This window comes from Balaenoptera musculus, chromosome 11 (assembly GCF_009873245.2).
Source record: "Balaenoptera musculus isolate JJ_BM4_2016_0621 chromosome 11, mBalMus1.pri.v3, whole genome shotgun sequence".
Classification (NCBI taxonomy): Eukaryota; Metazoa; Chordata; class Mammalia; order Artiodactyla; family Balaenopteridae; genus Balaenoptera; species Balaenoptera musculus.
The window spans coordinates 10,147,104-10,382,687 of NC_045795.1; the positions used below are offsets into that span (position 1 = coordinate 10,147,104).

The window sequence follows — 235,584 nt, forward strand, 5'->3', positions numbered from 1 at the left end:
GGCCCTTGGACCACGGAAGGTTGCAGCGAGGGGCACTGGGCCTTCCCCACAGCGTGCCTTCCCTCCTCCCCCAATGTCTGAATGAAGGAAAGGATTAACACCTGATGGCTAACACCATAAGCTCGAAAAGCGACGAAACAACAACACTTCAATGAGTAGCAGTATATGTGGTGGCACGGACCCTTGTGTCTGGAGCCAAAGCGCTTACAAATCCCAGTTCTACTATTCAACAGCCTTTCCATCTTGGGCAGTTACTTGACCTCCTTGGGTCTCAGTTTCCCCACTGAGGGGAAAGTGGGGATAACCCTATATATTTTATCGAGTGGTGGGGAAGGTTTCAATTGGTTAATACATGTGAAGTTCTTAGAGGTGTCTGGTGCAAAGTGCCATATACATGTTAGGAAAATACAGCAGCCAGACGTGAGGCCCTTCTCCAATTTTCTTGGACCCCATAGGGCCCTGAAGGCTGGTACAGCCTGCAGGAGCAAGAGAGGCTCCAAAGTGGGCTGGATTTCCAGCCAAACCGAGGGAAGTGGTTGAGGTCTGAGTTGGGAAAACAAATGTTACCATAACATTCTATGCAACCGAGTTCTCAGACCGCTTGCCTTTAGGATTACTGGCGCACCCAGAAGCAATTCTATTCTGAGAAAATCAGTGCTGGTGGTAACCCTGAATCAAAGACAAAGAAAGATGAGTGATTTTACGGGCAATCAGACACGTGGAGCCACGTGGGTCACAGAGTCCTCGAGGACCTGAAACTGTTCCCTTCGGACATGGGGTCAGGATCTCAGCACCGGCACTCAGCTTTGGTGGGCTGGCCTGGGAGCCCCGCTAACCATCATTGGAAATAGCGTCTCAGAAAAAGCCGACCTATAATTCCAAGTGCTCTGTCGCAAAGTTGTGCGATCAGCTGCAGGCTCAAGGAGGAAAGCAGCTCGTCATTCACAACATGTCTGGGAAGCTCACAAAGACGAAGTAAGAGCCTGTCCCCTCCCCCCGGCCGGCCGTCCCCCAAAGAAAGAAATGCAAAAGAACAATCTTGTTCGACGATGAACAGGCCCAGGGAAGGGCCCCCCAAGGCTTGGGAACCCGGCCAGGTGCGCGTCTCCGGCAGGGGCCGCGGAAGCCCGGGCACGTGGGTCAAGCCGCTCCGCCCCCGGCCTCGTCGTCCCGCCCCCGGCCTCGTCGTCCCGCCCCCGGCCTCGTCGTCCCGCCCCCGGCCTCGTCGTCCCGCCCCCGCGCCAGAGCCGCAGCCGCTGCCGCTGCTCGGGCCTCCTGCAGGTGCGTCAGCACTGGGGTCAGGCCGGCGTCTGCGCGGCCTTCCTGGGCTCCGGCCTGGGGTCCGGCAGAGCACGCGTTCCCGCGGGGCCGAGCTCAGCGGCTGGGTGTGGACCGGGGGCTCACCGGGCCGGGCGCGGAGGCGGGGCCAGCCGGCCAGCGGCGCGCCTGCGCGGCTCAAACGCACCCGCTGATTCCGGGGTCCAGGATGGTGGCGAAGGGGGAGGGGGAGCGCGAGGGGGAGGGGGAGCGCGAGGGGGAGGGGAGCGCGAGGGGGAGGGGGAGCGCGAGGGGGAGGGGGAGCGCGAGGGGGAGGGGAGCGCCCCCAACTTCCACGGGTGGACCCGGGAGGCAGCCCCGGCCGCAGCCGCACGTGCGGAGGCCCGAGGCCCGGTGTTTTTCTGGCACAGCACAGAGGCAGCTGCGGCCCGAGAGACGAGGGAGGGGCGGAAACGAGGTCGGAAAGTCATGTGGCCAGGGCAGGTGGGCCTGGTAGGCCTCTGTGAAGGGGGAGCCCCTGGGGGCCCCGGGCAGGACGTCCCCTTGGAGTAGAGTCACTCTGGGCACTGCAGCAGCCCGGGTGGCAGATGTGAGGTGGCCTAGGCCTGCTGGTGGGCGTGGGAGGAACGGCCAGATCCGCAGGTAGTGTAAAGCTGCAGCCCTCGGGATTTGCTGAGCTGTCGGGCTGTGGGTGCGAGATGCTGAAGGAGAGGAGAAGTGGGCACCAAGGAGGATGGTGCCCTAAGGCTTTGTAGGAAGAAGTTTTGGGGAACGTTCCGGAGTTCGGGCTTGGCTGTATGAGGTGGGAGCCATGTGTTGGGCGTTGGAGGGGGCAGTGCCATCTTGAAGCCCTGGGAGGTTGGGAGATCCAGCGAGGTAGGAGAAAAACCAGGAGAGGATGGCGCCTGGAAGCCGGGAGGAGGAAGTGGTTCCCGGAGAGGTGATCAAATGGGTCAGAGGCTGGACGTGATCAAGTAGGAGCCTTGGGTTTAGCAAGGCTGGTGACCTTGGCAAGAGCAGGTGGTAGTAGGGGAGAGGAAGTGAGTCTGCCAACGTCGATACCTGGGGGCTAGAGCATTGCATTTATTTAGCTCATAGGTGTTCAAAAAGTATTTAGTGAACACCTGTGTAAGTTTTTGCAGTTCCTTTGCAATGTACTTACTGTGTATTTTATTATTTTTTATAAATTTATTTATTTATTTTTGGCTGCGACGGGTCTTCATTGCTGCCACGTGGGCTTCCTCTAGTTGCGGTGCGCGGACTTCTCACTGTGGTGGCTTCTCTTGTTGCAGAGCGTGGGCTCTAGGCGCATGGGCTTCAGTAGTTGTGGCTCGCGGGCTCTAGAGCGCAGGCTCAGTAGTTGTGGCGCACGGGCTCAGTTGCTCCGCGGCATGTGGGATCTTCCCGGACCAGGGCTCAAACCCGTGTCCCCTGCATTGGCAGGCGGATTCTTATCCACTACACCACCAGGAAAGCCCATTGTCATGTATTTCAAATTAATGTTTTGTAAATTATTTTTTCTCTCGAATTCCTAATATAACCTTACATTTATTGTATTTTTCAGAATTGGTGGGGTGCCCCCTTTATCAACAGGGAACCTGAGGCATTTTTCTTTTTTTCTAATTGGGTAGGTGAGTTTCCAGTTTCACAAGAAAGCCTGGTTAAGTGGGTACTGCCATTCACCCAGAGTAATATCAGTGTTTGGGAACCTATCCTGCACCCAGAAAGCTCCCAATGACTGTGATGAATGAGTTTTTCTCTCCTGAGGCCTTTCTTCCCACCTGAAGGTAAAATCAAGGCAGGATAATTGGGGGCTTCACCCAGGGCAGTTTTCACCCCTGAGGGCTTTTGGACCAGATAACCTGAGTTCTTCCTCCTCTGACTCAGCACAGTGGGGACCTTCTACCCTATCACTGCACCACCCAGGTGTTTGCTTTTGCACTTGAATCAGGTTGTGAGCTTGTGGAAGCTAGAACCACTGCCCACCCTGATCCCTCAGAATCGCAGATAAATGTTGGCACAGAGGATGCTTCCGATGAATACTTTGAGGTAGCATCTTGAAAATAGACTTATGTTCTGAGCATTTACAATCATGGAGATAAACTTCAGGTGGCACTGTTCTAAAACGTAAAAGTTTTGTTCTTAATCTCTCCTTTGTTTTCACATTTACTGAGAGACTTGGAGAACATCTTGTAAGTTAATGGAAAATTTAGCAAAACAATTCCTACATTCATTAAAAAAAAAAAGTCATGTGATGACTAATAAAACAGGCAGTAGACCTGTTTAGTTTTTGTAACCCATAAGACCAAAATTATCTCACTGATGCATTACTTCAGATAGACATGAAAAACTTAGACTCCACTAATAAATTAGTATGATAAAAGATTTGAAATAAAAAGAATATACATATTTAAAAGGAGTTTTTTTTTTTAATGGCACAACTTTTTTTTTTAACTTTGGGTTTATTTATTTATTTATTAATGGCTGCGTTGGGTCTTCGTTTCTGTGCAAGGGCTTTCTCTAGTTGCGGCAAGTGGGGGCCACTCCTCATCGCGGTGCGCGGGCCTCTCATTATCGCGGCCTCTCTTGTTGCGGAGCACAGGCTCCAGACGCGCAGGCTCAGTAGTTGTGGCTCACGGGCCTAGCTGCTCCGCGGCATGTGGGATCTTACCAGACCAGGGCTTGAACCCGTGTCCCCTGCATTGGCAGGCAGATTCTCAACCACTGCGCCACCAGGGAAGCCCAAAAGGAGTATTTTAATTGTATACAATTCATGAGTTTGTTTATATGCATATATATAAAATATATGTGTATGTCAGTAGACATTATAATTCACATAAGATGAGAACTAAAGCTGTCTTCCCCCAAAGTACTTGCTCATTGCATTTCCTAGACAAACAATCTAGATACTAGTGGTTTTTGGAAATATTGAAACATGAGCAAGGAAAACTTTTTTCCATTTTATTATTTTGAGTTCAGTATTATGGTGAAAGTAATTATTATTACTCAATAATGAGAACATTTGAATAGAAAAACTTAGATGAAAAATTAATAACATTTTACCCAGATAATACAAGTCTTAATTTTGTCAATTCTAATTAAAAACTCCTTCTTAATATTCTCAAATTTTTGACAACTCTTTATAATTAGCAACAAATTAAATACCTAAGTTCAGAGTAGAATGAAGATTTGCCTTCATTCACAGCTATCCAGGAGAAGACCCACCATTTAGACGCTCATGCAGAAGAGCTGTGCATATAGCAGTATAGTCAATTGCTTTATGTTGACGCCTTTGTTGATTGGATTTTAAATCCTTAAATCCTTTTAAATTCTTAATGACTTTAAAAATCCTACCTTCATGTCTAAGAAAAACTATGACAGTTTACTCAGGAGTTGGTCTAGAATTCTTTGAAAATAAGTGGGAATGCTTTCCAACATTTAAAAACTTACAGAGGAAGAAAATAATTTTCTGGATCAAATTGATGTCTCCAGATTTAAATATTAGAAAGCAACAGTGCAATCAAACATCTTTGAGAGAAATAGCTGAACATATTAAGCACAAAATAGCATAAGTAACTTCATGCAACATATAAGGAGCTTTTAGTAAAGTGAAGCAGTTTTGGGAACATTAATCTTTACAGTGTTCATGAAGATGTGCAAGTTTAACATTTATCATCTATGACAATATCTTAAAGCCTCAGCTGGATCTGAGAAAAACCCCTTTTCTTGATAATTATTGAAGCTGAGTGATGGGAACATACATACGAGTTAGTAATACTATTCTATTTTTGTATATGTTTAAATTTTTCCATAGTTAAAAAAATAAAGCATAAACTGTAGATAGTTACACCGTTATTGAGGTGTTCAAGTAGTTAGTTGTTCCAAATCAATTGAAGTTTGTCAGAAGCTTACGCCCATGCTGGTGGAAAATCCTGCCAAGCTGTTTTCCTCATGCTTCCTTTAAATAAAGCACTGGGGGGCTTTTCAGGGTAGTCGGGCATCCCCATTGTTGTGGTCTGCAGGCTGCCCACCAGAGTGGCCCTCCTTGGCCACTGGGCATCTGAGCCTGCCCACCTTCTCCCCCTGGCAGCCTGTCAGCCAGGGGCCTTTTTTGGCACTATCTTTGCCTCTGACCTCATGACTCCAGAGGGTCTTGTCCCCTGAGGTTGTTCTGGAAACCAACACTACACTATTTTTCTCTAACCTACTCTCTTTTTCAGAATTCCAAGCTACTTGTCCAGTCTTTTTGATTAAAGCAGAGACAGGTTACAGTGAAAATTTGTTGACATTTTGTTTGCATGAAAGTTTGTTTGCTTCTTGTTGTTTTTAAATGAGGTTTATTGAAATGCAACTTATATACTGTAAAATTCACCCTTTTGTTATACAGTCTATGAGTTTTGTAAAAACACCACAAAATAAAGACATAGAATTTTCCCTGGCCCTACCTGCCTTCCCCTTCCGTCAGTCCCTGGATACCATGGAGGTGATTTCTGTACCTATAGTTTTGCCCTTTCAGAATATCATATAAATGGTCTCAAACAGTAGGCAGCCTTTTGGGTCTGGCTTCCTTCACTTAGCATAATGCTTTCCTTTTTTCAAAAGAAAGCAACTTTATTTTTAAAAATATTTATTTATGGCTGTGTTGGGTCTTCGTTTCTGTGCGAGGGCTTTCTCTAGTTGTGGCAAGCGGGGCCACTCTTCATCACGGTGCGCGGGCCTCACACTATCGCAGCCTCTCTTTTTGCGGAGCACAGGCTTCAGACGCGCAGGCTCAGTAGTTGTGGCTCACGGGCCCAGCTGCTTCGCGGCATGTGGGATCTTCCCAGACCAGGGCTCGAACCCGTGTCCCCTGCATTGGCAGGCAGATTCTCAACCACTGCGCCACCAGGGAAGCCGTGCAACTTTATTTTTGAAATAATTTTAGGTTAATAGAAATGTTGCAGACATAGTATACAGAGTTCCCATATACCTTTTACGCAGTTTCCCCTAAGGTTAACATCTTACCTTACTCAGTTTAGTACTAGTTTAGATCTAAACTAGGACGTTTACATTGATATAGTACCGTTAACTAATTGGCTGGCTTCATTCAGATGTTGCCACTAATGTCCCTTTTCATGTCTTGAATCCAGTCCAGGATCCCACAGTGCATTTAGTTGTCATGCCTCCTTAGTCTACAAACTGGGACATGTCCCCAGTCTTTATCCTTCATAACCTTCATAGCTTTGTTGAAGAGTACTGGCCACTTTTGCCATAGAATGCTTGCTCAATTGGGGTTTGTCTGATGTTCTCTTACAATTAAATTGAGCTATTGCATTTTGGGGAAAAATACCACCCAAGTGATGTTTTGCTCTTCTCATGGCATCATATGATAGATGAAAATGAAGTAGTATGAAGGAGGTAGATGAAGTCAGTATGTCTTAGAACTGGTGATGTTAACTTTGGTTACTTGGTTAAGGTAGTATCTGCCAGGCTTCTCCACTGTCGTATTACTATTGTGTAATATTTTGAAAATGCATCCATGTTGCATGTATTACCAGTTTTTTCTTTTTATTGCTGAATAAGATTTCATTGTATGGATGAATCACAATTTGTTTACCCTTTTAAAAGTTGATAGACATTTGGTTTGCTTCCAGATTTTGACCTGGCACTGTCTGATAGGCCTGCTGAACATAAATAATTTCACAGAACACCAACATCAGACAAGGCCACCCTGTGATCGTGATGAATCCGGGCAAAAATAAGACAACTCCATAATTAGGTCTGAACCCAGACATAAATAAGCACTTTGTCTAAACCACAGAAATGGCAAAACACCCTCCTATCCTGGCTAATAGGAGGGCTGTTGCCTCTTGACCAATCCCAGCTCAAGCCTCACTTCACTCCTTCCTCCTAGATCACACTCACTGAATTATCCAATTAAAGTATACTTTTTCCTGACAGCATCCAATCCAGATCAAAGCCTCCTTCCTGACCCTCCCCAGCTTTACCCAGCACAAGCCCGAATCCTGTAATAAATCCTTTCCAACACATCACCAGGTCGCCTGCAGCTCCTTACCGTGAGCTGCTCCGTCCTGGCACTTGCTCAGCTGCAGGTGTGTTCTAGACTTCTGCTGGAGAGCACTGGCAATGCAAACAATATATACACACACCTGTTGAAAAGCCTCACTTCCACTCTTGTCGCCATACATCCTACTTCTCACGCCAATTCTTGTTACTAATTTCTTGGGAATTCTTCCATTTTTTTTTAAACACAAATGCAAGTAAGTACTATGGTATAACATGTATCCCCCTTCCTTTCTCTTACAAGACACTATTTGCACCTGACTTTTGTCCCCTATTCTGGAGATCTTTATCGGATTAGAGGGAACAACTCATTCTGTTTTTTATTTTTAACATGTGAAATCTGAACATTGGAAAGATGTATGGAATTAAATAATCTGATTTGACACTAACAGAGTTTTGAGACTCACCTTCCAGACATTTATTTTTAACCTCTCTGAATACCCTCTGCTCTACTGATATCAACACTCACTTCTGAAGCCAGCGAGCTGTCTGCTTATAAATACTGAGTCAACCAGCAAATCACATTTAATTAGACTTTGAATTAGACTTTGTTCATTTGGGTCGTTGTTTAATTGTAGTAAAATACATATAATGTAAAATTTACCATCTTAACTATTATTCAGGGTGCGATTCAGTCGTGTTAGGTACATTCACATTGTTGTGCATCCAATCTCCAGAACTCTTTTTATTTTGCAAAACTGAAACCCATTATTTTTATTTTTAAACTATTTTATAGTTTACATGCAGTAAAATTAACCCTTTTTTAGTGCAGAGTCCTGTGGGTTGTGACAACACAATCATGTAACCACCACCACAATCAGGATGTAGGACAATTCTGTCACTCCCCCATATCCTCTCGTGCCCTTTTGTGTATTCACTCCTCCCTGCTCCGGCAGCCACTAATATGTTTTCTGTCCCCATAGTTTTATCTAGTCCAGAATATCATATACGTAGAGTCATACGTGCATTCTTTTTTTATAGCAGCCATGTTGCGTACTGTGAATGTGTCATTGTTTATTGAACTCATTGCCTGCAGATGGACATGTAGGTTGTTTCTAGTCTCTTGCTGTTAATCACAGTAGTCTAAAGAACAGCCCTGTAGATATGTCATTTTGGATGTGTGCAAGTCTCACTGTTGTAAAAATATCCAGACTTGGGATTGCTAAGTCAAAGGGAAAATGCATTTGTTTTTGATAGGTTGTCCTCCAAAGGGATTGTCAGGTTTTGGGAAATGTGTTATTTTTCTATTTTTCCTGTATATGCAGACCTTTAATCCTGAGTTCTGCCAACAGTGTGATCCACTGGATAGAAGTCAGCTATGTCAGTTACCCTTTTGATGTCATGGATCTGAATATGGCCTTTCTCTGTGTCTGTTTTTCTTTTATATAACTCCTCAGGGATAGGTAAAGATTTACTAAATGCGCTTTAAGACTCGCAGTTTTCTTTGAGACGATGTCATCTTAACCCTATTTCTTGTCATAGTGCATATCTTCCCTGCCTAGTGCAGTTCTCAGAATTTACATTCTCACAGAAGCTATATTTTTTTTATAGTAATCTTTATTTATTTATTTATTTTTATATTTATTTTTGGCTGTGTTGGGTCTTCGTTTCTGTGCGCGGGCTTTCTCTAGTTGCGGCAAGCGGGGGCCACGCTTCATCGCGGTGCGCGGGCCTCTCATTATCGCGGCCTCTCTTGTTGCAGAGCACAGGCTCCAGACGGGCAGGCTCAGTAGTTGTGGCTCATGGGCCTAGTTGCTCCGCGGCATGTGAGATCTTCCCAGACCAGGGCTCGAACCCGTGTCCCCTGCATTAGCAGGCAGATTCTCAACCACTGCGCCACCAGGGAAGCCCTAGAAGCTATATTTTGACGCAAAGTTGAGAAGCCAGTGGTTTTCATACCGTTTTGAAAGCATCAGAAGCTGTGTTTCAAATGAGTTCTCCCATCTGACCCCTTCCCAAGCCTCTAAGGCTGTGGTTCTCAAGCTTGAGCACTCATCAGAATCACCCGGAGACAGATATGGGCCCACTGCCAAAGTTCCTGATTCAGTGGATCTGGGGTGGAGCTCATGACTTTGCATTTCTAACAAGATCTCAGGGGATGCTGCTGATGCTGGTCTGGGGACCGTACTTTGTAAACCACTATTCTGGGCACCTAGGAGCGCTTTAGAACACACAATGAAAACAGCTGGTTTAGAGGATGAACGCCATGAAAATTGCTACGGAGGATTTTTGTTAAGGGCATTCTTTTGCATATATGTGTATGTGTGTATGTATATATTTGCAGAAATACCAGTATTTTCTGATTGTTTCTCTTTGTTTTGTAATTTTTCTAAAGCCCATCTCAATAATTAGTGCGACACAGAGAACCTGATGCCACCTCTCCGGATTGTCCCAAGCCGTTTACTTTCCCAGCTGTATTGCGGATTGAAGCCTCCAGCCTCTGTGCAAACCAAGATTTGCCTAACAATGGCTCGTCCAAGTTCAAGTAGGTCTTCATAGCCTGCCACCTCATCTCCAGTGGAATTTGAAATACCTGAATGTTCCTGCCCTGTGAGGGGGAATGTCTGTATTGAAGTGGGTATGGGGCAGGATGCTGGAGAAAGTCACTCTGTCCTGTTGTCCTTAGGGAAGCCCTTTCTAGGACAGGGTCAGAATTATCTCTCAATAGCCAAGTTAAGTCCATTTAAGACATTCTGTTGCTTCTTCAGAATGTTTGCATTTAAGCTTTTCACACATGATTTGTATTTTAAACCCCTCACCTCTTGGCAGGGCAAGAAAGCTAGTGATCGTCCTATGGGGTACTATGGGGTTAAATTTTCTACTAGACAAATGATTTGTATCTCTACCTGACAAAAACCTGCAAGTCAACTCTGACCTAGGAATCTATTCATCAGTAGGATGACAGAGTTTACATTTGAGATAGAAAAGACTTTTAGGGGAAAGTTCTATGGGTGAACTTTAGGTCCTTAAGGATGTTTGTAGATTTTGAATCCGGGAGTCATGTAAATAGTTCCTAGAAAAGTACTGATGTATTTTCTTATTAAACATCTTGTTCTTTCAGGAGATTAGATCAGACTACAACCTCTAACCCACCCAGACTGGGTTTCTTTTTCCGAATTCTTCCTTGGACAGCTTTAGTGGGCCCTGTTTTTCACACTGGTCTGTCTCTGAAAGGGATGCGAATTCCGGCAGAGCGCTAGTGCGGTTGGCAGGTCGCTGGGCTGGTTACACCCGAGGGAACAGTGTGCCTAGACCGTCTTTATTCCTTTGAGCTTATGCTGCTGAAAGCATGGTCCCAGAGCTCCAGGGCCAAGTGGGAGAGGGAGCCGGAGCCTCTGCATCTTTTGTTTCTGAGGCTCTGCTTTTATTCTTTGTTTATTCTTACCAGTCGTCAGAGAGGAAGGGAAGGGGAGGAGAGATTTTGAGCCTCTTTTGAGATTCTCTGTCCTGGGCTAGCCGTAGAGGCAGCTCTGAGCTTACAAGGGTGAGGAGGGCCCTGCCCTGCCTGGAGGAGCCAACAAGCATGAGAAACTGGTACGATCCACGTCACCAGCTTGGGGTACACAGTGACGTCACCTTCCCTTTAACGTTCACTTTGTTGTCTGTGAGCCCCCATGCCACTGTCTTCCTTCCCTTCCTCCATCGCCGGTTCCATGTCTCAGGGGCGCTCGATCCGTCCAAGGGTTGATTAGCCTCGGCTGCCATTCCTCCCGGGGGAGACCAGAGAGCTTGCTCCATCAGCCAAGGAACCTGCTTCCACTGAAGGTTCAGCACAGACGGGCCACTCCCGGAAGATACCCGTGCCCGGCAGACCCTGCCCCGGTGGCCCAGGCCAGCCGCAGGCCATGCTGGTCCACACTCGCTTCTCCGGGTAGGGGCACTGGAGGAAGTCTCTTCTCCCACAGCTCATGCTCGGCTCTGCTGCACTGCTTAGGCCTGGCCTGCCGGGGCCATGGCATTTCCTCACCCCAGGCACGAGGGCTGCAGAGCCGCAGCGCCTGGGAGAGAGGGTGTTGCTCTCAGCCTAATCTCTGCCACCAGGAGAAACAACGGCAGTTCCAAGTCTGGCTCCTCGTCCTTATCCTGGGATGATGACACTCGTTTCGGGACCAGAGTCTGCCTTGTGATGCCCATCAAGTGCTTGGTGCAGCGCCTGGGCGCAGTGAACCTCACGGAAGGAGGGCTGCTGCCCCCGTTGGTCTGAGATCAGGCGGGAGGGTGCCCGGAGGTGCAGGATTAGGCCTTGGATCCTGGAGCGCAAGCCATAGGCTGTGACCACGACTCCCTGCGGTCATGTTATTCTCTGCGTTCAGTTCCCTTCTGTTACCCCAAGTCTCTGGGGACGTCTTGTTGTAAAGACCAACTCTTACTCGAGCCGTAAAGGAGAAGGTCATGGGTGCAGATTGGGACAGAGCATCTATTCACAGAGGAGGGGCCCTCATCCTCACCCCGGTAGTGATGCCGAGGGAAGCTGGAATTAGCAAGATCCTCAAAGGGAAGTGAATTTGGAAAGGAAGGGAATGCTTTGGGGTGCAGCGGGCCTGAGGTCAGCCCTCACACACACACAAGCTTGTTTTTACTTTTAAGAAGGAAGTTGCATCCCCGTCCATTAGCGTTTTTTAATCCTCATAGTAGCCCCCCTTTAGGGAAGGCACTATTGTGCACGTCAAACAGCCAAGGAAACCCAGGATGGCAGAGGGTCAGTCATTCACATAAGATCCCGCTTGCGGGAGATGGGGTGGGATGCAGGGCCAGTGCTGTGCGCCCCAAGCCCCTATCTCTTTCTTAAGACGCTGTACACTCACACATCAGGTGCACGGGGGCGTCCTCATGGTACGAGAATGGTTTTTATTTGCTTATCTTAAAGTACAATTTCACGCAAGGTCAAGTTTCAAAATACAGGCAATTGATTTGGGATGTAAATGTCCACATGGTACCCTGAATTGACCAAGATTTCATTCTCTCTTGAGGCATGGCTGACTTCCGGAAGTGTTTTGCAAAAGCCAAGCACATCGTCATCATTTCAGGGGCTGGCGTCAGTGCTGAGAGTGGGGTGCCGACTTTCAGAGGAGCGGGAGGTTACTGGAGAAAATGGAAAGCTCAGGTTAGTCCTGTCTCCAGAGCACCGAGAGGCTCTTCTGCCTGAAGCCATAATGGTGTCTGACTCGGAACCTATACCTACTCCTGAAACCCAGAGAGGAAAGTTTTGAAATTTACCATGACCCTTTTGTCCTGTTTGTTTTGGCATCGACACACAGTCCGTATGATTAAGATCTCAGGTTTAAGCAAAGCAGCCTCTTTCCTTTCTTTCTAGGCATGTATTGATTGCACTTATTCAGATAACAGTTGGATTTCTTCTAGTAACTAAAGTGGAACCAGAAAACTTCATTTAGCGTAATTCATTACTTTTCTATAGATGTTGAGATTAAGAATTACACGTTTTTTAAAAGTTTCTCTGAACTTTTCATGTGAAAAACAGTGTTGAATTGTTAAAGGCTTAGGCCTGTGATGCTCAAAACTTTATATGAAGGTCATTAGGATGTAAGTTCTCTGGGGGCATGCAGTTTTTTTAATTCAGTTTTTATTGAGGTATAATATATTGGGAAAAACCCGTACAAACTTTTTGGCCAACCCAATATGTGCAATAAAATTCGCCAATTTCAAGTGTACAATTCAGTGAGTTTTAATAAATGTACACACTGGTGCAGCCGCCACCAGGATCACCGTGTGGAACATTTCTGTGCCCCAGAATATTCCCTCAAGGCCCCTGTAGGCAGTCTCCTCCCCTCGCCCTGGCCCAGGAAATCCCTGGTTTTGGAGGGCAGGGAAATGTGCCTGTTTTCTTCATCACTCTATCCCCAGCTCCCAGAACTCTGGCACATGTAGATGCTTAATAGATTTCTGTTGGTCGAAAGAAGGCAATCATGAATAATTACTTCAATACATGACTTCCAGATTTCATAGGTAATTTCTTATCGAGTGAAGGGTTAATGAATCTGCCCTTCCTTCCCCTATTAAATGTCTCAGGCTGGCAGATGTTTAGGATGTCTTGTCACCTCTCTGCTGCCCTCCGGGCGAGTCTGGGGATCATCACCTTAAAGCTGAGGGAGGGGAGAAAGAAGAGTGGAGGGCCCTTAGGGTCCCACAAGAAGGAGGAGCTGCGGACAGCAGTCCCTGGATCTGAGAAGCGGGGCGGGGTAGGGGCAGGCGGGGGTGCTCAGAGGGCATCAGGAGGAGCTTCCAGAGGGGCGGTCAGTGGTGTCAGAGCAGCTCAGGGTTTGGGGGGACCCAAAGAAGTCAGTCGACTGTTTGACCCCACCTGTGTTCCGGGGCTGCAGCTTCATGCGCTGCCTGTGACCGCTTCGGGCCCCCGGAGGTCTAAGTGGGGACAGGAAGGAAGGAAGTACAGGGTTGATGTGGGTGATCCACGGCACAGATGGTCCACTCCGCAGACGCAGGCTGACTTTACCACCAGGTTGAAGGGTGACCTTTATAGTAAAATAAAATGCATAGTCCCAACCCCGCCTCAATCAATTTATGGAACATTTCAGTCATTGCCAACGGTTCCCCTCCCCCGAGCTTCTAGCCCCAGACAGCTACCGACCACACTGCTCTTCCACCGTCGATGAGACTTGCCTCTCCTAGAAGAGGAATCGTACTTTAAAAAATATGTATTTTATATATATCCTGTTACTATAATGTATATACTATTTTTTATATGTGTAGTTTGTGTGTGTGTGTGTGTGTGTGTGTGTGTGTGTGTGTACCTATCATTATAGTTACAAAAAACCGAGTTTTTCAACTATGGCCATTATACCTCAGTTGGGCATTTTGCATTTTACTTTTCTTCCTGGATTAAATGAGCTTGGTATCCTGTAATGTGGAGCTCCATGAAAAAGCGGATTCCAGACTAAATTACCTTCCCACCTGTTACTCGACTTCACGTTCGTAACTTAACTTGAGTGGAAGATGAGACAGGTTGCAGTCTCCATGCCTCATCACTGGGGAAGTTAAAACCGATTTCTCCAAGGTCTCTCGTGAGCCCCAGGCCCCGCCCTGCGGCTGCCATGCCACATGTACCTACACGGACGTGTTCCTGCGGGCACCTCCTAAAGCTGCCTCTCTGCTTAGAACAAAGGGGTCCTGGGAGCGTCCCCCCGGCTGCAGCAGCCCCGCCGCCCAGCTTCTGGAGCATCAGAGCTTCTTTCCCTCCCTGACCCCTGCCTCCTTTCTGCCCCCCAGGACCTGGCCACCCCTCAGGCCTTTGCCCGAAACCCATCCCAGGTGTGGGAGTTCTACCACTACCGGCGGGAGGTGGTGCAGAGCAAGGAGCCCAACGCCGGGCACCTGGCCATCGCTGAGTGTGAGGCCCGGCTGGGCAGGCAGGGCCGACGGGTCGCGGTCATCACGCAGAACATCGATGAGCTGCACCGCAAGGCTGGCACCAAGAACCTTCTGGAAATCCATGGTGAGGGACCCTCGGTCTTCCGTGGGAGGGGGGAACCAGACCTGAAAACACAGGTGCTGCCATGTCCCAGCTGGGCCCGCTGCATCTTAACAAGACCCCAGGTGCCTGGAATGCAGACCACCTTGCCTGGAGAAGGCCGGTCTGCTCCGCTGTGTGCTCTCCCCTCCCTGGGTGTCCTGCTGAGGGGCCTTACGTTCCCAGACAGCCCCCCAAGCTGGGCTGAGGGAAGCAGGAGGTTTGAGCCATTGAACAGCTGTGGCTTTAGCAGGATTCAGCCCCGGAAAGGCCTGGCATCCCTGGGGGAACCATTTACTCTCCCTGTGTCCCCGATCGGCCCTGTCCGCTGAGGCTGTGCTTCTGCTCAGCCCTCGAGCCTTTAGGGGGCTGCCAGCTCAGTGACCTTCGCTGCAGCGAGCCCACCAGGTCTGTGACACCGCGGAGCTTGTCTCGGGTCCCTCTGGCTTCCCTTCTCTGCGCTTAATGACACCCTTCTCTTCCCTCTTCTTAATCCTCTCCCCTTTTTGCTCTCACCGAAAATCTAATCAATTCATTCATACAAGAGCATAAATGGGTATGCAGGAATTTCTTCCCAAGGGCATTTAATAGTCTACAAAAGTTCAATCCCAAGAAACGCATTTCAAATTGTGGAATTTCCAGAAGCAGTGACCCAGTGGGGCTCCAGGCTCCCTCTAGTTTAGCTGTCTCCTCAGAAAATAAGTCTCTGGACGGCCTTGCTTGGATCCCATACCTCCCTTTTGACCAAACACTACTGCTAGAAGGATAGGCTGCTACGATTGGACCAGTCTGGAACTCGTGCCCTAGCTTGTATCTGGGGATGTGACTGACAGCTCCGTCAGCTTGGCATGGGACAGAGGAGAGGTGGCTCCCCAAAGAAGGGATCCTGGACAGAATGGAACAGTGTGTGTCCACTGCAGTGTGACGTGCTCAAACTGGGCATGGGGTGACTAGTTAGTGAATGGAGATCACCTTTTATTGGTTAAGGTCAATAAGTCATGGCTAGTTTTAACGGTTATTTTCTTCATTTGTTAGTTGATTATTTATTGAGCTGCTTTTGTAGAAAAGATTCAAGCTTTATTAAGTCAAAATTAAGATTCTGTAAAACACATCCCAAGCTACTGAGCCTTTATCAGTCATATACTCCGTGAATCCTGCCCTTAGGTTTAGATTGGCTTCTTCTACCCAATTGACTACTTCAGTTCCACCTGAACATCAGGGTAATCAGAGAGCTCCTCAGTCATGCAGTAAGTTATTTCATCTGCCTCTCTCTCCTACAGATTATGCAGTCCAGGAGGGCAGATGTTCTGGCTTGTTCAATAGTACTGCATGCCTTTATGTTTCCTGTGATACCTGGGGTAGGCCCATTTGTTAAAACGATGTATAAAAACTAAATTATTTCGTACCCCTTTAGACGTGGAGACAATTGCTCCTGATTATACTAAATTCCAGTCTTGTTTAACTTTTGTTTTTCAGGTAGCTTATTTAAAACTCGATGTACCTCTTGTGGAGTTGTGGCTGAGAATTACAAGAGTCCAATTTGTCCAGCTTTATCAGGAAAAGGGTAATTATACTGCACTACAGAATAGACGTATGTCGTTTTGTCTAAGTTGAATATAAATGCGAAGAAATTGAACATTCATCTAAGATTCCCATGGATATTTATGAGAAATAAAACTGGGTACAGTACAGCTATATGATAAAAGAAGTATTTTGCTCACAATTTACAATGTTAAGTGAAAACAACAGAATCTAACTCTATACAATATGATCCCAACTTTGTAAACACACACACACACACACACACACAAACACACACCATGTTGATGTATCTTTATATAGATAAAAGTCCAGAAGAAAATACAACAAAATATTAACAGGAGTGGTAGGATTATGGGCAATTTTGATTTCTTCTTTATATCTTTCTGAATTTTCCAACATTTCTATGATGAACATTTACTATTATTATAATTAGGGCAAAAAATTAAGAGTAGACTCAGAATATTGAGAAAAATTCTACCTGGCCATTTTAAATCAGTATAAATTATACACGTAACTTATTAACATAATGTCATTGCAGGTGATTCCAACTAGGATGACATATACCGTGCAAATCATGAAACTCTCCTTAGCACAACAGCTACTCCACCCGCCCCCCACATACAAATTCCCTCTCCTGAGGTAGAACCAGTGGTAATCAATTGTTTGGTCTCCATCCTCCTGGTACCCTTCTAAGTCAGTGTGTATTCATTAGGAGTTTTGTACCATATACTGCCAGGCAAAGAGACAGTCTTATTGGGTTATCTTATTTCATTGTTCTTCGATTACACCAGTGACGTTCTTTCTTTTCTGATATTATTTACTTCAGGGCTCCAGAACCTGAAACTCAAGATGCCAGAATCCCAGTGGAGAAACTTCCCCGGTGGGTAAAAATGTTTGATCTGTATTTGGTGTTCCAGATTGCAAAAGAAAAGAAAATTAGGGGTCAAAATCTAAGTTCATTTGGTGAGATGCCTCTTAAATGTGCAAATGCCGAACCCAGCCCTGATCTATGAGGCCAAGGGCAAAAGGACAAAAGGTGAACCAAGCCAGGCTTAAGAGAAGTGCTTCTGTCCCATCCCTTTCTCCTCTGTGTTATGGCGGGATCATTTCAGGTCTGGAAAGTTTCAGCAGCTGTTACGTTGTAGACGCTTACCAGTCAGTGTATATGAAGCATAGCGGCTGGCATCCCGGAACTAACTGGTCAGTAAGCCTCAGCGGCTATCCTCTCCATCCTCCTCCTTGTCATCAAAGTTACTAATCCAGGGTTACGGAGGCAGAAAGAGGTCTCGCAAAGGTGAAGTTGTAGGACCAAATAGAATTTTTGTAGATTAACAACAACAAAAAACTCTTATGTCAGTTTTTCAAAACTAGACATTAAAATAGCGCTTCCAAAAGTGTTTCTGAGAGCACTAGATCCGTGTGATGTTATAGGCATTACTTGAAAAAAAGATGTCATGTGCTCAAATAAATACGGAAACACTAGATTGAACAAAGTTAAAGTATGTTCCCTTTACTGCAGGACTAATCAGAGCACTGAATATGTGAAAGCACATTGTTACTCTCTAAAAAGTGATTATTTCAGTATTTCCCTGGTTGACTTAACCTTTTTCATTTTTCTTAATAAGGGTTTCCATTACTAAATTCAAAGTTTCGCTCTAAAAGAATAAGTTTTCATTACTAAATTCCGAAGTTTTGATCTGAAAGTTTTGATCTAAAAGAATCTTGAGTAGGAGGTTAATATGATGAAAATGGTGTTTGGGGGAGATTATTTTAGAAGGTAATTATAAGATGACCTGGGATAGTAGCGAATGAAAGATGAGAGATTTTTAGGAATTGACACTGGAGAACTTGGCTAGAGACAGGGCAAGAGAGAGGTGAATCTGAGAGAAGGAAGAAGGAGGTCACTGATGAAATTAGCAAGCCGTTGACATGTTAGAGGCAAACCTCAGCCCAGTACGTTCCTCCTGGGCCTGGCTGACCGTGAGCACGAGCGTGCCCGTGACTGTGAGGAAGCAACTGGGAAAGAGACAGCTGTTTAGAAAGGGGACATCGAGGCTGGCTGAAACGCCTTCACCAGCACGTCAACCCAGTGCATCCAGACAAGACAGAAACTTTATAAGGGCAGGTAAAGCTACACCTTCAGGGCAAGCTCATGCGGGCTGGAGGGAAGGGATGGGGGCTAGGAAGGCTCAGAGTGACCCACCCGGACAGACGGGACCTGGTGCGGCTCCCGGCTGCCCCTGACGCACTTGGGCAGGCCTTCCTGGGAGCAGGTCTCGGGGTTGGCTTAAGGATGACACTCTTCCAGGTGTGACGAGGCAGCATGTGAGGGCCTGCTGCGACCTCACGTGGTGTGGTTTGGAGAAAACCTGGACCCTGCCATCCTGGAGGAGGTTGACAGGGAGCTGGCCCTCTGTGACTTGTGTCTAGTGGTAGGTCATGCCCTTCCCTGATCCTCGGGGTGCTCTGAAACACCAGGCGTGGGGCGTGGGGGTGGGTGTTGCTTCCCCTCTCCCTCCCCCTCTTTTCCTTCCTCCCTCTTCCCCCCCCCCCCCCCCTTCGCCCTCTCTCCCCCTCCTCCCTCCTTCCTTCCTTTTCTTAAGGGTGTGTTGAGGGTCTGGGGGTGCCCTACAGAAAAACTAAGAAACAGTGAATAAGATACGATCTCAAAAAAAAAAAAAAAAGATACAATCTCAAAATATGAAACTGTGGAAGACCATGTCTTGGGCTTCTCAAAGCCTTTCCCCCCTGGAAGAGAAACAATGAAAAGAGCACGTTATTGGTTCTGATTTTGAAAGTAACACACGCTCGTTATTAAATTTGAGAAAATACAAAAAAGTATAAAATTATAAAGAAGAAATTAGAGATCACCAGTAATTCCACCATCCGAAAATAGTCACTGTTAGCATTTTGGTGTGATCTCTTCTAGACCAGAGGGGAGCAAACGATGATAGTGTACACTATGTTGTGAACAAAGTTGCATTGGCGCATAGCCATACCCTTTCTTCTATGTGCTGCCTATGGCTGCTGTCACACTGTAACAGCAGAGTTGAGTATTTGTGACGGAGACTGCATGGCCTGCAAAGCCTGAAAAATTTACTGTCTGGCCCTTTACACAAAGCTTACCCACCCTGGTCTAGACCTTCTCTTACGCAGATGTAGACATATTCAAATTCAAAAGTGGGTTCATGCTATGTGTTCTGCTTGGAAGCTGCTTTATTCACATAGCAGTTCACTTAGCCTATCTCATGTCAGTACGTCCAAATCCACATCATCTTTTAACTGGCTGCGTGGCGTTCCGTTGTATGGATATAAAAGGACATAGTTAACCAATCCTCCACTGTCGGACACTTAGGCTGTTTCAGATTTTGATATTTTAAACAGTGTGTGATGAACGTCCTTAGATGTAACTCTTAGCGTGCTCTTCAAGGTATTTCCTGAGGGCAGGTTTCCTAGAAGTGGAATTAATGGGACAAAGGGCATGCACATTTCAGATTCTCCTAACACATCTCTAAAAGCAGAGGTGGCCTCTCGTGGGTGCGTGTTCATTCAGCTGGTATTTCTTGAGCGCGTCCCACTGTTGCATCTGGTATCAGTGTGCTTGATAGACGGTTAAGCAAGGAAAGCTGGCTCATAAAACTTGGTCTGGTCTCCCTGCTCTTGTAAAGAATGTTTATAAATATATATTGGTAGAGAAAAACCTGAAAGAATATACATCAAAATGTGAACAGTGATAATCTTGGTAGAAGTAGGGTTAGGAATGACATGTATGTGTTTCTCTTTGAATTTTCTAACTTAAAAGGAACATGGATTATTTGCACCTCTTCAAAGAGCAGAAGCAAAACTAAAACTAACCCCCTTTGGGTGACGATCGAGTCATTTCTCTGCCATTCTCTCCACGTGCGCAGCTCTTCTCTTCGTAGCGCGTGTCCTTCCCGAGTTCTAGGGATCAGCCAGAGGGGTGCCTCCTGCCTCCCTGTTTGTCCCTCAGACGCTCTCCACTTACGCCATCCAGCTTAGCTGTCCTCACACCTGCCACCACAAACTGGCCCAGGTTTCTGATAGGTTTTCTGAAAAGCTGTTTCTTCTCCACAGTGTGGTCATTTGTTCGTTTCCGTTTGTTTGCTCTGTAGGTGGGAACTTCCTCAGTGGTCTACCCCGCCGCCATGTTTGCCCCCCAGGTGTCTGCCCGGGGGGTACCGGTGGCTGAATTTAACATGGAAGTCACCGCAGCAGCGAACAGATTCAGGTACCGGGACTACCAAGGTGGGAATGCACGCTGTTGAGCAGGTTTGGACGTGGTCATCCAAGCAGATTTTACTTACTATTCTAATTTAAAAACACGGAGTTTGTGTTTTCTTATTTGGCCTATAGTTGGCTTTGATGGAAGAAAACAAAGTATCAAACCTAGATGAAGGTAGCTGTGTCTTTTTACGGGAAGTTTGCCATAGGGCTTTTGTTTTTCACATTTTGAAAGTTCTTCCTTGATTCTTTAGACTTTACTTTTATTTGTATTTTTAAGCTAGATTTAGTAATGGCATTTAGAGGTAGGTCAGCTGAAGACTCAGCACGTAAGCCCAGGAGATACCCATGCAGAACTCCATCATGCACTGTTCTCACCGTGGGGCCCCCTGGGAAAATTCCTCTTTGGTCTTACTGTCAAGAATATTTGTACTTGTGGCCATATTATCATACTGATACTGTTTCCCAAATTTGTGTGGAAAGTGTAGATTATCGCAGTATTCATTTGTAGTCTCATTCTAGGTTCCGTTTTATGTCTTCACCTTTGTTTTGCTTTTTTTCACCCCTGCTTTTCTCTCTTCATTTTTAATGTAGTTTATATATTCTTGTCAGTCTGTTTAATTCCTTTCCAGAATAAGGTAGACTATAAACTAATAAATAAATATGAATAAATAAAAGAAAACGTCACTGAAGCTTCTTGTCATTACTTTAGTCAGTGGTTTTTACCTCAGGTTTTAAAAATCTGATGATGACTCAGGAGATTCTGGTGTAATTGGTGTGAGGTGTAGCCTGAGCCCCATGACTTATATAAGCTTTCTAGGTGATTCTAATGTGCAGCCAGGATGAGAACCAATGCTCTTTTTCATTGGGATAAAATTGTGTCCCAGACAGTGTGGAAACACTTAAATATAATCCTCTTCAGGTGAGTGAGCTGGCTTTCTTCCTAGACTTCTCCAGGTCTTTTTAATCAGCTACAGCCTATGTGCTTAGACCATAGTTCTTCATTTGTGTATAAGTGGTGGGAACTAGGAAGGCACCTTTTAAAACATTGCCTTCTATGTGAAACTTATACTCTGAAAATGACAGAATGCTGCTGGAAGAAATACAGAAGACCTAAGTATATGGAAGGACACAGCTGAACAGAGTCCAGAAAATAAACCTCATGTTTATAGTCAACTGATTTTTGAAAAGGGTGTGAAAACAAATCAGTAAGGGAAAGAATAATCTTCTTAACAAATGGCGCTGGAACAGCTGTATAGCCACCTGCAAAAGAATGAAATTGGACCCCTTAATTACACCATAAACAAAAGTGGATCACAGACCTAAATGCAAGAGCTAAAACTATAAATTTCTTAAAAGAAAATATAGGAGTAAATCTTTGCGGCCTTAGGTTAGTCAAAGCCTCCTTGATATGACATCAAAAGCACAAGTAGCATAAGAAAAATGGATAAATTGAACTTCATCAAAGTTAAAGCTTCTGTGCTTCAATGGACACCACCACTAAAATGAAAAAGGCAATCCACAGAATGGGAGAAAATATTGGCAAGTCTAACATTTTAAAGGAACTGGTATCCAGAATATATAAAGAACTCTCACAACTCAATAATGAAAAGACAAATAACCCAGTTAAAAAGTGGGCCAAAGATCTGAATAGACACTTCTCCAAATATATATATACATGGTCAATAAGCACACTGGAAAGATGCTGAGCATCATTAATCATTAGGGAAATGCAAACTAAAACCACAACCAGATACCACTTAACCACTAGCATGGCTATAATTTTAAAAATGGAGAATCACAAGTGTTGGTGAAGAAACTGGACCCCTCATACACCGCTGGTGGGAATGTAAAATGATTCAGCTGCTTTGGAAAACAGTATGGTGGTTCCTCAAAAGATTACATACACAGTTAACATATAACCCAGCAATTCTACTCCTAGGTATGTAGTCAAGAGAAATGAAAACATATGTCTACACAAAAATGTGTACATGAATGTTTATAGTCGCATTGATCATAATAAAAAATGGAAACAACCCACATGTCCTTTAACTGATGAATGGATAAACAAAACTTGTTATCTATACAATGGAACGTTATTCAGCCACAAAAAGAATGAAGTACTGATACATGCTACAACATGGATGACGCTTGAAAACATTATATTTAGGGAAAGAAGCCAGGCACACAAGATCAAATATTGTATGATTCTGTTTTGTACGAAATACCTGGAATAGGCAAATCAACAGAGACGGAAGGTAGATTAGTGGTTGTCTAGGGTTGGGGTAGGGAGGAATGGGGAGTAACTAACTGCTAATGGGTACAGGTTTCCTTTGGGATGATGAAAATGTTCTAAAGTTGCTTGTGGTGATGGTTGTACAGTTCTGTGACTATACAAAAAAACCTGTTAAATTATACCTTTTAAATGAGTGGATTGTATGTGAATTATATCTCAAAGTTGTTCTATTAAAAAAGTTATTGTCGGGCTTCCCTGGTGGCGCAGTGGTTGAGGGTCCGCCTACCGATGCAGGGGACGCGGGTTCGTGCCCCGGTCTGGGAGGATCCCGCATGCCGCGGAGCGGCTGGGCTCGTGGGCCACAACTGCTGAGCCTGCGTGTCTGGAGCTTGTGCTTCAGAACAAGAGAGGCCGCGACGGTGAGAGGCCCGCGCACCGCGATGAGGAGTGGCCCCCGCTCGCCGCAACTGGAGAGAGCCCTTGCACAGAAGCGAAGACCCAGCGCAGCCAAAAATAAATAAATAAGCAAATAAATTTATTAAAAAAAAAAAAAAGTTATTGTCTTCTAACTTATCCACTAAAATATTGGTACATTGTGGCACTTACGTGTAGCACCTGGGCTACTTAGCATCATCAAAAGTAACATCGCAGCCAGGTAACCCAAGCCTCTTGTCTGCTTGAAAGAGCATCAGAACACTCCCATGTGGGGACAGGGTAAATTTTCTGAAGGAGGAAATGCGGTTCATCCCCAAATTCTATTTTTCTTCTAATGTGGCTTATTTTCAGTCATTTGATCTCCAGCTCATCTCTAATAACTGTACAGAAAAGTACACATCAGTGTAGAAAAGTAAAATGCAGATAGGGAAAAAGAAGAAAATAAAACTCGAGTGTTTCCACAACCCAAGATAAGAGTCGGCCTCTGCCTTTCACGCTCAGGACTGACCAGCGAGGACTGGGCATCCATCGTTAGACTTCACGTGAAAGGAAATGGAACTTGGTGGTTTTCCGTGCAAGTTAAGAAGAGATTCTTGGCATGTACTAATGATATCACTTCATAAGTTGGGCCTCCTAAAGCCGCAGACCTGCTTCAGCTGCTACTCTTCTTCAACCAGAATTCTTCAGCTTCACGTCCTGAAAACCTGCCGTGTCTCTGTTTAGACAAACAGGCTACTTGCTAATCAGAGACTTTGATCGGATTTGGACAGCACCGACCACAAGAACCACGAGAACAGATGCTTGTGGGCTTCTTTGGGAGCCGAGACTCTGTACCACTAAGTCTGGGAATTTTCCCAGATGAGTATAACTGACCAGTGAAGCCAGCGATGCTTTTATCTAGGCGTCATCAAAGCTGACATTTAGAAGAGACATGGGTGATCATCTTCTCATCCTACTCAGTTTTTCAAATGGGGAACCAAGCCCAGAGTGATTAAGAGGCTTGTTTAAACATGCGGCTCAACAAAGGCAGAAATTTCTCACATCTCATGTGTAACAGATGTTGGCTGAACTTCAGTTAGGTCAAGGGGTCAGCAAACTGCTGCCTGTAGGCCAAATGCACCCACCGTGTTGTTGGTAAATAAAGTTTTATTGGAACCCAGCCACCGCCACATGGTCCTGTATTGCCTGTGGCTGCTTTTGTACTTAAACAACGGAAGTGAGGAGTTGCAGCAGAGACTGTCTGGCCTGCAAAGATGAAAATATTTACTCTCTGGCTCTTTACAGAAAGCAAATTGCCAACCCCTGCTCTAGGTTAATAAGAAAAATGAAAATTGGAATGATACCTCCTTTTAACCTGATTTTCTTCGTTATCTAAATAGGTAGTGGGAATGCTGCCTCTGTTTTAAACTTGCATCTCACAAGACTCCTTCGACCTTGTACAAGTTGTTTGGATTCTTTGCCCCAATTCTAATTTAGAGACTAAGTCGTGTAGAATTTACCTCCCACTGAAATGTATTAATATTTTCAAGGTGTTAATTAGTTCCAGTTTTGTTTTTTTTTTCCCTGTCCCAGATGGTTGTCTTAGATGATTTCTGAAAAACCATTACACTAGGCATTTTCAGATTTAGGCTTCAAGGTTTCGGCTGTTACTCAATTCCAGAGGTCCTTGGCGAGTAAGGGTCTGCGTGCATTTGTTGAGGCAGAATTGGGATTTGTGTTCCCGAGAGACACTGGTGTGCAGGGCTTTCCAAGCACCCTGGGCCTTCCACGCCCTGTGACAACCTGTTACTCATCTTTGCATTTCTCTAAACTTTGGAATTTAGTCAAAGCCCATAAATGTTTATTTAGTACCTACTATGTACTAGGCACTGCTCTGGGTGCTTGGGATAGGATATATTAGTAAACAATACACAAACCCTACCATGCGAAGATGGCATTCTAGTGGCAAATAGTACACAATAAGGATAATAAATGTGCAAATTCTGTGGCCTATGAGAAGTGGGGATTAGGCTGTGGGAAAAGCAAAGGTAGAGTTGGGCGGAGCAGGTGGGTCGCAGGATTCAGTGGGCAGTTGGGGGGAGCCTCACTGAGAAGAGATCTGAGCAGACTTGGAGGAGGGGAAGGAGTTAGCTAAAGAGATATGTGGGCTAAGAGCTTTCCAGATGCCGGGACCACCTGGAGCAAAGGCCCCAAGGGGAAAGCAAGCCTGGAGGTTTGAGGGACAGCAGGGAGGCCAGCATGGTTGGAGAGGAAGGAGCGGGGAGGAGCTCCAGGAGAGGTAGAGGGGTCAGTACGGTGAGGAAGTGACCTGTGCTGGGGAAGTGCGCCCAGAGGAAGCTCACTGCAGGTGGAGTTTAGAAGTCTCAGGAATTCTTAGCTAGAAGATGGTTTTATAGCTTGTCCTATTTATGTATTTACTCCTCAAGAGTATAAAGAGGTTAGTTCTTTTAATTTACAGTTGATCACATTTGATAGGGAAGGCCAGTGCTCTCCCAGGCTGGATTATCAGGGTAGGGGGTAGGTGCCCTGTTAGTCCATGCAAAGGGGTCCTGCGGTCTGTTAACCAAAGTCATTTAAAGCAAGAATATAATAAAAAAAAAGGACACATAAGTATTTCATTTTCATTTAAAGCATAAATGTGCATTCATTTGCCTTTTTTTTTCTGGTAGAGCCAAAGGCCTTTTCTTTGAGTAGGAATCCACTGATTGGAGCTCACCTTTCTTGCATAAATCATATGCATAATCCTCCCGGTGTTCCTCAAATTTCCCTGAAGAGAAAAATCACCTCAGCCTTTATTTTATAAAACAAAACAGATAACCAAGAAAATCAGATCTCAAGGCCCCAGTCTGGACTTCCTGAGTCAGAATATTCAGGGCAAGAGGGCTGTTTATTTGTATATTTAACAAGTGACCTAGGTGATTCTTATCATCAGGAAATCTTGGAAAACACTGGAATACAACTCCTGGTTTAGATATTTTTCTGTTTGTTTGTGTTTTTGGGGGGCCACGCTGCGAGGCTTGCAGGAACTTAGTTCCCCAACCAGGGGTTGAACCCACGCCCTCGGCAGTGAAAGCACAGAGTCCTAACCACTGGATCACCAGGGAATTCCCTGTTTTTTCTTTTTTTAAGTGGAGAAAGAACATACAAAAAAAAACTTGTGAAGCAATCCACCTCATCTTTTCCACCTACGTCTAATTTGACAGAATTATTTTTAATAACTTATGTCTTTCCAAAGCATTCAGCTAATTTTCCTAGAAATAACCCTCTTTTAATAGCTATATTTTTGCATTAATTAAATTTTTAATTAAATTGGATCATTACATTAACCAATAAAAGTGGCATGAACATATTCTGGGCGAAGCACAGTGGTCTTGGTTATCCTACAATGGGAGGGATGAGGGGAAAGGCACCGGGCTGCTAGAACAGGGGTCTTCAAACACCTTTGTTCTTGTACCACCGCATTTACATTTTTAAACTTGACGTCTAAAATTTATCAAAATCATTGAAAAAGATGTGATTCCGAATTATTGGAAATAAAATACCGACATTTAAAAATAAAACTGCCATTATCCTAAACTGCCATTTAAATGTATCCAGTCAAATCCAAATGTCACAACTACTTGATACCCACATCATCCATTTACAGAATAAATATACAAGCCCTTTTTAACAATGAGAACCTTCACATTTTTTCTTTTTCTCTTTGAACTTGTATTCCCATCCGACTTCTACCGTAGAAATTTATACTAATGTATTTTTATGCTTGAAAATCTTTTGTTGACTATCCTATTCTGCTGTAAAATATATGAGTTACTTAACTATTTTCAAGTTCTTTAAAACTTAAAAATTGCTCCATTGAAAAATTCTTGTAGATGGAATTATCCCTGCAGTAATTTACAGTACTAAGTTGTTGAAAACAACAAATGATACATTTTGATGAATAATTCCATAAAAGTAAAACTATGGGAAATGCATCTCTTAATAGATGCATGGGGCATGAGTTTTTTGAATTAGTTCGGGTATTCACGGCTGAGTATTACGTATTGTTAGAAGGAGACAGAGTTCATGTTGTTGTAGCCCAGTTGGCCTGTGGTCACAGGAAACAAACCTGTATTCTGAGAAGATCAGGTTTCCTGACCCACTGCAGTGAGCAAGACCCCAGAGGAGCCGTGGGGCATGTCCCCAAACAAAGGAAAAGATGGAGTTATTATAGGATTTGGAAGGAGGGTTAAGTTTAGGTGAAGTTTAAATGAAGCAGTTTTTGATAGACTCAGCAACCAGCAGGGCTGTGGGTGTGGAGAGGGGTCAGATCTGCTCTGGCTGCAAAGTGGCCGCAAGGTCCTGTTTCCTTGAAGGTAGATGTGGAACCCTGGTCCCAGACACCCCTTACATGGAGCTCTGCACCTGGGTTGGAAGTAAGGCTGCTTCTCGGAGGCAAAGTGGCTTAGGTCCTCCAGACACAGAGGATATTTCATTCTTTACTGCCATCATACTGGTAATGTATGATTTTAGAGGACAGAATTCCTACTCAGTGAGTAACAAAGCAGTGGTCGCTCAAAGAAGGGAGTTGTTATGATATTGTGCAGCTTGTCCTGGGGGGGAAAAATTGTGTTTCTTACTAGCTTTGCAGCTGGCTGTATCTGTGTCTCTAATTCCAGTCTGAGGGATGGCAGGGCAGGTTTTTACTGGCCGAGCTAAATTTTACCTTTTCAATGTCCAATGTCAATGGTAATCCTTTGTTTTTGCTTTTTTTAAAAAAATATTTATTTATTTGGTTGCACCGGGCCTTAGTTGCAGCAGGCGGGCTCCTTAGTTGTGGCACGTGGGCTCCTTAGTTGTGGCAGGCGGGCTCCTTAGTTGCAGCTTGTGGGCTCCTTAGTTGCGGCATGCATGTGGGATTTAGTTCCCTGATGAGGGATCGAACCCAGGCCCCATGAATTGGGAGCGCAGAGTCTTATCCACTGCGCCACCAGGGAAGTCCCAGTTTTTGCTTTTTATAGATGAAAGTACTGAGAAACCTGGGCCACATAAACCCTGGGCGTGAAAGGAATTTCATTATGGCATCACCACTCAGATTTTGGACCTCCTTCCAGGTTGTATGCTGAAATACCCATAGTAATCTTGAATCACGTTTAGAGATCTGTTCATTGACAAATCTATAAGACCCTCTTTCAGTTTTACTGAAAGCAAGAATGAAACGGCCCTGCCTGCATGTGTTACCCGGTCTTTAGAAACCATTTGTTTTCTCAGATCCACGCCGATATTTCAGACATCCCTTTCTTTTCACGTTCTGGGATAAGGCGCCATTGTAAGATTTGGGATGGTGAGGTGAGGTGCAGCTTGCTTTGGTAAACATGGAGGAGGGTGAATGTGGAAAGGGGCACAAGGAAGAACGTGTGGAAGTTGAGGCTCTCCGTGCCTGGTTGTGCTTCCCGGAAAGTCCTCAAGGGACTGTGCTGGGCGGAGCTTTCTAGTGGCCAGTGTCCCACACGCTGCCAGTGGTAGAAGGATCAGAGAGGCCATTTGGTCAGGGATGTCTGTTCGTGGCACAGAGAACAGACTCTTCAAGGGCTAAGGCATTCATGATTTGTGTTGTATCAAGAATAAGTAATATGACCAAATGCTTTTTTCATTTTTAATTGTGCTCAGTTGATTTTCTTATTAACAATACACTAGAATTAGCTGGGTATTTTTTCCCCCTGTCCTAAATGTTTTCCCTTGAAGGAAGCAGAAGTCATTGGTTTTTCTTCTTTTCTCTCCCTCCTCTTTCCTTCATCTTTCTCTTTTTCCTACTTTCTGACTACAAGTCAGGGCTAGTCGCGAATTCCAGTGGACGGCTTGAGAGGCCTGTTGACTCAGTTAAAATCTGTATGGTGCATGAGGTTCTTTTTCTCCTGTCCTTATTACCTGTGAGTAAGATTTTGTAAAACCTACAATATGTCAGTTATGAGTTTGGCAAAGCAATCACAAAATACAACCATGTCTCTCCTTCTTCCTTAAAAGAAAATCCTTATTTATAGCACCTAAATTCTAGGCAATTGCTTTCCCAAATTCCCTTGGTGACGGGGGCCAACCCATAGTGAAGTGTCTGCATTTGGAGTTTTCAGAAACTAGATGAAAGAACTGGGCACAAAAACGCATGAGACCGCATTTGTGAGAATGTGAATTTTACTCTGGTTGTAACTAAGAAAGTTGACTTGCTGAAGCAGAATGTTTATTTTGCTCATAACTCTGCTGTGATCATCCTTCTATTTCAGGTTTCATTTCCAGGGGCCGTGTGGCAGGATGCTTCCTGAAGCCCTTGCGCCTCATGAAACTGAAACTGTTTCTTAATTGCCCTGAGGAAGGAAGAAATCACAGCGCATCTAAGTACCAGGCCACCAACAGGAGAAACAGTCTTGTGGATGGTGAGCTGAATACTGAAAGGTCTGAATATATCTTCTGGAATCCAAACTGCTGATAAGTGATGGGACTTAGAAGAAAAAGTAGTAAACGTGTTTAGAAGGAGAAGTCACAGAACTTCTCAAGTCAATTCGCGTTATTTGGTTTGAACCTAAACATAAGATACCTCTGATGTGTTTGGTTGGTTACCGGGAAGGAAACAACTTTGTAATTAGATTGTCTAAAAAAAGTAATTATTTTTGCTATTTGGGTAGAGGGGTAAAAGCCTGGTATTTCTGATTTTTGTGCAAGGTTTGGTGGAAAATAAAATCCCTTTCTACAGCAGGTAATTGACTGTATAAAGATGTTACCCCAAGAGATATCTTTGTTGGGGACTTTTTGTCAATGTTTATCTTGTTTGGCTGCCTAACCTCAGTTCCAGGGGGATAGCTTACAACAAGAATTCAGGCAAGGAAGAGAAAATGAGCAATAAGGTAGAAAATCAGGATGAGAAAAAAGAATAATGCAAATATATGGACTCCAAGGGTAAACACAGCTGCCTAAAATTTAGCACTGGCCTTCGGAGCAGCCAAGGAGGAAAGGGAGAGGTGATGGTTGGTCGTTCCTCAATATTATAAACACAGAAGGACATTTCTCACTATCATAAACACACGCTTCCCCCGACGCTGAATTTTGAAGGGAGTTTTTCCCGTGGGACTTGAAAGTTTCATGCTCATAGTACCTCTACGTAAAGTAGGAAGAATACAGCCCTCTCCTCAAGTCCCACCACCTAATGCAGCACCCAGGGGTGCCTGCTGCGGGCAAGGCAAGCATCAGAGGCCTGACCGAGGAGCGGCCTTCAGTAAACAGCGCGTGAAGGTCGTACATAACTAGCTCCCTTGGATCACGTGGGCTCCCTGGGTGATAATGCAGCTGGGCCACATCATCCCCACCCCTTACAAAGTTGCATTTAATATTACACCCTTGGCGTTTGTAGAAGTAGATGACAAGACACTGTGACATAAAACTTTGTACTGCATTTGCAAGTCATGCCTTTTAATAAATCCCAAGTATCCTTTGCATGGGCAAGAGGGGTGCCCATAACCCACAGGGAGTCTGAAGGATCAGCCAGGCACCCTGAGGGCTCCTGTCATATACTTTTACACGGGTGGGTCAAAGCATGCACACTGAGGGGACTTGTAATACTTATAATGCAGTGTTTGTACATAAAATACCATCATTCACTTCTAGTAGGTTTGTTGTAGGGCTTCTCAAAAGTGCACTCTATACAATTCCCTAGTGTTAGCAGTGATGGAAGTCAGAACACTGTTTCAGGGAGTCAGACTATATTTTTAATTTGTTAATTTCTATCTGACCAAGAGCCAGATATTTCAGAGCTGTTCTTTGCAACTCCCTTCCTACTAGGTTGTTGGTACCAGTAGCTGTTTTTGTTTCTGTTTTGTCATTTTTGTTCATGTTTTGGTCTTGTTTTTAAACTAGGAATTGCTTCCAAATCAGAGAAGAGGAAAAGAGAATTGAAAATACTCCAAAATTTATGTGAGGTAGGATTATTCAATTCAGTTTAATATTTACTGAACATCTACCATATGATAGACATTAGAAATCCAGTGCTTAGAGAGCGATGGACCGTCCCTCAAGGAGTTCACAAAGACTGGGTTGGGACGATTGTCATATAAACTGTTAAACAGCGTGGAAGCTATAGTTACAGAAATTTGTTCAAGATTCAGAGAATGCAATTAGAGATGAGCAGAGTGGGGATGGGGTCGATCTTAAGGTGCTTGGAAGTCTTTAAGAAGAAGTCAGCCTGGGTGGGAGTTTTTGAAGTATAAATAGGAGTTCCAAGGGCGGAGTGTGTATCACGAGAGTATGTCCAAATGCAAGGTAAGTATGAAATAGCTTGGTTTGTTCAGAGAAAGATGAACCATTTGCTATCGTATAATGGGTGAGAGAAGATAAACACAAAGGTCATGAAGGGCCACGTATGCTAGGAAATGAAATAAGTATACTTGGGGCGGGGGCAGGGGCATAAATATACACAGTACGGGGGTTGCGGCACTAAGTGACGGTAGGATGGGCAGACACCGTGCAAGGTCCTGGGGTTACAGCAGGGAACCGGGGAGGGGGGTCCCCGCTCTCAGTGAGCTCACGTTCTAACGGGAGAGTCAGACAACAAGCTGTTAGGGCGAGGAGTCAGTGATGGACACAGAACAGGCAGTGGCCGAGGGCTGGTGGTCGGGGATGCCCGTGAGAGGGCGGCCGAGGTCGCCACGCACACGTTTGGTGCTGAGGATCGATTTAAGTCCGAGTCTGTCGACCTTGTTTCTCGTCGGCGACAACAGGGCTGAAAGGCATGGGGTCCTGCCGCTATAGCGCACTTCTTCCTTTTGAAACTCCACTTCTGTGGGGAGTGCGGAAAGCCGAAATCTCTTGTACAAATACTGATTAACGGGATCGACCAAGCGGATCTCGGAGCTAAAAAAAGGCGGCGATAGGGCGACTGGGGCTTGTGGTCACCGGATGGCGTGACCTGCGAGTCCGCCTCAAGGAGCGCGAGGACCCAGCCAACCCTGCTCTCGGCATCCCCGCCAAGGAGGCAGCAGGATGTATCTTTCCTGCCTAGAAACAAGCACCACGGCCACCAGCTCTCGCAGCCGTGAGCGAGGAGGGACCGCGAGGCCTGCTGCGCGCAGTCTCGGAGTCGGGCGGAAGGGAAGGCCCCCCGCTTCCCTCAGGCCACGCCCTTCCCCGCTCTGCGCATGCGCCTCTGCATAGCTCAGTGGGGCCTGGGAGCCTGCAGAGGGCGACAGAACCCGCGGCGCCTGCCTTTTACGTCACGCTCCGCTTGCGTGCTGATTCCGGGTCAGAGGTCGGGCGTAGCTTGGGTCATGGTGCAGCTCAGGCCGCGCGCGTCCCGCGCCCCGGTGTCGGCGTCGGCGATGGTGGACGAGGGCCAGCCCGCCTCGGAGGAGGAGGCGGAGCACGGCCTGTTGCTCGGGCAGCCGAGCAGCGGCGCGGCTGCCGAGCCGCTGGAGGAAGACGAGGAAGGGGACGATGAGCTTGACGACGAGGCCCCGGAGGAGCTGACTTTCGCCAGCGCCCAGGCGGAAGCGAAAGAAGAGGAGCGGCGAGTTCGCGAGACCGTACGCAGGTTCGGAGCCCGCGGCCGGGCGGGGAGAAGCGCCCCTTCCCGTCCCGCTCGTCCCTGCCCGCACTGACTTGTCGCCTTTTCTCCCAGGGATAAAACGCTTCTGAAGGAGAAAAGGAAGCGACGCGAGGAGTTGTTCATCGAGCAGAAGGTTAGAGGGGAGGGCGGCGTTTCACAACGCGGCTCGGGGTAGAATTCAAAGTTGCTGGGATGTGGGGTAGAGCAAAGTCGCTAATATTTTCTTCTGACTACAGTGACAAGGTGCTCGTGCTCCTTGCCCTCCACCGATTGAAAGTGGGAGTGGGAAGAGGTGTGAACCTGACATCGTAGGGTCAGTCCCACCTCTGACGCTCAGCGGAGGTAGTTTATTTGAAACTGGGTCGCCGTGAGCATTAGGTGCTTTGTAAACTAAGGGCCGTTCCAACACAGGGGATGATTGATGTGCTCTCTGCTGTTTAGCAGATTGGCCACAGAACTGACTCCATATGGACGCGATATTAACTGCTTCCAGTGTACGACAGTGACCTGAGGGTTCCACTCTTCACATCTTCCAAAGAATGTGGAATAGGTTCTGAGATGCTTGGTCCCAGGCTTCCCACAGCTTAGAGATAGTGGAGGGCAGTGTTCAGCCCATTTCATTTATTTGCCTAGAGGTAGGGCTGTCCTTAAAATGGTAACTTTTAAAAGCAATCCAGGGCATATTGTCATGTGCCTCACTTCTAATTGATTTTTAAAATGTCTTTAAGAAAAGAAAACTTCTTCCAGATACTATTCTAGAGAAGTTAACTACAGCTTCACAAACTAGGTAAGTAATGGATCTCGTTTTATTACTTGCCTTACATACAGTCTTTGAATTACAAATTGGTACATTTATTTGAACTCAAATAACTGAATAAATTGTAAAGTCTAAATTAAAAAGCTACACAGTATTTGAATTTGGTGGGACAGGTGGAGGGAAATATTCCACTTCTTTTCCAGTCTTCTGTTTTTCATTATGTTTGTTGTTGTTCCCATAGGTAACTCTAGTTTCTGAGTTGCTGATCCCAGTGTGTTCATTCAATAAGTTGTGGGCCACTGTCATTGTACTAGGGGCAGGTGTGACTAGATGGTGTGAATAAAACAGTGTTTTGAAATTTATCCTTTAGTGGAGTAGCAGGCAATTATCCATAGGCTCCTAAAACTCAAGCTTGTCCCAATCTGCCACCAACCTGTCCTCCCTCCTCATCCCATTTAGATTCCCCATTTCATTTAGCAGCTTTGCCATCCACCAGATGTTTAAAGCTCCTTTTCCTCATCTATGCCACGGAATCAATCAAACTGTACTTTTGCCTGTACAAATATTTGCCTTTTTTTTTTTTTTCCCTATTCCCCCTTGTCTCCTCTCTCACTGCTTTCAGTTCAGAAGTTTAGCCCTGCATCTTCGGCTTAGGACAGTGGTTCTTAAATTTTCAGTAAAAGAACTTCTTCCAGAGAGTTACTCGGTTTCTGAATACATCACGGTGACGAAGTCCTTTTCACCTTTCAAAACCAAGTTCAAATGTCACCTGTCTTCTCTCACTCCCTCCACCCCATTGCTCCCCCCACCGTCTAGCTTTTCCAGTGTGCAAGTGCTTCTGTATAGATATCTCATTGTATTTTGCCATTTATCTTTCTCTCCATTAGACCGCACTTCTTGAGGCTAAATTCTTGTCTCTATCCTCGTCTGTGTCTAAATTGTTCAATTAATCCTTCAAGATCTCTCCAAATAAAGTGAGGCAGGCCTACCACCTTTCACTTTGCATTTCAAATACTGTGTTATATAATTCTTAAATATTTCACTTTAACTCTGTTAACCACAACAGTCTGCTTCTTTGGAAGCCTGCTAATATATTTCCAGATTTTAAATTCTGAGAAGATACTCCCAACCTAGTATACAGTTTGTTGATTGGGAAAACAAGTCCTTTTAAACTTGTCAGCAGTTCATTGGGGAGTGACTCTTTCTTTCTAAAGATCCTAAGTAAAAACTGAGAATGGTGGTAGTAAAAGGGGGGGAGGGGTATCTTATTTGTAAAACTAGATGAAATTCTGTAACAAGTTGAGTCATCTTTGCTCTCTGCTATCCCAGTTAGTGTTTTTCTTGTTCTTCCTTAGTGTGAAGAAATCACCGGCAAAGTTGAAAGAAGGTATGAACTATTCTAATTTAAATAACTTCTCATTAAGTGTCAACTACATTTGCAGATATTTGTAGTCAAATGTTACTGACCCTTAGAAAGAGCATGGGAACAGGCCTGGCCAGTTTTAGCTTATTTCTTACAAATAAAAACCACACACTGGTGTGTAGTGGGTATTTAAAGTGAACTCCGGTATGTGTTCCTGATTTATTTTTACACGAATGCTAATTAGAAATATAACTCAATTTTTTAGTTAATTTGCAAAAGAAAAATGAAGAATGTGAGAAAGGAAGTGACTCTAAGAAAGCTAAAGAAAAAGTGCAAAAAGTACAGACTGTTGGGTAAGAAGAGTCTTCTTTTTTTGTGTGTAGGATGTAAAGGTGACCTTTGGAGGAGAGTATTGGCTTAATTAGTAGCAGTTTCAGATTGGATCCTCTGTGGAAAGTTTTTGGTATTTATATTAAAAAAAATATTTATTTGCTCTACTAAGATGTAAACATTACTTGTAAAATAGTCCTGTAATTTAGTTTTATTATCTTACCTGTGCATATACAAAATTAGGATGTGGGATTTTTTTTCCACTATTTGAGTCAACTAACAAATACTTTATTTTGAAAATAAGCACTGCCTCATTTTGACCTTTTGTATTGATTACCAGCCAGAATAAAAGCTACTTGGCTGTAAGGCTAAAAGACCAAGATTTGAGAGATTCAAGGCAAGAAGCAGCCAAAGCCTTCATACAAAATTGTTTATATGGTCCTGGAACCAACAGAACTACTGGTAATTTCTTTATGGACTATTTTTCTCCCTTTTAACTGCAAGTAAAACAAAGCAATGATAAATAATTCTCTTTCCTAGTAAACAAGTTCCTGTCTCTTGACAGCAAGAGGTTACCGGTGAAAAAGGCCGCAGCCCAGTTTTTGAATAATGCTTGGGGTAAGATTCAGCTTTATTCTCTGAATCTGATAGTTTTATATATTGAATAATGTTCTTTAAAAAAAAAAAGTTAATTTATTTATTTGGCTGCGTCAGGTCTTAGTTGACAGTGTGCAGGATCTTTAGTTGCAACATGCGGAATCTCTTTTTGTTTTTTTTTAGTTGCAGCATGTAGTATCTAGTTCCCTGACCAGGGATCGAACCCAGGCCCCCTGCATTGGGAGCACAGAGTCTTAACCACTGGACCACCAGGGAAGTCCCTGAATGATGTTCTTTTTTTAAGGAGATAGTAAATACTCATGAAGTATCGATTTTTTTCTTACAATGGCTTCTATTACTATTTTAAAGTTGCTTCTGAAGAATAGGTCAGTGTAGTATGTATGAACATATACCTAATTAATTTTAATATTTACACTCATGTATTATCTAGAAAATTTGGAATTGTTTCTTGGGAATTTTATCTCTTTATTATTCTTAACTGCACAAAACCTTCTATTCTAGGATCCCAGAAAAAACAAAATGCCAAGAGGTTTAGAAGACGTTGGATGGTCAGAAAGATGAAAACTTCTAAGAAGTAAATCAAAGCTAAATGAAGAATGAGTACTTTGTATGTATAGAACTTATAAATATTTAGTTTAGAGCGTTTAATTTTTTTGAAAAAATTAATAAAAAAGACTTACTTAAAGGGTCATTATAAAAATCTTAAGTCTATTTGGGGTGGTACCCAGTCCCATCTCATCCATGGAGTATAATTAATTGTGCCTTATCGTCTTTGAGCATCCTGGAAGAAAAAGCAGTTTAAAAGGACTTGTTTTCCTTTCTTTTTATAATCGTTTCCCCATTTTATTGAACACAAGCAGTGCCCACACCAGTAGGGCTCCTCTGCTACCCCTCCTCCCTCCCCTGCAGGGTGTGTGGCAGGAAAAGTCTTCCACTACAGCTCTCCAATGCTTTAGTCTCTCGGATATTTTTGTGCTATTATTGATGAGAATGTCACAGAATGTGAGGAAGAGTGCAGTATCTAAGTGTAGACAGATAATCTGTTCTTTTTTAAAAGGTTTAAGCCTCGGTGTACAAAATACAGCCAGCAATCAATCACCTTTGCCAAACCAAAGGATATGGTGGTTTGTTATCCTGTTGAAGAGCTTGCTTATGTTTTACTTGTAACCAGTTGGGAGTTTGCTTTAAGAATGGCAAGTCACATGCCATATTCTGATTGATTATGAAAACAAGATTCATTTCCTGCTTGCTTTCTATCATCACCCATAGTATCAGCTTTGACCCTAATCCACGGAGGCCAGTAACTCAAGGCAGCCTTAGGTTGCAGAACTCCGATTTATAGTAGCAACCATTCATTTTAGTTGTTCTAACTTTATATTAATCATGAGAAGTATGCAAGTACCTAATATATAAACTCAATTGACACTCTAGTATCTGTAGAAGTAAATTTTTAATGGCTGGTTAATTATATCACTACATTTTTATTGCAATATAGTACTCATTTAAGCACTTAAAAATGGAAGGTGTACAAAGATTAAATTAAGACACGGTAAATTGACTAAATATTTGGTTTTTATATAAATAAAGGTCATGACCACACTGTTGACATGTAATACTGTTATAATACAACAGTTAAACTTGTGAGTCTACAACAGAAGTCATCTGTAGTTAAACAGGAAACAAAGTTGAAAAAGACCATGTTAAAACAAAACTACTGGGACTTACAGGTCGGGATTGTAAGTAGCAACAAACATATTCACTCAGCTCCTGAGTATTTCAAGTTTTACAGTACACATTAAAAATGATTTCTTCCATCAACACTATAAATTCAAACTGTCAGATGTTTATGCATTTTGCAAGTTACACTGATTGAATTGCTTACACGGGAGCGGGGGTCAGAACACCTCCCAATTTGAAGTTTACATCACCCACATGCTAACACAAACACAACTTGTTCCGTTTCCTTCCCCCCTCTCTCCCCCCAACAAAGAAGGCAGAATTTTTTGGTTTCTTTTAGGTAATTGTTTTAAAGGATTTGTGATGATCAATTTGAACGTCTGAAATTCAGTAATATTTAACTCTTAGACAACTAAGAGGTTAAAGATGGAAAATAATTTCTCCTAACACTAAGTTAGAAAATCATTTGCATCATGCTGTAAACTAGGAAGCAATGTAAAGCGACAAAAACCTGTCCCCAGTACATAATTTAAAAAATCTAAATTTCAAATCAGCAGAACTGGTCTACTTCCATGTTGACTATATGCCACAATATAAGTGTGAGCTCCGTGAATGCATAGCTAATGTAGGTAGTCTTCCACTGTGGCAAAAGCACAGGATCCAATTCCTGATCGAGCCATCAGTCCTAGACACTGTGTGGCCTGTCCCATGGCTAGGGCAAGTGGAGGTTGCTTTGGCAGATTGTGGGTTTCTGAGGAAAAATGATTAAAAATGGAAATAGCAATTAGCAATACATTTTAAACAACGTCTCTCAATCGGGAAAATACTGCATTACTTACAAAATTACCAGTGTCTATGCTGCTCTTAACTACCTAACTAGCAAAGGTGGGTTTTAAGCAAACAGTGACTGCCTTGGACAGGTACTCTGACAAGGTACTGTGGTTACTGGGTGTTCAAGTAATAAGAAACATTTCTTGCAGAATTAGACTTTCAAGGTGTTAGACACTCAAAAACTTTTACTTCCACATGTACTATGATGGAAACGATGTAATTATCTAATGTGTGCAGTGGGGAGTAAGGAATATTTAGTATTTCCCTTCTATTTTTCCAAGGTCAATTGACATTACCAAAGAAAACAGCACCAGGTTTTCGGTACAAGTTTCACTGATGGATTCTTCCCCTTCTGGGAACAGGACCCAACAGAGGCTGCCGAATCCTTTCCACGGCATGTTGGTGAATGTCATTTGGGTTGGTAAGGGAGCAGGTGGTGAGGGTGACCATGAGAGACCACTGAGCCAAACGACCCTACAATCTGAGGAGTTAATTTACAATTGATAGGATAAACATTTGTAAAAATCACCATTAAATGAAAGTTTTCAGGGTCCTACATACCAGACATGTCAGACAGCTGTAGTACAAATGTTAACCATCATCAAAATTCATTCTTTGCCAGAAATGAGAAACTGAACTAATGATAAAAGTGACCAAACCCATAGAAGCTGATAACTCCTCCTTGTGTGGAGGTGTCCAAATTTTAATTTTATGCAGATTCCCAGTTAGTAAAATTACTAATCAGTCCTTGTAGGCACAGCTGGCAACAGGGCAAGAACAGTGATCCAGGGCTGGTTAAGGCTCCACGTGGTTGGTTCTGAGGCCGCACATGGCGGTGGGAGAAAGAGAAGTTCCGGAAGGGACGAGGCAGAAATAAAGGGAGCAGGTTCCGGACTTAAAGGTGTAAGGGGAGGTGACACAGGATGAAGAATATTAGAATACAGATACGCAAGAAAAGATGCACACGCTGGTGAAAAGTGGTCTGTGGGTTAAGATTATTCAAGTACTAGCTGTTCTCTGGCAAGACGCTATTCAGCTAAATTCTGATTGTGATACATTTTTTTGTCAACTCTAAGCAGGAATGACTTTATAAACTAACTCTGCCTCAACTAGAATCAGGAACAATTTAATTTTTACATAAAATCAACATAACAGAATAAACAATGAAAAGGAAACCATCCTTTCAAAAATCTCTCTTGAAGGTTCACAGGGAAGTAACCTTGCTCAGAGGTAAGCACTTCATTACAGTTTTATTTTGGCCAAGGGAGGCACATCTGTAAGCATCTTTAAATTTTTTTAGCATATGAAACTCACAGGAATTACATACAATATAACTTTAAGCACTATTTAGAGATGAAGCTATATAATATAGCACAGTATTTATAAATATGCACACATACACCCACAGCAGTAAGTCTCATTACTTTTGCAGGAATTATATACATTTAATATAGTTTAAGCACTGTTTACAGCTGAACTACATAATACATGGCACAATATGTAAGAACACACACATCCTGGATAATGGTCCTAAGCAATTTACTACTGAAAATTTTAATTCCCCTGGAGAACCCAAGATTTTTAACTGTCGTAAGAAAACTTTTCACTTTTCAAAAATTCCTTCCAAGTCTGAGTGTTTACCTAGATACAAAGCAATTAGGGCTTCATGATTACCTATAATGTAGTCATTTCAAAAAGACAATTATAGTAAACCATTATTTGCCCTACAATCCCAGCACTGCTACTAAGTACACTTACTTTTACCAGTAAAGCTAAAAGAATTTCGTATAACCAAAGAAAATACACATTACCCAAAGAAAATTCACATTGAATTTGTATAAGAAAAGTATTAACAAAAAAAAACACTACTACTATTCCAGAACTTCAGTATTAGACCATAACACCATGAATTAATAATGAATTTCAGAAGGACAAAGCAGATAAAGGCCCAAACGTGAATACTTTTAAATTGCTTCCTTTACATTCCAGCCACATGAGCCTTGGCCTTCACTCCAAGTCTCTCTGTGTGACACTGATCCCATCTATCTAAGATTGTTTCAGACATAAACCTAACAGGGCCAAACAGCACAGAACAGACTTCTAAACTGGTAGTCCCCATTTTTCTTGAGGAATTACATTCTAAAAAGGTGAAAAATCGCTCTCATCTGAACTACCTCTGAGAAAAATTGCCCAGATATGAAAAGTTTTCTGTAAACAATCAACCCTATAGTTTATATATAAACGCACAAAATGTGCAGTTACCGAATTCATATAAAAAGTATTTGTTCAGGGGACTTCCCTGGTGGCTCAGTGGTTAAGAATCCACCTGCCAATGCAGGGGACACGGGTTCGATCCCTGGTCCGGGAGGATCCCACATGCCACGGAGCAACTAAGCACATGCGCCACAGCTACTGAGCCTGCGCTCTGGAGCCCGCGAGCCACAACTATTGAAGCCTGTGCGCCTGGAGCCCGTGCTCCGCAACAAGAGAAGCCGCTGCAATGAGAAGCCCGCGCACCACAACGAAGAGTAGCCCTCACTCGCCGCAACTAGAGAAAGCCCACATGCAGCAATGAAGACCCAACGCAGCCATAAATAAAGATTAAAAAAAAATTGTCCTCTGTTTAAAAAAAAAAAAAGTAGTTGTTTGGTACATAAATACCACAGTCCTACTCTGCCGTGAGTTGCTCACAGGAATGGCAACCAACCAGGGGGCAGCACATCCCAGTTTCTCACTTGGTGCTCCCCCTGGCTAAGCCCGCTGTTCTCCCCTTCCCTCCCTTTTTTACTTGGTAAGGGCATGTAGTTAAATATGCTGAACTTTGATGAGAATGTCATGTGTCTCCAAGGGTTGATGCTGACAGCACTCGAGCCCCATGGGAGCTGCGACACCGGTGGCTCGGGCCGGAAATGCTTATGTACACGTTGACACAAAAACTTCTGTCTTCCAGAATCACAAGATGCACCCCAATATACTGCTTTTACTCCATTTGAATCTATTTAATCTGGGACTGAGATACCAGAGGAAGTTTTCTATACTTTAAGGTCATTTTAATTTTTAAAATGTAAAAAACATTTCCCTTATGATTTTGCCAAAATATAAACGCCAGCACAAACACCATCTCAAACACTCAAGAGACCAGCCGACGTGCTTTCCGGCCTCACTCACCTAATATTGCGCTGTTCAGAGCAGAGCACACAGGTTCTCTCTGAAGTGGGTCAAGCTGATTTCCAACCGGGCTGTTCCAAGGGTCTGAATAGGCTAGTAAACTGAATGCATCCTGTTGAAAACAGCAATTTGGTTTTTAATTCAAACAGTTCAGCGACTGTGCTCACCATGGTTACACGTTGAGAGAAAGGTAAAATATGGCTTTAAGGCCCTAGACTAACACAAGCCCATTTACCCCTGTGACTAGGAGGCTATATATTTTTTAATAACTAGATTATGCAGCAAAGCCTAATTTGTTTTCATTTTTCTTGTAAACAGCCATTTTCATCATCTACCCCTTATCCCTACAACACATGCAGAACAGAAATAAAAAATGGAAAAAACTTAATTCCTGTGGAATGGGCTATATTACTGGTTAAAGTAAAGAGAAAGAGAAAACATTTGGATGCTTTACAATTGATGACCACTAATATGAATCTGACATTAAAAGGTTAGGACCAGCCCATGTATTTTTTTAAACAGATGTGGGAACTGGGCATATCTCACTGGATGTCATCTTCTCAAACTCAGTAATCAACAAAATAAAATTAAACTGGCTCCCCTTCAGGAACATTCAGTAGTTCCAACCATCCTAAGCCGCCCCTCCTGAAGTAACTGACACACAGTCTTCTTTTCAGACGATGGCTCTGTCTTCCTGTCGTCTTTCTGTGGGGAGCACATAACTACAGCGGTTTCAGACATTGGCTTCAAGTTAAGCTGCATCACCAGAGTGGCCTTGGGCAAGAACAACCTTCCTAAGTATCAGTTTCCTCATTTGTATAATGGGGATTATAAGAGGTCCTATTTCACAGTTTATGAGGACTAACTGAGCTGAACAAAATTAGTAATGTCAGCTCACTCTAATCTTTCAGTAAAGGATAAATTATTGTTTTGCCAAAAGTCAATGCCCTAATCCAGAGTAACAGTATGATACAGATATAGATACAGTTAGACACAGGACACCTTCCCAGTTCAGATGGCATACATGGAGAAGTGCTGAGGAAACCAAATCAGTGAATTCAGTAGCGTAACACTCAAAATGTTGGTCACTGAAAGGTGGAAGACTGAAATTCCTAAAGAATACCATCTCCCACGTGAAGCTGCTCCGGCACCCCTCTAGTAATCTTATTAGTGGGGGTAAGGCTTCCTGGTCAAGCCTGTTCTTGCCCTTGCTCATCTGAATTGGCCTCTACGTTGTGACGACTGGAGAACAACCGCCCATAAAGCAGAGCTGTGCGGCCTGAGGCTACAGACAGGGATACACGTGGCACCTCCACTGTCCTACACTGCTGAGTATCTCATTCACATCAGACTTCCTGCCACAGTTACTAATGAAAGTTCTTTGAAGAACTTATACTATTTTGAACCCCCTGCAGCTACTCACAGGTGCTAGTAGATACAAGGAGAAAAAAAAAAAAAGCTTCATATACCTGCTGATTGCAAGACCTGCTTCTTAACAGTATTTAAGATATTTTATGCATCTCACAAAGCTACTAGATTCTATTTCTGGTTCCCCCCAATCCAAATTTATTGATGGAGAAAGATTAATATCTGATATCCTGTGAAGCTAACTCTAATCAATCACATTATTTCTAAAGACTGAGCTTTGCTCAAGACTTAATTCACCCCACAACCATCTAATGAGGTACCATCCCTATAGTGCAGATAAATTTTAAAAGACAGACTAAAGAATCCGTCCAAGGAATAACTGCTACATAAAATTTTAAGCACAAAACTATCCTCTTGCGTCTACATCCTGACATGCTACCAAAAAGGTGAGATGTTGCAGTCCCAAAAGTCAAATCAAGACCATTCTGTCAAATACACCTTCTAGCATTTAAAACAAAATTCACAGAAAAAGATAATGATGGTAGTAATTTACTGTGCACTAATATTGTGTGAGGCAATGTTTCAAGCGCTAATGTGTATCATCTCATTTAATCCTCACAATAACCTTCGGAGGTGGTTACTACTATGCCCATCTTAGACGCAAACTGAGGCAGTGAGAGATTACCACCACACAGCTAGTACTGTACTTCTTTTAGGAAGATACAGTTTCTTTCTTTTAATTACCAATCTAAATATTAAGAGGAAAAAAGTCTAAAATTTTGCCCCCATATTTTCAGTATAGCTGAACAAATATTTATTGGACACAGACGGGGACCACCAGGACCTCATCACTGTTTTGAGGACTCACACAGTCCTATGGGGAAGGCAGACATGTAAATGATGTACCGTCTATTGCTTATTAACAGAGTGTATTGTGTCACAAGAAGCAATCACAGAAATAGGCTCAAGCTACATGGAAACTGAGGCTGGAAAGGAGAAAAGGCATGGTTGGAACCATGGGTAAGGGCTTAGATCCTAAAACACCCTAAAAATCGCACTAAAAAGCTTCCATTTGTTCCAATAAGGCAACAGAGTTTTACATAACGGAGTGATATGGATTAGACTTGATTTTAGATGGATCACACAACAACACTATGAAGCACAGCTTGCAAGTAGAGCGAAGCTTTAAGCAAGAAAACTAAAAAAACGCTTTAAAAAAAAAACCGGTTTACACGATCAAGTTCCCAGGAGTAAATATCTAGAACTTGGTCTTTCTTTACAAGGGGAATGAAATCAGCAAAGCAACCTTAATGTTTTAAATTCTGCTGTAAGACTAATTGGTGAGAGTAACCAAAGAAATGCAAATAAGCAATTTTGAGATAATGTTAAACCCACTAAAGTAGAATTAAGGTACTAGTGCCACCGGCACATCCCTTTATTACTGCTGATAAATTGGTAGACGTTTCTGGAAAGCAACACAGCAACACGTAGCAAGAGCCACAATAATTGTATCCTTTGACTCAATAATTCTATTTCTGGGACTTTATTCCAGTGGAATAATTTTAAGGAAGAAACAAAGATACATGTATAAAGGTGTTCACTAAAGCATTTTTTAAAAGGCAAATAGAAAATCTAAAAATAGAGCAATGAAAAAAAAAAAAATAAATAAATAAATAAAAATAGAGCAATGCTTAAATAAACTGATATAGCAACACACTAGAATATCATATAGCCACTTAAAAATAATTGTCAATAATGTATAGAAACTGGAAATACATTTTTTATGATAATAAGAACAATACAAATAGGGTAACTACAATTACCAATCAGATAAAACATATGCCCATGCGATTTAAGGCACAAAACTGAAAATACCTGTTAAATATCATGGCATTATGGGTTACTTTTTATTTTAGAAAAAACATTACTTCAGTGGGAATAATTTCTGAGGAAATGTGACATTTAGGTAGGATTCTCAAACTGTACTTACACTTGGCTTAAAATCTGTAGCAGTTTCTACACAGGGTGTGTCTAGAGTTACTGGATTAAGAGCTACTTGCAGCTGGGGCTGCTCGTTCTAACCTGACTCTCCCAATCCTCCAGCAGGTGCCCTGCTGCTCTGCGCAAGTGCAGTAAACAGCTGTTGAACAATTCAGGTAGCTCTCCTGGGAGCCACTGGCAGACTCAGGCAGGTAAGCAACAAACACAAAAACAACAGGAAAACAGGAAAGGAAGACCGAGAAAGTCAGAAAAAGGTCAGGAGAACCACGGCTGCAGCAGGACCCCCAGCCCGTGTTGAGCACAGGTGGGCCACCCCGAGGCCTGCAGTGCGCGTGCTACTCCACGACTGGGGAAGCAAAACACGCGTGTACCTTACGGCAACTTCGCTAAGTCTCACGCCAGCCTTAACCAAATCCTGTCTCTCTACACGTGTATGCATGCTTCAGAAGTCTGTGCAAATTCAAACAAAACTAAAGATAAAAAAACCCCTTTCAACCACCCATGACCTGAAGTGAAGAAGAAAAGAAAACAGTAATTTCTAAACCTTCTCAACCAGGGCAAAAAAAAAAAGTTCTCTTTGTGTTACCCTCAAATCCTCCAGCATTGTTCTTTAGGTACTTAGAAGCCGGATCCGCCACCCATCTTATCTCTTACCTGGATCAAGATACGTTTGGGGAATGGGAGAGAAGCAGCTCAGAGTGTTAAGACAATCTCTTGAAGTAGTTGGCATTTGCTTAGAAGTCAGAGGGACAAACTCAAAGCCATCCACATTCTTTAGATGATGAATTACATCTTCACTTAATTCAATATATAATCAAGGAATATCTTTGAGGATAGGCCATGTAATGCCATTTCCTGTGCTTCATGCAAATTAGAATCAAAGAATAAGCCATGGAGTGGAATGTTAAATTTTCAAAGAGGCTACATAAAATCATACTCCATTAGCATAAAGTATTAACAAGAAAACAGAGTCAGATGACCTGGTGTAAAAAAGCCTATGAATTCTTTTTTAAAAACATTTCATATCCCCAAATATCTCCTAAAACATCAGTTCTCAAAGCATGATCCAGGGACAACTGGGTCAAAGACCCTTTCAGGGTCTCTTGTGAGGGCAAAACTATTTTCATAATAATACTAAGATATTACTTGCTCTTTTCTCACTCTCATTCTTTCAAAACTATACAGTGGGGTTTTCCAGAGGCTACATGTGTGTGATATCACAACAGACTGAATACAGAAGTAGGTATGAGAATCCAGCTTATCATTTATTAAACCTAGCATTAAAGAGATTTACAAAAATGTAAAGCAGGGCCACTCTTCTCATTATGTTTGTTTGTTTATTTTAGGAAGATAAAATAACACTTTTATGAAAAATAACGACATTATTTTAAAATGAATTTTTAGTATTAATTTCTAGTAGAGTAAAATCAATAAATATAACTTATACAAACAAGAGCCCTTTGGGAATCTTTAATAGTTTTTGAAGTGTTTAGATACCAAAAAGGTTGAGAACCACTGCCCTAAAACAACCCCAGTACCTAGCAAAGAAGTTTCCCAAAGGGATAGCTTTGGATACGTGAAATAATAATAAAGCCTGAGAAGTTTCTTAGCACTGCTGATATCAGAAAAGATTCTCAAAGTTGTATAATAATGAAAATTCCCAGTCTGGAAAAATCCAGTTACGCATGCCTTTTTCTCTGGAGGTGTATACAGGTGGCTTGTTAACCCATCCTAGACTAGACAGGTGCTCTACTGAGGCTACAGCGCATGTAGCTGGGGTGGGTTTTTTTTTTTTTTTTTTGGGGGGGACGGATTTTATGCCATATTTAGCACTACTACGTGTTGCTCGCTGGCCCTCTCTCTGTTTAGGTCAGGAAGGGATGGCAGGAGTCTTGAGTCTCGCCCTCTCCTATACCCAAGCATCAGTGTCAAGGCCACTACATGCATCTCCCCTTCGTTTTTTGGGCTTATTTCAAAACATTCAGGAGAAAATATTTGTAACAAACCAACTTTTGAGCCCAACCTCATGCAGGACAAACAAAACAGAACAAAAAACCACAATGGCTAGGTTCATGTTTCACAGGTGTACAGGGCTGGTGGGACTTCTATGAACATGAAAAAAATCTCATCTCTACCACTAACTGCAATGCTGACTTAAGGTAGGCAAAGCTCCATCTTTAACTGCTACACAGAACTGTGGCTAACTTAATGAACTGTTTCCCTTTTCTCCATCTCACTATATCCAGTGCAGGCATCAATCCAGAAGAGACTTGAAGACGTGTTTTATCTCTTCTGTGAAAGATGACCCAACCCTTCACCAATCTCAAAATAAAAGCCACACATTCAATTTGCTGCAACCCTGAACAATCTCTACTAAAGTAAAAATATCTCAAATTTATAGTTTTATCAGCACACTCACATTTCTCCTAATAACTCTGCCAATTTTATAGCTGAGAAAACTAAGAAAGCAAGTTGACAAGGGGCACACAACACTGGTAAGTGGCAGAACTGAGATTTAATCTGTATGTTTCACAGAAGTCCAGCGCTCCTTCCAGCAGAGCAGGGCTGCCAAACCCGGCCACGCGTTCTCACTCTCGGCCGGGCAGGACGCCGGGGAGGAGCGCGCGTCCAAGTTTCCCAACAAGAGTTCCAGTGTTGCTCAATGTACAAAACTACATTTTCGTTCCTTTGACACATTTATAAGTTTTCAAGGGAAAACAAATTTACCTTCAGCATTTTTTTATTTGCTGTGTTCTTGCCACACTCTCTCCTCAGCTGCTCACTCATCGCTTGTAGCTCTCTTCCGAAGTGAATCATTCTTTCTATGGCGGCTTGACTTCCTCCACACAGCTGGCGTCTCAACTGGCTTGAATCAACTTCTGTAAGCGAAACAAACAGGTATTTTACTACCTTACATCTGGAGTACAATGGAGAAATGAACATAAACTGCTTACAACATTTTGGACGTTTCATTTAGTAACTACTTCCTAATATTTTACCTAAATATGCAGATTTTTAATTTAATGTGGACCTTTGTAGCTAAAAGGTATACTTTATCTAGGCCTCAAGAGTCTAGGATCCAATACCCAGCTTGCAGTTGAAAGTCAGGTGACAACCTTTCAGTGTTAGGATGTACATATGTCTCAGGGAAAATTTTATGAAAGGTTAATAAGCACGATTTTCTAAAACTACAGCAACATGAAAAAAAGAAAGAAAGAAAAAAGTAATGCTTCTCAGGCTACTTTAACTGACAAAGAACAGAGATAGAAGGTAAGAAAGACTAAATGACTCCAGTAAAAACACAGAAGACACCACATACTAATCAAAAGGGTTAATTATACTACTTTTAGAAAAATACTACTTTTAGGAAAAAATTTTACAGTGTATATCTTGACTGACAATAATCACTGATCAATAACAAACAATATAAGTCACTAATAACAACAACATTATAAATCACTAATGACGATGATAATAGTTAATGTTTACGAAGCACTTACTTTGTGCTATTAGCTTTTCACAGATCAGCTATGAGGCAGTTATTATTATACCCATTTTACAGATGAAGAAACTGAGGCAAAGAGCTCCTAAGTAATTTGACCAAGGTTACACAGCTAGTAAGTGGCAGTTGCAGAATTCAAATCCAGGTGATCCGACTCTAGAACTCCTGCTCTTAATCACTATGCTCAAATTACTCTTGGAATGTTGAGGTTGCTTGCTGATATCTGATAGAGTGAAGCTAGGCTGCCTTTTCAATCATACTCCTTGCTTGAAAGAGTGAATTATGCATTGGAACACACAATCCTCAACAACAAGGTGGTTGTGTAATATAAGTTTGCATTTATAAAGTAGTTTCTAACAATTTGAATAAGTACCTTTTAATCTCAAAATACTAAGAAATCTAATGTTCTGACTAATAAGAATTTATAAGCTTCAATAATTTTCACTCTCCAATTGATGGGAAAGTTTGCTGATGGTTTAACTTTTTGGTACAATTTACTACACAAGTTGTCAACAAAGTAAAATTATGCATGCTAATATATCTGTCAGCCACATAGTTCTGAGGGGGGAGGAGCCAAGGGGGTGTCAAATGTAGGCACCTACTGCCAGGCACTGGGCTATGCACAGTCACATATATTCACATTAAATGAATTTAAGACAGTTTGATTAGAACTTATAAAATCATCTCTACCCATTTGGCCTTTACTGGCTATACTGAAATAGGTGTAAAAACTTTTCATATCTCCAACCTTAGCTATCCTAAAGGATATTTAACACTAATAAGTTAGTACTCCTACATTAATGAAAGCACTACAGTTGTGCAGAAACAGTTCAGCAAAGAAGATACCAAAAAATTAAACTCTACTCTCTTTAGCAACCCACTCTCACAAGAAATTTTACGAGAAGTAATACGTATCACTATAAAATCCAATGGCTCATACATCTTTAAATTTGATTTATGCTCATCAGCTGTGAATCAGTACAAGTAAAAACATAACCTTGTAGTCATCATTTTTTATTAAAAATGTAAGAAATATCACTGCAGACCCATTTCGGTGTCACAATCTTCCATTTCGTGGTCATGTTTAGAGCTACCGTTTAGGAAACCATTGGATGAAGTTTCTCCAACTCCATTGGAGTAGTGATCTGTTTCCATGTCTACATCATTACTGAAAATGAAAAAACAAACCTAATTTTAGAAATAGCATACTTGCAGCTTAGTTTAAAATAAATTACTACTCAACTACAGAGCCTACTTATAAACTGACTTCATAAGGCAATAGCAATCTGGAAAAAAGGTATTTAGTTACATCTTGAATGTATTCAAAGCCAAATCTGTAGCTGACCTTTAACAAATCTGTACTCCTGGAGATAAGGGAGGAAAAAAAGTACACGTACTAAAATGTAGTGGTTTTATGACTTCCGATCAATATGGAGAAATCATTTTTCAGCACATATTTCCCACTATTTTTCAAACTCAGATCTGCTCTCCATTCTTTGTTAATCAACTCCTGCCCCAGAATCCCTGACCCTCACCCAAGCATTCAGTTGGCAGCGTGTAAGGGAAACCCTCCCTCTCAAACTACTCCTGGAACCCACCTCTCTTCACCTCTTTCCCCGCGCTCATACTCGAGTCGCTTCTAGACTATTTTTTTCATTAACGGCCTTGATGTTTTGGCATTTGTCCTCACTACTCAAAAATATACTCTTTCTCAAAGGCAAATAATAACCTGAAAAACTACTCAGTCTCATCCCTTCATACCTTCCCAGCACCCAACACTATTTTTCTCTCACAGGCTTTCTTATTGGCTGAAGATTCTAAAATATTGCTGAATCTTAATTTTTAAAATGCTGTTCTGGAGATACTTAGGGCATTTCCAATTCTCACCTACGTCACGTTGACGGAACGAATAGCATGTGCCGACAGTTCTACAGGGCCATGCTGAACTCGTCAATATTTGCCCTTCAGGTCCTTCCACACCCCAAGCAACAATATCTAACCATCCAAATTTCTCCTATGAAGATCTAGGTTATGATTATACAGCTCAGAAGGAAACGCTTGATGAAAATTTAGAAAATATTTAAATAAAAATGATCTTTTCTCATTAAAAAGGCAATGTCTGTAGAAAAAAAAAAACATCAAATGCAGATAAGCAAAAAGCACCTTATGCATAACGCTAGCAAAGGTAACCAATGGTTAGCTTGGGCGCGTGGGCACGCGTGGGTGCATGCATACTTCTATCAGTAAGACCTATCAGGGTAAAAAGGCACACAGAGATCTAGGAAGAAGAGGGCAATGGCCCCAGGACATTTTTGTCAGTCAGAAAGCTTGTTTGGTATCTTGATGAAATTTGAAAATTGATAAGAAAAATCAAACTTTAAAAATAATGTTTAAGGGAAATCCTTAAGATCGTAGCTTTTAGTGATCTTATTAATATACTAAAGTGCATTTTTCATAATCCAATATAATATTTGAGAGGGATACTTTCATTCACCACACATTTAAGAGCCTCTGGGCCATCCTCTGTGTTAGGTGCTAAGGATATAATGAAACAGCCCCTGCCCTCCAGGAGTGAACAGCCCAGAAAAAGCTAATAAAGTTATTATAGTACAGAGAATCAGTACTGTGATGAAAGTTCATCACAAGGAGTGACACAACATTTGGCGGGGATATAAATCAAGGAAAACATCCTGGAAGAGGAAACATCTGAAGTTGAGTTTTACAGCTTGAATAGAAGTTAGGATGGAGGAGAAGAAGGAGAGCAGGGAGAAGAGCATTTCTGATGGGGGAGTATAATGGAGAAAGCACAAGTCTAGAAGTCAGACATCCTGGGAAGCAGTCGCAGTTCTGCAGCTTACTAGTTACTAATTATTAACCTTAAAAAAAAAAGTCATTTACTTCTCTGGTACTCAGCTCTACATCTGTAAAATGGTTTTCACAGTTAATACCATCTTTGCCTACTTCACAATACCGCTGGTAAGGAAAGCCATTACCAACTAGAAAATAACTGTTACTGCTTAACAGTTTAAGGCAGTTTAGAAGCTTACTTTCTTCTATACTGCACACAAAAGAGGATGCCGTGTCATCAGCCCCTTCCGTTGAGCTTGCTTCCCTCAACTCAGGTAATAACAGGTCTCTTTAGCAACTTCCTGCCAGAAGGATAGTATTTAAGAGAAAAACTCACGAAGAAACTGCAATCCTACCCTCAAACTATGGTAGAACCCTCTAACAATGATAAAGTACTAATATACTATAAAGTACAATGATGTACTAAAGGCTTAATCTTTTAAATTTCCATACAAAAATTTCACTACAATATTCTAATCTTATATTTTCTAGTTATGTCATCTCTACTGACTACCCTGACCTCCTCAGCAAGACAGTCCGTTTTCCTACTGTTCTTCTCATACCATTTTTGTGGACTTCATTATCACCTGTACCACACAATACCATTACTTCAGTGCATTTTTATCATTTGTGACAGATAACCTGGAAATTCTGATTAATCTCCAAATTTGTGAAAACAGATTTTTACACATACTTCCTTCTCCAGAGTCATATTTCCATTAAGAGTCATGGTAAACATTAGGTTCTCTCTCCTTCAATGGGAGAATTTTGCACTGATAAACATTCCCCCAAAACGCAGTGTGACCAATCAATTCATGTTCTAAGACCAAACCAACATCAAATTGATAAAATCCATAAGAACTTGCTGTCACACACTAGCATTCAATTCAAATGAAACCTTTCGGTTTCATGAATAGTAAACCTGAGTATGTCATAGTATGCTGACAGAGACTTCTCTCAAAGCTCTTCAAGTGGAGACCATGCCTAGCAGTGTCTGACATCCAACAGGTTCTCAATACTCTCCTCACACTGTATGTTTTTACTAAATGACTTAACCATCTGTTATACGCAAGCTACTTAAATTGAAGATAGGTTCTCATCAAATATTTTTTGTAAAGTTAGTTATCTGGAACTCAGGAAACACTTCACACACTTACACCAAAAAACCCACACACAAAGAAAAAAAATAGTTGTAATTGTATCATATGTTAACTGCAGAGGTTAAATATACTATTGTGACTTCACTTGGAAACATAACAAGTGGCATGTACATAACCACCTGTACGGGTCTGCGGTGGCAGGAAGATGAAATGCAGAACCCTGGATGTGTCCCTATCACCCCACTAGAGGGAAGAGTGACGTAGAGGAAGGGGAAGGAACAGAAGGAGGAGCCTCCATGAACACTAGGAGAACAGAAAGCTTTGGGTAACTTACTCCCCACCCTTTTAACCTCTGGGGGCTTGGGAACTCTCAGACCCCCACTATGGACCATCTACCTCAATTTCTGCATATTATTAAAAATGATGACACCTATAATTAAGGTTATTTATAGTAACGCAAAAGCTAGGGATTTCATTACCTGGTGAAGTTATTAACTTGCTGTGACCTTGACATGTTTATACTGTTCAGTTCTGGTACATTCAAACTGGACGACTGGTGTTTACTATGGCAATACGACTGATGTGCTTTATTTGATATTACACCATTACTACAACTTTCAAAACCTGGGAAAAAAGAAAAAAACTTTATAATAATAGAAACAAACACATAAGGTTGTAACAGATGTACCATATTCTGATCATGTATTTAAGACTTTTATAATGCAGGAAAGTCAATGGACTACTTAAATAGAAAACAAATGGATAACTTCTTTGAAAGAACATAAGGATACTTAATTGTGAGCTGTCATCTCCTCCTATATTTATTGAAGGCTTAATTATGGGTCTCCTCCTATATTTATTGAAGGCTTAATTATGGGTCTCATTTAATCCTCACAACCCCCCAGCCCCCGCCCATGAAGCCCAGAGTTATCATAACCCCATTTTACATATGAATACACAGAGGCTAAGAATCTGTCCAAGCCTGACGTGACACGTGGTGTCAGAGGGGTGGTGACTAAGGACACAGACATGAGATTCACGCACACTGTGCAGGATGGTGATGTAAACAGGCTGAGAGGCAGCAACGTAGAAAGGTATATGTTGAGTGAGAAAAAGCAAAGGTGTTGCTCTACTCTTTGAAAGGACAGGAAACAGTATTTGACTTCTGCTTTAGAACGTTAAATGTACAGAGGAAAGATAATACCTTGGGAAAAACAGAATTAAAGAGACAAGCAAAGAAAAAAGACTGAGAAGGATCAGAAATAAACCTGCAGAAGTGATGTCATAAAAGCCAAGAAAGGAGAGAATTTTAACTAAGAGAACACCAAAGGCCTTGGTGAGTCCAGAAAAGGATAGGAGGAAATGAACAGGCAGAGCCGACTCTTGCCGGCAGCTTGGCTGGGAAAGAATGAGCAAGAGGCATTGGGTAGCTGGGTGTGCTGATCGGTGGCTTCAGACAGCGCAGCCATGTCAGCGCCTGTACAGTTATCCTTTCCTAACACACACAATTACCTTCTCATCACCGAACATCTCCGATTTAACTTCTAGAGACAACCTGAACGCCGCCCTTCATTTCCGGAGAGCCGTTAATCACCTGTTCTTAGAGACAGCCCGTCTCCAAGTCGCTTCCTGGTACTAAGAACACATGAATCTGACCCACCCACAATTCTTCCTCCAGAACATCCTGAGATCAAGTATACAGATGTGCCAAACGCCTAGCAGAAATGTCTAGATTTTTAAAAAAATTTTATTTTGGTTCAAAACCACGAAGAAGGATAAAAATTTTAAGATAATGTCGTAAGACTGAACCTCACCAGAAAAATGTGCAGCACTTCCTTTGCCTGATGCTAAACTGTGGACACTCATTCCGTGGCTGGGGCTCATACTTGGACTACTAAAAGGTCGAGGACTCACAGGGTAACTGTCTTGAGATTTTGGACTTCGGCCTCCCAAACATCGTACTTCGCTATCTGTACCATTCACCATTTCTATAAACTGACGCACTCTAAAAAGAGAAAAGAAAAATTTACTTACATGATCTTCAAATTACTGTTTGTTTATTTAATAGCAACAGATTTCTGAAAGGAAATATTTTAAGAACTTGTATTTATCAGTAAGTGTGGCCTTTAGATAGTATGCTAAAAATACTAAACATGGTTCCATATACTGTACTGCTTAGAATTCAGAATTTTCCAGAAAAATGAGAGTATATATAATGCAAAAGACATTGTATCGCCTTTAATCAAGATTTACTAAGAAAATGAAAATCTATCTGTAGCTATAATAAACAAACCAAAATGGACCTCATTTATTTTTAGCTAAAATAATCAAAATAATATTTGCACTTGGAAGCAAACCAAATAGTACATAAGAACATCATGTACTTTTTTTTTTAACATCTTTATTGGAGTATAATTGCTTTACAAACATGTACTTTTATATACATACCTACCTACATACAAAATAAGAGCCTAAGTCCCCAAGTTTCCTCATTCCTCTTAACCAAAACAGGCCACATTTAAACTTTGATTCTAAAGCAAGACAATTTTGACACTGGGCTTAGAATTTCTGGTGCTTAAAGAGTTTAAATCTTAAACCTAATAACACCTGAATTTTAAAATAACGAAGATTCATACGACCAATTAAAAAATGCCAAATTAGGATGGCTATTATTTATGAAAACAAAAACAAAGAAACAGAAAATAACAAGCGTTGGTGAGGATGTGGAGAAACGGAACTCTTGTACGCTGTTGGTGGAAATGTAAAATAGTGCAGGGCTACGGAACTGTGAGGACTAATTTTCAAAAAATTAAACACAAAGTTATCATATGGTCAACAATTCCCCTTCTGAGTGTATACGCAAAAGAACTGAAAGCAGGGACTCTAACATATATTTGTACACCCGTTATGCTAAGTGAGACAAGGCAGTTACCAAGGACAAATATTTTATGATTCCATTTATATGAGGTATTTAGAGCAGTCAAATTCAAATTTATAGAGACAGAAAGTAGAACGGTGGTTGCCAGGAGCTGTGGGGAGAGAGAGAAATGGGGAGTCAGTGTTTAATGGGTACTAAGTTTCAGTCTCGGATAATGAAAAAAGTTCTAGAAAGGGATGGTTGGTTATGGTTGAAAAACAATGTGAATGTACCAGAAACCATGTGAATACCAGAAAACTGTACATGTAAAAATGGCAAATTTAATGTATATTTTTGCCACAGTTTTTTAAAATGCCCCAAACTTACTATAAGGTACTATACAGGAGGAAAACTAGACACCCATCTTCTAAGTAAGATTTTCACGTTTTTAAACACGGGGATAGAATGACAGAGAGCAAAACACAAAGTAAAAGATGCCCTCTGCCTACAGTCCTCAACACACAAGCATATTCTATAACCTGTTACTTAAAGGTGCTACATTACAAAATTATATCCAAATATCTGAAACAAGGCAAAACAAAAATTAAAACTACTAAAGCATGAAAATAATTTTGATTATATAATACGCACATGTATAATTAATATAACATTTCATTAAACTCACTTTAATGTGAAAAGGAGATTGGGATTTCTTTCAAGTAAACTTGGGTATAACTGTTGTGTTGTTTCAATGGCTTCTCCCATTCTTCCTGCTAACACCAATTTCTGAATTCCTATTTAGAAAAAGAAAGCAAAAGATAAATTTTTTAAAAAAAGAATAGAAACAGAAACTTAGTGGACCCTCAAAAAAAATGTAGTACAAAATCTTTAAATAAATTATCATGATTACGTTCCACTTCTTTTTCTAACTCAGTTTCTACTTCAACGAAAATTTTCAGACAAATTAAAAAATTAGAAAAACAATTACTTTAATAAACTACTAAAAAACCCCACAAACTCACATACAAGTAGCACAGGAAAAATACCTGTTAAGCAATACTGATCTACTGAACACTAAAATGAAAAAGATGGGTACGTTATGGCATACATTGTGGTGATGATTTCATGGATATATACTTATCTCCAAACTCAGCCAGGTATATACGCTAAGTATGTACAGTTTTTTTAACATGTCAACCATACCTCAATAAAAGTGTTTTTTTTTTTAAAAAAAGACCATAGGAAACGTTAAAGAAATAATATTCCAAGTGTCTTATCAAATACTATCACCTTTCGAACCCAGTACTAAACGAATGCTAGCCTTTGAGTAAGACCTGAATCCAGTAGCTACCCAGTGAGCAGGCCCTGCGGGTTAGATGACGGGGATACGAAGAGTGAGCGGTCGCCTCCTGCTTGCCAGGGCTTACAACGCCGTGAGAAAGACAGGCAAGCGTACGGTTAGCTACAACGCAGTGTCAGCCGTGCTATCACAGCAGTCTGACCTATAACACATTTGTTTTCATCCATCGTGATCTCACCCGTAACGTCTTGTTTTTATCCCTGTACTTTCATCAAGCCATGCCCTCCCTAATGGCCTAACCGCACCAGTCTCAGGGTGGCTACTGTGGACCCGCTGTTGTGCTGACCTGCCCTGGGCAGAACAGACTCCACAGCTCTGGCCACAAGCACCAGCACCTAAGCAATAAATACTTAAGATCAATACTACCTTAAATTTAGACAGCAATTTAAATGCAAAGATACTTAAATTTATTTTACACGTTATCTCCACTAACATCTAATCGTGGACTACTTTACCAATTTAAAAAAACACTGTTTAGTAAATGTTTACTTCCTGAAAGCTCAAGAAAATATATTTTATTTTAAGAAAAAATGGCAAACATTTTTACAAAAATTTCTCCAAAATTGTATCTTTCTACATCCAGAATGCTAATAAGTGAATTTTTAATGTAATCTTCAAAAATGTCAGTAAAAATAAATTTCAGAGGCATAATTTCAAGTTAATATATTTGAAAAAATTTTAATTTAAAAAATAAAATTTCTAAAAATCAATGTAACCAAACCTATAATCTGAAAACAAGTGTTAGCCATGCACCACAGGGTCCTTACTTTGTCTATTCTTAATGGAAGCTAATTCTTCTAGAACGGTCTGGTCTGTAGATCTGGCAAAGGCCTCTGCTGTGGCACAGTACCCATGGTGGACTAAATAAGATGAAACCATTCTTAAAATAAAAAGAAGAAACACACATCTTTTAGTCAAGAGAATACATGGTTCATACTACAATTTATATAAACAAGGTCTACTCTGATATTATAAGACCAACCTATGCCCTTGGAACAATTAAGGCTTTAAGTACCTCAACTTTAAAATAAGTTAAAAAAAAATCATTTTGTCTTATTCATGTAGTATTTCCAAAAAAGATAAATGCAAATGCTGAGGTGAGACTACTCTCCCTAGAAATAAGTATTACCAGAGAATCAAGGACATTAAATGACTTTGATTCTTGGCATTCCATTATCCCCAGGTCCTTTCCTATTATTTCCCATCCTTATTGAATCGTACTAATCATAATTTCTATTTTACCTTTATCATATGACTTATCCTAGTAAAGTGTTGGCATTTTGTAAAATAAAACAATTTAAAAACAACAGATTAACTTTGTGTTCTGTAGTTGAACCATTTTCTTTATCCGTCAGTTACATAAAATGGGATCACAAGGTGTGAACACAAAAAATACTAAGGTGAACCCAGAGAGAGAATCCTCCGGAACAAAGTCTATGAGGGTGATAATATTAATCAATGAGGAGTCAGCCTTCTAATCTAAATCAGTTAGTATGGTCGTGCACAGGACATTAATTCCTCAAATATGATTTACATGTAAGTGACACTGCCAAAGAGAAAGTTTCTTTTTTAAAAAAGCTACCAAGTGGTGTTGGCATTTACATCTAACCACAAAACGTTAGAAAAACTGTTGACTAAACGATATTAACTCAAATACCTCATCTCTCTCTAAACACCCAACTTTTAAACCTGCCTCCATCCAGCACAACTATAAGGGGCCCATGAGAAAACGGTGCGAAGCAGTGGTTCAGGAAAAGGGGACTGAGGTGGCAGAGGGGAGGATCTCTAAGAACCAGATTTTTTTCATTTTATTTCATCTAATTATTCAAATTAATTTAAGAGGGTAGGGGAGAACCTCTTAAAATGGACTTCCCAGGAGGTCATGGTGAGTATCAATTTTGTGAAGCATGGGGTAGGGGAGGGTGCCCTCAACTGAACTCTGGCTATAGGATTAAGATAAACAATGCTTCCTCTACAACTATCCTGCCATGATGCTCAGTAGTAACCATTTTCAAAGCATTAAGAGATGTGACCCCCCAGACAGCAGTCTATCCTAGCTCCAACTCTAACTCATGGCAACTATGGGATTCTGAGTCAGTTTCACTATTCTTTCAACTGTGCAGGACAAAATACTAGTGTTGAGGCTCTGATAACAGCTCTAGGGAAAAAGCTTGTTTTCAGAATCATCATCATGTCCAAAATTATCTCCTCCAAAAAATATGCAAAGTTTTATTAGATTTGTAAATTTAAGACTGTTCAAAGCAATCATACAGACATTTAAGATGAACTGTGTCAAGCTGATGGTATCTTTAATTTTCTCAGGTTAGATTACAGTAGCGAGAATGACAATTTAAACTTACTGGTATTTATTTTAAAGTCTACACTATTTCAAGTTCTAAGAGCTACTATTCAGTATTACTGACATTCTCGTGTCATGGCTAGCCTTTCAAGCAAAGGCATAGTCTAAAAAGTTGACTGTCACAGGAGTTACATTTTCCTGCTGACTTCCATATTGAAATTCTACCTTTTCATAAAAAGCTGCCTAAAAAAACAAGTTGAAAATTTTGGGTAAAAATGAGTTGAGATAAGCAGTACTTTGACTGACACCCACTGTTTGCTCTGCTGCTGCCCGTCCTCTACCACTGTTACTACCGATTCCTAAGTATTTAACCTGCACTGAGGAGTCCTAACTCCACACTCGCTGTCCCTTGGTCTTTATTCCCTTTAGCTCCTCTTAAATGTCTAATTATAGAATATACAATAAGTAAATGGAGTTTTAAAAATTCCTTAAGCTGGAGGCTTTTAGTCAGACAAGAAAAAAGGGATCCTAGTAAACAAAAATAGCTGGTATTATTCTTACACAGCAACCCATTCACTGGAAAAACTCAGCCAAATCCTGAAACGTGAAATGTACACATCAAGTCTGTATTCCAGTATGTAAACTACACCACTATTTTGATGCTTATTCTTACTAAGCAATAATTTTTTCTTCATAAATATTGACATTATTACTGCTGAACAACATAGCCAAGTTCATGTCCAAATACCACAATGCTGAATTATACAATCTAAATTATCTTTCTGAATTTATCTTTTGCATTGGCACTATTAATAGTTGAATCACATAACCTACGGAAACCGTTAAATCCTGTTACTAAGGATAGCAAATGCATTAACCTAAGAGATCTACTGTCACTTTATTTCTTCCAGCAAATTAATAAATCAGACTAAAATACAATTTGGTATGTGTGTCACCAAATCAAACATTATTAATACATTAAAATCATTAGGATATATATTAAGAGATTAAAAAGCTTCAATAAATAGTCTTTCATACCAGAAGGATGAGATGTTTTATAAAAAAGGTACTTTGGAAAATGTCAGTTCACATTTCTTCACTTACTTTTGTATCATGGTCTGCCACTCTCCTTCCCGATCTCCAACAGGAAACCGGTCTATCTGTGCCTGTATTTTGGTTCTCCACTCTCTCATGTAATCTTCTATATCAAACACGAAAGGATGTTGCCCAAAATTAGCATCGACGACTTCTCCTGGTGTCTGGAGCCCCACAGTAGGATATAAATTGGGCTGTAAGACAACACATTTTACTAAACATCTATTCATTCTTTCAAATGCTACAAAACTACAAATTTACTTCATGAATATTTTAAAATCTCAACCAAAAACTAGTAGAGGAAGACTAAAGCAAATCATCTAAAATACATTATATGCTGGATGAAAACTATCACTTCCTGTAATCTAATCATCAAAAAAAATACGCAGAGACCATGTGGCATTATACTTCTAATAAATGAAGACACCATTCTTGCTCTTAAGAATATGTCATATAATAGTTGTAGAGATTCAAGTATAACGCAGGTTTATCCTTTTATGTATGATATAAGCGATGCATTTCTAGAAACTGCACGTGAAAGCTAGTTACTATGAAAGTACATCCTAACTGGGCATGTACTATTTTATAATTTCACTTATCTGTACATCTGGGATGCCTTTATTAAGGGATCATGATAAGAACTTAATTATAAGCAAAACAGTGCCATTAAGAATAGAGATTCTTTACATAAAAATAAAATGCGCATATTTCAAGAAAAGGAAAGGATGGATTTAAATATTCAGATTCATGAAGAAATGCATTTACTCCAAGATATACTCTAAGATTTCGAGGTAAAACAATCAAGTTTAATAGCTTCAAAAATTTTGTACAAAAAATACAGGAGTCTTTCTTTTGGCTCTATCCCTAGTTGTTACATCTAAAGGGAGAATAAGTTACTGAATGTCTACTAAACGGCCAGGTTTAATCATTATAATTATCCTGTTAAATCATTATTATTATTATTTGCATTACAAAGATACAGAAACTGAGGATTACGGGTAAATTAACTTGCTCACAGTTGTTCTACACTATGGCAGAGGTGGGATTAGAACACAGGTTTATTTAACACCAAATCTAAGTTCAATTTTTCTTTCTGTAACTCCAAATCCTACTTCATCTTCAGTCTCTGTATTTATGCCTTATCTCTTTGCTTTAATGGTTATCACAAGTATTTTCAGTACAAAATTAGGTAAAGACTGAGTATAATTCGTGTGTACATATAAGGTGCTTAGATAGATTTCACTGCAAAAAGCTAAGAGGGTGTTTTTAAAATCACTTGACCAACCAAGCAACCAAAATCACAAACAGAAGGAGTACTGTGTCAAAATATTGAGAAATATACTCACACTGGATTAGGGAAATAAATGGTAACACAATGCACACAAAGGTACTGAACAAATGTACTGATTCTTAACAATCAACAAAACTTGCAAGTTAATAGAATTTTAAGCCGAAGACAAGTGAGATACTTATTACAACCTTCTCATTTGACCAATGAGAAAACTGAGACCTAAAGAGCTTAAGGGGTGTCTCCAAAAGCACATAGCTTGTTAATGACACACATAAAGGAAAAAACTCATGGCTCTCTACTCGTAGCACAGTATTCTTTTCATGAAAACCCATTATAAAATTGTGACATACTTTAAAACAAAAATATATAAAGCCAAAGACTCTTATGTCAAGAAAACTAGACTTTATAGAAAACAATCTGCCACACATATAAGGATCAATGTTCCAAATATTAAAAAATATTCTCACAATATAGGAGGACAAAGGTTACTAGTTCAAAAAAATTTAATTGGCAATAGATAGGCAATTTGAAGAAATATAAGATGATAAAAATATGAAGAGACATACTGAACTTTTTAAAATGCATATTAAGATAAAGATATTTTTGCACATCAGATTAAGATTTTAAAGACTGAGAATACCCAGTGCTGATGAACGTTGGGAAAATAAGCCCTCTCATCCACTGTACACACCAATGTGAACCCATATAACCTTTTAAGAAAGAAATTCAGCAAAATCTATTAAAACTGACAAGGCAATTTCACTTGTAAGAAATTAATCCCACAGAAAAACAAACATGTGCAAAGATATATGTCCCACAGCATGATTTGTAATAGCAAATAAAAAATTAAAAAGCATGTCTATTCACAGGTGGTATTATATACCACAATCATTGAAGCTCAGATCCCACTAACTACAAGATTTACCATTATTTTATGTCTAAGCAAAAACACTGCCCATTAAACTCTGACAGGCCATGGATTCTAAGATGCATCCCATATCATAAATGTTAAAATATGGAAAAATGTACATCTTCAAATTGTGGTAGTATATCATATAATAAGATATTATAAAAACAAGCAAAAAGAAGAGTTACAAATGTGTATACTGACACAGAAAGAGGCCCAAGATACATTACTAAATGAAGAAAGCAAGCTATAGAATAGTGCCTCAACTATGACCCTGTCTTCTTCCATCCTACATTTAATTATGGAGATACTGGCTAACATAAGTTTAAAACAGATCTAGAAGGGTATACACTCAACACAATCATTGTATCTATAGAGGCTGGGATTATAAGGAACTTCTCTTTTATACATTCCTATATTTATAAATATTTATTATTTGACTATTTAACACTCTATATTGCCTTCTATAATCAGAAAGTGATAAAAAACTAAAAATGACAAAGTCAGTTTAGGCTCAATGAAAAGTAACTAACTGTACCTTTTATACCACTTACTCAACCTTAAAACTTGAGGGAGAGATTAAGGACACAGCCCTTAACTGACTAAACTACAAATTTTAAAAAATATAATAGACTTTTAAATTGCTAAATTATAGATTTCTAAAAGCAGAATACAACAATGCAATGGGTCTTAGTCACAGAGTTGTGCAGCCATCACCATTATCTAATTTTACAACATTTGCATCACTCTGAAAAAACCTCCATACCTATTAGCAGTCACTCTCTGTATCCCCCCAGTTCCTAACCGCTGACAACCACTAATCTACTTTCTGACTCCACAGATTTGCCTATTCTGGATATTTCGTATCAACGTAATTATACAATAGGTGGTCTTTTCTGTCTGGCTTCTTTCACTTCACATAATGTTTTCAAGGTGCATCCATGCTGTAGCGTCTATCTAGATTATGGATACATGTAAAACAATGTTTTCAGGGAAACTGTTTTTAAATTAGAAAAAAAAAAGCACTCCTGCCTATGTAGAATTAGAAGTGAGAATAATTTAAGTCTCTATGAAGAGAATAGAAAAATACATAGGTCTCATTTCTATTAACCCATGAAAGATGAAAACAGCTACTAAAAATGCTATTCAAAAGCTAAGTATACACAATAAAATTATATCCTCAATATCATAGTTTTGTTCTTTTATATATAAAAGATTTTTTTCTAAAGAAAATTGAAGCAAATAATGCTTTCTATAAAAGGTAGATTTCAAATCAGGCCAAGGAACTGGAAAGCAGCATCATTTTAAACGTGAACAGCTTCTATAGCAAAAGAATTTATCTAATCCCAACTGAATTAGTCAGCTTATAGATGGACATTTCTCAAACTGGTGAGGTGAGCTGGGGAAGAAAGATCATTTTGAAAACATCTAAGGTTTTCCGAGACGTGAAGCACCCTGTGTTCCATAATAGGTACACTTTTTTTCTGTGAACATACTCTCCACTGGGATTGAATGCTACGACTGGCTAGTGAACAGTACACAACATAGAAACACTTGTTTGGTGGCGCCTTTAAGAGAAAGACTAACTTCTTCTTTCCTTTTTAAGTAGAAGAATGATACGTTACATGTGGAAGTCCCAGGTCTCAGTCATAAAAATAAAGAGCTCTCAGAGCCACTGTATTGTTAAAAGAAAACTTACAACTACCACCATAACCACCACTTTACCCACTGCTACAGAGCTGAGTATCACCCTTGGTTAATCACAGACAAGGCAAAAAATAGAACTGGCGATTCTAAAGCGGGACAAAAAATAATCAGAAGGCAACACAAAAATAGTCAACATGTCTACAACTAGCTAAGCCTTTTTCAAATGATCCCCACTAGCTATCAGTGAGGATCAAAATCTGCTAACTGACAAGTTGTTTTTACTTGCTCAGTGCCACAAAAAGAGGGAGAAGAAAGAAAAGCAAACCAGCTACGTAGGCCCTTTAACGCAGCGGTCCCCAACCTTTCTGGCACCAGGGACTGGTTTTGTGGAAGACAATTTTTTCAGACTTGGGGGGGGGATCAGGGGGTAATGCAAGCGATGGGGAGCAGTGGGGAGTGACGGGGAGTGACGGGGAGTGACGGGGAGCGGTGGGGAGTGACGGGGAGCGGTGGGGAGTGATGGGGAGTGACGGGGAGCGGTGGGGAGTGATGGGGAGTGACAGGGAGTGGTGGGGAGCGACGGGGAGTGGTGGGGAGCGATGGGGAGTGACGGGGAGTGACGGGGAGTGGTGGGGAGTGACGGGGAGCGGTGGGGAGTGATGGGGAGTGACAGGGAGCGGTGGGGAGCGGTGGGGAATGATGGAGAGCGATGGGGAGCGGCAGATGAAGCTTCGCCGATCGCTTGCCGCTCACCTCCTGTTCTGCGGCCTGGTTCGCAACAGGTCACGGCCCGCCACCGGTCCGCAGCCCAGGGCTTGGGGACCCCTGCTTTAACCAACTCCAACCGAAATGGAGCCTTAGCAAAACCCCTGCAACAATACTGAGCCACGTGAACCTGCCTACCTGTGCCCACACCTACACCCCGTTGCCCCCACCACAGCCGCTCTTCTCTAAAGCCTCCCCTTTTCCACTTAACACACTGGGTCACTTCCCTTGTTCAGTCGAGGGTACGATCATTGCTACTTTTCCTCTCTGTATACAACATCAACTGTGTTTCTGGCTACTGAATCGTTCTCATCAGCAAACACCCTGCTGAATCTAACAAAAAATCTCCTACTGTCCCCCATTCTACCACCAGCTACCACATCCCACTTCTTTACTCCTCACTGTGGTCAAAATCCTCCAAAGCTGTCCATACTCTATAACAGCTTCTCTCTTCCGATTCTCTCTTAAACCCGTCCCAGTCAGGATTTCTCTGTCACTCTGCTGAAACTCTCTCGACAAGGTCACCAGTGACCTCCACTCTGCCAAACCCACTGATCAACAGCCCTGTCTTATGTGATACGTTACAGTGGCATTTGGCACAGTTAATTTCTCCTTCCTTCTGGAAATATTTTCTTCAGTTGGCTTTGAGGACACGCAACTCGTAGTCTTCCTCCTACCTCTCTGATCGCTGCTCCTCACCTTCCTGGTGCGGGTTCCTTCTCTTCTCCCCAGCATGGCACGTCCCAGAACTCAGTCCTTGCTCCATTTCTCTGCCTGCACACACTCCCTTGTTGACTTCAAACAGTCTCATGACTTTAAATTTAAACACTGAAATGCCAGTGACTCCCAAATTTTCATCTCCAGCCCAGATCACTCTCTTGAGTTCCAGGCTTGTATAGCCAACCGCATGCTTGACAAGTCCACTTAACTTATCCAAAACGAGCTCCGGATTTCCCCCCTCAAAAAAGTGCTCCACCTAAAATACAGCCTTCTCCATATCAGTAAGTGGCATCTCCATTCTTTCAATTCTTCAGGCCAAAAATCTTGAAGTCAAATCCTCTTCCTTACATTTTCACATCCAATCCATCAGAAAATTCTCTTGGCTCTCAGATTTCTAAAAAATCTTATTTATTTATCAATCGTTTAACTCTTTAATCCATTTGGAACCTACTGTAGTATATAGACAAAATCCTAACACTATATATTTTTTCAAAAGATAAACGCTTCTTCCATCACTGCTTATCAAATAACACCTCTTGATAAGCAAAATTCTGATCTGTAAGACTCCAAATTTTCCCTGGTTTGTTTTCTATTATAACTTGGATTTCTTCTGGTTTTTCTAGGATTTTCTTCAGGAAGATTAATAACCTATAGATAAGGTGTTATTCTCTGCCTTTGAGTCTCCTGTCATCCCTCTCAAAAAATTTCTAGAGCTGGAATGTATCTTATAATCACTGGCACCTTACGTCTGTTCCGGCAGCTGTCATGAGGCAGCAGTGGTCACCACCTGCATAGGTGTGAATTTGCTGAAGGATGAGCTCACCAAAAACTCTTGAGTCTTGATTGTTTTTCCTGGTCAAACAGCTGGATAAATGCAATTCCTAAGACATTTTAGTCAACAAGCCACTATGGACCAACTGAGAAAGGAATGTCAGAGTCCTGGTTGTGTCAGAAAAGCTTTAGTTAATACCTTCTGGTCACATGAAGAAAGTGAGCATATGAAACCCTGCACAATGCTGTCAGGAGCTTGGAAGACAGTGCCAGAGACATAATGGAGAACTCTTAAGAAATGTTCTTAATGGCAGAGAAGACAATATCATGTAGAAAACCACAGACATTAACTCTGAACAAGCGTTTTAAAAGGTTGGACTCTGAACATGAAGAAGTTTGGGGAAAACCTTGATCAATTTATATCATTTACTGCAACATTTTTAGGTGTGTAATAAGTGATACTGATTAAAAATTTAAATACCTGAAGAGATCATTCAGTGAATATAAAATATAAATTCTAAATGATAAGAAAGCACTTCATCATAGTTCATTAGTTTGTTCGTTTCCACCACCACCCCCGCCCCTGCCCCTGCCCCGGCCCTTAGGGCTATATATGATGCATATTACAATTGATAGAGCCTTATATTTGGGGAATAAGGTATGTAGAATCAAACTACTTCTTACATCTCTAGTGATGCTGAGTCACCATCATCTCCTGCCTGAATTTCTGCAATAGCCCCTCACATGTCGGCTTGCTTCTACCCTTACTCCCCCTGCAGTCTATTTTTCATCCCAGTGTCTCATAATAACCAACACTCTGCAGTGTCTTTGTATTTCATTCAGAGTAAATGCCCAAGTCCTTACAATGTCCCTCAAGGTCTAGATGATCTACTCATCCTCCCTGTCATCATCTCTGACTCACCTCCTACTGCTTTCACGTCTCTCTACCTCCCTTCATGCTATTCTTCAAACACGCCAGATGTGCTACTGCCTTAGTACCATTCCCCTAACTATTCCCTCTCCCTGGAACATTCTTGTCCTCTGTATCCATTTAGTTAACTCCCTCACTTCCTCAAAAGTCTCTGCTCAAGAATTACCTTGAGCAAAGGTGAGCAAATTGTACCACGTGTGTTCTGTCTTTGGTACTCCCAAGCCCTACTGTTTCTCTTTTTAAAAAGTATTTAAATCCTTTAAAATATTCTTAATGCATTATTTATTCTCTAAGTTCCTCAGATTGAATACTGCAAGAGGACAGAGACCTTTATCTGTTTTGTTGAATAATGTACCCCAGGCACAGAGCCTGCAGCACAGTGGCACGCAATATACACTGAATTAGTAAATGACTAGAACTGCTGTACAGCCACTTACTGAAAAGTCCAACAATACCAAAGAGACATATTTCGAATGAATCCACAGTGATACTAAAAAGTGTATTTTACATAATCGTTTCCCATTTCGTTTTTAGCTACAGCTAAGTTCCCTTGGGCAATGGTGTCCAGTGCAATTTGGAGGTTAATTTCTGATGGTCCAGACCAATGGTAGCTTGAGAAAGGAGCTCTAGCCTATGCATGGCATGGCATATAAACTTAATTACCAATAAGTCTGCATTTTAAACATGATTAGTACTAGTTCTTATATACTTTTAATTAAAAATACAAAACTACTTTTACAAGAAATTATGTCTTACCGGTAAGTCAGTGAAAGCAATACCTAAAAAGAAAAAAAAAAGTGGTATTAGAAGCTGTTTTCAAAGGCAGAGTATGGTGACAAGCTGAATTTCTAACTAAAAAGAAGGGAAAAAATAGCAAAGGAAGAAAAAAATTAAAAAGCTAAATATAATAAGACTAATTTTTTTCTCACTAACACCTAAGCTGCTTTATCCAACCTTACTATTTAATCTTCCTTACCTATATTTATCTTTTAAATAACTTTGAGGGGAAAGGAAAGATTTTCTATTAAAAAGGGGGGGGGTGAATAGAAAATACAGTACTTTTGTTTCCTTTTTAAAAAAAATCTTATAAAAGTACATTCTCAAAGCTTTGACTACTCTGGACAAAAAATTTTAATTCCTCCTTCAAAGGACAAAGATTTAAACAGTTGAGAATGTCTCTTAAATGTCCGCTGACAGTAGTTTCAACAGTCATGTACCAAATACACTTGAACAATGGCAATATCACTGGAATAAATCTACTGACATCCCAAAGTGATGGTGTAATCTCCCTCCAAATATTCAAATATATTACTTAGCTGAAAATAAGGTAATAAGGAAACCAAATATTTCTGCAGGACCTCATTCATATGTTTAAAAAGACTGAGCTCTAGAAGAACGGGAGGGGGTGGTGTTGGTGAGCCGGCTAATCAAAATTCTTCCAGTGTAAACACACATTAAAACAAAATACAACCTCGCCAGCACCACTACCTCTGTGGTGCTGATCACCATCTAAAAAATGAGGGCCCTTCTGTTATATTATCTTCAAGGTCTCTTCCCACTAGAGAGTCTATGGCTCTATAATTGTGCTGTATCACCAGAAAACACAACTATCTGACTCTATTTATTAAAGTAATAAAGTTAAAAGGCAAAGTGACTATAAATCTCTATTGTACATGTTTTTAAATAAATGGTAAAAACAGTGCTTTGTAATTAAAGTACTGTTTTTATGACTTTTAAAATCTAGTGAACTCATGTTAGCTTGTCAAAGGAAAAAGCGAAGCTGGAGTTCCCCCCACCCTCCGTAAAACATTTGGATTACCTTCAGCTTCATTAATAAATAGAAAGCAAACTGACTGTGGGCCAAACGAATATGAGAATTTATTCTAAAAACTTCAGAAAACTAAAAAGAACACAGAAAGCAGCAAGAATAAATATGACCATACATATTTCTACCATTTTTCATAAAACAGCAGTCTAATCAATTATTTTCCTCAAAAATGTCTATTGACAAAGATTGTCTAAATCCATATTGCTTTAGCAAAAATTCCCTTCTGTCAGTAATTACTGAAATCCTCACTTTACCAAAACCTCTAATGAAAAACCCAACTTAATTCTATAGATTAATACTTTTGAACATTGCCAAATACAGCATCCACAACCTATACATATTCAGACCACAAAGATGGCACTTTAACAAGCTGTGTAACTATTTAAATTTTACACAGAAAATAATTTTTCCCCAATTTCCTAATCTGATTATCAAGAGGCTTTTTGAAAAGTTATCTTCAATTGATGAATGATAATCAATAAAACAAAATTTTAAAATTTCAAATAAATTAACTTGCATACTGAAATGTTTCTCCTTTATTTTCTCAAAAACCTTTCCATTTCTCTTTATATGGTAAGTAAATATATATTTTGAAAACCTTCATGAGACAGAAACTAAAGATGTATCAGCCTTGGGGCAGAAATTATCCACTTTGGAAAATACAAGGGAAGCGTAACTGAGTAATTTCTTATCTTCTAGATGCTAGAATCTGGACCAGAGATAAGCACACTACTCTATAAAGGGCCAGCGAGTAAATATTTTCTGCTCTCTAGGCCATGTGGCCTCTGTTTCAACTACTCAATTCTGCTACAGTAGCAGGAAAGCAGCCGTATGCAGTACATAAATGAATGGGTGTAGCTGTGTTCCAATGAAACTTTACTTAGAAAATAGACAGGAGACTGATTTGACCCATAGGCCACCACAGCTTGCTGGCCTCTGTTCCAGTGGAACACTTTCTGCTCATCAATGTTTTACCACTGCACCCCCAGCACCTGGCCAATGATAATAAATAACCTTTAGTGAGTACTCACTATGAGTCGGGCAATCACTTGAGAATTTCACATGCATTACTTCGGTTTGCTCTAACAACTTTAATAAGGTAGGTATTATAGTGATCTGATTTTATGATCTGAGGCATAGAAATGTTAAGTAACTTGCATAAGGTCACACAGCCAAGCCAGGAGATAAACCTAGGCAACTAAAGAACCCATATTGACCACTGTTATACTGCCTCTGTATGTGCTTAATAAATATTTACTAAATTTATGAATGAATAATGCCAAATGTTTCAAAGTGACTTAATTCTAGAATGTGATCCTATCATTAGGTACCCTTTTCTTAAACAGCACCTCACATTTTAAAAACAGCTTCCTTACTCAAAAGAAAATTTCAATGTAAATACTTGTGAAAATCTAATAGGAAAAAAATGGTATCACATCACCTATGATCTTCTCATCTCCTAAAATAAAATTTCTTCTCTGGAATAAAGTTTGAAAACTGTAAAAAGATTAATTTTGGTTTTAAAAATGTCGTCTTTTGCATTTTTGAACCAAAGGTCATACCTAAAAGCAGATTTCTCCTGGTTTACTTTAAGATCGCAAGTATCTTAAGCAGCCAAGCCAATGAAGACTATGCCAGTGAACTGCTTTGGTAAGTCAGAGCTGAGCACTAACAACAAATACACTAAAATGGCTGTATCCTTCTGGAAACCAGTTTGCCACAGCAATCAAATCACAAATACATATAATCTGCATGGTGACCTTTATCAACATTCTTGTACCAAAAAGAACGTAAGAATCTTTGTGGACTTGTGACAGCCTTTAAGTTAGATAGCACAGGACTTCAGAGTCAATATTAATAATAATAAGGAAAAGTTTTAAGCCGAATATAAATATGAAGAAGACAGTAACTTTATATAAGGAGTATGTTGAGACACTAAAAAAAAAAAAAAAAAAAAGACTATTACTAATGTAGCCAAAAATTTAGAATTTTCTACTATGAAATTACAGAATAGTTTTTGTATTATATTAAAGAACATTTACTATATGTCTAAACATACTATCTGCAGCTTAATTTTTAAATACTATTTATAAGCAAACTGAATTTTCTGCCTTCTGGAGTTACTTAGTTTTTGCCTTTTTTCACTTTACCTCATCAGAAATAATTTGCCATGAATCAAAGATGTTTCAAACAGTAAAATAATGTGAAACTTTTTTACTTCTAAAGCATCAGTTTTGCTATCCTTTATACTTTCTTTAATACAAAACGAAAACAACTTCTAAGAAAAGGGAGCGTAACAATTATACACAATTTTCAATCTGAAGTATTATGCGTATTCAACTAAAACCCCTGATTTTCTACTAGTCTTACAATGGATAGATTTCCTCATGTTTTCCTTAATCTACTTATTTGCCACCTGTCTTTTAGAAGTTTTGCTGTTATTTGCTCATTTTAATTCTGCTCCCTTTTGCAGAACTAACTTGTAGTCACCATCCTTTATCAACCTTTGTTAGTTGGTCTGATTTTTCAGTATGTCAATGCCCTTCATTTGGCTGGGGGCATCAAGCTTTTTCTCGCTTTGTCGTTACCCCCATACCATACTAAAAACTGACAGCTCTGTTTTCTAAGCACCTGTTACCTAGAGACCTGGATCATACTGTGACAGACTTTATTCAAAGCAAAGCAGAAAACACTTAGCATTTCTACTACTAGTACGAGGTTATTTCTACTTAGTCCTATATATGTGATACAATGTGGCCTTCACTGTAAAAAAATCAGGGTTTTTAGTTGAATATGTGTCCATTATACTTCGGATTTAAATTGTCACCATTTCCTCAGCTTCCACCTAGAAGGAGCAAAGAAATAATTTCCAGAGGCATCTACTCATAAAGGAGAATTACACAAAAATATTACTACCATGATGTAAGTACAATAATCATAACATCTGGTTATTTAACATGCAATTCACTATCTTAGTACCTAAACTATGTCCGTTCTTGGTGTAGAAGCAGGTATTGTTGATAAGGTTAACACAGCAGCCAATGACATCACCAGTCGTAAAAGTTGGTCCATAAGGTTGTCCCGTTCCAGAAGAACAAAATGAATGTCCATCATCACCATGATAACCATATGAATGTTTATCCCAGCCTAAAGAGAAAGTTCCAGTATATTTACAGTGAAAAGTAAGGTTCCTCTATACTAGAGCTATTCACTAAGATTATAACAAGCTAAGCAAGAACAGTACAACAGATAGTACAAAGATAAAATTCCCAAAAGTACATTTAAATTCTCAACAATTACAGTACATAATTTCTATATAAAACACTGCTTACCACATTAAGGAAAATAAATCCGCCACACAGAATGCTAAAATATATCTTAAACAGAGAGGACTCCTACCAGAAAATGCAAACAAACATAGCAAGACACATTTTCCATGCATATTTCCTTTGCTAATAGACCACAGGAATTTTGCTTTGATTGAGTTTAAGCACACACACACAAATACACACACACACACACTTTAATATAACAAAAGATTTTTCTTTCAATTTTCAAAAAATTTCCTCCAAGGTTAATTTTTAACATTAGTAAATAGAATACCAGAAAATATAATCGAAGAATCACTTCCATATGATTAATGGTTTTAGGAAACAGTTCTCCTATCTCAATTCACACCTTTCTTAGTTTACTTTTAATATCAGCCTACATTCCCAGAATATTAAAACAACTAAAAATGGTTTAAAAGCTAGGAATGTGTTGGGTAGGAAACAGAACCAACCACATTAAAACATTTAAAGTAGCTGACATGACTATGTACTGGAAGTTAAAAATACCAACAAACAAAACAAAAACAAGCAAAACAAAACAAAACAAAACAAAACAATGCATGGTATACTTGTTATGTTTTGCAAAATAGCATAAAATTTATTAAAACCATTCAGCTCGACTTTGAACTCATAAGTGATTAAAAATATAGAAGATTAATGTACTTAACTATCTCCAAGTTATTACTTGACATTTTTAGCCAGAGTTAGCCATAAGACTGTACTGTAATTCAATTACAAGTGTACCTGGTAGTCTATTCATGTTCACACCTTGAGCAGAAAGACCAATTCCCATGTAACTGTTTAAAAAAAAAAGGAAGGAAGGAAGAAAAGCTGGTTATTATAGTCATATATGTATAAATTACCAAACACTCTCAAACATTATCAAACCAAGCCCAAGATGAAACTCACAGGGTAGCTACAAAAAAGTTACTAGAATTCATGAAATAGCAAAAAGGGCAATATTAAGCAACAACAAAACCCAGATTCACAGTAAATTCCTGTAGCAATGATTCATAAATATACCCAAAGTATTATTAATACTTAAATACTCTAAAAACTATAAAAATCTTTCCAACGTATCTACACAAATATTTAGAATTAAGACTTCTAACAAAAAGTATAGAGGGACTTGTGGAAGAAAAACGAAATACTAAATAAGAAACAAATGTGTTTTCAAAAGGATACAGTAAAAATCTAGTTCCACACACATACACACACAAAGACATGGAGACATACTGAAAAAATATCCAATTCATATAAAAACATCTGAAATACTTAACAGAATTATACTATAAAGTATGTGCTATGGGGTATCTATATATTGGTTTTCCAAAAGTATTTTGGCAAATTGACAATATGGACTTAAATATGAGACTCAATTATTAACTTAGGAAACACCAGAACAAAATTATCTCCACAAAAGAAATACAAGAGGAAAAGGTAATTATTAAGGTATGCAATTTATTTTAAAAGCTTATAAAATATTAATCAAAACTGATAAAGACAGTTCAAAAGGGGGAAAGCAGAAAGAAATATATTTATAAGTATCGATGCAAAAAAGAAGAACTAAATAAAAAAGCAAACTGAATCCAATTTGTTAAAAGGCTAATTGTCAGTGATTGTATCAAGATTTAAAATGGTATTTGACAAATTTCAGCTACCACTCCTAATAAAAACTCAAATAAAAATAAAAGGAAACTACCTAAATATGACACACTTTTTTCCAAATCTAATACAGCAAGCAAGGCATTCAACAGTGAAACACTGAAGTCATTTCCATTAAAATCAGGAACATAGAGATTCCTACAACTGTTAAACATTGTTTTGAAGGTTTTAGTTTAATAAAATAAGAAAATAGGAAGCTTAATAAGAGAACTAAATAACGAGTACAAATATTACAAGACATAAAATTATCTTAATTGTAGTAGCTCTGATTATATATATAGGAAACTATGGAACATACTAAAAGCTTTTAGAATTAACTAGTTATTCTGGAAAAATGACTGAATTTAAGAAAAACATTTTAACTTCTTTTCTAGTAATAACCAGCTAGAGAAAGGAAGTGGAATATATAGACATATCAGTCATAATAACTACAGAAACTATAAAACAGGAGTAAAGAGCTCAAGTAAAGCTCCAGAATATCTTAAAAGTGGTAAATAAATGAGTATTCTAGGTATCTGGATAACTTGACAGCATAAAAATAGCAATCTTTCTAAAATTAATATAAACATGTAATGAGGTTCACGATATACTCCAAATGAATGTTTAAAACTAGAAAAAGTGATTTTAAAGTTCATATGTAAAAACAGAATTTTGATCAAGACAAAATTTAAAAAAAATAACTTAGTGTTTGTCCTACTAGATATTAAAACTCAGACAATGGAATTCACAAGTACAATATTACTAACAAGAATAAGAGTCAAGTGACACAAGAATAACAAAACATTAAGAAACAGCATTTTGGATGTCTAGTCAAGACTCATAGAAGTTGGTATTCTGACTCAGCCCCTTTGTTCCAAATACAGTATACAATGTAATTACTTATTTTTTAAAAAAGTAGTAAGTCACAAGATAACCTGAGCAGGGGTACAGCTCTGGCCCTGCAAAGCTCTGGGTCCTTGAGCACACATTAATGGGTAGGAGTTTCTCCTGAGGAAACAAAGACTAAAGAGGCTCCACAAGGGGATCATTAGCTATGCTCACTGCTTAAAGTCAACAGCTGGAATAGGCTTCCCCTCCTGAAGGGGAAGAAAACACTGATACCACCTGCTGCCTTGGCTAAAATTCATTTGACATTGTTGCCTAGCTGAAGGGAAGGGGGAAGGAATAGCCTCTTAACTAAGATCTGAACAAAGTTACTGAATGGATCTGTGACTGAATCTGCAGTACTCCCAATACCACTTTGAACAAAGAAGCTGGATACTCTAATGTAGACCTGGTGTTAGATTGGGGACCCAGGAGTTAGAAAGCAATTATAAAGTATAATAAAGGGAAAACAAGTATAGACCTAGATAAACAAAATGGAGAAAAATGTTAAACTTTCTAATTAAAGTGAGGCCACAAAAACAAAATTCTAAAATATACCAAATATATATTATAAGACCAACAAAATACACAACTGGAACATGAATTCATTCTAGATGACATCAATCAATGGAGAGTATGACAAAAAAATTTTTTTTAATACATTTAGGATTATGTAAAAAAAAAAAAAAGGAATCACCATCACTAAAAAATACAGTGGAGCACCAATACTTACTGAGATAATTTAGCTAGTGATTGTCCACAACTGAAAAGTATGTTGGTAAGTTGAAAGTGCACACCACAAACAGAGAAAGATAAAAATAAATTCACAAACACATCACAGACTATCAATGCAAACAAAATCCTAAAAGCTTCCAAAAAGAAAGGCAGATAACCTCAGAAGGAATGACGATTAATATGACAGCTGACTTCTCCCCAGCAACAGCTGATGACTGTAAACAATGGCACGAAGTACTGAAAGTAAAGAACTGTCAACCTAGAACTTAATTCCCAGGTAAAGCATCATCCAAGAATGAGGGCAAAATAAGATATTTTATGGCATAATAAAGCTAACACTTTACTATCCACAAATGTTCACAAAAGAACTATATGAGAATAGACTTTAGGAGGAAGACAAGTGAAAACAGAAGGAATGCATGGGACAAAGAAATGACCACTAGAAAAGAAAATGATAAAATGTAATTAAAATTAATTACTGAAAAAAATGCTATTAATAATTTTAAAAATCTATAATCCAGTTATAATGTGCTAGAATACAATTCAAAATTACTTGACATATAAAGACATAGTAAAACATGACCCATATTCAAGAGAAAAGACAAACAAGAGAATGACCCTGAGAGCCTCACGTCATTGGAATTAACAGCTAAAGTATTTAAGGCAGCTGCTGTTACTATATGCTCAAGGATGTAAAGGGAAATATGCTTGTAATGAATGAAATAGGAAATTTCAACAAAGAAAAAGAAACAATAAAAAAAATGAAATTCTGGAGCTGAAATATATTTGAAATAAATATTTACTAATGTACCTAATGGCACATTGGAAATGGCAAAATGAGTAAGTAAACAATGACAGAACTGATCTGAAGAACAGAGAAAAAATACTGATGGAATAAAAAGAGAGTCCCTTGGGCAGTAGCAAAAGGTCTAACATACATGTAACCGAAGTCCCACAAGGAGAAAGAGAATGGAACAAAAAAATTGAGAAAAATTCCCCAAATTGGGCAAAAGAAAAAAATTTACACATTTAAAAAGCATAGGGCTTCCCTGGTGGCGCAGTGGTTGAGAGTCTGCCTGCTAATGCAGGGGACACGGGTTCGAGACCTGGTCTGGGAAGATCCCACATGCCGTGGAGCAGCTGGGCCCGTGAGCCACAACTACTGAGCCTGCGCGTCTGGAGCCTGTGCTCCGCAACAAGAGAGGCCGCGATAGTGAAAGGCCCGCGCACCGCGATGAAGAGCGGTCCCCGCACCGCGATGAAGAGTGGCCCCCGCTTGCCGCAACTAGAGAAAGCCCTCGCACGAACCGAAGACCCAACACAGCCAAAAACAAATAAATAAATAAATAAATAAAGTAGCTATAAAATTAAAAAAAAAAAAAAAAGCATAGAAACCTCAGCAGGTTAAGTACAAAGAAAAGCACACATAGGCACAAATCACAGTCAAACAGCTAAAAACTAAGAATGGAGAGAAAATACTGAAAGCAGCCAGAAAAATATGATGTATTACTTTCAATGGGAACACTAAGCTGAATATCTACTGACTTGTCAGAAGAAAATATGAAGGCCAAAAGATGGCTGAACAAAATATTTACAAGAGCAGAAAAGGGGAAGGGGAACCCATGCCAACACAGGGTGTTATACTAAGGAAATATCCTTCAAGAATGAAAGCGACATAAAAACATTTCTCAGATAAGAGAAAAAGAATGTGTTGCCAGCACACCTGCACTAAGAAAAATACTAAAGAAAATCTGCCAAACTGAAAGGCATCAGATAGATATATGATATATATATATATATATACAGGTATACCAGATATAACATATACAGGTATATCAGAGAGATACCTGGATTTTCAGGAAGGAAAGAAGAGCACTGCAAATGGCACACACATGGGTACATAATAAAAGACTGTTTTCACTCTTAATTTCCTTAAAAACATGTATGACTCCTTAAAGCAAAAATAACATGTACTGCCCAGTTCATAATATAAGTAGATATAATACATATGGGTAACTACAGCAAAAAGTACAGGAAAAGGCAGTAAATGGACGTATATGGTTGCAAGTTTGTGTACTTTATGTGAAATAGTAAAACATTAATTCTTAGTAAGTTATGAAAATAGTGATATATACTAAAATCTTTAGAGTAGCCACTAAAAAACTACAGATATATTAGTTAAAAAGCCAATAGGTAAATTAAGACAGAATTCTAGCAATATATCAAAATGATAATATATCAAAACCAGGTGGTGTTAATCCAGGAACACAACACTGGTTTAACATTCAAAACACCAATCAATATATTTCATCAAATTAGGAGAAAACTCTTATGATCATTTAAATAGTTGTAGAAAAACATCTGACAAAATTCAACACCTATTCACAATAAAAACTCTCAGCAAACCAGAAATACGAGGGAACTTCATCAACCTACATTTAAAAAAAACCTACAGCTAGCATTCGTAATAGTGAAATATTGAAAGCTATTCCCATGAGATCAAGAACAAGGTACGAATGCCAGCTCTCATCATTTCTACTCAACACTGTACTGAAAACCCTAAGCATTTCAATAAGGCAATAAAGAGAAATAAAAGGCATAAATAAAAAAGGAAGAAATAACTTGCCCAATGTCACACAGCTAATAAGTTGCAGAACTTATTGGGCAAGTTACTCATCTGAACAATGTGCTGATAATAACGGAAACTACCTCACTGGCTTGTTGTGAGGGCTAAGTATATTTGCAAATGCAAGGAACTCAGAGGTGTGCCAAATTTATAACAAGAACTGTGTCACTGTGACTGTTAGCATTTTATTCTCTGTACCCAGTGGAGGCCTGGCACATAGAAGGTGCTCAATGCACAGTTTTGAAGGAATGAATAAATGAATGATTAGTTTAACTAAAAAAAAAATCTCATAAAGTAATGGTATGACATATTTTTAGAGTTTAACATAACTTGCTTATTTATTTATCTATTGGGCTGCGTTGGGTCTTCGTTGCTGTGCGCGGGCTTTCTCTAACCGCGGCAAGTGGGGGCTACGCTTCGTTGCGGTGCGCGGGCTTCTCATTGCAGTGGCTTCTCTTGTTGCGTAGCACTGGCCCTAGAGCACGTGGGTGTCAGCAGTTGTGGCGTGCGGGTTCAGTAGTTGTGGCGCGCAGGCTCGGTAGTTGTAGCGCACGGGCTTAGTTGCTCCAAGGCATGTAGGATCTTCCTGGGTCAGGGATCGAACCCGTGTCCCCTGAACTGGCAGGCAGATTCTCAACCACCATGCCCCCAGGGAAGTCCCAACATAGCTTATTGTTAAAATTGAATACAGACATATAAATATACTCATCTAATAAAAACATCCTATTTGGGGAAAAAAAAGGAAGAAATAAATCTGACTTTACTTGTAGATAACATTAATTTAACAAGAGATAATCTTTAAAAAACATAAAATAATCAGAATAAGTGAATTTAACATGGCTGCAGGATACAAAGTTATTGTATAAAAAAATCTATTGTATTTGTATATACTGGCAGTAAACACTAAGAAGATAACATTTAAAAAACAATTATGTATACAATAGCACTAGAAAGCATAAAACATTTAAGAACTGAACAAAAGGCGTGTAGAATTTCTCTGCTGAAAATTACCAAACATTGACGGGGGGAGTTAAAGAAGATGTAAATAAACGGAGAGATATATCACATTCACAGACTAGAAGACTCAATACTATTAAGGCTGCAATTCTCTCCAAATTGATCTCTAGAGTCAATGCGATCCGTATTACACTCACGCTAGGAGGCTTTTCTAAAAACTGACAGGCTGATGCTAACGTTTATACAGAAATAAACAGGATCTAAAATATCCAAAGAAAGTTTGAAGAAGAATACAGATGTAGGACTTACACCATCTGACCTCAAGATTTACCATAAACCTGAGTAAGCAAGACAGTATGGTACCAGAATTAAGGATCAACAAATAAATCAATGGAATGGATTCAGAAAGAGCTCAAAAAGAGATCCACACTTATACAATCATTTAATATTTTACAAGGGTGCCAAAACAATCCAAAAGAGTAAGTAAAGTTTTTCTAACAAACAGTGATAGAACTGATACCCATTTGGAAAAGTAAACATTAATCTCTACCTCACACAATATATAAAACTCAACTGAAGACGGATCATAGTCCTAAACACGAAAGTTAAAACTATAAAGCTTCTAAAAGAAAACATGTAAAAATATCTTAATGACTTGGGGATAAAGCAAATACCTATCAGGACACAGAAAGCAAGAACCATAAAATAACCAACTCATAAATCAGACATCAGCAAAATTAAAATCTTCTGCTCAAAAGACATAAGACTATCCATTTTTTATAAATGGACAAAAGATCTGAATAGACACTTCACAAAATAATACTGCAAATAACCAAGAAGCACATGAAACTGCTACACAGCATTAGTCAGTCACTAGAGAAACACAAATTAGAACCACACTGAGATACCACCATGCACCCAGAACGGTTAAAATGTAAGACTGGCCACACCAGTACTGCCACAGATTTGGCAAAGTAAGAGCTTTCATACACTGCTGGTGGGAATGTAAAACGGGACAACTCCTTTGGAACCTGTGGCTGGCAGTGTCTCAAAAGACTGAACATGTACTTACCCCAAGACCCAGCAATTCCACTCAAAAGAGAAATGAAGGCACTATGTGCACCTAGAGACTTGTACAAATACGTTCATAAGAGCTCTTCACAATGGAGGAAAAACTGAAACAGCCTGGGTACCTATCAACAAATGAATGGATACACAAACTGTCGTATGTTCTACTCAGAAATAAAATGGAAAATGAATTACCGACATACACAACATGGATGATCTAAAAAATGTTACCCTGAATCCAAGAAATCTTACTAAGATTTCTTATATGATTCTTTTTACAGACATACCTCATTCTACTGAGCTTCACAGACGCTGTTTTTACAAAGTGAAGGTCTGTGGCGGCCCTGCATCGAGCAAGTCCATCAACACCAATTTTCCAAGAGCATTTGCTCACTGCGTGTCTCTGTCACATTTTAGTAATTCTTATAATATTTCAAACTTTTTCATTATTATTAGCGTTTTTTAGCAATAAAGTATTTAATGTAAATACTTTTTCTGACATAATGCTATTGCACAATTAACAGACTACAGTATAATGTAAACATAATTTATATGCACTGGGAAACCAAAAAATTCATGTGACTCACTTTCTTGTTGTATTTGCTTTATTGTGGTGGTCTGAAACCGAACCTGCAATTTCTCCATGGTATGCCTGTATATGAAGTTCCGAACAGACAAAATGAAAATAACAGTCACCTCTGAGAGAGTGAGAACAGGGCCTAACTGGGAAAGAGTATGAGGGAACACTTCTAAGGATGATGGTATAGTTCTATGTTTTGATGGGAGCTTGCATTTCACAGGTGTATGCATCTGCAAAACTCATCAAATGGTATACTTCAGACTTCACTGTATGTAACTTTTATGATGATTAAAAAAAACAATAAGCAAGTATCAAATTCTAGTTAGTGATATGCATGGTGTAGTAATTAGGAGTTAAGTCTACTTACTTTGAAATGCATCAAAAAATAAGATGGATCACTGGGTGGACAGAGGAATGGGCAGATATGGGATAGAGCAATTACCATCAGTTCTACCACAGCATGACATCTGAGTTCCTTAAAATCACTGCACTATACAACACCATGCAATAAAAACCACAGAGCTTATGGGGGAAGTGGGGTTAAGAGCAAAACAGTCAAAAACTTCATTAGTAACATATTTTTAAAAAGTATAAGAATCCAATAAAAACCACCAAAATTCAACAAAAATGGTTTTACACAGGTTGAATTGTCAAGAAATACATAAACACTACAATAAATATGGTACCTTACACTGAAAAAGACCTGACGTTTACTTGGGGAAGTAGGTGAAGCAGGGCTGCAGCTTGTGAGTTACTGTGAAGCGGTGGGAGGGGTTGACAGGGGAAATATGCAACGTCAGATGTGGACGGGTGTGGCTCCCAACAAACAGTGAACCAAGAAAGCTGGCAGGTGCTCGAGGTGTTGCATGACGTACAGAAACACGCTCAAATTCAGTAGCAGTGAGGGAGTGGAAAGATCTGACGGACAAGAAACTTACTGTGGTATTATGTGCAGTAAGTCCCCTACATATGAACCTTCAAGTTGCGAACTTTCAAAGATGCCAACGTGCGTTCGCATGTCCAGTCACGTAAGTTAGTTCACGTGTCTGGTGTACACTGTCATGTGAGTGCATCCCCTATGAGTGGTTGTGCTTTTGGTACTTTACTGTACAGTACTGTACAGAGTACAGTATCTTCATTTCAAGCCCAGGATGTCCAGAAGCAAGCGTAAAAGCAGTGGTGATGTAGCTGGTACTGCTAAGAAGTGCCAAGTGAGAACAATGGAAACAAAAGTGAAAACAATTGAGAGAGTGGAAAGAGGCGAAAAGATGGGAGACATCACTCGTTCTTATAACATGAATCGTTCAACCATCAGCACGATTCTGAAGAATAAGGACAAGATCATGGAACACGTGAAGTCTGCTGTGCCGATGATGTCGACAATAGTATCGAAGAAGCGTGGGAAAGTGAGGGAGGGGACGGAGAAACTTGTGTGGATGCAGGATCAGCATCAGCGTCGAGCTGCTCAGCTTCATGCTGATTCAAGAGAAAGCGAAATGCCTTTATGAAGACTTGAAGAAGAAACACGGCAAAGAATCAGAGGGCGCATCTTTTAATGCCAGCCATTGCTGGTTTCACTGGTTCAAGGCTAGAGCCAACCTTCACAACGTAAAAGTAAGTGGTGAGGCAGCAAGGGCAGATACGGTAGCTGCCCAGGAATTTCCTGAAACGCTTCAAGAAATTATTGATGAAGGCTGGTATTTACCCGAGCAGGTTTTTAATGTGGATGAGACAGGACTGTACTGGAAAAGGATGCCAGACTGAAGTTACATCAGTAAGGAGGAAAATTTGATGCTAGGTTATATATAAAGCAGCAAAGGTTAGGCTAACTCAGCTGTTTGGTGGCAATGCTTCAGGTGATATGAAGCTGAAGCCTCTCTTAGTTTATCATTCAGAGAACCCAAGAGCCCTTAAAAACATAGCCAAGGGCTCTCTCTTCCTGGTGTGTGGAAGAGTAACCCCAAAGCCTGTGTTACAAAGGCCATTTTCCAGGACTGGTTTTTCCACCACTTTAGCCCAGAAGTAGAGAAATACTGCTTGGAGGAGGACGTCCCATTAAACATTCTTTTGCTGCTCCACAGTGCTCCAGGCCACCCTCCCACTCATGGGACAACTTTCATCCCAATGTCAAAGTAGTGCATCTGCCACTGAATACTGTGTCGCTCATCCAACCCATGGACCACGGAGTTACAGTGACTTTCAGGAAGTATTATTTACGTCACACTTTTCATCAGACAGTAAAGGCGAGTGACTAATCAGGAACAACCTTGTGACAATTTTGGAAGGACTAGAACATCTACAAGGCCATAAAAAACACTGACTTTGCTTGGCGTGAGGTTATGGCCATCACCCTGAATGGGGTTTGGAAGAACCTTTGCCACCAGTGTGTTCACAATTTTCGTGGATTTGAGAAGGTGGATGCGGAGTCCAAAGAGGTCTTCAGCAACCAAGTGATGCTCAGCAAGAAGCTGGAGCTAGATCTGCAAGAGGACGACTTCACTGAACTCCTTGCTGTGCAACACAAGGAGCTTACTAATGAAGGCCTGATGGAACTGGAGGCCCAGAGAAAGGACGAAGAGAGACAAGAGGAAGAAAAAGTAACTGAAAAACCAAAGAGATTCACAATGCAGGAAATGGCAAGGGGGTTTTCTTTATTTGTGGAGGCACTGTTAGTTTTTGAGGCACAGGACCCAAACATAGAACAGTACACGAAGGTACCGTTCACGAAGCAGCCGTTCAGAATGTAATCAAGTGCCACCGTGTCATCTATGATGAGAAAAAAAGAGCTACTACCCAGACAACACTGGACCGTTTTTTCAAAAGGGCAGAAAAAATTGAATCCAGCAAGGAACCAGAGCCTGTGCCATCAACGTCAGGCATGAGTGAAACTGCAGCTTGCCCTCCATCTCCTATTGCTGACGATCCTTCAGCTCTACCATCTCCCACCTCCTCTCCCCCCTCCAGTCAGTAACCCTTCTTGCCTGTTCACTCGATGCCAGCCCCTGTGTGCCAGCTGCTGTACTGTACTACTGTACTTTTCAAGGTACTGTACTGTAAGATTAAAAACGTTTTATTTTTTGTTTTTTATGTATTATTTGTGTGAAAAGTATTATAAACCTATTACAGTATGGTACTATATAGCCAGCCGACTGTGCTAGCTGGGCACCTAGGCTAACTTTGTTGGACTTATGAACAAACTGGGCTTACAAATGCACTCTCGGAATGGAACTCATTCATATGTAGGGGACTTATTGTGTTTAGAAAGGGAAATGGACATTAAGTTTTTTAGATCAATACATCAATACAAATAATTTCAAATTATACATTATTAGCATTGTTAATAATAGTGTGCCAAATATCAAAGAACATAGACCAAGAGGACTAGTTTAGTTTAATTCCTATTATAGATAGATTTAAGTTTACTAACTTGTTATTTGTCCTATCTGTTCTTTCCATTCGTCCTTTTCTGTGTTCTTTGTATTTTTGTATTTTATGACCTTTGTTAGCTTTTTGCTATATATTTTGGCATTGTATTAATGAGTACCACATAAGTTTAAAAAACTGCACGTTTAATATGTCATATTCTTGATTGAATTAGTATATTTATCAAATGCTGGCAATGCAACACACAACTTTTAAAAACCTTTTTACCTCTTCCCACATGTTCTGATACTGTGGTCATGTTTTGCTTCATTACATGTCACAAACTCCACAAAAGCAAGTTACTATTATTGCTTTATATAACTAATGCTATGTAACCCCGAAAGATCAACAACAGACTTCTCATGAGAAACCATGGAAGCCTGAAAGCAGTGGGATAATATATTGCAACTGCTGAAAGAAAAAAAATATAAACCAAGAATTCTATATCCACTAAAACTATATTTCAAAAGAGAAATTAAGACGTTCCTAAATAACAAAAACAGAGGATCTGTCACTAGCAGACCTGCGCTATAAGAAATAAGGTGGAAAAGAAACTAGTCAGTTACTCAAATGTATACAAAGAAATAAAGAACATCAGTAAAGATAAGTGCATAGGTAAGCATAAAAGGCAGAGTAAGTGTATTTTTCTTTGTAACTCTTTTCTTCTCCTATCTAACTTAAAAGACATAAAGCAATAATTATAACTCTCTGGGCCTAAACTGTATAAAGATATAATTTATGACAATAATAGCAAAAAGGAGAGGGGAGACAATGAAAATATTATGAAGCTAGGTTTAACACACTGTTGGAATTAAGTTGATATTAATCCAATTTATATTGTTTTGAGTTAGGATATTATATGAGTAATCTTCCAGAGCAACCATTAAGAAAATAACTCAAAAACTACAGAAAAGAAACCACAATAAACTTATTAAAAGGTACACTAAAAAGTCTACTTCAAACAAAAGAAAGCAACAGAAGAACAGAAAAACAAAAAGACATGAGACCAAAATAGCAGACGTAAGTCCTCCCTTATCAGTAATTGCCATAACTGCAAATGGATAAAATCATTCAAAGGCAGAGACTCACAGAACACATTTTTCTTTTTTTAAAGATCCAAAGAGATGTTGTCTACAGAGACATTTCAGATTTGAACACACAAATAGGTTGAAATTAAAAGGAAGGAAAAAGAAATACTATGCAAACAGTAATCAAATGAGAGCTGAAATAGCTATACTTGCATCAGACAAAATAGACTTTAAGACAAAATTTGTTACTAGAAACAAAACAATATATTTATCGTTTATTATGATAAAAAGGGTCAATACATCAAGAAGACATAAAAATTATATACAAATATGAACCTAACAACAGAGCCCTAAAATATTTAAAGCAAAAACCCACAGAATTAGGGAGAAATACACAATTCATGATAATGGTTGGAGACTTCAATAACCTACTTTCAATAATGGATGCAACAACTGACAGGAAATCAACAAGAAATGTAAAACCTGAACATAACTATAAATCAACCAGAACTAACAGTCGTTTACAGAACACTCCACCAACCATGGTAGAATACACATGGTCCTGAAGTGCACACAGATTTTCCAAGACACATTAGGCCATAAAACAAGCCTCAACAAATTTAAAAAAAAAAAATTGAAATCATACATGGTATACTCTCCAACTACAAGAAAATTAAGTTAGAAATCACAAACAGAAGGAAAGTTGGAATGTACACAAAGATATGGATACTAAACATGCTCGTAAAAAACCAATACAAAAAGAAGAAATAATAGGGGAAATTTTAAAACACAAATGAATGAGAATGAAAACACAATACACCAAAACTTATAAGATGTAGCTAAAGTAGTTCTTAGAGGGAAGTTTATAGCTGCAATTGCCTAAAATAAAAAAAGAAAGATCTCTAATGAATAATCCAACTCTCAACCTCAAGAAACTAGAAAAAGAACAACAAACTATTAAACCCAAAGCAAGCAACAGGAAGGAAATAATAAAGATTAGAGCGGAAATAAGAGACCAGAAAAACAACAGAATCAATCAGCCAAAAAATTGGTTCCACTAAGCAAGAAAAAAAGACTCAAATTATCAAAAATCAGAAATGAAAGAAAAAATATTAATACCAAACTAAAAAAGATTAAAAAATTAAAAGGATTATAAGAAAATACTATGAACTATATAGCAACAAATTATATAACCTACTTAAAAATGAACAAATTCCTAGAAAGTCATAAACTACCAAAACTGATAAGCAATCTTAATACTTCCCACAAAGAAAAGCCCATGCTCAGGTGGCTTCTCTGATGAATTCTACCAAACATATAGAGAAAAATGACCACCAATCCTTCTCAGACTCTTCTTCTCCCCAAAGTTAGAAACACTTCCTAACTAATTCTACAAGGCCAGTGTTACCCTGCTGCCAAAATCAGATAAAGATATCACAAGAAAACAACAGAAAAATATCCTTTAAGAACACGGACACACAAATCCTCAACAAATTACTAGTAAATGAAGCCCAGTAACGCACAAAAAGGATTACACATCATGACCAAGGGGAACTTATGCCAGGAATAAAAGGCTGGTTTAGAAACAAAATCAATGTAATATTAATATAATTAATATAATATTAATATAATAAAGGATAAAAACCACAAGATCATCTCAACAGACACAGAAAAAGAATTAGGCAAAATTCATCACCTTTCTTGATAAAGACACTCAACTAATTAGAAATAAAATGGAAACTCCCAACCTGATAAAGGGCACCTATGAAAAAAAAAATCTGTAGCTAACATCAGACTTAATGGTAAGAGACTGCTTTTTCCTTAAAATCATGAACAAGAAAAAGATACCCTCTTTTATCACTTCTTTTCAACATGGTACTGGAGGTTCTAGCTTGGGCAGTAAGGCATGAAAAATAAAAGACACCAGCTTGTTAAGGAAGGAGTAAACATCCTCTATTCACATACAACATAATTTTGTATATAAAAAATCCAAAAGAATCCTTACCAAAATACTATTAAAAATTAATAAACAAAATCAGCATGACTGCAGGATACAAGTTCAATATGAAAATCTAATTTTATTTCTACACATGAGCAATAAACAATTTAAAAATAAATTTAAGAAAACAATTCCATTTACAACAGAATCAAAAAGAATAAAATATCTACAAATAAACTTAACAAGACAGTACAAGACTTGAACATGAAAAACTACAAAACACTGTTGAAAGAAATTAAAGAACACCTAAATAAGTGGAAAGGCTACCATGTTTATGGATTGGAAGAATTAATACTGTTAAGATAGCAATATATATAAAAAAATAAAGATAAAAAGATAGCAATATTCCCCTAATTAATCTAGAGATTCAAGGCAGTCTCTATCAAAAGTCTAACTTGGGGCTTCCCTGGTGGCGCAGTGGTTGAGAATCTGCCTGCCAATGCAGGGGACACGGGTTCGAGCCCTGATCTGGGAGGATCCCACATGCCGCGGAGCAACTGGGCCCGTGAGCCACAATTACTGAGCCTGCGCGTCTGGAGCCTGTGCTCCGCAACAAGAGAGGCCGCGATGGTGAGAGGCCCGCGCACCGCGATGAAGAGTGGTCCCCACTTGCCGCAACTAGAGAAAGCCCTCACACAGAAACGAAGACCCAACACAGCCATATTTAAATAAATAAATAAATAAAAGAACGTGAATTTCTTTAAAAAAAAAAAAAAAAAAAAAAAGTCTAACTTGCCTTTCTGCAGGAAGTGACAAACTGATCCTGAAACTCCTACGGAAATGTAATAGGGCCCAGGAGAGCCAAAGCAATCTTGAAAAAGAACAAAATTGGAGGACTCACAGTTCACAATTTTAAAACTCACTGTAAAGTTACAGTAATCAAGAGAGTATATTACTGGCTTAAGAACAGACATAAATATTAATGCAATAAAATTTAGAATCTAGAAATTATCCCTTACATTTATGATCAATTGATTTTGACAAGCTGGACAAGACAATTCAAAGGATGAGAAAATAGTTTTTACAACAAACTGTGCTGGGACAACTGGATATATCTATGCAAACCAAGGAAAGTGAATCAATACCCCACACCATATACAAAAATTAATTTGAAAATGGAATCAAAAACTAAGAGGGAGAGCTAAAACCACATACTCTTAGACAAAAACACTGGAGTAAATCTTCATGACCCTGGATCAGGCAATGGTTTCTCAGATATGACAGCAAAAGCACAAGCAATGAAAGAAAAATAAATGACTTCATAAAAATTTAAAACTTTTGTGCTTCAAAGGATACTGTCAAGGAAATTAAAAGACAAACCACAGAATAGGAGAAAATATATACAAATCTACATAGCTGATATGTGATTTCTATCCAGAACATATATACAATTTTTAGAACTCAACAATAAAAAGAAAACCCAACTAAAAAACTGGGCAAAGGATCTGAATAGACATTTCTCCAAAAAAGATATACAAATGACCAATAAGCACATGAAAAGATGCTCAATATCATTAGTCATTAGAAAATGCAAATCAAAACCACTATCACTTCACACACATTAGGATGGCTAAAATCAAGAAAATGTGTTGGCAAGGATGTGGAGAACTTAGAACTTTCATAGTTGGTGGCAATGTAAAATAGTGCACTCACTTTGGAAAACAGTTTAGCAGTTCCTTGAAATGGTAATCATAGTTTCCTTATGAACCATTAATTCAACTCCTAGGTATCTATTCAGGAGAAATGAAAACATATCCACTCAAAAAAATGTTACACAAATGTTCCTAACAGCATTCTTCCTAATAGCCAAAAAAGTGTTTCTACCTACTAATGAATGGATAAACAAATGTAATATGTTTACAATGGAATATTATTTGACCTCAAAAAGAAATGTGAGTACTGATAAATGCTACAGCATGAGGAACCTTGAAAACACTATACTAAGACAAACCAGAAACAAAAGATCACATATTATATGATTCCATTTATATAAAATGTGCAGTATAGGCAAATCCACAAAAACAAAATAGTTAAGTGGTTGCCTAGGACTGGGAAGAGTGGCTGCTAACAGATATAATAGGATTTCTTTTTCAGGTGATACGAATGTTCTAAAGTTAGACAGTGGTACGGGTTGCACAATTCTGTAAATATACTAAAAACTACCAAACCATGCTTTTAAGGGTAAATTTTTAAGGGTATATGAATTATGTCTCCATAAAACTCTCATTAAAACATAAACAAGAGGACTTCTGGCTTCAGCTCCAATATGTAAAGAGACTGAAATTTGTCACTCCCTCACAACAGGAAAAAAAAAGGTGATCAGATTGAAAAGCAACCACTCCTCTTAGGTTCGTCAGAAAACTGAGTTCACAGGACAAAATGCCTCCAGGAAAATTGAAGAGACAAGTGAACACAGAGAATGAGAGCTTACCAGGAGGAGGAGTCTCTGGAGACTTTAACTGGTAGAAATACTTTTAAAGGTGAATGAATTGCTGGAGGCTGAGTGTGAACTAACTTGAGCTTTAAACTTCTTAGGGTCCCGCTCTTAGGGTCCTGCTCTTAGAGAAGTTTCTACATACTCTTGAGTTTTACCTTCAGGAGCTCCACCATGTTATCATTAAACAAACAAACAAGCAAACAAACAAAACCCTTCCAGTTTTGTGCTGGGGAGAGGAAAAGTAACCATTTTGAGATATGCCCAGAGCAATCTGGTCTCTTTAACAAAGACCTGCCTTCAAGTGTAACTACTTTCCAGAGCCTTTTTGACCTAGAGGGAGGGTAATTAGACAACTCCAGTACCAGCTAGCCTTCCCAACTGAAGTAAGGGGAGAAGGAAAAAAGGGTAAAACTCTTCCAAAGATCACAGCCCAGGAACTCTGGTCAACTACAACAACTACAACTGGTATTTAATCATAAGTTACAGAACACTTCTCTTCCCAGTACCTATCACCACATCAACAAGGCTCCAGTATAAAAACAAATTAGGGCTTCCCTGGTGGCGCAGTGGTTGAGAATCTGCCTGCCAATGCAGGGGACGCGGGTTCGAGCCCTGGTCTGGGAAGATCCCACACGCCGCGGAGCAACTCGGCCCATGAGCCACAATTACTGAGCCTGCGCGTCTGGAGCCTGTGCTCTGCAACAAGAGAGGCCGCGATAGTGAGAGGCCCACGCACCGCAATGAAGAGTGGCCCCCGCTTGCCACAACTAGAGAAAGCCCTCACACAGAAACGAAGACCCAACAGAGCCATACATACATACATACATACATACACAAAAAGAATGTAAGCAGACAAGAATAGCATTTAAAAAATAAAAAAAAAAAATTTAAAAAAACAAAACAAAAACAAATTACAACTGAGACAGCTGAAAGACACAGACTCTATTTAAGGAGTTTCTAGGGAAACCCAAAACAGCAGGGAAAACAAAAGCAAGGAAACTAGAGGTAAATTAAGCTTCTGACACCTACAAATAATACAAACAAATTGGCAAACATTAAACACAGCCTAACTCTTAGCCAGATAATTATAAAACCTGACACTAAAGACCTATTTACCTGAGTTCCTGCTATCCAATAAATCATGTAGTTTTCAACAACAAAAAAATTCACTACATGCTAAAAAGAAAAATTACATTCTGAAGAGACAGAGCAAGCACCACAACTAAATAAGATATGGCAGAATTTTGGAGTTATCAAACTAAAAATTTAAGATAACTGTGATTAACATGCTATGGACTACAAAAAAGAATCAAAACAAATGCTAGAAATCAAAAACACTAACACAAATGAAGAATGCTTTCAACAGGCTTATCATTAGACTAAACACAACTGAGGAAACAATCTGTGAGCTTGAAGGTATGTCAACAGACACTTCCCAAACTTAAATGGCAAGAGAAAAAAGGAATGAACAAACCAGAAAAGAATATACAAGAACTGTGGGACAACAATAAAAGGTGTAACACATAATGAGGCTATGGCAAGGAGAAGTGAGAAACTTAAGTATTTTAAGTAATACTGGCTGAGAATTTTTTCCAACCCAAAATTCCAGAAAGCTCAGAGAACACTAATAGCACAAATACCCAAACATCAAAACCTAATTTATCATATTCAAATTGCAGAAAGTCAAAGAGAAAATATTAAAATAAGCTAAAGAACCAAAAAAAAAAAAAAAAAAACCAAACCAAAACCAAACACGTTACCTATATGAAAGAAAAATAAGAATTACATCAGATTTCAGAAACCATACAAGCAAGAAGAGACTGGAGTGAAATATTTGAGTGCTGAAAGAAAAAAAGTCTACCAACCTAGAATTTGATATCCAGTGAAATTTATCCTTCAAAAAAGTTAAGGACAAATAGACTTCATCAGACGAAAACTGAGACTATTTATTGCCAATAGACCTGTCTTGCAAGAAGTTCTTCAGAAAGAAGGAAAAGACATAGGTAAGAAACTCAAATTTACATAAAGAAAGAGAGAGAAGGAATAAATGAAGATAAAATATTTTATTTTTCTGATTTTGAATTGATCTTGGATAACTGTTCAAAATAATAACAGCAACAATGAATTATGTAACTACATTTTATAGATAAGTGAAAGGAGCGACAGCAATATTATAAGGGACAGGAGGGAGAAATTGGTTACAATCTGTTACAAAGCACCTACATTACCTGTAAAGTGGTAAAGTGTTACTTGAAAATGGACTTTTATCAGTTGAAAATGTCTACTGCAAACTCTACCAATAAAATTTTTAAAAGAGGTGTAATTGATATCTTAAGATAGAAGAGAAAATGCAATCATAAAAAAATGCTCAATTAAAACCAAACGGGGGAAAAGATTTTTAAGAAAGCAACAAGGAACAAACGCAATGAATAGAAAAGTTATAATCAAGGTTGATATCACCCCAACTATAACAATACTCACTCTCAATGTGAAAGGTCTAAATACACCAATTAAAAGAAACTGACAGATTGAATAAGAAAACAAGGCCCATGTATATGTTGTCTACAAGAAACCCACTTTAAATATAAAGACACAGGTAGATTAAAAGGAAGGGATGGAGAAAGGTATACCACGCTAATACTAATCAAAAGAAAGCTGGACTAGCTGTATTAGTTCCAAACAAAGCAGATTTCAGAACAAGGAAAATTATCAGGGATAAAGAGGAGCACTATGTAAAGTGTCAATTCTTGAAGAAGGCATATTAATTCTTAATGTTTATGCACCTAATAACAAAGTATCAAAAGATATGAGGCAAAAACTGATAGAATTGCAAAGAAAAACAGTTAAATCCACCAGTATAACTGAAGACATCTACAAACCTGCATCAGTAACTGGCAGACACAGCAGGCAGAAAACCAGTAAGGATACAGTCAAAGTCAACAGCATTATCAATCAACTGGATTTCACCGACAGTTACATCCAGTAACATCAGAATACACGTTCTTCTCAAGTTCACAAAAACATTCACCAAGAAAGGGCCAGATTCTGTGTTAAGACATACCTTAACACATTTTAAAAACTGAAAGAATACAAAGTACACTCTCAGACCACAATAAAATTAAACTAGAAATCAGTAAAAGCTGAAAAATCCCAAATATTTAGAGATTAAGCATTACACTTCTAAATAACAAATGGGTCACAGAAGAGGATTCTCAGGAGAAATTTTAAAATTATTTTGGATTAAATGAAAATGAAAACATAACTTACCAAATTTGTGGGCTGCAGCTTTAAAAAAAGGTGCTTAGAGGAAAATTTATAGCACTGAATATTATAATAATCTAAAATCAATAATTTAAGCTTCTACCTTAGGAAACCAGTAATTAAGAAAAATATTAATTTTTCTTAATATTTTAGATTTTAGGAAGAAAAGAAATAATAAAAATCAGAGCAGAAATCAATGAAATTGAAAATAGGAAAACCGAGAAAATCAACAAAACTAAAAAGCTTGTTCTTTATATTGCTAGTCATCAGGGAAATGCAAATCAAAACCACAATGAGATATCACCTCACACCTGTCAGAATGGCTATCATCAAAAAGACCACAAATAACAAATGCTGGCAAAGATGTGGACAAAAGGGAACCTTTATACACTGTTCATGGGACTGTAACTTGGGGTAGCCAATTAAAAAACAGTTCTAAAAATAGAACTAGCATATGATCCAGCAATTCCACTCCTGAAGAAAATGAAAACACTAATTTGAAAAGATACATGCACCCCAATGCTCATAGTCACATTATTTCCAATAGTCAACATATGGAAGCAACTTAAGTGTCCATCAACAGATAATGGATAAAGAAGATGTGACACACACACACTCACACACACTGGAGTGCTATGCAGCCATAAAAAAGAATTCTGCCATTTGCAACAACATGGATGGACCCGAAGGGTATTAAGCTTAGTGAAGCAAGTCAGACAGAGAAAGACAAATACTGTATGTTATCACTTATATGAGGAATCTAAAAAATAAAACAAATGAATATAACAGAACAGAAACAGACTCACAGATACAGAGAACAAACTAGTGTTTACCAGTGGGGAGAGAGATGGGAGAGGGGCAAGATAGGGGTAGGGGATTAAGAGGTATAACCTACTATGTATAAAATACATATTTTATACATATACTATGTATAAAATAAATAAGCTATGTGGATATATTGTACGGCACAGGAAATATAGCCAGTATTTTATAATAACTTTAAATGGAGTATAATCCATAAAAATATTCAATCACTACGTTGTACACCTGAAACTAACATAATACTGTGAAGCAACTATACTTCAATCAACCAATAAAAGGAGGACAGAATGATTCCCCCCACCAAAAGAAACCTAAAAGCTGGTTCTCTGAAAAGCTCAATAAAATGAATAAACCTCTAGCCAAACTAACAAATTATTAATATCAGAACTGAAAGAAATCAGCAATTACTGTTGTCAGTAACAATATCACTAGTGATCTCATGGACATTAAAAGGAAAAAAATTTAATAATAACTTAATAATATAGATAAAATGGACCAATTCATAATTAATAATTTAGATAATAATTTAATAATTTTGATTAAATGGACCAATTCCTTAAAAGACATAATCTACCAAGACCAACAACAGGAGAAACAGATAATCTGAATATGCTTCTATATATTGAAGAAATTCAATCAATAATTAACAACCTTCCAAAAAGGAAAACACTACACTCAGGTAGTTTAATTGTTGAATCCTACAAAACATTTAAGGAAGAAATGATACAACTGTCTACAAATCCCTTCCAGAAAATACAAGCAGAGGGAATACTTCCTAAGTCATTTTTTGAGGCCAGCATTACCCTAATATGAAAACCAGATAAAGAGATTACAAGAAAGGAAAAGCACAGACCTATTTCTCAGGAACATAGATGTAAAAAATCCACAACAAAATATCAGCATATCAATCCAACAATGTATACAAAAGAATTAAACACTACAGCCAAGTGCAATTTATTCCAGGTATGCAAAGCTGGTTCAGCCTTTGAAATTTAATATAATCCTTCATCAATAATTTAGAAGAAAAATCATATGATAATAGAAAAGCACTTGACAAAACGTAACACACTCATTCATGATTAAAACTCTCAGTAAACCAAGAATATAGGTAAACTACACAAAAACCTGTTTGCAAATACTTACTACACCTATACTCATAACTGACATAACCTGGAAACAACCCAAAGTCCTTCAACTGGTGAAGGGATGATGAAACGTGGTACCTCTTGACAATGGACGACTACGCAGTAATTAAAAGCACTGAACTATTGGTTCAAGCACCAGCATGGTTTTAATCTTGAATGTACTATGTGGTCACTATAAATGCTGTTATAAAAATAGTATTTAATAAAATGTAAAGACATTAAACAATAATGGGGGAAGTATGTTATAAACAGCTTCTACTGTGTGTAAAGAAACAATGCTTTCCAAAAGGGTAAATATGGGGTAGATATGGCCCTTTCGAGTGAAATAATTCAATGTCAAAAAGACTGGTGAAAAGACGTTTCTGTCCTATAGGATTGGAGTTAGCTTTTAATTTACAAAGTAATTTATTGAATCAGTGTGTTATTTGAAACTCAAAAGCAATTTTACGAACGTAACTTCTTAACACAAGTGTTTAGGAATTTCAGAAATAAAGAAAATCTCAAATTATATGAATTTGAATAACTTAGCTGCTCAGTAAGCATTCCTCTCATGGGCCTAATGGTCATCTATCAAATTTCTTGCTTGACGTTCTTTGTTTTTTTTTAAACTTTTGGGTTTTATTTATTTATTTATTTATGGCTGTGTTGGGTCTTCGTTTCTGTGCGAGGGCTTTCTCTAGTTGCGGCAAGTGGGGGCCACTCTTCATCGCGGTGCGCGGGCCTCTCACCATCGCGGCCTCTCTTGTTGCGGAGCACAGGCTCCAGACGCGCAGGCTCAGTAATTGTGGCTCACGGGCCTAGTTGCTCCGCGGCATGTCGGATCCTCCCGGACCAGGGCTCGAACCCGTGTCCCCTGCATTGGCTGGCAGACTCTCAACCACTGCACCATCAGGGAAGCCCTGATGTTTAATTTTTAAATTTCAAATTCTGAATAGTATCTTCACGTTACTCAAGGTACAAGAGGGATCTTTTTGTCTTACAGGATTTTAAAATTACTTAATACCTTTTGAAATAAAAAGTTTTATTTCTGTCAAATGGCGTCATAAATATAATGAAATAAGACTCCAAATAAGAGCACCAAAAGATAAGTACTGCTGCAAGATTCACTGCTGTATGTATATCTAGGTAATATTTCTACATAGAAATTCAGGGACACTTACCTGCAACTCACAAGCTACCAATCTTAAACATTTAAAAAAGATATGAACATACACCTATGTCTTCTTTATGGAGAAGAAGAAGAAACATATGTCTACTTTCAACCATTAAAAGTGAACTGCTGACATATATCCAACTGGTGATTCATACAGTAGTGCTATAAAATTAAATCAAAATCATTTCATCAAAAGTTGCAGATGCTCCTGTGAAAATACATTAATCAAGTTTTTAAAAGATGCATATTTCAGGGGTAAAAGAAAAAAAAGCAATCACTAACCAAAAGGTTTAAAAAGTATGAAAAAGCAAACAAACAAAAAGAAAGCAATTGTCTAGAAAGCTAAGATTATGAATATATCAGATATTATATGACAGAGTAAACAGATAAACTTCACTGGGCTGCTGCACAAGTCATGTTTTTTATCTCCCGTAACTTATATGAAGTTTTGACATCTTAAAGAACTTGCTGGTCAGAGACTGCTCCTTCCCTATCTCTGACCAGTCCCTTCCAAGGCAAGCCTTTTCTTAAGAGATAAAAAAGGGCCTGGCCAGGAATATGCCTCTCATATACAAACCAACTGATTCTGAGTCTATAGCCCCCATCATCTCCTTATTTTACTCTCACACACAAGCCAATTTTTCCTGCCCTAAATCATCTCAGGTCAAGTCCCAAACAACTAGAGACCACCCCTATGGCGCAAGGCCTGCCAATATTATTCAAAACAGCCAATCCTAAACTGTTTACCCTGGCTCGGCCTTGCCTTCCCCCACTATCTTCTGTCACCTGACTGAAACCTGGTGCTTCTCCTGTGACCCTGCGTGGCACGCGTAACTCCCCTCTGGGTCCTGTGAGTATAATAAACTTCCTGCCAAGCCTCTGCTGTCCCAACAACTTTACCATACCATATCCAACATGCACATTCTTAGATATCTACTATTAATATACAAAAAAAATTCAAGAATATGCATATCTAAAATACTACAAATTAAGTAGTAATCTCTAAATGATATCTGAGCCAACAGAATTGAGGTAAAAATTTTACAACTGAAATTACAGAAAATAGAAATTCTTTTTCTCAATATTACTATTCAAACCTAGAGCACTTTGATTTCTTGTCTGTGGTAAAAAAATTTTTATTCTAATTCTACACGGACAGTAAAGCAGCTACTTCTTTCTATATATACCATACTACCCCTCGCCCATTTCTCCCAAAGCAAAAGGATCACAGAAAACAAAAATTAACAGGCTCTACTTCTTGCCTTTGGAAAGTCCACAATAATATACATCAACCCCTGAGTTGCACATTTCTTCCACTACCTCTCAAATAGCTATATAAATACAAAATACCTTAAATTAAGGCCTGGCTATGTTTCCTAAGATGGACTTCAAGTACCTATTCATTTATCCGGCCTTTTAAGTAATAATTAAGACAATAAACTCCAGGATCAACAAAAGCAGAACACTATTTTGAGAGTTTCTCTAATAACTCTCTATCTAAGAATCTGATCTGTAGTTAATTACAACAGCCACAAATCAATTTTTTAAAGTAGCCTGTTATAGTGTTAAACGTAGGATAATGAAAATAATTTATCACATAATAGGTATAAAACACATCCTACTTTCACCTCATAGGCACTAAATTATTTACAACTCCAATAAAGTGAAGTTTTTGGTTAATAAAATTAATTCTTTACATTATAACCCATATTTAAAATCTTCTTACTTCTCATCATCTCCCTAAAAAATTGATGAAGAATGAAAAGCAGTAATTCCAAATCATGAAAAGAAGTTAGTAAGAAACTGTCTCACTTCAATTTTATAAACTTTACAGATACTATCCATCATACCAAGTGAGGTGTACCTATAATATAACTCTGGAGATTGGGGTGTACTTTACTGTTTTTCAGCAATAACGTTTCTCTCCACCAGTGTTCTAACTTAACTTTTTCATGGGAAGTCTCCATTTTTAAATATAAATAAGTAGGAAAATGGTGTTTTTATTAGCATTATATGAGAATTAGGAAAAAAGAAAAATTAAATCAGAAATGAAGAAAAACTAAATGGAACACAAGAGTGAATAGACACCAGAAGAAAAGATGGAACAGAATGGAGGAAATTTTTAAAATAACAAAGAAGGAAAGAAAAAAATTTTGTGAGTAAATGATACAGAAGTTAGGCAAAGAAGACCAACATACACTCAAAATTGGAGTCCCCAAAAACGAAACCTGTGTAATTGAAAAGAGCAAATACTGAAAATTATCACAGAAGAAAACATTTCTGAAATAAAAGAAGACTTGAACCTATTATTTAAGGTCATACATGAAGGTTAACACCAAGACATATTCAATACTGGTTCCTTAAAGAAAAATCTTTTGGGCATCCAAGCAAAAGACCAAATCTCTTGCAAGGAAAAAAAACGGCATAAGACTTTGACAGTGATACTTCATATCCAAGTCCACAAAGCTCAAGAAAATGTAAACCAGGGATTTTATATCCAACCAAACCTTCAAATATAATGGGTGTAATGGTCACAAACAAGTTATGAACCAGAAAGGACTTAAATAATATTGTTCCCATGAGCTCTTCCTGAGCTCTCTAGTAAAGAATGAGCTTCAGACAACCAAAAAAACCCTAAGAGAAGCTTTGAAATAAGATCTGGTGGTAAGTATTAAATATACTGAATTTAGAACTAACACTAATGATGAGGTAACAGAGTTGCATATGCAAATGTTATGTACTTTTAATGTATATATATTACAATTAAGTAACAAAATGGAGAAGGGGAGAGTTTACCAAAAAGGGAATGTTCTACTGATACACTAGACTACCTAGATGAATCTCAAATGCATCATGCTAAGTGGGAAAAAGCCATATTCTAAAGGATACATTTATATGACATTTCCATTTATATGACAAAATACACTTTGGTTTCAAAAGGAAAAACTATAGGAATAGAAAACAGATCAGCAGTTGCCAGGAGTTAGGGTGTGGGGGAGGATTTGATTATAAAGAGATATCAAGAGGGAATTTTGGGAGGTGAATTTTTCTAGATCTTATTATGGTGGTTGTTACATGATTCTATGCATTTGTCAAAACTCACAGACCTACACCACCACCCTCAAAAAAGTGAATTTTACTGCATGTGAATCAATAACAATTTTTTAAATACCAAAAAAAAAAAAAAAAAGATTCTAGGGAAGAGGGAAGGGAAGGTCAAGAAGTGGTTAGTAGCTAATTCCATCACTGCTCACAACAGAGGATATCTTTAAAAGAGGAGACTACAGGTATTAGTATAATTTTCTAAATGTAAAAATATACTAACCCCCCCCCCAAAAAAAGCAAAGAGACCACATCATTAAAAAAAAAAAAAATTCAAAAGTGACAAAAATGTTTAAAGTTTCCTTTCACTCCTATCTCCAGCTAACCACTTCCTCGGTCTAGAAGCAACTAGTGTCTGTCACCAGTTACTTGTGAGATCTGTTCGCACTTTTCTATGGCATATTTGTTTATATTTTCAAAAGGAAATAATACAAAGAAAAAACAAGAACTAGTAAAAATGGTTACCTATGGGGGGAAGACGAGGATGAAGTGAGCCTTCTGTGAAGTGCCTTCCTGTACAGTTTTAATTTGGGAACAATGTAAATGTTCAAATGTTTTATTTAATTAAAACAAAAATCAAAAAGAAAAAAGCAATCCCTATAAACGGAAGATAAATTTAAATAAGTGAAACTAATAATATGTCAAGTTGGTGTAAAACTGTAAAAAAAAAAATCATACAGTATTCAATATTTTTAGTAATAATATTGGTATGTTAATTTAGAAATGTATAGTAATGTTCTAGGACAAAGCAAATAAAAAATTATGTCAAAAGCATTAGAAACAAAGATTTTCAGAGTAAGAAAAAAGAGATACAAGTGTAAAATTAGAGAATTTAAATAAAACTGATTTGGAAACTCTGACTTTGAAATGCATTAAAAAATAAGATGTGTTCATGGATGGACAGATCTGCGATAAAGCAAATAGAGCGAAATCCTAACTCTAAAATCAAGGTGGCATGTGGCTGCTCACTGTATTAACTCTTCTTCATGCTTGAAAACGTTGGGGAGGAAAACTGCTGAGATTCCACAGCACCTCAATCACAGAGAAAGCAGCACTGGGATGAAGCACAGCTCCTCACCAGCCTGTGTTTCTGTTCCAAAACAGTTACTACTCTGTAATCATTTTAAACATCTCAGCCACTCCCCCTGAAAAACCTACCCAACTGCCAAATCATCCACAGAAAATCAAAAGGTCCAGGACTAACAGACCATGTCTCCTTATTTTGGAACATTTACTTCATATAAGTGATTCCAGAAGAAGGCAAACAGCAAGCCCTCAGTGTATCTGAGATAAAAATAAATAGATTGGTTACAAACTTTTTCTGGTTCTGCAAAACTGAAATACGATTTCAAGTAATATATTCATTATGACAAAGCTATACAACCTTAACACTATATTGAAAGATTATGGGTATCTTCAAGACATCATTAAAATGGGATTTTTCTCTCTGAATTTTTAATTAAACTCATATTAAGTATAGGTAGTGGGACACATCAGCATAATATATTTTTTAAATCTCTTTTACGTGATTCACATACATCTTAAACCAATTTTTCTTTCTCGGACTAATGTTAAAATTTGTTTGAATAGAGGAAAAAAAAGGCAGGGAGAATATACCCCAAAATGTCAACTGTACTTTAGTATGGGTGGTAGGACTGCACATGCTTTTAAAAATAGTTATGCTTCTTTCTATTTCACAGGATCTGTTTGATTTTCCCTTTTGCATTAAGAATACATTACCTTACAGCTGGAGAAAAGGTTCTTAAAAAAATCCACATGCATTTACTGGGTATAAAATAAGTGATGGAGTAAGGGGCAAGGGTGATTTGGGATTTCAACTACAATGAAGATGGATAACCAACTCGAGAATAATTTAAGAAACGTGATGGTTATATATCTCTAGGGCACTTTTCCCACATTCACTGGGTACTTTGTTAAACAACATTTTCCTCACCAACAGAAATGTAGCTCTGAACCATCTCTGCTGGTTTCAAAATGTCGGTAAAAAACTATCCAAAATCCAAGGCTCACTTTGTTCACTCCATAAACACCAATACCTATACTCTGTACGAGGCACAGAGCTGGGGGTACGCAGAGGCAAAGCTGTTACCCCACCGCCTCCACTCAGGCACCTGTTTTGTGCCTGGCATTGTTCTATGCACTGAGGAGACAGTAGCAAACAACATCAACCAAAAATCCCTCCTGCTTCTCTTCATATAAGCTGTCTTTCACTGGTACATCCTACCTGGCATCTCCAGAAATCCCACCACACCTCTTCTTAAACCTCACTAGAAACAGCAACATACAAATTTCTCCATTTTGTCTGCTTTTACCCGCTCTTTACTGATTTCATTTCCTCCTTATCCAGCCTGAACTAAAAAACTGTCCATTTAAACATTCCCTCACCAGTAACCTCAACTACTACAACTGCCCTTCTAACTTACCTAAACTATGATTTCCCATCCTGCATCAATCATACAATTCAACTTTCCTCCCCAACCAGCTGAGTACATACAGAAAAATTATTTTACATATGTAAACTGCTGTCACTACAAATTCATGGTTTAAAATCTCGCAGTTCTCAATACTTTTACTTCTCTGATCAATAAATATTTACTAAGTAACTATGTGTGGGCCAACATAGACTAAACTGTGAAAAAAGACAGAAGTCTGTGCTCTCGTGGAGCTGACACTCTAACAAGGAAGACAGATCTTACATAAATAATTATGAATATGACGAAATGCTATAAAGGGGGAGTAAAAGTGCTATGAAAGTAGGTAACAGAGGAGACTAACCTACTTTGGAGGTGGAAAGGTTGTCAAGACAGGCTTCCCAAAGTAGAGATGTTTCTGTTCTAATCAATTCCATATTCCAGCCCACATTCCGAACTTATATTTAACCCCTCAACCCCACTCCCTCAGCAAAGGAACTAGCCTCCTCAACTTGCCTTGGATTCCCTAGTGATTTCCTCTCCTCAATTTACACATATGACCAAGTTTCTCCTGCCCAAACGGAAGCTGGACTCATCTTTCTAGAGAGTAATTTGGCCAGTGCCTCATGCACCTTAAAAGTGTACATACTTTTTCTTTTGATCCAATAATTCTACTTAAAGAAATCTTTCCCAAAGAAATAGACACCATGCATAAAAATTATTTATAACAGTGAAAAGAGTTAGAAACAAGTTAAATAAAACAAGAGAATAGCTATGGATGTGCCCTAATACACTTACAACAGACTATGTTGCAGCAAAAAAATAAAACAAAAAGAAAAAAGATGGTCAGAGCTTTTAATCTCATAGTAAAGCGCTTATACCTGTAACTAGGTTAAAAAATACACAGTAATAAATATGTCTTGGTAAATCAATAATAAAAACAGGATGTAAAAATGTGTAAGAAGAGTACAGCTGTGTAATAAAAAGTGTACATATAAAAACTGGAAGGAAACAAGTTGAATTAATAGAATTTATACAAGATATAATTTTCTTCGTCCGATTTTCCTGAATGGAGGGAGAAATACTGTTTCCCACAAGTGCAGCACAGCTAGGCAGTCCTCTGGCTCCACCACCTCCATCCCTTACCTCTAACTCTCTGATGCACTGCACTCACTCCCACCCCAACTTTAAGGAAATTGCCAGAACAAGGATTAACAACCTCCTAAGCGACAAACCAGCGGACACTTCAGTTCTCCTTTTAATTGACTTCCTTGGCTTCTAACACACAGTACTCTCTAGAATCTTCCTTCTAACTAGGACCATTCCTCCTCAGAATCCTTCGCTAGATTCTTCCCTCCTACATTTCCAGTAAATACGCTGTTTCAGATGTCCATTCTCAGACCTCTTCTTTTTTTACACCACACACTTGGGTGATCATATCAATCCTCGTGGCTTCAACAAGTTACATTCTGATGACTCCAAAATACACCTAACAACTTTTCTCTCTCCTAAATCCCATTTATTTTCAGTCAAAGCCCCTACTATTAACTCATCATCTGGATGTCTCACAGCAGTTCAAACAATGCCCCCATCATCTGCAATTTCAAAGTTCCACTTCTCTCCAATATTTTTTATTATGTTCAGTCACAGCACCATCTATATAATCGACCGTCCCAGCCAGAACAGTGGAAGTCACCCTTCATTCTTTCCCTTTCAACAGCTACCCTTACCATTCCCACCTGCTAATCAAGTTTTTTCTTTTTCTTTAAAGTCCTAAATAGCTAATAAATCTGTCTACTTTCCTCGCTAACTCCACTACACAGATTAAGCCAATTCAAAATCATAATGGCCCAACTGGTCCTCTTGTGTCTCTCAGACCTCTCTTTTCTGTATCAGCGTAACCTCCCCAAAATGCAAATCCAATCGCTATCATTCCCTTTTAAAGCTAGTGCCTAAAAGATAAAGATTATCCGTTAGAAGTCCCTCCATGACCACCTCCAGACCCATTCATGCCACAAACCCTTGTGCTGCTTTCTCCATCAGCAACAGCGGCATCAAGGCCGTGCACCAGGCACTCTAACGGGTGCTTTAAGTGAACTATTTAATCTCATCCTATGAGGTTGGCACTGCTGTTTCCATTTTACAGAAAAGGAAACAAAGAGTTTGTCGAAAAGTACAAGGCCACAGAACTAGTAAGTGGCAAAGCCAATATTCAAATCTCCATCTTTCTTGTCCCAAAGTACTTCACTGTATTTCTTAGCAAAAGTAACTAAATCAGCTTCAAAAACAACTATTCATCTTTGAAAACTCTGCTCATAGAGTATCTCTGGAGGAATTCCTAGGAAATCAGTCTAAGGAGGGTAAATAGGTAGCTGAAGGACAGGGAAGTGAGAGAGACTTATGTTTAACGTTCTTCCTCTGCCATAACTGTATGCAAGCTTTCTAAAGGCTTCCTTGATTGCCACCCCATCTTCCAACAGAGTTGGTCACTTCCTCCACCATACTGCTTCTCTACTTTGTTCATATAGCTATTACTATACATTTTTTATGCTATATTTAATTATTTATTGACACGTTCATTTCTATTCTTACCTACAAACTTCTGGAGGGCAGAGACCCCATCCTGGCCAATCCCTCCTTGTAAACCCTAGGTTCCTAGCACAGTATCTGGTACATAATAGGTACCACCCAACAAGTTAAACTACCTCCTCCTCCTCTATTTTTTTAACCTCTATCACAATTCATCCCTAGGCAATAGCCTCGTAGCCTAACTCCTGTCTCTAGCCATCTTTCACACTGCCATCACACACTGCATCCCCTCCCCACCCAGTACTGTTTTCCTAAAACAGATACTGTATCACTGCCCTACTCAAAAAGACTGAAGGGGCTTCCTTGGTGGCACAGTGGTTTAGAGTCTGCCTGCCAATGCAGGGGACACGGGTTCGAGCCCTGGTCTGGGAAGATCCCACATGCCGCGGAGCAACTAAGCCCGTGAGCTACAACTACTGAGCCTGCGCGTCTGGAGCCTGTGCTCTGCAACAAGAGAGGCCGCGAAAGTGAGAGGCCCGCGCACCGCGATGAAGAGTGGCCCCCGCTTGCCGCAACTAGAGAAAGCCCTCGCACAGAAACGAAGACCCAACACAGCCAAAAATAAATAAATTTTAAAAAGACTGAAGGCTCCCTACTACCTATAGAGCATTTGCCCTTAGAACTATCATCAAGGCTCTCTAATATGATTCCAATTCCACTCTTACTTCTGTAAACTCTTCACTATAAGCCCTCAAGTCTCCAGCAATACTGAGTCATCTACCTCAGCCAAAGACACCATACAGTTCCATTCCTCCCATGAGACAAGTCCAGCCATTTATCACAGTCTGGAATATTTTTCCCCAACGAAGTGTCTCAAATTTTTACTCATTTTCTAAGGCCTATCAAACACTACTTCCTTTATAAATCTATTTCCTTGAGCTAGAATTAATCATCATCTCCTCAGTTCTCCCATATACTCTCTCATTCTAAGTACTTAGTATATTATGTCTTAATCTAGAGTTATTTGCATACGTCTGCTCCCTGCTCTGCCCCACTGTACCCTCCAAATACTGAATTCAATATTCCTTGAGAACAAGAACGCACATTCAGTTCACTCAATGCATTTATTGAGTTTCTGCTAAGTGTCAGGTCCTCTACTAGAAACTATGGATAAGACAGAGATAAATAAAATAATTTCTTATACTCGCTCAGCTGCTGACAATGCCAGATACACCATACCTGTTCAATATATATTAATTAAGTTAATAAATACATAGTTTATTTGATATCTTTGTTCACATTTTCCATCTGTGTTTCCACTTACTGCTTATCACCAAGAGAAACTAGAAGGAAAGACCTTTTAAAGCCTTTTATAGCTAGATGGGAAGAAAGGCCTTTATTTCTCTTCCACTCCCCCAAGAAAGAATCCAGAAAGTCAGGAAGCATAGAAGGAATGTTCTATGCTTTTATTATCAGCAGAATTTACGAACAGAACAGAGACTGGATTACTTGCTGATTTCTCCTGAATCACACTGGCAGAATGGCATCAATATTTTGTTTGAAGAGCTAAAAATATCACACTCATAATAAATTATAATTCTAAAAATGTCCAAATAGAAATTTTATTATCTCTCACATTTATAATGAACTGTATCTCCATTGCCTGTATCAGTATACATAATTGAAAACCTGAATAAAATTCCTGAACTGAAGGTACATTCAAAAGACACAGACTACTTTTAGAAATTCATCTTGACAGTCAACAAGAATTAACAAGAACATAAAGTAAATATATACCCTTTAAATATGTCTCCTAAAGAAAATGATTTCATGCAGATAAGGTGATTTAATTTTTTGGGTGCAAAATGTGTTAGGAATTCATTTTTAAATTAATCAAAAAATTGAGACAGGCTATTTTCTCCTAATAAAGTAAGCTTATTTTGCTGAACATACACAAAAGTTATGTTTAGTTTAAATGAAAATCCAAGGCAGAAAACAGAACATATTATTTGTTTCGTTCAATAAAAGGAACTTCCTTCAAGCCTCACTTTTTTTTTTTTTTTAATTTTATTTATTTATTTATTTATGGCTGTGTTGGGTCTTCGTTTCTGTGCGAGGGCTTTCTCTAGTTGCGGCAAGCGGGGGCCACTCTTCATCGCGGCCTCTCTTGTTGCGGAGCACAGGCTCCAGACGCGCAGGGTCAGTAACTGTGGCTCACGGGCTTAGTTGCTCCGCAGCATGTGGGATCTTCCCAGACCAGGGCTCGAACCCGTGTCCCCTGCACTGGCAGGAAGATTCTCAACCACTGCGCCACCAGGGAAGCCCCCAAGCCTCACTTCTTAGGCAATGAAGAAAACAAGTACCAATCATCACAGTTATATTCCTAGTTTTCCAAAGCAGACCTAGAAATCATGCATTTTACAAATAAACTGAGAAGCAATTCATACCCAACTCTCGCCATTTCATGAGAAAACTTGCTACAATGACAGTTTCTCATGAGAAAACTGACATCTTGGATCCAAATATTTATTTACCTGTCCTAATCTTGGATAAACACACTGTTTAAAAGAAAATTCCATTTTAAATTAAGTGTAATAAACTCTCAGATGAGCATGTATCACTGCAAATGAAGGTAACTAACAGCTGCGCTTTCTGGTCAAGTCTCTACAACGACATTAGGATTTTAGGAAGGAATTTTTATATCTCTTGATACAGTTCAATATATCTCCAGAAAGACATTACTTGGCCAAAATAAGCTACATGACTTGCTTTTCTCCCATAAATGAACTGTTTGTTCTTTCCTTCCAAAAGTATTGGGTTGGACCTAAAACTGTGTTCAAAAAGATTACCAGAAATAAACAAAATCAGACCAAAGAAACACAACAGTTTTCTCCAAGAATATACAGGAGGTGGGTACTGTTTCTCATCCAACCATTTGTTCATTCATATGAGTGCTAGCTAAAAAGTAAGTACTGGAATTACAGAAATATAAAATAGTCCCTCACCCTTGAATCTGTACCGTTATACATTACCAATAAGCAGACAATCAGCTGTATAAATATTATAATTACAGTCTGCCCAAAAAGCAAAGGAAGCATAATAAAGGCACAATCTTATTTTGGGGAGGAGAAAGTGCCACCAAAAAAAAGTAACTGTAAACTACGACTTGAAGAGTAATTAGTTAAGCTTGGCAAATGGGGAAAGAGACAAGAGAAGGTGAATATAAGGAGGAAGGAAAGAACCTGCACACAGAACTAGCAACGTGAGCCAGCAAGTACCATCAGAGAACTACAGGGAGCACCTTACGGCACTACATACCTGCCATCTACTTTCCACAGATGCCAACTCTGGTCAGAAAAAGGTCTTTGGGGGTATTTTTGAAACCAAGACCCCCTACCAGGTTTATGGTTAACCTCTCTATCCAAAACTTTATTCCCTTTCTTGTCCCACCCTTGTTCCCCTCAGGATTGAGGAGTATCAAAGAAAAAGGGAGACTGAAACCCAGCAGGCCCCTGCGAGACCTTCCCGGGTACAAAAGCCCCTCCGTGTTTCTTGTTTGTAGGAAAAAGGCTTTAGTCTCCTAGGCCTTCCCTGATTTCCAAAGAGCAGACTCAAGCAGTTACTAATTAGGGAAGTGAGGGAATGCAGAAACAAAGGAAAAGCAGTCAAGCAAGAAAAGTAATGATAGCTTTAAACAACAGTGCAGCCACAAAACAGAGTCCTAGTTCCTCCTCAAGGCATATACGTAACAATCCGACAAATATCTTTGAGTAGTTCTGCAGAAACTAAGACTCCCTCCCAAGAGGTGGATGGTGACTTCGTGCTGATCACAAGCATGTAGACCCTGGATAGGATGGAACCAGGAGGCTGATGATTAAGATTCCCAAAACATCACCCTGTTTCCTCACCACCAACCCATTAGAAGAAAGTCCACGAGCTGATCACACACCCTACAACCCTCACGCCTAATGCTGCCTTTAAAAACCCTTCCCAGAAAGCCACTGGAGAGTTCAGGTCTTTTTAGCATGGGCTGCCCATCCTCCTTGCTTGCTGCCTGCAATAAACACTGTACTTCACCACAGCCCAGTGTCAGTAGATTGGCTTTGCTGGGTGCCAGGCAAGTGGACCCCAGTTTGGTTAGGTAGTATTTTCTAACCTATCCCTCTCCTTTGGGGTTCCATCCCTCTCCTTTGGGGTCACTTTATGTTGATTCAACTCTGTTTAACATCCTACTTTCTATTTTCTGGGGCTTATTTCTCCAAGCCTAAGCTGGCAGAAAAATGGAAATGGAGATTAACTGGATGCCCCAGTTAGAGCTCCCATAGCTCAGAAAAGAGATGAGGAATAAGGACCTTAAATTTAATAATCAGGGTGAATGCCAAAATGAGAACAGTCCTAAGAAGCATTCTGTTCAATTGAGCTGTCAATTCAGTATTTTAAAGTAAATCTGTTAAGTCATTTCTTAACCATGTCCACAGTTGTTGACAAGTAATTAATTTAAAATCGAAATAGGGGACTTCCCTGACAGTGCAGTGGTTAAAGACTTCACCTTCCAATGCAGGCGTTTGATCCCTGGTTGGGGAGCTAAGATCCCACATGCCTCGTGGCCAAAAAACCAAAACATAAAACAGAAGCAATATTGTAACAAATTCAATGAAGACTTTAAAAATGGTCCACATTAAAAAAAAAAAAAAAACCTTAAAAAAAAAAAAAATCGAAATAAAGGAACTATCGAGTTTGTTTAAAAAAAACAGTACAGATAAGAATTAATGAAGACATTAATGATGTGTTCAACATCATTAGTCATTAGGGAAAAGTAAATTAAAACCACAAAAAGAAACCACTAGATACCTATTAGAATGGCTACAAATTTAAAACAAAACAAAACCAAACCCCTGACAACAGCAAGTGCTACTGAGGAGGCAGAGCCACAGGAACCTCACACGATGCTCGTAGGATCCTAAGCTAGTACAACCATGCTGCAAAACGATTTGTCAGTTTCTTATAAAGTTAAAAATACACTTAACAAAGGACCCAGCAATCCCACTCCTTTGTATTTACCCAAGTTAAATGAAAACTCATTAAATGAGTTTTATGAAAACTTATGAAGAAAACTTACGAGTTAAATGAAAACTTACGAAAAAAACCTATACATCAATGTTTAGAGTGGCCATATTCCTAATTGCCAAAAACTGGAAATAATCTGATGTCCTTCAACTGAAGATTGAGTAAGCAAACTGTGGTTGGTTCACCCACATAATCAGCAATAACAAGGAATGAACTACCAATACATACAAAAATAGAGATGAACCTCAAATGCATTATACTCAGTGAAAGATGCCAGACTTAACAGGCTACTCTACTCATCATACTCTATGATTCCATTTATATACCATCCTAGAAACAGCAAAACTATAAAGGAAGAAAACCAATCAGTGGTTACCAGGGGCTGGAGATGGGGAAAGGTTGCCCAAAAAGGGGTATGGAGGAATTCTGCAGGGTGATGGAACTGTTCTATATATTGACTGTGGTGATGGTTATAAGACTGTACACATCTGTCAAAACTCACAGGCCTGCACACTAAAAACGTAAGTTCTACTACATGTAAAATATACCTAATTTAAAAAAAATAATGAGGGATTCTGGCAACAAAAAGATGAGACTGAAAAATTACAAAGGTCACATCATGAAGGACCCTGCTAAGAAGCTTTAGATTTTAATCTCAAAGCAACAGGTGTACCAAATAATCTCAAGAAAGGGACAGACACAATTGAGTTTTGTATTAGAAAGAAGATGAGCAATAGTTATAGACTGGAGTGAGGGCAAAACAGGGAGCAACTGGGAGACCTCAGTAATTTAGGGGACAAATTATCAAGACCTGACTCAGGCAGAAACTGTAGAAGTGGACAGAGAAAGTTTAAGGCAAGAAATTCTCAAGTTTCTAGCAACAGTGAAACCATTAACCAAGCTAGGGTTGAGAAAAAGATTTTAAACAAGCTAAATTTAAATGCCTGTGGGACATTCAGATACAAACACCTGGGCAGATATATTGATCTAGACCTCAAGGGAATGACCTGAGATGTAGCTTTAGATTTGAGACTCGTCAGGGAATTTGCAGCCATGAAAATATAAGGTCAAGCTCACGCAAAGATACAATATGTAGAGTGAAAGGTAAAGAGAATCCTGGGAATTATCCTGAGCAACACCAGCATTATGGAGTTGATGATATAACTTGAAGTATAAAAGAATTGGCTTACTGAGTATGCAGCAGCAGAGTTAGAAATGGTTACAATCATGTGCCTATTTCAATTTGGGGTCTCTCAACCACTTTATCCTTGGCTTCTCTGATTTTACCTTTGGTTTGATCACCCTGGGAAAACTGAGGTAGTTAAAAAGTTATCATTGAACCCAAGGTTTCACTTTGTACTTTCCATATTGTTGACGTTGAGAATATTCAGCAAATAAACAGGAATGATCTACTGAACACACTTATTTTGTCAGTTAGACAAAGAAGAAGCACCAAGAGGGGTTAAATGACTCGCTTCAAGTACAGGTAAACTTACACAGTCCCATAAATTTACCTTGGTAGTTGAACAAATGACTCTATAGATGCTTTAAAGGATCTCTGATACCACAATGAAGTTATCAGGAAATACCACAGGATAGATCCAATGATTCTATGTAATTAGCTCTCAATCAGAGGGATGCACCGAAATTCCCTGTTGAGCTTTCTCAAAATGCCTATCTTCCAAACTCTACATCTGAAAATGCTGATTAAGGAACTTCTGGGGTAAGACCCAAACTACTATATTTTTAATAGTCCCCTAAGTGACTCTGATGTGTACACACACACACACACACACACACACACACACACACACACAACCAGTGATCTCAAGTTGAAAAGCAATAATATAAAAGTTGGTTCTAGCATCTACATGAAGTTCTCATTTGGAAGCTTCTAAACTACATCCTAATACTTGGGAATCGCCTCCAACTGAGAGCGTACAAACATACATTTCCCTGATCTAAACCTAAAATTCTGAGCCCCCATCCCTGTAAAATATCTATGAATCACCTTTTGGTTTTGGTTAACTACCTTTGAGAAGATTTAACTTCTCAGCAGAATTCAGAAAATGGCAGTGTAAGAAAGGCGTGGAAAATGAGTCATTCTCTCTCTATTGTTTTATTCCAATTCTCCACTTTAACGACAAACCTACCAGAAAAACCTGGTAATTTCACCAACTCAAGTGTTAACTTCAACTAGTATTTAAGCAGAGCCAGGTACAACATGCTATACTAGAATATTCATATTCCACTTTTCCAATTACCAAAATTTCCCAAAAATTCCAATTTTCCAATTACATCATAAACGGTTATGAATCAAAGCAAAAAGAATTACCCATAAGCAAACGATTTTTCCCATCAAAATGTACACTTACCCATCTCTTCCCTTACTGACGATTTTTACTTCAAAATAATAAATCCCACAGGCTGCTGGTATTGGATGCGTGGCACGAACTGAAGCTGCATCTTTTGGGGTTTTGCCATGACCTGCATAAGGAACAGGAAGGAAAAAAAAAATCAAGAGAGATAATCAAATGAAAATCTTAACAAATAATTCAGGAACCAATATGGTTTTTGAATGAGATATACATTTCTGCTCTCATCAGTACAAATAATCAAAGACTTAATAACACATTTATCATCACAATTAATCCAATATGCAAAATAGCCCAAGTTAAACATGGAACTCTTCACACTATTACTAGTTTTGATAAAATTTCAGAATCTAAGCACACTGAACCTAGCAGTCCTTTATGCAAATTATATGAAGTATTTTAAGGTAGCCGATATTTTTAAGAGACAAAAGCATACACCTGAAGAACAAGATGAGAATATGATTAATTTTATTAGATCTAAATTTGCATATAATTTATCAAATTCCTAAACAACATTTTTTTGCCAAATGGCCTAATTTTTTAAACCAGAAGCATCTGTATCATACACTATTTTTTTAAATTTATTTAATTTATTTTGTTTTTGGCTGCGTTGGGTCTTCATTGCTGTGCGCAGGCTTTCTCTAGTTGCGGTGAGTGGGGCTTCAGTAGTTGTGGCACGCAGGCTCAGTAGTTGTGGCGCACGGGCTTAGTTGCTCCGCGGCATGTGGGATCTTCCCAGACCAGGGCTCGAACCCGTGTCCACTGCATTGGCAGATGGATTCTTTACCACTGCACCACCAGGGAAGCCCTCATAGTCTATTTTTTAAAGCGAAATTTTATAATTAGATTGAACTGGCAAAACAGCTTTCTTACTTTAAGAATTTACAATTTTGTTGGTTAGATCCAAACTTTGGATAGAGTTTGATGGTTTCACTCACTTCATCATCCACATTTCAACTGCCTGAACTTAACAGTTAGATGGGGAACAACGCAAAAGGAAAGCATTTGGCAATATTTATTGTAATATAATTCGATATAAAAATATTTAATTTCCTCTGGAAAATCAAACCTCCCAGATATCAAACTTGAGGAAGGCAAAAGAGAGCTTGGGAGACAAGGGCAGAGAGAGGCTACTATACACAGCATTCAAGGAGCCCAGGGCCTCACCCAGGACTCTCCTGGGCTCTATACTCCAGCAGACCTTTAGAAAATCTTCTCTACCCACCTTTACCCCACCCCAAGTCCTGGGAGAAATGCACACAGCCCTGAGATGGTAGAGACCCAGATACACTTGACAGAAAGCCTGGGAGTGGTCTTGAGGCCAATTTTCCAAAATTGTAACTTTAGCAAAATTGCATTGTTGGTGTTTAGAAAAATTAAAAATTTTGATATGTAAAAAAAAAAAAAATCATTAATCTTTGATCATTAATTCTATCCAAAGGCTGATCCATAAAATTTCTTTGGTCAATTACAGCCTTCTGAGAAACATATCTAACCTCTCGTTGTCTTTTCTTTCTTTTTTAAGAAAGCAATATAATACCATACTAATGCTGACATCTTTAGGGAATCTGTTAGATAAAGGCTTTTAAACTTTTTAAATTAGCTATTCCTCAATCTAACCCAGAGTTTTACTCACTAATATCACCTCCCCTGTCCATCACCCAAGACACAAATTACCTTGAAAGCTAGCATGTGAACAAAACCACGTGAGCTAGAGAAAATATGCCCATAAAACCACCAGAAGAATAAAGCTGAAGTAGCGTGTCAGAGAGTATTCAGAGAGAGTGAGTGCGACAGGCTCCACAACCCCGAAAAGGGCTGTATGAGAAACGGTGCTCCAAATCATTACTCAGGTGTTCTCGCTAGACATGCTTCACCCAATTCGAACTTATGTCATTAATCTTTCAGTCAGACTATACCCTTACCTTCATGGGTAGCAGAACTCCCCTTCTCAAATTTACCATGACTGTTTTAAAACTAAACACCTCTCATAGGTCAAAAACTATATCTTGTCTATACAAGAACCATCACACACCAATGAGATCACATCTTCCCTTACCATACACTCTGTCAAATTATCAATGCGTATCCTACCATTAAACTGTTAAGTTTACACTTGCAATGCAAATTAGCACATGTTCACGTAGCCTAAAAGAAACTAAATGAACTCAGCCACTCTATTACCATTCATAGATGTCTTAAGTATATGTCTTATGGGCAGAAGTTCTCAGCAGGATGACCACTGAGAGGTGATAAACTTGGCTAGGAAGATAAAAATGGAAGCAGCAATGTATAGACGCTGATAAAACTGCTTTAACATATGTAGGTAGTATTTACATGGAGCTAAGCAGAAGAAAGTAACGGCATAAATCTGCAGAATGATACACTAATCACTTTTTAAAAACAGACATTTAATAAATTACGGTTTCAGCAAAATATATTTTTCAGTAACATTATGTTCAAATAATTGAGCTGCCTGGGAAAAGGTCATGTAAACTAAAAGCATTTTTAAAATTTAGACAGTTAAAAATAAATCTAAAGAAAACCCCAATTAACCCAGGAATCTTAAATCAACTAGCCCTTATTTTTGGTTTTGGTTTTCTGAAGAGAAGTGACCAAAACTTTTAGGGATAAGGGAATCTCAAAGTATACTTAATAATAGTAAGTGATAACAGTTGACATACATTTAATACTAGGTGAAAGGCACTATTCTAAAAGCACTGTACTGACAGAGAAAACAAACTTATGGTTACCAAAGGGTGATGGGGGGGGAGGGTAGGGTGGACAAATTAGGAGTTTGGGATTAACATATACACACTACTATACATAAAACAGATAAATAACAAGGACCTACTATATAGCACAGGAAACTATATTCAATATCTTGTAATAACCTACAATGGAAAAGAACCTGAAAAAAATATATATGTATGTATGTATAACTGAATCACTATGCTGTACATCTGACACTAACACAACATTGTAAATTAACTGTACTTCAATTTTTAAAATGGTAAATAAATAAATAAAAGCACTGTATTTATTAACTCATTTCACATTCAAAACAACTTAGGAAGTAGGTACTATTTATTATCATTTCACAGTTGAGGAAGCCAAGGGCAGATAAAGAAACTCAGGTCGTACTGCTGGGTGAGAATCCCAAACCAGGATTTGTGCTGGGATTTAAATTCAAGAAGCCTGATCCAGTGCGAGCTCTGAACCCACAGGAAGGATTTAGTTACAGTGAGCGTTCTGGGATCACTTCACATGTATTCCCACCTCCTATTCTAGCTACTTCTGTGGGAAAAGAGAAAGAAAACTAATATTTGAGGGTAAACAATCTCTCAAAGTATTAGGTGCTTCTGTATAGATTTTTCTCATTCGACATCTGTGAAATAGGTATAATTTAACCTCATTTCTAAAAATGGAGAAATTCTTACAGAGATTATATAACTTGCCCAAAATTGGTAGAACTGTGCATTAAATCCATGTCTGAATTAAAATCCCCTACATCTTACCATTATGCAAAAATAACTGTAAAGAACTACAGAGTCATAAATCTTCAAGGTTTTAGTATATTCATTATGCTCTACCAAGACACTACAGAAAAATTCTGTAAATGTTAAAAGGATTTGTTCCAGGCTTCCCTGGTGGTGCAGTGGTTGAGAATCTGCCTGCCAATGCAGGGGACACGGGTTCAAGCCCTGGTCTGGGAAGATCCCACATGCCGCGGAGCAACTGGGCCCGTGAGCCACAACTACTGAGCCTGCGCATCTGAAGCCTGTGCTCCGCAACAAGAGAGGCCGCGACAGTGAGAGGCCCGCGCACCGCGATGAAGAGTGGCCCCCGCTCACTGCAACTAGAGAAAGCCCTCGCACAGAAACGAAGACCCAACACAGACATACATACATACATACATACATACATACATACATAAATAAGTAAGTAAATAAATAAATAAACCCAAAGTTTAAAAAAAAAAAGGGGGGGGGGGGTGATTGTGACACCATTTTAAAAAAAAAAGGATTTGTTCCATTTTAAAATTAACCTTAAGATGTAAAGACCCAAGAAAAAGTTGAGATATAAGATTAAAAGGATTCCTACTAATTTTAGGTGGGACTAGTAATATCAGAGTGAAGAGCCTATTTCTAATAATGTTCATCAGCAGGAAGTTTATTACCTTAAATTCTGTGGTGACCAAAGTACAACCCTCACACTACCGAAGTGTACATTTTTAAAACCACAGTCTTCAATGTTAAGTGTTTTCTAGATGGTTTAAGAAGACAATACATGTACTGCTTCAGGACTCTTAAGGCTAGCAAGGTCAGCTCCTCCTATTCAAACAATCTGTTGACTGCATTTAACTGAAACAGAAAGGGTTTGAATAAAGCCTTCCCCCAGACCCCTCCACTCTCCAACCTGCAGCCAAGTGCCTTTCTGAAAATATAAATCAGCCTTCCTTGTACCACTAGCCCTCAAGACAACTACCATTCCTTCCCATTCAGCCTAGAAAAAGATAAACTTGCTGAAAACCTTGTTTGATCTTGCCCTCCCTCTGCATTTTCCACCTCCTCCTTTCTGCTCCAGCCACACTGGTCAGGCCAGGCTGTGCCCAAGCTACTCCCTCTAACTGGAAAGCTGTGTACCCTTCCTTCTCAGACTGGCCGGGTCCTACTCAGCCCTTCCATCTTAGTTCAAGTTCTACTTCCTCAATTATTCTTTCTCTAGTCTCTCTGACTCGGTCTAACCTTTTTTATATGCCCTCCACACAAGATTAACACACGTTAACACTTATTTTTGATTATTTTATTGTTTCTGCATTTTAATTCCCAGACCTCTTTATTCCCACTGACTTCCATTCTAATTTCAATCATTCTTCCTAGAGCCACACTCTGGATGCTGACATCACCTGAAGCTACTCCACCTCAGTAATATTAAATTCCAGTAAAGTCTGTTTTGCTACAAAGCACATTTCTTGAATACAAATTAGCCCACATGCACTTGATAAACATGGCAATGATATCAGCATAATAAAGAAGTCATTCAGCTCATAACACAGCTTTTCCCAGTACATTAATGAATTAAAGAGAAAATGTTAGCAATATACAGAGGCCCTAAGTCAAAAGCTGGGATTCCTCCAGAAGTGCATTCCTATTGTGCCCAGTGTTTGGTGGCTTCAGGAACTGCTATACCTGCCACTGTACTAACCCATCTGGGGAAAATTCAAGTGCAGTACAGATCAAAAAGTGCTAAGATACTTCCTCTTTGTTGATATCAGTATGGACTCGTGCATCTCATGCATATTTATTTTATACTTTGGGTTATAATTCAAGACTAGTTCATTTCTTTTGTTGCTCAAACTGTTCCCCGTTTAGCCATTGGGAGCTTTTTCAGTTGGCACTCTGACATACCTGCATTATGTGTTTTTTGTTTTTGTGTGTTACTTTCTGGCACTACAAGATTCTGGAAGCTCATCTTGTGTATTTCCTGCCCTAGTCCTAGACTCAGCCATTTCTCCAAGGAGCCCTGGCTCCTTTTATGGGCAAATGGCATTAGAATCCAAGATCTAGGTACTAGGTATGCTCACAGTTACTGGGGTGTCATTGTTTTTAGGCCCTCTCATTGACAAGAGCGAAGAAATATATGTGTGTATACTAAACCCCTGCATACACACACATCCGTACTTTTTATTTAATCATCTGTGTACATATTAAACTGAACATGAGTTCATACTACTGTCTCCGACTCTCATCCATTACCGCGTGGATCATTCTAACCACTCCAGTGGCGAGAAACCTAGCTCCCACTGTGCACCGTCCACTGATGTAACTGTTAAATTCCAGTATACACGGATAGCAGTATCAGAATTGTTAACTCACATCCCCCTGGGATACAACTTATCAACAAGAATTCAGTGCTTATGTAGTTTCTTTTACCTTTAGTTCTACAGACTCCACTGATTTCCAGTTACTTATTTAGGTCAGTGCCTTTTCCCTCCTCTTCTGAGATTGTTTCATACATTTGTAATATAGTTACACTGTTTTGTCACATTCTACATTCTATACTGGGATCCCCCCCACCAAGTTACTTTCTAAAAAATATGTACCTATTAAGGTTCACTCTTTATGTCCTAAAATTCTGCGGGTTTGATACACACACAATGTCATGTAGCCACAATTACAGCATCATACAGAATACTTTCACTGACCTAAAAAATCCCGTTCTTTGCCTCACTCGCCCTCTCTCCGTCCCCTCAAGCCCCTGACAACCACTCATCTTTTTCCTAGCTCTATAGTTTTGCTTTTCCAGAATGTCATATCACTGAGATCATACAGTATGTAATCTTTTCAGATTGGAGTCTTTCACTCAGCAATATGCATTTAAGATCCATATGTGTCTCTGTGTGGATAGATGGCTCGTTTCTTTTTTCTCTCTGAATAATATTCTATTGTACGGATGTACTGCAGTTTACCCACTCACCTACTGAGAGACATCCTGGTTGTTTCTTGGTTTTGGTGATTATGAGAAAACCGTTATGAACATTTACATGCAGGTTTTTGTATGGACGTAAGTTTTCAAACCAGTTGGGTAAATACCTAGGAGCTCAACTGCTGGATCATATGGTAAACTATGTTTAGCTTTGGTAGAGACTGCCAAACCATCTTCCAAAGTGGCTGTATCATTTTGCACTCCCACCAGCAGAGTATGAGAGTTCCTGTTGCTCTCTGTACCCTCACCAACAGTTGTCATGGCCAGGTTTTCTTTGGATTTTAGCCATTCTAATAGCTAAAGGTAAGAATTTCCAATCGGCTTAAAAAAAAAAAAAAAAAAAGGTGAAAAGAGCTAAACCCTGAATCAGATTTTTATTTTTGATTAAACAGCTGCCAAGAACTTACATCTCTAACAAGGAAGACCAAACCCCAGGGCTGAAGGCTGTGAAGGCTCAGCAGCCTGTGACGCTGGGCACACACGGGAGTGGAAGTTTCACTGGGCCTGTGTCTTATGAGGACTGTTGTTTCTGTAGTGCTCTGGTTACAAAGTTCCATAGGTTTTAAGTGGTCTGCCCCAGCCCTGTTTTTCCCATAAGCCCTGTTACTTTTAGTGCGCAATTCTGTGACAAACATGAGGTTTTTCCAGCAACACAACTTTGGCATTACAGTGGAAACACCGACATCTTCCCCTAGGACACACCCTCCTATCCTCTCCCCTGTCTAAAGAATTCACTCCGCACTTCAAAATTCAAGGAACTCCAATGCACTGAACCCTTTCTTGTTCGTTTGTTCTTCTCTTTCCTCTTCCGGGATGGTGTACATGGTAATTATTTAAAAGCTCCCAAATATCTTGATTTCCCTCATATGCCTATCCTTCCATCATACCCAGCCAGCAAAACCACAGCCTTAAATCAACATTATAATCCACCTTCCCTACTCCTGCACTGGGCAGTTGGCCTTTGCGGAATAAAGTCCAACCATCCTGCAAACAGTCACCACTGTGAACTAATGATGTCAGCTGGGATCCCCCATGGTTATCAATACCACACAGCAATCTTCAGAAAGATGAAGATGGTCCACATCTCCATCATTCACTTTAGGCTTTAAGTCCTCCACCTGAATTCAGTGAGCAAACTACCTCACCTCCTTCATCACAAAACGGGACTGAGATGGGACTCCACCATTATACACGGCTATGTTCTACTCTGCTCTCGTGCGTTACTATCTCGTCTGTCTACACCCGCCCACCTCGCCCACTGTTATCAAAGGAACAGCAGGTACTCCTCTCCTCTTCAAGGGCAAGCATCTCAAGCTTCTGAAGCACCTTCCTCCCTCCAAGCCCTTACTCTGTCAGCCTCCCAAGCCTGTACTTTCATCCTTTCCCTCTTTACTCTCCTTCCCTTCGATCTATAAGGGCACAGTGTCCCAAAAATGTATATCCTTTTCATAAAATTATATGTCTCTGTGTTATAAATCATTGTCAATAATGCACTGGGGTTGGTGGTTAGTATAATGAGCTTTTTTTTTAACTTTAAGGTAATAAAACCAGGTATTGGTACTATTTATCTCATTTGTTAAAACACGTTAAATTCTGTAGACATTTATTGAGACTCCATACCTTGCACTAACATCATACTGTCATCTAACTTACGTCACTTCAGTTTTACCCACGCAGCCAAACTAAAAGTAGGCCTACTTAGAAATGATACAATAGTTTCTAACACAGTACCTTCCAAAGGGTTTTCTAGGGATAATTTTAAGTATGTGGATTTTTCATCTTACATGCTGATGTTATAAGCTAATCTCCAGATACAACGTAACTCCAATATCAACCATTTAAAAAAAAAAACAAAAAACCCACAGCTGCCCTAACCTCCATTCTCCTCCAGGTATTGACTAATCTCTTTCCTCATCTGTATTTCTCAAGAATAACCTATATTCACTATACTTTCTGCTTGGTCCCTTCTACTGACCCTGATTTCTGCCCCCATCACTCAGTTCACACTGCTCTACCTAAGGTCACAACGATCTACTTTCCAAATCCAGTGGAAATTTTCCTGTGCCGATCTCACTAAACCTATCTGTTGCATTCGACACTCAAGTTCACTTCCTCATTTCTGACACTCCTCTGCTCAGCTTCTGTGACACCACCCTCCCCGCTGTCCAGGTGCCTCTTAACTACTCCTTCTTGGGCTCCCTGCAGTCTTTTAATGTTGGTCTTGCTCAGGGTTCCATCTTTGGCCCACTGCTCTTCTCACTTTACTCACTCTCTCTCACACTCTGAGTTTCAACTACCAGCTACAGGTGACTCCCAGGTCAGTCATGACCTCAGCCTCTCCTCCAGGTTCAGGTCAGTGATGGTACGTGCCAGCCCCTCCTAGGAGAAACTGCCCCCCACACTGTCCCTACTGAGAGGAGTGGGGCCCACACTATCCTTCCACCAGGAGGACATTTTGTATTTCATAACAACCCTCACACCCCTACAGCTGATTCAACACAGGTCAGCATCTACGAGAAGGCCACCAATTCACTCCACAGCACAGAATGAAAAGCTCTGCCCAACTAAGAAAGATGGCAACTAGCTACGCCAATCTGCTGAGTCTCTTGGGAGTTTAAAATAGGAAGAGGGATAAACCAGTTAGTAGGCAAAAGAAAAGAAAACCACCAGAAACTAGCACTGTAGCTGAGACATCTGAACATTAGAATAAAGTGAAAAATCAGGAACTCCAGCTGTGGTGATTACACAGAGCCACCTTAACTCCAGAAGACCTCTTTCTGTTCTTTCTCCAATGCTATTTCTTTGTCTTCTTCTGATTTACATGAAGTCAGATCACATGGCTAAGATTCCCATTTTTACTTACCTCAAAGTATACTGTAATACTTCCTTGCGATCATTATTTGCTTCACAGTTCACTGCAAAAACCTAACAGGGCTAGAAACCCAGCTTCAGCCTTGATTTCTCCATCATTCCATCATATCCAGTCAGATTTACTTCAGCACAGATCACAGGTATGTCTGCTCTTCTCTGCCCCCACCACTGACCAGTTCAGGTCCTTATTTCTTATGTGGTCTGCAACAGCCTTCTAAATGAGTCTGCTATTTCCAGGCTTGTGTCCCTGAGTCCACCTCCCAATTAGTTGTATAATCCGACAAAGATGAAAATGAGCCAGTCACTTCCTACTTAAAACCCTTAGATGATTCTTTGTCTCCTACAGAATAAGATCCAAGCTCGATAAAATATTCTATAAGGCCTCGCACGATCTTTTCCCAGCTGCACCTTGTCACACACTTAAATTCCAACAACCCCATGTTGCTTGTAGATCCAAACATATAGAATAATTCTCTCCTCTATGCTTTTGTTTATGCTTTTTCCCTTGTAATGCCCAGCCCCTCCTCCCCTATATCATACTCATCTTTCAAGACAGACCGCTGGCCTCATCCCCTTCAAGAAGCTTTCCCTGACCCACCAACTTCACCCCTGCCAAGGGCAGCCTGCAGCAGATGCTCCCCCATCTTCCACAGTACTCTATGACACTTCCCTGCTACACACACTGCTTGATGTCCTTTGAGCTCTGCGAATTCAAAGACAGTGTCTTATTCATCTTTGAGTATCCAGAACCTGGCACAAAGTAAACACTCACTAAAAGCTTGTTGAATAAACAAAATGAATAAATAGAGAGTAAGGTATATATACAAATTGTCTAGAAGAACATCTGCCCTACAGCAATTGCTCAATAAATCATTACCAAAAAAAAAAAAATCATCATTACTATTGTCTACTTCTGTTAAGTATGATTATTAGAATCACTTAATCCTTGCAGTTATCAACTAGCATTCTTAAAGCTCAATTTTGGCAAAGGGATCCCTGGGAAAAGCCTGGTTTTTAAATTCCTTGATTTTGAAGCACATTTTTATACCACCTCCCATAAATCTCTAAAGAGATTTGGTAAGCAAGCAAATATGTGTTGAGATACTTGTTCTACATAAAGAAGTGCAAGAAATTAGATAAGCAATGAAACTGAGGACACGTTAAAGGCCTAGTGACTGGTGATACAGAGGGGGAGGGGAGCTGGGCATACCAAAAGTTCAACCTATTTGGTCACTGTTAATAATACTTCAATTAGAAGGTGCAGTTCACTATTCATTTCTTCCTATCATTCCCAACTTTCACTGATCTTACATTTCTTCTAAGCTGCCCTAAATCAGTATAATCAAAGCGTCTGGACTTTTCCATGGCATTAGTGTGCTCCAGGTAGCACTTTCCCCAGAGGAAGTACTTTCAACATCAACTATTCTTCAAAGTCAACTATTCTTCAAAAACTTATAAATGTGATCACCGGATTTTAACTACTTGAGATAATTAAGTCTCATACAAATTGAAACAGGCAATACGGTGTGGTGGAAAGAACACTAAATTTAAAATCAATGAAAATTAGTTTCCAATCCTGGCTTACTTGTGACTGGGAAGCTCTAACTTCCAGGTGCTCCCACTTTTTCTCGTCTTAAATGAGAATTCCACCATCTTATCCAAATTCACTAACATGCTCCTGAGTGTATGTATCAAAATGCTTTGCAAAGTAAACAAATCATGGTAACTTCACAAATATAAAAATGCAACCTGTAACTGAAACATTTAGACTAATCAAACCCATTGTCATATTCATTAAAATGCTTTAAACTGGAATAAAGTGATCATTATAACTAGGTCTAAACTTGTCACATTTATACTTATTCAAAGCTGACAAGAATTTCAAAAATAAAAGGGGCCATGCTTGAGGATTTCAACAGTTGGTGTGTGACTGCTAAGCAAAAAGTCTTTTAAAAAATTTTAACAGGTAGTAAACACACCCAATTCCTCTGCAATCCAATCAACTTGGTCTGTATGGCTGACACTGTTTAACATTAATCCCTTCAAATCATTTAAGGAACCCCACTGTTTCCAAAAGAGTAGCTCCAATTTAGAAGAATAACATCTTGAAAACAGAATACGTTCAGAGCAAAAGAAATTTATATTTCAAAGGTAAGAAAAATCCTCATATGGAAAATAATTATCAATCTTTTGAAATTCTGTAATATGCAAAAATACTTTATGAACAATAGTTTTTAATGTTATTTTGTGACTTCAAATTTGCTTACCACTACCTAAGACACTTCCCCCTTGCTTAGATGCCCAGTAACTTCTGGTGTGGTCCACTCTGAAGGCACACAGAAAAACAACAGGAAAAACACACAGGCACATATTAAAATAACAAGACGAGGAAGAGGCAGTAGAAGGGGAAAAAGGGCCCGTGTTTGTGACAAGGGGGAAGGGAGAGACAAAGGGGAAATAGAAGACAGGGAGAGGAAAGAAAAAGAACGACAAACAGCAAAATCTGTTCTTCCAGAAATAATGGTTTATGTTTACAAAAGAGTGAAGTTTCCAGAAAGTGAATCTTAGTATTACACAACAGAAAGTAATAAAGAGGCCAAGAGGAAAAATAACTGAGACAGCAGTGTCATAAATATTCCAAACTCCAACCAATTTCACATAGGCTGCACTTTTGCGTGACCCAAATCATCAATTTTATGTAAAAGTAGTTAGTAAAACTAGTCAAGGCATGTTACAGTGCTAAATAGACTATAATCACAAATCTTAGATATGGAAATTCAGAGCTGGAAATCTCCTTACCAACACCCAACCCAGCTCAACTCCCTCATCACTCAGAGGAAGAAACTGAGACCCTGTCTGGTAACATGCCTAAAATCACAAATGATGGCAGGACTCGGAAAGCTAGAATTCTTTGTTCAATAGTCTCTTGTATCTTCTCCCCCTGATTTTATAAGCTAACCATCAACCATCAACCATAAAATTTAAAGTAAAGTTTTGTGGAGTCCAACAAAAAGCATTCTGGTAGCCAGATCAGAAGCAAACACTTCATGCACAGCACACTGTTCACACAAAACACAAAATTAAACAACAGCCTTCACAGGGTATTCACAAAATGTCCTAACTTAAGAAAAACCAAAGGTCCAATATTTTGAAAATTTCAGCCATTTAGATTAAGAACCATAACATTTAAAATTGAAAGTACTTCTCTGGATCTATGCATAAAAGGAAGGAATATTCAACAAGGCCTATTTTTGTGCGTTACTCTTTGCAGCCAAATCATTTGGAAGACTTCTGTGGCCATTCTCCTTCCTGATTAAATAGTAACTTATTTATCAAGGTTCTTCTCAAATTTCAGTCCAGTAAACTTTAAGAATTTCACCACAATGGTTGTTTATACCCTCTACATCCATGTCACTAGGATCTGATAAAGACCCTCCCTTTGAAGCCAATCAAAATGAGGCTGCTCTGAATGTAAAAGCAGCAGGTTTGGGGCCTAAAAAACTGGATTTGTTTCCAGATAGACTGACACATTGGATTGATTTTTTTCCCCCAGACAAGTAAACTTGATGCATGCTATTAATGTGGGCTACATTTCAAAAACTCCCATAGCAATTTATAATTTTATATACAACTGATCTGCTTAAAGCTTTGTTTTAACACAGGAGAGGTAGGTGAGGGAGGAGGGGGACAAACACTTGCCTAAGGCTTTTTTTTTTTTAACTGCAGGTGGAAAATAGGAGCCAATTTTCTTTAAAATACTAAATAACGTTTTTAACAAATCCCTGTTTTCAACGAGACTTTCATAATGCCAACACATAAATATAGGGCATATCCAATCAGTCGTGGTAGGTTTCTGCTCCCCTAAGAAAACACGTACTCCTGAGGTTTCACCTCTCGCACCCTCCAGTTGCTTTTAGCAAGATACCCTGACGGCAAACTTAGGGCCCCGGCCCTTGTGTTCCCCTAGACAATCTCTAGCTTAATTTGGGGCAAAATCCTCCACTGATTACTCCTCCCCCTATACATCCCTGCTCTCCCTTAATTAGAAATTATCCCTCAGAATCGTGCCTCTCTTCCCCCCACGTAAGAGGAGAGCGCCTGACCCAACACCACCTGGAGAACAATGTAACCCAACTCCGAGCCCATAGATTCCTCCATCCCAGCCCTACGATTTATCTCAAAGGGAAATCAGAAAGCGAGTTATGTCCTGTCATCCTGGATTCCCCCGAGGTGTCCTGCTCCTGGCCTGGGATTACCAGCTCCATTCTACCCAGGACCATTATACTCACCTTCCCCTTCCCAGAATCGCCCGCTTTCCCTCGCACCTCTCCCCGCGACCCCAATCCCACCCTGGGAGCAGCAGAGCCGGCGGCGAGTCCCCTCCGAGGACACCCGGCCCCGGGAGGGCGGGGGCGGCCCGAGGGTCTGCGGCCCCACTCCCACCGCAGGACACACGCCCAGTACCTTTGTAGTGCACCCGCAGGTTGTTCTGAGACAGGCCGATGTAGCTGAACTTGTCCTTCGGACTCCAGGACCGAGGCAGCGGCGTCTCCTGCTCGTCCACTGCCGGGTAGAGTCGCTTCAGCCGCCGCTGCAGCTCCTTCTCCTGCTCGTTCAGGGCCGAGTCCCCGTGCGGGAAGGGGGCCGCGGCACTGCTGCCCGCCGCCACGGCCGGGGCCGGGGCGCCTCCGGCCGGGCCGGGGCCCGCTGCAAGGCCCGGGGGCGCGGGGGGCGCGCTGGCGGGGGCGGCCGCCGAGGCGGGCTGCGGGGGCGGCGGCGGCGGCGGCGGCGGGGCCGCGGTGGCCGGGGGCGGCGGCGGCGGCGGCGGCGGGTGGAGGAGCAGGGCGGCCGCCGCGGCCCCTAAGCCGCCACCGCCGCCCGCGCCGCCGGGCGAGCCGGCCGGAGAGGAGCCGGCGCTGACGGCCGGGGGCGCCGGCAGGACGACTCCGGACACTGGGGCCACGGCCGCCGGCGGTGGCGGCGGCAGCTGCTGCTGCTGTTGTTGCTGCTGCGGCGGCGGCGGCGGCGGCGGCTGCCCGGACATCCCGGCCGCGACTCAGCCTGCGGCCACCTCCACTTCTTCTCTCCTTCCTCCTCCGCTTCCCGGGGGCGCTGTCGCTGCGGCCGCCGGCACCAGGCGCCCAGTCCGCCCGCCCCGGAAGCAGGCGGCGGGCCGCGCGCCGAGAGGGAGAGAGCGCGACGGTTGGGGGGCTCGGAGCCGGGGGAGTGGGCGGCGGGCCCGGGGAGGCCCCGAGAGAACGTTGGCCGGAGGGCGGGCGCGGGCCCGGGACGAGGCGCCGACGGCGGGGGCGAGGCGGGGGCGCGGCAGGAGGAGGCGCGGTGGCAGCAACCGCTGCCGCTGCTCTCGCGGCTGTTTCCCGGCGGGCGGGCCGGGCCGGCGCGAGACGCTGCGCGCGGGCGGTGCTGGGCGAAGGGGCGGGGCCGGAGGCGCGAGCTCGGCGCGAGGGGCGGGGTCGCACGGGGGGCGTGGCCGCGCGGGCGGCGGAGGGCGGGCCCGCGGGGGTCCCGGCGCCGGGAGACCGCACTAGGGAGGCGGGTGGCCAGGCGCGGACTCCGCCTTTGCCGGGGTCCGCCAGCCGCTCGCGCGCCGGGTGCTGGGGTCCCGCCTCTGCCGGGAGCCCGTCGCCTCGCCCCGCTCGCCCGGGCCCTCCCCGGGAGAATCTCCTCCTACTTACTTCTTTTTGTTGTCGTCGCCCCACCTCCCCAACCGTAGGGTTCCCGCTGGCGCGGCGGGGCCGCTTCTCGCCCAGGCGAAAGTAATCGAGCCCCGCTGGGGCCGCCGCGAGTCCGGTCTGCGGGCCCCAGGGACGAGTGGGGCGGCTCCGGCTCCCGGATCCCAAATCGGGTCCCCGGGAAGAGCCGTCCGGGGGGCGCCCACGGGCTGCTCGGGCTCCAGCTCGTGCACCAGTACAGGTCCCTGTTTGCCGCCTCCCTCTTAAGGAACCAACTGCTCTGCATACTTCATAACCATTTCTGAAGGGAAAGTCTCCCACTTAAAACAGGGAGCATTTTGATAATTAATTTTATGAGGACTTAAAGTGAACCCAGGGTGGCAGAAGGTGTCACTAATTTATTAGGAATGCTAATAAAGACTGGCATCTCATCAAAGGGCAGGAACACGAACCGTACGAATACAAGGTGTATTTACGCAGGGCTTCTGGAGGCGTCAAAACATTTTAGAGACTCCTTAGTTTTCATAACAGGCCTCTTTGTTACGTAGCAAAGAATTATGCCCATTTTTAAAACAAGGAAATATTCACTGAGGTCAGCAGAGTCAAAAATAGGACTTCCTACTTTGCAATTCCCAACAGTGCTTTGCTTGGTCGACTAATTGGGCACAACTCGCCAAGTGTTGCTCTCTGACCCGTCCTAACATTACTATTTTGTTTTCATCACATCTCTTTGTTTAGGTTATCATTTCCTTAGCTGGCGAAATCGAGCTTTACACGTGTAATCTACACCATATAAATTCTGGTATTTTGTTTGCTTCCAAAGATATTATGGTGCTAATTGTTTGGCCAAATAAGCAAGGAGCGTTCTTTGCTGAATAGAGAATTATTTTGTCTTGAAGAGGTAGGTAAATGGTGATTTAATTGAAGGCCCTCAACGGCTGGCCAGAGCTAATAGTCATTTAGTCTAATTTCTCCCTCAATTACCCAGCAACTAGATGCCCTGTTGTTCTTTAATAAAAATATCCGATAATTCTAACCTGCTGTTTGATGACTTTTTTCAAGCCACTGCACTTTAAATTACATGATGTCATTGTATTTAAATTGTTCTAAGACTGTCATTTATATTACAGTAACGAGTTAAATGTAAACCAAGCTCTATTTAAATGTTGGCTAGCCAAGGTAGAATAAATGGGCTCCAAGTCTCATCAAACTTTCTTGAAATAGTCACCAAGGTTTTATTTATGACGGTGTACTTTCTTCTGTCAGCACACCGAAAAAGCATTTAGAACTTTACATATCCTAGGAAAGGCAGAGAGAATAAAAGTATCTTGACATTGGGCTTCCCTGGTGGCGCAGTGGTTTAGAATCCGCCTGCCAATGCAGGGGACACGGGTTCGAGCCCTAATCCGGGAAGATCCCACATGCTGTGGAGCAACTAAGCTGTCGGTATGCCACAACTACCGAGCCTGTGCTCTAGAGCCCACGAGCCACAACTACTGAAGCCCGCGTGCCTAGAGCCCGTGCTCCACAGCAAGAGAAGCCACTGCAACGAGAAGCCTGCGCACCACAACGAAGAGTAGCCCCTGCTCACCACAACTAGAGAAAGCCCACGCACAGCAACGAAGACCCAACGCAGCCAAAAATAAATTAAAAAAAAAAAAAAAAAAAGACCCAATGCCTTCTTCAAAAAAAAAAATTCTGATATTTTGTTGGAAGCTTTTTGTAGGAGTGACTAGTTGCTCTCCAAACAAGCAACCTCAAGAAATTAATGATTTCAGTTGTGGAGGAGGATTCTGTAAAACGGGCACTTCCTCATACTTGAAGGTTGCAGAGAACATCAACTTCATTTTAGAAAGCCACATAAATGATGATATTTATAAAGAGACATAAAGGTGTTCATGCCTTTTGACTTATTCCCACCAAAAAATCAAAACCGAGTAACAAAATCTGAAGTGTCGAAGAAATTTAGGCCTAAAAAGCTTCAACAGATAGTACTGTTAGATGAAATATAGAAGCAAACTAAGTGCCCAGCATGAAGGGACTAGTTGACGAAATTCCACTCAGTGGAATCAGGAGCACATAGGGGAAATTTGTTTGAATTTTTTTTAAATGCATCCCCTCTGGACAGTGGAATCGCCGAAAGACAGGGCCAACTATTTAGAGAAAAGGCACTCCTTTCTCTTGACTTAGTGGATATTGGGCCCAGTTTCTTACCCACTCCTTCCAGGTCTCCTGCACAAGCACAGCCTGAAATAAGTATTATATACCCTCTTAAAAATGAAGACGTGGAAAAATGATTCTGATGTTCTAGATGGAAAAAGGCTATACAGTAATTTACACTGCCAAAGCTGTTAGCAAAAGGCATGAAGGAAAATCACAAAATGTTTCTATAATGGGCAATTATAATACGTAATTAAAATTTTATTACCAAAATATTAGACTTTTACATAGAGATCTAAATGATAAAAATCCACCAGCCTTGAACTTGTCCACAACATTTTTGCACCTATATTTTCAGTCCTTCCCACGTATTGCTGTACTATTGATACACACATATCTGCTGAGGTTCTCAGTAGTGAACAGTTAGGAGCCAATTCTGGCTCTCTTAAGCAGAAGCAACTTATTGGAATGATATTTGGTGGGTCTCAGAATTGACCAGAAGGCTAGACAACCAGGCCTAAAACAAAGACCAAGAGGGTTCAGGCAGCACAAATAGACTGGCTCCACCTCTGGTCGCATCAGCCACCATCAGATGCCACCTCCACCACCTAGACTGTCACCTTTCTGACCCCCAGTCTTTTTATCACTCACTCAAGTTTCAAAGTTGGCCAAGCCTAGGTTGCATGTTCATGCCCGGGGCTGCCAGTGAGCAGATATCCCCAGCTTATAGAGGTACTGAGTTATTGAGACCTTCAACTCCGGTTGGGCCTGGAGTGGCTAGAACCTGTGGTCCCTTCTGGCAGTGAGCAGCCCCGTGCGTTCACAGAGTACTTTACACGTCTCGTGCATTTTCTATGCTTGGCATGACATGAAAATGTTAGAACACACTGCCCTAATGGGACAGTGGCCACTGACGCCCACAGTCAAGGATTTTCCGGTACTAGGAAAGAGGCTCAGACACTGGCCAGCCAGTTTCAGTAGGTGTCCATGACAGTATCCTTCTAGGTACTGGAAAACGGGATGGCAGAGTGTGCCGTCTGTAGTACTGCTTTAGGGTCCGTATTAGTTATCCATTGCTGCTGAACAAATTACCCCCAAACTAAGTGGTTTAAAATAACAACATTTATTATCATATAGTTTCTGTGACTCAGAAACCTCATGGGCATTCAAGGTGTCAGCTGGGGCTAAAGTTAGCTCCAGACTCGACTGAGGAAGGATCCACCTCTAAGCTCACTTACGTGGTTGCTTCTGGAGGATTCTCTTTCTGGAGACCATTGGTCTCAGGGCCTCGGTTCCCTGCTGGCTATTGGCCGGAAGTGGCCCTCAGTTCTTTGCCACATGGGCCTCTCCAACATGGCAGCTTGCTTCATCAAGATGTGCAGGCCAAGAAAGCACCAGCAGCGGAACAGAAGTCACAGTCTTTTGTAACGCATCACAGAAGTGACGTCCCATCACTTTTGCCATAATCTGTTTGTTCAGAGTAAGTCACTAGGTCCAGCCCACATGCAAGGGGAGGGGATGACACAAGGGCATGAATACCAGAAGGCAGGGGTCTTGCAGGCCACCTTTGAAAAGTGCCTATCTCAGGGTTGTTGCAACTTCTGGTGATCCAGGGGGACTGCACTTGCCACACACACACATCAAATATAGCTTCTAGACCAGGAATTGGCCAACTTGTTCTGTGATGGGTCAGATAGTAAATATTTTAGGCTCTGTGTGCCTGTTGAAACTATTCAACTTTGTCTTCGTGGATGAAAAGTAGCCATAAACAATACATAAACCAATGGGCATGGCTGTGTTCCAATAAAACTTCATTTACAAGAAAATAGGCAGCAGGCTGTACTTGGTCTACAGGCTGTACTTTTTGATCCCAGTTCTAGACCCTTCTATCGACATCTCTTATAAAACATTCTCAACACTAAATGGTAAGACCAAGTCGTTAGCAATGAAATCCCAGAAGATAGCAAGTTCACTTTGTGACCAATAAAGTATGCTTCACCCTAGGGTCCTGGACAGGCTGTATACCATAGGTGAACAGAATCAGGATATTTCTGCCCCTAACCTGTGGCAAATTGAACTGGATGGCAAATGGCTGAACAATGCTAGGAAACTGCAACAGGAAGGGGTCCAAATTGGGGGTAATGTTCAGTGAGCATTTATGAAGCACCTATTATGTATGGAACCCTGTGTTAGGTTCTGGGCACAGAGTAAGGAAAAGAATGAAGGATTACAAAGATGAAGAAGGCAGTATGGAAACTATTCCTTCAGTGAATAGAATCTAGTTGGAGAGGCAAGATTAGTAGACATGAATGACAACAGGGCTTCTCAAACCTGGATGTGGGCATTTGCAGAACAGGACCTGAGATTCTGCATTTCCAGCAGGCTTCCAGGAGATGCCCCTGTTGCTGGTCTGCAGACCATCCTTTGAATAACAAGGACTTAGAGAAATAGCTGATGCTCTTTAGAAACAAAAGCTGTAACTTGCCTACCCTCTGTGAGTTAGCCGCCTATTGTCCTGAGATGTGGGCTGCATTTCAGTCATAATTTATTGAGTGCCTATTATGTGCAATACACAGTGCCAGGCAGCATGTGGAAATTTTTTTAGAAAGAGAGAGGGAGAGAACTTAAGGTCCTTAAGTTTGGTGGGAGAGAACATTACTTATATAACCAATTTTTCAGGGTAGAGTATGAAAAGTGCTACAATAGAGACAATGAGCACCAGGGCTATTTTTCTAACATCCCAGAAAAAGTAATTCTGCAGACTAACCCACTGTTGTCACCAGAATGAATTTTTCAATGTAAGTTTCTTTGTACCTAGGTTATAGCATGGAGATAACTAACATGTATATATATTTTACCATGATGATCCTCAAAGAAGGTGCAAGGCCTAATTTGTTATCTAAGTAAATATAAGAAAAAAGCAATTTAGTGAAGTGATTTATTTCACAATTCACTATTTCTTTCATCATGGCTCTATATCATTTTATGCTTGGTAATTAATTTTTTAAGCTTCTTTGCTTGTTTTCCTTAAGTGCCTTTAAAGATATGCAAGGAAAAATATGCCCGGCAATATGTGAGGCTTTTAAAAATTTTAATATTTCAAAGCTGTCAGAACATCTGTATCTTAAAAACTGTTTCAAAGACTTCTTTAGTATTTTTCTGTTTCAGCTGCAATTGTCCAAAGAATATTTAACTTAGAAATAGATGTCAATCATTCAAAGAGGAGTGGCATTTGCTGTGGAATTACAGGTCTGTCTCCTAATGTCACCAACAGACTCAGTCCTTCATATGTGCCTTATGCCACTGTCCATCTGAAAATTGCACATAGGTAATTGATCTTTGGCATTCCTTTTTTTGGCTGCATGCCTTTCGGGACCTTAGTTCTCTGACCAGGGATGAACTTGCTCCTTTGACAGTGAAAGCACAAAGTCCTAACCACTGGACTGCCAGGGAATTCCCAATCTTTGGCATTTTTAAGAGGCCCAAGAGCTTTCGAAATCCTTAAACTCCAAATTCTACTATAGCATGTTATGCCACTCCATAAAATTCAATAAGTATAATGAGAATAATCTACATGATTAGAGAACGCCAAAGTCATACTGACATGTGGGTGTTGGGTAGTTGGTTAGGCCACTCAATGATCAAGTGCATATTTCCATGTCGTGCACTAACCACATCACACATGTGATGCATTTTGTGCTTGGCAGAATTATGAACCAGGACTATGTCAAGAACTTTCTGGACTGCTTCTAAAGACTGTGGGTGTTCCATATAAGTGTGCAAGCACTGCCCTGATCAGATTCTTCCCACATGCATGTCTCTCTTTTTTTTTTTTTTTTTTTAAATTTTTATTTATTTATTTATTTATTTTTGGCTGTGTTGGGTCTTCGTTTCTGTGCGAGGGCTTCCTCTAGTTGTGGCAAGCGGGGGCCACTCTTCATCGCGGTGCGCGGGCCTCTCACTATCGTGGCCTCTCCTGTTGCGGAGCACAGGCTCCAGTCGCGCAGGCTCAGTAGTTGTGGCTCACGGGCCCAGTTGCTCCGCGGCATGTGGGATCCTCCCAGACCAGGGCTCGAACCCGTGTCCCCTGCATTGGCAGGCAGATTCTCAACCACTGCGCCACCAGGGAAGCCCATGCATGTCTCTCTTTATCTTGTTGTGGTTGTGTCTGTACACACATGTACGTACTGTGGTAGACCCAAAAATGGCCCCCCAAAATATATCCACCTATGAACCTGTGCACGTGACCTTATTGGGAAAGAGGGTCTTTGCAAATGTGATTAAGGATCTTGAAACAAGATGATCCTGGGTTATCCCATTGTGCCCTGAATCCGATGCCAAGTGTCCTTATGAAGAGAAGCATAGGGAGATTTGAGACAGACAGATGAGGAGACACGTACAGAGGAAAAGGCCATGTGAAGATGGAGCAGAGAGATGCTGCCACAAGCCAAGGAATACCAACAGCCACCAGAAGCTGGAAGAGGTAAAGAATGGATCCGCCCCTACAGAAGCGGGGGGCATGCAGCCCTGTCAACACCTTGAACTTGGACTTCTGGCCTCTAGAACTGTGAGAGAATAAGCTTCTGCTGCTTTAAGTCACCAAGTTTGTGGTCATTTGTTACAGAGGCCACACATGCAGCTCAAACATTTTAGGTCCTGGGAAAAGAGTTGTACAAAGTCATTGAAAAGATTAAGTATACTGTGGGTGGTGGAAGCTACAGTGATACGGTAACACATCTCTCCTCATCAAAACTGCAGTGCTTTTTATTTGAATGTACTTTTCCATAAGATGCAGAGCTCACATGTTATGTAAATTTTATACATCGATAAAGCAAGTCTAGATTCACGACTTGTCTTCATAATTTTATAGCTTACTCTCTCTCTCTCTCCCTCTGGGTTCCAACCACACTTCAGTAAAAAAAAGGGGAGGGGGGCTATAAGCACTCTGGTTTGATGGAAAAGTAATTTTATGATTAGGGTATGAATTGAAATCGCTCTTCCACTGAGCAGAAGCATAAATGCCATAAAGCTGCCTTAAGGACACTATTAGAGGGTCACCTTGGCTGCCACAGTTCAGGACTGCTACTTTTTAACCATTACATGCCTAATGTCACGTGTATTATACTTTAACAACCATTTAAAAATCTGACTCCATGAGGATAACTTTGTGGGATAGGTCGGGAGTCTTATATCAGGTTTCCTAGAAGCAGACCCTGAGATGGGGTTTCTGATGCAGGTGACTTTTGGGGGCAGAGTGCTCTCAAGTGAAATCTGGTAGGAATAAGGGAAGCAGGACAGTGCAGGGGAAGAAGCCAGGAGAAAATGAAGGCTCCATGAAGTCTGGCTTCAGCCTGGGGAGCTGGAGTGTGTATAGCACGACAGGATTGCCCTCTCCTTAGGCAAGAGTCCAGGACTTTTAGAACCCGCATTAATCACTCATTAGCCGCAGGTCATCTTCCTCCCTGGGGGAGCATAACATTCTGGGCATCTCTGGGCAAGGAGGCTCCCTTCAGGCGAGGGCAGTTCTCTGGAGAAGGGTGTGGCGTGAGCCCTTGGTAACCAACGCTCATGGCAGCCTGAGATGGGCACACCGGCAGTTAAGGAGAACTGGTCAGGGCACCAGTAGCACCTAAGGATGCAAGGACTTTGCTTCAAAATGCATTTCTAATCACACAGCTGATCATTTTAGTGGCTACACCTGCCATTAGAGAACTCTGAAAGAAAAAAACATGCTTGCATTACTGAAGAGTGTTGGAATTTCACAAGTCTTGCAAATCATATTATGGAGTTATAACCAGCAAATACTTTCAAATCGTGATAGGAGTAATCTGGGAAGAGTATCTTTTGTAAAGAAATCCGGTTTTAGAATGCACATGTAAGCAGGAGCCCTGTCACAGGTTTGGCTGTGCTGTCGGGCCCAGGGCTGACCTCCATCATGTCTATTTTCATGGTCTGTATGTCTTTTTCCATTCTCTGTCGGCCACATGAATGTCTGTCTGTGTCAGTGTGGTTTATTTTAGTCTCTAAGGTCCTAGTAGGTACAGGTCCCATCTATGTATTGTTCTCTACGTAGCATGTTGCACAATTATCTGCTTAATTACTGCTTCTTGTTGACAATGCAGTGTAGATACGTGACTATTTGCTTTGGAGTGATGGCAACGACATTCTACTTAATAATTGCCCAGACATTAACCATATGACTAAGACATCATCGGAAGCAGGATGTGCACACTCAAATACTCCCACGAGCCAGATGATAATGTAAAAGAGTGAAGACAATGCGGTATAAAACAATAGAGATCAGTGGGAGCTGTAACAGACTAGAGACCGTAAAGGAATTCAAATCAGAATGCTTGAAACACAACATGGGCCGAACAAAACACTTCTGTGGGTCAGATCTGGCTAATGGGTGACCACTTAGTGGCCCAAAGGCTGATCTGAACTCAGAGCTGAAAATTCAGGCCAATTACAGATGTCCTGGATGGGCCCTGCTGTCTTACTTCTGTCTGGCTCCCTGAGGAGCCAAAAACTGTTATTATTTCAGAACCACAATGTGAGGATGTGGAGAAAAGGAAACCCCCGTGCACTGTTGCTGGGTGCAAACTGGTGCAGCCACTGTGGAAAACAGTATGGAGGTTTCTTAAAAAACTAAAAATAAAACTACCATATGACCTAGCAATTCTACTCCTATGTATGTATCTGGAAAAACAAAAACATTAGTTCAAAAAGATACATGCACCCCAATGTTCATAGCAGCATTATTTACAATTGCCAAGACATGAAAACAACCTAAGTGCCCATCGATAGATGAATGGATAAAGATGTGGTACATATATACAATGGAATACTACTCAGCCACAAAAAAGAACAAAATTTTGCCATTTGCAGCAACATGGATGGACCTGGAGGGTATTATGCTAAGTGAAATAAGTCAGACAGAGAAAGACAAATACTGTATCATATCACTTATATGTGGAATCTAAAAAATACAACAAACTAGTGAATATAACATAAAAGAAGCAGACTCACAGATATGGAGAACAAACTAGTGGTTATCAGTGGGAGGGGGGGAATAAAGGGGGGGAAGAGGGAGGTACAAACTGTTGGGTATAAAATAGGCTCAAGGATGTATTCTACAACACAGGAATATAGCCAATATTTTGTAATAGCTGTAAATGGAAAGTAACCTTTAAAAATTGTATAAAAATTTAAAAAATTTTAAAACTGTTATATTTGCCTCTGCCCACTGCCCACAGTGGGTGATTGGAAGCGCCAGTTTTTTCAGTCACGCTGCTCTGCCTGTAGAACCAGATGTAGAGATCTTGAGATACTTCCTGACTTGCCAGGGAAATCTGAGTCATAGGTGTCCCATTTGCTTAACAAACCACGAGAAACACATCAAAAGAGCCCATTTCCTATTACAGTGCCCTACACCTAGTAGGCACTCCTTAAAACCTTCCCGATGCTATGAACAAGCTAGTTTCATAATACTTGATTCCAGGTCTTTCTAACCCACACCATGGCTTTTATCTTAAGAATGAATTTTTTCAGTTTGATTATGATGCAAAGACTACATGTATGGGTAGCGTGTTGCTGAGGATGTGGAAAGATTGAAACCCTCATACACTGCTGGTGGGAATGCAAAATGGGGCAGACACTGTGAAAAAGAGTATGGTGGGTCCTCAAGTTAAACATAAACACTGTAAATCAACTATACTCCAATTAAAAAAATTAATTATAAATAAATAAATGAAGCCAGTTATACAGCAAAAAAAAAAAAAAAAAAGTTCAATATGGAGTTATCATATGACCCAGCAATTCTACTCCTAGGTATATTACCAAAAGGAATGAAAACACATGTTCACATAAAAACTTGTTCACAAATGTCATAGCAGCATTATTCATAATAGTCGCAAGTTGGAAACAATCCAAATGTCCACCAATGGTCGAGTGGATAAAGGTAGTATATCCATACAATGGAATGGCATTCAGCAATAAAACGGAGTGAAATTCTGACACATGCCACACCATGGATGAACCTTGAAAACATTATGCTAAAGGAAGGAAGCCAGTCACAAAAGACCACATATTTTATGATTCTATTTATATGAAACGTCCAAAGTAGGCCAATCCATAGAGACAGAAAGTAGATTAGTGGTTGCCAGGGCCTGGGAGGAGGAGGGAATGGGGAGTGACTACTAATAGTATAGGGTTTCTTTCTGAGGTGATGAAGATGTCCTAAAATTGATTGTGGTGATGGTTGTACAACTTTTGAATATACTAAAAACCACTGAATTGTACACTTTGAATAGGTGAATGATGTGGTGTGTGAAATACAGCTCAATAAAGCTGTGATTTAAAAGAAGATTATATGTACTGTGAAGGATTTGGTCCTAGACACCAAATACTGTGGGTATGAATCTACTGCAGTATAACTTTCAGTGCTTTCCTCACTGTATGGTATATGGTAGGTGATCAATAGATGTTTATTGAATGAATGTTGAATAGATTTCTAAAAACCTAGAATATTCATTGAATTGGTATGGGGAATTCTGGTCAATTTAATTTTCTAAATTTCTGGAGGCTATCCTGAAAATCTATGGATTTTCTTTTCTATGGGAAAGAACCTAGCATGAAACCTGGCATAGGATATACTCTCGATAGATAGTAGTTCCTTTCTTCCTTTTCCAAAACAGTTTTAAAATCTATTATTCCACTTTCTTTACTTAGTATCAAGTTTGTCAGCTTTATAATGGATCATCAACAGAAAGAGAGGTAGGAATTCAAAAAGACCAATCTTACTTGCATTCAATAGTTCAAGTTACACCAGCTAAAAAAAAACGGCTTTTTGAATGATATTTTGAATAAATGGACTAGTACAGTGGTTCTCAAACTTTAAGAGTGCTTCAGAATCACCTAAAGGATGGAGTCAGGGTGGGGCCCAAGAATTTTGCATTTCCAACAAGTTCCCAGGTAGTGTTGCTGCTTCTATTTGGGGGACCACACTCTGAGATCAATCACTGGACTGGAATTTCTTCTTCATTTAATGTATTTTTTAAAATTTTGAAACAATCACAAAGTTTCAAAGAAGTTGGAAATACAGTACAAAAACCTTTTTTTTTTTTTTTTCTTGAGCTATTTGAAAATAAGTTGCCAACATCATAGCCCTTCACCTTCTAATACTTTAGTGTGGAATTCCTGCAAACCAAGATATTCTGCTACATCACCAAAGTATGACCATTGTGATGAGGAAAGGAACGCCAATACATTGCTACCATCTAATCCTCACATGTTCTTCAAAATCTGCATACTGCCCCATAACATTGTTTACAGCCAAAGGATCCAGTTCAAAATCATGCATTGCGGGCTTCCCTGGTGACGCAGTGGTTGAGAGTCTGCCTGCCAATGCAGGGGACACGGGTTCGAGCCCTGGTCTGGGAAGATCCCACATGCCGCGGAGCAACTAGGCCCGTGAGCCACAACTACTGAGCCTGCGTGTCTGGAGCCTGTGCTCCGCAGCAAGAGAGGCCGCGATAGTGAGAGGCCTGCGCACCGTGATGAAGAGTGGCCCCCGCTTGCCGCAACTAGAGAAAACCCTCGCACAGAAACGAAGACCCAACACAGCCAAAAATAAATAAATAAACTAATTAATTAAAAAAAAAAAAGCAAACAAGTTCTACAAATAAAAATTAAAAAAAAAAAAATCATGCATTGCATTGACTTGTCATGTTCCCATAGCCAGTTCCTAGTCTATCCTCGACTTTCATGACACTGACACTTTTGAAGTTCATAGGCAAGTTATTTTTAGAGCGTCCCCCAGTTTGGATTTGTCTGATATTTCCTCATGAGTAGGTTCAAGTTATGCATCTTGGGCAGGAATCTCATCTAAGTATCTCTGTGTTCCTCTCAGTGCATACTATCAGGCTACATGATTTCAATCTCTCCCATTAATGATGAGGTGAACTTCAATCATTTAATAAAGGTGGTACCTGCCAGGCTTCTCTGATATAAAGTTACTCTTTTCCTCTTTATAATTAATAACTATTATGTGAAGAAGTATTTTGAAATGATCTAAATATCTCACTTCTTATCAAATTTTCAATTTATTCATTAGATTATTTACTTATAACTCTATGGACTCATGGCTTCTTATTTTATTCAATAGGCTCATATTTTATTTTATTCAATAGGCTCATAATCCGCTACTACGATCATTCATCCTGATGCTCAAATTATCTCTGATTTCCCTCGTGGGAGCTCTTTCAAGCTGGCTTCTATATCCTTTTGACATGTCCCCATCATCCTTTGAGCATTTTCTTACTTTCTGGCACAAGAAAATGTTCCAGATTCATTTTGTACCTTCTCTGCTGCAGTCCTGGAATCAGCCGTTTCTCTAAGGAGCCATGGTTCCTTCTAGTTGAAAGTGGCCTTGAAGCCCAAATCTGGGCACGAGGTGTGATCACTTCTGCTGGAGTGCTGCTCCCTTAGGCGTCCTCAGGGGGAGCTAAGGTACCTATACTACTAGTACTAGTATATGTACTAGTCCTCTATAGCCGCATAACAAATGACCACAAATTTAGCAGCTTATGACAACACACAGTTATTATCTTATGGTTTCTGAGGTCAGGAGTCCTGCCAGGCTTAGCTGCTCCTCTGCGTCACGGTCCCCAGAATTGTCACCTGGGGCTGTGCTTTTGTCTCCAGGCTCAACTGGGGAAGGACCCACTTCCAAGCTCTTGTGATGGCAGAATTCAGTTCTCTGTGGATTTGTTGGACAGAGAGCCTCAGTTTCTTGGCGGCTGCTGGCTAGAGGTTGCACCCATTTTTTCTTTTTTTGCCATGTGGGCCTCTCCACAGGGCAAGTCACTAAGCACAGCAGCTTGCTTCATCAAAGCCAGCAAGGGAGAGAGTCTCCAAGCAAGATAGACATCATCTTATAGAACATAATTGCATAAATGATATCTTATTAGTTTTGTATTCTATTGGTTGAAGGCAAGTCATAGGTCATGTCACACAAAAGGGGAGGGAATTACACAAGGGCATGAGTAGTACCAGGAGTTGTGGACCATTGGGGACCATCTTAGGATCTTTTACTGTAATCACCTGACTAAGAGGCAAAGGCAAGGGGAGACCCAGGCCTCCCAAAGTGAAGAACTGGGGAGTCTGTACGCTGCAGTACATATGTGCACGTGCATGTTATGCCTATATTTCTATCTATCATCTATCTAGTCTCTCTATCTCTCTATGATTTATCCTTCCATCTTGAAAATCATGGTTCGTGCTAATACATCCAATTCCAATCCAACATCACCGTGTTCATTCTAGTTTTCTCCCTTTCCATATTTGTAATTCCTTTCTCTGAGAGTGAGAAACCTTCATATATTTATTTATCTGATCAATTCCCTATGCTCACCTCCACCCCTCCCCTCTTACAGATGCTTTCCTCCCTGTTCAGGCTCTGATACCGTCACATGAGGATGCCTTGGTCATCGTGCTCAGACTCTGACACACACGTGGAGCCACCCCATATGCGGATTCTCCCACCCTCATGGGCTCTGACCCCCACGGCAGGCTTCCCTCTTGCATGGAGACCTTCTTTACCTTGCTTGGGTGCCGACACACCACAGCTAACCCTCTCTCCCGCACCGCGGATGTCCACTTTGCTCCGCCCCATCTAATACTTTAGGATGACTGGATCATTTGGGAAGAAAGGGAAGGGCCAGGCAGGAAAAGAGCCACTTCTCTTTAATGATTGATTTAATGATTTCATTGAATACGATGCTCCTCCCCTGCCCCCAAAGATGGGAGAGTAGGTACAAAATATTCCCTGAACAGATGGTGTAAAATACAGGTGGCTATTCTATAAAATTGCAGCCTATTAGCTGGAGTTGGAGGAACTCTAACGTGTGAAGCAGCAGAAAAAAATATGAAGGAAGGGCAAAGGGAAACAAGGATGCCCAGTCCTTTCATTCTAGCTCTATGCTTTGCTTGAGCTCATCTGTTTTCCAGTCAGAAAAGCCCACTTTGCTGTCCTTTACGTTAGTTCAATTCCTCACTTCATTCAAGGGCCAGCTCGCAAGGTTCCATCTTCCACAGAAGACCCTCACTAACCTGAGACCAGACATTTTATCCCCTTTTAAAATTCCAGTCCATGCTCCATCTCTGTCACGACATTCTAGCGCTTAATTCTGTATGACCTTGCATTGATCTCTAGCTCTTTTATGTATACACATCTTTTCTCCTGAACTAGATAGTAAGTTCCTTAAAGATATACTTCACTGTGTCTTTCACATGTTTGTTGAGCCACCCTGGGTAGGCACAGGTTATTGGGGTGAAGAGAGAAAGATGAGAATATTTTCAGAAGAGTGGGCCACTAGCTATTTCATCTCGTGCCCTTGTTTAGTTCTGTCTCTTGGCTGAAGGCAAGCACAGCATCAAAAAGTTCAGTAAATATGTACTGAATTAGAATTTAGCACATACAGTAACAGTCTCTGCAGAATATGTGGACCCCAGAAGCCATGTACATCATATTTCACCTACCCCAGTGGTTGGTAGGTGATGGTCAGTGACGTGCATATAAAACTGGAGGGATGGCTCTATTTATATCCCTGGTTTTCTGGACCCTGTATATAACATGCATGCCATAATTTAGAGTCTCACTGAACATGGATGCACGATTATATTTACAAACCATTGAAAGAGAGGGATCAAAGATTCAGATCCTCTTCTGACATGAAGTCTGAGTTAAGAAAGGCAGCAGCTTTGATTGCAATAAAAAAAAAATAAGAAGAACAATTTCCTAGCATGACATGTACCCTCAGTCTTTGATTGTGTCACAGCCATGGTGTTTAAGGCACTTGCTTCTCGTGGATCCTTCAAAGCTATTCAGTAGATGGAGCTGCATGTGATTTGAATTTCAGACTTATTTATAATAACAAACCAGAAGTTTTTCTTATAATAAAATCTGTAGTAACTGTGTAGGGGGTTGGATATTAGTCATCACCACAGAAATGTTAACTAGTTTGACCCAAGTAACCAGAAAGCATCAGACCTGGAAAATCTTGACCTTCTGACCAGCACACCTTCCAAGAGGCCTTGTGGATATTATTTTTCTTTCTTCACCATGAATAAGATAGTGGCTTTGGGTAGTACTTCATATTCAAGCGATGTTATCAAGCCTTCCCTAATCACCCTGGTTTAACACCCAGCTAGTCAAAACAGACCCAAAGCATAGCATCCCGCAATCACAACATGCAGTACACCCTTCCTACCGCTGCCGGGTGACAGCCCTGGCGCCACACATCTGCACAAGGTTCCTTTAAGGGGTGGGAGCAGCAGAGAAGGCCTGCGGCTGCCAAAACCCGTGAGCCTGGGGAAGAGGATCCCGAACTCGTGAAGAGGGTGATGCAAAATGTAAACAGAGCTCTTCTTGGCAAAAACATGACACAAAAGACATTTCTGAGGAGAAAGAAACAGAATTTTTAGATGCGATAGTTATGGCCATTTTTAGAGGATTTTTCCAGCAAATTCAAAAGTAGGTTTTTAAAAAAATAGAACATTTGATTCTAGTTCTGTAAAGTAATTGAATACACACACACACACACACACACACCCCACTTGCCCATTTAGTTGGCCGGGAAATATCTGAAGAAATGAAACCAGCATTTTGATTCTGTTCTGTATTCCAGAGATCACAGTGGTTGCCTCTGTGTGTTCTTGTTCCTTCAGAAGCACGAAGGGAAAGGCTGCAGTGTTTTAGGAGAGGGTTAGCTCTACAGGGAACTGTTTGTTGAGGTTCTCCGAGTCCTTTGTTTGCTTAACTAACATTTTAAATTAACACACTCTCATGATGAGAATGAGACCCCTAGAAAAAGGAGGCTGGAGAGCGGCAGGCAGCACAAACCTACTCAGACACATGTGCAGTTGAAAATGTTCTCTATCCGGGAAACTGAGGAAGAACTGAGAAGCTTTTGCTCAAGAGAGCTTCTGTGATGATTTCTTTTGCTTAGCCAGTACCCCAGGTATTTTGGCTATATATATCAGAATCTCCAGTTATGAGGTTTACTTAAGTTCTATCTATATTAATCAGAATACTGTTGAAAAACACTGGAAATGCTTGCTTTTTCGTTTGCCAGACTAGTAGGTGGTGGAAAGGGCATGAGCTTTGGAGCCAGCCCTAACTATAACAGACATCTGTCCCTAACTAATAGCGGGCAGGTCATTTAGCCTCTCTGATCTTCAGTGTCTGCATCTGTAAAATGAGGTTGCATTTCCCAACCTCAGAGAACACCCTGCAAAACCAGGTACAGCGCTGGCCCAGGGTAGCTGCTCAGGGAATGAAAGCGATGATGGGTTTTGTTAATTACAGAGTCAGAAGCCTGCAGAGGTTGCCTGTCATAGAAGGTCAGCCGTTGGACCTGCTTCCTGCCTAGGCCACGAGGAGGGACAACTACCATCTCCAAAGAGGTTTCAAAATTGAGAGTGTGGATTCTGCAGGAAGGGCCATTGAGAAAACATGTCCTTCAAAATCCACTGGAGACACGAAAGGATAAACATTGGATGATTCCACTTCTTCGAGGGACCTAGAATAGGCAAATTCATACAGACAGAAAGTATATAGAATAGAGGTTACCAGGGGCTGGGGGATATTGAGGAGTTATTGTTTAATGGGTATAGGGTTTCAGTTTGGGATGATGAAGAAAATTCTTGAGATGGATAGTGGTAATGGTTACATAACAATGTGAATGTACTTAATACCACTGAAATATACATTTAAAATGGTTCAAATGGTCAATTTTATGTTATGTATATTTTACCACAGTTTAAAAAAATAGGAAAAAAAAATCTACTGGAATGAAGCAGATCAAGATATATCCAACCATGGAAGCTGTTAGAAAGAATGAGGTAGATTTTATTCTACTGACATAGAAAGATGCCCAGGATATATTGCTAAATGACAAAGGCAAATTACAACTGTATGTGTAGTATAATGCCAGTTTTTTTCTGCTTGAATTGCTTTACATTTATTAACTAATCTTACCTTGCAACACCCCTATGATGTATAGAATACTATAATTACCCCCATTTTGCAGATGAGGAAACTAAGGCACAGAGAGGTTAAGTTCCTTGCCCGAGGACACAGATCTAATAAGCGTTAGAGCTAGAATTCTGATCTAGCTCCAACTATCTGGCTCCCAAAGACTGAGTTCTAAACTCTTCAGCATCGGCTTCACCTGGGAGCATTTTAGAAATGCAGATTCTCAGGCCCCACCCCAGACCTGCTGGATCAGCATCTGCAGGGTAACAAGATCCCCAGGTGATTCTGTGTATAGCGGAGGCTGGGAAGACTGAAGCCCAAACTGCTATGCAACACTTCATGCCACTTTTGTAAGAATAATAATAAATACAGTGGACCCATGATCAACATGGGGGTAAAGGCACCCATCTTCCCCACAGTGGAAAGTCCACGTAGAGCTTAGAGTTGGCCCTCCGCCTTGTCTACCTGGTTCGACATCCAGGCATTCAACCAACCACAGATCATGCAATACTGTAGCATTTCCTATTGAAAAAATCTGCATATAAGTGGAACTGCGCAGTTCAAATCTGTGTTGTTCAAGGGTCAACTCATTAATGTATGCATTAAAAAAACTTTATTTGGAATTCTGTAGACTTTTTTTTTTAACTGAGCAGTTTATTTTAGAAAGTAGACCAAAAAAAAAAAAAAAAACTTTTGGGTTTAAGATAGGCTCAAGGATGTCTTGTATAACACGGGGAATAGAGCCAATATTTTGCAATAACTGTAAATGGAGAGTAACCTTTAAAAATTGTATAAAAATTAAAAATTAAAATAAAAAAGAATTACTATTAAAAAAAGTTATTCTGTCAGAAGTTTAGAAATGCTTTTCTCTGGAACTCCTGCCTAGGGCTTCCAAACTCAATCTTTAACAATATAATAAAACCTTATTGGGCTTCCCTGGTGGCACAGTGGTTAAGAATCCGCCTGCCAATGCAGGGGACACGGGTTCAAGCCCTGTCCGGGAAGATCCCACATGCCGCGGAGCAGCGAAGCCCATGAGCCACAACTACTGAGCCTGCACTCTAGAGCCCGCAAGCCACAACTACTGAAGCCCGCAAGCCACAACTACTGAAGCCCGCATGCCTAGAGCCCGCGCACCGCAACGAAGAGTAGCCCTTGCTCATTGCAACTAGAGAAAGCCCGCGTGCAGCAACGAAGACCCAACACAGCAAAAAATAAATAAAATAAAATACATAAATTTAAAAAATATATAAATAAATAAATAAATTTAAGGAAAGAATGCTTAATCCTATAAAAAAACCTTATTAACTTGAACTCAGTTCTGAATTGTAATGCCTTTATTTGGAATATGGTGAAGTCTTTGAGTAATTTAAGTATAAATTGTTTAGTAAATAAATTGTCAAGCTAGCCAATTGACTTGTGAGGGGGCATATTTGACTAAATAAAGCCAGCTCCTTTTTTAATTTTAAGATTAGTTTATTAATTGTTCCTGACTGTAAATGAGATACCAACTTTCATTAAAGAAACATGACTGTAATTTTCGATAGACATTCTGATAGTATTTAACTAATTGGTTAAATGTAGTTTAACGTACTAGAACTAAATTCTTAGAAATGAGTCTACTATTCATATACTTTTTAAGTAAATTCTACCAATTTTCCCACTCACCTTCACAGCTGGGCTGAATTAATGTGGTTTTATCTTACCAAGTTTTAAATAGTTTTATGTAGTTAGCATGAGTTTCATTAAAACTCGAACTAAGAAAGTTTCACTGGACATCTCTATGCCTCAGTTTCTCCATCTGTAAAATGGGTATATTGAGGGTTGCAGGCAGGGCACCACATGAACTTGTGCAGGCTGAAAACTGCACAATTTTAGGGGGCACCGGTCACAACCTGCATGGCTGTAGGCTGCTGCTCTGCTTAGAGGGCTCCTGGGAGGATCACGTGAGTTAATATACGGAGATCAAGAGAAATCGTGCCCGGCAAAGAATAAGCGCTAAGTGTTTGATAATTCTAACTGAATAGGTCTTGATTCAATGAGTTATCACCCTCAAATAAATATTATGCTGAATAACAAGAAAAATGAATTTGGGGAGTATGATGTGCTTTCCTGAATCAAAATCAACTGATTTGGCAAGCCATTGTTATATTCTCCCATTAAAAAAAAAAAAAAATTAGAAAACCTACCTGCAAGATGCACATAAAATGTCTGCCTTCAAGGGGCCCGTAGAGCAGTGACAGACATACGAGTACAACTTGCTGAGAGGAAGTGGTAGCTAGGAGTGTGGGCCCTGGGGCCACACGAACTCCAAATCCCAGCTGTGCCATCACCAGCTGTAAGACTTTCACCTTAACCTCAGCTTAACCTCTTTAAACCCAAGTTTCTGTATCAGTGGAGTCGGGAGAATGATAACTACATCATAAAGCTGTTGCAGGAGTGAAAGGAGACAAGGCACTTACCGCTGTTTTGGGCGCTTGGTTGCTGGCCTGCTCTGATCTCATCAGGAGCAGCATTGCAGAGGCAGCGACCTGCTTCTCTTCCACTTCGCCTCCTGCTTCCCGACATGCCCACTTCTTTCCAGAGGCCACTCGCTTCCATCACTATGATGTCGATGTTTTTTCCTCCACAGACTTTTTTTTCTCTAGCATTTATTCTTTTTCTTTTTTCTTTTTGGCTACCCTGAGTGGCCTGTGGGATCTTAGTTCCCCGACCAGGGATCGAATCCGTGCCCCCTGCAATGGAAGCGCCAAGTCCTAACCACTGGACAGCCGGGGAATTCCCTCAAACATTTATTTTAAACCCTTAAATTGAACCCAGTGCAAGACTCACCTCCTTGAACTACGGCCAAGAGGAAAGGTCAAGAGATAGGGAAGTTCAGTGAGATTCCTTACCAACAATTAGCATCTACTGCTCAGGATTAGCCAAGTGACAATGATTTTGTTCTCATAATATACGTGTCCTCAAATGTAAAAAATGTGTCCTGGGTTTTTCTTTGTTTCGAGCTTAGCGATTCCTTGCATCTAAGTTTTAAAGTAGAAACATTAATTGTTGCCACACTTAGTAATTTTTAAAAGTGGAATTTGTAAAAAAAAAAAATTGCTCATTTGTTCATTAACACCATGGCATGTTAGACATTGTGCTGGGTGGGATACAAAGAGAAATTAAAGGTAGAATTCTGGAATAGTAAATGAAGTAAGCTAGTCAACCTCACTATCTATACTTAAATGTTTTGTGAAGGTAGATGGTTAATCAGGCATTAGGAAAAAAACTGAAAGGATTTTTCTGTGTCTGTTTCCTTCATTACCCTCCAGGTACCTTTGGGGCAGGAACACTATTGTTTCTATATCCTGTATCATACCTGTAGTCCACAGCTGAATACCATGCTCAGTAGTTCAGTAAATGCTAAATTAACTGAAGGCCGGAGACATAACCCTCCCTGCCCCAGGCCTGTTCTAGGGTGGGTGTCCTGTGGTGCCCAGGAGGGGGCACTGTGGACACAGTTTCAAGCCCCCAGGGCTCGGCATTATAAGCCTTTCTCAGACCAAGGAGTTAATAGCCTATAATAATGCCCAGGAGGCCCAGATCATTCCAGAAAAAAAGCCCATGATATGCCGCAAACCCAGAAGCAACCCTGCTCTAACTAGAAAAGCCACATATGCATCAGAAATCCTGAACAAAAACTATCCTAAAAAGACACAATCCAGAAGCCACAAGAAAAAAAAAAAAAAAAAAGGACAAGATTTGACTACATAAAAAAAAAAAAAAAAAAATTTAAAAAGTTAAAAAAAAATGGGACTTCCCTGGTGGCGCAGTGGTTAAGAATCCGCCTGCCCATGCAGGGGACACGGGTTCGAGCCCTAGTCGCGGAAGATCCCACATGCCGTGGAGCAACTAAACCTGTGCTCCACAACTACTGAGCCTGCGCTCTAGAGCCCGCGAGCCACAACTACTGAGGCCACGCGCCACAGCTACTGAAGCTCACGCACCTACAGCCCGTGCTCCGCAACAAGAGAGGCCACCGCAATGAGAAGCCCGCGCACCGCTAATAAACAGTAGCCCCTGCTTGCTGTAACTAGAGAAAACCCACGCACAGCAACGAAGACCCAACACAGCCAAAAATTAAAATTAAAATTAAAAAAAAAGTTAAGACGTATGACAAGCTACAATAAAATATTTACATTACAAATATTAGACTAAGGTTTAGTATCCTCAGTGCACACAAAGAGCTAGAAAGAAAAATACAAATTCAAGGAACGGAGGCAATGGAGATGAACAAGCGATTTGCGTATTAGCAAAACAAGTGGCTGATAAACAATCAGAGGGCTTACCTGTGATCTAAGAAATGCAAATTAAAATAGCAATGAGTGACTTTTTTTTGCCTCCTGGATTAGCAAAAATGAAAAAGATCTAGTGTTGGTAATGGTGGAGGTTAAAGGGCACTCTGAGGGAAAGTGTAACTTGGTTTATTTCTGGAGGGCAACTGGCAGCTTCTATCAAAATTTCAAAGTTAAACATGTTTGTGCCCAGAGAGTCCAATTTTAGGAACTGATTCCAGTGAAAATAACAGCCGCTTACCTTAACTGAGTGCAGTGTGCCAGATCCCACGCTGGGTACGTTACATGGACCTCTTCGTTTTCTGCACAAGATGGCCTGCTGAGTGTAGGTCTATAATTACCTTCATTTTCCAGAAGAAGGAACTGAGGCTTAGGGTAGTTAAGTTTTCACAGCAAACAATTAGTGAAGCCAGGATGTAAATCTGATTCCAGAGCCCACAGGTATAATCACTCCCTGTCTCACAGCATTATTATAATATAGAGATTAAATCTAAAATTCTAAAATTGGAAGGATAGTTTGATAAATGTTACAGCCACACCCTGGGATACTATGCAGCAAGTAGGTAGTTTTGTTTGTATTGACTGGGAAACTACCCATGTCACATTATTGAGTAGGTAAAACACAGGTTGTAAAAGAATGTGAGTAGTATAATTGATGATTATTAAAAAAAATTATACATATGTGTATGTAAAAAAGGACACACACCAAATCATTTACAGTAGTTATTCTTTAGACATGGTGGAAGTGGGAGGACTTGCACTTCTTTACTTTAAATATGTATCATTTAGGTCTCTTCATGGAGAAGTAACAAAACCTGACTCAAATTAGCTCATACAAATGGGGGACTTTTGCTCATGTAATTGGAAGGTTCAGAGGTCTGGTGTGATTTGGCAGCTTAATAAAGTCTTCAAGGAGTTGGTTTCTTTCTAGCTCTCTACTCTGCCTTCTGTCATGTCAGCCGAATTCTTAGACAAGGTTCCCTCATGGTAGCAAAAATGTTGCAGCAGTTCCAAGCTTCTCATATGTACCCCATGGAATCCAGAGGCAGAATGTGTTTGTGTCCCATAATTCTCAGCAAAAGTTTTCAGGTTTGACACTGATTGGATGAATCCCGAATGAACCTCTGTGGCCAGGGGAATGGCAAATGCTGATTGGCTAAGGCCTATATACTATAAATAAATGACTGTAGCAAGGAGGCCTGCTTGGATCAATCAGGGTGTCCCCTGGAATTGGGAGTGGGATCTGTCCCATGAAAGTCACTCACGGCTGCCACATGATGGAGAGGGGTGGAATGTTTGTTGAGGAAACAACACTACAATACACTTCTGCAATATTTAAATTTTCTACCAGTTCTCTAGATACCAAATCATCTAATACAGCCGTAACTCGGTGATATGACAGGTTCATTTCCAGACCACCGCAGTAAAGCAAATATTGCAATAAAGCGAGTCACATGAATTTTTGGTTTCCCAGTGCATATAAAAGTTATGTTTACACTACAGTGTAGTCTGTTAAGTGTGCAGTAGCATTATGTCTTAAAAAAATGTACATACCTTAATTTTAAAATACCTTATTGCTAAATAATGTTATCCATCACCTGAGCCTTCAGCAGGTCATAATTTTTTCACAATAGTACAAGATTACTGATCACAGATCACCAACACAAATATAACAGTAAAAAAGTTTGAAATATTGTGAAAATTACTAAAATGTGACACAGAGCCATGAAGTGAGCAAACGCTGTTGGAAAAACAGCACCGATAGGTTTGCTCGATGCAGGGTTGCCACAAACTTTCAATTTGCTAGGAAAAAAAAAAACAAAACACAGTATCTGTGAAGCACAAGAAAGAAAAGTGCAATAAAATGAGGTACACCTGTACTTTGGTAATTTTAAAAATACAAGAAATGACTTTTTTTTTTTTTTAAAGAAAATACATTGCAAATGTTCAATTTTATAAATGCCTTATTTCTTCCTCAAGTTCAAATTATGTAGATGAACTTCCTGAATCAAGGGGGTCAGCTTAGAGATGTGATGTAGTATGTGTAGAGGGATCAGTGCTGGATTGGAATTTGGAGGCCTGGACTCAAGTTCAATCTCAGCCAGTAACAGTAAGATCTTAGAAAAGTCAGAACTGCTCTGGGCTCGGTTTTCTCATCTGCAAAAGGTGGTGTTGGGTAAGATGGCCCTTATGGCCCCTTCTACCTCAACTATTTCTCTCTTTTTGTTTATAAGATTCTTCTATCTATCATCTATCTATCTGTCATCTATCTGTCTATCTATCTATCCACTCATTTACTTATGTTAATTTTTTGGTAAAAATACTATATGCGTAAGACAAAAATAATCTAACAATGCAAAAAGTTACACAGTGAAAAAGTCAGTTTCTCCCCCACCCTTGACTCCTACCACTCCAGTTTCTGCCCCACCCTAAGCACTTGTAACAAGCTGTTGTTTATGCATGTATTCTCCCTGTACCTTCTGTATACAAGTAGTAACATGTCACACATGTATTCTCCATTCTGCCTTTCTCATATAACTACTTAAAAATGGACCTCCCGGGTCAGAAGGTATATGCATTTTATATTTTCATAGATAATGCTAAATCATCCACCAAAAAGGATGATGCTTGTTTCTCCAATACCCCATTAACACTTTTTGTTATCACTCTTTCATTTTTGTTAGCCTGCAAGATTGAAAAACAACATCTCATTGTGGTTCGACTTTGCCTTTCTTCTATCGTGTAGGTTGAGAATCTTCATAAGCGTTAAAGCCGTTGACATTTATTATTTTGTAAATCGTCTGTTCGTGTGCTTTGCCCTTTTCTCTTTTGCACAGCTATAATTTTTCTTGGAATGCAGAAAATGGGGCATCCTTACGCCCCTCGATGGGAAGATGGAACTTAAAGGGCATCACTATTGAGGCCGTTGGATTACAGATGGGCGTTGGAGCAATGGCAGTGGGTGGAGTGGCCCAGGAAGAACCCCCAGAGTGAGTGGGGGACCCACGTAGAGCAGGAGCACTCACCTAAGAAGGGCTTTCACATTTGAAAGGGTTTTAAACAACAACAGACAAACAAACAAAAAACATGCAATGGGGACCCTGTGGTCCATGAAGCCTAAAATATTAACCATCTGGCCTTTTACAGAAAACATCTGTCAATCCCTGGAATCTGGGATGAAGAGAATAAGAGGAGGCTGAGACGGAGCCGACTAGGACACAGGAGGAGATTCAGACAGACTGGCAGCTCAGAAGAGAAGAGTCGAAAATTTTATTACATTGGAGGAGTTATCAGCGTTTGGCCAAGAATTCAGGTAAGATGAAGATTTAAGAGTGCTTTGGAACTGGCAATGAGGAAGCAGGTCGCTGTGACCTTTGGTAGAGCAGGTTTGGGGGAGGGTTGGTACACAGGCTTTTGAGTCACAAGAAAGAAAAAAACAGAGAGAGGGAGGGAGGGCAGGAGAGAGAGAGACAAACAGACAGACAAAGAGAGAAAGAGAGAGAGAGATAAGCCTGGGTGCAAACCATGAGTGCTTAGTAAAAATTAACTGAAAAAAAAAAAAAAAACTGGCATGACTTCTTTAAGACAAATCATTATTTTCATGAATGCAAATGTTCACTTCTTTAAAGCACGCCTTAGGTCTGTCTGACCCAAGCTTTGGATCTTCCCTTTTCCATCTCTCACTCTATAAGGAAGTAAACCCCAAATGGACATAAAAGCAGAGAGTGTTAGCAGTGCCGGGAGGGCCCTTGGGTGCAAGCCAGTCCATCACCCACGTGTTACTGGTGAGGCAGCGGAAGCTCAAAGAGGAAAAGTGACGTGACCAGGCCACACAGGGAACTGTGCAGGTGCTAGAACTCTGGCTTTTAATTCCAAGTATTTTTCTACTCTATGGCTGCCATTTTTGTCTTCTTTGACAGCGTCTAACATCTTGCTAACATTTAGTAGATCCTCCATAGATATTTCCAAATATTATATATTCATTTCCAGACATTGTATTTCATTCTTTTTCAAACTTCTAATTTGGACACCCTCTTTTCATTTTTGCAAAATCAACATTACTGAGGTATAATTCTTTTTATTGTGGTAAATATATATATATATATAATATGAAATTTACCATTTTAGCCATTTTTTAAGTGTATAGTTCTATGGCATTAAGTACATTCACATTGTTGTTTTAGAAATTCACATTAAGTACCATTTATCACCACATGAAAAAGATGAACTTTTTCATCTTCCCCAACTGAAACTATAATCATTAAACAGCAACTCCCCATTCTCCTGGTTGACGGATAATTTACTTACAATAAATCCACTTTAAGTGTACATTTTGTTGGATTTTGACTAATGTATACTCTTGGGTATTGACTACCATAATCAAAATATTCTCTCATGGTCCTCTGCAGTCAGTTCCCAGACTCCAACTCTGACCTCTGTTGCAGATTTGTGCTTTATTCAAAGCACATACTTTGGCTATCCTGCAGATTGAAAAACCATATCTAGTTGTGGTTTTACTTTGCCTTTTAAAAATTGTGTATGAGATTGAAAATGTTTCTGTCATTGTAGGTTGCTTTCTTGTTTTCTAGAATTTCATAAAAATGGGATCACAGAGTGTATACTCTTTGGTATTTGTCTTCTCTCACCCAGTGTAATGTTTTTGAAATTCATCCATGTTGGGTATACCAACAGTTTGTTCCTTTTTATTGATGAGTAGTATTCCATTATACAGACATACCAAAATGTGTCTATCAATTCACTTGCTGACAGACATTTTAGTTAATTTCAGTTTTGTTTTGCTTTTAAACATTCATGTGCAAGTCTTTGGGTGGACATATGTTTTCATTTCTCTGGGGTAAAGTAAAAGGGGTAGAATTGCTGGGTCATATGATTAGTGTAACTTTATAAGAAACGGCCCAACTGTTTTCCAATGTGGTCGTTCCATTTTGTGTTTCCACCAGCTCTACATCTTTGCCAACACTTACTTGGTGGTGTTGTCAGTTTTTAAAATTTTGGTCATTCTAGTGGATTTAATTTGTGGTTTTAGTTTGCATTTCTCTGATGAATAAAAATGTTGAGCATTTTTCAAGTGCTTAATCCAAGATTGCGAAGACTTTTTCCTATCTTTTCTTCTAGAAGTGATATAGTTTTAGCTTTTAGGTCTAGGTCTTTGGTTATTTCAAGTTAATCTTGGGGTTTGGGGTGAGGTAAGAGTCAAGGCTCATTTTTTCCATGTGGTTATCCAGTTTCTCCAGCACATTTTATTGAAAAGATATCCTTAGCTCATTGAATTATTTTGATACTTTTGTCAAAACTCAATTGGCTATATATGTGAAGATCTGTTTCTGGACTCTTTACCATATTCCATTAATCGATATGCTTGTTCTTACACCAGTACAACACTGTCTTAATTACTGTAGCTTTATAGCTAGTATTGAAATCAGTTAGTGTAATTCCTCTTTCTTCGTTTTTTTTTTTCAAAAATTCTTGACTTTTCTATGCCCTTTGCAATTCCATATAGATTTTAGAATGAGTCTGTCAATTTTTTCAAAAAAATGTGCTGAGATTTTGACAGGGATTGCACTGAATCTCTGGATCAATATTTTTTCACTTAAAGAAATTCATTCTGGGGCTTCCCTGGTGGCACAGTGGTTGAGAATCTGCCTGCCAATGCAGGGGACACGGGTTCGAGCCCTGGTCTGGGAAGATCCCACATGCCGCGGAGCAACTAGGCCCGTGAGCCACAACTACTGAGCCTGCGCGTCTGGAGCCTGTGCTCCGCAGCAAGAGAGGCCGCGATAGTGAGAGGCCCGCGCACCGCGATGAAGAGTGGTCCCCGCTCGCCGCAACTAGAGAAAGCCCTCGCACAGAAACGAAGACCCAACACAGCCATAAATAAATAAATAAATAAATAAATAAATAAATACTTAAAAAAAAAATTCATTCTGATTTTGCTAACTCTTGTGCATGAGGGCTTGTTTCCTTTTATGTTCTGAGATATATTTATTGTGAGCTCATATTCCTTGAAAATCTATCTCTGATAATTTTTTGAGGCCTGGATTTAAAATATGTTTATCAGGGAAGAGTTGTACTTATTTTTCCCAGGCATAATTTACTACCCTGGCCTACATCAGACCAAAATTTCAGGTAGGATTTTTTTGGAGGGCCATGTCATATGAATTTCAACCCTAAACCCAGGTAAAGTGAATTCATCAGTAAGTCCAATTTATCCCCTATCTTAGGTCTGGTTTCCCCAGAAACAGACCCTGAGACGTGATCTGAGTGCAAGTAGTTTATTTTGGAGGTGATTTCAGGTAGCCCCAGTAGGGGAGGGTGGGATTAGACAAGAAAAGGAATTGGATAAGGTGCATTAATGAGGATGAGTTACCCTTGGACAACTGGGGCCCAATTCCACTAAGCTCCTCTGGGAGGTGGTATAGAACATACATTAGATTTGCTTGATGAAAGAGGTGAGGGAATTGGGGTATTTCTCTACCAACTTGCAGTCATCATTGGCTGAGGACTGCTCCCCATGGGGCAGTAGCTCCCTATCTTCCAGCCATTCAGCGGGAGCGTGCTCCTGCAGCCAGGGAAAGTCCTCGGGCACATAGTCTCACTCCTTTGTGCAAGAGGGAGTTTCCCTCTTAGGTTCCTCTCCATCCAGAAAACTCAAGTATGGATAGAACCTCCAACATGAACATGCTTCTTTGTCTCATCGTTAGTCTGTGCTCCTGTGATGATTAATTTTGTGTGCCAACTTGACTGGGCCCTGGGGGCCCAGCTATTTGGTCAAACATTATTCTGGGTGTGTTTCTGTGAGGGTGTTTTGGGATGAGATCAACATTTGAATCAGTGGACTGAGCAAAGTAGATTGCCCTCCCCAGTGTGGGTGGGCCTCCTCCAATCAGTTGAAAACCTGAATAGAACAAAAAAGGCTGACCCTTCTGCCAGTGAAAGGGAACTCTCTGTCTAACTGTTTTGTGTTTGGACATTGGTCTTTTCCTGCCTCCAGACTCAAACTGAAACTTGGCTCTTCCTGGGTCTAAGTCTGCCAGCTTTCAGACTGGAATTTATGCTATTGGCTTTCCTGAGCCTCCAGCTTGCTGACTACAGATCTTGGGACTTCTCAGCTGCCATCACCTTGTGAATTGATTCCTTATAATAAATCTCTCTCTCTCTCTCTCCCTCTGTTTCTGTCTCTCTGGAGAACCCTGACTAATACAGCTCCCGTGATAGAAGCTGAACACGAGCCCCCTAATTTTGATTTATTTTCCCACCTGTAAGAGCTATGTTCTTTAAGTTATCTATGAAGTAAACACATTACAGAGACAATTTTCCTCAGGGTCCAAGGTCAGTCCGATCATAAATCAAGAAAAGGATGTTCCTCCTTTGAGCACAGCCCTGGTTTTACTCTTTAGGAAGTCTAAGCTCCCCTCTTACTGTACAGAGAAGCAGTGGGCCGTCTGCTGTCCTCCAGATCCTGCAGGCAGGTTCAAAGAAGCATTTAAAAGTTTCTCTTTTTTGTCATTGTATCATGATGGTGCCCAATCTGATCATTTTGCTTTTCCAGTTTTCCCGTGGAGATCAGGGTGAGGAAGACTGCCCAGTTCAAGCCATCATAAACGTGTGAAAAATGCAGGAGTTAGAGTTGTCTTAAATTAGGCCAACTCAGAGAGGACAGCCCTACTGAACTAAAATCGGGACTTCTTTAGAATTATAGAGCCATTGAGTTTGTTTCTTTTATGTAAAAATTGGAGCCAATCAGTGGCAGACTTATTTTAATCCATTTTTATTACAAATGAGCCATAAAATGTGAAAATAGATAAAGAGGTGTACGATGTTCAGCACTGGCGAGATGGAGCCAGAGCGGAGCAGCTGGAGAACAGCAGTGCGTGAACAGGCTGCCAGAGCCTTGCTTTCATCCAAGAGGTACGGGGAAATCAGGGCCAGGACAAGGTGAGAACCAAACCAAGAAATGGAGAAGAGGCCAGGAGACCACCCCCGTGCTGCAGAAAAAGCAACAAAAGGAGGTGAGGGGAAGTCTGGAGGATTTTCCTTACCTGGAGGCCTGGGGACCGGGGGCTAGGGGCTGGGGTGTGATGGGCAGGTCAGTGTCCCGGCAGCCTGCCCTCCCCGTTGTCGGACATTGACTAATCCACTCATTCATTCAACAAATATTTATCAAGCACTTGTTCCTCGCCAGGCCCTGGGGATACAACAGCGCACAAGACACTCCCTGCCCTCATGGGAAGGGGGAAGTTGGCCAATAAACAGACATGTGAACATGCCAGCAGAGTCTGTGGAGAAACACAAACCAAGGTTAGAGGGATGGGGATGGGGTGGCCTGGGTGCATTTGCCATGCTTTGTGGAGAGTTCAGGAATGCGGACTGACGATGCTTAGCAGAGACTTAGAGAAAAAAGGGAGCAGGCTCTCCAGACCTTTGTAGGAGGAGTGCTTCAGGCAGAAGCATTATGGACCTTAACTCCGAGACCTGGAAGGGCCCAGAATCTTATATTGGGCTCCAGCGTCTACACAATTGGCCTAGGTCACAAAGCATTGGTCATGGCCTCAACGATACCTGATTAGAACGAGATGCTCACCTTCTTTAAAACATTTTTTAAAAATTTTATTCTAAGGTTGGGATAGAAAAAATATTTGTAGCTTTCAAATTAATTGGCCCTCCAAATGGATTCAGGGGGAACGAGGCTGGCTGGGGCACTCAGAAGAGGCTTTCCTGACCGAGTGACATTTCAGATGAGACCCGAAGGATGAGGAAGAGTCAGCCAGGGGTGCAGGGAAGGGCTGAGTCGGCCGTACAGAGGGAACAGTGCGTCAAAGGCCCTGAGGAGGCCGGCTGACTTTGTTTTTTAAATTAATTTGTATTGGAGTATAGTTGCTTTACAACGTTGTGTTAGTTTCTACAGTACAGCAAAATGAATCAGCCATATATATATATACACATATCCCCTCCCTTTTGGACTTCCTTCCCATTTAGGTCACCATAGTGCATTCAGTAGAGTTCCCTGTGCTATACAGGAGGTTCTCATTAGTTACCTATTTTATACATAGTATCAATAATGTATATGTGTCAATCCTAATCTCCCAATTCTTCCCACCCACCCCCTTTTCCCCCTTGGTATCCATACATTTGTTCTCTATGTCTGTGTCTCTATTTCTGCTTTGCAAACAGGTTCGTCTATACCATTTTTCTAGATTCTACATATATGCGTTAATATACAATATTTGTTTTTCTCTTTCTGACTTACTACACTCTGTATGACAGTCTCTAGGTCCATCCATGTCTCCATAAATGACCAAATTTCATTCCTTTTTATGGCTGAGTAATATTCCATTGCATATATGCACCACATCTTCTTTGTCCATTCCTCTGTGGATGGACATTTAGGTTGCTTCCATGACCCGGCTACTGTAAATAGTGCTGCTGTGAACAATTGGGGTGCATGTATCTTTTTGAATTATGGTTTTCTCTGGGTATATCTGGCTGATTTTGAAGATCTCATTTCCACGGTGATACTCTATAGCCTTGAGTCTCCAAGCACGGGTGGGGGGCACCATCTCCTTAATGTAAACCAAAGCTGTTAGCCCGGCCACGCTGCAGGCATTCTGGGGTGTCTTCTGTCCCCGTGCCCCAGGCTGCTTTCCAGGTCCTGTTTAAATATTAGACTCTGGTCCTTGAATTTTTAACACCCCCCCACCCCCCTTATGGCTCCTAATGTGCATCTATCTCCCTTGGGTCCTGAGGGCAACTGGCCTTCTGGCCCTGAATTCCTGTTCTCTTGCTTCATTGCCAGGCTTGGCCAGGTTTATTCAGTGACATCTGGAAAATTACTTTCCTGCCCCGTGTTTTAGCTTTTTCAAACTACGTGCCATTCTATCATCTCACAATTGCACTGTGATCGTCTCGGTTGAAAAAAAAAAAAGTTTAAGATCCATCCTTTGAAGAAAGTATTATATAATTATATTTCCTTTCATACTAGATGTTGGTGGGGAACTAAAAATGTAATGAGAGGTGTACTCAGTTTTTGGGAAAACTGATACATGGACATTCTCATAATAGTTACATTTGGAAAGGATTTTCCACATTAAAAAATCACCCCTGTGCCCTCTAAATAATTTCCTGTGTAGTTAAAATAAGATCAAATTTTCCAAAAGCCTAAATCCATATCCAGCTTCTCAGCATCTGTAGGAAGATAGTCATTGTATAAAGAGAGGCACATCTGTATTAGTCTTTCCTTGCTCCCGTCACTTATCACACCAGGATTTGCTTGGCCCCCTCCTCCGCTCCTCTCCAAGCTTCAGGTGGGCCCCCTTTGTGCTCACCCACAGACTTCGCCCAGTCCAGACTCGAACTGGAGCTGTCCTTGGAAGACCCTAGGCTCATCGGCCTTCTCTTGACCCCAAACTCACTCCAGCTACTGACCCATTTCTTTGCTCTTCTTTCCAACAAAACTCTCAGAAGGTTGTTGATACCAGTTGTCTCCAATTCCTTTCCTCCCTTTATCTCTTGAACTCGTTTTAGTCAGGCTTTCATCCCACCACGGCCTTGAACTGCTCTTGTCAAGGTCACCAGCCAAGTCTGATGGGTGCTGCGCAGTCCTCATCTTACTTGATCTCTCAGCAGCTGACTGTTCTCTCTGCTGTGAACCCCTTTCTTGGCTTGGCCTCTGGACCACCATTCTCTCAGGCTTCTCCTCCCGCCGCCCTTGTCACTCTCTGCTGGTTCCTCCTCTTCTATGGATCCCCAACCAATGGAATATTCCAAGACTCAGTCCTAGGACTTCTCCTCTCCTCCTTCTGCATTCAGTCCCTAAGTGATATCTTTGGTCATGTGGCTTTAAATATTTTGTGAAAACTACCGCATTCATATTTCAGTTGGGACCTCTCCTCTGAACTCCAGACTCATTTATCCAACTGCTGACTTGATGTTTCCACACTTGGATATTACAAGATATCTCAAATTTAACATAGGCACAGCTAAGCTCTGATTCCACCTTGCAAATCCAGCTCTTTCTGCAGTGTGAATAATGGCCCCCCAAATATGTCCATGTCCTAATCCCTAGAATTATGAACATGTCACCTTACATAGCAAAAGGGACTTTGCAGATGTGATCAAGTTACGAATCTTGAGATGGTGAGATTATCCTGGATTTTGTGGGTGGGGTTAATGTCATCACAAGAGTCCTATAAGATAGAGGCAGGAGGATCAGAGTTACAGAGAGACAAAGGAGATATGACAGCAGAACCAGAGGTTGGAATGATGTGCTTTGAAGATGGAGGAAAGGACCATGAGCAAAGGAGGGCAGGCAGCCTCTAGAATCTGGAAAAGGCAAAGAAATGTATTCTCCCCAAAGCCTCCAGAAGGAACATAACCCTCCCAACACCTTGACCTTAGACTTCTCATCTCCAGAACTGTAAGAGAGTAAATTTATGTTGTTTTAAGCCACTAAGTCTGTGGCAATTTGTTACAGCAGCAACAGGAAACTAATACATACAGGTTTCTCCATGCCAGTAAACAGTGGCTCCAGCCTCTCTAGTGTCCTAGACTCCAGAGGACAGTAGAGTTGTCTCTGTTTTTCCTCTCACTCACTCACACCCCACATCCAATCCATCAGCAAATGCTATTGGCTCTACCTTCAAAATATATCCAAAATCCAACAACTTTTCACAACCACCACCTACAGTACCATTTTGATCTAAACCATCGTCACCTCTTTATCGCAAGTATCTCTGAATGAGTCTTCCTAACCCTCCCCCCCTCCACCCCCTTTGCTCATCTACGGTCGATTCCACTTAGCTGCTAGAGCGAGCACGTTAAAACATAAGCTAGAGCTTAGCATTACTTTCAAAAAACCTTCAATGGCTTCCCACCTCCAGTGGAATAAAAGTCCAAGTCTTCACCAAGCCCTATAAAGGCCTTCGCCACCTGGCCCCTGGACACCTCTCTGAGCTCATTTTCTGTCACTGCTTCCTTGCTCACTCTGCTCCAATCACACCAGCATGCAGTGGATGGTGGGAGGGGCCACCCAGAACCTTCAAGAACTGAGGGCTTAGCGCTGGGTGTGCTGCTGGCTGACAGCCCACAGGCACTGAGGGTGCCGCGGAGGAGGAGAGATGGCCCCCCACCCCACCCCGCCCCTTTCCCGTGGCAGCCACGGCTGATGGACACCAGGGTGCGAGGGCCCAGCCCCTTCTGCTCGATGTGGGGCAGCTCTGAAGGGCCATCCTATCTCCAGAGCTCCCCGTTGGCGGTCTGAGGCATTTGCTGAGACCATCACAGCTCTTCCTCTTCCTCTTCTTCTGCCCAGTCTTGTTTCCTTGCCCTCCCTTCCCTTCTACAGGTCGACCCCAAGAGCGTTCCCTAATAAACAACCTGTGTGCTAATCCCCAACTCAGACACTGCTCCCTGGGGAACCCGACCTGGGAAACCCATCTCTGCTATTCCTCCAACGCCCCAAGTACCCTTTTGCCTCACGGCTTTTGCAGTGACTGTTCCTTCTGCTTGTAAATCTCTTCTCCCAGATATTTGCACAGCCTGCTCCCTCACTGCTTTCAAGTCTCAGCTCACATGTCCCATAGCGAGTGGCCCTTCCTGACTACCTTATGGAAAATAGCAGACACCACCATCAACAAAATTTCTATCCCCCTTAGTCGGCTGAACTGTTTTCTATGTTATTTGTCAGTATTTGTTAACTACTTGTTTATTTATTTTCTCTCTTTATACTCTACCCCCATAAGGGCAAGGACTTCATCTGTTTTGTTCATGGCGATTTCCGTGATGACTAGAATAGTGCCTGCCACACAGCAGGCCAGTGCTGGTCTCGCTCTGACCTGGTTCTCGTCATTGGCCGTTGTCAGATTCCCTGTGGGTTTCCATCTTGAACCCTTTGATCCCTTGATTCTGAGTCAAGGACATAAGCCATGAAGCTCTTTTTTTTTGGTCTTTTTTTTTTTAAAGGTTTCCTCCTCTCAGGAAGACTCTTTCTTTTTTAAATTATTTATTTATTTATTTATTTATTTATTTATTTATTTATGGCTGTGTTGGGTCTTCGTTTCTGTGCGAGGGCTTTCTCTAGTTGCGGCAAGTGGGGGCCACTCTTCATCGCGGTGCGCGGGCCTCTCTTGTTGCGGAGCACAGGCTCCAGATGCGCAGGCTCAGTAATTGTGGCTCACGGGCCTAGTCGCTCTGCGGCATGTGGGATCTTCCCAGACCAGGGCTTGAACCCGTGTCCCTTGCATTGGCAGGCGGATTCTCAACCACTGCGCCACCAGGGAAGCCCAAACTTTTTTTTAAATTACTTAATTTATTTTTGGCTGCGTTGGGTCTTTGTTGCTGTGCGCGGGCTTTCTCTAGTTGCGGCGAGTGGGGGCTACTCTTCATTGCGGTGCGTGGGCTTCTCATTGCGGTGGCTTCTCTTGTTTCGGAGCACAGGCTCTAGGTGCGTGGCTTCAGTAGTTGTGGTGTGCGAGCTCAGTAGTTGTGGCTCATGGGCTCTAGGGTGCAGGCTCAGTAGTTGTGGTGCACGGGCTTAGTTGCTCTGTGGCATGTGGGATCTTCCCAGACCAGAGCTCGAACCAGTGTCCCCTGCATTGGCAGGCGGATTATTAACCACTGTGCCACCAGGGAAGTCCAGCCATGAAACCTTATATCCTCCATGACTAAGGGGCTGCCCTGTTATCTCCTCCTCAGTCTTTCTAGAGATTGCAATCCCGCCCCTATAGTGCAGTCTCTACATATTTGGTATTAGATTAGCGGGAATCCCACCTCTAACTCTCCAGATGCCATTGTATTATCAATTAGTGGACCCCTCCCCCCCCCAAAAAAAAATCCAAGTTCTCATTCTCATCAATGTCCCATCCATGGTCTGGGCATCCTCCCTGAAAGCCACGTCCAAACTATGAGCACACCTTGATCTTCAGCCTCAAAGAGGCATTGGAAGTCAGTGTCACCGCTATAGGAAAAGAAGTTCACATTTGGACCAGGATGGCCTGGGTTTGCAGAATCCCAGCTCTGTCACTTACAGTGGAACACACTCGGGAAGGCACTCACTTCCCTGTGCTCCAGCTTCCGCCCTTGGACAGCAGTCAATGACGTCAGCCTCACAGAGTGGCTGTCAACAACACATGAAGACGTGAAAAACTCACGGAAGGGTCTGCCACGTGGCTGGCAGTCAGCAAGTTTCTCTCAACCGTACTGAAATCCTCTGAAACATCTGCCCCATTGTGTTCAGTGGAGTAGCACAACGTCCCCAGCAGGGAACTTTCAGACCGGGTGGCTCTATGTGCAAAATAAAGTGTTTCCCAAGGGAACACGTTCAGCATTACATGAAATTCCATGATCATTTCAAGCATATTGGAACAATACAACAATAACCTGTGCAGCAAAATTATGTTGTCAGCCAAGTATAAGAGGTCCAGGCATTGTCTCGGGTACAGGAAAGCATGGCTTCAACCTCCAAAAGGTAGCCTTTAATGATCAGGTGACACTAAAGCACTATGAATAGATGGATTTCCCTCTGCCACCCTCACCTTTGCCAGATTGACTGGAAACATTTACCCCAACCCTTGCCAAATTCACAGAAGTTTTTCTAGTTCCCACTACTTTGCTACTCAAAAGGAAAGGAATAATCGCTTCCGCGGTAGGGTGTGGTATATTTAACAGAGTGCTGAAAGCAAGTTCAACACAAATGACCAATGTTGGCAGACTGCACAGTTCTTGAGTTATTTTTGTGATGGGCAATGTTTTTCTTTTTCATTCCATTTTCCTCCCTCCTGAGCTGGCTAATGATTTCCAGTGAACAGAACTGCATCCAGCACAATCCAGTTTGCCCACATTGAATACCTACCGTCTGTGAGAGGTGCTGTGTTGACACTCTTTATTTTCATGGACTCCAGTCTAGTGAGGCTGGAAAATGAAATGCAGTTGGGATGTTCATCTGTAATTTGTACTCTTGGTTTGGAAGTGGGTCATCCGTTCAGCACAGAGAATATGAAAATACACAGTAAGGTTACCACAACTTCTGAAGTCAGAGCCATCATCTGCTGGGGAATCAAAACATGTGTAGACACATTATGAAAGTGTTTATGAAAGTGTTCATTCTTCTACATGACCAGGTGTGGAGTTTCCCTGTCCAACCTGGATGAGCCATTTTATGTTGGCTTGACAGACCTCAGGCATCATGTATATTTCCACTCCCAGCAGTCAGTGGGCTGTTACATTCACCACGGGCTGCGTGTTCTTTGTGATACTGTCAGGAAGAATGTGTTTAAAGCCATTATTGATTACTATTGAATCTGACAGACATGGTATCTCCACTCAACACCCTTTATCCATCCCAATGGACAGGGGTGAGGAAAGTATCCTTGAAGATGTGTCATGTGCACCCAAGAAGGCAGTCAGATTCCACCTTCAATATTCAGCCCATGATTGTTCAGAGATTCCCAAATTCTTCCCGGGGAGCTGAGTACAGGAGTCAAAGGGAACATGTGAGTCAGTGAATATTTTCCAAAAGAAGCCTGGGCACTGAATCTCCAGATTTCATTTTTAAAAAGTATTACATGCTCATGGTAAAAAAAATTAAATAATACACAGTGAAGAGTGAGTCTCCTTCTGCCACTGACCCCCTAGTTCTCTCCCCCAGAGGCAGCTACTCTTACCACTTTTTCACGTGTCCTTCCAGGCAGAGTCTATGCATATAAGAGGAGCTTTGATTTCTGAAATGCAGTTTTATACGTCAGCTGAAGTGGTTCATAAGACGCTTTTTCCAAATAACTCTCCATGGTAACATAACTTTGGGACACACACAACACACACTCGCACGGACATACACAAGCACACACACAGTCATTCTCTTAAGCATAAGATGGAGGGGAAATGATGCAACAGAAAGTGACTAGAAAATATATTACAGTAAACTGCAGTGGTAACTCTCAGATGGTTCCAGACAGCTTTTTATACAGAAATAGCCCAGCGAGAAAACTCCAGCCTACTCAGACTACAGAACAAATCCCAGGAACTTGCTTTTATGCGACCTTCCCTGTGAAGTTCAAGTCTAAACACATCAGAGCTTGGCAGGGCTGCAGGGGTACATTAGCTGACAGACGAATCATTCTAGTTCCTCAGGTTCCCCTTGCTTCTTCCCTCTGAACCTGTAGATTCTTCTAGATTGCACCTGTTCCCCCCACCCCCTGACTCCCAACAACATGCAGAAACGGAGAGCCCCTCAAGTTTCTCTGGGTCATGCAGCTGAATAAAAACCCAACTCACTCTCACGCTCTGAAGGAAAGGGGGAAAACAACCTGGTAAGTAGGAAGTTAAGATACATAGGTACATGTTTGGCAGAAATAAGAAAAATTGTTCTATCTACCAGACTATTCTGGAGCTAAGTGATGGGAAGTGTTGTTCAAATTGGGAAGGTGTATTTGTCTTCCGAGTGGAGGTGCCCGACTGGGAGTGATACAGAGTAACTGTATAAGCTGTTGTTCCAGAGACTTTCCGTAACTGAAACGTGAATAAGGACATCGGTGGACTAGCTTTTACCGAAGTACTAAACAGAATAAAAGAGCTGTCATAGGGCTTCCCTGGTGGCGCAGTGGTTGAGAATCTGCCTGCCAATGCAGGGGACACGGGTTCGAGCCCTGGTCTGGGAAGATCCCACGTGCCGCGGAGCAACTAAGCCCGTGTGCCACAACTACTGAGCCTGTGCTGCGTTCTAGAGCCCGTGAGCCACAACTACTGAAGCCTGCGTGCCTAGAGCCAATGCTCCACAACAAGAGAAGCCCACGCACCACAACGAAGACCCAACACAGCCAAAAATAAAATAAATAAAAACTAAAAAAAAAAAAAAAACTATAAAAAAAAAAAAAAAAGAGCTGTCATGATTACCAGTAAAATCAGCCAGTCTGTAGGAGCCTCATCAAAAGCCAACGTTCTAGTATAGGAGCCATGTGGAAGCCAACAGAAAAGATACCTTTCCACTGTATCATGGAAATACTTGGGAGTGCAGGGTCTTACTCCTGGTTAAGGAAATAGTTACTTGTGGGTATGGTTTTGGGGGACCCTGGAAAGATCACTCGCTGAGAAAATATTACCTCACCTGCAGGCTAGCACCTGAAAATCCTTTGCTAGTTGAGAAAGCCTTAAATTCCTAAATTAACAGAGCAAGCGTAACAAGCAAAGTCCCCTGAAAAGAACAGCAATCTTAATAATACTCATTTCCTGAGCACTGACTTATGGTAAGTGCTTCACTTACATTCATATTCAGGACTTTACATGAATGATCTCCTTTAATCCCTGGGGTAGCTGGTCCCTGAGATGGCCCCTCAATGACCGTTGCCTCTGCATATTCACGCCCTTGTGCAGTGCCCTTCCCTTGAATCTGGGCTGGCCCTGTGACTCACATGTAACTAGTAGAATAGGGCAGAAGTGACACTCTGTGGCTTCCAAGCCTAGATTAGGAGAAGTCTTACAGATTCTGCCTCAGTCTCTTGGGACGGTCACTCTGGGGAAAGTCAATCATCATGTGAGAAATCCAATTCTTGGTGGGGAGGGGGGATAAATTAGGAGTTTGGGATTAACATACACACACTACTATATATAAAATAGGTAAAGAGCAAGGACCTACTGTATAGCACAGGGAACTCTATTCAATATCTTGTAATAACCTATAATGGAAAAGAATCTGAAAAAGAACATATATATATATATATAAAACTGAATCACTGCTGTACACTTCAAACTAACACAACATTGTAAATAATCTATACTTTAATTAAAAAAAAAAAAGAAATTCAATTCTGCTAAAACTGCCATGTTGTGAGGAAGCCCAAGCTAACCATGTGGGGTGGCTGAATGGAGAAAGAGATGCCCAGCCAGTCCTCAGCTATTCCAGCCACTCCGCACCAGGTACCAGGCATGTGAATGAAGAAGGCATCTTGGGCATCCAGCTCACAGCAGCCCTTGGGTGATTCCAGCCCCAACCAACATCTGACTACAACTACCTGTGAGACCCTAAGTGACAACTGCCCAGCTGAGCCCAGCCAATCCACAGAACTATTAGAAATAGTAATAAATTGGTGTTTTAAACCACTACGTTTTGGAGCATTTTGTTACACAGCAATAGATTACTGTAACAATCTCCCCATTTACTCCACAAGATTTTGAATATCACAGTTAACTCTGCAACATCCATTTCGCTCTTTGTTCACTGTGCAATTTGAAGAACTGACCCCAGTGCGGGGGTAGCCCTGATTAGTCTATGTTAGTGGTTCTCAAAGAGAGGTCCAGCAGCTACAGTGTTATCTCAGAACTTGTCAGAAAGGCAAATTCTCGGGCTCTTCTCTGGACCTACTGAATCAGAAACTCTGGCACTGAGTTTCTGTGGTTTAATAAATCCTTCAGGTAATTCTGACGATGCTCAAGTTTGAGAACCACTGGTCTGTATACCAATCATGGTAATCGTGTCCCTACCTTGCTGGTAATTGGTTTAAGAACCCAGGCCTAAGCCAATCAGCACACAGTATTCCCTTGGTACTATCAGTTATCAGTTCTTGGTCGAGGGCATTGCCCTCTCTGTCCTGCTGGCAGACACCCTGATTGTGAAAGAAGCCAGTCTCAAGATGCAGCTGGCACTGAGGACGGAAGGCAGAGATGCAGAAGAAACCTGGGCCCCTGACACCAGGGTTCAGTCAGCCTGTCCCACCTTTGAACTTCCGATTATGTGGGTCAATATATCTCCTTTTGGTTAAACCTACTTGAGTTTGCTTTTTGGCTCCTTGCAGCTGAAAGCACACTACCAGGTACGGTGAGTGTTATGACCTGTATTGTACATAGGAGACGTCAGGCAATTTGCAATAGTTTAGACAACTAGGAAGTAGAAGAGGGAGGATTTGAACCCAGGTCTCTTTGTTTTTGGTCAAAGCCCACCCTTATAATGAAGCCATGAAAGGGTGAGATTTGCACTTTTCCTGAGAGTAGAGGGTTTGGGGTTTGGTTTTGGTGGGTTAGGGTCTTGAGAATACATGAAGGGGGTGGGCGTCTGACAGAAGAATGGAGACCATGGGATGAGGAGAAGGCCCAGAGAGCAGAGAGGGAGATGCATAAAAGACAGTTCCTGCTGAATTCTATTCAGGGCTGGCCTGTGCTCTGGTATTTCTTCATGTCCCTAAGTTGGATGATGCCCTTTCTCTTCTCCTTTCCTCCCAAACAGACTGACATATCATGTTGTTTTGCAAGAAAGAGCCTGGAAGACTGTAAAGCGAGCGTTGCTTTGAGGGGCAGGCTGATTCGTCCAAGTAGTTCTATGAACTGCAGCCGCCCACATCGTGCTACTCCAGAGACAGTTTATAATCACAAAAGGAACAATCTGCAGGATTCTAGTGGTCAATGCTGCTAAAACGTAGCGGCAGCAGACCTTTGCAAAGACACATGAGCCATGACATGAATGCAGGATTTTTATAACCTTGGGGATCCCTGGGCCCCGTGCCCCCTCAGCGGATGCCAACATTTGAGGGGGGCTCTCACCTCTAGCCCCCCACCCCGTCCACTCCCACTGTACTCCTGCCTCCTCTGGTCCCCCTCAGACAGTGAGGAGGCTAATTTTAACCTGTAATCTGAAGCCCAGTACAGAGCAGTCCCGAGGTACCAGGGTGGCGCAGCCACAGGACGTTTTCAGGCAAAACATGAAACAAGGCTTCAGAGGAACAAGGCAAACAAGAAGGTGACAACTCTCCAACAAACATCCGAGTTGACAATAAGGGCAGATCATCCTTGATAAAAATTCTGATGGAGGACTTTGTCCTCTAGCTGGTGTCCTTTCCCAGTGCCAAAAATAATGCCCTGCGCACACAGAGTCTTTGGTAAATGCTTGCTGCTTCCCAGAGCAATCTGTTTCAAGTTAGGAGAAAGTCCTCCATCAGAATTTTTACACCAGTTAGAGGACAGTTCTTCCAAAGATGTTTGGAAGCAACTATAAAACATGTCAACATGTGGAAAATACACTCAATTCTGTGCTAACACGAATTGTTTCTAGGTAGTGGGCGCTTATGTATTGATATATAAGCTAACTGAATCCTCACTATGACCCTGGGAAGTAGGCTCTGTTACTATCCCTTCTTACTGAGAAGGAAACTGAGGCACTCACTTAAGTCATGTGCCCGAGGTCACACAGGATTCAAACCGCAGCAGCCTGGCTCTGGAGGCCACGTTCCTACCCAAGCCACAGGGAGGAGCACACACAGCAGTGGAGTTGATCCAGGCAGCTTCTTGGAGGCGTTAAGTTTTAACAAATGATAGAGATTCAGGGCAATGTTGGCGGTAAATGAGAATGAGTTAGAGTTGAAGAAAGAAGAAAAAGGCTCCCCTTTTTGCTATCCTGTGTTACTTTTATTGTCTGTAATGGGCATTCTTTAATGGAAGGTCTCTTCCTTACACACTTACATTTTATCGTTCCATGAGTCCTGGGTCCTGGGGTGCCCGCATTCCAAGACTGAAGTGCTTTAGAACCAGAGTTACGGGTCTGGAAAGGACAATAAAAGCACCAGGTTCACCCTCCTTATTTTACGGACAAAGAAACTAAAGCTCAAAGCGATTCTGCGGTGCCCAGACCAGCACGCCCAGCCTCCTGGCTCTCCGTGGAGGTCCTCACACCCTCCCTCACAGGCCCGCCTGGATGCCGCTGCCCGAGACAGGAGGATGGGGGGGGGGGGGGGGGGGGGGGGGGGGGGGGGGGGGGGGGGGGGGGGGGGGGGAGGAGGAGGAGGAGGATGGGCATCTCTCGGAGGAAACCGGAGCCTAAGAAGCCGGTTCACAGCTGGGGAATTGTGAAACACAGTTACCTGCCTACCCAGGCCTGGGTGAGTCCGAGTTGGGGGCGTGGGGATGAATCACTGAGGTCCACTCAGAGTGGGGAGATGGGGGTCCTGGGATGGCTGACCTTTGGGCTTCGCTGCCTTTTATAGCACCCCCTTCTGGCCCCATGCTGACTCGCTCCCTAGAAGAGGCCTCTGGGGTCAGGATGGGCCGCCTCTGTCCCCTCGCGCCCCACTCTGGCTGCCACGCGCATCTTGCTGGCCACTGGGGATGAGAGCGGAGCAAGTCCCGACTCTGCCCCGGGGCGGCGGGGCCTACGGTGTCTTTGGAGAGACAAACTCATAAATGGAGGAGTTCTGATTCTCTCCCTGTGCTGACCAGGAGTCGACTCTGCCCCTCACAAAACATTGCAAACATAAGGTGGACGACTAGGTTATGTCATTTAGTCCTCACTGAACCCTAATAAAAAGTAATTTAGGATTTAGCAGCGACCAAAGCATCATCTCGGGAGACTAGTCAGGAGTCATGGGGCCACAGGAGGAGCTGGCCCCTCAGATCCCAGCCTGGGTCCCCGGTCACTGCTGTGTGACCCGTGCAGTCAAAGGTACAATTCTCAGGCTTCAGTGTTTCATCTGTAAACTGGAGGTGTAGAGTAGACATTTTTTTTTTTAAACAGCTTTATTGAGATAGAGTTCAACGTACAATTTACCCATTTAAAATGTACCATTCAGTGGTTCTCATTACATTCACCGAGTTGTACAACCATCACCCAAATTGGTTTTTAGAATATTTTCATCACTCCAAAAAGAAACCCTGTAGAAATAGTAGAATTAGCTTTCACTCTCCATTTTCCCACACCCCCCAGTCCCAGGCAACTATCAGTCCCCTTTCTGTCTCTGTGGATTTGCCTATTCTTGTGCAGTTGTGTATGTGTGTGTATAGTATATATTATATACAAACATTTGGGGTGAAAGCATGGTGTGCCCTGTGTGTCTATTCTTTTGCAGTTGTGTGTATTATATACAAACATCTGGGGTAAAAGCATGGTGTACCCTGTGTGCCTACTCTTCCTCCCACCTCCTTGAGATCTGAAGTCTTGCTTTGCTTGAGAAGAGGACGAGACACAAGGTTTCCATGGAAAGCTGGGAGGAGGCAAGAAAGGCTTTATACAAATAAAGCAGAATCTGGAAGGGATGTGAACATTCCCAAGGGCCTGGTCGGGATTTGGGCAGCCCAGCTTCCTGGGAAACTTGAAAAGCGGCTGAAACTTTTGAAAAGTGCTGCAGATGGTTGACTTGGTTGATTAAGAATGAAATATCCTAGTTAATGATCGTGTCACAGAAAGAAGGGTGCAGAACTAGACAGTACGGAATTAGTTAAGGCCTAAACTTGAGATGAATCTAAGGCTTGGACAGTGGGCTCCATGCCAATACCAATCCTTTTATAGAAAGACCTCCAAAGAAAAATGTGAATAGTCACAATCACCCTGGGATTTATAGGAAGGGCTGCTGTGGTATAACACTTATGTCCACTAGGTCCTCTATATTCCTCTAATACCTACTGCCATTCAGAGGATTATGTTCTTTTGCTGGGATACTGCAGCGTCTGTGTCGGTGCTCTGGGGTGGCTGTTAGGGAGCACGCTACGGGAAATGGACTCGTTTGGGTGGCGGTGTAAGTAGGATTCCAGTTATTACACGTGGACTACATTATGTTTCCATGCATGTATGGTTTTACAGTTTACAAAACGTGTTCACGTGTTTGGCCTCACTTGATCCTTACCAAGTGCTCTCAGTTGGGTAGGGTCTCTATTCTTTGGAGTCAGAATCCTTGGGTTTGAATCTGGAGTCACCACTTGGTAGCTGGGTACTCTCGGGCAAGTTATTTCAACTTTCTCTGCCTTGATTTCCTCATCTGTAAAATAGAGATCATTATAGTACGTACTTCCTAGGGATGCGATGAAGATTTAGTGAGCATGTAAAGGCTTTAGAACTGTGGCTGTAAGACAGTAAACAAATGCTCTATAATTATTCCCATTATCATTATTATTTTAGAAATATGGCACTGAGGATTGGCAAGGTTAAATGCCTTCCCAAGAGTGAAGCAAGTGGTAAGACTGGTAAGGGGGCTCAGCCCAGGACTCCTGACTCATCATATTAGTGGTTGTGAAACTATCTGCCTGTAAAAGCTGGTCTTTAGCAACCAGACCAAGATATTGTGCTATCCAAACAAAATAATCATGGTTTTATTAATTGGCAGGAAGAAGTTAATAGACTTTTCTCCATCTTTCACTTTTTCTCTTAGAGTTTTCTTAAACTTGGTGGACTTGCTACTGATTTGCCTCCTACCACTTGCTGGTGTTCATAGCCAAGTAAAGGCATTCACATAAATATTAATGCAGAAAACCCAGATCTCACTGGCCATGCTTGGTTCAACAGCTACATTCTTTTTCCATGAACCCCTGACCTTTTAATTGCATACATGCATCAGAAGAAGACTTTCTGCAGGTACACCTCTCCTGTGTTGTAGGAAGCAATTAGATACATCAGTAATTTGCAGCATTTCACAAAGAACATATTGTTCAGTAGAGAACATGATGCCTTCTAGGTCCACCCACCCTGAACAAGCCTGAGGGCCACCGACTGTGCCCCAGACATCCCTCCCCGACCTCGAATTCTACGAAATGTAGACTTCCTTTTTGCACTTCCTGCAACCCCTCGAATTTCAGATCAAGCTAGTCATATAGCTCTGTTTAGTCTGTAGCCTGTGTTTTATTTTCACGAACATCATAAACAACACTGTTGAATGCCAACCAACAACCATTTCCAGACTCCTTCTTCCTTGCCCGCCTCCTACCAGAGAGGCTGAAAAAGCTAAACATTCCCTTTTGCAACCTGTCTTGCTACCATGTGACCTAGTCCTGGCCTATGAGACATGAAGACTTCTGTGGGAAGGGTGGAAGATCTTTCTCCCCAATTAAAAAGAGAGAGACATATGAGAAGAGCCCTTTTTGTGCATCTCTTTTTGCTTTGGATGCTGCTGTGCGAGGATGTGATGCCTGGAGCTGTGGCAGCCACGTTGTGATCAGGCAATCCCAAGGGTGAAGTTGGGAGCTAACACACAGAGGAAGGTAAGAGTGGAAAGATGAAGGGTTAAGCTGCCAACCAATCCTGAGAATCACCTATTTCTACACTTTAGTAATAAAAGTTATGAGGTATAAGTCACTGTTACTTTTATGTTACTTGCAGTTGAAAGCATCCAACTGATACAAATGTAAAAAAAAAAATTCTAAGTGCTCTCATGGGTTCACTGAATATCTTGATTCCCCCAGGCTTCCATCTTTTCCCCACAAAGTCTTACCACTGAGATTTTCAAGACAGCAATTCTTGAGGTTTGAGAGAGGCACTGCCTGTTACAGTGCCTCTTGGAAGGCTGTGAGGTTCATGCAAACCATAAACTAGTATAAAAGTAAAAGAGAACTAGTGAAAAATACTTCTGTGCTAGGTAGACACTGACTTCCATGCTGAGGACAAGAGGCCGCTAACCAGTTGTTTTTCTCCTGCGGGAATGTGGATTGTGGAGTCTGAGTCTGAGACGGCCGAGGAGGAAAGTTTTTTAAAAACTTTCCCTGAAAGACAGTAAGTGCAGAAACAACATGCTGAGCTGAAGCTGTGAGTGCAGCTCCTGGGCTTTTTAATAAGCTGACTTGAAACTTCAGAATCATGCACAACGGATCCAGGTTTACTGAAGCATAGATTGCATGCAAAAAAAAAAAAAAAAAAAGATTAAACTGAAAGGAATAGTTAGGACCTTGTAAAATGTGAGCATGTATCAACTTCTTACTCCTGCGTGTTGGCCTAAAAATAGTTCTCTACATGCCTGCGACATGTGAAAGAGCAGAAGCTCACTGCTCCCTATTTGTTAGAAATGCCTGGGCTCAGACCCTGTGGTTGACGGTGGCCACGATCCCTTGCCGGTGTCCTACTCTGACCCTCCAGTGGAAACTGCAGAACTAAGGTAGAGACATTGCTGCCAGCACACTGAACAGTGGTGAGACTCTGCTGTGGAATGCCAGGGGTTTAGACCCCAGAGACAAAGCTGTTCCTAGAAAATGTCTTTCTCTAAAACAATTTTCTTACTTTTAAAGAAATCAAAGGCCCATGGCAAAGAACAGGTTTTTAGTTTGTCTGCACACCACAGATGTGAAAGTGGGATTGAGGTGAGAAGGCAGATGGATGACCAACATCTGGGACACCATTTTCATATGAAGACCATTTTCACATGCAGATCATGTAGTGCCTTTGAGAAACTTTACGGCTCCCCCTCAAACCTAGGCAGTTTTTATGTGACTCTAACTTTAGTAAGATTTACGGTTGGAGAAAATGGTACCTAAAATTAATTTCCAGGCTTTCATTTATCCACTTTCCCAACACGTTCCTTTGCTTTCCTCTTGAGCAGACGTCTGTCCCATGGAAGATCAGCTTCTGCAGGAAACTCAGAAGAGCCCAACTTTTCAGAGGTGGCACGTTTGCGGAACAGGTCCTGGGGCAGAAGCGTGGAGGACCCTCCCAGGACCCTTCCTCTGGCTGCTACCTTAGCTGCTTGTTCTGGATTCTTCCTTCCAGGCTTCTCCAAAGTGGAACTCCCCCATCCTAAGTCTTAGAGCATGTGCTGGTTGCTCCTCCACACGTGAAGTTGGTCTGAGAGAAAAAGCGGAGGCGTGAGGTGCCGGGAGGTGAGTTCTGGTGGCATTTTCGTTTCGCTCTTCCTGAACTTTGATCATGTAAGCCAAGAAAAGCAAGTTCTTTGCTCAAGCTAGTCTGATTTGGATTTTACCACCTGTAACCTGAATCTTCAGCAGTTTTTAAAAACTTGCGTATAAACCTCATTTTCCCTCAGGCAAGGAGTTAAAGCACTTTACACGAGCATGCAAAAAGAATTCTTCTGAATAATAAAAATGTATTTTGTAAATCAAACAATCACTTTCAAACGTATCCTCTATGCAAATCCAAATGTTCAGGTATTAGATTTAAAAAATAATATAGGAATGTTACCATTCACAGTTGGAGGGAATAATTGAAATACAGCGTAGGCAGAAGTTGTTCTAGTTTTTCACATTCAATTGGAACAGATAGAAAAGTATATTAGTCACATAGAGAGAATTAAATATTTTATTTTAGATCATAAAAATATTATGCCCACTCTATTATACAGTAAAATGTAATTGAATATTTGCTTAAGTAACGAAAGGGTTAAGAAATGGTTTGGGTTATAATCAGAGGAACAAAGGTTATAAATCTGTAGAAAGACTGATATTTTCCAAATGAAATTCCGATAAAAGGCTAAACAGTCTCAAACATTTTATATAAAGAATAAATTATTCCTGATTAACATGTTTTTGCTTTAGTGTCAGAAAAGTCACAACACATTTGATAAACATATGTTAAGAGCCAGTTTTCTAGACATGAGTTCCATAGTGCCATCTATATGACATTTGTTCAGAAATGACGCCAAAATTCTTAAGAACACAGCATATCGGGGGGAGGAAGAGAGGTGCCTGCCAACGCTGACACAGCTAATTAACAGGAGGAGAGGCTGCAAAGGAGGAGCCTGGAACAGAGGGAAAAGCCCATGGCTCCACGTGGCGGCAAAGGGACGCCACCCAGGCAGCGACAGGGACACCGCGGCTCAGGATTTTGGTTTTTAAAGAGTTCAGAGGCAAATTCCAGTAAGATGGCTGGTTTGAGTCAAGCCTTTCCTCCTGAACTTGTGACTTCTCAGCTGAGGTAACTGGCATACTTAAGGGAAAAGACGAAGACATTCAGATTGAGTTTTGTTAGATACTGAGCTGCAAAACCAGCTGAGGACTTAGACCAGCACAGAAATCAAAATTCACGTTTCTTGTAAAGAACCGCACACACAAACAGGCTCGCTTAGTAAGGGTCCAGGAAAGGAGTGGGGCTGGAGTTTAAGCTCTTTAAAAAAGACAAAGAGTAGGGGAGGGGAGAGAACGCAGGAGGGCGGAGGAACCTCCTAAGTGATTTGTGCATGAACAGGGAATACAGATTCCGACCACTTGACGTTCTGCTTTAGGCACCTGTGCCTGGACGGGTAATTTTCAGGACCTTGCTAAGGCTAATTTCCCCACGTGCTAGACGCAGGGTATCTGGGAATTCTGCCAGGCATCTTCCCCCTTATGAGTGCTAATGCCGAGTTTCCTAAAGTGACCCACATCCTCTAAGCCCGGTGAGCTCAGGAGCCATCACACTGTGTCCAGTCCCAGTCACGTACGTGTTCACAGACGTCTGGGCCCACACCAGGAAGGGTACACTTGTATTTCTGGCGCTTATGCTTTTCAAGTAGAATACACGTGACTAAAGAAAGGGAACATGGTCCTGAACCCTCCCAGCCTCCGTACACGCATGCAATCCAGGTCACCAAAAGGAGAGTTCTCAAGGCAGGGAAGGTGGGGGGCTGTTCTGTACTGCAGAGAACTCGGCAGCAAAATCAGTGGTCCAAATTAACTGACAGACTGATGTGCCCCCATCATCACCAGCAGGAATGTCATCTGGGATACTTCTGACAGAGGACAGAGTCACCCAACTGAAATGTTATTTAAAAAATATCTTGTCAGGCTATAAGGTCACTTCACTTTCTGTTTTTAACCTATAAAAGTTATTATTTGCTTTGAAACAGAATTGCACATAGTATTTTTTCCTCTTGGGGATTTCTTTTTTTTTGGAGGAGTGTCTGTGCTCCAAGCTCCTTCAAGCTCCTACTAGCCAAAGTTATATTGCAAAGGTGGTCTTAATGGGATGTCATTTATTTAACTCTTTAATACTTAGGGCAATTGTTAAATGTACAGTATTTTCTGGGGCTCCTTCTCTGAAAGGGGAAGAATATATCTATAAAATATTTTATGAGCCAGTTAAGATAATTTTGGATCTAGTTGAAAAAAGATTAAGTTATTATTCACTTTGAAACTTACACCACTCATGCCAAAGTACTTGATGTTTATACTTATCTGGAGCTCAGAATCTTTATGCTACACAAATGTTTCAAACAAGGCAATGACTTACACTTTACAAAGTTTAGAAATGACACCCAAAGGACAGAGGGTAACTTTTCACCAGTGTGGATGGAACAGTGATGATGGGTACCTGTACCAGTTTGATCCAGAAGTCTCTATGTGGTTTCTCCACTGGACCAGGTGATATGCACACGCGTGCACGTGGAGAAAGACAGGAAGCTGCCATTGTCATCATTTCTCAAATGCTATTCTCTCTACGTGCAGGTCATTCAAGTAAGATGAGAATGTGCGTCTCCAAAATACTCCCAGTTGTATCTTGGAATTTGTTTTAAATACAGAGGTAAGGTTGGTATGAGAATGTCTTTAACAACCAAAGAAATCAACCTAGATTAGGATGATACCTGGCATGACAGTTATCTAATTTTCAAAGCCTATGACCTGAGCTTGTAATGGGCAAAGGCGTATTCATTAAAGACATTTCTGAAAAGTACGTGCACTATCTACATATCTAGATATTGCTACAGAAGTTACACCTTGTGCCTCCCTTGTATAAAAAGCTGACGAAGACCAGAAGGAAGAAACCCTGTCCCACAGACTGAAGTAGACTTCCATGCCGAGAGCGAGCCTGTTTTCTAGGGAGGCACTGCCACACCTGGAGCGTTGTAACAACTCTCACACCAAGAGGGAGGAGAGGAGAAGGGGCCAAGTGAGAGGGAGGGAGGGAGGGAGAGGAAGTTACCACTCTAGGAGGCTGAGAGAGTCTGCATCCCAATCACAATGCTTCATCAGGCAACAAGATTTTCTAGCTGGAAGGCACACAGAAAATGAACAGAACAATAACTAAGACAATGGAAATTACAAGAAAAAAATCTCTTTTGGGCGTAAAGTACAATGTAGCATGAGGCTACCGACCAAATGGACTTGAAACTCAACCTCTAACACAGGGACCGGCTGGCATTAGGGTCTGGGTCAGTAGGTGAAGAGGATTCAGTGCTCTAGGTTTGGTTACAATGATTCTTCAGCACTTAGTAAAGCTCCTGTGCCTTTTAATTGGAGACCCCAAATCCTCGATTAAAACAAAAGATTTAAAGTTGTGGAGAGTTATACAAATATTTACTGTTGGTATGTCCCAAAGGTTAGACCAAGTTCACTGGCCCAGCTGAGTGGAGTCTTCTTTGCTTCGTCCACCACCACTCAGAGTTATAAAGTCAACTAAACAGAAAAGATGGAAGAAGCAGTTATGAAATTTCTCATTTCTTTGCCTTGGTTATATGTCCATAATTTGCATAAAATAAATAATATGCATTAAATTAAAAATCAGCATTAAAATTGGAAATGAGGGAAAAAAAGCACAGCAATCTGGTATTTTTAAGGCAAAACAATAAAATGCTCTTTTAAATAGACACTTTATTATATCCACAGACGATAAAATCCCAGAGCTACTGTTAGGCACGTAAATACAGATCCTGTAAGAAAAAAAACAATTGTGCATAGTATTAGTTCTATTAACAATTACTTGCGGGAACATCTTTTTATTAAAAAAACAGACACATATCCACCAAGAAAGTAAAACCAAACCCAAGAAACTTGGCTTGCTCACTGATGTGCCACATCCCATGAAACACCTGCCTATTAAAAAACCCCACACCTGAGACCATCATCTTTAAAGTACAAATGCATCCAATATCCAAGAAAACTTTTCAGTAAAAGTACAGAATCACAAAAATTCTGTGGTCACAAAGTATATGCACATGTAACACACAGGGACATACCCTTTAACTTGATGAGCAAATCCTACTTCTAAATACTATTAGACTTCAAAATATTGATTGATCCAAAATGTTAAATCTGAGTTAAAATAATGGCTAAGTAGTTTTTTTTGGTACATGAATCTTCCTTCCCTCTTTTGGCTCAAAAATTGCAAAAGCAAAATAACACCTTATAAGGAGTGTCACCTATTGAAGCAGAAAAGATCACAACTCAACTATCTGTAAAATATTCCATCTTGACTGTCACGAAAAATAATTCCAAATAACTATAGTTCGATGACAGTATCTCATGAAACTTAAGATTCCATCAATAGTAGTAAATAAAATCATGTACTTTACAAAGAAAGAAAAAATGCCAATTATTGTATGATATTCCATCTATTGGAAATTGTAAGATGCCTTCCAATTTCAGAGATGTTAAAACATGAAAAAAAAATTGTGTTAGAATCAATCAAATGCAATATCTGTCTTTGACTTAATTTATAAATTTTATTTATTTTGGGAATTCTCTGGCAGTCCAGTGGTTAGGACTCTACGCTTCCACTGCAGAGGGCACGTGTTCGATCCCTGGTCAGGGAACTAAGATCCCACATGCCACGTGGCACGGCCAAAAAATTTAAAAAAAGTTTTTTTTTTGTTTAAATTTATTTTCAGCTTGTGTTAACTATCTAGATACAAAATGGCTTACCTGCTAAATATTTAATATTATCAAGCTTGTGTGACTCAAGCATGGTTTTGAGGCCAGCAACCTCGGTATCTATCTTCCTGTCTGTCTGCGTGATGGCCCGATCTTGCTGCGCGTGCTTTTAAAAGAAAGATTCACAGCGTTAAACCACTTTGGATGCATTCCCTCTGCTGTTAGTCCTAGAGTCCCTTCCCAACAGGATCAGATTAAGGAGACCTGGGCTTTAGTCTGAGTTCTGCTAGCCTCATGCTGTACCGTATTGGTCAGGGCTGTAGCTATCTCTAGGTCTGTTTCCTTCTGTTTGAGACAAAGAAAAAGGTAACACTGGCCCTGTCTTCACATAAGCTGTTTAGAGAATCAAGTGGGATAACTGATGGAGGGAAGCTTTTTAAATTATAGACTGCTCTGCAAATAAGATGAAGATTATGAAGCTGGTCTGTTCTTAATGGCACCGACTATGCCTCATCCTTCTGAATTCCTCTTAGTGAAAGGTATACAGAAAGTGCTTTAACAACATGAATGGAATCTTAGGTAATCTAAAAGCAACAGCGCTTGCCTTGATGCTATTTCCATTCACATTTTTAAAAAGTTTTCTTCCTTTATAGTTCGAATGCCAAGTGTTTTATTACTATGAGGCTTGGCTATACCAAGGACCTATATGCGTTCTTTCCCAAATGTAATACAGTTAAACCAGATACACAATTAACTCCCAAAGGGTGGTAAGTTTGGCTGATGTTATAAAGGGTTTGTAACATTTCATTAATGCATAAAAGCATTGGAAATACTTCATTAAAAGTCCTAGGGCAAGTTAAGTAGTTCCCTGTGGCGAATAATTCAGGTAATGAATATGGAAATAAATGCCTGGATGAGTAAAATATTCCAGAGGAATAGTTCAGTATTCTCTCATGGAAGTCTCTTGCAGGTTTCAGAGGTCCCAGGTAATACAGGATGGAAAATAAGTTACGCATGCCATAAGCTAAAAATGTAATAAAACATCTCCATTCCTTATTATTCTTCAATCACTGAGATTTAAAGTTTCATTAAGATAATTAAGTATTTTGTGTACCAAAAAATCCTATGATATTCCACTTCTCGGTATATATACCCAAAAGAATTGAAAACAGGAACTCCAATAGATATCTGTATGCCCATGTTCATAGCATTATTCACAATGGCCACAAGGATAATCAAAATGTACTATATCCATACAACGGAATATTATTTAGCCTTAAAAAGGAAGGAAATTCTGACATACGCTACAACATGGAGGAATCTTGAGGACATTATGCTAAGTGAAATAAGCCAGTCACAAAAGGACAAATACTGTATGATTCCACTTACATGAGGGACCTAGAATAGTCAGATTCATAAACAGAAAATAGAATGGTGGCAGCCAGGGGAGGAAGAAAGGAGGGGATGGTGCTTCAAGGGTAGAGTTTCAGTTCTGCAAGATGAAAAGTGAATCTTTTCTTACCAATGATACCACTTCTGTTTTTACTTCCAGCAGCTTCCTTTCGTTTAATGAATACTGAAACAAACACGTAACATAGGTCAGATTCTGATTTATTCCTCTCTCTCTCCTCCTCCTCCTCTGGTGCCTTAAATATTCTGGTCTCAGTAATTCCAAGAATATGTACCACTAGAAGCCACCCCTAGGGTAAAGTAGCCTACTTGCCTTCTCCTTTTGATCTGTGTTTTGCGGTTCCTTATTTATATTCACTCACCGCTCCAACATCTGGATTCCCTTTTATCATCCTCCACCACCCTCTGCTGGTTTTCTCTTTTCATCTCTTCACTGGGATGTCTCTAGGTCCCTCCCACTATTATAACAGCATTCCCTGGGACCAATTTAGATGGACATATGCTTTTTGGCTTTGAGAGGGTTGAAAAATTGGGGTAACAATTCAATTTAGGAGCTATCCCATTGTAACCACAAACAAAATTGGTCACTATTTGAGGCTTAGACAGAAGAGAGAAAAGATATAAAGTTGGGAAAAAAATAGTTTCAAGGAATATTATTCTGTGACATAGATGTTGCCTTGTGATTATAAAACACTATGTAAATATACAGATACAAGAAATACACTAAACCATCACACGTTGGTTTTAATTGAAAAAAACAAAAAACAAACCCACATGGGCATTGTCACAATCCAGTGTTACTAAGGGAACTGACTAGTTCTACCCAGAATTAAAATGGTATCTTGCCTTTGGCTATTAATATCTGTGCAAAGATATTGTGCAATTTTGTTGACATTGAGACCAAAATCAGACACATTTCCTAAGTGGTGGGCGTTAGGATTTAACTGAGCAAATGAAAATCTATAATTTAAGTGAAGAATTAAAAAACTTCAATAAATTAACATTGTTATAGGGGAAAAAATTAATGGTTTTGAAGTATCTAGAAACTTTCTAGCTATACAGTGTTCCCCTGTGACTACCAGGGGGATAAAGTATAGAAACAGCATTGCTTAGGAGTAAAAAAAAGAAAAAATCCCAAAACCCCAAACCAAGAACTAGTTTCAGGACCAAAGAATGCTCAACTCCAGGGTTTGAGAGAGAGAGAGAGGGAGACAGAGGGAGAGAGAGGGAGGGAGACGGAGGGAGAGGGAGGGAGAGAGAGAGAGCGCGCGAGCGAGCTATGCGCCAGATCACCACCAGAGGGCAGGGTGGAATGGGATTTTCTGCACCCCTTAAAACTCCAGTTTTCACTGAGTCAATATTGACTCAACCACAAGAGAAAAGAAAAACCTAAGTCTTGATATTGCCATGATTTTTTTTTTAAACATCTTTATTGGAGTATAATTGCTTTACAATAGTGTGTTAGTTTCTGCTGTACTAACAGAACAGTGTATAGTGAATGAGCTATACATACACATATATCCCCATATCCCCTCCCTCTTGCGTCTCCCTCCCACCCTCCCTATCCCACCTCTCTAGGTGGTCACAAAGCACCAAGCTGATCTCCCTGTGCTATACGGCTGCTTCCCACTAGCTATCTATTTGACATTTGGTAGTGTATATATGTCCATGCCACTCTCTCACTTCGTCCCAGCTTACCCTTCCCTGTCCCCGTGTCCTCAAGTCCACTCTCTGCGTCTGCGTCTTTAGTCCTGTCTTGCCCCTAGGTTCTTCAGAACCATTTTTTTTCTTTAGATTCCATATATATGTGTTAGCATATGGTATTTGTTTTTCTCTTTCTGACTTACTTCACTCTGTATGACAGACTGCCATGATTGTTAAAATAACATCTATATGGCTCCATCTCCCTGCACCCCAAAGCACTTTACAGGCTACACTGCTCTTGAAACTGGCTGTAAATATCACCACAGTTAATTTTGTGGAAACAGTATTATAACTTCATTAAACAAGAGAATGAGAGGTTTGAATAGCTTATCTTCCTCAGTGCAGTTAAATTCATGCTAGCTGCATACTAATATACTACTGCCCTGCACTTCAGAGTAATCTGAATTTAGGATTACCAAGAACGACTTCTCAGCTAGGTTAGTAAGTCACATAAACTCACTGGCTTTAATCCATGTTCACATCCCCTATCTCCCAATCTCCTATATGAAGTTCTTCCTGGCTCGGTTGGCTACAGGCATCTTCCTAAATCAAGTGAATAAGGAATTCCTGCTAAGTCTACAACCCTAAGGACAAAGGTAACCAAAAGAGTTCTTCCTCTTCTAGATACTAGTCATATGCTAGTGATCATTACATATTTTAGTAATACTAAGTGATTTAATCTTCAAGGTTAAAAGTGTTTCAAGACTAGAAAGACAGGTAACATGGACATAATAATTATTCTGTATAACAAAGCTCAACTTAACTCTTGAAATCCAGAGGCATTTCCAAAATACAGTTAAGTACTTGTTTGAATTTCAATATTAGCTTCATTTATCATTGTAGCACATTTTGGTTAAAAGTAAATTGTGAAAAATGAGGAGACAATGAACAACTGTGAATACTCAGTTTCTGCATGTGCATCCAGTTCTTTGTTAGTAAAAAATGCTGTATATGCCCTATTTCTGCTTATGCTGAGAATAAAAAAGGTATCTAACTAATAAATAAATAAATTCAAATACAGCCTGAACAAGACAGATGGGTTAAAAGTCACTAGAGGCAACCCAACACATATAAAACATCCAACTTATTGTACCCCATGTTCACTGCAGCATTACTTACAATAGCCAAAACGCGGGAGGAACCTAAGTGTCCATTGATGATGAATGAATAAAGAAAACGTAGTGCGTATATATATGCGATGGAGTATTACTCAGTCATAATAAAAAAAAATCTTGCCATTTGCAAGAACACGGATGGTCCTGGAGGGTATTATGCTCAGTGAACTAAGTCAGACAGGGAAAGACAAATGCCCTATGATCTCACTTATATTTGGAATCTAAAAAAACCCAAAAAAACCCGAGTTCACAGATACAGAGAACAGACTGGTGGCTGCCAGAGGTGGGCGGGGAGGGGGGGGTGGGTGAAATGGGAGAAGGGGGGTCAAAGAGTACAAATGTCCAGTTACAGAATAACTGCGTTCTGGGGATGTAATGTACAGCATGGTGCCTAGAGTTAATAATACTGTATTGTACCACTGAAAGTTCCTAAGAGAGGGGATCTTAAAAGTTCTCATCATAAGAAAAAAAGTTTTGTAACTATGTGCGGTGATGGATATTAACTAGACTTACTGCGGTGATCATTTCACAATATAGAAAAATATTGAATCATTACGCTGTACACCTGAAATGTAATGTCATATGTCAATTATATCTCATATTTAAAATTAAAAAATTTAAAACAAGAAGTTACTGTGAAAGCTCTGAGGGAAAAACATTGTATTTATATGTATTACCTTTGAAATGCACATAAACGGGCATTTCAAAGGGCAGCGGAGCAATATTTCCACAGTTTTCTTAGGTCCTGGGCATGGATCCCACAAGTTGTTGTACAGACATATATATATATATGTGTGTGTATATATATATGTGTGCGTGTATATATATATGTCATATATATATATATATATATATATCTCCCTTCCACTTATTTACAACCCACATTTTGTGATATCTTTTTGGTAACAAATATATAGCACTACTTTCCCTAATAGAAAATTTCAATTTAATATAACTTCAAGAATCATTCAGAATTTGCACTTCAAAACAATGCAATAAAGTCATTAAGATTTCTCTATTAAAAAAAAACTATATGGAAATATTTTTTAAATCTTGAATTTTTAACATAGAATTTAATGTTATTTAATATTAATAATTTAATATTATTCAAATCAGATAATCAACTTAACTTTTGAAAAATCATGACCAGAAGAGGTTTAAGTCAATATCAAATAGATCAAGATTGAATTTAATTTCTTTATTCATGCCTAAGTGACACATAATTTAGTATCTCTGAAACATACAAGATTTAAACTTGATTTGACCAAGATTTTAATTTTAATGTTACTTTTGAAAGCATCAAATTTAAGCCTTAATTCAAAATATAGTCAAAATAAAGAAAAAACTGTCTAACAATGATATACAGGTAAATATTTAACAGCACTTGTGAACGGTATGTAAACAGACTTGACCAAATGTTCCACGCTGCAAAGAAATTAATTCATACTATATTCTTAGTAAAGAAACATACCAATTCTTTTACTCTGCTCTTTTCTAGATTGAAATCTAATTTGGTATCTGTTCGGACTTTGATCACTTCATCCTAGTGGGAGGGCAAACAACAAAGAAAGAAAGAAAGAAATCCAAAGTAAGAGACCCAAGCTCTGTGAGGGTGTGAGCCTTACCTGCTGCTTCCACTGCACCCCCCGAAGGGGCTAAGGGAATGGGCCAAGCCGGGGGCGCGCAGAGAAATGGAGCTAGAGACTAGCGAGGTCAGGAGACTCTGGCTAAGCGACGTCTGCAGTCAGCCCTGCTGGGACTTCCCAATTACACATACAAATAATCCCCTTTTACGTTTAAGTCAGTCTAGAGTGGGTTATTGTTGCTTTAACCTCAAGATTCCCAATGCAATCACCTTGTGAAATTTATGAATCAAGCTGCTCCTTGGACAACTTTGGAAAGCAGAGATGGACTCAAAGAAGTAAAATATTAAATTCTGGTTTAAGTAAAGTCTTCCTTCTGACACTCATCAAAACCTTTTCTTCTTTAACATCAATGTCCTTTCCACTTAAAAAAAATCAAACAGCTAGCACAGTCAGCTGTTTAAAATCACATGTAATTCTCTAAAGACAGTCCCTCCTAAGATAATCTAAGGGTTCCAGGTGGCTATTTTAGAAAATTTTTTATTTAAAAATGACTTCATTCCTTCTAGATCACAATTTTCTTAATGAATTTGGTTACAGACATCAGTAACTTATTCATTGGCTATGTTCTTGGTTAAATCTTCCAATGTGTACTTTCGAGACACATCACACAAATATTTAACATAGAATTAAGTTTTTAAGAACATATAAGTATTTCGGACATTATATTTATTACTAAGCTTATGTAATTATAAACAAGCAAGCAAACAGGAATGAAGATCTTACCATTACTTGTTGTTTTAACCGATGTAGTTCAAGTTTCATTTTCTAAAAACACATTAACAAGAAATGTCAAGGATATATTTAGAAGATAAGAAAAACATAATAAACAACTATTAGAACATGTATTTATGAACAAGTTCTTTCCTCATTCAACACAAATTTGGCCACGTTCAGAATACAACCATAATTGAATAGTCTCAGTGGCAGAAATGACTGTTGTGCCAGGATGGTACTACAATCATGGTGTGTCTTGAGATACGTCTTAATCCATCTTGAAGGTCACGTAAAATTAGTAACACAACTGTTTTCAATATATTCATCTCCCTTCAGAGGCCCTGCTTTAAGTCCTCCTTCAATTTTTCTTTTAACTAATTCTGCCCTCAAATAACTGACTTCAAGACAACTTTGACAGTTTCACAGTTTACCTTTTTCTAGCAAAAGAAGGATCTTTTGCTAGGCGGTTTTTTATAAGATTAAGACCAACAGATAATAAATGAACTTCCTTCATGGGACTTTCAATAGGGCTGAAAATAAAGGAAGACACGAAGACAGCACTTATTTAAACGCTGATCCCAAACGCCACACTTTAAGAAATGAAGTGGTATTTTACAGCAGCACTTATTCATAATAACCTCAAACTGGAAACAACTCTAATATACATCGCAGTAGAATAATGTGGCATATTCCTATAATACTATAAACAATGAAAAAGAATGACCTATCACTGCAAGACACGCTGTGATTCCATCCGATAAAGTTCTGGAACAGCCAAACCACTCAACAGCCATGTTAGCCAGGATAAGGGTTTCCGCTGTGGGAGGAGTGACCAGAAGGGGGCGTCAGCAGCACTTCTGGGGCACTGGTCACGGTCTATTTCTTGATTTGACTGATAGTCTATGCTGAAAATTCATCGAGACATACACTTGTTTGTACACTTTTGTGTATGTATATCATATCTCAACGTCTTAATATAAAGCATTTGGTAAATATGAGTGGTTCTTTAGTTTTACCTCATTTTCTGATCTGAGGGCTGAAAATTCACTCTTCTCCAAAATAATCATATCTTTTTTCACATTAGCAATCTGAGACATTATTTCCTGAAGAGTGATCTCCTGGGAAAAGAAAAACAAAACATATAACCTAGTCTGGCCTAGGAAGTCCACCTCCTACTGTCTCTACCCAGTATCATCTTATTGAGAAACTAGAAGGACATGGGAACAAAGAAAGAGGTTCAGCAAGGTCCTCCTCTGTCTGAAAATGAGAAAAGAATAAGAACTCATTTCCAGTATCGGCATCAAGTGAATCACAGTTAAAAGGGTGGCAGTCAGAGGACCAGCTGCTATAATTCTAGCCACGTCTCCATTTATTAAAGCATGGTGACTAGAATAGTCAGTTTTCAAACATAGTGATTCTATGACAGCTGACTAAATTGCTTCGAATAAATATTTTTTATGCCACTGTAACCATCTGTCTCTCGTTTATGTTAAAATTACTATATGCTTTTCAACAGAATATTATCCCCAAACATATATTACAAATAATACCCCATCATTAGATTTCAAATTTGCTCAAGTGCCCCAGCAAAGCTACCTGCTGCATCTTGGTGACCATATCTTTGTAGACGATATCCATGTTGGCCTCCATGATCTTGACTAAGGCAGAGACAATGATTTCTGCTTGTTGAGTAGTAAACCCTAGGCAAACACACAAAGACAGACACTCAGGAGACTCTAGTTGCCAGAATAAAAAAATCCTTCATAGAAAAGGGAGAGAATGCAAACTTACACATGCAGGTGGATGTCTGAATTCAAAAGCAGGTGGAAAGCCTAGTGTAGCAGGAAGGTAGAGTCTAGCCACAGGCTGTGATGTGTCTGTCACTTGGAACAAGTAGGACACATCGGAGTGTTTCCTCATGTAAAATGAGGGGTTGGGATGACTGAGCTCTGACGTCCCTCCTAGCCATCAAAAACCATGTTTTCAAAAAGAGAATGCCTAATGACACAGGGGATGCCTGCAGTACAAGGTCAAGTGAAAAGATGCAAGACTCAAAATTATAGAAACAATTTATTTCTTCTGTAATTTAACAAAGATTCTAGGTAATTGTGTTGTCTAAATTTTCTACAATGGATGTGACTTCCTTAATTTCAAAATGTATATGTTAGTAAAAAATAATTTACTTAAGTAGAGAAAGCTTATTTATTTTATTTCCAGCACAAATCGGTCAAATCAGTGGCTATATAAATAATAATTCAGCTGTTAATTTACTTAATGTTAAAAGACAAAATTGGCTCTTACATTTTTCTTCCATAATTTTCCTCAATCACGAGTGAGGGGGGGCTCAAACTGGAAAAAATATATTCTTTTATACTCAATAAATGCTGCTGAACTGAATTATTCAACTCAGCAGTGCTACTGTTTTTAATAAAGACTCAACTCAGCAGTGCTGATTTTAATAACTTTAGGTAGTTAACATATTTCACATTGAAAATTCTAATTAAAATGCTTAATTTTAAATGCTTAAGATGCATAAGTCTCTGGAATACAATTCTTTCTGTAAATACTTCCAGCTATAAGAACTTCAGAAGAATTTACTGATTCTTGTAATTAATCCATGGCATATTTGTTTGGATAAAGTTATAACTGATTCAATTTGGATGAGATTAAGCATTTTTTTATAATCAAAAAAAAAAACAAAAAAAACAAAGCAACAAATTTAAAGGAGACAAAAAGACCTCCAAAGACCTACTCTTTTCACTTTATTCAAAATCCTTTAATTTTCAACGTGCGGGTCATGAACAGCTAGAAAAAAATCACCCATATGTGAACACTGTTTAACTCTGGTACTGGGATTCAGAGTAGTTTTTCTTGTTTCTTTTCTGTCTCCCTAATTTTTAAAAAATGAACGTGTCTTTTGAAAATTTTAAAACTTATTAATAAGAGTTCATAGTTAAACATAATTAGGTTTGGGAATTATGAAGAAAAGAAAGAGGGAGACCAAAGAGAACTTACGCTGATAAGAAAAGAAACTTTAAAGACTTATAATTTAGAACCACCTATAGGAGGAGAAAGGATAAGAAAAGGAGAAGCCTGAAAACCTCCTGGGTTGCCATATGCAAATTAATTTTTTGTAGGAATGAGAGAATGGGACAGAATCAGGGCTAGTGAGATTACAGACACAGAGACAGTTTTGTAAATCAGGAGACATAACTCTGGAGAGAAAAAGGGATAAAGGATGGAACATTTCTTGAGGGGTCCTTCCTGGCCTTATCCTAACCCAGTCATCGCAGACACCCATCATTCATGTAAGCACCTTCACATCCTACATCCAGTGGGGCCTTCACATCACTGGTCTTGAAATATGCAAATATTCATGGGCCAGGGTTTGAAAATCAAGAAAAGCAGGCAGTACCTATACTGAAACATCACATTTTAAACATTCAACATCTGCTATTTTTAATTTGTCAAAAATAAATACATAAATGGATTTTGAAAGCAGGGGAGGGGAAACAAATACCACCTCTCACTGGGAAACAGGATTTGGGACCACTGCAGCTATCTGGCCATAGTTACGCTTAACTAAATTAATGATGTTCCTTTAATATCAGCAAACATCTAGTGTATGTTGAGATGCCCCTATTATCTCTAAGATGTCTTTTTACAATTGGTTACTTTGAATACAAGAACACAGGTCCATCAAAAAGAAAAAAGAAAAAGAAACAGAAAGAAAGAAAAAGAAAAGTAGAAAGACTTCTGCTTAACAAGATAATTTTAGATGCCCCTCTTCTCACTTTTACTTTTCTTTTTAAAATTCTGAGCTGAAAGAAGTCTTGGTGAAAAAGGCCAACTGTTTCAAGTTTGAGAAGAAAAGCTGTAAAAATTATCACAGAGCATGTGACAGTTTTCCCAAAGTTCATTCAAGTACATTACTTAATACTCAAAGGGCTCTTTGGAATTCTTATTATGCCCACGCTACCAAGGGGGAAATGGGAACTGAGAAGGCAGAAAGGACTGTGAGACCACGCAGCTGGAAGGCGGCAGAGCTCGAACCCAGAGCTGCTAACTGTCCCACGTAAGCACAGAAAGATCCACCCCAACACGGTGTCCTGCGCACGTAAAGCATGTCTACACAGGGCAGCTTTTCAGATATGAACACACACAACAGGATGAATAACTATACAATAAAGTCAAAACACAGATTTATTTCAGACATAAGCTATGATATCTGAGATTCTGATTTTGAGAATATATGTGTCACAGTAGAGAGAATTATAATGTGTATTAAATTGTATATTTGTCTAGATAAGATTAAATATGAGAATGCTACTTACATACTAAGTGCACTTTAAATAACTGTCATACATGTCAGAGCAATCTTTTACATTAGTTAACTCAACAGCAGTAAGAGAAAAAGTCTGAATATTTTTTTAAAAATCACAAGTTGAAATTATCAGTAACTGTTGCTCAGCAACATTTTAATTTCATAAAAATTTTAAAGCACACAAGATGCACAGGAATAAAACTATCACTTTTGTGCTTAGACAGCTGTCATAGAAATCGTTCCTGAGTTTTGCTGGCTTATGTCTAATTTTTCACCTATAACACCATACTTCCAGAGTAATGTTATAAACATACGCTTCACTTGCACAAAGAGAATATGTGGGAGAAAAGTCTCAATTGTACTGATGAAGCAAAAATGTCCTTAAACAAAAAACAAGGACTTAAAAAATGGAGACTGACCAAAAGATTACCTACAGACTAAAAAGTCAAAGAGAAATATGAGAAATTCGATAAGATCATAAGGGAAGTCCTAATTTATAGTGTTTTTCTATGGCACTGAGTAACCAAATGAGAGAGGATTACCATTTTCTTCGAGTAAACACACTAAGGCATGGGTGTCAAAGTAGAGCTTCCTACTCCGAAAAGACGTGAAATCTCTCCTTTTGCTCTCCAGATGCAGGCTCCCAGCACAGACGCTCAGCTCTAGGATGGAAAGGACAATATGGTTCAAAACAGGTGGATGGTAAACAGGTGGATGTTTGATGGTAAACAAAAGCAACTCATCACCATGAAAAAACAGGGCATACCTCAAAAGTCTATCTGGTTTTTTACAACAGCTTTATTGAGACATAACTTAGATACATATGATTCACCCATTTCAAATGTATACTCCAGTTGTTTTCAGCATATTTACAGTGCTGTGCAACCATCCCACAATCAACTTCAGAACATTTTCATCATCCCCAAAGAAACCCTATACCCTCTAGCTACGCTCTAGCTATCACCCCCTCATCTTCCTACTCCCCCCCAGCAATCACTTACCTATATTCTGTCTCTATGAATTTGCCTACTCTGGACATTTCATTTGAATAGAATCATTAGGATATGTGATATTTTGTGACTGGTTTCTTTTACATACAGTGATAGTTTCAAGGCTCACCCACCGTGTAGTATGTCAGCATCTTTTTCCTTTTATTGCCAAATAATATTTCATTGTATAGATATGCCAATTTTCTTTTTTACCTCGTCATCAGTTGAAGGACTAACTGTATGAGGGTTCCAATTTCTCCTCATCCTCAACATTGTTATTATCTGCAAATATTCCCATTCTGTGGGTTGGCTTTTACTTTCTTGATGGTGCCTTTTGAAGCACAAAACTTTTAAAATTTAATTAAGCCCAATTTATCTTTTTCTTTTGTTCCTTATGCTTTTTGTGTCATATCTAAGAAACCACTGGCTGATCTGAGCACACAGAGATTTACATCTGTTTTCTCCTAAGAGTTTTGCAGTTTTAGGTCTCACATTTAGGTCTTTGATCCTTTTGAGTTGATTTCTGTATATGGTGTGGGATGGGGGTTCAACTTCATCCTTTTGCATGTGGAGGTCCAATTGTCCCAGCACTATTTTCTCCCTTAAATTGTCTTGTGGCTCTCATCAAAAATCAACTGACTATAAGTGGGAGGATTTATCTGTGGATTCTCCATTCTATCCCATTCATTTATATGTCTGCCCTTCTGCCAGTGCCACATTTTCTTGATTACTTGTAACTCTGTAGTAAGTTTTGACATCAGGAAGTGAGTCCTCCAACTTTGTTCTTTTTCAAGATTGTTTTGGCTATTCTGAGTCCCTTGCATTTCCATATGAATTTTAGGATCAGTTTATCAATTTCTGCAAAGAAGCCACCTGAAACTTTGATAGAGATTGTGTTAAATCTGTAGGTCAATTTGGGGGAGTACTGCCATCTTAACAATACTAAATTCTTCCAACCATGAACATGGGATGTCTCTCCATTTATTTAGGTCTTTAATTTCTATAATAATGCTATATGTAGGTTTCAGAGTATAACTTTCATGTTTTTGGGTGAAATTTAAGTATTTTATTCCTTTTGATGCTACTGTAAAGGGACTTGTTTTTCAGATTTTTCGTTGCTAGTATATAGAAATACAACTGATTTTTGTTTTTGTACAATTTATATATTGATCTTGTATCCTGCAATCTTGCTAAATTTGTTTATAAGCTTTAATAGTTTTTTTAGTGAATTCCTTAGAGTTTTCTATGTACCAGGTCATGTCATCTGTGAACAGTGATAATTTACTTCTTTTACAATCTGGATGCCTTTTCATTTTCTTGCCCAACTGCTCTGGCTAGAACTTCTAGTAGAGTGTTGAATGGAATTGTGACAGCAGACATCCTTGCTCCGGACTTTGGAGGGAAAACACTCCTTCTTTCACCATTAAGTATGATGGTAGCTGTGGGTATTTCAGATGCCCTTTATCACGTGAGGCGGGTCCCTTCTGTTCCAAACTTGTCAAGTGCTCTTTAACACGAAGAGGTATGGAATTCTGTCAAATTCTTTGTCTTTTGCGATGATCATGTGGTTTCTCTCCTGTATGTTGTGGATATGGTGTACTACATGAATAGATTTTCAGATGTTAAGTGAACCTGCTATTCCTGAGACAGAATCCCACGTCATGGTGTATACTCCTTTTTACATATTGCTGGATTTGGTTTGCTAGTGTTTTCATAAAGATATTGGTCTGTAGTTTTCTTTCCTTGTCTTTGCAAAAGCCTACCTTTGGAGAGATGTGTTCTAACAATTTATATATTACCTTTGCTATGGATTTCTGTGCGTTTAACCACAGATCCAACCTGTTTTGTAAACCTGTTTCAAGGTGCTCATTTGAAGGAGGTAGTATAGTAATGGTTTCCTGGCTTTTGTGTTCCACAAGCCACAAAAAACAGCTTTAAAAAAACATAGAACTGCAATGTGAACTTGTAATTTTCGCAAGAAAGGACATTTAAACATAACAGCTCCTTACAATCACACTAAAAAAGACATTTTGACAGAAAAAGAAAAAAGAAAAACAGAGATAGATAATATAAAATAAAAAAATCTTTCATTTAAATGTAATAAACATAGCTATATAAAAATCTTGCTTCATACTTGTTCTTACTTTTCCATGATGCCAGGTGTTGTAGAAGAGTGGGAGAGGACAGAATAGTCATCTACTAACTCAAAGTTCAAAGGTTTTCTCAGTACCTGTCCTAAATGACCAGAAAAATACTTCAGCTAATCAACTCTTATTCTCAACCCCTAAACACTCAAAGGAAATTCCAAGTAAGCAAAAAATGTGACATGGACAGGACCCTACAGATCTGCTGCTTTTCTGTAAGACGATAGCAGTGGTTCCCAAATGACTAGCAACGTGGAAAGAGCGGGGTGGCTGTGGCCACAGTCTGCACCAAGGTAAGTACCAGAGAGCCAGGAATCACTCTGTACCAAACACGGTTTGCAGACTGACAAAATATAAAATGCAACAACTCGTGTATGCATGTGTGTGTTTAATGTCTAAAAAAAAGGTGGGCGGGATGGTGCTTAGATTCAAAGAAGCACTAGCCTATAGTGTAAGGCCCTTGGCAAGGCATACAAAGCCTGTCCTAATTTAGCCACTTATCCTTTCAGCTTTTGCTCTAGCCACCTAAACTACTGTTTCCTGCATGTGCAGACCTTGGTACTCCTTCCTTAAGCTTGGCTTGCTCCCCTTTCTCAACTGGTAAATTACAAGCATCCTTTTTACCTTTCCTCATCTAATGTGACAATGTGCTAAGCATCCATTATGTTCCGGGCAGGGCATTATGCTACCCTGTAAGGTTCTCTCTGCTACCTCCTCCCAGGTCAGGGAGCAACCTTTATTGCTTCCTTATCTGTGCTCTCAGCCCAGTACAGAGAGCTCTACCACAGCACTTACGTTTATTCCCATGTCTGTATATTAGTCCAAGCTCCCCAGGAGCGGCCAGTCAGTTATTTTTGTGTCACTAGGAGAGGGCCTGGTATACTGCAGGCCAGAAATAACTTAAAAGAAAATTCAACTGTATGAATTCTAAGATCCAAATCTAGAGACTATCTAGAAAGAAAGTTTGAGATGAACTCCTTTCTGCTCTTCACCTATGGTCTTTCCTTTTCACGTAAGTGAGCTCACTTAAATCTGGCACCTCTTTTTTCATCCTTTATCTCCAGCCCTGGGCAAAAACTGGCCTGCATGAGAAGAGACCCTGACACAGAACAGCCCGAGCTGGATGGCAGATAACTGAATGAATGAATGATTGCACCTCTTACAGGGCTCTTTACAAGCCACCCTGCTCACTTCAGAACCGTGCTGGACTATCCCGTGGGTCAGGGAGCTTGAAAACATTTGGGTCTAGAGCTGGCTTGTGAAAAGTGACGGGATTATTCTAGTCCCAAATTCCTTTTTTCTAATAACAATAATCATTCATGTGACTTAAAACAAAACTGCAAGCGTATTTCAAAGATATACTGCGGCTGAAAAGAGGAGAAAGGGCCTGGTCACTTGCCACTTGGCCCTCCAACCCTGGCTGATGGCAGGTGAATTCCGTCTTGCCTCTATCATAGGGCAGCGCCTGGGGACACAGCAGTACTCTGGCACTGGGAACACCTCTGACTCACTTTTCCTCCTTTATTGTGACAACAAAACGAGGCCCAAGAACTATGAATTCCCACTAATAACCGGGAAACAAGTAAAGAGAGCTATGTTAAAGTGTAATATGTAATTCTCCTTTGGGGGGACCTTCAGCATATCAAAAGGATATGAAAACACACATACAAAAGAAGCCCAAAGTTAGCCCTGGACAGAAGAGGAAACTGAGCACAAATTTCCTATTCATAAACATCCTTAAGTCTAAGTAGCTCTACTGAGAACCTTGGACACCAAACAGACCACAAGGCTGAAGACAAAGGGACAAAATTCTCATTAGCTGATGAAATTATGAGAGGAAACCAAATCACAAATTACCAGTTTGTCAAAAAAAGAGCAACAAAAGGCAAAGTACAGAAATAAAGACTCACAGGTACTGCAGGACACTGACAAGAGTTCACCACTCATTTCCCAGCCTCTGTACACAAAGCTGCTTTCACTCTTTGCACTACCAACCAGTTTCTCCCCCAGCCAAAGGTATTCTTAAATTTTAGATGCAACTAACATTTACCGAGCATGTCTGTTGAGAAAAACGTTTTTTTAAATAGCCATCAGTGTAGTTACTGATAGCCACTGATGGATATGCATAGACTATCCAAAGTTAGATTTTTGCCAAGTTTGCTAATTAATAACGATTCTCCCAGATGATTTTTTAATCGGCAATTTGCAATCTAGTAAACTGAGTCTAATCTCATGCAGGCCGTGACTGCTCTCACCTCCTTAAAGTATTTAATGAAATGCCAACTTCTCAATGAAACAAACTTATTCCGAGGACTCCATTTAAATTAGCAACTGAAGGTCCACTCCACCTCCTAACCTTTACCCCCTCTATTTTTTCCGACAGCATTTATCAGATGTTATTATATATGTAAATATATTAATCTCCTCTGCTACAATTCAGCGCCAAGAAGGAAAAGAGCTTGTTGACTGATAACCATCCCGAGTTCCCAGAAAAGTGCCAGGCCGAGTAACGAACCCACGAGAGTCTGCAATTAAATTGTGAAACAATCCCTTCATCTCCCAGAGCTTCGAGCCTCAACTCGCCAGCTTCCTGCACACCCGTTCACCCGCGCCCCCAAAGGCTGCGCACCTGACAAAACGGCTCTACAAACGCGCGTGCGCTGTGCCCCCACGCACCGCCCCCACCCCACCCCGCCGCAGCCCATCACGATTTGCTCGGACACCGGGTGCTCGCATTCTGAATAATTCGGGTCTTTTCACCCGAGGAAGCCCAGGTTTGCGTGGCCCAGAGGGCGGGACCAGACAGACCTTCATCCCCACGCCCGGAGGAGCCCGGCGACCTCGGCTGACCCGCCCAGCTCCCGCCGCCCCGGCCCTCACCTCTCCTGGAGGAAGCGAGGGCGGCCACCTGGCCGAGGCACAGGTGGAGCGCGCCCGCCGCACAGGCGACGCCCGGGGCCAGGCCCGGCTGGCACCTCCTCGCGCCGCCGCGCCCTGCCGGGGCAGCCGAGGGCCCGGCGCGCGATCGCTCCCAGTCCGCCAGCGGCCGGCGCGGGGTGGCAGCGGCCAAGCGCGGGGAGGGCAGCAGCAGGAGGAGGAGCAGCGGGGAGGCACGTGACGCGCCGCCGCGGGCCGCCGGGGCGCTGGGACGCAGCGCCCCCAGACCGCCGAGGAGCCCGGGCGGGAGGCGGCGCGTGGGGACGCCGCGGCCTCCGGGGCCTCCACCGCGGCCGGCGGCCAGGGAGAGCAGAAGCCGCCGGCGGCGCTTCGGCCTCTCGTTCGCGACGGAGCCGCAGTCCATCCCCGACACGGTCACTGGCCCGCGAACGCCCTCATGCCGGTCACGCGCGGCCCCAGCCAGACACCAGCGGCAGGAGCGAGCGTGGGCGGTGGCGCCGAGCCTGCGCTTTCCTGCCGGACGGGCGGGGCTCCGTGCATTCTCCGGGGGCGGAGCTGAGCGGCTAGGCGGGGCTCCGGGCTCGCGCCGGGGGCGGGGCTGGGCTCCCGGTGCGCGCTGAGGGAGGGGCTGGGTGGCGGGCGCCCGGGGCGGGGCAGAGCACATCCCGCGGAGCAGGCACCCCGGGAGAGGCGAGTCCGGTCCAGAGCGAGCCCCCGGCCCGCTCGGTGTAGGCGACTGGGAAGACCAAGAGGTGGGTGTGGGCCCTCTCGGAACTGGAATGAGCTCGGCGCTGCCACGATTTGCATATTTATAAGGACATACACGGATGTCCTTATAAAGACATAGTTACCCTGGCGCCCTTCAGAAGCCCATGAAAAGTCCGTGCACCACCGGGCTGCCTTGGGTTTTCCTGACTTTCCCCGTCCGAAGTCCCCCAATGTGTTAGCGCTGGGGTGCATTTTAAGGAATTATTAACAGGGCCGAGGGAATAGCGCTTACATAGTCCACACATTTAAATCTAAACTTTCAGAGCTTGTTTCCGGATTAGTGTATCATAGAAGTGAGAAAGTCTCAATCTGGGAATTTCAAATGTAAGGGCTTGAGTTTCAAATGAGACCTACTGGTATAAAAGGATATCTGATACTAGCGGCATTCAGTTCAGTGAGCTTTTTGAATGCCTACTGCACCTGTCTCAGTTACTGGTCCGTTGTGTGAACTCTGTACTGTTTCTTTTTTTTTTTTTTTTTTTAAAGAAATTCACGTTCCTTTTATTTATTTATTTATTTATGACTGTATTGGGTCTTCGTTTCTGTGCGAGGGCTTTCTCTAGTTGTGGCAAGTGGGGACCACTCTTCATCGCGGTGCGCGGGCCTCTCACCATCACGGCCTCTCTTGTTGTGGAGCACAGGCTCCAGACGCACAGGCTCAGTAATTGTGGCTCACGGGCCCAGTTGCTCCGCAGCATGTGAGATCTTCCCAGACCAGGGCTCGAACCCGTGTCCCCTGCATTGGCAGGCAGATTCTCAACCACTGCGCCACCAGGAAAGCCCCTCTGTACTGTTTCTTGAATGAAGGAATGAAAGGCACAAGGCACCAGCCTAGAAGATGCAAAGAAAAATGAGATTGTCCTTGTCCTCTAGGAGTTGTTTTCTTATCCACCCATATGTGTACAATACATGAGGGAAGAAGAATGTGTTATGAGCCATAAGAGAGCTACAAAGTGCTGGTAAGAGAGAAGAGAGGGCATATGGCTGTGGAAGTGGCTATCAACATATAAAGAATTAAAAATATTAAGGTGCAAGTAGACACTTTCATAAGAGGTTAGTAGGAATTATACATTTGTAGAACTGGTAGGGAAAGCAATTTAGCAATATGTACAAAAGTGTTTTACGGTCGTAAATTTTGCTCAAGTCACCCAACTCTGAAAATTTAACCTAAGAGAATAGTCCAAAATATTAAAAATCTACTAGATTGGACCATACGAACTTGTCATTTTTATAGGTCGAAATGTTGAAGATTGGTAGTTTCATGTGGATCAACCTAATATATGCACAAAGATATTCATTGTATCATAGTTTATGATTGTGAAAAAATGGAAAAAAACGAATGTCCAACAGAGGAATGGTTAAATAAACAATGGCACAAACTTTATTTAATGAAAGCCCTTTGTAATTTTTGAGGTATAATTTGCATGTAATAAAAATCCACAGATCTTATTTCAATTTGATGATTTTTAACAATTATATACCTCATGTAACCACCACCCAAACAAGATATAGAACATGTTCGTTTTGCCACACTGCATGGCTTGTGGGATCGTCCTTCCTCGACCAGGGATTGAACCCTGGCCCTCGGCAGTGAGGGCGTGGAGTCCTAATCACTGGCCCACCAGGGAATTGCCTAATTTGGTCTGTTCTTGAACTTCATATAAATGGGATCATACAATAAGCATTGCCTTTCATCTGACTTCCTTCTGTCTTGTGTCTGTCTTCAATGTAATAGCTGGGAGATTGATCTATGTTGTTTTATCAGTAATTAGTTCCTTTCTATTGTTGAGTAGTGTTCCGTTGTATAACTGTGCCACAATGTGGTCATCCACTCTCCTATTGACGGCATTTATTTTGTTTCCAGTTTTTGGGTGTTATGAATAAGGCCATTACGAACATTTTTGCATAAGTCTTTGTGTGGACATATGTAATTTATCCCTTGTTAAAGAAAAAAATCAGTCAACTACACTTTTTAAAGCCCAGTAAGGGAGACTTTATTTAAGGGAGGTGGGCTATCTCGTTAGGTACGGGGACCACTGTGCTGGAATGTTGTAGCGGCAGGGAGAGAGAATGGGGTCAACTTGGAATACAGCTGGGGCAGGTGGGAATTTATAGCCCAGGAGCAGGGTGGGGAGCAGTGGATGGGAAATTACTAAGAGGAAACATCGGGAGTAAGGGGGATTTTGGCTAAACCAGCTAACAGGACTCTTGCTGAAGAGGGGCCAGTGTGATCAGACATCACACAGAGGATGGTAGAGGATGAGGAACCCGACCAGATATGGAGGATGGTCAGATACCTTCTTTCCTTTGGTCCCAGCACTCCAGTGTTCCATGGGAAGCCATTCTTCCCTGCTCTCAGTCGGTGTGGTTTGGGCGGGCCAGTCTTCCTCCAGGCCCCAGGCGTGAGCATGTCACCCAGTCAGAGTCAGTGAGCTTCAATTCTAGGATTTTTCTAGGAGTTATTGGAAAAAGAAGGTCTTATTTTATTGTGATACAGATTTTGAACCTTGAGCCCTTGGGGCTACTACATGGCCCGACACTGAAGCTATTATGGAGAAAGCAGACCTGAAAGATGACAAGAAATGCTCCTGGTTCTAGCTCAGCCTGAAATCGACATTTTTATTTATATAACCAATAAACTGCTTTTGTTTAAAATAGCTAGAGAAAGGCTTCTGTCTCTTATCCTGACTAATACAGGAGTCTAAGGGATAGAGAGACTAGATACAGAAATCTAAAGGCCACATGAAAAAGAAGCATCAACAAATTAAGGCTTCAGGCAGGGGCCAAACAACCCCCAGGACTCAGGACTTTCTGACAGTTGGACTGGAGAATAAGCTTGGACATGAGGCCAAAGTGGGGCCCTCCTACTGTCTCCCCATGTCTGGACCTGGGGACCTTCCATGAGCAGAGTTGGGTTCACAGAGCAGACCCTCTGAGATCCACCAGCTGTGAGGTCTCTAGGTGGGCCTCACACACTCTGAGGTCACCAGGAGAAAGGAGAGGGAGGATGGCAGAGCTGTCGCTGGAAGCTCTGGGCCTGCCCAGTGTGTACTTACCAGGAGGTGGCAGAAAGGTGACAAATATAACATAACTACAAAGTAAAGGGGCAGGGATAAAGAGACCTCTATGGTAGTGAGGTTTCTATATTGCACCTGAAGTGCTAAAATACTGATTCTAAATAGGTTTAGAAAAGTTAAATATGTACATTGTAATCCCTAGAGTAATCAAACATATTATCCAAAGAGATATAGTCCAAACACACAATAGATAAAATGTAATAATAAAAAATGTTCAAATAACCCAAAAGGAGACAGGAAAGGAAAAAATGGAAGATCAAAAAACAGAGGGAACAAATTGAAAGCAAATAGTAAAATGGTAGACCTAAATCCAAACATAGTAATAATTATATGCAATGTAAATGATCTATACCAGAGAAAATCAAGCTAAAATACTGTTAAATAAAATATGTTCTATCCTTCTTCCTTGTGAAGGGTAGCAGACTACGCCACCCCAAAATACACCACTTTGGCATGAAGATTATTTTGAGTTGAAGGCAATTGAGAAAAAGTAGATACAAGAAAATCTCTCTACTCTTCCCCTGTTGGCCTAAAAGCAGGACATAAATTTGTAAAGGTGTTCCCCCTCCCCTCTCTACCAGGAAGGACAGAAGGTAATCACCAGAGAGAACCCTTACCAGCCCAGAGACAGAATCAGAGGAATCTACGTAGTAAACTCACTCAGACTAGCCCTTATCTACCATTATTCCCCATGTATTTGCCTTCCCACAATTTGCTGTCCTAGGAACTCAAAGCCCTTTTCCTTTGTGTTGCCATTTCTCTACAAAATTATTGTTCTTTGCTAAGATGCTATATGAGCCCAAGTTCTAACCACTCCTCTGTGTTACTCATCTCTGAGTAGTCCTGTGTGAATGCGCTTTGTACATGTTAATAAGCTTCTGTTTGTTTCTCTCTTGTAAATCTATCTTTTTTAATCAGCCTAATATATGGGGCCCCAGCCAATGAATCTAAGATGGGAAGAGGGATAACAGTTTTTCTTCCCTTACACTTGACAAATATACTTTCAAACTGGAAAAATAGAATATATGTGTAAAAGTCATGACTGAAACTTGGCAAAATATTAAAGATGATGAATGCAATTATCATTGGGCACATTTGAGTGTTCTGTTCCTTGGCCATCAATGCTTAGATGAGTACTGAAATAAAGACTCTCCAAGTTCATATATTTTTGTCTACTCTATGAAATTAATTTCAGCAAAATCACTAATTATCTTGGTATAATGAAGATTTTCACATAGTTTGTTTTCTTGGGATAGGAAGGATCTAAAGGATTAAAACGTAAAATGTACTCAAATTGAACAAAGGTTGAATGATTTACATCAAAAACATAAGGTAAATGTAAAAAATTTAAAAACAAATTGATGATTTTTATTTTCTTCTAAAATATGGAAATTTCTCTTTGAAAAGACAAAAATAATTACAATTAACAAAAATCAAAATTTTAAATCATAATTAAAGTTGACATTTTAATTTAATATTTACAAATTTTAATATAATCATAGTAAATCTTGTATTGAAAATCTATTTGCAGTTTTAGTTTTTCACGTCCACATAGTTACCAATGTAAAGAATTAGAATCATGCTTCACATATGTCGTGTCTTGAGTGTATGTATGTACACACTTAAGAATAATATATGAATTGTTTAATACTGCAGAATGTTCTTTGGATGCCATGTACAACAGCTGTGAATAACGGCAACCAAAAACGAAAAAAAAAACACAGGAGGTCTACATCTGACACCATGTAAAGTCAACCAAGAAAACCCGCAAAAGGCTGCAAATAAAAAAGAGTTTATTTATGGTCTTAAAAATTGCAATTTGGGAGACACAGATTTGGGTAAAACCAGAAGAGTGTTCCAAGGAAGAGAAAGAGTCAGGGGCTTATAAAGGCAAAAGCCATGAGGCTGTACTCTAATACAGGAAAGGAAATATTTGTCCTTAAGGGATGGCTGTCAGAAGTTATTTTAGGGGAAGGGTCCATGAGTATCCCGAGTTTCTAGCAGATGTTCAGGACGCCTTTGTTAGGACAATAAATGGTCAAAAGATCGGATTCCATCCAGGCTGAGATGTGCATAGGTCACACGTCCTCAGTGGCCTCCTGGCTCCATTTTAGGGAGCTCTTTTAGCAATATTTACTCCATTTTGATTTTCCTTTCATATTAATCCCCTGATTTTTTAGCATCTCCCAAACCAATGAATTAGATACAAAGAGAAATGACAAAATGGAAGCTTGGCCTACTGGGAAGCAATATTTTGTTAGACAAGAATCTAATGGATTCATGATATCTGAGACTATTTGATAAGCTAATTAATTGGTCCTTTATTTTTCCTAAACACTTCAGCTCAAATCCTGCTCATATTCTCAAGCAGTGGCCATCTCTGAGGTTGGCAGAGGCACACGAACATTCATGGCATTTGGCATTCTTCAATGCATTTGAAGAAATGTTTCCTTGGGGCCCGAGAAGTATTACTTATGAAGCAGAGTTTAAGTCTATGGATTTCACGGTGCCAGAACAGAGCACTGGAGGTGCCTGTGTGTTTAAAGTTTATTTTCCTGGATGTTTGGAACATTTGTGAGATCACCAGTCCTCTAAAGATCAGGGTCCTGGGCAGGGGTCTCTTTTGCTTGTGTGTAAGGGTGTATATAAGAAACAGAATTTATTCAACTATACTTCAAAAAAAAAAAAAAAAAGAAACAATTTATTAGTTAGGTATTCTTTCTGTCTTTATTTTGTTTGTGTAGAATTACAGATCTCTCTTTTCGTATCATTGCTTTGTGTTTCATCTTGTCGTTGAGTTCGTGGGGTTTTTTTAAAATTAATTAATTAATTAATTAATTAATTTTTGGCTGCCTTGGGTCTTCATTGCTGTGCACGGGCTTTCTCTAGTTGCGGCGAGCAGGGGCTACTCTTCGTTGCGGTGCACGGGCTTCTCACTGCGGTGGCTTCTCTTGTTGCACAGCACGGGCTCTAGGTGCACGGGCTTCAGTAGTTGTGGCACGGGGGCTTCGGTAGTTGTGGCTCGAGGACTCTAGAGCGCAGGCTCAGTAGTTGTGGCGCACAGGCTTAGTTGCTCCATGGCATGTGGGATCTTCCCGGACCAGGGCTTGAACCTGTGTCCTCTGCATTGGCAGGCAGATTCTTAACCACTGCGCCACCAGGGAAGCCCTCGTGTTTTATAGAATTCATATTTTTATTGAGTTGTTTTATAGCAAAGGCGTTATAGATAATTCTCTTCTTGAGTTATATTTTCTTTGATACTGGGTTCTGTGTCTTTATTTCTAATCTTGTTTGTTTCCTTCTCCTTTAAAAAATATATTTTCATAACACATAGTTTGTTTTCACCTTCTTAATACTTAATGTAGGCAACTCTATCCAGACCTTCAATTTGCTTCGATGTGGATGAACTCATCACAAATATTTTCTCATTTTGATGTGAGACCTGTTTGTCTCACTGTCTGAACTTCAGCTTGAGGGCGTGGTTCTTGTGCTCTATCCACTTTTCAATAGCCTGAAGTTGTAACATTGATGGGAGAGAGCTCAGCTGTAATTGCCTCCAGCCTTTCTTGGAGAGATTGGACTCTAAAATCTTTTTGAGGTTTTATTAAGTATCTTGCTATAGACTTTGCTTCACCATAATGGGTTGGCTGTTGAGGAAGAGGAAATGGAGGAGTAATTCTATTTCCATTAGAAGGAAAAATTTCCTCAAGTGTATGTTTCTGTTAGAGAGAGTCAAACCTGCCTATTCAAGCCCTCATTTTACTTGCCTTCCCCCAATAGCTGGAAAATAGCATTTTTGGAAGATTAGTCTTGCATCAGTTGTCAAGATGGATTGAAATGGAGGAGATTGGAGTCAGGGAGAGCAAAGAGGTAACTCTTATGGTAATGTTGGTGAGAAATGAATTAGGTTGAAACTGAGTATGAAGGGGAAAAAGTAAAACATTTGAGGGGAAAAAACCGCCACAAATCTATGGTGACAGAAGAGACAAGATAACTAAGGACTGAAAATATTCAAAATTTATATATATAACCTTGGAGACTGAAAGATTGATAATGCTATCTGCTGCATGCTGAAAACTGTATTGATTTTTTTTAAATGTGCAGGAAAAGATTAGCTCAGTTTGGGTATACAACTACTTCAAAAGTGAAAAAGAAAGCAATGTGTTGTTGATTACATATAATCAATAATAATAAACATAACATTATATATAATCAATGTATTATTAATATAATAATAGTATGTGTTACTATCATGTAGTAGAATATACATATACTATATATTATTATATATATATAGAGTAATATATATGTTATTCTAGAGGCACATGTATTAAAATATTTAACACATTTTGCAAGGGGGTTTATAGATGGATTTATTTTTCCTTGTACTTCCCTTTATTTTTCAACTTTTCTACAAATGAACATGTATTCCTTTTATAATACAGAAGAAGTTGCAAAAAAGGGAGGTATTAAAGTGTATAGTACTATATTTTATGCAACTTGCCATGAAAAATTATTAAACAGTTTTTTAAAAAAAAACCTTGACCAGAGAAGCTTCAGTGCTATTGAGCATTTCAAATGCGGCTGGTCCAAACTGAGAAGAGCTGTACGTGTAAAATACAAAATGAGGGACTTCCCTGGTGGCACAGTGGTTAAGAATCTGCCTACCAATGCAGGGGACATGGGTTCGACCCCTGGTCTGGGAAGATCCCACATGCTGCAGAGCAACTAAGCCCGTGCGCCACAACTACTGAGCCTGAGCTCTAGAGCCCTCGAGCCACAACTACTGAGCCCGCGTGCCACAACTACTGAAACCCATGCATCTAGAGCCCGTGCTCTGCAACAAAAGAAGCCACCGCAATGAGAAGCCTGCGCACTGCAATGAAGAGTCGCCCCGGCTCATTGCAACTAGAGAAAGCCCGCGCACAGCAACAAAAACCCCAATGCAGCCAAAAATAAATAAATAAAAATAAATAAATTAATTAAAAAACAAACACCAAAATGAGCTTCAAAGATTCACCGCAAAAAAAAAAAAAGAATACAAAATATCTCCTGCATTTTTAGACATTGGTTACACATTGAAATGATAAGTTTGGATATATTAGGTTAAACGAAATACATTATTAATATTAACTCCATGTATGTCTTTCTATCCTTTTTAAACATGCGTACTAAAAAAACCCTTTAAATTACATGTGTGGTTTGCATTTGTGACTATGCTTTTATGAGGCAGTGCTGGTCTGTATTTCATCCAACTTATTTATTTATTTATATTTTATTTTTATTATTTATTTATTTTTAATTTTATTTATCTATTTATTTATTTTTTTTAAATTTATTTATATTTTGGGCCACGCCTTGCAGCATACGGGATCTTAGTTCCCTGACCAGGGATTGAGCCCATGCCCTCTGCATTGAGAGCTCGGAGTCTTAACCACTGGACCGACAGGGAAGTCCCCATCATCCAATTTTTAATAAACCAGTGAAAACCAAGTGACTTCAAGTGCTCTATTTTCCAGTGTCAACTATTTCTGTACCATTCGATAAAAGGCGTTACCCTCTCTGAGCCATTTTTACTCACACTTCTGACACCAGATGTGTGGGGAGTTTTTCCACACCGACTTTCTACAACTCTCCAGGCACCAACTAGGTGTCTTATAATTCAATTCAACAACTCTGGGAGTTAGTGTCAGACTACACGTATTTAAGAGCTCAGTCCCACAAGACGTTCCCCACTTCAGGTGCCAATTACAAATCTCAGGTTGTACCTATTTGTACTGCTCTTTTATATAAGGGACTTGAGCATCCATGGATTTTGGTATCCACAAAGTCCCAGAACCAATCCCCTGTGGATACCAAGGGATGACTGTACTTCTGACTAAATAAATGGCTATCTTCACCAACCCAGATGCTGTCTGAATTCTGTTATTTAAGGGGTTTTATGGAGCTTTCATCACTTAGGCATGATTGATTAATTCATTGGCCATTGGTGATTGTCTCAACCTCTAGCCCCTCTCCCCTTCCTGGAGGTCAGGGTATGGGGCTGAAATTTCCATGCCTTGGTCTTTCTGAAGACCAGCTCCCATCCTGAAGCTATCCAAGGGCCCCCAGCCACCAGTCAGCTCACAAAAGGCACTCATCACATTGGATATCCCAAGGGTTTTATGTGCCAGGAATTGGGGACAAAGACCAAACGTATGTATTTCTTATTGTATGACACCCTCCATCCTATCTACTAACAGCATCTAGTTCCTCTTTCTGCTCCTTCCCAGAGTGTACTGGATTTGGGACAAGCCCAGAATTAATCCACAGAGCAGGGGGGCTCGCTGCTGTAACTTGTCATCTCATCATTCTTGGGAATGGAATTCATTTTGCTGTTGGTCACTACTCTCCCACCCCTTTTCATTCCTTCTCCACAACAGTGCTAATATGAGGCTTTTTGACTAACATATTTACGAAGTTTCAGAGGATAGCTACAGCAAAAGCAGAAAATGACTTCAAATGATAACGCTCTCCCTGTACGTTTTCCCGTCACCTCATGAGAGGGGGTTTCTCTCTCCATCAGCAAGCTCTGCCCCCACTGTGCACCACCCCTGCCACCCCTACCTTCTTTCTTCTGGAGTCCATTTCCCTCCTCATAGCACTGGCTGACAACTTCAGACTTTCTTGAGACTTTATCGTGTAGAGTATTTTGTCTAGAACATTTTCCTTATAGACTCTGCCCAGGCAACTTTGCATTTCAAAACCAGAAGGGCCCCTTCTGGGTTTTTCCAGAAGGTTAAATTCCACAAATTTCCATGAGATCTTTACAGTAATCGCTATTCATTAGGTTATGCTAGTTTTGTTTATGGAGAGACAGGTGGTGTAAGTCTCATTACGAGCCAAGCTCTGTTGTATTAACAATTCTCAGGTAACAGACAGGCTTTTGTCCTGGAATGTTGTCTACCTTCCAAAAATTATGATCTAACAGCTATTATTCCAAAAATTAAGATCTATTTGCAGAATAGCATAGTGGTTAAGATCATGGGTGCCCACTCTGACATTTACTATGTGACCTAAGGTGAATTTCTTTCTTGTTCTCACACTGAATTATCCCATTCTTAAAGAGAATTCTGTCATAATAATACCATCTACCTCTTAGGTAGGATTAAAATGAATGGTCAAAACTTACTAGTGTGCATGGTCTATAGTATGTGATCAATAAATAGCACTTATTTTGTTTATTAATATTGTATAAGAATCCAAGGAATCTGAGGTAGTAAGAGATTTATACCTCCGTAGTGTAGTGTATCTTTTAGAAACGCTTTTGGTCGTGAATAACAGAAAATTTGACCTATGGTAGCTCCCAACGATTAAGAGTTTATTTAACTTACAGAATCCAATTGGAGATTGGCAATTTGGGGTTGATCAATGTTCTGCAATGTCATGAAGTACCCATACTCCTTCCTACTCTGCCCTGCTCAGGGTGAGGTTTCACTCTCAGGCTTGTTGGATTCATGGTTACAAGATGGCTGCTGTGCCACTAGACCTCACAACCACATTCCAGGCCTGAAGAAAAGTAAAAGATGACGGGTTAAAAGCTTTTTCATACTAAGGGTTTGCCTTTTATTTCAGGAAGGGATGCCCTTCCCAGAGAAGTCAAGTATTTACCTTCTCTGCCTCCATAGAAAAGCAAAGCAAGGCAAAGGTAGGGAATGGATGTTGATCCAACCTCTATCATCTGGACAGGGACATAGTATGATTTGGAGGGCTTCTGTGGAGGTCAGCTTCTATGGAGGTGGCATCCTTTTCCCACCTCAGGGATCTAGGAAAACCAGAGCAGCAGGATGTGGGCACATGCGGAAGCATTTTACTTCCAGCCAAGCCCTTGGGAGAGAAAGAGCTACTCTTCTTTTTTCTTTCATAACACTTATTAAATGGCTGCTGTGTAGCTGCAACTACACAGTTGAATAATATTGGCACAGCCATTGTCTTCAAGGCTGGAGGAACACCTACTTCTCACACTGTGTGGTATTCCATCCATAGAAATATGCACAGGATGCTACGGGGAAAACACAGAGGAGGGAGTATTTGGCTCAGATTGGAGAATTAGAGAAAGCTGCCCAGAGGAGGTGACACTGGAGCTATGTTATGAAAGGTGACAAAGATTTGAGAAGGTGAACAAGGAGGTGGCAAAGCATTATGAGTAGAGAAAACATGTGCAAACACCTGCAGTAGAAAGACCACACGGATGACTCAAAGTACACTGGGAGTTTGTTAGGACTGGAGCTTAGGGTCTATGTTGCGGCCTAAAGAGAATAGGACTAGAGAGCTAGGCAGAGGCAGGCTCAAGGAAGCCTTGTTTGCCAAATGAAGAAATTTACCGAGGGACTTCAAGTCGGGGAATACCTTTAAAATGGTTTTCACAGGCAATGTGCAGGATGACTGCAGGAAGGCAGATGAGATCAGAGGCAGAAGAATTAGAAGGTAATTGAAAGGTTCAGGGAGAAACAGTGACTGAGCCAGTGTGGGTTTTGGAGGGCATCTAGTGGTCTGGGAGATGCTGAGGAAGTAAAATCAATAGGACTTGATAACTGATTGGATCTGTGCGTTAATGAGAAACGGAGGATGACCCCATGTTTCTGGCTCAGACAACGGGGTGGCTCATGATGAGATGGGGGATACTGGAGAGAAGCGAGGGAATTTTTTAGGAAAGATGATGGGTTTGACTTTGGACTAGTTGAGTTTGAGGTGCTTGTGGAACGATTAAATTCTTTATGCCTATTCCAATGCTTGCTTGCTTTAATATTTTATTTCCTATAGAAATGGCCTTAAATATGACAACCTGTCTTTTGACATAGTAGACATTAAGTAGGTTTTAAATAAAATTTAATTTTGAGGAGCTATATTCTCCAGTCAAGAGAAATAATTTAACAGCTTAGCATCTTATGTTAGAATTTATAACATTTAAAAGTAATATATCATAACAAGCTGCTAAATTTTAATAACAGTTAAACTTTTGTACTGAGGACAAATTTCGTAACTAAACAATTGCTACAAAACAATTAGTAGATTCTAGTTTATTTCCATACAATAGTTACATTTGTGAATTATAAATGTTAAATAACTATTAGTTGTTATACAATGATCGTGGATATAAGTTGTGAACTCAGCAATATCATTCTGATATGATAAAATGACAAATGATATGAACTCAATATAAAATACCAAATGTAACCGATATACTAATATCAAGAGAGGATTTGTTATTAATTTTAAGATAATAACTGATAGTCCATCATTCATGAAAGGAACAACTCATGCAGAAACTCAGGTTACTTCAGTTATTGATAGATCAACAAGGTCATTACTCCTCTTTAATAAATTAAAGTGGCATCATTTACATTTACCCTGCTAGAACAAGACACTTCACTTCCATTTTCTGGAAAAATTTTATACTGAATGTACAAAAATGCCCACATTTGGAAGAAAAAAGGTATCATAAAAACACACATACACAAAAATCAGAAGAATAAAGCTGTCTGATGCAAATGTTGTGTGGTGATCTCACGAAGTATACAACCTAAACACACGTGCATGGTGGCCCTGAGCATGCGGGTATTGAGGAAAGGTGGAAGACTAACTAGGTGATGTGAGGGAGGGATGGGGAAGACCAGCCACACCCTGCCAGAGTGCCCTGAGTTGGCATCATGAGCTTTACTCAGGGGGTTATTTTCCCTTACTCCCTAAGGCAGCCACAAAGGACATTTTAGCCTCCCTTTCACCAAATTCTTTAAAGGGACAAGTTGAGGGGTTTCAGTAAGAATGCTTAGTGTAGACATCTGCGTGGCTCGGGTGCACCCAATAGGAACAATACTACCAGGAGCCCTGCCAGGCACTTTGGGGGCAGCAGGTTTGCAGAAGTACCGCTTGTAGGCCCACCCTGCAGGGACCAGCTAGGAAGGGTCCTGGTGGTTAAGGAAAGGGGCACGCCAATCCAAACTCCTGGAAGACTCCTGGGTAGATGGGTGAGAACATCCTGTGGGCTCTGATCCAGCCCGACCAAATGAGTCATTCAGGAAAGCAGCTCCGGGGATGAGTCCAGAGGTAAGAAGGAGGAGGAGATATTCTGAAGGTCGAAGAATAGGCTTTCCTGTCTTCCTCTTCTTCTTCTTTTTTTTTTTTTTTTCATTTTCCCTTGCATTACTTCCTTAAAAGGAAATCTAGGAAATGGGAATTTAATGTGCAGATTTTGTGCAGATCGAAGTGGAAAAGTCTTATCCCAGAAGAAGTTTATCAGGGCTAAAAGACATACAGGATGTGGCTTTTATACGTGTAGGGATTTGTCCTGGGGATGTCAGGGCTTGGCACGTATACCCACTCACGGTGACTGAGCCAGTGAGTGGTTCCTACTTGCAAAGAACAATTCTGGGGAACTGCATGGAAGAACTTTCTGGTATAACGAGGACATGAAATGACACGATGGCTGAATTGAGTGAATTTGCAGCATTCAATACCCAGGGAGAATTGGATGGAGGCTTGTGATTGGTTTAAGACTGACGAGAACATTGGGGGGACTTCTGCCATTTTCCTTTTATGTCTCAACCCTGAGTGTATCAGACTGTTCAATAAAACTCAAGGGACTCATGGATTTAGAGCTAGGCTTAATCACGGTCCTTTGCAGGTGAGCAATGTTGTAGAAGCTAACGTATCCGATGCCTTTCGGGTACTGCTTCACGTCCTCTCAGCCTCAACTCTGATTTCAGGAATGGCTGGAACAGTTAGTTTTCTGTGGGCTTGGGCTCATTTCTTGCTGACAGCATCTCACCTTGAGCATAAACTCTGTGTCTTTTATTTTCTGCCTAAGGCTTCTCCAGTGTAATAGTACAGGATGACAGTGGGTCTTTGCCCTGCACGCATGACTGTGAAACCCACTGTATGGAAGGAGCAGGCTTCCTGAATTGCCTCATGGAAAGCTGCCTGCTGAATGCATGATTGGTCTGTGATATGAGTGGGAAACAACACCTCTAATGTGATAAGCCTCTGGGACTTGGGGGATCTTGGGATAAGTGTCAGTATACACTGACTAATACACCAACTGTACAGCTCTGAGGAGAGCCACTCACATAACTAGGACGTTGTGCAGTGCGTAGCCTGCATGTCTGCACAGTGACCCTACTTGTCCCTACAAGAGAGAAACCAGAAACTCACTTTCCCTACATCTCTTGCAGTTAGATATACGACTGAATCTCTACCCATCAGACACATGTGTCAGAGTGGGACTTTGATTGGGAAGTGAGCAATGTGAGGGGCAAGCACCATTTTTCTGGTAATAATGGTGGTTGAGACATCTAGTACAGGGGCAATAGTGGCAGCAGCTTTGGCATCTAAGGCACAGGACAAATGTGATCTGCAGGGTCTTTGCTGGTGTAGTACTGTAGCATGGTTTGGGCATTGTTCCTGGCTGTGTACCCTTCAAGCCTGACTCTGATACTCCCACAAATTTTGTAACCTACCTAAGACTCTTCATTAAATTAATTTTCTGCTTGACTAAGGGAAGAATGTTGTAGGACAAATATCTGTGTCCCGTCCCCCCAAATTCTTATTTTGAAGCCTTAAACACAATGTGATGGTATTAGGGAATGGGGTTTTGGGGGAGGTAATTAGGTTTAGATGAGGTCATGAGGGTGGAGCCCCCATGATGGGATTAGTGCCCTTGTAAGAAGAGGAAGAGGCACCAGAGCTCCCTCCCTGCCATGTGAAGACACAGTGAGAAGGTGGCCATCTGTAAGCCAGGAAGAGAGTCTTCACCAGGAACCAAATTGGCTGGCACTTTGATCTTATACTTCCCAGCCTCCAGAGCTGTGAGGAAATGTCTGTTGTTTAATTGCCATGCATGGCATTTTGTTATGGCAGCCCAAGCTGTCTAATACACTAGGTAAATTGGCATATTAATTACGATATAGGATTAATTCAGCATCTAAAACAGAGACCTCATCTCTTCCAGTGAACTTCAGGAAGAGTGGAGTCTGTGGGAAGGAGAAGGAAGAAAGGGCACCAGCCCTTTTCCCAGATGGAAGGTTTGACTGTGGCCAGAATTGCCGTCACGGCACTGGTGGTAGGAGAAGGTGCCATCTGTGGTGGCAGCTCAGCTCTGGCCTTTTCCCAAGAAAGCTACATCAGTGCCATAGCTCCCTCTGAAACTAGAAAAGATAATGTCACTTTAAAACCTTTTTTTCTGTTCTCCCCAAAACAATGACTTTGATTTTATATGAAAAGATACACATTAATAAAACTGAGGAATTTGGGGATGAATTTTCACTTGAGCGTAAGGGTTAAAACTCTAAGTTCTAGAGACAGACTCCCTGAGTTTGAGGCCTGGTTCTATCACTTCCTAGTCTTGTGACTCTGGGTAGGTTATCCTATCCCTCTGTGCCTCAGTTTCCCTATCTGCACAATGGGGATGATTACAGTGTCTATCTCAAGGCCATGCAAACAAAATGAATTGTGTAGATAAAGCATTTAAAGCAGAGTAAGCATCCATAAGTACTATTATTATTATCATTGTCATTTAAATAATGGGCTCCTTTATTATGCTTGAAATATTTTATTATGGGGTATAAATGAAGGATCCCTGGACTTGGATTCAGAATCAACAAGTTTTGATCCCAATTTTCTGTTATTCCCATAAGACGCCTTGAACATGTTGCTTAACTTCTCTGGGCCTGAGCTTCCTCACTTATAAAATGGGGTAAGGGAATTCCCTGGTGGTCCAGTGGTTAAGACTCTGTGCTTCCACTGCAGGGGACAGGGGCTCAAACCCTGGTCGGGGAACAAAGATCCTGCAAGCCGCACTCAGTGTGGCCAAAAGAAGAAGGCATAAGATGATATCTAAGTACTCTTTCAATGAAAATATTATTTGCCCATTTTTATCACTTCTGCTAAAACTTAGAGCTACCTTAAGAAATTGTCCTAGTACTGGACCTACAGTAGTAGTATCTACACACACACTCACACGCACCTTATTGAGGGATTTACTTTACACACCCCTAGGCTGATGCAGAACCATTGAGCAAAGTGGGAATTGTAGGTACTCTTTTTCAGCTCACAGTGACACCACACTGCAGAAAATAATTAGAGTTGTGTGGCTTAAAACACACAGGCACAAACAAACAAACCCAACATCTTACAAAGAAGACTTTTCAATATGAGTCCATAATATTTTGACAAATCTTCCAGCCTGGCCATTTTGATATAGATTCATTTTGAAAAGCTAACGCTATGAAGAAGAAGAAGGAGAAGAAGAAGGAGAGGAAGAAGGAGAAGAAAAAGTTAATATGAAACATACACGTTTTGAAAAAAATTACCATAATAGCTTGAATACTTCTTGAGAGATAAGCCTGAATCAAAGACTTGAAGGAAGGGTGATTCCAGGAAAAAGAAAGGAAGAAGTGGAGAGAGGTAGACCAGGAAAGAGGGAAAGCTGATATATGGGTGAGTTATCCAGGTGATGGGGGTTCAATTCCACTTGCCCCTGAGCAGGGCACCTCCCAGAATTATCTCTCTGCAGGTTAAGACTTGGGGCATCATCCACCACCAGCTCTGTCAACCTCCATGGGTTGGGGGTCACCCTAGGAGTGTTAATTGCCCTGTGTGTCCAGGCCATGTCTTCATGAGGTCCAAGTGGGCTCCTCAGAGTTCAAAGAAATACTTGAGGCAGGTCGTGGAGACAGGAGGTGAAGGCTCGGAGTGGGCTCCTTAGGTGTGGGTCTAAACTAGTAGGGACTGCCTACTGCAGGTGTGACCAAAATCAGAGCTGAGTCAAGGGGGGGTGGAACACAGGACACCCAAAGAGATTCTACAATTTCCTGTTAATATGGGCATCTAATGTCTCACTCTGCTTGGACACACATTTTTCTTGAGCTTCTTTCCATTATTATTGGTGAAACTTCCTCTTACTGAGCTTTTGTAGCTCTCTGAATCAGAGGCTCTTCAGTGTCACTATATGAACAACCAGGGGAAGTTGTAGGTTAGGTAACATACCCGAAGGGTCTAGCACAGTGCCTGGATTATAGCTGGCAGTGTAACCAAGTTAATTATTTACATTTTATATTTTCAAGTCCAAAAGATTTAAGTACCATTCATGACTCCTTTTATCATTTACAGAGATTCAGAATTGCTCCTTTGATAATGAAAGCTCCCTTTGGGGCACATATGGTTAAAAATACTTTTGGCTGCAAGTAATATAATATTGATACCAACAAATAGTAGTTCAAGCTAGAAAGCATGTAATTATAGCACTAAACAAGAAGTTAGGATAGGCATTTCCATGTTTGGTGGCGCAGCTCAACAGTGTCTTCAAAGACACTTCCTACTATCATTTTGCTCTAGCCTAAGCGTGTTACTTTTTCATGCTAAGCTGTGCTGCTTCATGGTTAGCAGGTGACATAACAGCTCCAGGTATTGTGATTACATTTGAAGATAGGAAACAAGTGGAAGAGGTGAGGGCAGAATGGCAATCTTTCTTTTTCTTTTTAGGGAGTTAAAATATATTTCCTATAGTCCCTGCTCCCCCAAGGAGATTTCTGTCACAAACCTTTGGCCAGAACTGGGTTTTTAGCTACCCTGCCTTCAAGGTATGTTGGCAAAACAAGTTTCTGAGGTTTTCATCCTCTCTGGTTTATAGTAGGTGAAGGACAAACAGGCAGGGGATGCTTTGGAACTATACAACCAACAGCATCTGTTACAGCATGGATATTGGACAGAGGGGGAAAAAAAAATGTGATTTTAGCTTTCCACTTGTCTGAACATTTCCACCAGTTAAGTGGCTGGTGATATAAGGACTTCTTTTAAATTGCATTTTGGGTTATACTTTTAGGGCTGAAATGTTTATATTTATTATATTTTAGGCATATGCTATAAGGAAATCACACATACATTCCCCTGATAATAAAAAATATTGACAGCAATATCTCATTTGTTTTCTTCCTGGTGTTTATGATACTGAAAGTCAACTTCCAGGCAGGGTGCAAGTTGGGAAATCTAGCCACCTCATGACCTTCACGTCTGACCTCCTATCCCATTCTCCTAAGTGCTGTCCAGGTATGAACAACATCTTAAGAAAAGGGGGTGCTGAGTTTAGCCTTCTTCCAAGAATGATAAGCACACTTCAGTGTGGCCACGCTCATTAGGGCTGCATATTTTGGGAGAAGTGTTTCCCTCTTCACATGAATGGGGGTGGGATATTCAAGTCACGTCATGTCATGTCAACGTGTCAACGTAGGGTCAACAGGAAAAGACCTACAAAATCTTACAGAGAAGGAGTCAGACGGCCTGGGACTGAATCCTCGGTCAGTCACTACCCTGGTCAACTTTCCTACCCTCTTTTTTTTTTTAAAATTAATTAATTAATTAATTTTAAATTTTGGCTGTGTTGGGTCTTCGTTTCTGTGCGAGGGCTTTCTCTAGTTGCGGCGAGCGGGGGCCACTCTTCATCGCGGTGCGCGGGCCTCTCACTTTCGTGGCCTCTCTTGTTGCGGAGCACAGGCTCCAGACGCACAGGCTCAGTAGTTGTGGCTCACGGGCCTAGTTGCTCTGCGGCATGTGGGATCCTCCCAGACCAGGGCTCGAACCCGTGTCCCCTGCATTGGCAGGCAGATTCTCAACCACTGCACCACCAGGGAAGCCCTACCCTCTTTATATATTCGTTTCTTTATATGTCAAATAAAGGTGATATCTATCATGTTCCTGGCACACATTAGGTACTTCCTATTCCCTTCATTTTAGGAAAATTCTATGTCTAAAATGCAGATTCTAGTTCAACACAGTTTTTTTACAAGCAAAAATGTTGAAGAAAAATGTAGCCATTAGCTAACCGGCAGGAAGAGTATTCACTAAGTGTCCGAATTGTGACTGGAGCTCAATTGTCCTGACGTTGGACTGTCAATCCTTCCAGGAGTCACTGGTTTATCACTTGTGATGCTAAGCTTGATCATTAGAAGAACAGACTTTCTTTTGTGGGAATTTCATCTTTCATAAATTATTCAGTTTCTCATTTAGTCTGATGACATGGTCTAATTCCACAGCTATAGAGCGAAGAGGTTGGTGGTTTGCTCCAGAGCGTGGGGGGAAGTAAGGAGCAGCTGTAGGACGAGAACTTGCTTTTCCTTCAAATGAACCTGAGGATCGAGTGAAAGAAAAAATGTGAATAAATTTCTATACCAGGCCAGTAAGAAGAACGCTGCTGTCTATAATATCCCATCAACAGAACTGATGGCATTATTTTCCATTATACATGTAGTAAGTGGTAATTAGAAAATTGGAAACTATGAAAGTGTGTAAGGAAGAAAAATAAACAAGAGCGCCACCATCAAAATAACATTATTCTCAGCTCTGGTAAATTTCTTTCTGTTTTATTTTCCATTGAGAGATCTGACTGCACACATCTGAGAATATAATTTTATATCTTGCCATTTACCCTTAAGATTATAATGTAAGCATTTCATGTTATTTTATAGTCTTCTTGACACTTCTTATGGAAAGGCTGCATAATATTTTATTGAGAATGGCAGTTTATTTAACTATTTTTTCTGGTAACCACTTGGGTCATTTCCAACTTTCTGCTATTACAACAGAACTGTAATAAACAGCTATCTGGATAAAGGTTTTCTGTATTAAAGATTACTGGACTAAAGAATATGAACAATGCTTGTGGCACACAGTAACTCTCTAGAAGGATCACGCTCTGTTTAGATATAAACTGTCATTTAAAACTTCTGGTTTATTAATTTTAAATTTATTATACCTACTTATATTTAAAATGAGACAGAAGCATTAAAAAATTACAGAAGTAATATGTGATGCTTGTAAAAACCTACATGATGCAGAGATAAATAAGGTTGAAAATGAAATTACCCCATAATGTCATTTCCTAGAGTAATTACTGTCTATAGTTTGTTGTATATTCTTCCAGATTTTGTGATATGCACATACGGACATTTACTACTGTTATCATTAGTATTAGAAACACACACAGCGTTTTGCATCTTGCTTTTTTCATTTATTGGTAGACGTTAAAAATCTTGCCACATTGGCACGTGTAGATCTGCTTCATTCTTTTTCACAGCTTCATGGTAGGAACATAACACAATTTCTGTATCTCCTCTCCTTTGATAGACTTTTGGTTTAGCTTCAAGTTTTCTCCTCTGGCAAACAAAGCTGCCATGAGAGTTCTTGACTCTATGGTTTATTTTTAATGAGCATTTACTGCTGTGAAAATGTAACTTTGAAAATAATTGTTGGCAAGATCATTCTCTCTCTGTGTGCTGAAACATACAATATTTAAATGTCATTTAAATTTTAAAACTTGAATTGAGTCATTTCCATGAAAACCAGGTTAAAATCACAGTGATCTTTTTCTGTCAGAGAGGAATGAATCCTCTTGCTCCAGATGGGACATAAAGCTCCTTAAATTGAAATTCATTGCACGGGGGCTCTGATGGCCCTTAACAGATGGAAGTACAATCTCATTTGGATGCTTATGTAATTCAGTGATGATCATGGAAGCTGTCGGATAGCCTCAGACAGGAGGGCAGAGTCAGGCTCTGTGGCAAAGGCAGGTGAAGAGGCTGTGTGTATTTATTTGCCAGTGTCAGTAAGACTAGAATCTGAGATCTGAGCAGTATAACATGGTCTGGTCGAACGACTAACCTTGGGATCTCAGAAATCGAGCATTTGGATACCAGTGGGAATTCAAAGTTTCTTGTTAAACGACCTTGGGAGGATCACTCCATCTCTCTGAAGGCCTCATTTTCACTAGTATGCCAGATAAGGCCTCCTGGAGGAGGGTATGATATTAATATTTATTCATAGATATTTATTGAGCTGTATGTGCCAAGAACTAAGTGCCAGGGATAGAGTTGCAAACAAAAGAGATAATCTATTTTCTTTTTCCCCTAAAGGTGAGGCTGTTGCCTTCCTCAGCTGCAAGTAATCAACGAATCTACCTGAAGTTAGTCAACATACCGCACCAAAGTTTAGCCTTTATGCATTACGTCTTCTTGGTAATGTAGGCTAAACCACAGCAAACTTACTAGCTAAAACAAATGACCTCATCTGAACTTATCCATCCAACAAGATACCATTTCTCCTGCCTTGTATCATGCCTGCATTGCTAAAGTTAGCACTCATATTTTCAACACACACTAAAATCCCTCCCTCCCTCCATCCCTCCTTCCTTCCTGCCTTCCTTCTTTCCTCCCTTCCTTCCTCCCTCCCTCCCTTCGTCCTTCCTTTTACCTGTAACAGTGCCTAGAATAAGCACCTAGAACAGTGATTGGTACATAGGAGGTGCAAAATAAATTTTTGTTGGCTAGATATCTAAAAATATTTATTGTCTAAACTTTAGGCATTTGGAATAGCTTTGGAGGATACATGTACAAAACACTACTTCTGCTTTCAAATGTCTCATATCTACTTAGGAGATGGCACATCAACCAGTAATATGGTGGATGCTTCAGGAATTGTGTGCAGAGCGTGTCTTCCTCCATCGCCCAATTAAAGTCGCCGTTTCCCATTTTCTTGTCCGAGTCACCTACCCTAGACTTTTTAATTTGCCTAAAATCAGCAGACCAGACAAGCCAAAACTTTTTTTGTTTCTGTTTTTGGTGAATCAGAGGTTACATTTCCTGTCCTTTTCAAGGATGGTCTTTGGAGGCGGAACTGGTAAATGTATTATACTTATTTGAAAAGCTGGTGTAAATATTTCAGGTCACAAGTGAACTTTTCACGTTAAAGCCCATTCTTCTGTTTCTGTATGCATAAGTTTTTAGCTGTGGAGTGAAAGGACTATTTTAAAATAATTTTTGTCAGGGGGATGGGTTGGGAGATTGGGATTGACATATACATACTACTATATGTAAGGGTAGATAACTAATAGGGACCTCCTGTGTAGCTCGGGGAGCTCTTCTCAGTACTCTATAATGACCTGTATGGGAGGGGAATGTAAAGAAGAGTGGATATTTGTGTATGTGTGACCAATTCACTTTGCTGTACAGTAGAAACTAATACAACATTGTAGATGAACTATACTCCAATAAAAATTAAAAAAAAAAAGAAGCCTGACTAATACAATGGCATATAAAATCATCAATTCTAGAACTTGGAATTTCAGATCATTCTGATCTTAACCCAGTGTCTTTCCAAACTGAATATTGGCTAAGACTGGGCCATACTAATGAATAACACTTTCTCCTTATCTAGAAGTGAGTTGTAAGAACCAGTGCAATTGTGCTGTTGCATCCACATGCATGCTTATCCCATAGTTCCTGCACAATATTTTTTTCAAAACACACGGAGAATGTTGTAGTATAATAGAGAAAATAGAGCATTCTCAAGTGACCGGTTTATTTATTTTAAGAGAGAGTATGTATAATGAAATGCATTTTTGCTCAGAAATGAAAAGGGTCCTCTCTGCTATTGTCAAACATGTTTGTTTTTTTTTTTTAACATCTTTATTGGAGTAAAATTGCTTTACAATGATGTGTTAGTTTCTGCTTTATAACAAAGTGAATCAGTTATACATATACATATGTTCCCATATGTCTTCCCTCTTGCGTCTCCCTCCCTCACACCCTCCCTATCCCACCCCTCTAGGTGGTCACAAACCGCTGAGCTGATCTCCCTGTGCTATGCAGCTGCTTCCCACTAGCTATCTATTTTACATTTGGTAGTGTATATATGTCCATGCCACTCTCTCACTTTGTCACAGCTTACCCTTCCCCCTCCCCATATCCTCAAGTCCATTCTCTAGTAGGTCTGTGTCTTTATTCCTGTCTTACCCCTAGGTTCTTCATGACCTTTTTTTTTCCCTTAGATTCCATATATATGTGTTAGCATACAATATTTGTTTTTCTCTTTCTGACTTACTTCACTCTGTATGACAGACTCTAGGTCTATCCACCTCACTACAAATAACTCAATTTCATTTCCTTTTATGGCTGAGTAATATTCCATTGTATATATGTGCCACATCTTCTTTATCCATTCATTTGTTGATGGACACTTAGGTTGCTTCCATGTCCTGGACACCATACACAAAAATAAACTCAAAATGGATTAAAGGCCTAAATGTAAGGCCAGACACTATAAAACTCTTAGAGGAAAACACAGGCAGAACACTCTATGACATAAATCACAGCAAGATCCTTTCTGACCCACCTCCTAGAGAAATGGAAATAAAAACAAAAATAAACAAATGGGACCTAATGAAACTTAAAAGCTTTTGCACAGCAAAGGAAACCATAAACAAGACCAAAAGACAACCCTCAGAATGGGAGAAAATATTTGCAAATGAAGCAACTGACAAAGGATTAGTCTCCAAAATTTACAAACATGTTTTTATAAACTCCTATTTTACATTTTATTTTGGTACTTTTGGTATTTTGAGTACTTTATTGTCAGGTCTTCATTGGTAAACCCCTTCTCTATGACAGTACAGTGTGTACTCAATTTTGGAGCATAGAAAATACACGTACTTGTTTTGTACCTGTAGTTTGGATATATAATTGACATCTTTGTGCTTTGGTGTTTCAACAATTTTAAGACTGTAATGAGGAGTCACATTTACAATCATTAATATATTCTCTACATGAATATGCTCCCTTAATTAAATCATGATGCTGGAAAAACACGCACACACACACACACAAAATAATTGTGAAGAGCCTACTTCCATGGTAACCGTGACAAATGGACTTTTGCTATAATAGATTTTGATGAGCTTATTTTCCATCAGAACAATGACTTTTTGTTATTAAAAAATCCCTTAACCTAATTTGATCTCTGCTTTTCAGCTTGCTCTCTGTTAAAGGCTGTGGTGGGCTAGAGAAATCAGAATCAATTTATTTTTCAAACCGATAGCATACACTGTTCTCAGGAAGACTTGGTGATATTTGTTGTAGAGTTGGTAGATATCTTAAATCTTCTTTCTTTTGTTTCTGCATAATAGAAAAATCAACAAATAAGCAAAAAAATCTTTGGTACTTTCCATAGAATTTCATTTAAATGTGCAGTAATGGATATGAGAAATTTTCATTTCCCCTTAAGTCACTTTTAATGTTCTACCCATAGATGGCAGCAAGTGACTAGACTGCTGGACCTTCTAGCCCCTTCCTATCAGACCCCTGGGTTGTAACCCTGGTAAAGGAAAGAACGTGGAAGATGACAGATTACCTCTCTGATGGATGTTTCATTTAGTTGTCTGAGATGCGGTTCTTCTCTTCAGAGCTGGAGAACTCTGCTCTGCTCTGATTCTTCTTCTGAGGCTTCGGAGAGGAACCCCAGCAGCATCGAAGCAGCGGTCAAGGCCAAATAAGGAGGATCAAGGCTGAACAGGGAGGGCTGAGGCCATGCAGGGAGGGCACGTGGTTGAGGGCTTCCCTGGATTGCCCAGTGCCTCTGCCTCCTGCCTTGACTCATTCAAGTCAAGCCTTAACAAATTGGAAGTGCTCTGACAATTCAGCCTCGTCCATTTGGTCCCTGTGGGTCTGGAGTCCCTCCTTCTAATTTCCCAACCTCTCAGCAAATTGTATTCTTAGGCAGCGCCTATCTGAGTCCTGATGTGCACTGCTGGCCCCAGGAGGTTGGAGAGTCAACGTGCAGATGATTTTAGACAGAATAATTTAAAGTCAGCATAAACTGATTGGTAGATATATGCCTTTTATTCCGTGCTTATTATTTGTCTAGTACTATATATACAACTTCTCATTTACTACTCATAAGGGCTCTCTCTATAAATTAGAGATTATGAATTTAATTTGACCAATGCAGGAGTGGAAGTGAATTAACTTGTTCAAGTTTGTAAATCTGGTTTAAACTGCTTTGGCTAGTTTAAGGAGGCCCCTTCCTGAGATGTGGGAAGACTTTGACCTTCTCAGTTAGTATGTACAGATTACTTCCATGTGCATCGTGAAAGATATAAATGTTCCATATCTTTGAAGACTTTACAGCGGGAGGGCTTACACACAACAAAATGACATCAAGGCAGCAGAATTTGAGAAAACCCAAATTATGGTAAGTAGGATCTTTGGAAGATACTGGAATAAAAGAGTTTTCATAGATACGAAAGAGGCCTGGGTAGAAATGTAAGCTAAATAGAAGGCATATTGAACTCAAGATGAACTATCCTATTCTTTCAGTTTCCCTTGATTGGTATAACGTTAAACACACGGCTAGTGTCCTCACCTGGCAAGGGCCAAATTGTATGAACTGGATCTTCTCAAATTCTCTTGGGAACCTAGGACCTGGATCTGCTCTCAGAATATCTCTGGTGATATAAGTTTCCTGAAGCATGAGCAAGAGGTATTTTATGAGAATCCATAGCTTACAAATGGCCAATAAGCACATACAAAGATGTCAACATCATTAGTTATTAGAGAAATGCAAATCAAGACCACAATGAAATACCACTTCCCACCCATTAAGGATGGCTAGAATCAAAAAGTCAGAAAACAACAAATGTTGGTAGAGATGAGAAGAAATTGGAATGCTTATGCACCGCTGGTGGGAATGAAAAATGGTGCAGCCACTTTGGAAAACAGTCTGGCGGTTCTGATTAAACACGGAGTTACAAAAGGACCTAGCAATTCCACTCCTTGGTTTATACCCAAGGGAAATGAACATGTATGTCCACACAAAAACTTGTACGTGATTGTTCATAGCAGCATTGTTCATAATAGTGAAAATGTGGGAACAACCCAAATGTCCATTAATTGATACATGGATATATCCATACAATGGGATATTATTCAGCAATAACAAGGAATGAAGCACTGATATATGTTACAACATAGATGGACCTTGAAAACACTGCGTGCCAAGTGAAAGAAGCCAGTCACAAAAGACAACGTATTGTATGGTTCCATTTATATGAGATGGCAGAATAGGCAAATCTACGGAGACAGAAGTAGATTAGTGGTTGCCTAGGGTTGGGGGTGGGACGTGAGGGGATAGGGTAATAGCTAAAGAGCATGGGGTTTCTTTCTGGGGTGATAAAAATGTTCTAAAATTGAGTGTCATGGAGATTGCACAACTCTAAGTATACTGAATCATACATTTGAAGTGGGTGAATTGTATGTATGTGAATTATATCTCAATAAAGCTGTTAAAGAAAAAAAAAAAAGAATCCATAGTCTGCTACAGCTACTTATGTAGAACTTTGCCAGGTACTCTGCTAAGCGCTTTACATATGTTAATTTTTGTGATCGTCACAACAATCTCATGAGGTGGGGACTTTAATCTTCCCTATTTCACAGGCAGGGAAACCTAACTGTAGACACAGGGGGATTGAAGGATGCTGCCCAAGGTTATTTAGCTTTCAAGAGGCTGAGTTAGAGTCTCTTGGGTAGAACTAGGAGGCTCTGGATCTCTGCTCTTAATCATAGGTCATGCTGCCTGTGAGAGAGGAAATCACCTGGTTAAACCCCTCCTCATTTAATATACAGGAAGAAAGGGCACACTTAGGGTGGAGCTGATACAGACGCCCCATCTACTGCTCCCCATCGGGGACTCTTCACTGAATCCTGTCACCGAGGTGCAGAAGGCTTAGCAAGGACAAAGTCCTAGCCGTTGGCATACACAGGAAGACAGTTTTTTCTTAAACTCTATTTGTATTATTTTTGAATCTGGGAGGAGAGGTGGGTCAGAATGCATAGATGGTGTTGGAGGAGTATTAAAAAGAAAATGATGGAGCAGGCCATAACATTGGTTGCGGATTTGGGATTTATGAGTGGTAGAGTGAAATAATATGCAAGCATGTCCATGATATAGTGCCTGTTTCATTCTTCATTATGCATTATCAGAGGATTTCAAGGCAGCTAAAGTTGCAGAAAGATCTTGCCTGAAGTTAGAGTGATTCTTTTTTACAGGAGAAACTCTTAGGTGTTCCACATTCCACTTCTGCTTCCCTGTTAAATCTAGTGAGAAAGTGGGTGGCAGCAGCAGGCTATGGAGAAAGATGGGGGAGCAGAGACAAACCCTGACGTTCTATGAAGTGACTTAAAGTCAGAGTACCAACGAAAGCCTTCGGAATTAGCGTATGATCGAATTCCCCATCACTAGCTATCTTTCTCCGAGCTAGTTCCTCCTCCTAGCTATCTTTCATGCATCATTCTCTTATTTACCTAAATCAGCCTTCTGCAGCAGACCTCCGACAGCTCTCACGCTCCTCCTGTCTCTTTACAATATGGGCAGTCATTTGGTCCAAGGTCTTCTGAGATTTCTTTGAGCCTGAACTATCTTTCTGTTCTCTGGCATTTTCATCTGCCTTCTTGAATTGTTCAATTGCTCTGTTTGTTCCCATTGCTGTCTCTTGAACGGCTCAAAATGGAGCTGAGCTTCAAAGAACACTCGGATATTTGTAGTCTTACATTAGATTTGTAACTTTGAAGGTTTCCCTTGGGGGGAATTTCTATGTCTGTGGGCAACATTAGATTGCAACACGGTCAGAAGAACACGGCAGTGGATCTGTGAATCCAAGACACGAGGGAAGAGCCATCCCTGCAAGAATAAAGGAAATAAATTTGAGGTGAAACAGAACAACCATAAAAGGAAGGCTGTAAGGAAGCATCCTGGGAAGCAGTGATAAAGGATAAATGGCAGCTGTAGTCAGGCTAGCAGGAAGTGACAAAGGTTGGGTGACTCAGTTTGAATGACAGCTCCCAGTTATGGACAGATGGAGAGGAATTTTCCCACAGGTCGGGATAAGCCTCCAGAACCCAGTAATTATACACAGCCACTATTTAATTTAGCAATGAACGTGAAAAGAATAAATAGTGATAGCCTTTCAGCTTAATTTAAGTAAACGTAAGATAAATGTTTTCAGTAACCCCGTATAAACATATCCAGGACAATGAAACAAAGTGTAGCTTAAATCAAGAAGACAGCCTTGGTCTTTTAGATTCAGCCCTTTATCATCATTCTTTTTGATGATGATGATAATAATAACAACAATAACAGTGGGCTATTATTATTATTTGATTTGGTTTGGATTAATCTGTATGGAAAGTCCGTCATTCACTCTTATCAGTACTGATGTATTGCCCATAAAGTACCTTCTCAATACTGAACTAGATGGAGAGCAGTGTACAGCACTTAGCAGGTACAGTGGGCTGCCTGCCCAATAACCAGGTCCCCTTTTGCTAGCTCTCAGAACCCATTTCTTTTTTTACCTGACAATGTGCCCAGCTCCAGCGAATGATGTCATTGGTCTACACCGATCATGGCTTCAGAATTTCTCTTCAATGGTGATTGGCCCAGGGTGAGCATGTGACTCAATTCAGTCCACCAAAACTAAGGCTGTTGAGAAATTCTGGGAAAAAAATGTTCCTCCCTGATTAAAGGGAGGAACATGATGAAAAAGGCCTTTTGTCACATCCCATTTCTACCTGTTGGAGGTAGTTGTGTGAAGACGTGATGTTTGCAGCCATGCCAGCCATTTGGGGACACTGGCAATTACCGGGAGAGGACAGCAAGGAGACAGCAAGAGCCCATCCTTTGCAGATGTCATGAGAATTGCCTTCCTGCAGAATTGCCTTCCTCTAGACGTCTTGTTTTATGAAATAAACACAATTATTGGTACTACTTTGGGTCAGTTATTTCCTTCCTAGTAGTTGAAGGCATCCTTCCTGCTCTAAGTTGCTATGGTCTGAATGTTTGTGTTCCCCCCAAATTCATATATTGAAACCTACTGCCCAATGTGATGGTATTAGGAGGTGGGGCCTTTGGGAGACGCTGAGGTCATGAGGGTGGACCCTTCATGAACGGGATTCATGCTCTTATAAAGGAAACCCCAGAGAGATCCTTTCTCCTTCTGCCATGTGAGGTTAGAGCAAACAGATGGCTGTCTATGAACTGGGAAGTTGGCCCTCACCAAGATGAATCTGCTGGCACCTTGATCTTGGACTTTCCAGCTTCCAGAACTGTAAGCAATAAATGTTTGTTGTTGAAGCCACTCAGTATATGGTATTTTTTTTTTTGGCTGTGTTGGGTCTTCGTTTCTGTGCGAGGGCTTTCTCTATTTGCGGCGAGCGGGGGCCACTCTTCATCGCGGTGCGCGGGCCTCTCACTATCGTGGCCTCTCTTGTTGCGGAGCACAGGCTCCAGACGCGCAGGCTCAGTAGTTGTGGCTCACGGGTCTAGTTGCTCTGCGGCATGTGGGATCCTCCCAGACCAGGGCTTGAACTCGTGTCCCCTGCATTGGCAGGCAGATTCTCAACCACTGCGCCACCAGGGAAGCCCAGTATATGGTATTTTTGTTATAGCAGCCCGAAAGGACTAAGACACAGGTGCTTTAATGTAATTGATCATTTTGTTGCCACAAACGTGAAAACAGTCAAGAGGAATATCTGGGACGTATGCCGTTTGTTTGGCCCAGTGTCCCCTGAGGCTGAGCTGTCTTTCTGCTCCCTGGCATTTCAATCACTTTAATCATCTGATTTTGCACACACGCGTTCCAGTTTTACACATAAAGTCCCTAAAGAGAAAACAAAACCAAATTAAAAGTTTGCTTAAGCAAATTGATCCTATAAAATCCTTTCAGAGTAAAAGCTGATGAAACAAATGTGTCTAGCGCTAGGGTGTTCAGGGCTAAGCAGGGCAAAAGTCCAAGAAGGAAAAAGACCTCCAACAAAGGAAGCCCACGTGAGTAATTAGGCACGCAGGGAAGGAAGCTCAGATTGCAACTCCAAAGCTGGGCTTTTGTGCCAGTAGGAGTGCCTTCAGAGCGGCGGGATGAGTTAATTTCCAGGCCACCTTTTACAAATGGGCACCTCTTCAGTTTGCCTTCACTCAAAACCCCCAACAACAAACCACCACTTCCCACACAAAAGAGAAAAGCAAAACAAATCCTTGATGTGCACTCTTGTCTGACAACTAAACAAGATGCCACAGCAATGACCCAGATGGAAGTTACACCTAGGCTGGGAGTTCTATGTGGGATGAAATACTTGCCTAATTAATTCAACAAACAAACTGCCAATGGAGGGCAAGACACCAGGCTAGGGGGAAAGAAGCCATGCTAGGGGCTATGAGGGATTCAAAGAGAAGACACCCAACTTTGTGGTTCAGGAGTTTTTATTCCTGACATATGCAAATACCACCCTGGCACAAAATGCAAGGTAGTAAGCTCAACAAGAGAGATGCAAGGTCATGTGCTACGGGAGCTACTGGGTGATTCTATCCCACCGAAAGAATGAGAGATTGCTTCAGTGAAGGGTGGGCATCTGAAGTGAGCTTTGAAGGGTGGGTAATATTGAACCCAGGGAAAGTTGGAGAAAAGGGCACTCCAAGCTGAATAAACCTGTCACTACAGATGGACAGTATGTTTTAGTTCAGCTGTGGCCCGAAGACAATGTAGTAGGCATTACAATGGGAAAAGTCAGTTAGTGCCAGATCGCAGAGAGCAAAAGAGTTGGGCAAGGTTGTCTTTCTGTAGGCAATGGGGAGTTACAGAGTGTTCAGGAGCAGAGCATGGCATGTTTGAAGCTGTGCTTTAGGAAGCCAGAAACAACGAGTCACACGACACAACGTGAGGGGAGACTGAAGGTCACATGACCAGTTAAAAAGCTATTATGATATTTCAGATAAAATATAGTAAAGTCCTTACTAGAATTATGAGAATGAAAGTGAGTAGGAGGGTGGGTTTGAAATTTAAGTAAAAACATGGAATTGACAGAATGTGGCAAATTGCCAGAAAGCAGAGAAAAAAGTTCACCGGGGGGTTTCCTCTATAATGTGAGTTTCTGAAAGGACGGAGTACCTCCCAGCCAACAGGTTTTGTGTTCATGAAAATCAAACTGTTCTAATGAATGTCTTTCCTGTTAAATGAGTTAACTGAAGCCCCTTGTGAGTCTGCGATCTCCGTCGGCGTACACAACAGGCAGCTTTGGAGGATTGCTGGCTCGCTCTTTCTCCGGCAAGCTGTCATTGAGGAGGTTGACAATGGCGCTGGTCTTGGCGACACTGGATATCCATCCATGGGAACCTGGACTGGGACCAGCCAGCCTCTTAACTTCCAACACGCTTCATTATTAATCACATTCTGCTTTAATATTTGCTCAGCTCTTTTGAAGGCGGTCTCAAAGAGAATGTCAAACAGCATTCCAGAAAGGATGTGTTTGTGTGTGTGTGTGTGTGTGTGTGTGTGTTCACCTAGAAAATGAAGTCCCAGCTCTTCAGCTGGAAGAACTAGGGTCCCCTGACGCTCTTAGTATTGAGAGTCACAAGGAAGTGGGAAATTCCAGGAGGGAAGAGAGTTAGGCTCTGGGAGGTCCTGTTCACCAGGAAAGAATTTTTCCAGGGCTAGATTTTACTATCCTGAGCCTTAATTTTACTAAAGAAAAGGACTTTTCCTTACAAAAGTCCATACAATCTGGTCTTTGCTACCGTCCCAATATCATTCCTGCCACTGGCCCATAAATACCTTGAATTCTGGCCACACTGAATCAAGGTCTCAGAATATGATACACTGGCTCAGCATCTTTGTGCCTTGCAGCTGTTGTTTCCCCTACCCGGAATGACCCCCTTCCTTTATTCAAGAGCCAGTGGGAAAATTACCTCCTTGGTTGCCATTAAGACCCGAAGCCTGGTCTGCAGACTGCTACAGAAGGCTCACCACCTGTGCTACGGTTACTGTTACCCTTACCTGCCCTGCGTGCTGCCTTCCCTCAGGGCTGGGCTACCCCTTCTTTGTCTCTGGATCTCTGGCCTAGCCCGGAGATTGCACGTGGAAGGAATAAAACCTTTGAAGTAGCTAACGTTCATCAACAGTAAAACAGGCTAGTGTCTTACTAGTGGATTATTCTTCTCTTGGTATATCTGTTCTAATTTGTTAAAATGTCTGTGGCTTTTCTTTTTATTAGAGGTTGACCTATTTGGCGCATTCCCTGGTCTTCATCCAGCCCCTCTGCTGAATTAGATTTCTCCGTGTAGAAATCTAATTCAGCGGCGAGTATGGCCTTTTGCTGGTAAGGTCAAGAAGCCACTGGAATGAGATCAAGGAAGAGAAAAGGTTATTATAAGGACATGGCTATTTTACAGCATCCAAGGGTAGAAAACAATTTATGGCCGGCTCCCTGCGAGCTAGAACCTGGAACTGGGAAACCATCCGGTTCAGAACCCCTTCACCAGGCCTTTACTGAGTGCCCACCATGCCAGCTGCTGTTCTTGGGGTGGGGGCATCAGCATGAAAGGGCCAGAAAAGTCCCTCTGGTCTGGAAGCTTGCATCCTAGAAGCAGGGGTGGTGGACAACACACATGTAAGCGAATGACAATTTTAGAAGATGGTGTTTTGAAAAATATAAAGGAAGATTATGGTGTGATAATGAGAAACTGGGTGCTCTTGCAGATTGGATGGCTGGGAAAGTTGTCTTCGAGTGGGTGACATTTGAGGGGGTATCGGAAAGATACAAGGGAGGCGGATCTGGGCAGGGGTCTCGGACAGGAATGCACTTGATGTATTCAGAGAACAGAAAGCAAACCCGTGAGGCTTTAGGCCTCTTAGAGGGTCACACAACTCTGGTCTCTGTTTCTCTCTTTGCAGTTGCTTGTCCTTTTGTGCCCTGGGATGAGCATGGTGGTCAGCATTGGCCGTGTATCATACGTTCCAGCTCCGTCCACTTCTACCCACACTTCTTTCAGGAGAGAGAATCTAACTGGCCCAGGTAATCTCCCTCAGCACAGAATCCTTCACGGCAGGCCAGAAACCTAGAAGGCATTCTTGGTGCAATCCTCTCCTTCTTGTCCTGGAGGAAACCCCTTCCTAAGACTTCTCTGTTCTTCCTCTAAATGCCTCCTTAATCTTTTCACTTGTCTCCATCTCCTCTGCCATCACCCACCCAGCCCAACTCAAAATCATCTCCCGCCTGATCTACTGCATTGATACACGCATGAGTCTTCCTGTTTCCAACTTGCTCACCCCAAATCCGTTCTCCATAAACTAGAGTGATCTTCAAAACATTGCTAATTGGGGAGATAGCCTCATTCATGTGGTCATGCCTGTTAGAAGCTTTGGGGTGGGGACTTCCCTGGTGGTCCAGTGGTTAAGACTTTGCCTTCCAATGCAGGGGGTGCTGGTTCGATTCCTGGTCGGGGAGCTAAGATCCCACATGCCTCGTGGCCAAAAAATAAAATAAACCCAAAACATAAAAAACAGAAACAATAAAAAAAAAAAAAAAAAAGAAGCTTTGGGGTGGATTTTTTCAGACTCTAGTATCTCCTTGCTGGGAAATTTGATGCACTTCCGGGTTCTCAGGGTTCTTTGGTTCTGGGAATGGTTTGGAGGCAGAAACATTGAGAAGCACCCTTCTAGCCCAACATTTTAAGACTCACTGCCAGCTCCCTCTTGTTACTGTAGCCTTGATCTTGTCCCCTGTTCTAAGAACAGCATTCTTCCTCTCCCAGAGCTTCCTCACATCTGCCCTCACTTCCTTTGTGGACGATTCATTGGCACTGCCATTATTAGCCATTGACCATGGTTGAGGGTGTTGACGAGAGATCTTGTTCTGCCCACTAGAATAGGTTCTTCCCAGGAGCTGCATCTGTACCTGATGTTGCCTGATTTAGCAAATAAAGATAGAGGATGCCCAGTTAATTTGAATTTTAGATAAATGCAAAGAATAAATGTTTTGGTATAGGTATGTCCCAAATATTTCACGTCCTGTATTTTATCTGGTAACTCTACCCTGTCCTTTGCCTGGAGTCCTCCCCACCCCACTGAGCAGAGTTTTTCTCCCACCTCTACCCCTGCCTAAGCTGCCCTGTCTGGCCACTGTAAACGAGCCTACATCTGGGTATTTCCTGTCATCTGTGCCTGTCTAGCAAAGCAAGGTATGCTCTCAGAGTGATGGTGAGGCAACAGTGGGAGGCTGCTGGGCATCTTTGCTTCGACGTGCTGTGTGCCTCATCCACGAAGAGCCTGTCTGGTCACAACACCCATGGCTTTGATGGCACAGAGTTCTTCATTTATAATCTTCAAAAGACCTAGTCACAAGGAGGGCCTTTCAAATCATTTTACTATTATAATGATGTGTACAGCACGTGGTTTCCCTTTGATACCAATTCTAGTCTCTCACTCCAAAAGTATTTCAGCATTAGAATCACTTAGAACCTTTGATCAATGAGCTTTACTGAACCATCTAATTCAAACTTATGAAATTCTTTACTGGGAATAAGGGCAGCCTTCAATACTCTCATTTTATAGACGAGGAAACTAGAAACAAATCATTTCCATTCTGCTAAGAGCTAATTTGCAACTGTGTCAGGGATCAATAAGTAAATGAACTATGAATTTAAAACATAATGTTGGAACTGGTTTCTATTCGGACACATTTTTGCCGCTGGAATGAGCTAAGCTGTGAGTGTGGAGAAGGTCTGATGCCAGGGATACCTGAAAAGAGGTGTGAGCCTCTATTAATGACCCAAGAAAAGGAAGTAACATCTTTACACTAACTCTGAATACAACATTTTTGAACACAGCCCCAAATTAATTTATTTAAAACAAAACTTATTTAAACCAGATTAAAGCACATCAAAAGTTTAATAGAATCTGGTCGATATCAAATTATACTTTTGGCTGAGGTATCATGTCGGATCTCTCCATAGAGAGCTCTTGGCAAGGAACTGTGATGTATTTGCTTGTTTAACTCTCTGTTTCCCTGCCATTTTTCCCACTGGCAAATAATATGTATATATTCTTAATTGGGCTGCACAATAAACACCAGGGGCTAAGAAATGTTAAATAGGACAGTGCTTCTCAATCCTATCTACTTTTGCCTGTATTCTCCAGGATTCTTACAGGATACACTTCTCTAATTAGCAGCAAATTCCTCACACTGATGTTGATATGTCAGATAGCTCAGTGGTTAAATACATCGTCACTTCCAATTATTGACAATAATTTTCGCAATACCTGGATAAAGAGCAAGGTAATTTCAAAATTCATCCTATCTTTGTGGAATGGATTGCAGTGAAAAGTTAGTCCTCCTTCAGCCCTATCAGCAATAATGGATCTGTTTGGCATTGGTAAGAAAGCTAGCTAGAGCCATTTGGGTATCCATAGTCTTTTGTCAACCAACACATTACACAACGTGCTCATTTCAAGTTAGGTGACATTCTTGTTGTTTGCTGCATCTTTTATTTCTCCCAGAGATTCACAATGATGAAGGAGTTCCTATACAGAGCTCATTTCAAGTTAGGTGACATTCTTGTCATTTGGTTGGATCTTTATCTCTCTAAGAGATTCACTCTGATGAAGGAATTGAGAATGTTAATTGGGCATCTCTTGGAGCCTTTGAAACAAATATGATTTAAACTGTCCTGTATGGCCACAGGTTTTTTAGTCCAAGGGACCCAAATACCTTCTTCGAGCAAGGATGTCCATACCACTTACAGGCAGTGTGTAAAGGAGTGTGTTTTTCTCTACTTGCAAGGATACGATAGTCAATATTTGCCTTTTAGAACAGATTTGCCTAGTGTCCTGGTTGAGGGGGTGGTATTGGGAGGAGACGAATTTGTGAGTTCTGAATTTTTAGCTCCTGTAGCCTCTGAAGGATGTTTGGTTTTTTGTTGTTGTTGTTTTCGTTTTTCCCCAAGACTTCTAAATGGCTGGAACTGGGCTTTTCCAATAATTTTGAAACTATCCATGAAGAAAATTAATTTTAAAATAGACAACAGAAGTATTTTTTTACATGTGTTTCGAATGTGTTGATATTACCTCATTAAACAAGGTCAGAACATGACTAGGAGGCAGGGGTCAAAGGAGATATACTTAATGAGGTTGTAACTGGAGAAGACTGAAGTTTGTTTTTTTTTCTCTGTTTATTTCTAAACTCATAGCTTAATGGGATAAAACATATTTGAGCTCAAGCTCTCATAATTTAAGGAAATTTCTTAGTGTGTAGTGCTGAAGAGTCTAGTAATTTGGCTACTAAATAACTGTGTGACCTTGGACAGAGTGTGTAATAAAGATTAGCTATTATTATGATTTATAATTGAAAAAGAAATAAGGACTTGGGTAGACAAATTCCAAATTATAGAACAGGAAAATTTTTATATAAATATTTCAGTCGAGATATCTTGTTTATTTTACATATTAGGGATTTGATGATAATATATAGAATGTATATTATCTTGAGGATATTTGTTGCATTTTGTTAAACCTGGAAATTTTATCTTTTATCAAAATGAAATTATTATGAATGCTGATGTAATTGAAAATTTTCATTTATTTTGCTATTTTAAAATGGATCAAAATATCTCTTTGATTTTGATAATAATTTTATAACCAGTTCAGGGGTGAAGAGAATTAAAATTTGATGGCTCAGACACAGTGCCAATCAGTTTATTTAAAGGAAGATGAAAAGATTTGTTATGACTAACCAGACAAATAAAGACTAACCAGAATTGAAGGTTAAGAGAAAAAGTGACAGATTTGACAAAGTATAATAAAAATAATAGTTAAAATTTATTCAGCATTGTATATGATCAGGCATCATAATTAGAATTTTTCATACATTCATTTATCTCATTCTCAGAACAACTCAATGAGGTAAGTACCATTGCGACGCCCATTTAGCAGATGTGGAAACTGAGGACCAGATGTATTAAACTGCTTTCCTGGGTCATGTAGCTAATAAACAGTAGAGCTGGGATTCAGGCCCAGGTAATCTAACTTTGGCGTCTGTGGTAAAATCTTTCTAAACTATAAGCAAATGAGCTACTATTTGTCTACGACATTTTTCTATAAGTTTAACATTTTCAATAGGTTGAAAACACTTAACATAAATTGCTATATTATGGCACATGTATGAATTGGAAAGCATTAATGAGCTAATTACATTTTGTTTTAACCAAAAGTTAACTTTGGGTTTCTTGATGATTTTTAGCATAAACACTAGTTCTAAAACGGAGCTGTCCAATGTGTCACATGTGTAATTTAAAAGCTTTTAGTAAGCATGTTAAAGTGAAAAGAAACTGTGATAATTTTATTAATATATTTTATTTAACCCAATATATTAAAAATATTATTTCATCATGTGATCAATATAAGGATTATTAATGAGATATTATACCTTTTGCGGGGTTATTGTTCCAAGTCTTTGAAATCTGGTGTGTATTTTGCACATACCGAACATGTCAGTTTGGACTGGCCCCATTTCAAGTGTTAAGTAGCCACATGGGGCTAGTGGCTACTGATTTGGATGGCGCACCTCTAGAAGATCTTTTTAGGAAAGTAAGTTCATTATTTTACATACTTCAAAAATGGTGAGAATAAGAAAGGCCAGTCATGCATCCATACAATAATTTTCTCGGCTGTACTACCTTCATTTCCAACTTAACTCATTGGATTAATGGCCGCCACTTAACTTGTTCAAATGATATCTCCTGGCAGGTAAGGCGACAAATTTTAAATGGATGGTTTCCTTACAATCTTGTAATTTTGTCTGAGAGCTAGAATGGGGTAGACCTTAAGATAAAACTAAATCTCCTTGGGAAAAGCGAATGTCTACAAGAATACCTCACAGAATAAGGGAGAACCAGGTCACGAAGGAATTCACTACGTGTGGGCCCAACGTGGGCTTTCCCAAGCCTTCAGCATCCGGGGTTAGGGGTGGCCAACTCAACAGCCGTTCCCTGTTCTGTATTTAGTTCTCAACCAGGCAGCAATGCATAGGTCAACAAACACTTATTAAGGGTCTTTTGATTCTTCATTGAAAAATTACTAATACTTGCTCACTGAAAAAAAAAATCAGACCAAATCGAATTGCATATAATTCTTCAATTCTTAAACTGTAGTTTCAGTGGTAATCACTATTAACAATTAGGTGTGTATTTCCCCAGACCTTTGTCTATATGTCTATGTCTATGTTTCTATCTACCTAGAAATTTCTTGTACAGAAATGGGATCACCCCATTTATATTGTTCTGAAGCTCCTCTTTTTTATTTAATAAGAAATCAGTATCTTTTTATGTATTTTATATATTTTGTTCTTTTTAATGGCTGCATAGTATTACACGGTATGAGTGTGCCAAATTTATTTAAGCACATCACTACTGATGGACATACAAGTTGTTTCAAATTCTTGCTATTACATAATTGCTGCAATGCACACCGTTGTACATCTATCATTATACACTTGTGTATCTCTGCATGACAAATTTCTGAGAATCGAGATAGCTGGGTGAAAGGGATGCACATTTAAAATTTTGACAAATACTATCAAACTGCTTTTCAGCCTGTGGGAAAGACCTCGTCGCTTGACTTCATCTGGAAGTACCAATGTTCCCAGTACAGGAAAATGGCCAACCATTCTGAGGAACAAGCTGTTTCTATTCTCCACCATAAAATGAATCTTCTATTTTCATTAATTAATATGTGTAGCTTCAATTGGTAATAACATTGTTCTGCTTTAGGGCTTCTCAGATGGGTAGCAAACCCAGAAAACATCAGCTACCCTGGGGTTTTGTTATAAGTTATTGACATTCCTTTGGTGATTCACAAGTGCCAGGAAATAAATGCCATGCTCCCTGGGGTCTAAACGAAGACGTTGTACGTTTTGGGTTCAGTAACTGATCTTTCAAGAAAACATAGTATGGGGTGATGACTCACCCCGTGGTAGCTGTCCTCCAGCTCTTGTCCTTTGGAGGAAGCATTACTGTGGGTGTGCTAGTACTTTTCCCTCCCTCACCAAGTATTTCCTTAGGAGAGGATGCCTAGCATGTGCCAAGGTTGGCCTCACCCTTATCTTCTCCGGAGCACGGTGGCCTGCAGCGCACGGTCCGGGCTTGGCAGAGAGAAAGCCAGCGCTCAAGGTAGACGCTTCGCAGTCACCGCCAGTGGTTGAGCAGTGGCAGCCGCGGAGATTCACAACGCAGCCTCAAAGTTGAGTTTCAGCGTGTAAGGTTACAAGCGTATCCTGTGTTGACGATAAAACCTGAAGCCCCCTTCCCCCTCTTTCCTACTGGGGCCCTCCACCTCTGGAGTGAGCCCAGACCCGCTGAGGCGAAGCTGGGTAAGAGAGGGAGGCGGCGGCGGCGGCACGGTGCGTCTTGGCAGCTCCGAGGTTGCTGCGGCAGCGGCCACAGGAGCACCAGGACCAGTTGCTGCACACTTCGTCAGTTCGCACTGCTTTCTTCTCTCTTCAGTGCATTTCCATTTTGAGGGTACAGCTCCAAAGGAGAAAGGTGTGGAGGGGGCTTTGGAATGTCCAGTGTGGGAAGCCAAAGGGGGTGCCCACTACGAGGCAAAGAGGAATTGGCCCTGGCCCCGCTTCCCCTCTTGCTGGGGCGAGACCGACGCTTTGGCGACGGAGCCTGAGAGAGGGGTGTGTTTGTGGTGGTGGCGGCTCCTTGGGGGTCCTTGTCCCCTCGCAGCAGCCAGACTGCTGAGGAGAAGGGCAAGGGTCCCGGCGGCGGCCCGGCGGGTCCCGGACCCCGGG

At 40.7% G+C, this 235,584-nt stretch overlaps 4 protein-coding genes across 17 annotated transcripts; 2 read left to right on the forward strand and 2 right to left on the reverse strand.

Annotated features, from left to right (window-relative positions):
• Positions 1 to 954: 954 nt before the first annotated feature.
• SIRT5 (sirtuin 5) lies at positions 955 to 30,038 on the forward strand. Of its 9 annotated transcripts, none has more exons than XM_036869790.1 (9): positions 955 to 975; positions 9,677 to 9,826; positions 12,312 to 12,445; positions 14,584 to 14,809; positions 16,301 to 16,388; positions 17,193 to 17,246; positions 18,675 to 18,798; positions 20,500 to 20,632; positions 29,537 to 30,038. In XM_036869790.1, exons 2-9 carry the CDS (start codon positions 9,712 to 9,714, stop codon positions 29,737 to 29,739), a joined length of 1,077 nt encoding a protein of 358 aa, XP_036725685.1. In that variant the 5' UTR covers positions 955 to 975; positions 9,677 to 9,711; the 3' UTR covers positions 29,740 to 30,038. The 9 variants fall into 9 exon arrangements, with proteins under 9 accessions (XP_036725685.1, XP_036725677.1, XP_036725686.1 ...); XM_036869782.1 differs by lacking the exon at positions 955 to 975 and adding an exon at positions 1,215 to 1,281; XM_036869791.1 differs by lacking the exon at positions 955 to 975 and adding an exon at positions 1,215 to 1,281 and having other exon boundaries at positions 20,500 to 20,615; positions 29,537 to 30,005.
• Positions 30,039 to 32,038: 2,000 nt separating this feature from the next.
• Positions 32,039 to 36,938, forward strand: NOL7 (nucleolar protein 7). 2 transcript variants are annotated; one of them, XM_036868310.1, is made up of 8 exons: positions 32,039 to 32,829; positions 32,917 to 32,977; positions 33,573 to 33,631; positions 34,957 to 34,988; positions 35,230 to 35,317; positions 35,635 to 35,756; positions 35,860 to 35,912; positions 36,414 to 36,938. In XM_036868310.1, the coding sequence occupies exons 1-7, from the start codon at positions 32,438 to 32,440 to the stop codon at positions 35,874 to 35,876; spliced, it is 771 nt and encodes a 256-aa protein (XP_036724205.1). In that variant the 5' UTR covers positions 32,039 to 32,437; the 3' UTR covers positions 35,877 to 35,912; positions 36,414 to 36,938. The 2 variants fall into 2 exon arrangements, with proteins under 2 accessions (XP_036724205.1, XP_036724204.1); XM_036868309.1 differs by having other exon boundaries at positions 32,451 to 32,829; positions 35,835 to 35,912.
• Positions 36,939 to 37,347: 409 nt separating this feature from the next.
• RANBP9 (RAN binding protein 9) lies at positions 37,348 to 126,010 on the reverse strand. The gene is made up of 14 exons (XM_036868308.1): positions 125,299 to 126,010; positions 111,475 to 111,586; positions 72,951 to 73,003; positions 71,857 to 72,024; positions 67,806 to 67,828; positions 60,027 to 60,211; positions 57,391 to 57,503; positions 55,949 to 56,057; positions 54,221 to 54,411; positions 52,886 to 53,030; positions 49,506 to 49,627; positions 47,685 to 47,836; positions 41,589 to 41,700; positions 37,348 to 38,340 (listed from the first exon to the last, which is right to left on the reverse strand). Exons 1-14 carry the CDS (start codon positions 125,876 to 125,878, stop codon positions 38,210 to 38,212), a joined length of 2,196 nt encoding a protein of 731 aa, XP_036724203.1. The 5' UTR covers positions 125,879 to 126,010; the 3' UTR covers positions 37,348 to 38,209.
• Positions 126,011 to 172,121: 46,111 nt separating this feature from the next.
• Positions 172,122 to 196,207, reverse strand: MCUR1 (mitochondrial calcium uniporter regulator 1). 5 transcript variants are annotated; one of them, XR_005021854.1, is made up of 11 exons: positions 195,252 to 196,195; positions 189,781 to 189,900; positions 186,511 to 186,614; positions 185,931 to 186,032; positions 184,924 to 184,965; positions 184,026 to 184,097; positions 179,848 to 179,901; positions 178,377 to 178,491; positions 177,037 to 177,131; positions 176,659 to 176,725; positions 172,122 to 173,589 (listed from the first exon to the last, which is right to left on the reverse strand). XR_005021854.1 is itself a non-coding variant. In XM_036869078.1 (10 exons), the coding sequence occupies exons 1-9, from the start codon at positions 195,931 to 195,933 to the stop codon at positions 177,067 to 177,069; spliced, it is 1,356 nt and encodes a 451-aa protein (XP_036724973.1). In that variant the 5' UTR covers positions 195,934 to 196,195; the 3' UTR covers positions 174,043 to 176,725; positions 177,037 to 177,066. The 5 variants fall into 5 exon arrangements, 4 of the variants coding, with proteins under 4 accessions (XP_036724973.1, XP_036724972.1, XP_036724975.1 ...); XM_036869078.1 differs by lacking the exon at positions 172,122 to 173,589 and having other exon boundaries at positions 174,043 to 176,725; XM_036869077.1 differs by lacking the exon at positions 172,122 to 173,589 and having other exon boundaries at positions 174,043 to 177,131; positions 195,252 to 196,194.
• Positions 196,208 to 235,584: the final 39,377 nt, after the last annotated feature.

Coding starts and splice junctions, on each gene's coding strand:
- NOL7 (XM_036868309.1), top strand. CDS start 32,567: ATGGTGCAGCTCAGGCCGCGCGCGTCCCGCGCCCCGGTGTCGGCGTCG. Junction 32,830..32,916: donor GTTCGCGAGACCGTACGCAG/GTTCGGAGCCCG, acceptor CTTTTCTCCCAG/GGATAAAACGCTTCTGAAGG. Junction 35,913..36,413: donor GTTTTTGAATAATGCTTGGG/GTAAGATTCAGC, acceptor CTTCTATTCTAG/GATCCCAGAAAAAACAAAAT.
- RANBP9 (XM_036868308.1), bottom strand. CDS start 125,878: ATGTCCGGGCAGCCGCCGCCGCCGCCGCCGCCGCAGCAGCAACAACAG. Junction 72,025..72,950: donor GAACATGAATAGACTACCAG/GTACACTTGTAA, acceptor CTTTCTCTTTAG/GCTGGGATAAACATTCATAT. Junction 60,212..67,805: donor TTGCTTTCACTGACTTACCG/GTAAGACATAAT, acceptor GTTGTCTTACAG/CCCAATTTATATCCTACTGT.
- MCUR1 (XM_036869078.1), bottom strand. CDS start 195,933: ATGTGCTCTGCCCCGCCCCGGGCGCCCGCCACCCAGCCCCTCCCTCAG. Junction 189,901..195,251: donor CCTCGCTTCCTCCAGGAGAG/GTGAGGGCCGGG, acceptor TTTCCATCCTAG/AGCTGAGCGTCTGTGCTGGG. Junction 184,098..184,923: donor GGTTAAAACAACAAGTAATG/GTAAGATCTTCA, acceptor CCCTCCCACTAG/GATGAAGTGATCAAAGTCCG.
- SIRT5 (XM_036869790.1), top strand. CDS start 9,712: ATGCCACCTCTCCGGATTGTCCCAAGCCGTTTACTTTCCCAGCTGTAT. Junction 16,389..17,192: donor CCAGCTTTATCAGGAAAAGG/GTAATTATACTG, acceptor TATTTACTTCAG/GGCTCCAGAACCTGAAACTC. Junction 20,633..29,536: donor CAGGTACCGGGACTACCAAG/GTGGGAATGCAC, acceptor CTTCTATTTCAG/GTTTCATTTCCAGGGGCCGT.